General features: G+C 38.9%; 2 protein-coding genes and 1 long non-coding RNA gene across 10 annotated transcripts; all 3 read left to right on the top strand.

The window, feature by feature from the left end:
- Positions 1-66,067: 66,067 nt before the first annotated feature.
- palm2akap2 (PALM2 and AKAP2 fusion) lies at positions 66,068-228,455 on the top strand. 7 transcript variants are annotated; one of them, XM_065240587.2, is made up of 14 exons: positions 66,068-66,156; positions 105,466-105,667; positions 140,511-140,556; positions 156,199-156,279; positions 160,021-160,148; positions 170,732-170,846; positions 171,588-171,609; positions 172,112-172,207; positions 174,000-174,674; positions 183,114-183,196; positions 215,711-217,823; positions 222,098-222,288; positions 223,124-223,147; positions 225,298-228,455. In XM_065240587.2, the coding sequence occupies exons 2-14, from the start codon at positions 105,627-105,629 to the stop codon at positions 225,400-225,402; spliced, it is 3,720 nt and encodes a 1,239-aa protein (XP_065096659.1). In that variant the 5' UTR covers positions 66,068-66,156; positions 105,466-105,626; the 3' UTR covers positions 225,403-228,455. The 7 variants fall into 7 exon arrangements, with proteins under 7 accessions (XP_065096659.1, XP_065096662.1, XP_065096660.1 ...); XM_065240590.2 differs by lacking the exon at positions 174,000-174,674 and having other exon boundaries at positions 66,070-66,156; XM_065240588.2 differs by lacking the exon at positions 223,124-223,147 and having other exon boundaries at positions 66,071-66,156.
- Positions 126,627-128,820, top strand: LOC135718508 (uncharacterized). Its single transcript, XR_010520864.1, has 2 exons — positions 126,627-128,454; positions 128,574-128,820. It is a non-coding gene; the product is annotated as an uncharacterized lncRNA (long non-coding RNA).
- A 1,667-nt stretch (positions 228,456-230,122) lies between the features above and the next one.
- Positions 230,123-235,464, top strand: slc46a2 (solute carrier family 46 member 2). Of its 2 annotated transcripts, none has more exons than XM_065240593.2 (4): positions 230,123-231,489; positions 232,606-232,689; positions 234,057-234,213; positions 234,288-235,464. In XM_065240593.2, exons 1-4 carry the CDS (start codon positions 230,433-230,435, stop codon positions 234,352-234,354), a joined length of 1,365 nt encoding a protein of 454 aa, XP_065096665.1. In that variant the 5' UTR covers positions 230,123-230,432; the 3' UTR covers positions 234,355-235,464. The 2 variants fall into 2 exon arrangements, with proteins under 2 accessions (XP_065096665.1, XP_065096666.1); XM_065240594.2 differs by having other exon boundaries at positions 230,126-231,489; positions 234,316-235,464.
- The last annotated feature ends 8,329 nt before the right edge of the window (positions 235,465-243,793 follow it).

The following is a 243,793-nucleotide window of genomic DNA, read 5'->3' on the forward strand; positions in this document are numbered from 1 at the left end:
TCAGTTTCTAAAAATTCTTCATTGATATTTAAAATATCAGTCTCCCAATGAACTTGCCAGTGAATTCCCAGGGCTAACAACAATTTCTTAAGATATGCATTATTGTGATTGTTATGCAAAATAAGTAACAAAAACTTCCAAATCAAACACCTTTATTTCAAAGAGCAATGTCTATGTCAACATGAATACAAAAAAAGGAAAGAAAATAAATACTGTTGGACAATGCTGAAAAGAGCTTTCAAGTAGTAAACAGAAACAGTAGTGTCTTGCTTTGGACTATGGCAATAAACGTACGTTCTTAAATTGCTTGCAGAGACTGCCCCTAATACTTACCAAATGTGAAGGGCATAACCTATAGTTTACTTTTTTATTTAAAACATAAGTTTGAAAACATACCTATTTTGAAACTATTATAGTACAGTAGAACATTTTGTCAGGATGTATCAATAATAAGCATAAAAAAGGCATTTAGGATGAAACCATAGGGTAGGCACCTGTGCCACTGCAAGCTAGACTTGCAGGTTACCTCTTAAAATTGTCCTGTGAGGAAGGCTTGTGTTTTTACATCTTAGTTCTTGTGGATCCAGAAGAGATGATCATCCCTTTGGTAGCCGCTGTTCCTCTCTGCAGCATTATTCCAGTGCTGCCACTGTCAAAGAACAAAAAACAATCATACTCATAAATAAACTAAACAATCACAAATGTAAAGTATAAACTCCAAGCTAATGCTTATAAAGTTAAAAATACCAGTATAATTGTGGCAATGCCAGACTGTCAAAACAATGAGAAAAAGATTATAGAACTCACCGATCTGTATGAAGTTCCATTAAAAAGTCAAGGAGATTCTTCAGTGGCATGGCCACGTGTATTGACTGCAGAAGAAGACTTCTGGACGATCACACCTTCCTTCTTAGAGACAACCTTGCTCGGTGATTATGGCATTTGTCCCTCTCTCTGGATTTATATCAATGAAGATAGTGGATTTAATGACATCAAATGGAATTATAATAAAGTCTATACCCTGTGTGTGTGTGTGTGTGTGTGTGTGTGTGTGTGTGTGTGTGTGTGTGTGTGTGTGTGTGTGTGCGTTAATAACATAATAAATTAATAACAGACATCCATACAACATTTTACCTACCCACTTAACTACTTCCTGCACTTGGTTTTCCATTTTGTATCTCTTTGCTGCTCTTGGACAGTGAGAATAATGGACACTATCATTTTTCTTGGTGGCCTCATTGTTATTCAAATTAACAGAGAGCTACAAGTTGGTGTTATATTCATCTCCTTAGAGGATTAAGTCAAATAAACTTGCTTCTGGATTATTAATGATTAAACAGTCTGTAGTACTCAGAAACAGTAGGCTACGGAATTATTAAAAATCAGATTTACAATGCTTTATGTTTCACCTAACCACTATTTATACTCAACAACACTTTTACCAGTGTTTTCCTTCTCCTGTTATTCTTGATGATTCAGAACCATTGAATCACACATAGTTTTGTAACCATGTGGGCTGAGTTCTGCAAAGAAAGAAAGATATTTCACATCTTGGATGCCACAGACAGTACAAATACAGCATGCTGTAATTCATATTTTGCAGGCAAAATATTACATAGCATTTTTGGCAGATCTGGCTACAAAAAAACAGTGCAGGAAAAATGCATTAAACTTAATAATAGTGTAACTGGAAAGAAACATTACCTCTTAATTTTTTGTATCCAGCTTCTTTAATGCAGTCATAATCTGTGGTTCTTGGAATGTCATTAACTTGTGAGTGTAAGTGTCACAAGGTGAAGATCTTTTTGGGCGGAACCAAAAGTTGGGCAAGTTTGGTTCCGCCCAGACTGAGAAGAGGGAAACACCGGACATCCGGTAGCATCGCGAAGGCTGTAATCAGCAAAATCAAGCACAGCTGTGCGTTGTTAAGAGGAGCGCCGGGTGATTGGAAGACAGAAGCACACAGAGGAGTATTTAAGAGCAGTTTAAATCACAGTTGGTGTGCTTAGTGGGAGTTGAGGTGCGGATACGCATTGGTGGTTGTTATTACTTGCTCTCTCTCTCTCTCTCTCTCTCTCTCTCTCTCTCTCTCTCTCTCTCTCTCTCTCTCTCTCTCTCTCTCTCTCTCTCTCTCTCTCTCTCTCTCTCTCTCTCTCCCCCCCTCTCCCTCCCCCCCCTCGTGCTCGCTCGCTCTCTCTCTCGCTCTCGCTCTCTCTCGTAGTCTACAGTGGAAATGCTGGAGTGATAAGAAACCCTACGGGTGGAAGAAAGATCGGTCTAAGTGACACATTTGGAGGAACAAAGGAGGAAGGAAACGTATCGTGTTTTGCAACGTAAACAAAGGCAGACCGCTGTGAGTATCAACTCCTGTATTAAAAGTGAAGTGGAAAACTAACCTGTGAATTTACTGAATACCTCCAGGAGGAGGAGGGCGGCCCTACCCCTGAACTAGCGTGGTAGGTGAGCCGCAGGAGCTTCCCATGTAAGCAGCCACAGCAGCAGAATAAATATCCAGGCCGTATTATCATCGCCCCCATCCAACCCAAGCGAAGTGGAGGACGTCGGGCGTCTCTTTGTGTACACCTGTAGTGTGGTGGGTGAGTCCTTGTTTGCAAACCTTTCACGTTGAAGTGGTGCTGTGTATTTGCTGTGGGTTGCTGTGCAAGTGCTGTGTGTCTTGTCAGACGTTACCCCGCATCATCCATTTCATTGAGGAAGAGACGGAGAGGCTAACGGTCCTAGGAGAAATCATCTAACATACGCTGTGTGCGGTTTTGAGTGTAAAGTGACGGCATGGGCCTCTGGAAGCCGCCCCCGTCTGTATATCGGCAGATTTTGGAGAACGGCGGTGAAGATTCGGAAGCTGGCAGCGTGTGTGAGTACAAATACGGGCCATTTGCATTGATACCTTACCTGTGTGTATTCCCTTGTTGCAGAGTTAGAGGCGAAGGAGCTCCACCGCCCCGTGGTCTCTACAAAGGGGCGCCCCTGTCCGGTGTTCGATCGCCCTACGGGTAGCAAGGATAGGGCAGCGCTCGACCCGGTGAGACTGTGTGACATTTCCGCCCCTCTGCCGACCAGCGAGCTCGCCGAGAGGGTCTTGCCCCCGGCGTCTTCTGGGAAATCATCGCCCGTTGGACTCCCTGTGTATGCCAGCCGTCGCAAGTCCGCCCCCGCTACATTGTCGATCCATCCCTGTCATTTAGAACGCAGTGAAGCGAGCTGTGGAAAAGCTGCACTTACCAAGAGCTGTAAACAGCGGAGAGGTGAGAAACAACCAAGTCAGAAATAACCGTGTCTTTGTGTCCCAGCTGTTGCCTGTGGAGAAAGAGAGAACGAGAGTGAACGTCAGGAGAACGAACTGTGAAAATTATACGTACCAAGAGCTGTAAACAGCGGGGAGGTGAGAAACCACCAAGTCAGAAATAACCGTGTCTTTGTGTCCCAGCTGTTGCCTGTGGAGAAAGAGAGAATGAGAGTGAACATCAGGAGAACGAACTGTGGACAACTATACATACCAAGAGCTGTAAACAGCGGAGAGATGAGAAGCACCCAAGTCCGACTTAACAGTGTTGGTGTGTCCAAGCTGCTGTCTGTGGAGAAAGAGAGAACAAGAGTGAACGTCAGGAGAACGAACTGTGGAAAATTACACTTACCAAGAGCTGTAAGCAGCGGAGAGGTGAGCAACATCTAAGTTCAGATTAACCGTGTCTTTGTGTCCCAGCTGCTGCCTGTGGAGGAAAAGAGAACGAGAGTGAGCATCGGGAAAACGAGCCGTGAGGAAATTATACTTACCAAGAGCTTTGAACAGCGGAGAGGTGAGAATCATCCAAGTCCAAATTAACCGTGTCTTTGTGTCCCAGCCGCTGCCTGTGGAGAAAAAGAGAACAAGAGTGAACATCAGGAGAACGAAATGTGAGAAATTGCACGCACCACGAGCTGTAAACAGCGACGGGGCGAGAAGTTGTCCAAGTCCAGATAACTGTGTCCTTGCGTCCCAGCCGCCGCCTGCGGAAAGAGGAAGGAAGGAGAGTGAACTGGACACGAAGAATTGTATGAGCTCGAGCAGAGTGCAACACAGGTACGCAGGTGGAGAGAGTTAACCCCCAAATACTCACACTATTTTACCTTTGCCTCCAGGAAAGAAGAGGAGGGCGCCGCGGATAGTGGGGACAGGCAGGAGCCTGTTTTCCACGTCTCCCCCTTGGTCCCCAGCCCCCCTGGATCCCCGTTGCCCCTTTCCCTTCCTGCCACTTCCCCGTGTCGTGGCCTGCCTGGAAGGCAGAGTCAGAGCCTAGTTTTAATTGCCCCTCCCCCATTCCCCAAGTTATTTTAAATATTTAAATAAAGATTGTTTTACTACTTACCTGTTCTCGTGTTGTCTGGTCATTGGGTTGGCTTTGGGGACCTCCTCGAGGTGGAAGTTGAGAAGGGGCGTGGCTCTAGCTAAACATAGCCAGCCCCTGGGTGTGACACAAGTATGATTTGTATTTCTTCATTACTGTCACTTCCAAAAGCATTCCATGCGATGTTACAGTAACGAAAATAATAGTACTAAATTGTATCAACAGAAGTTGTAGTACTTGATTTTTGGCGTCACTGTGCATTCTGTTTCACCAATCTGAGCGATGTCTCTCAATTTGACTTTGCAGGTTATTGCCAATCACAGACTGTCATTTGAAAGTCCATGTTGTAGATTGGCAAATATTTCCATGACTCTAAAATGGTGAAGGTGGACAGCACCTATATAATTTTAAAAGGGCACAGAATACGTAGTCCTGTCCCGTGAACATCTTTGCAGTGAAGGGAACTACATAGAGGTGCGCCTGTCAAGTCGCAGCCGCAATGGACAGACAAAGTTTATTATTGTTTTCGATTAGTATAACTAGCTATAAGATCACTTTGGTTGTCTAAACTATTTTCACATACATTTAGTGTGCATTGGGAGCTGTTACTCAATGTTAAGCCCGGTGCACACTGTGAGATTTCAGCCAGGATTTAGCTGTCTGGGACAAATTTTGAAATCCTAAACGATTTCTGGAATCCCAGGCTAAAACCTGCCGTCTTTGATCGCTAGTTTGACATGTTCACAGACAGCCGATTAATGACCGTTGCGATCAAAATTATCCTCCGAGAAAATTCTGGCAGTGTACAATCCTACTGTGTGACATCTCCCTACAACAACCGGCAGCTCAATAACCAATAGAAGCACAAAACCCGGTGACACAATTAGTGCGGCGACAACAACAAATCAACGCAGACAAATGTAAAAAAGAACCAGGTAGACTGTACAGCAGGAGGAGAAACTTGTGGAGTTATGGAAACAATAAAGAGTGTTTGTACAACGTGTCATCGCCACTGTACCATGATAGGATAAAAATGAAGCAGCTTGGAGAGAAATCGCACTGGAAATTCAAATGCCAGGTACACGTCTCCTTCGTTTTTTCTTCTTTTTAAGCTCGAGACAAGTCATGATTAAAATGAACAGTAGATGTTGTTTCGGTTTGTTAGCCTTTGCTTCAGCGTGTGTTTTCCCAGCCGTCGTCAATCGATGACGTAAAACTGCGGATGCGTTTGTTTGCGTGCGTCCGATTTTTAAAAATCTTTAAACTCGTTCAGTCTGACATTGATGGAAACTGAGATCATATAGTGTGACATGGACTTAATTACAATCTTAATCGCACAGTGTGGCAAGCAACAATCCTAAAAGACTATTTAAAATCGCACAGTGTATACCAGGCTTTAGCCAACTTGGATTGTGGATTACTAACGTTAATTGTTAAAGTCTAACTTATATGCTTAGGTGCTATGGACACAATGTTACAGCCAAGCCGATTTAAAATGGCATTTTAAAATGATATTGATCATCTACTACACTGGTATTTCAGAAAAGATCTTTGTCCACATGCATGACTGTAAACAAGTGAAACATGACCATTTACACACACTGAGTATGCGCGTAAAAGAGCTTAATACTCTGTTGATGGAGCACGACCACCAACCACGCCGAGCAGGCAACACTGGCACACACACACATACCTACACGCACATACACATGTATTCACCGTATACAATTACTTTAATTATACTCCGATTCGGGGGTGGGTGCACACAAAGCCGATTCACACAGACATTTCAGTCATCAACGTTTCCACAGTTAATCCTGTTATTTCATACACATGCACACACTTTGTTTTGTTTGTTTGTTTAGCCAGCCTTCAGGGATAGGATGCTGCGCCGGCGAACTCGAGCGTTTGAGCGGCGCACGCTTATGACGTCACAGAGTGTTTGTATATAGAAGGGTGTTGTTTTTGTATGTCATTGTTAAAGGGGGTATGTGTTAAATTATGTTTTAAATGTGTGTCAAACAGATGTTTTGTTAAGTGTCAATAATGTAATGTTTATGTGTTTAAACTCAGATAGCCATATCTCAAATTGCCAGCAGCCATATCACCCTGTAGCCCAAGACAGCTTGCCCACTGAAGCTAAGCAGGGCTGAGCCTGGTCAGTACTTGGATGGGAGACCTCCTGGGAATGGCTCATAACCCCCGCAAGTCCCTATCCTGGTTCCCGAACACCTTGGAAAAATCCAAGTAAACAGATCAGTAGGACGGTGGAGGGAGGACATGTGTTAGATATGGGATGGGCCAAATAGAGGTCAATGTTTTCTCACTTCAGAACATCAATACTAAATTTACTGTTCTTTTTATGTTTTTGTGAGTAAGACCATGAAGACTAGAATCTTTGACTTGAATGTTTTATTAAGTATAATATGATGTCTGTCACGTAATGTAACATAATGCTTTAATGAAAACAATAAAAATCAAGCAATGTAACACATGTTTTTGCTCATATCTATGTAAAGTATGAATGTATGCACTATGCACTTTACAAATAAAGTTGAGACTTTTAGTTACAATGTTTGCAAGATCACTGACAAAATTGAATGTTTTATTAAGTATAATATGATGTCTGTCCCGTAATGTAACAAACATAATGCTTCAATTAAAACAATAAAAATCAAGCAATGTAACACATGTTTTTGCTCATATCTATGTGAAGTATGAATTAATGCACTTTACAAATAAACTTGAGACTTTTAGTTACAATGTTTGCAAGATCACTGAAAAAATCTAAAAAGCTATATTAGGCTACTTGAACAAAGTGTTATTTGCTCATATCTGAGATATTATTCACTCGATATGCCCTATTCACCCTCTAGGGAGCATGAAAAATGGAATTTTAGAAAAATACTGTATCTTTACCATACTGGTAAGTAACTCAGCCTCTGTTATACTCAATACAGTTTCATGTGACAGTCTTTACCTCTATTAAGTGGACAAATAGAGAACAAGAGAGGAATCATATATGTGACCAGTCACGGAAAGTAGGGACACAAGTCGGATCTGGGGCATTTTGAGTTATTCATAGATTCTGAAAGTGCAGTTTCTAAGCTTTCTAACGATGTGTAACACATGGAAATCTGATAAGATTTGGAGAAGTTGTGGCCATTTGAATGTAACACATTCAAGAAGGAGAATGCTGAGAAATTTGAGAAAGAAAAAAGTTAACACTTTCCCCTTTTCCCTGGCTGGAGAGACAATAGGGCTCATTTACATCTCATTTAGCTAAGTCATACCCCCTGTAAAGCCGTTTTGAGATATGTAGTATTTTATTACAGAAGTCCGAATGAACAACATGCAAAAATAAACAGGACTTTTACCTTTGTGGGGATCGAATCCAGTCTGTTTCAGATGTGTGAATCATCCAATGATTTTGTCCACAAATGTGTGAAATATAGATATATATAGTCTATTATTTACATCATATTTCGCATGAACTTCTGGTAATACAATATAATATACAATTTGAGGACTATTTACATCGTAACATGTAAGGGTATATCAGATTACAGTCCGGTATTTGCGTTCCGTTAAACACATGAACCCGCCTTCAAATTTTGTATTTAAAATAGGGTCTCTGTGTAACTTATGAGTTTGACTTCATGCTGCGCTGCAAGACGTCAAAGTACCGCGAGAGCGAGTCGAAATTAAACTACTCCGTAAGATTTCTTGAAGAGCTCTCGCGGTACTTTGAAGTCATCCGACTGCGGCGCCCCATAAAGTCAGTGACGCGGCTGACGTACGATGCGGCTTATTTTTTTTTGTTATTTGTTCCGCCCCAGCTTCTTTTATTTTTCTTTTGTTTTGTGCGCCCGAGCTTCATTTACAGTCTGGAGAGACGCACGCTATAAGTTTGAAAAAAATAAATAAAACTAAGCAAACATGTCTGAGGAACAGGACAGCCGCGTCACTACAAGTCACGTGACTTCACGCTGGAGCCGGAAGAGAAGATAATGCTGAATAAAGTCGTAATTCTTGCTATTTTTGGACCAAACTGTATTTTCGATGCTTCACCACAATCTCACTGACCCACTGATGTCACATGGACTAATTTGATGATGTTTTTATTACCTTTCTGGACATGGAAACCGTACATAGATTTTCAATGGAGGAAACAGAAAGCTCTCGGACTAAATCTAAAGTTAAAACATCTTAAACTGTGTTCCGAAAATGAACGGAGGTCTTCCGAGTTTAGAACGACATACGGGTAAGTCATTAACCCATTTCAGCCTACCGGCAACTATAGTTGCCACAGTGCATAGTTGTCATTTTCCTTTTTTTAAGCATTTTTTAGGTATTATCCATGTTTTATTTCTCAATGACATGCAAGCTAACAACCAAATAAAGGATTTAAAAAAGAAAGAAAAGGTATTTATCTCCTTCCTGTCACATGAGGCTGTCAACTTCTTACCTCTTCTTCCAAGAAACATGGCGAAGGCAAAACCTCCCAAAGAAAGGTAATTTTCATTTTACTAACAAGTATTTTTGGTTGACATTTATGTATCTACATAATCATGAAGGTCTCTAGAGTCATCCAAACAAAACAAATCTTACAAGAGATCTATAGTTTTTTATATACTTAGTCAAAAGTCCAAGCGGCAACTATAGTTGCCGATGGGCAAATGCCTTGTAAGTACATATATCATGGGGAAATGGTGTATACTGTGTTAATAGGTTAATAATCAAGGTTATTGATCTTTTTAGTGCTTTTTTCTTTCATAATATCATACCTAAAACCCTTTAACTAACATATCTACTGTCCATTATACCTTAATTTGATAGGGAATAAAATCCATTCATAAAGGTAATTTAAAGAGGGAGACAGAGATCTCCTCTTCTTTCGAAGACTGGTTGCCCATTTTATTGATTTATTTTCATATTATTTTAATTAAAGGACAACTCTGGTGAAAAATGAACCTAGGGGTACTTAACACATGGTTACCGAGTAGATCTTTGATATTTGGAATGATATTTGGAACATTCAACAACTTGGGGATTTTGTCAAAGCGGTCTAGCAGTCTGCTATTGCCGGCAGCTGACAATCCTAAAACAGGACAACACAGCTGCCCACACTCAAACAGAAGAAAAGAAGAAAGAATGCCTTCTTCTGGATATAAATCCACCTGCTGCTCAAATTGCCACAGACAGCAGCCGAGCCAAACACGCTGATAGTGGGTGACAATATTATCAGAAACTTTGAAAGCAAGGCTACCCGTACATACTGTTTTCCTCGGGCAACGGTTTCTGATGTTAACAAGGAACTTTGCAACATTCTGATGAAACATAAGTCTGTCAGTCGGATTGTCATACATGTGGGAAAGAATGATATTCGAAAAGAGCAGTCTGAGCTCCTTAAGGGGGATTTCAATGAACTTTTTGAAACACTTACAAGACTGAAAGTTCAATTTTTCATCAGTGGACCTCTTCCAGCCCGAGGAACAAATATGTTTTCTCGTCTACTAAGCTTAAATTCATGGCTGCAAAAAACCTGCACCATGAGAGGACTGAATTTCATTGACAATTTCAATATCTTCTGGAGTCAAAGGCAACTTTTTAACACAGATGGTATCCACCCAAACAAACTAGGTGCTAGGTTGCTTAAAGACAATATCTTTTTCTCCATGCATCATCCATCAGCTGAGTGTGCCAGTCCACTACTGAACAGCGGAAATGACCACAGGATTTTACACCAGCATCTGGATGGACATTCAGATGACAAGGATAAAACTCAGCAGTCACAACTACTGTTCACAGACACAGCTCAGGCTGAGCCCTGCCCACAGACCTCGCTACAGCTGGATTGTGAATCAACACCCAAGGACGTTTCTGTTGATAATGACCAGAGGAATGATAACACTCCCTCCCAGCCTTCAGGAACACCAGAATCACAGCTGATGTTGTCACACTCTCTCTCCCTCTCTCCAACATCACCACTTCTGGGCTTTTCAGAGAAAATGGAAAAACTGGTATCTGCTGGAACAAAGCTCTCCCACTCTATTGCTGCGAGTCCCCAAATATCAACCAAGAAACGGCGGGCTCCTCAACCACCAAAGCCTTCGGGCCCAGCCCGCCCTCCCCCTCCATCTCAGAGAGCACTCCGACCTCTGCCTCAACGTCAGGGATCACACCAGCCCTCATCTGCGAACAGCACTGGTAACTGATGTGTGTTGGGTTCCCGCTACGTCAGCAGTAACAATCAAAAATATTTTAAGAACAAGCGGGCGCCCGATGTCCCTTTAGCTTTCCCTATCTCTGTCCTGACATGTGATAGAAAGATGAAGGCCGTCTCCAGCCGCACAGCAATTCTATCTAATCCACTGCCTATTATACGTCATTCTGAGATTGATACAGTTCCAAAACCAGTTACTGTTAAGTTAGCACTTCTGAACATCCGTTCACTAAAGAACAAATCCTTTTTAGTTAATGATCTTATCACCACTAACAACCTGGACTTTATGTTTCTAAATGAAACTTGGTTAGATGACAGCTGCAGTGCTACAGTCCTCAATGAATCAGCCCCACCCAACTTTACCTTTATAAATGTCTGTAGAGCTGTTAGAAGGGGTGGAGGAATAGCTGCTTTATTCAAAGATGCCTTTCAATGCAAGCAAGTGTTACTTGGTGATTACCAGTCTTTTGAATATTTGTGTATTGCTCTAAAAGGTACACCACACATTCTGTTTACAATTATTTATAGACCTCCCAAATACACCTCAGCATTTGTTGATGAATTCACAGAACTTTTATCAACAATTTCCTCTGAATTTGATTATTTTGTTATTGCTGGAGATTTCAATATTCATATAGACAATTCAGAAAACAATACTGCGATTGAACTGTTAAATGTTTCAAACACTTTTGATCTGACCCAGCACGTGCAAGGTCCTACACACAATCGGGGACACACTCTTGATCTGCTCATTAGCAAGGGTCTAAACATTTCATCCACTGTAATCAAGGATGAAGCGCTATCTGACCATTTCTGTGTTTACTTTGATTTATTGATCTGTCCTGCCACTGATGCTAGATCTGTCTATATCAAAAAAAGGTTCATAAATGAGAACACCAGTGAGGTATTTATGAATGCTATGTCAATGTTGCCAAACATATCGGCAGACTCTGTTGATGTTCTCCTTGAAAACTTTAACATAAAAGTTAAAGATGCTATTGATGATATAGCTCCAGTAAAGGTCAGGGTGATCACTGGCAGACGTAAAGCACCCTGGAGAAACACAACAGCAGTACTGCACATGAAAAGAACTTGCAGAAAAGCTGAACGTATGTGGCGGAAAACAAAACTTGAAGTACATTATAGCATCTATAAGGACAGTCTTCGTGCTTTCAATGTAGAACTAGGCACAGCTAGACAGACCTTCTTCTCCAATATTATAAATAACAACATAAACCACACTCGCACTCTTTTTGCTACTGTAGAGAGACTAACAAACCCCCCAAATCAAGTTCCTAGTGAAATGCTCTCTGACAACAAATGCAATGAGTTTGCTAAGTTTTTCTCTGAGAAGATCAGTAATATCAGAATGGCAATCAATACGACCTCAAATTGTACTGTGGTCAGTCAGATATCATTGCAACAACCTCAGAAATTAGCCATTCTCTCAGAATTTGACATAATTGATATAAAAACCTTGGAAGAAACAGTACAACATCTTAAAGCATCAACTTGCAGCCTTGACACTCTCCCCACATCTTTTCTCAAAAAGGTGCTTAACTGCTTAGAAACTGACCTCTTAAAAATAGTAAACACCTCTCTGATCACAGGCACTTTTCCAGAGTCATTAAAAACAGCAGTTGTTAAGCCTCTCCTAAAAAAGAGTAACCTAGACAAAACCATACTTAGCAACTACAGACCTATCTCAAATCTTCCGTTTATAAGCAAGATCGTTGAAAAGGTTGTTTTCAATCAGCTGAACAAATTCTTAAACTCAAATGGCTATCTGGACAACTTTCAATCTGGTTTCCGTCAGCATCACAGCACAGAGAAAGTGCTCATAAAGATAATAAATGATATTCGCTTAAACTCTGATTCAGGTAAAATATCAGTGCTGGTGCTACTAGATCTTAGTGCTGCCTTTGACACAGTAGATCACACCATACTCTTACATAGACTGGAAAACTGGGTAGGGCTCTCTGGGATGGTTCTCAAATGGTTTAAAACATACCTACAAGGAAGAGGTTACTATGTGAACATAGGTAACCATAAATCTGAGTGGACATCCATGACATGTGGAGTCCCACAGGGTTCAATTCTTGCACCGCTTCTGTTTAATTTGTATATGCTCCCACTTGGTCAAATAATGAAAAAGAACCAAATTGCTTACCACAGCTATGCAGATGACACCCAGATATACTTAGCCCTGTCACCCAATGACTACAGCCCCATTGACTCTCTATGTAAATGCATTGATGAAATTAACTGTTGGATGCGTCAAAACTTCCTCCAGTTAAACAAAGACAAAACCGAAGTCATTGTATTTGGAAATAAAGATGAAACTCTCAAAGTTAACACATACCTTGACTCTAGGGGTCTAAAGACACAAAATAAAGTCAGAAATCTTGGTGTAATTTTAGAGTCTGACCTTAATTTCATTAGTCACGTGAAAGCGATAAGCAAATCAGCTTACTACCATCTCAGAAATATTGCCAGAATTAGATGTTTTGTCTCAAGACAGGACTTAGAGAAACTTGTTCATGCTTTCATCACCAGCAGGGTGGATTACTGCAATGGACTCCTTACTGGGATCCCCAAAAAGACCATTAGACAGCTGCAGCTCATACAGAACGCTGCTGCCAGAATTCTGACCAGAACCAAAAAAATCTGAGCACATCACTCCAGTCCTCAGGTCCTTACACTGGCTTCCTGTTACATTTAGAATAGATTTTAAAGTATTGTTACTCGTTTATAAATCACTTCATGGCTTAGGACCCAAATACATGACAGATATGCTAACTGAATATAAACCTAACAGATTACTCAGATCATTAGGATCAGGTCAGTTAGAAATACCAAGGGTTCACTCAAAACAAGGTGCGTCAGCATTTAGCTTTTATGCCACCTCTAGCTGGAATCAACTTCCAGAAGAGATCAGATGTGCTTCAACAGTAAACACTTTTAAATCTAGATTAAAAACACATCTGTTTAACTCTGCATTTATTGAATGAGCACTGTGCTGCTTCACACTGACTGCACCTTTAACTCAAGTCACTTTTACTCCTGTTTTATTCTTTTTAACATTTTAAACTGTTTTATTAAAATCACATTTATTTTCTTTAATTGTTATTTTAAATTCTCATGTATCTTTGTCTTTATTGTGATCTTATCGTGTAAATCTTATTTTTACATTTTCTTTTTCTTTTTTATATATTGTTTTCTCATTTCTGTGTAAAGCACTTTGAATGACCTCTGTGTATGAAATGTGCTATACAAATAAACTTGCCTTGCCTTGCCTTGCCTTGCCTAGATCGTTCTCTGGGATGCGTTTTCATGATAATCGAATGTAAAGAGTTTTTCATCAATAAAAACAGATTAGCGTATAGCGCTAGTATATGGGGCAAAGAGTAAGTACAAGTAAATCGCTAGTTAATACCACTAACAAGGCTCAAAATAGCCTAACACTACCACAGTAGCATTATGAGGGTCCTTACATGCAAACCGAAGCATTGAGAACTTTGTAAGTGTACAAACAATTAAATAAGAAGCTACTTTATAAAGACAGCACATTACGCGTATTCAGACAGCAGACATCTTGAAAAACAGACTCGACAAGTCGAGCCACGAACGATGTGCTAAGTGATATAAACTAAGTGATATTAGGGTTGCCGCGGTGACGTAATTTTCCCACCGGTTAATCGGCGCGTCACAAACTCGGTGATCCCGGTATCACCGAGTGGGAGGGGCTTATAAATGCGCATGCAGACGTGCACATTTTACTTTCACTTTTGAATTACGCAACTATTTAAATGCAGCGCTTGCGTAAGCTGCGTTAAATCGCCTATGAATTTGCGTGCAATGCGAGGGCAACAGCTGGTTTACTTAAGTGCTTGAGTCAATGTGTGCAGGTAATTCTCACAGAACCCTCCAGTCCCAAGCAGAGCAACCAGCTACTTCTCCATAAAAGCGCTGCTTAAATGATGGGTTTAATATTTTTCTTCATGAAAAACAACAAAATGATCTCGCTTATATTAAACATCATATATGTATATTATAACAAAAACAAGCAAAGCACGCGGCTTCTGTCATCATCTGGTCAGTCAGCTTGCCTTGCAAACTCTGACAGAAATAAATGAAATCTGACACCTGCTGCTCTGTGACGTGACGTGCGTTCAGCCCCGCTGAATTCAGACCACAGACACATTCAGTTGTAAGTGTTTGCTCTCTCTAACGAAACTTAATGATTTAATTACACGAAAATATCAAAACGACGGTGAAAGACGGTGTCGCGGTGGGCAAGTGATATAACCGGTGAGAGGCTGAAGCACCGGTTATTACCGTTTCACCGACTATCGCGGCAAGCCTAAGTGATATGAACTGATTTGGAGCTGACATATGGTCCGTTGTTTCTGGAAGAAAGCACTGAATGCAACAGAGAAAATAAATAAATAAAAATAATAATAAAAACCTGAACAAGTCAAAGTTTATCTCACTTAGCATGCGTTCGTAAATCTAAACTTAAGACATTCTTCTTTAACAAAGCATTCACATAAAATGTCCAGTAATTGTACTTGTCCCGCAATAGTTATTTTGTCTAGAACAAAGCACTCACATACCTCATATGGGTAATATACCATTGCTGCAATAGGTAGCCTGTCTGGAACCGAGCGTTTTTAAAATACAATACTGCATGGCACTTGCGTTTCATGCGACCGGCCCCTACGCTAATAGAATTCTGTTTCTCTCTCCCTGTCTCGTCCTCGACCCCGAGGACAATGGGACAAACAGACCCATTTCCTGTTGCTGTGAAGGTCATCACACCACTGATCTACTGGCTGTCCTTCAACGTGATGCCCAGCCGATGCGCGACCACCGGCTGAACCAGTTTAATCCGCTTATCCGCCTCCTATCCCTACCCTGTTTATATATATAAATGTATATATTAATTTCTCCCAAGGGTTTTTGTCCTTCTAGGAGTTTTTCTCACAGGGTTTTCTCCTAGGGGGGTTTTCTTCCCCGGGAGAGTCAGCCAACTTTGGCTTAACTTAGCACTTTACTGTATACGTTACATTATTAATACGCTCGCTTGTACGGTTTATCCTTAGCTGCTATATTCTACTACTTATATTATCTATTGATTTTCTGTGTTCTCCTTAACATCTACTCATATAAAGCTGCTTTGCAACAATTAACAAATGTGAAAAGCGTTATATAAATAAAATTTAATTGAATTGAACAAGAGATTATAAGCTAGATGCATTTTTTTTGTGTGTGTGGGGGGGGTTCGCATCGAATGTTCTTTGACTGTTATACATAATAAATGTGTTTATGAATAAAGGTTGATCTTTTGAAAGACGTTATTTTGAGTAAGATGCCAAATGTATTAAAATTTGACATTAAAGGGGTGCATACAACCTTTTTGCCCACCGGCAACTATAGTTGCCGCACATTCAAATACGATTTTCAAAAAAATAAAAATAAAAATGAGGAAAATAAATGCAGAACATGTTTACAGAGGACACTATTAACACAATTATATGCATGAAACCATTCAGAAAAATTTGGGCACAAATGGGTTAATGACATTATTTTCAGTTTTGGGCGAACTATCCTTATTCAGTAGTCACGCTGTTCCCTGTGGGGGTGGAGGCGAAAACACAAGCTTATCCAGTATGTAAATATACACACAGACAATGACGCCCCCCGCTGCACGCTAGAATCTCTGGAAAAACAAGCCTATTTCAACCGCAAAATGTACGCTTTTAAATATACATAAACTGCTATCTCAAACATGGAGAGACTTCTTCGTGATCTCAACTAACAGATTCTGCAATAAAACGAAAATCACAAATTTTGAAAAAAAAATCTTTGATTCTCATTTTCTCGAAACTTGTGCTGCCGACTTGTGTCCCTGGTTTCCGTGACGGGTCACATATTTGGAAACATTCTTTTTTTATTTGTTCAAGAATTTATATCTATAGAAATAAATAAACAACACAACAATAATAACAATAACATAGGTAACAATGTAAACAGAATAGAATTTACATTAATTATTAAGTAATTTAGCAGAAAATAGCTAAATAGGTACTAATAAGTTATTATTTACAGGATTCTTATTAAGATTTATACATGTATACATTGAACAATATACAATATAAGTACAATCAGGGGAAGTTACTTTCCCCAAATCTGTGTACATTATATACAAGGGGATGAGGTAAACTAGGTCTAATCCAGGTCTGAACCAGGTACAAACCATACCCCAGAAATCTGCTATTGTGATTTGGGGGATGTAGTTGGCTCTCTAATTGTTATTTTTCTTCATTTTAGTTCCTCATCTACTACACCTTTGAAGTGTTCAAAACTGTTGAACACAACACCTTCAAAACCTGAAGTGGTGGACTTTCTAGTTGCTGGGCAATACGTAAATATTTTTTGGCTACTTTCAGCAGCCTTGTCTTTGGACGGCGTGTACCTCTTACGCTGCCCACCACATTGGGGTACTTGGCAGGCCCCACAAGGCTTCGTGGATTTATGAGGCTTGATTGGTCTGGATGTCAGCGCAGGAGGCGGTGCGAAAGGTATGACCCTTGACTGCTGGATGCCCCACAGAGCATCATGGATGGTCCCTGTGGCTATGCAGGAACCACTACAAGGACAGGTGCTTGTGATGCTCTGGATGGGATGTACGTGGCCACAGGGGGTTTAGGTTGAATGGGCCGGTTCACAAACTCTTCCACATCCATCCTGCAAAGATAAGTCATACATGCGATGATGAGTATAATTAATAAGAAATAATGGGTAAGACTATCAATTTACATGGTTTGTTGTGTTTAAGTTTAAACCATTCAGCTGATGAAATCAGATATGTTCACAAGTAAGCAATAAGGTATGAGAGGCTGTGCTGTATCGTGAATAAGTAACGGCTGAAGGGGTTGCAGGCACTCCGTTTAGTGTTACTTGTTCACGACACAGCACTTGCCTCAAGTACCTTATTGCTTTTATAAAACAGTTACCAAACAACATTAAAGTTAAAAAATGTATTAGTGCAACTTTCATGAAGTTAAAAAAGTAAAAGCATTTCTTCCGCTAGAAAAAATAGTCCCTGACCGTGAACAAGAACGTTCCAATGTGTAATATGCATGAAAGCTCAAATAAAAACAACAAACTGTTCTCAAACTTTGTCTCATTCTGTTTATGTTTAAACGTGTGGTTGCTAAGGGTTTTACAGCTTACCTCCGCTTCTGACCATGCCTTTTTCCAGCTGCATGACATAGGCTCTGGTACTGAACCTGAGGTTGATCTGGAGCTGGAAGGGATTCTGACAGAGTAGGAGCTGCTGGCATTGGTTCTTCTGACAGCACTCGTTGGTGGGGTTTCACCATTTGGCATTACGGTTGCCCTGTAGTTAGCCTTGGCATTCAGATTGGGCAGTTGAGGAGCATCATATCGTTCTTGTTGTAGGCCAGCACTGCACCTGCAAGGGCACTCATAAACACCCCATAGTTGGCATGGCTCTGTTTGATGACAACAGCATCCCAGCGGTGCAGCCAGTGTCGGATGTCCAGTCGGATTACAGTGCCCTTCTGCACCCAGTCCCTGAACAGATTCTCCAGGAAGGATGAAGCACTGTCACAATAAAAATTTTCAGCATGTGTTCTTTTTTTGTTGCATTAAATGAATGACAAAGTTTACCAGGGTATATGTATGTATTATTACCTACCGACAACAGTTGTTATCTGCATATATGACAGCTGGTGCAGGAGTCCTAGCTTGTTCAAAGCGGGCCATCAGACCTTTGGCCATACGTCTGTAGCACCCCTCAGACTCAGCTGCCACCACCACTGTGGTCAAGAACTGGCCCCACTCGTTCAGCACACTGGTGATATACTGCATGGTGCCCTGGCCATCACCATATATCTTCTTAAGGACCTGGAAAACACAAATTCATTTGATAGTTTCTATCAATAACCTGTCTGCCCAATATAATTTATATGAATTACAATGCATGTACATTTTGTATCCATCACATATGAACGCTGAACAGTGAGGCCAAAGTCCCTTATTCAAAACAATAGGTTGGCTCAAGTCATTTTAAAGTGACTAAACAAATTATATATTGTATATATTTATTTTGATTTTACACGCGAGTGCCAAAAGCGGAACTAATGCGACGCAACGTTTTACACGGGCAAATTAGAGCGGCGCACCCAACCACTGTTGCCGCCTGTGGGTGCTGCTCGGCGAGTGTCTCAATTCGTTCCCAACCTCCCGATGTTGAGAATGTGTATGCAGGTTTGGGCACTGGTAAGGACTCTAGCTCACTTCACATTGGGACACTGTTCACTTGTTCTCCTGTAACGTGGCTGCGTGTTGTGATCATTTACAGCTGTTACTCATCAACAACCGGCAAAACCAACTCGCTAAATTTTTAAAGTTTACACATTGTAAAAAGCGCTGTAATTATGCTCTTACATATACGTGCATAAAATTGGAGGAATATAATTAAATGTTACATATAAAAATGTTTACAATTAAAATATTATTTTAAATGTTGATTAGATTGTGGTCCCTAACTGTCTAGCAATGTGTGTTTATATGTAAACTAAAACAAACGTTTGTCTTTATAAAAGTTTGCATTTCAAAAAGTTTATTGAGTAGGCTTGCATGCTTTTCGGTTGGGGGGCTTTAGAAAAGAGCCCAGCTCCCCTTTGCACCTGCACTTACTCTTGTATTAAATAAAAAAGTATATGATTGTAAAGTAAAAAAAAGTTTACGGGGTAGTGTCCCGGAAAGGGACTAGTCCTAGACTAAAATAAATGTAAGAGCTGTCCAAACTGAAAACAACTTGCAATGCCATATCTTAAAATACAGCTTTGTTTTGCTTCAAAATGCACACAAGTAATGTATAATGTATGTGAAAACTAGTTATATTTCCTAATAAAATAAGGCCTAGTCCTATCTTAAACTAATTCCTGTAACCACCCTTATAATTTTTAAATATAATTTCTTGCCATTTTTTTTGTGTGCCCCTCTGGTAAAACACTGGCCCCTCCTTGGCCCCCCTAGTGAAATTTGTCTAGAACCGCCACTGTTCTGTACACAGGCATCTTCTCCATCTCCATGATCATGTGCGCACGCCTCAGCACACAGGCACAAGGAAGGGGAGTCCGGGGCAGAGGAGGCTACCAGCAGCTTTGACAAAGGCCAGGATGCTCTTCTGAGACGATGCAGATCCAGCTGTGTGGGCTTCATAAAGGAGAGTCTGGTACAGGGCACGGCGCTCCACATACCACTCATCATGTCCCTGCTGCAGCAGTCTCTGGACTTTGTTCATGGACACACTGTTGACCCTGTCATTCAGAAGAATAACCACGCCTTTGTCAATAGCAGGCTTCCCACACAGTATGGCAGGAAACATGCTTCTAATGGCCAGGGCCAAGTTCATCAGAATCTTTGGACTGTGTGCCAGCCAAATGTACTGCTGAACATGATGACTCATCTTTTCACAATGTGAACACTTCAGCTTCTCCGTCAACAGGGTGTAATTGTACTTTCACATTTCCCCTCTAGCTTTCTTTGCAGCGGCCTCCGCCTTTTCAGAATTCAGACAGCTGGGGTCTACTGCTTTGCTGGGGGCCATTGCCACACTCTTAGCTGCATCCGTACACTGCAGCTTGGCCTCTCCCTGCCTGTATAGACGGATACATGGGTGCAGGTGCTGTTTTTGGTGGCTGCTCAGCTGCTGTTTCAGTGCGAAGCTTTTCCCACACACTTCACACACATGTTCCTTTGGACCATGAAGCTGCATGTGCCGAGTCAGGTTGGACTTCACAGAGAAACTCTTGTCACACACACTGCACTTGTGTCCCTCCACATCCATGATTTCTATCTGTTGTAATAAAACAGAAACAGATTCAGATTAGTTTCTTCTTTTCAAACTGTACAGGGGACTAAACACTGAAAAAAACAGGAGATGCAAAACATGTACACAAGTAACAGTACTGCTAATACTATTACTTAAAGTAGAAGTAAAAAGGTATTTTGTAAAATAATAATCATAAAAAAACTACACAAGTACTGAGTAATCTTTATTGATGTTATCAGATTTACTTTTTAATGTGATATTTCATATGATTAGCTGAAAGTGCAAAACATTAGTATTACTAGCAATAAGTAAAATCTACCTGTATTTGGATAGTAAGGTAAGTCTTAATGTCCAGCCCTGATTGTGTTTGGGTATTTCCAAAGTATTTAATTTGAGTAAAATATTAGAAAGACTCGAAGAACTGCAGTTTACGATACACGTTAGCAGTTAACTTAGATGGGCGATTATATTTTCCCTATTAAAGCTTTTAAAACTTTAATAACTTTGTAATTACTGCACGTAAATCCACGCGAAACCATACAAAAAACGGTTAGAAAGCATTTATATGAATATACTGGAAAATATACTGGACTTACCTCTTGTTTGCTGTAACCGATCTCAATCAATTGATGATAGTAGTGTTATTTACGTTTGTCACTCACTTAATTTTCAAAGCAACGGCGCCATCTGATTGGTGGGTTGAGGAAGTGGCCTGCTCAACAGAGCTCAGTGATTCGTTGGTTGAGCAGCTCAACTCGCTCAACGATGCTCAATGATTGGTCGGCATAGGGACTTGGAGGAGAGAACGCCTGGGAATACCAGGTTGCTGCTGGTAGGGGTGTTAGTGAGACCAGCAGGGGGTGCTCACCCTGTCGTCTGTGTGGGTCCTAACACCCCAGTATAGTGATGGGGACACTATACTGTCAAATAGCACTGTCCTTTGGATGAGATGTTAAACCGAGGTCCTGACTCTCTGTGATCATTAAAAATCCCAGGATGTCTTTCGAAAAAAGGGTAGGGGTCTGCCCTGGCATCCTGGCCAAACTTGCCCATTGCCCATTGGCCTACTAATCATCCCCTCATACTAATTGGCTATATCACTTGGTCTCCTCTCCACTAATAAGCTGGTGTGTGGTGAGCGTTCTGGTGCAATATGGCTGCCATCGCATCATCCAGGTGGATGCTGCACATTGGTGGTGGTTGAGGAGATTTCCCCATTCATATGTAAAGTGCTGCAGAAAAGCGCTATATAAATGTAATGAATTATTAATTATTATTATTATAGATACGATGAGTTTAAAGGCCATTTAAAATACTTACCTGGATACTTACCTGGTTATGGGAACTCCCATTGAAGGGGAGGAGTCTGGCTCTATAAAAAGGGAGGCCAGACGCACAATCAGGACTTGTTAACCAAGTCGACCGGAGTGAGTGGTTGTGGAGAAGGAAGTTGCTGTTGATATATTGTGAATATTTACTTGTGTATATTTTTCGTCATTGTTTTGTTTTATTTATTTTGGTATTTTGGGTTTTTGTTTTCTGCACTTGTAAATATAAATATATCACCTTGTTTTTTTCTCCTGATTCACTGTAAAAAAACAGTTGCGGTCTGAGCCATCATTATTGTTTTGGGGATTTCTTTATTTATTTTTGGGACTTACCCACATCAAAGGTGAACCGCTGGTGTTCACTTTGTCACATAATCTAAAAATAACTTGCCTTTTGCGTATGTATGCAGACAAAGTGTAATAATTCTTTTAATCCTTTTAGCCATTCGTAATTCATAAGTCTCTGGAGTGTTTTTAATGCATGTGATGGAAGTGGGCACAGCTTGTTCTTACTCGCACTATGGCTGTGTCTACCTCCTAAGTAGTTTACTATATTGGGCATCCACCATTTTGTAGTGTGTAAGAGTCTTGTCTTGTGTTTTGAGTTATTGTTTAGGTATTTTATTTTGAAATTCATTGTCATGTTGTCTCATATTTCCTTATTCACTTGATGTGTCATGTCCTGATTGGTTCCCTTGTGGTATATAAGCCCACCTGTATTGCATTGTCCTTGTCTAGCTTTGATAACTATAATGTCTTTGAGTTTGGTGAGTTCTGTCTTTTCATGCCACGTCATACTTTTGTTCTTGTTTAGTGTTTGGTCATGTTTAGGTTTTACTTTTAAATAAACGGCACATGGGTTCTTAACTCGCTCCTCTCTCAGTGGACTCACTCGTTACAAGTGGTGTCTGTCTGAAACCTGTGTGAAGAACCCACAGTGCATTCTGATTTTGAATTTACATTTGATGTACACTCGCTAACTCAAAATTTTCCATTACACAACACAGGACGAACTTTAAGTAACTCTTTTTGTCTTTATAGTAATTGCGGCAGAACATTTTTAACTTCATTATCTTTTTAACCTTATAATAAAAGTAGGCCTATGTCATTTTTTTGTACATTTTTATTGTAATTAAAGATGTTTACAAAGACTTAATTGTGAAGAGAGATGCTTTAAGAAAGGAGAAGATATCTGGAAGACCACCAGCAAGGGTAAAAAACATCCGAGGCCATAAAGGTTTTTGTTTCTCTTATCCTTTAGAATTATTGTACTGTTTAACAATGATGACTGCCTGCTTTTGTCTTTCTTTTTTGGTGAAATGTTTATATATTGTACATAAATCTCAAATTGCAATGGGAGACAAACCAGAACAAAAAAGAGAACAAAAGAACAACAACAAAAAAGAGACAGCCAGAACTTACAAAGGAATAAAGTAGCACCTATCACCTCCACTCCAGTGTCAGAGGACTCAGATAACACTGAGTTGTTCGAAACCACAGAGCAGAGACGATCAAGAAAAAGAGTAAGCAATGTTTTAATTTTATATTGATTACGTTTTGTAGTCGGATCTATTTCCCAATAAATTGGAAATGGTGGCTCTAAGAATCAAGGTGACTTGATTTATCCACCTCAGTTTGAGAAATTTTCAATTCTGACCATTTTTTTCAGAAAGAGATAATGCATGTTCTATGTCGGCCATTCCCAAACTGTAGTCCGCGGACCACTAGTGGTCCGTGAGGGTACTGCAGGTGGTCCGTGTAAAGGCAAAATAAGAATATGTATATTTTAATATACAAACTCGTTCATATTTTGGGCGAACGTGAACTGAACGTACTGTATTACTGCCTAATGAACGTTACTGTGAACTCATTAATTCTGGTGCCTGTGAACGGGACGCTCTCTCAGTTTAACGTCGTTCAATATGGTGCCAGATTTTTATATTCTTCCAGGCGAAAACCCGACTAAAACACACTGTTAACAGGCTTTAATGTGTAGCGGAAAAAACACCCAATCTGGCAACCAGTGTTGGGAACGTTACTTTAAAAAAGTAATTAGTTATAGTTACTTATTACTTCTCACAAATAGTAACTGAGTTAGGAACTGCGTTACATTATTATAAAAGTAATTAATTACCAGGAAAAGTAATTACTGTGTTACTTAAAAAAAATTTAATATTTCAAATAACTTGAATGCCCCTTACAAAATTAAATATGTTAAATGACTAAAATGGATACTAAAGAGAAATCACTAATTTTGTGGCAGCATGTGACGATGTGAGGTGCTTTATTAGATCAGAATTACTTGCCACAGACGTGGAGAGACTTTTTCTTCATGGGCATAAGTTGCACATTACACAAACATTCCTGCCTTTCACCTCAACAATGGAAAAGTAGTGCTTTATACTTCGTGTTTGCGACCGCTACCTTTGAGCTTGTTGTACTTGCCATCGCCCTGTCGCCGGTGTTTTCAGAGTGATTGATGCGCGATGACCGGGCTGCATGTCAGTGCTTTGAGATGGGGCACAGTCAGCAGCAGCACCGCTGCTCGTTGAGAAGAGAAAACGACGAGTATTTTCATGTCAGTCAACAAAAGTCTCCAAAGACGCCAGAAAAGATAGCTAGATTTGTCCTATAAAGTCGCTAAAGTGATAGAAAGTTGCTAAATCTAGCGACAAAGTGACCAAGTTGCTCAGACTTTTTAACACTGCTGCTCGCTCCTCGGACTTGGACTGCGCGTGTGGGCGGGCCTTTTTCTGAACTCTGCCTCTGGTTGGCTACCGATGGAAATTAAGCCAATCATCATCCGTTATGTTTCTCACAACACACACAAGAGAAAAATAGGGTTTGGCTGAGAGAGTGAGCATACGCGGCTGAAAATCACTACAGTAAGATCAATTTTAGTAACACGCAGCATTTTAATGTCAGTAACGATAACGGCGTTATAACGGGGGAAACAGTAATTTATTTGATTACTCGTTACTGAAAAAAATAACGCAGTTACTAACGCCAATTACTTATAACGCCGTTATTCCCATCACTGCTGGCAACACCGCCACCAGTCAGTGTTCACCAGTCACGCTGCATGCGTCATCAAAACAACACAGACGCTGCTGAAATTCCTGCCGCGCCACTCAAATAGTTTAACATTAAATAACATTATATTTGTCCTAAATCGTTAACGATTAACATAGGCTAACGCTTATTCCGGATCTTGAAATAAACTTTGACTAAGCTCACGCTATTTAACGTACACATGTGGTGTGCAATACCTGCGAGTTGTCATACACGCAATGCCTCGCAGCGCTTCTCGCCCGGGGTGCGACCCTCACCCGGCTAGCCTTTTAAGGTATGTGCAAGCAAGAAAACAAAAATTAAAAGACAGTCAAAGCTAATGTAAACCCTGGTTGGATAAGGATTTAAAGTTGGATATGAAGATGAAATCTGACGCATTTAGCTTCAGTGTTAAAACTGATCAAATAATTGCTGTCTGTGGTGGTTCTATATGGGCTATAATGGCAATCATTAAAAAAAAATAATATGGGAAAAAATAACTATAAATTTGTTCATTTTTGGAACTGTGAACTAGTTCAACATTTTCAAATATGAACTATGAACTGAACTAGTTCATTTAAAAATTTGTGAACTGTGAACTAAACTAGTTCATGTAGAAAGTGAACTTTCCCAACACTGAGAATATGTATATAAATAATATGATATAAGGTTAAGAAACCTGTTGTAATGATGTGATGACCAGTTATAGTTTTAGTGCTAGTAAGACTATTTAGATGTGCAGATTAATTCAGGACTTTGTGTAGACATATTTTATAATAAGTATTATGAGGTGGTCCACGAAAATTCTTGATTACAAATTATGGTCCACACACACAAAAAGTTTAAAAACACCTGTTCTATGTTATGTTCCTTTAATAAGACTGAAAACAAAAAAAAATCTTTATTACCAGTAGAAGGCATGCGCATGTTCTAAGTGGTTCAGTAAAAAAACGTCTACCGCATCAGCTGTTTGTTATTTGATTATTTATTAATCAAATATGGATTTATGGATTTATTACTACATGGTGTCAGAAGTTTTGATTATGTAATAAAAGGACACTGGGCGAATAAGTCCGATCTCTTCCGACGTCCAAGAAACGTTTACGGATTGCAAAGGACATTGCATTGTTTACATCATGTCTGAGAACGATGTGCCAGCTCGCGAACACACTGAGAGTTTTCATGTCAGTACTTCAGACAAATTTGTTTGTGCTGATGGCAAAACTGGCCAAGTTGGATCAGACATTTCTGGAGATACCGTGTTGTGATTTAACAAGAGAGATGACGAATTCTAGGTTAATACTATAATTTACTTAATGGGTGATGAAGCAGAGGATATTTTGAACGCTTCCACTTTAAATGCAGAAGAAAAGCTCAACTACACGGCAGAGCAGTCACTGGCCCAGTTAAATGGAGCAACAATTTTTACCAAGCTAGATGCACGCTCTGTTTTTTGTCAGATACCACTGGCAAAAGAAAGCAGGAAACTCACAACACCATCACACCATTTCTGTTTTAATGTTTACCCTTCGGCATCAACTTGGGTCCAAAACGCTTCCAGAGACGCATGTTTCACCTCCTAGATGGCATAACAGGACTAATCTGGCATGCTGATGATGTCCTAAGTTGTGGTAAAAACAAAGCCCAACACAATGAGGTCCTGTCCAGACTTCAGAGGGCAGACTTAACTCTGAATGAGAAGTGTTCCTTTGAACAGGCAAAAAGTTTGTTTGTAGGCCACAAAGTGAGCTCAGAGGGAATAGAACCAGATCCATAAAAGGCAATTGTAGATATGACTACACCCCAAAATGTGGCTGATCTTAGACGGTTCTTGGGCATGGCAACATATATGAGTATGTTTCTTATTTTATTTCACCAACAATACAAAACCACTGCAGGATCTGTTAGCCAAGCAGACTGAATGGATTTGAAGCAGTGTGCTGCAAGCAGCTTTAGAAAAAAAATCTAACTTGTCATCAACCCAAGTATAAGCGTGTAAGATAATTTCCTAAATAAGATAGCACCTCCCCAAAGGACACTGCATGGGGGCAAAGTGAGTGCGCGGGAAAAGCCACTCTCCACGATTCACAGTGGACTTCCCACTGAGACACATTTGGGTTTCAAAGACACACCTTTAGGGTGTCATACATTTGTATTCTTTTCTCTAAAAGCAAACTGTATATGAAATGCTACATGCACAAAGAATCTAAAATCTGTATCTTATTTGTTTTCTATTGGAATGTCTCATTGCAAGTGGTTACAGGTCTCACTCATATAACAACAGAATTCAATGTTAAAGTATATGTGAAACTTCATTCAATGTTGATAGACACCTCCCTTTCTAAGCATAAACCAATCACCCACTGTATACAGATTAAGGACAGCCCTTAGTTTTACCAACAACCAATCAGCACCAAATTCCTATATGCTTTGTTCTCTGGTTATTTAAGGAGATGTGTAGAAGATTTAGGCGGGACTTTCGATATCTAGAAATGCACCCCCATGATGCTGTATCTTTGATACAGTATCATGTTTCTTTTTATTTTATTTTGAGGAATCTGTAACCAGATCTTCATCTCTTTACCAGGTATGCAATGGTTTTTCGTTTGTTTCGTATTTGAATTGGAATGTAAATTGGCTTCTGAATTATGTGCTACCTACCTGGTTAATAAATTGTTACATTTGCATTCATTCTAATTTGCTCGGTATCATTGACTCTTCTAAGTTACTATAAAGTATTACGATATCCTTTGTTACCACAAATCTTTGATCGGGGTTAATTCATGTTAATTAGATTCTGCCTCTTAACTATGTTGGTGGGCAGTCGCATGGACTATCAGAGTGATAGTTCTATTATCCATTTTATAATTAAGTTGTTATATAGTTCTATGATTTAACTATATGCGTCTAGAAGGAGCTAGATTGAACCTCTGATTATGGTAAGTTGTGTAAGCGACTGTGGGGGCTATATGGATACTATTTAATGAGAGCACGTAAACATGAAGCGGTATCATTAAATTGCTTTAGCCATAACCTCTGGTTTTTGTATGGTCAGATTAATTATTTAACCTTAACTAAGTTGTTTTGTAATCGCATTTGGTAATTATAATTACCTTTTCATAATTAAGTTGTTATATAGTTCTATGATTTAACTATATGCGTCTAGAAGGAGCTAGATTGAACCTCTGATTATGGTCTTATGTTTTATATTTAATTGGCGACTTTTGAGAGCTACATGGGGACCTTTTAACAAGAGATTGACTTTGTTAAATTGCTTTAGCTACAACCTCTAGTACGGTCAAGTCTGTGTTCAGTACCCACACAACGGCCGGTGTGGACTGATATGACATTGGTAATCGAATGAATGAGTTCAATGTAAACATGAGTGACTAGAATGATCAAACGTTTATCCAAATTCTATATTTACATCAATTTGATTCATATTACAATACGTTTTATATCTTTGGAGTCAGATATTAAGTTGCGTAATGTTAAAACCGGAAGCACCGGAAAAGACCGAATGCGCTATAAACCGGCCATGCCGTTTGGATTCCGTCGTTGGGCCAAACGGATGGATGGGGTCATATTCGGACCTCTTACAAAGTGGTGATTCCCGGGACGTGATATTCAACCAGTGAGAAAATCTTATCAAAATGTACAAAGTACGACTGATTCGATCCCTGGAGAATAAGAGTCTTTTCATGGAGCTAAAGGTTTGAACTTCTTCTATTTCTTCAGCTGATGTGGTAAGTCAATCTTTTCTTTGCCTTTTAAAAATGTTTAAGGGAATGTTTTAAACATCCCACATTTATGAAATAGGTTGTAAATATACCTAATGTTAGACTGGAAATCAAATCCGGTGGGGCCTTTAAGAATGAAATGAAACCACATTATCAAAAAATGCTGTGTAACGTTATATGAAGAATGAATTGCTTTGCTCTGTTAAGATCTTTTGTTTACGACAACAAAAGATCGTCTTTCATTGGAGTTAAATCATCCAAAATTTGTTCTGATTCTCAAACAAGGAAAACATCTAGAATCTAAATTTAAATCACCAAATTCTACACAATTGTTTTTGTTGTGACAGCAAATGCACAACCTAGAAAAGATAGCTAACAAACTTTAACAATTAAAAAATGATGTTGGATGATTTAAACTAATGCAATTAATGTGTTTGCATGTAAAAGGAGGACTTGGACAGTTGAGATGTGATAAGCTTACAGATAGTAAGGTTTTTAGATGCTGCATTTGTATGTAGATGTGATGTTTGACAATCAAGGGTAGCTATCTGTCTGCAGATCTACCATTTGTATGGAGATGTGATGTTTGACTATCAAGGGTAGCTCTCCGGGGAGTCTACTGTATTCAAGGTTGTGAGTGAGCCTTCTAAAAGATCACTCTGGACTGAATGAGGATGAAATCAGGAAGTCATATTACAATTACAAACTTCTAATTCAATGTATTCCTCCATTGATGAGATACAATTAAACAAAATCTAAAATTGTTGCAGGAAAATATAATGTTGTTCTAGGCCAATAAAACACAAATGGTCTTATCTTTCACTGTGAGAAACCCAACTGAGATTAAAAGGGGCTTACCCCCACTCGGATAACGGGCTATCCATTGTTCCCAAGAGAGAACATTGTTTTTAAGGGAGACACTTGTTTTTAAGAGGAATACATTAGCATGAACCAATGAAAATCTGTGCCTCACACCAGTCTGTCCAGGGCTGACACCTTTTCACATTCAAATATATTGATACAGGAACATCTTGCAAACTAAAAACATCAATCTGGTAATCCTTAAGAGATCAGTAATGAATGTATTTTTAATTAATATTATTTTTAATATAATGTAATCTACATTGTGCTCAAGTTGCAATATACATTATATTATAATGGCCAAACAGGCCTCAGATGGTAAATATTGTGGTGTATTACATGTATGTATACTATATGAAACAACTTACACAGGCCAAACTCACAGAATTGGTTCACTACACAGTGTGTCAAGGAGCGGAGCACGCTGTCACGTGTTGCCATGTTTTAACACTGAAAAATTACATGACACTCGTGATGATAGTGAACCAAATCTCCTTCATTGAAAATCCCTAACCCTTTTTTTAATCCAATACAGAGGTCTATTTTAATCATTTGGTAACTAAACCTATGATAAATGCTGAACACATCAAGCAAAAGAGTCCTTTTGGGTCAGAGATCTGAAGCAGTCAAAGGTATGATGAGCTGATGAATTGCCCACAGGTCTGACTGAACTGAGCAACTTAAAATGAAGCCACTTGAGCTTATGGAAAAGTTCTCCAGCAGAAATGGAGTTTGAATGCTCACAGCAGACAGCAAGGGTTTAGATGCTTTCACAGCTTAAAGTAATATGCTGTCGGACTACACTGCAATAGCAGTAGTCAATAAAAAAAAAACTCTGACCAAAGGATGTAAAGCTAATTTAATCTCTGAAAATAAATTTGCAAGATAATATGACAATGGTACATCTATTCCCTAATGACTGATCACCAAAAGGAGAAATTGTACCGCATGTCTTAATGCAAATTGCATAAAGGGTTAAAAACTAAATTGCTTCTCTGTTTGTCTTTTTATCAGGTTGAAAGCTGTAAATCCTGGCCAGAGATGTCTGGCCACATCAAAGACAGCGAACCCTGCAGAAAAAACAATCTAGAAAACTGAGGATGGGTGCGAAGACATTCAAAGGCCATTTTACACCTCACTACACTATACCATCACGAATAGACATGGCCTCAAAATTTGCAACACTAATTGTTAGAGATAAAATCCACCCATCTTTCAGACAAACACTGACTGTACAGCACACACATTGACTAAAACAATCGTGAACACATCTGGTATAGACGTAAAGACTATCCAGACATAAAAACTACACACCATACAACATATTCCAAACTTAACACTACATTTAAAATCAACATTCTCCTGTTACACAACAGAGACATCTAATCTAACACATATGCTAAAGTGATATCATTCACACCCATATTAGCAAAACTACAACATTCATAAGAAACTTACATGGCAAAGTCACACTTTGATGATTATGTTTTAATTGCAATAACAAACTTACTGTCTAAATCTCAAATCAATAATCTGACTGTTGTTGTCATAAGTGGGGACCAGTTGGCGCCCTGATCCTCAATTTATCACTAAACAACAGCACAAACAATTTTCAAGAATCAATCAAACCATTTACATCTCAACTCCTAATATCAAATGTGACTTAGCCGACATATCAGATACACACCTATATAAGTATTCACATATCTCTACACTCGTACACCTACTTATACATGCAAACACATTGAAATCTGAGATTCTAAATCTTCAAATGTATGGACTATACATACACATTCACATACAGATACATATACACATAGGCACATACCTGCACACATAGAAATCTAACATGAGATTCTGAATCTTCAATTGTGCTCATGGACTCAACATGTTCTGAACATATACTAAGTTAATCTTAGGCCTACAAGGTGCTTATATTAGAAAATTCAGAGTTCCTTCAACATTCATGATAGATGTGTGTATGGAATGATTACAACATTATGTGCTTATTATTATTATTATTATTATTATTATTGTTATATATGGTCTACCATGCCCATACCTAAATCTATTGTAGCAATATTTTACTATCACGTTTATTGATACACCCTATGAGATGCATTACCAAATTTTACTTTAACATGTTCCGTTATTTTTTTTTTACATGACCCAATATATGCATACCTGAATGTTATTTAACACTTTCTGGTTTTTATTTTCTTTTATTTTCACATGACCCAATATGCATACCTGAAGAAGGTTATTTTTACATTTTCTGGGTTTTATTTTCATACAATCTATAACATGCATACCTGAAGATCATTTTAACCATTCCTGGGTTTTATTTTCATACAATCTGTAACATGCATATCTCAAGGTTATTTTAACATTTTATTTTCTGGGTTTTATTTTTATAATATGCATACCTCAATGTTATGCATTGTTGTTTTAACCTGATCTTTTGCATCTTCTTCTTCAATATCCAGAGACCAAGTACATTTAAATTCAACTAAACTCCAAATACAACAGTGGGAAAGAACATTGGTAATTTTATAGATCAGATATATTTGACCTGGTGAGACCGTACCACTTGCACTTTTCACATCAAGGTATCATGTGCTTGTTTTTTATTTATTCTATTTATGGTTTGCCCTATGAATCTATTGATAATGTTGCTGAGTCTATCAGTATTGATCAATGTTCAATCAATGAATGGTCCTTAAGATGTGCAGGTGTTTCACACAGTGATGTATTGTCAATGACATGATCCCCACCTGACGATGTCTGAAATCAGAGGAGATCACCGTTCAGAGGTGACAACTTTCTTCAAAGGGACAGAACGTCTAAAAACAGGTGGTTTTTTCGCAAAAGAATGGGACATTCATTGAACAAAGCACACAGGCCTTGGTTGACACACTGAACTTGAACACTACGAACACTACAGAGATTGGACACCACCAAGAGCTAACATCTTACTGCATGTTGATCTCATCGGGACTGTTATGTTCTCCGATATGATCAAGCGGCGGAGCTGTAAGATAATTTCCTAAATAAGATAGCACCTCCCCAAAGGACACTGCATGGGGGCAAAGTGAGTGCGCGGGAAAAGCCACTCTCCACGATTCACAGTGGACTTCCCACTGAGACACATTTGGGTTTCAAAGACACACCTTTAGGGTGTCATACATTTGTATTCTTTTCTCTAAAAGCAAACTGTATATGAAATGCTACATGCACAAAGAATCTAAAATCTGTATCTTATTTGTTTTCTATTGGAATGTCTCATTGCAAGTGGTTACAGGTCTCACTCATATAACAACAGAATTCAATGTTAAAGTATATGTGAAACTTCATTCAATGTTGATAGACACCTCCCTTTCTAAGCATAAACCAATCACCCACTGTATACAGATTAAGGACAGCCCTTAGTTTTACCAACAACCAATCAGCACCAAATTCCTATATGCTTTGTTCTCTGGTTATTTAAGGAGATGTGTAGAAGATTTAGGCGGGACTTTCGATATCTAGAAATGCACCCCCATGATGCTGTATCTTTGATACAGTATCATGTTTCTTTTTCATTTTATTTTGAGGAATCTGTAACCAGATCTTCATCTCTTTACCAGGTATGCAATGGTTTTTCGTTTGTTTCGTATTTGAATTGGAATGTAAATTGGCTTCTGAATTATGTGCTACCTACCTGGTTAATAAATTGTTACATTTGCATTCATTCTAATTTGCTCGGTATCATTGACTCTTCTAAGTTACTATAAAGTATTACGATATCCTTTGTTACCACAAATCTTTGATCGGGGTTAATTCATGTTAATTAGATTCTGCCTCTTAACTATGTTGGTGGGCAGTCGCATGGACTATCAGAGTGATAGTTCTATTATCCATTTTATAATTAAGTTGTTATATAGTTCTATGATTTAACTATATGCGTCTAGAAGGAGCTAGATTGAACCTCTGATTATGGTAAGTTGTGTAAGCGACTGTGGGGGCTATATGGATACTATTTAATGAGAGCACGTAAACATGAAGCGGTATCATTAAATTGCTTTAGCCATAACCTCTGGTTTTTGTATGGTCAGATTAATTATTTAACCTTAACTAAGTTGTTTTGTAATCGCATTTGGTAATTATAATTACCTTTTCATAATTAAGTTGTTATATAGTTCTATGATTTAACTATATGCGTCTAGAAGGAGCTAGATTGAACCTCTGATTATGGTCTTATGTTTTATATTTAATTGGCGACTTTTGAGAGCTACATGGGGACCTTTTAACAAGAGATTGACTTTGTTAAATTGCTTTAGCTACAACCTCTAGTACGGTCAAGTCTGTGTTCAGTACCCACACAACGGCCGGTGTGGACTGATATGACATTGGTAATCGAATGAATGAGTTCAATGTAAACATGAGTGACTAGAATGATCAAACGTTTATCCAAATTCTATATTTACATCAATTTGATTCATATTACAATACGTTTTATATCTTTGGAGTCAGATATTAAGTTGCGTAATGTTAAAACCGGAAGCACCGGAAAAGACCGAATGCGCTATAAACCGGCCATGCCGTTTGGATTCCGTCGTTGGGCCAAACGGATGGATGGGGTCATATTCGGACCTCTTACAAGCGCAATACAAAAGTGTCTGCTGATGCATCCTCTTTTAAATTAGGAGCAGTCCTTACCCAAATGCAAAATGACAGAGAATGGCATCCTGTGGCATTTATTTTATGATCTCTGTCAGAGACATTACAGAAATATGCCCATGTAGAAAAAGAGGCGTTGGCAGAAGCATTGACTTATATTATACCTGACTGGCCTTCATTTTACTATAGAGACAGACCACAAGCCATTGTTGGCATTTTTGTGAACAAAGGCATTGGATGATTTACCTCCTATGGTTCAAAGACAGGGCCGTGCACAGGGGGGTGGCCCGGTGGCTAGAGCAACTGCCCCTCTGCCCTAATCAGCTGAGGTGCCCCTCTCACCAACCGCCGACCCGGGTCAAAGTGTTCTGTTACCGCTCGTCTAAAGATCCACCTTTTCTGGTAATCCACTTCGTGATTTCCCGCCCGCTACGCAGCATCTCTTACAATCTGTGTCCACTCTTTGAAGGGCGGAGACGACAGTTTGTTGTATTAACAGGTAGATTCATTACATTACCTCAGTTGTTAAGCTGCTCAATTAGTAATTTGGTAGTTTGAAGCCGAGAGAAGTTGTGTACTATATTTATTTTTGCTTGTTTTCTCGTGATCACAAATTAATTTTCTTCTTATCTCGAGATAACAGTTGTATTCTTGTGATGTGATTAAAGCTTACAAAAGAACATAATTTTTAGACAGCAAAAGCATATTTAGCTAAATTAGCATGAATGAACAAATTAGATTTTACTTGGATCAGGGATTCGCTCAACATGAAACAGATTTGCCAAAAATTGACCATTTGATAGCGCGGTGAATTTAGGGACCGTCTATAAAGTATCTCCATATACGTTTCTACTTAAACAGCATTAAAATGGAGTTACTTAAAGTCAACAAACAGTCACAAAACCAACTGTAAAGTGTTCATGTGGTTGTCAACTACGCACACTTTTTTTTATTTATTTTTTTTATTCAAATAAACTGTTAAATACTATTGAAGATAGAAACGTGTACATTGTTCCTTTAGAGATGGTCCCTAAATTCACGAACATCAAACTTTATTTATTTATTAAGTCTATCGACAATGAGCTACGCGTGGTAACCCAACATATATGCATCAGCAGTCCACTTCAAAATAAACGAATATTTTGGACAGGAAATTGCATTATGGCATTTGGATTATCATCAGGAATAACATGAAAACAACTTTTGTTATCTCGAGATCATGAGAAAACAAGCAGCAAAAATAAAAATGTGGATGACCTCTCTTGGCTTTCGTATGTTTTTGTATTTCTGTGGGTAATGATTTGCTCTTGGTCTTTTAAAAGTGCTAACAACTTAGTTGTAAACATTCTTAGAATAACAGTGATTGTCTAATATAAATAACACCAAATTTGCTGTTGTTGGCACACTTTGTAGACAAAAAAATAAAAAAACATGTTTTCACAAAAAAAAAGAAGACCGCAAAGGAAGGCTGCAAAAGCTCTTCAAAATTGTAATAATGGATTCAAAGCTTCAGCACGTAAATCATATTATTAAGCAGTTTTGTCACACTTTAATTCTTGTTATTAAGTATATTTTCCATTATAATCACTTCTCTTTTTCTGATACTAATCTATAACACATCATATTGTTAAAACCATATAAATTGTGCCCTCCCCCAGTGCCCCCTTTTTGGTTTGGGCCACTGCCCCTCAAAATGTCTGTGCACGTTCCTGTTCTATGTTTTATGAGTACCTCAGAAGTCTTAGAATTCTGAGGTACTCATAAAACATAGTTCATGTTCCAGGCAAGGCATTAATCAAGGCGTATGCACTGTCAAGAGCCCCAAGAGTCAGATAACTATTAAGTGAAGAAAAGGAGCTGGAAAGAGAAACAAAGGTTTTTGTAAAAAACGTACAACACTACTTGCCAGCTTTAAAGTCAAAACTACAACAAATAACAGAGGGACAGCAAGATGACATGATCTGCAGGCAGCTAATGGAGCAATGTAAGATGGGGTGGCCAAGACAGGAGGAATTAAAAAAAGACATAAAACCTTACTGGATCCATCAAAGTGAACATTGCAAATGGCCTTTTGATGAAGGGCCAGAGAGTGGTAATCCCAGAGAAAATGCAGACATAAATGTTAGCCCGGTTGCACGAGGGACATATGGGAATATCCAACTGTAGGGCTCGAGCACAGCAGTCAGTGTGGTGGCTTGGCCAAACTAGCCAAATTGCTAAAATGGTTGCGCAAGGTGAGATATGTTTGAAAAAACAACCCCAGCACACTAAACCTATCCCCATTACCCAGATTGCTCTAGACATGGAGTGCCGGAAACACTTATAGGTGATAATGGCCCACAATTTGCATCTGCTGAGTTTTCAGCATTTGCTGCAAATTATGATTTAATTTGCATAACAAGTAGCCCGTACTTTAGCCAAAGCAATGGGGAGGCAAAAGGGGCTATGAAAACAATTAAGCTTTTGATCTCAACTGCCGCAAGCAAAATCACAACTCCACACAGAGCCACTGAGAGACCTTAGCTGAAACCAGGACAAGCAGTGTGGGTCTCTTAACCGCAACAACCAGCAACTGTGCTTGGTAAGCCAAATACACCAAGGTCCTACACAGTTTAGGCAGAAACAGAGGAACTTCAGAGAAACAGAGCCCACCTTCATGCTCAACCAGAGCTCTATGTGCCAGCATATTAGACATCAGAGATTGCAGTGCCTAGGAGAGAAACTAAGGTGGAACAGGTGCCTGAAACAGCAGGCAAAGAGAGAAAACACCTTGAGAAAAGGAGAGACAAGACAAGTGAATCAACCAAATTGGCTTAGAGACTATGTTCACTGAGCTAATAATAATAATAATAATAATTTGTTACATTTATGTAGCGCTTTTCTGCAACACTCAAAGCGCTCTACATATGAATGGGGAAATCTCCTCAACCACCATCAATGTGCAGCATCCACCTGGAAGTCAAAATAAGGAAGTCAAAAGAAAATGTGCTGTTGTCTTCTAACATGTTTGTTTACTTGTTCTCAGAAAATATGGTTACAGAGATGTTTAACAGTTATTGTTGCTCCTGAGGAGGGGAGATGTAGTAGATGTCCCAAAAAGGGACCAGTAGAAGGTGCACGTATGCGCTAAGCAGTTTAGTATCTATCGCATCAGCTGTTTGCGTTGTGGATTTATTACTACACTTGTCATCCTTCTATTTGCTATATACATGCTTTTTTGTGTGATTTCCTTAAATCTCGGCAACAGAGTTGAGTAGTGAAGATTTGGCATGACCCATAGCATCACAATAGACACAACAATTTGAAATCTTATACTTGTAATGAACCAAGATTTTAAACATAACATTTTCCTTTATTGTAAACTGATTACTTTATTGAATAATTAAACATTACTACTAAGTAATAAATTGTATGTGGTTGTTAAGTGTTTTTCCAAATTGTGTCCAATTTAAAACATACAGGCTGGACTGGACAGTGACAACGAACAAGAAGTTATTGGAAACAAGGAGTTTGACAAAAGCGTTTTGCAGAGGACATCACAGAACACTCCTGCCGTGCTTGATGGTGATGTTGTCAAAGCTTTAACATCTGAACAACCTTTGTGAAGAACCTTTAACTAAATGGTACTTTGTGGAACCAAAAGAAGATTCTTTTATGGCATGGCTGTGAAGAACCTTTAAAGGAGACATATCATGCTAAATCCACTTTCTTAGCTCTTAAATGCATTTTGTTGTGTATTTGTAGAGTTTATAAGTACATAAAAGTTGAAATTAGTCTCTTCAGGTGCTTTGTTGATATCTTTATATTCTTTTTTGGTCATATTTTTCAACCTGTTCAGATTTTTCTATTATCTATTACGTTTTTTAAACAATTACATCGCAGTATTTGCAGCGGAACTGCCAAATAAGGACATCGTCTCCCAGCCCAACACTTCGAGCAATCCGCCATTTTTTATTTCTCGCTGCGATATTGTAGTCCAAGCTCAAGGATGCAGAAGTTACGAGAGAGTAAGAAATGTACCCATATCTGTGGGTAAAGTCATTTTTGTGTGCCCGAAGCACTTCAAGGATAACTAATTCACCAATCTCCACCAGTATAAAGATGGATTTGCCGATAGACTTCGTCTGATTGAGGGGTCAATTACTTCTATCTTTGGAGACGACGAGCAGAGCACTTCGGTAAGCTGTAAATAACTTAAAAAAGTAAAGTACACGGTGGTCATGGTTTAGCAGTGCCGTTTCTCAATCCGAAGGCTGCAGCCTGCGGAGATTGCCTTTTTGGTCATCAAGCCTGGTTTAATGAAGTTAACTGGGCATTACATTTGCAAGCCATGAGCACATTACAACAACTTACGATTAACTAAGAATAATAGTCAACTTTATAATTGTTAATATTCTGAAATAAGACCGTCTTGATGACGTATGCAGCCTAGAAATGCGACCTCAGGAGGCTGCAGCCTTCGGATTGACAAACGGCATTAACACACCATTACGATACCTCCATATGAAGACGTTGTTCTGCAGGTTCGTCGTCTTCATTTTCATCTCGCTCCGTTTCCGACTCTGGCTGGAACATGTACGGCTGGATGGACAAGTCTTCCGTTCTTGACATTTTGTGAATAACGAGTGAATAAAAAGTTTCTGTGGCGCTAGATAATAGTATCTCTGCTATAAAACTACAAAAATGGCAGAACGGGGTGGAGTTTAACCGATTGTCACCTCTGCAACCTGGAGAGGGGGCAGGGTATGACGTGCATTTTAAAAGACAGCACCAAAATGAGTTGCTCTCAGATGCACATCAGAAAAGGGGTAAAAAGGGGGCCTGTGGAGCTATAATAATGAGGAATTCAGACCCAAGCATTGCAGTTCCGCATTATATAGACCTCAAATAGATGATTTATATATAAAAAGGACAGACTTAAAAGCATGATATGTTTGCTTTAAAGCACCTGTCTTTTTAAGAGTGTAAAAACATGATACCGTATAAAGGTTTTTGTGTAAAAATGTTTTGCAGCACACCTGCTGTCACCCGGACACATTATAAAATAGGCTATTCATGTCAAACTAAATATACATTATTTCACATGGCAGTTACTTAAATGCATTTAGGGGTGTGGTCCTGCTCAAGAAAATCTCCTGAACTCCAACCGGATGTCAGAATGGGAAAGAAAGGTGATTTAAGCAATTTTGAGTGTGGCATGGTTGTTGGTGCCAGACGGGCCAGTCTGAGTATTTCACAATCTGCTCAGTTACTGGGATTACTGGAACAACCATTTCTAGGGTTTACAAACAATGGTGTGAAAAGGGAAAAACATCCAGTATGCGGCAGTCCTGTGGGCGAAAAACAAGGTATAAATTCGGGCCATTCTCCTCTGACCTCTATCATCAACAAGGATGACAGAGGTCAGAGGAGAATGGCCCGAATTTATACCTCGTTGCAACCGAGGTATGCAGCAAAGCATTTGTGAAGCCACAACACGCACAGCCTTGAGGCGGATGGTAGGGCTGGGAGGTATATCGGATTTAGGGGATATATCGATATGGGTTCCCAACGCGATGCGGAATTAGCCAATACCGTTCATATCGATATGGTTTAATGCGATACACGCGCTCTTCGTGAGCCCGCCCATCACAGCAAGTACGCGACATGGAGAAGCAGAGAGATCATTGGAATTAAGTTACAGCTGCATTTGTGTTGTTGGGCATGTTGTTGGGATGAAAGCACACAAATGCAGCGGTAACTTAATTAATCAGATCTGACGCTCCATCACAACACCTATTTATCTAATACGCTATTGCAGTTATCAGATTCCAGAACCACAACTGTTGTATAAACTTTATTATTTTGGATTATATGTTTTTAAGTTTTGTCCATTTTTGTGACTCGAATACACTGTAAGGACAAAAGGACTGTGACACCCCCATCTAATGAAGAGGTTTGACTACTTTGGTAAATTCTGTGAACACAAATCTTAAAGCAACACTATGTAGTTTTTTTTTTTACCTTTAAATAATGTCTCTAAAATTATTTCAGTGAAAGAACAACTTTTAACGGGACAAATTGTACTGTTGCTGCAACCTGAGCAGCCTCCTAGCTGCTACAAGCACACTCTGAAAGTGGCGGTGGAGGGTAGGAAACACAGCCCCTCCCCTCCCCCTACCTGCAGAGGAGTGTCTGATAGCAGGCACTTTTGCGCTTTTCAACCACATGGGGGAGCTGTAAGTCATTTTTACATGGAAACTACATTGTGTTGCTTTAATGCTACAGACAGTTCAGTATATTAATGAGAATTGTGTGTTTCTAATTTTATGGATATAATAATTTCAATAGTATGGGCAGGGCACTTTTCTATAATTATATTATAGATTAAAGATCATATTACATGATAATGCCCATGTGCACAAAGCAAAGTAAAAAAAAAATGATTAAGAACTTAAATGGTTTGTATATAAAGTCAACTAAACCCAGCTAAACAACTTTGGTATGACAAACATTCACCACCCATCAAGGACTTGAGCATATAGTCATTTCAGGTAAGATAAAGGTGACAAAGATGATTTTTTTATATGGTATTGCATGGTATAGCATTAATTTTTGTTTTGATTTGAAGTGGAATAGATAGTTAATTAGGGAGTTTTAACAAATTTATGGTACAACTTCAGCCACAAAGATTATGCAAACTGTTTAAATAAAGGCTTTGACTTTCAAGTAACATTTTATCCTTTTTGTAAAAAATACTGGATACAGTATATATCGGATACTGCCATGCCTTAAAAAAATACTGGGATATGTATTTTTGCTCATACCGCCCAGCCCTAGTGGGTGGGCTACAGCAGCAGAAGACCCCACTGGGTACCACTCATCTCCACTACAAATAGAAAAAAGAGGCTACAATTTGCACAAGCTCACCAAAATTGGACAGTTGAAGACTGTAAAAATGTTGCCTGGTCTGATATGTCTCGATTTCTGTTGAGACATTCAGATGGTAGAGTCAGAATTTGGCGTAAACAGAATGAGAACATGAATCCATCATACCTTGTTACCACTGTGCATGCTGATGGTGGTGGTGTTATAGTGTGAGGGGTGTTTTCTTGGCACACTTTAGGCCCCTTAGTGCCAACTGGGTATCGTTTAAATGCCACAGCCTACCTGAACATTGTTTCTGACCATGTCCATCCCTTTATGACCACCATCCTCTGATGGCTACTTCCAGCAGGATAATGCACCATGTCACAAAGCTCGAATCATTTCAAATTGGTTTCTTAAACATGACAATGAGTTCACTGTACTAGAATGGCCCCCACAGTCACCAGATCTCAACCCAATAGAGCATCTTTGGGATGTGGTGGAACAGGAGCTTCGTGCCCTAAATGAGCAACCCACAAATCTCCATAAACTGCAAAATGCTATCCTATCAATATGGGCCAACATTTCTAAAGAATGCATTCAGCACCTTGTTGAATCAATGCCACGTGGAATTAAGGCAGTTCTGAAGGCAAAAGGGGGTCAAACACAGTATTAGTATGGTGTTCCTAATAATCCTTTAGGTGAGTGTATATGCTCATTGTCCCTTACAGTGTGTAACTTAATAATGACAAATTGCTTAGTAGTGCATCAATACTGTAAGACTCATACACTATGAAGTTATATGAAAGACCAGAAAACAAGTGCTTGTGTTTGATGTTATGCCATGATGCTGAACTATTCTGGGTGGTTACCAGGACATTGCTATTTGATTACTAAATTGATTAGTGATTATGTGAACTATGATGTTACCAAGCATATTGGTTGAAAAACATAAAATAATAAACCATAATTAAAAATTACTTTTTGTCCTTGCCATTGCCATTAAAAGCGATTCAATGTGGATGTCACAGGGTGACGATCTTTTGGGCGGAACCAAAAGTTGGGAAAGTTTGGTTCCGCCCGGATGTTTCCGCCCAGACCGGGAAGAGGAAACACCGGACATCCGGTAGCATCGCGAGGGCTGTAATCAGCCAAACAAGGCACAGCTGTGAGTTGTTAAGAGGAGCGCCGGGTGATTGGAAGATTGCAGCTCCCAGAAAAGTATTTAAGAGCAGTTTAAACCACAGTTTGTGTTCGTTGTTGGTGTTGCTGGTGTGTATTGAAGTGCTGAGTTGTGCTCGCCTAATACGCTGATCGATCTTTATGCTTGCTCTCTCTCGTCTTGTGTCATGGATTTATGTTGATGGAGATACCGAAGACCTTATAGGTTGAAGAACAAACGAATATTGACATCCAGAGGAGAGAAACAAAGGAAGAAGAAACGTACTGTTGTGAGTATACACCTGTAGAAAAGTGTGTGTTGGCGACTGGAAACCGCCCTGCCTGTGCATCTGGAGTGTTTGTAGTGTGGATTAACGTAGAGAACGTGAGACGAAGGAAGTGCAGCAGCCGTGAGTAACAAAACCCATTTTATGGAAATTAATTGCATGTACTTGACCTGTAGATCTTTTTGAGTGCCTCCAAGAGAGAGCGGGTGGCCCTACCCCTGAGTCAGTGTGGTGGGCGAGCCGAAGGATCCTTGTATGAAGCAGCTACAGTGACGAAAACAAGCACTAGGCCGTGTTATCATCGCCGTATCTCGCCCAGAGCGAAGTGGAGGAAGACGGGCGTCTTTTGTGTGCACTGAGCGTGGTGGGTGAGTCTTTGGATGTAGAAATTTTCACTTTGAAGTGGTGCTGTGTAATACCGTGTATTGCAGTGAGATTGCTGTGTCTTGTCAGACGTATCCCCGCCTCCACTCACTCGTCACGGGAAGGCGAAGAGGAAAGCGGTCCTAGAGCAAACTTGTACATGATTATGCTGTGAGTGTGTTTCAGTCTTGAATAACGGAGTGGCATCCTGGAGTGCTTCCGCAGCCGAACGCTTGGCGGACGTGTGTTTGGGAGTGGCGGTGAAGAACTGTGCAGTTGGCGGTGTGTGAGTATTACAAATAACATTGCTACCTTACCTGTGTAATTTCATCGTCGCAGAGCTAGAGGCGAAGGAGATCCGCCGCCCCGAGGTCTCTACAAAAGGGCGCCCCTGTCCAGTGTTCGATCGCCCAACGGGTACCGAGGAAAGGGCAGCGCTCGACCCGGTGTGATGGCGTGACGTTCTCGCCCCTCTGCAGACCAACGAGCTCGCCGAGAGGGTTTGGTCCCCGGCGTCGTATAGAGACCACTGTCCAGCTGACACACTGCGGATGCCAGCTGTCGTAAGTCCGCTGCCCTGTAAAGTGCATACTAACCTGCTAAGTCTGCCGATCAACAGAGACGAGGAGTGTGTCGTGTATATCGAGCTGTGAAGGAAGCCACACTTATCAAGAGCTATAGCCGGCGAAGAGGTGAGAGAACAAATTGAGATCGAATCATTGTATTCTTGTGTCCCAGTTGCTGTCTGTGGAGAGAGAGAGAGCCAACGTGAGCGCTAAGAAACCGAGCTGTGAAGAAAACCACACTTACCAAGAGCTGTAGCCAGCGAAGAGGTGAGAGAACCAATTGAGATAGATTCACTGTGTCCTTGTGTCCCAGCTGTCGTCTGTGGAGAAAGAGAGAGAACAAGCGTGAGCGCTAAGGAAACGAGCTGTGAAGGAAAACCATACTTACCAAGAAGCTGTAACCAGCGAAGAGGTGAGGGAACCATTTGAGATCGATTCACTGTGTCCTTGTGTCCCAGCTGTCGTCTGTGGAGAAAGAGTGAGAACAAGCGTGAGCGCTAAGGAAACGAGCCGTGAAGGAAAACCATACTTACCAAGAAGCTGTAGCCAGCGAAGAGGTGAGGGAACCATTTGAGATCGATTCACTGTGTCCTTGTGTCCCAGCTGCTGTCTGTGGAGAGAGAGAACAGGAGTGAGCATTGAGAGCACGAGCCGTGAGAGAAACTGCATTTACCAAGGGTTGTAGCCAGCAAAGAGGTGAGAGCCATCCCGCCTGATTTAATTGTGTCCTCTGTGTCCCAGTCACTGCCTGTGGAGAGAGAGAGACTTAAAGGAGAGTGAGTCAACGACAAAGAGCTGTGCGAGTCAAGCGGTGAAGTGCCGCGAGCGAAATACAGGTACGCAGACAGGAAAAGCCAATACCAACATTCATTGTATTTTATTCTGCCTCCAGGAAGAAAGAGGAGTGCGCCACGGGCAGAAGGAACCAGAGGCGGGAGCCTGTTCCTCGACGTTACCCCCCCACCCTCTGTCACTCACTCGGCCGTGGCCCCCTGGAGGGCAGAGCCCGAGATTAGTTTTAATTTCCCTTTCCCCAAGTCCCAGTACATTTTAAATATTTAAATAAATAAAGAATATTTTTATACTTACCTGTCCTCGTTGTTGTCTGGTCATTGGGTTGGTTTTGGGGACCTCCTCGAGGTGGAAGTCGAGAAGGGGCGTGGCTATACAATTAGCAGCCAGCCCCTGGCTGGTGACAGATTTTGGCGTAGTCGGCAGGGTTCCACCTCGAGTTGAGTAACCAGGCTAGCCCAATGACCGACAACGCGGGGCCCGCAGCCCAACCCCGTGCGGTGCCTGTCTTCATGGGCAGCCCTTGGGTCCAAAAGTATGGAGGGACAGAGTCGGAAGTACGACTAACGGAATGGAAGGCCCAGTTAGAGTATCTGGCCGACTTACAGGGCCTTAGTGCAGCCCAGCGGCTCCAGTTCGTGCTGAACTCCCTAGAGGGAGAAGCGCGGTGAGAGGTACAGGCCGCCCCTGAAGCTGTCCGAGCCAACGCCCAAACTATATTCCAGTTCCTCACCGAGCAATATGGTGACCACACCCCCGTAGCCGTCCTCCGTTCCCAATTTTTTAACTGTAAACAAGGCCCCCGACAACCTATTAGAGCTTTTGCCCTGAGACTGCGAGAACAGTTCACCCGGCTGCAGACCCGCCGCGATCATGGGCTGGGAGATGAAGAGACTTTGCTGCGCGACCAATTCCTTCTGGGGATGAAAGAGGGCCCCGTGAGACAGAGTCTGAGGGTCCAGTTTCGGAGGGACCCCGACCTCACATTCGAAGATCTAAGGAAGGAGGCGCTAGCCTTGGAGGGCGACGAGGTTGAAGTGAGTGAGACCCCAGTATGCGCGGTCGTAAGTGGAAACGCACCAACACAACCTGAGCGCACGGATTGGAAGCAGGCCCTGAAAGCAGAACTTTTGAAGGACGTCCGAGAACAGATGTCGGAACTGTCCAAGACTCTTCTGGGAGAGCTGCGCCAAGGTAGGGCGCGGGAGGAACCAAGGCCGGCACCCCGAGAGCGAGTATACTCAAAGAGGAGCCGGGAGCCACCCGGACACCCAAACCGCTATAATCGGCCCCGGTTCGAATGGGATGACCAGGGGCGACCAATCTGCAACCGTTGTGGTGAGCCAGGACATTATAGCCGTCAGTGTGGGCCCCGCAGGGCATCTGAAGGGGGTTTTTAGGACGACCGGCCACAGTGGGTTGTGTGGCCGGGACCCCTCGAGAAGACCCGGGAAGAATAGACAGCTCTAGGCAACAGATGGTCGGGCATAGCCCGGTGGCGGAAGTAAAAGTGTGCGGCAAGCTGATTCAGTGCCTGGTGGACACGGGCTCCCAGGTGACGATGTTTGCAGAAAGCCTCTCCAAGGAGATATTTGGAAGGGAAGGAACACAAGGAGCGGAGGCCCCCTGGCTAACGTTGAAGGGCGCCAACGGCCTAGAAATCCCCTATATTGGCTATCGCCTGACGGATCTCGAAGTGCATGGGGTGGTGGTCCCCCAAAAAGGTGTGATCATTGTAGAAGATAGGTGTTTGGGCGCCCACCGAGCCCTATTGGGCATGAACGTCCTCTCCGAATGTTGGGAGGAAATATTCCAGGCTAGGCCTGGCCCAAGGATCTCACCTACTGAGAGGCCCAAGTGGGAGCGCGTAGTGGCCGACTGCCGCCGGGTCCAGATGAACCAGGTTCGTAGAGATCGGGAGGAAGTGGGAAGAGTAATGTGTCGTTTTGCTTTGTCTATTCCCCCTAGAAGTGAGGCTATCGTATGGGCAAGAGTGCCCCTTCGGGAAGCAAGCCCAGAGGAGTGGGTATTGGTGGAGCCACACACAGACTGCCCACAAGTGGAGGTCGCACGGGGACTAGCGGCGGTCCACCGGGGGAGAATTCCTGTGAGAGTACGAAACGAGCACCCCTATGCAGTACATTTACACCGACATCAACGACTGGCCCGGCTGACGACGGTCATGTCCCACCAGGTGAGGGAAGAGAGGGACGTCAGCTTTCGCCAGGTGCGCCCCACTGTGATCGAGGTGGCCCTGACACAAATGGACGCCCCGTCGAGTAACAAGGGGAGAGATGTGCCAAAACATCTAGCGTGTGAGTCATTGCAAGGGGAAGACCTGGAACAGGTACAGACACAGAAACTGCAGGCACTCCTTCGGAGGTGGCAACATGTGTTTGCGAGGCACGATAAAGACTATGGGTGCACCAGGGTGGTGGAACATCACATCCCCACTGGGGATGCAGGGCCAAGCAGGGAGAGGTACCGACCGATTCCACCAACCTTGTATGCGGAGGTACGCACACTTCTGCAGGGCATGTTGGGCCGGGGCATCGTTAGGGAGAGTAGTAGCCCCTGGGCAGCTCCCATCGTGCTCGTGCAAAAGAAGACGGGAGCCTGGAGGTTCTGTGTGGACTATCGCAAGCTGAACTTGGTAACCAAGAAGGATGCTTTCCCCTTACCACGAATTGAAGACTCCCTCGCCAGCCTCACGCAGTCAGCCTGGTATTCCACCCTAGATCTGGCCAGTGGATATTGGCAGGTGCAAGTAGCCGAGGTAGACCGAGAGAAGACTGCCTTCACGACCCCTTTCGGACTATTTGAATGGGACCGGATGCCCTTCGGGCTCTGCAACGCTCCGGCCACCTTCCAACGCTTGATGCAACGCTGCCTTGGAGGTCAGTTGATGGAGTCAGTATTGGTATATTTGGACGATGTGATTGTGTATTCCCCAGATTTCGATTCACACCTCCGGCACCTAGAGGAAGTCTTCCGAGCCATGGAAAGGTACGGGCTGAAGCTGCAGCCGGACAAATGCCACTTGCTGCGGCGAGAAGTGAAATTTCTAGGCCATGTGGTCAGCAACGCGGGAGTGGCCGTAGACCCCGGAAAGGTCTCTGCAGTGAAGGATTGGAACGCGCCCAAGGCCAAGACTGTGAGGCAAGTACGATCCTTTTTGGGGTTCGTGGGATACTATAGGCGATTTATTAAGGATTTTTCGAAGATTGCCAAGCCTCTTAACCAGTTGCTGGTTGACACAGGACGAAGCCGGGGCCGTGGATCGCCCTCCATTAACTGGGATGATAATTGTGAGATGGCTTTTCAAGGGCTGAAGCAGGAATTGTTACAGGCCCCCAGCTTGGCGTACGCTGACTTTTCCAAACCTTTTGTTTTATATACAGACGCAAGCAACCTGGGACTGGGGGCGGTATTGGCCCAACGGCAGGAAGGAACAGAGCGGGTGATCGCTTACGCGAGCCTAAGCCTCCACCCGGCAGAGAGGAACGATGCCAATTACAGCTCCTTTAAATTGGAACTGCTGGCCCTGAAGTGGGCCCTGAGCGAGAAGTTTAAGGACTACCTTTGGGGAGCCAAGGTAACAGTCATCACAGATAACAACCCTCTGGTGCATTTACAGACGGCGAAGCTGGGGGCCGTGGAACAGCGGTGGGTGGCTCAGCTGGCCAACTTTGACTACCAACTGCAGTATCGGCCTGGGCGAGAGAATACGAACGCGGACGTCCTCTCGAGACTGCCAGAGGTAGAGAGCCCCAGGCGCCGGGGGTATCGAGAGGAAGATAGCCATGAGGAGGGCTATATGATAGGTGCCGTGGAGGCGCCAGGAGGCCAGCAGGAGGCCGTGCCAGGGAACTGGGGGTGGGACCCCCGCCGATGGATAGAGAGGCAGGCCCAGGATCGGGACGTGCGCCAGGTGAAGATATGGGTGGAGCAGGGCCAACGGCCGACGTCAGTGGAAAGACTAGCCCAGACGGAGACTGGGAGAAGGCTACTGGGACAGTGGGAGAAGCTGGAACTACAGGAAGGAGTGCTTTGCAGGAAAACCCGCGACCCGAAACTGGGCGAGGAAGTGTGCCAGATCGTGGTACCCGCGGACCAGGTAAACGCATTAGTCTCAGCCTACCATGATCAGTTGGGACACCAGGGACAGGAGAGGACCGTATCCTTGCTACGTAGATTCTTTTACTGCCCTGGGCTGGAGGCGTCTGTGCGCAACTTGATTCAAGCCTGCCCCAGGTGCATGTTGTTCAAATCTAAACGAGAGACTCAAGCGCCGATGGTGCCCATCCACGCTAAAGCCCCCCTCCATATAATGGCGATGGACTTCCTGACGCTGGGCCGCCCTCAGGACCGTTATCAGAACATTCTGGTAATCACTGATCTGTTCACCAAATACGCCTGGGCAGTCCCGACACTTGACCAGACAGCCAATACCACCGCCACAGCTCTATGGCGAAATGTCTTTCAGACATTCGGATGCCCTGAGTTTCTGCACTCCGACCAAGGGGCCAATTTCGAATCCAAAGTAATCCGTGAGTTATGCCAGTTGTATGGATGTACTAAAACCCACACGACATCATACCATCCCCAGGGGAACGGCAGCTGCGAGAGGTTTAATCAGACCCTATTGGGGTTACTGGGGACCCTGGACCAACGACAGCAGAGCGATTGGGTGAGTGCTTTACCAAATCTTCTGCAAGCGTATAATAACAGTGTTCATAGCACAACGGGGTATGCCCCTACTTACCTGATGTTCGGCAGGCACGTACGGATGCCCACTGACCTGGTCCTGGGAGTAGCAGCAGACCGGGAAGAAGTGAGTGTGACGGAGTGGGTGGGGCGCCACCACCAGCGCTTACACTTTGCTTACGAACAAGTGTCAAGGAAGATACAGACGACAGGGGAAAGGAACAAGCGGTTGTATGATCGGACTGCCCAAGATGCCCCCCTGTTACCAGGCGAGAGGGTCCTGGCGAGGGATAATCGGCGGCAAGGAAAGGGAAAGCTAAGCGACCGCTGGGAGGCCATCCCGTATGTGGTCTGCAAGCAGCAGAGGCCGGGACAACCAGTGTACACCATCCGGCTCGAGGGAAAACCCGGCCCCAAACGTGTGGTACATCGGAACATGCTTCGCCCCTGTCCAAACTACCCTGAGGCCGCGAAGGAGGTGCCCACAGGGCCAGTGCCGGCGGCCCCCTGGATGGAAGGATGGGCTGTGGTACCAGGCCGACCTGTGGTGGCGCTACCCCCGGCCGCCCAGATGCAGCCAGAGTTAGCACCCGAGCCAGCTGAACCCCCGGCCGCCCAGATGCAGCCAGAGTTAGCACCCGAGCCAGCCGAACCCGATTCACCCGTGAGACGCTCCCAACGGGAGAACCGAGGATGTCCCCCTGCCCGGTACAATGAGTGGACGACTCCGAGGCATTCCAGGGACTAGAATGCATTGGCGGGGGAGGATGTCACAGGGTGACGATCTTTTGGGCGGAACCAAAAGTTGGGAAAGTTTGGTTCCGCCCGGATGTTTCCGCCCAGACCGGGAAGAGGAAACACCGGACATCTGGTAGCATCGCGAGGGCTGTAATCAGCCAAACAAGGCACAGCTGTGAGTTGTTAAGAGGAGCGCCGGGTGATTGGAAGATTGCAGCACCCAGAAAAGTATTTAAGAGCAGTTTAAACCACAGTTTGTGTTCGTTGTTGGTGTTGCTGGTGTGTATTGAAGTGCTGAGTTGTGCTCGCCTAATACGCTGATCGATCTTTATGCTTGCTCTCTCTCTCGTCTTGTGTCATGGATTTATGTTGATGGAGATACCGAAGACCTTATAGGTTGAAGAACAAACGAATATTGACATCCAGAGGAGAGAAACAAAGGAAGAAGAGACGTACTGTTGTGAGTATACACCTGTAGAAAAGTGTGTGTTGGCGACTGGAAACCGCCCTGCCTGTGCATCTGGAGTGTTTGTAGTGTGGATTAACGTAGAGAACGTGAGACGAAGGAAGTGCAGCAGCCGTGAGTAACAAAACCCATTTTATGGAAATTAATTGCATGTACTTGACCTGTAGATCTTTTTGAGTGCCTCCAAGAGAGAGCGGGTGGCCCTACCCCTGAGTCAGTGTGGTGGGCGAGCCGAAGGATCCTTGTATGAAGCAGCTACAGTGACGAAAACAAGCACTAGGCCGTGTTATCATCGCCGTATCTCGCCCAGAGCGAAGTGGAGGAAGACCGGCGTCTTTTGTGTGCACTGAGCGTGGTGGGTGAGTCTTTGGATGTAGAAATTTTCACTTTGAAGTGGTGCTGTGTAATGCCGTGTATTGCAGTGAGATTGCTGTGTCTTGTCAGACGTATCCCCGCCTCCACTCACTCGTCACGGGAAGGCGAAGAGGAAAGCGGTCCTAGAGCAAACTTGTACATGATTATGCTGTGAGTGTGTTTCAGTCTTGAATAACGGAGTGGCATCCTGGAGTGCTTTCGCAGCCGAACGCTTGGCGGACGTGTGTTTGGGAGTGGCGGTGAAGAACTGTGCAGTTGGCGGTGTGTGAGTATTACAAATAACATTGCTACCTTACCTGTGTAATTTCATCGTCGCAGAGCTAAAGGCGAAGGAGATCCGCCGCCCCGAGGTCTCTACAAAAGGGCGCCCCTGTCCAGTGTTCGATCGCCCAACGGGTACCGAGGAAAGGGCAGCGCTCGACCCGGTGTGACGGCGTGACGTTCTCGCCCCTCTGCAGACCAACGAGCTCGCCGAGAGGGTTTGGTCCCCGGCGTCGTATAGAGACCACTGTCCAGCTGACACACTGCGGATGCCAGCTGTCGTAAGTCCGCCGCCCTGTAAAGTGCATACTAACCTGCTAAGTCTGCCGATCAACAGAGACGAGGAGTGTGTCGTGTATATCGAGCTGTGAAGGAAGCCACACTTATCAAGAGCTATAGCCGGCGAAGAGGTGAAAGAACAAATTGAGATCGATTCATTGTATTCTTGTGTCCCAGTTGCTGTCTGTGGAGAGAGAGAGAGCCAACGTGAGCGCTAAGAAACCGAGCTGTGAAGAAAACCACACTTACCAAGAGCTGTAGCCAGCGAAGAGGTGAGAGAACCAATTGAGATCGATTCACTGTGTCCTTGTGTCCCAGCTGTCGTCTGTGGGGAAAGAGAGAGAACAAGCGTGAGCGCTAAGGAAACGAGCTGTGAAGGAAAGCCATACTTACCAAGAAGCTGTAGCCAGCGAAGAGGTGAGGGAACCATTTGAGATCGATTCACTGTGTCCTTGTGTCCCAGCTGTCGTCTGTGGAGAAAGAGAGAGAACAAGCGTGAGCGCTAAGGAAACGAGCTGCGAAGGAAAACCATACTTACCAAGAAGCTGTAGCCAGCGAAGAGGTGAGGGAACCATTTGAGATCGATTCACTGTGTCCTTGTGTCCCAGCTGCTGTCTGTGGAGAGAGAGAACAGGAGTGAGCATTGAGAGCACGAGCCGTGAGAGAAACTGCATTTACCAAGGGTTGTAGCCAGCAAAGAGGTGAGAGCCATCCCGCCTGATTTAATTGTGTCCTCTGTGTCCCAGTCACTGCCTGTGGAGAGAGAGAGACGTAAAGGAGAGTGAGTCAACGACAAAGAGCTGTGCGAGTCAAGCAGTGAAGTGCCGCGAGCGAAATACAGGTACGCAGACAGGAAAAGCCAATACCAACATTCATTGTATTTTATTCTGCCTCCAGGAAGGAAGAGGAGTGCGCCACGGGCAGAAGGAACCAGAGGCGGGAGCCTGTTCCTCGACGTTACCCCCCCCACCCTCTGTCACTCACTCGGCCGTGGCCCCCTGGAGGGCAGAGCCCGAGATTAGTTTTAATTTCCCTTTCCCCAAGTCCCAGTACATTTTAAATATTTAAATACTAAAGAATATTTTTATACTTACCTGTCCTCGTTGTTGTCTGGTCATTGGGTTGGTTTTGGGGACCTCCTCGAGGTGGAAGTCGAGAAGGGGCGTGGCTATACAATTAGCAGCCAGCCCCTGGCTGGTGACATGGACACATAATATTGTTTCCCATCCCTTTAAATCACAAGACCACATCATAAAAACACCATCTCATGAATATTTATGATGGCACACGATTAAAAAATGTGTACTTAGGTGGATGTTCTCTGAGCTGTAAAAAAAGGGAATGGGGGAGTTAAAATTCTCCTTTAGGGAGTACAAGCAGGCTATTCACACAGCTGAATGCTCAAGCCTAAGAATGTTCACAACCAGAAGCCCCATCTCTTTCATGAGGTCCTTCGTGTATCCAGTACTACTTAAGACTGAGAGACAAATCTGGCTGGATCATTGGGGACGTAAATCAAATTGACCAAGCAATAAAATCAATGATAATTTTCTCATTGTGTATACGTAAATATAATTCCATAATGTCCCAATCTGTCCATCATGCGTGTCGAGCGCTCTCGGTGTGCGTGCTTCACTCTCCATGCCCACGGCTTCGTCTCCCGCGACACGCGCTTACGTGTCAAAAGACAGACGCGGAGGGTGAAACGTGTCCGCGGTTTCAGAGCCCTCGACTCACATGACGGAGCGATTACCGGTTTGCCTCCCGCTAGCTGTTAAGTAATTTCACAATGAATGTAGGCTATTACGGAGGAAGTTAAATGTTTGCTTAAATTATCACTAATACTTATTTGTGTTTCATGACATATTACTGAGTAAGCCATAAAACTTCATTATATGAGTGTGGAATTCCTCTTTAAACTAATCTTTGTGAAGTAAACTGATTAAATTGCCATTTCAGACTACAAAATACAACATGTCACATTTAAAACAATCACATTAACTTATAAAACATCTTACATTTTGAGATTTAAGACTACTGTAAGGTTATCCTAACTTTAAGATGTTATTTAAGACAGTTTATTTTTCGAGAATTGGAATTCTTCTTAAGTTTTTTCTTAAGAACATACTTAAGGAAAAAAATAAGAACTTTCTTAAGAAGCTTTTTTGAGAATACAAAATATTCTTTACTTTTTTATTAAGCTTGAATTTAAGATAAAAATGGCAGTTAAGAAGATTTTTCTTCTTAAGAATGTTTTGTGAATCCAGCCCCAGTTCCACAAGTCAGCATATACAATAAATCCGTGGGGTAGCATTTAAAAAAACAAACATTTAAAATAAAATGCCCAAGGGCGCAGAATTGGGTGCAAATGCATTTGCTATTTAAACAACGTGCCTCTAAACGTGAAAATGTTAATCACACCGAGTTGAATCAAAAGACACTTGTGTCACTTATTGCGCTGCATTGTGCGGGTTTATGATAGGGCTCTGTAAGAGTCAACTGTAATCCTTTAACTGGATATCAATTTACAGAAAACAATGCAGAAAAACACAAATATTAACAGTACTGTAGTTTGTCCATGTACATATACTCATTTGTTGGACACATTAATCTAAACTTACCGCACATTCAAGGTATACGTTATTTCAATTCAGAGATTTAAAGTTACCAGCCATTAACATACCAAGTGACCTTTTACTGTAGAGGTGGTTCTTTTCATCTTTTGTATCAATTTGATGCTATTCAAAGATTTATGTAAAAAACATGTACCTGTCATTATACTGTAGATAAAAAGTGACAATTTGAAGACATGCATTTAAACAGCACAATTCAATGGGCTTCACTTTACTTTGGTATGCATGAAAACAAATCAGTGAGGGATGACTTTTGTATTTACAAAATATTTATTTTAGCTAGGAATAGCTATGGACTACCACTGTTTTCTTGTTTTTTTTTCTTTTTGGGAGGCAATATCTGTAAATAATCACAGAATTGTAATTTTAACTGTGTCATGAAGTCGTCAGACAGTACCCCTCATTCTTATGACTAATTATCATTCAAGTCAAATTAAATATAGCAGATATTCTGACAAAGGTCTATTAAAAATGAATATTTATGCATAATTCATTTTTTAAACACATGGTTCAAAGTTCAAAGCAATTATGCAGACATTAAAATAAATAGGATAAGGCTCCCAGGGCACTTATAGATACTTAAAGACTATATACTGTGTGTGTGTGCGTGCGTGCGTGCGTGCGTGCGCGCGTGTGTGTGTGTTTACATATAATGTCTAATGATAGCCCACTTAACTGAGTAATCTGTGTATCTGTCTCTGTGTTGACTGTGGTTAACAGAATATTAACATACTGAATATTGCATTCCATTTATGTGTTAATCAGAACATATTATACAATACCATTGGTTTTCTTAACACTATAATTTTAAATGTCGAGTCAAGTTGTTAGCCTAAATTCAGTTACATTTTTTACTCTTGGATGTAATTTTGCTTCCAATGTGAAGCAATAGATGTTGAAAATCATGGGTAATATTACTTTTGGTTTATTTGTTTACAGGTTGTTACAGGTTGATATTGCCTATTGTATTGTTGGACACAGTAGGCCTAATGTGAAAATATGTCATTATTAATTTTATTAATACAGAAAATATGTGTACTTTGTACTATATACCACAGAAATGGTAAGAGTAGTAAGGTAGTATGCCATTCTGAATATAGTCTGCTTGCATTCAGCCATCTAAAGGCATTTAGTATGAAGAAACGTGTAAACACACACACACCCTCCTTTACTTAATGACAATTTCTCTGGTGCATTTTCCCATCTTTGTCACCATAGCAACAAAATCTAGCGGGACGGCATTCCCATCTCTAGGGGCCTGGCCTTGTTCTCTGGTTCACATGCAACACAGCTGTTTCATCCATCAACAAAGCAATTAACACACAGGGTCAAAACAGGGATCACTCCTCCAAATATCAGCCTTCACTCTGAGGGAATGTCTTCTTTTTTGTCATTATACAGGGATCTGTTCCCATCGAGCAGGTTGTTGATGTAGTTATGATGCTAGCAAAATTAAGAAAATGTTAAAAAAGTTCCTGTCGTGCTGCTTGCGCAGATGGTAGAACACTGCAGTGCAAAAGCTGGTGGGTTCAATCCCAGGGAACACACATCATGATAAATTTTCATCTTTGAATGTACTTTGGATAAAAACATCTGCCAAATGCATAAATGGAAATGTAAACAAAATAGGGAAATATTTGTATTGCTTTCATTTGAAATTTTTGCAAACAATATTTTTAGCAGATGGTTCACAGTTTTTGAAAACTGCGTTCACCATTTAGGAAATCAATACAAAGTCTCTTCAAATGTTACAGTCATGTCTGATCATTATCTTCTAATGGTGTGATGCAGTCGCAACAAATCTTCCAGGGTATTACAATACACTATTCAATGACATCCAATTCATTGCATTGTGAAAGGCATGTCAAACCAGGTGTTTGGGGGAAGAGGTTTATAAACAATTAAAGAATCTGTGATGTGCAGTGTTTGACTTGTTAGAATGAGCCAATTAGCCTCCGTTGACAGATGCCATAACTTCATCTTTCTTCATTAATATCCTTTAAAAAATAGTGGTGTATTCTTACAAAATGGCAAAATTTCGCAAGCAAGGTGTACAGTTAATGTAAAATGTTTATGATAACCATTATAACATAAGTGTGAGGGACTAAACATATCTATTAAAATTAGGGATGTAAATGTAAACACATTAATATCTTGATACTGTATGTTTATTGTTTGTTTAATACATGTAATGCATTTACTCAGTTTCACACTACAAAGCTGTTTATTCAATTTGTGAAAGGTTTTGGGAAAGATTAGGGCATGCACATACACACACACTTACAGGGGCATTTACTAGACATTTTGAACCTATTTGTCGCAGTCCCATGAGGGGGGAGGTCCAGTCATCAACACTAAAACACTTCCCCCCACAATTGTCCCACCCCTCCCCTGTAAGAGGGGTAAGTAAAAAAGCTAGAAAGGTATCTCTACAGCAATGCCATAGCAGTGATGCTCTTGATTCCCTATAGTATACTCCAGGGCTGGACTGGTAATCTGGCATACCGGGCAAATGCCTGGTGGGCCGACGTCCTTGGGGGCTATAATATGATTTTTTTTGGCCAATGGCCGGCCCATTGGTTCATTTTCCATACTGACACTGGGCTGGCCCAATCATCTCTTAACAAGCTCCACCCACCCTCTGTTTCTTGTGTCAGATGGACAGTCCATCTTAGAAAGAGAGAGCGATGATCTGACACAAGAAACAGAGAGCGAGTATCATACAGACGTATCATACATCTCACACTATTTTTGTCTGACCAGCCACTCGTACATCGCGCAACGCAGGCCGTTGCTTTCTTTCTTTTTTTGTGTTAATGTAAATCATTAATGCCGCTAAAAGGTGCGGTGGCAATGTACTGCATTTTCCAAAAAAGTTAGCGTAAGATGTATGGTTCTTTTTTATTTGACATTTGGCTAGACCAATCACAACTTTTAGCACATTTTATGAAGTATGCAGCATCAGTTTGCATCTGTCAAAATAAAAGACGACTGAGAACCGAGTTGACATGCGGCAAGCAGAATTGCTTTTAAAATACTGTTGTTGGATATCCTCTTGATAAAACACAGTCAAAAACACAAGTGATAGACCAATGGCTGTTTGCAAAATGACAGTGATTAAAATACAGTGTGGGCAGAATTATTAGGTAGGTACATCAAACTTTTGATCACAGTTTTTATATATAAACATATATTAACAAATAAAAACATATTTTACTAATTCCAAACCAAATTGATCTTAATAACTACCATTAATTTTGTAAATAAAGCATTTATAAGTAATACATTATTGTAAATGATGGCTGTGTCAGGAACTGGAGACGAGAAACAGAGAACCCAAGCGCAGACGATATCGGGGAGTGAACACAGAACATTTGTTACATGAAAACTAGAAAACAAAAGCCCACGAGGGGGCAACACAACATTAAACAAGATATACACTGACATAACATGATCAACATGACTAGATGAAAAACTTAACTGAATGAACAATGAGAACCACATAACATGACAGGAATGAACACAATGATCCAGCACAAGACAAGAGACAAGAGGAGATTAAATAGGGAAACTAAACGAGGGTAACACAGGTGCACGGGATGAACTAATAATGAATAATTAACAGGGATAACAAGGGGGCGGGGACTAAAGATGAGACACCAGAGGCACATGCCACAATAAACAAGGCATGGCCTCCACATTAAACAAGAGACTGTCAGAACTCTGCCATCACAATAAAACATAAATATTAAACCAAACTCTCGTGGCAGAGTCCTGACAGGCTGGCTGGAGAAAAAAGCACCTTTTATTCAGGTGTGCAGAATTAAAAGCCACATTTTCTTTTACATTTAAAATGGGTCATAAAAATGTTTAAAGGAACAGTATGTAAGAAATTTATATCAATTAATCATTAAATGGCCCTGAAATGTCACTAGACATTAAGAAATCCTTTTCATTTCAAATACTTATATCACTGACAACAGCAGTCCGGCCAGGATATTGTCATTTAAAAAGTGGAGTTGCAGCCCTCAACTGATGTTTATGTTGTCATTTGGTATATTGGCCACCAGCTGTGTGATTGCAGCACCAGTTTCAGCCACACGTTTTGTGATTGCAATACCAGTTTTGGCCACAATCCTACATACTGTTCCTTTAACACACACTGGAAAATCATTATTTAATGTCCATAAGAAAGATGTCATGCATGGAAATTGCTAAATTGAGGTGTGACCATTATACAAGAAATCCTGATTCGGGCAGCAAGGGCATAATATAGGATGAAAGGAAAAGATATATACAAAATTAATGTTGGTTATTAAAATTACTGTGGTTTGGAATTGGTAAAAGGTGTTCAGAAAAAAAGGGATCAAAATATTCTACAAACACTGTAATGGGACTTGTGGCTCTGCCGCGAGACTTCAACTTCATTGTAACATTTATCAGGTCTCAGTGTTATCATACAGGAAGGTGTTCAGAATGGTTAATTTAAACATTAGCCGTGTTTGCACTATCGGGCTTCAAGCGGGCGTGCCAGTGCCTGCCGAGGCCTGTGTCGTTTGCATTGCCACTTCCGGGGCATGATCGTGCTTCACTGGTGCTTCGTTGGGGCTTAAGGCCTGGCTTTTCTGGCCCGCCGAATTCCTTGGGCCAGAGCGGGCTTCTCGGGGCTAGGGGAGTGGTAAAGGTCTAAGGCGGAGTTTATCTGAGTCTCTGGCAAGATGCGCATCCATCTGTCTGCAGATTTAAAACTTTAAAAATAATCAGGGTTACCAGTAATTTACTGTTTAACGGAAGATGCCTGCTATGTTTGTACTTCGGACTGAAGAAAATGATCTGCATATGTAAAACACAAAGACGCGGTTACGACGCCGAACTCGCCATGCTAAGGACCCGGCGCACACCGCTACCGGTTCGGGAGAAGTTTATAAAGTTTCGGGCACAGAACAAAGTGTTTAAAGTGCAACAGTGCTGAGAAATTAAGGATGTGTGTTGGATCATCATTTCATCGTCCATGTATTAAAGAAGCGATCACTCGAGTCACGATGGTATCTACGTTACAGTCGGTGAGTTAACATGCTATATAACGTTTGCATACAAAACACTTAAAATACGATACAAATAACGATTGCATAAGTGTCTTACATGGGTATTTATTGTGTTTTTTGTGTTATAATGTCATCTCTGTTGAATTTTTTAGTCAGCCCTTAGAAAAAGTAACCATGGTTTTATTATATTAGTCTTTCTGGCATTTTGGAGATTAATTTGACTCTTATATGAATGTAGCAAACTTTATATGTCGGTATACTGTACGTGTATTTACAAACCCTTTATACAAAACATCACATGTGCTGCTTTCTTTTGTGTCCGTTTTACAGAAAAATGCCAACGTAAAGCTTTCAGTTTGTCATCCTGGAGTTTTTATTTATTATATGAGAGATGACACAGCAACAAATGCAAGAGCAGGAGATGAAACGAAGATGATGATGAGACGACAGGAGCCATGGATCTTAAAATCCGTCCGGAAGAGATGTCTTTAAATACACCTGTTTGTGCACTGATATAAACTTAATGTAAATAAAGTACCGCGCTATTATTACTACGGCTGCTTGTCAGTTTATTGAAAATGATTGCTTAATAAGGATCACATCTGAAACACAGAAATGGTAAGATGCAACAAAATGGTAATATAACCATCATTAACTTAACCACTGTAACATAGCTTTTTAAATACTTGTGTATATTCAGAGTTGATTCTTAACGAGTACATTTTCTAATGATTTCTCAAACGTTTTGAGATGCAAGTAAAGTGATTTTCAGTCTTATTCAGCTATTCGAGGCAGTTCTTTATAGACAAAAGTATTTATTGATTGACACATTATTGAAATAGCTATTAGACAGTTACCTTGTGTTTCATGTGATGCTCAACTATTAACGTTTTCATGATTAAAGATATCACACCTCTTATAATGTGTAAGTATGTTTACATCGCCATAGAACTATAATTACAAACTTAACGTTACATATTTAGACACACGTGCATATTTTAAAATAAGATTATTTTATATAAATGTAAAACTATGACTCGTGATATTCTTTAAAATATTGTGTATATAGTATAATGGCACATTAGGTAGATGAACGCTTTATTTGTAATTATCCTACTTCATAAAGTTTACTATTGCTTATTGATCTGATATTGTCTCGTCGTGAGATCGCTCGTGTGCAGCCAACATAAACTTGAAGAGTAACACCGCGGATGGAGCAAACGTCTCTATCTTCTCATCTTGGCTTTCACCGTGCAAACAGCCGCCTCAGTTATTTTCATTATGTTTGTTGTATGATGATGCGATCTCACTCCCGTCTCCTGTCAGATTGAAGTGACTTCCTCACGGTAAAACAGGCGGAGTTGTGTGACGTTACATCCAGGTAGGCATATTAAGGGCGGGGTTTTCTGAAGCGCTGCGGCGCTATTGGCTTGACAATGCAAACGCGTCGTGAGTTTGGCTACACAGCTGGAGGTCTGAGGCTATTGGCTCCGCGAGGCCCGTTTGAAGCCCTGGCTCGCACAGGCCCGATAGTGCAACTGAGGCTATTGTGCACTCACTGGCTAGTACTATTATTTTTTAAAACCTGCAAAGCCTTTTACAGTACTTACATTTTTGGAATGTCACGTGTCAGCTCTTATACTTTTCTACTTAATCATTATATGGAGTTGGTAGTCAAGGTTGCACAAAGATTTGTGATCCTATGTAGTGGGCCAGTCTGGGCCAAAATGCCAGGGCCAATTTTTTGTCCCAGTCCAGCCCTGGTATACTCTAAAAAATGCTGGGTTAATTTTAATGCAGCGTCGGATCAAACCCAACCCATTAGAATGTGATTTACCCTATACTGGGTTGCTACAATCCAAAATGTTGGGTGTTTAAATCCATTTTTTGGGCCAAATATAAACATTTCCTGTCCTCTGGGACAGTACCCTTTAAAAGGTTCCTTTACCAATGCGTTAGAGATGTGTATTTATTTGGTACCAATGTGTATCTCTCAGGTACTAATATGAACTATGTGCAATGGTGTACTTTTTGAAAAGGTATTGCCTCATTGACAGCTAAAGACAATTTCTGACCTATTTTTTTTCTAACAGTGTGTATGTTAAAGTTTTTTAATTAAAGCATACAATCAGATAAAGAATCTTTTATAAACCTTTATTGGGAGCAGAGGTGGAAAGTAACGAATTACATTTACTCACGTTACTGTAATTGAGTAGTTTTTTTGTGTACTTTTACTTTTTTGAGTAGTTTTTAAAATCTGTACTTTTACTTTTACTTAAGTATGTTTTGTTTAAAGTATTGTACTTCGCTACATTTTAAATCATATCCGTTACTGAGTAAAAAAATATAAAAAAGCAAGGTGATAAAGACGCGCAACGGATGATTGATGGGGGGGGGGGAACGCGCAAAAAGAACCATGTAGACGGACCAGACAGGCGCGCGCCTCAGTTCAAATCTTATGAAAGAAACCCCTGGTCATATTTAAGCGACCACTTTCCACTGACGCGAAGCGAGTGTTTCTTTAATATGAAAGGTAGGATTCATGCTCTTGAGTACGAAACGACCGGTTTTTAACCGCTCATTTGCACGATGCGTTTTTAATACCATGCGCATTATCTTCCGAGCTTCGCGTCAAGTCAAACACAACTTCAGAACGTCCTCGAGAATGCGCAGGTCATTAGACATTGCAGAGAGAGAGAGAGAGAGAGAGAGAGAGAGAGAGAGAGAGAGAGAGAGAGAGAGAAAGAGAGAGAAGAATAAAGGTCTGACATTAGGTACCCAGGTCAGGGAAGCTAGAAGACAATAAACGTGTCAAAAGTATATAGCCATGGCACTCATCTCATTATATGCTCATTTAAACTATAGTTTAATAAAATAATGTATGTTACCAGCAATACATCAATTACAAACTTACTATAGTGATTGTATTTACCAGCTGCTGACCACCTTCAAAAGTGCATATAACTCAAATGTAAAAATCATTAAACAGTTCAATAAATGTTTCTTAGTTTAAAAAAGCTTTTTATTTTATTAATTTTTTGTTATTGCACTTTAATTGTAAAGATGTTCCTACAATTAAAAACAACTAGTTTGAGATTTATAGTCCCTGGTCGTTTTTGAACTAGAATCCTCCACCTCTCCCCACTGTAAAAAAAAAGTAACTTTTACTCTGAGTAAAGTTAAAATGATTTACTTTTTACTTTTACTTGAGTAGATTTTTAGACCAGTAACTTTACTTTTACTTAAGTAAAATATTATCAAAGTAACTTTACTTTTACTTGAGTACAATATTTTATTACTTTTTCCACCTCTGATTGGGAGTGTTGTAAGCACAAATTTATGAAGAAATAATAGACAATTTTTATAAAATGTATTTATAGTTCAAACCCAGAACGAATGCTTAACAAGGTCATTTGCATTTTTAAGTCTAATTATTAAGTTCAGCAACTAAAATATCAACAACAAGGAGTAAAATACTGTTTTTGTTTAAAATAGATGAGTAAAGAGCCATGTTGTAAATTTATACTGAGTGTCATCCACACAAATTGCCTGTCAATTCTCAGTTATTAATGTAGCTATTATTTTCTCTTGATAAGAAGCTGAATTCATTAATGTATTATCTACAAAAAGATTTACAGTAAATATTAAAATTGATTGGCATGCCTAAAAACATGATAAATCTTAGCTAAAGAATACTTAACACCCTCACTGATTGTTCATCTTCTTCTTCTGTGTTCTTCTACACACTCAGAATGTAGTACCATGACTCTTAGACCATGTTCCCTTCAACACTCCCAGCTGTCAAATCCTTTGCTGTCTACCTCAACAGTGCTGTCAAAAATAGCCACAGACTGTCAGAGGTATATTAGAGCTCCTGATGATAAGAGGCCACATTGTTTAGGCAGCCCAGATCAAAGGCATTGAGCAAAGGCTTGGGTAAATGTTAAGCAGTCTGACACACTGGTCGATATGTGATGAACAAAATATTACATAATGCTAACTGAATTTTTTAAACACATGGATTGAAAAATGGCCCTTCATCCTGAACAACGGTTCATGCACTTTTAAACTTGTTTGATGAATACTTGGCTTACTAATTTTACTACTTATTTAACCTGGATACAATTTTGTACTGATACAATAGTATCAAAATGTCTGTTTGCAATAGTATGAAAACATGACGCATTCCTCTCAGATAAAACACAAAATCAGGAATAACAATGGCTGCTGATGAAACAATAGTAAGCCATAAATTATTTAGCTTTGTGTTTATTTATATTTATTTGCATTAATAACAATGAATACATACTTTAGAATAGAGAATTAAATGTTATATGCTTTCCCTGCTAGAAACTTGCTATGTTTACAAAAACAAGGGTAACACTTTATATTACGACCCGCAATGTACTGCGTAATTAAACCGAATTTACAGCGTACCTACTTGTAACAACAGCGCACCTCTACAGTACGTACTTGTAGGTATAAGGGAACAATATGTTAAGTTTGGGGTAATAAGGGGTTACGAATATGAAGAATTATACATTATTTATACTCTAAGTATTTTATAACTACAGGGTACCTATTGTAATATTACGTGGTATGTATGACTTAGTCAAGTCTATGGGGAAATCATGTATTATTTTTTATGATTTTATTGTGAAATTTTCCTATTGACTACTGAATGTTGTATACAGTCGATGTCTATAAGCCACATCGGTAAATAAATATATAACAAATATTCAAATATAATAATATGATAATATATACAGCATATCGCTTTTATTTTAGTAGCCTATATTACTTGCTTTTAATAACAAAAGTCCATCTGATTTAATGTGGTTATCTTTTTTTTAAGGTGAGTACAATAAAAATAGCAACTTATTACCAGGAAACTCTAACATTTGCGGACATATTTGAAGTGGTGCTTGATATGCTTGACTCTGAAACTCTTTTATTTCAAATGACACAAAAATGACCACAAAGCAGCACGCTATTTGTTTATTTTTAATAGGTGTTATCATTGGTAGAATAAAACTTTGCAACATGTGTAAACACAAGTATTTTAGCCAAATATAATTTATGCAATGGCAAACCAGAATGAAACAACAGCAAATGGGTATCCAGCTCGTGCTAAAGCAAAGACGACTACTTGCGTACTGCGCAGGCGTAGAGCGCGCACCCGTCTGCAGGAGGTTTGCTGGAACGAGATCCTGAGGTGAAATTTCTTTAAGGCGTTATAAAAACTTTCTACACTGTGGAGTACGGCTGCGAGTAATATGAGCAAGATCTGCATGCTGGATAAGGTAACTGGTTTTGTTAAAACATGACTAACGCATTTCAAACAATGTTTTTTCAAGAAAGTTTCCAGCTAACGGTAGCAGCAGGTTAGCTAGCACATAAGTTAGCCTAAAGTTAATAACTGGCTCAGAAAACTCAGTTTTTGTCAAGGCACAGTGAAGAAACGTTTACTGAAGGCTTTCATTTATGTTTTTTATATGTAATGCAGAACAGCATTTGTGAGACGACATCCGAGTGGACAAGAACACCAACAGAGGAAGCCAAGCCGCAAAAAACAACGAAAAATTGCCATGACTTTTTATTTGAAATAAAAGTTTTGTGTTAATAAAAATTAAGTGTTGGCTTAATTATAGTGTTTTAAAGAAATGACAATCTGGTACATACACAGAACGGGGAATAAGCACCACTTTAATTTACAGCCCGCAAATATAAGAGTTACCTGGTAACTCCTGTATACATATACAGATCAAAGAGGTACAAGTTTCTATTATTTTTATTGTGCTGTTATATTTTATTTGCCGACGTGGCTTGTAGACATCAACTGAATACAATAAACTTTTAAAAGGAAAGTAGCAAATATGAAAAAAAAATAACAAAAAAAATCAAAAGACTTTACCCATAGACGTAAGTCAAATATACCACGTAATATTACAATAGGTACAGTTATGAAATACTTGGAGAATAAATCATTTATAATTTTCCATATATTCTTACCCCCTTATTACCCCAAACTTAAAATATTGTTCCCTTATACCTAGAGGTACGTACTGTAGAAGTACTCTGTTATTACAAATAGGTACGCTGTAAATTCGGTTTAATTACGCGGTACATTGCGGGTCGTAAAATAAAGTGTTACCAAAACAAGTTGTCAGGCTGAATAAAGATTAATTGGGAGAAACTGATTGCATGAAATGTTTTTTGTTATGTGGTTTTTGCATGCATGATCTGGCCTGCTGGAGTGAAAGAATCTGATGTCTGGTTGTGTAAATCTGGAAGGAACAAATGCGACAGTTGGCCCATAGATGCGTCACATGTTTACAGAGTACAGACATGCTGTCTGTTTTCTTAAGTTGTAAACCTCCTGAGATGCACAAACAAATAACTCATTAAGCTGAATCCTATAGTTTCTGTGGTAAACCCTTTAGCATCTACTTTATATCGCCAAGCTTTGACCTAAATGAATGCGGCCATTAGTAGTTAGAAGCAATTTTGGTTGTATCGCTTGAATTTGTAATCATTAGAATAATTTGAGCATGATTTCGATTTTGTTGTTAATTTGCATAAAAAAGTGACTACAGCCATTTGACAAGCACTAGACTAGAGTATGAGAGCAAATGCTATTGTGTAGAAATACTGCCCTCTGCTGTGGAATTGTTGAGCTTACAGTTGAAAAATAACTTTTATGATGAAGTGCAATACTGTGTGTTACTGAGGAATGAGTCATAGAGTCTTGTTTTTAAAATAAAATAAAATAAACCAGTCAAATACTACACCTATTTAAAATTTACATGTAACATTTAGACATTTAGCAGACGCTTTTATCCAAAGTGACTTACAAAGATTCGGAAACTATAAAAGGTTGTGTCATAGAGGCAATAGTACAAAGGGGGCTTATAACAAGATACAAATAGTAAATGGTAAATAGTTTTCCCAGGATCATTCTATTAAAAACTAAGTGAAGAGATTGGAATTTGTATTTATTAATTTAAAGTCTGTTTAATAGTAACATAATGTAAAGTGAACTTCTTTGGCCAATAGTGGTAATGTAGAGAACAACTCCTGAATGACCTTAAACAGATCACAGACAGGGTGACAGTGCTAACTGTGACCAATAATAGAGCCCTTTACTACAGCTACATTACAGAGGAAAAATTCCAGAAAGAGCCATCAACAAAGTTAACATTGTATCAGCGTGTGATCTGTTGCTTACATGAATGGCCTCCTGCCTTACGCCCCCATTTCTAGCTTTTTCTCTGTTGTGGGCTAAAGCGGCAGTTTTATGTCATTGTGATGTGTTGTGATCACGAGGAACATTTGAACGTAAAGGTCTAAAGGTCTGCCAAAACAACTTCTGCCAATAATGATGAGAGTCAATGCACATTCCTGATACTGCCGGTGAAATGAAACTGGTTTCAGGATCACTGCTGAGCAAACATGTGAGATAGCCAGTTGGAAAGCACTACCATCTGAAGAATTCCAAGGGTAATGAAACACTATAGCGCTCACAGATAGTGGCATATTTACAGAACTGCAAGAAGTAAGTAGTCTATATTAAACCCATCTTTCTTTATGTCATTTACTTAAATTAACCTACTTGGTTAATTGTGTAAAAATATTGTCATTGTCTTGTTATTGGTAATAGGAGCTGGTAATTTTGAACATTTGTTATCCTTGAAAAGTTTTTGTTTACATTTAGCCCCAAACTCACAAAGGCTCATAGACAAAATGTTCAGCTTATTTGTTCAGTCGCACATATTTTAATACCCAGTTATGAACAGCAGATTAACTCAATTTTATTGTATCCAGAGAAAATATTAAGATTGTTTTGTAAATACAAACATTACAACATCGCCTAAAATGTGCAAATGTCTTTTAAGGTCATACTGGAGCTACAGTGGTTCAGGTAAAAAAATATATACTACTCAAAAGAACCATATGCACAAAATAAGTTTAAAGTATATTTTTATTTATGTTTTGTAGTTATCACTTTATAAATGTAAAGTGGCACAGTAAAAGTAAAGTAAATAGAGTTAAATATATAACCTAATAAGGCTTTTAAACACCCGATGAAGACTGCAAGCATTCCAGACGGTCAGATTAAGATACTAACTAACATAATCACAAACATCCAAGTATGTGACACTCAAGCATGCAGAGAGCCTCAACACTCCAGCTGAATGTGACCTTGGTGTTGTCCGTCATGCCCACCTCAATTTTTAAAGCCAGACCTTAAGTCTGATTAAAAAAAACATCTAACAGATCAGGAATAGGATAAAACTTCTCATCAAATAATGAATCATATTTTTTATAATTTAATTGTATACATTCTGAAATGTTACGTGAAGTTGTTTTAGAAGCCTTTTGTGTCCTTTTAAAACATGAGAACAGGTGGTCACAATCCATTCCCATTTATCAGGTGAAAATGTATCATTTCTGCTAATGTGGTTACCGTGGTTTTACTACAGTAACCATGTTTTTTTGGTTTTAACTGTAGTAAAACCATGGTTCATTTTTATAAGGGTGAACAGATGAACAGAGGTCATGCATCACTTAACATGTTTGACATCACATGAAGTAGATTAATTAATGTTTTTTAAAATTATACTTTTGGATATCTTGAGATGAGAACCAGTTTTAAGTAATATTTTTTAAAACACTCGCAGTGCTGTCCTTTGTTTTTAAGCGTTGCGGTTCTCCCAATGTTTGTAAACTCATTATCTCCTGTTTGTTACAAATAAAGTATTTTTACTTATGCAGACCTTTTTTGTAAATTATTCTCATAAAAAACCTTTTGAGATTACAGTCATTATAGATTTTCATGCATCATACTTTATTAGCAATTAAAACACTGCTTATTACAGTGCATTGAAAATGCGCTGTACTGTTCTTACTGGGCTTTTTATTATTATTATTATGTTGGCTTGAAAAAGCCAACATATTGTTATTGCTCTTAAACTTATTATGTTGGCTTGAAAAAGCCAACATATTGTTATTGCTTTTAAACTTATTATTATTATTCTTTTTCTGAGACCAAAATTACGAACACTAACTCGTCCTAGAGCTTTCAAGCTACATGCACCAAATTTTCCACGGACCTTCAGACTGGTCTGACGGAGTGTGCTATATCTTTTCTAACTGATGGGACCTTCCGAATTCCTAAACGGGGGGCTCGAACACCCCAAAATTTCCATTGACTTAACATTGAGACAAACTTTGACGAGTCATAGCTGTGAGTGAGAAACTTGTAGAAACTTGTGGCTTACCACATTTAAGGAGGCTGACAGGCTCTGTAAGAACATACATCACAATGGGGTGTAAGCTATACCCCTGGGGTGTAAGAGGCCCCCAAAATTTCCCATTGACTTATAATGGGGCAGGAAACATGCCCATATAAGGGAATGAAAGCGTCCCAGATGGAATATCTTTACTTTAGAGTGTCGTAGAGACATGGGGGTGGGCTCATCTTACTCAGTCATCCAATCAGTCTCTTAGGATCGCCCCAGAGCTATTAAGCCACGCCCCTAGCAACAATTTTGGGTACCCTAGCAACATCTCCCATAGACTACCACTATATAAAGCCCAGATGGATATCTTTGCACCAGAGTGTCATAGAGACATAGGGGTGGGCTCATTTTACTCAGGCATCCAATCAGTCTTAATAGGATTCTTATTGAGGTATTAAGCCACGCCCCTAGCAACCAAATATGAGCACCCTAGCAACATAACAAACAAAGCCTTATATCTCTGGATCTGAACATCATAGAGACATGGGGGTTGGGTCTTTGGGTCATGTTAGCTTCATGCTAGCTTAATGCTAAGTCATACTAGCTTCATGCTAGTTTCATGCTAGCTTTATGCTAATTTCACAATATATCTTGCTAACTTCATGCTAAATCATGTTAGCTTCATGTTAAATCTTGTTAGCTTCAGGCTAAATAGTGCTAGCTTCATGCTAATCATGTTAGCATCATGTTAATCATGCTAGCTTCATGTTAAATCATGCTAGCTTCATGCTAATCATGTTAACATCATGCTAGCTTCATGTTAATCATGTTAGCCTCATGCTAGCTTCATGCTAATCATGCTAGCCTCATGCTAGCTTCATGCTAATCATGCTAAAATCATGCTAACATCATGCTAGCTTCATGTTAATCATGCTAACATCATGCTAACTTCATGCTAAACATGCTAATATCATGCTAGCTTCATGCTAGTCATGCTAGCTTCATGCTAGTCATATAAGCTTCATGCTAGCTTCATGCTAATCATGCTAGCTTCATGCTAGCATCATGCTAATCATGCTAGCATCATGCTAGCTTCATGCTAATCATGTTAGCATCATGCTAGCTTCATGCTAATCATGCTAGCATCATGCTAGCTTCATGTTAATTATGCTAGCATCATGCTAGCTTCATGCTAATGCTAATCATGCTAGCATCATGCTAGCTTCATGCTAATCATACTAGCATCATGCTAGCTTCATGTTAATCATGCTAGCATCATGCTAGCTTCATGCTAATCATGCTAACATCATGCTAGCTTCATGCTAGCTTCATGCTAATCATGCTAGCTTCATGCTAACATCATGCTAATCATGCTAACATCATGCTAGCTTCATGCTAATCATGTTAGCATCATGCTAATCATGCTACCATCATGCTAGCTTAATGCTAATCATGCTAGCATCCTGCTAGCTTCATGCTAATCATGCTAGCATCATGCTAGCTTCATGCTAATCATGCTAGCATCATGTTAGCTTCATGCTAGTCATACTAGCATCATGCTAGCATCATGCTAATCATGCTAACATCATGTTAGCATCATGCTAATCATGCTAGCATCATGCCAGCTTCATGCTTATCATGTTAGCATCATGTTAAATCATGCTACCTTCATACTTAAACATTCTAACAGCCAGATAGCCTACTAAACTAAACTTCTGTCAAACTGTTTTAAATGTTCAAGCTACGCTTTTTCAAGCCAACATAAAGTTTGTCTTCAAACTTTAATATCTAGTTATTATTATGTTGGCTTGAAAAAGCCAACATATTGTTATTGCTTTTAAACTTATTATTATTATGTTGGCTTGAGAAAGCCAACATACTGTTGTTGCACTTAAACTTATTATTATTATTATTATTATTATTATTCTTTTTCTTCTGAGACTAAAATTTCTAACTCTAACTCGTCCTAGAGCTTTCAAGCTACAGCCATCAAACTTTGGACAGACTTTCGGTCTGATCTGACGAGGTGTGCTATATCTTTTCTAACTGATGGGACCTTCCGAATTCCTAAACGGGGCGCTGAAACACCCCAAAATTTCCATTGACTTAACATTGAGACAAACTTTGACGGGTCATAGCTGCGAGTGAGAAACTTGTAGAAACTTGTGGCTTACCACATTTAAGGAGGCTGACAGGCTGTGTAAGAACATACCTCACAATGGGGTGTAAGCTGTACCCCTGGGGTGTAAGAGGCCCCCAAAATTTCCCATTGACTTATAATGGGGCAGGAAACATGCCCATAAAAGGGAATAAAAGCGTCCCAGATGGAATATCTTCACTTTAGAGTGTCTTAGAGACATGGGGGTGGGCTCATTTTACTCAAGCATCCAATCAGTCTCTTAGGATCACCCCAGAGCTATTAAGCCACGCCCCTAGCAACAATTTTGGGTACCCTAGCAACATCTCCCATAGACTACCATTATAGAAAGCCCAGATGGATATCTTTGCACCAGAGTGTCATAGAGACATAGGGGTGGGCTCATTTTACTCAGGCATCCAATCAGTCTCTTAGGATTCTTATTGAGGTATTAAGCCACGCCCCTAGCAACAAAATATGAAGACCCTAGCAACATAATAAACAAAGCCTTATATCTCTGGATCTGAACATCGTAGAGACACAGGGGTTGGACCGTTTTACTTGTGGCTTGAAGTGTAATCATTATGGGATGCCAATTTTCTCCCTAGCAACCAAACTTAGTACCCTAGCAACGGAATAAACAAAGCCTTATATCTCCGCTTCAGAACATCATAGAGACACGGGGGTTGGACCGTTTTACTTGTGGCTTGAAGTGTGATCATTATGGGATGCCAATTTTCTCCCTAGCAACCAAACTTAGTACCCTAGCAACGGAATAAACAAAGCCTCATATCTCTGCATCAGAAAATTGTAGAGACACGGGGGTTGGACCGTTTTACTTGTGGCTTGAAGTGTGATCATTATGGGATGCCAATTTTCTCCCTAGAAACCAAACTTAGTACCCTAGCAACGCAATACATGTTAGCTTCATGCTAGCTTCCTGCTAATCATGCTAGCTTCATGCTAGCTTCATGCTAATCATGCTAGCTTCATGCTAATCATGCTAACTTCATGCTAGCTTCATGCTAATCATGCTAACTTCATGCTAGCTTCATGCTAATCATGCTAACATCATGCTAGCTTCATGCTAATCATGCTAGCATCATGCTAGCTTCATGCTAATCATGCTAGCATCATGCTAGCTTCATGCTAATCATGTTAACATCATGCTAGCTTCATGCTAACTTCATGCTAATCATGCTAGCTTCATGCTAGCTTCATGCTAATCATGCTAGCATCATGCTAGCTTCATGCTAATCATGCTAGCATCATGCTAGCTTCATGCTAATCATGCTAGCATCATGTTAGCTTCATGCTAATCATGCTAGCATCATGCTAGCTTCATGCTAATCATGCTAGCATCATGCTAGCTTCATGCTAATCATGCTAGCATCTTGCTAGCTTCATGCTAATCATGCTAGCATCATGCTAGCTTCATGCTAATCATGCTAGCATCATGCTAGCTTCATGCTAATCATGCTAGCATCATGCTAGCTTCATGCTAATCATGCTAGCATCATGCTAGCTTCATGCTAATCATGCTAGCATCATGCTAGCTTCATGCTAATTATGCTAACTTCATGCTAATCATGCTAGCTTCATGCTAATCATGCTAACTTCATGCTAATCATGCTAGCATCATGCTAGCTTCATGCTAATCATGCTAGCATCATGCTAGCTTCATGTTAATCATGCTAACATCATGCTAGCTTCATGGTAAATCATGCTACCTTCATACTTAAACATACTAACAGCCAGATAGCCTACTAAACTAAACTTATGTCAAACCGTTTTAAACGTTCAGGCTACGCTTTCTCAAGCCAACATAAAGTTTGTCTTCAAACTTTACTATCTAGTTATTATTCTTTCTTATCCCCCCAAAATTATAAACACTAACTCGTCCTAGGGCTTTCAAGCTACATGCACCAAATTTTTCACAGACCTTCAGACTGGTCTGACTTAGTGTGCTATATCTTTTCTAACTGATGGGACCTTCCGAATTCCTAAACGGGGGGCTCGAACACCCCAAAATTTCCATTGACTTAACATTGAGACAAACTTTGATGGGTCATAGCTGCGAGTGAGAAACTGGTAGAAACTTGTGGCTTACCACATTTAAGGAGGCTGACAGGCTGTGTAAGAACATACCTAACAATGGGGTGTAAGCTGTACCCCTGGGGTGTAAGAGGCCCCCAAAATTTCCCATTGACTTATAATGGGGCAGGAAACATGCCCATAAAAGGGAATAAAAGCGTCCCAGATGGAATATCTTCACTTTAGAATGTCGTAGAGACATGGGGGTGGGCTCATTATACTCAGGCATCCAATCAGTCTCTTAGGATCACCCCAAAGCTATTAAGCCACGCCCCTAGCAACAATTTTGGGTACCCTAGCAACCTCTCCCATAGACTACCATTATAAAAAGCCCAGATGGATATCTTTGCACCAGAGTGTCATAGAGACATAGGGGTGGGCTCATTTTACTCAGGAATCCAATCAGTCTCTTAGGATTCTTATTAAGGTATTAAGCCACGCCCCTAGCAACCAAATATGAGCACCCTAGCAACATAATAAACGAAGCCTTATATCTCTGGATCTGAACATCATAGAGACATGGGGGTTGGGTCTTTGGGTCATGTTAGCTTCATGCTAGCTCCATGCTAAGTCATACTAGCTTCATGCTAGTTTCATGCTAGCTTTATGCTAATTGCATAATAAATCTTTCTAACTTCATGCTAAATCATGCTAGCTTCATGCTAATAATGCTAGCATCATGCTAGCTTCATGCTAATCATGCTAGCTTCATACTAAATCATCTTAGCTTCATGCTATTCATGCTAGCATCATGCTAGCTTCATGCTAATCATGCTAACATCATGCTAGCTTCATGCTAATCATGCTAGCATCATGCTAGCTTCATGCTAATCATGCTAGCATCATGCTAGCTTCATGCTAATCATGCTAGCATCATGCTAGCTTCATGCTAATCATGCTAGCATCATGCTAGCTTCATGCTAATCATGCTAGCATCATGTTAGCTTCATGCTAATCATGCTAGCATCATGATAGCTTCATGCTAATCATGCTAGCATCATGTTAGCTTCATGCTAATCATGCTAGCTTCATGCTAATCATGCTACCATCATGCTAGCTTCATGCTAATCATGCTAGCATCATGCTAGCTTCATGCTAATCATGCTACCATCATGCTAGCATCATGCTAGCTTCATGCTAATCATGCTAGCATCATGCTAGCTTCATGCTAATCATGCTAGCATCATGCTAGATTCATGCTAGCATCATGCTAACTTCATGCTAATCATGCTACCATCATGTTAGCATCATGCTAGCTTCATGCTAATCATGCTAACATCATGCTAGCTTCATGCTAATCATGCTACCATCATGCTAGCTTCATGCTAATCATGCTACCATCATGCTAGCTTCATGCTAATCATGCTACCATCATGTTAGCATCATGCTAGCTTCATGCTAATCATGCTAGCTTCATGCTAGCTTCATGCTAATCATGCTAGCATCATGCTAGCTTCATGCTAATCATGCTAGCATCATGCTAGCTTCATGCTAATCATGCTAGCATCATGCTAGCTTCATGCTAATCATGCTAACATCATGCTAGCTTCATGCTAATCATGCTAGCTTCATGCTAGCTTCATGCTAATCATGCTAGCATCATGCTAGCTTCATGCTAATCATGCTAGCATCATGCTAGCTTCATGCTAATCATGCTAGCATCATGCTAGCTTCATGCTAATCATGTTAGCATCATGCTAGCTTCATGCTAATCATGCTACCATCATGTTAGATTCATGCTAATCATGCTAGCTTCATGCTAATCATGCTAACATCATGCTAGCTTCATGCTAATCATGCTAACATCATGCTAACTTCATGCTAATCATGCTAACATCATGCTAGCTTCATGCTAATCATGCTAACATCATGCTAGCTTCATGCTAATCATGCTAACATCATGCTAACTTCATGCTAATCATGCTAACATCATGCTAACTTCATGCTAATCATGCTAGCTTCATGCTAGCTTCATGTTAATCATGCTAGCTTCATGCTAGCTTCATGCTAATCATGCTAGCATCATGCTAGCTTCATGCTAATCATGCTAGCGTCATGCTAGCTTCATGCTAATCATGTTAGCATCATGCTAGCTTCATGCTAATCATGCTACCATCATGTTAGATTCATGCTAATCATGCTAGCTTCATGCTAATCATGCTAACATCATGCTAGCTTCATGCTAATCATGCTAACATCATGCTAGCTTCATGCTAATCATGCTAACATCATGCTAGCTTCATGCTAATCATGCTAACATCATGCTAGCTTCATGCTAATCATGCTAACATCATGCTAACTTCATGCTAATCATGCTAACATCATGCTAGCTTCATGCTAATCATGCTAGCATCATGCTAGCTTCATGCTAATCATGCTAACATCATGCTAGCTTCATGCTAATCATGCTAACATCATGCTAGTTTCATGCTAACCATGCTACCTTTATACTTAAAAATACTAACTGCCAGACTGCCTACTAAACTAAACTTCTGTCAAACCGTTTTAATTGTTCAGGCTACGCTTTTTCAAGCCAACATAAAGTTTGTCTTCAAACTTTAATATCTAGTTATTAGTGGTGCTTGCATTTATGCAAAGCATCACTATTATTATTGCTCAAAGATATTATTAGTGGTGCTTGCATTTATGCAAGGCATCACTATTACTATTGCTCATACTTATTATTTATTTATATCTTTATTTATTATTCTTATATCTGGACACTTTTTCGGCGCGTAACTCGTCCCACACGGTTTGTCGTAGACCAATAAAACAGGGCTCAAAATGACCGGCTTATTGAGGACACGTCTGCTATGACTTTTATAAGGGATCGGGTGCAGGATTTCCGAAAGGGGGGCGAAAAACCACCCGAAAAATCCCATTGACTTAACATTGCGCCCAACTTTGACGAGTCATAGCTCCGCTCAAGGATTTTATAGAAACATGTGGGTTACAACATTTGAAGAGGGTGGTAGACTCTGTAACAACATGGATCACAATGGGGTGTAAGTTGTACCCCTGGGGTGTAAGAGGTGCCCAAAAATGCCCAATGAAAAGTCAATGGGGCAAAATCCCATAGACTTAACATTGGAAAAATTTTGACGCGTCATAGGTACGAGTAAGGATTTCATAGAAACATGTGGGTTACATTATTTGAAGAGGGTGGTAGGCTATGTAAGAACATACATGACATTGGGGTGTAAGTTGTACCCCTGGGGTGTAAGAGGCACCCGAAAATTCCCATTGACTTATAATGGGGCAGGAAACATGCCCATATAAGGGAATAAAAAAGTTCCAGATGGGATATCTTCGCTTTACAATGTCGTAGAGACACGGGGGTTGGACCGTTTTACTCATGACTCAGAGTGTAATCATTATGGGATGCCAATTTTTTCCCTAGCAACCAAATACAGTACCCTAGCAACAGAGTAAACAAAGCCTTATATCTCCGCACCAGAACATCGTAGAGACACGGGGGTTGGACCTTTTGACTTGTGACTCGGAGTGTAATCATTATGGGATGCCATTTTTTTCCCTAGCAACCAAATACAGTACCCTAGCAACAGAGTAAACAAAGCCTTATATCTCCGCACCAGAACATCGTAGAGACACGGGGGTTGGACCGTTTGACTAGTGACTCAGAGTGTAATCATTATGGGATGCCAATTTTTTCCCTAGCAACCAAATACAGTACCCTAGCAACAGAGTAAACAAAGCCTTATATCTCCGCATCAGAACATCGTAGAGACACGGGGGTTGGACCTTTTGACTTGTGACTCGGAGTGTAATCATTATGGGATGCCATTTTTTTCCCTAGCAACCAAATACAGTACCCTAGCAACAGAGTAAACAAAGCCTTATATCTCCCGCCAGAACATCGTAGAGACACGGGGGTTGGACCGTTTGACTAGTGACTCAGAGTGCAATCATTATGGGATGCCAATTTTTTCCCTAGCAACCAAATACAGTACCCTAGCAACAGAGTAAACAAAGCCTTATATCTCCGCATCAGAACATCGTAGAGACACGGGGGTTGGACCGTTTGACTCGTGACTCGGAGTGTAATCATTATGGGATGCCAATTTTTTCCCTAGCAACCAAATACAGTACCCTAGCAACAGAGTAAACAAAACCTTATATCTCCGCATCAGAACATCGTAGAGACACGGGGGTTGGACCGTTTGACTTGTGACTCAGAGTGTAATCATTATGGGATGCCAATTTTTTCCCTAGCAACCAAATACAGTACCCTAGCAACAGAGTAAACAAAACCTTATATCTCCGCATCAGAACATCGTAGAGACACGGGGGTTGGACCGTTTGACTCGTGACTCAGAGTGTAATCATTATGGGATGCCAATTTTTTCCCTAGCAACCAAATACAGTACCCTAGCAACAGAGTAAACAAAGCCTTATATCTCCGCATCAGAACATCGTAGAGACACGGGGGTTGGACCTTTTGACTTGTGACTCGGAGTGTAATCATTATGGGATGCCATTTTTTTCCCTAGCAACCAAATACAGTACCCTAGCAACAGAGTAAACAAAGCCTTATATCTCCCGCCAGAACATCGTAGAGACACGGGGGTTGGACCGTTTGACTAGTGACTCAGAGTGTAATCATTATGGGATGCCAATTTTTTCCCTAGCAACCAAATACAGTACCCTAGCAACAGAGTAAACAAAGCCTTATATCTCCGCATCAGAACATCGTAGAGACACGGGGGTTGGACCGTTTGACTCGTGACTCGAAGTGTAATCATTATGGGATGCCAATTTTTTCCCTAGCAACCAAATACAGTACCCTAGCAACAGAGTAAACAAAACCTTAAATCTCCGCATCAGAACATCGTAGAGACACGGGGGTTGGACCGTTTGACTTGTGACTCAGAGTGTAATCATTATGGGATGCCAATTTTTTCCCTAGCAACCAAATACAGTACCCTAGCAACAGAGTAAACAAAACCTTATATCTCCGCATCAGAACATCGTAGAGACACGGGGGTTGGACCGTTTGACTCGTGACTCAGAGTGTAATCATTATGGGATGCCAATTTTTCCCTAGCAACCAAATACAGTACCCTAGCAACAGAGTAAACAAAGCCTTATATCTCCGCATCAGAACATCGTAGAGACACGGGGGTTGGACCGTTTGACTCGTGACTCAGAGTGTAATCACCAGTGGATGCCAATTTTTTCCCTAGCAACCAAATACAGTACCCTAGCAACAGTGTAAACAAAGCCTTATATCTCCGCATCAGAACATCGTAGAGACACGGGGGTTGGACCGTTTAACTCGTGACTCTGAGTGTAATCACTAGTGGATAGTGGGTTGGAACGTTTTACTTTTGGGTTGGAGTATAATCATATATTGTCCCGAGAATTTTGCCACGGCAAGCACCACTTCACATTTTCTTCAGGAAATGTACCTATCTAGTTATTATTCTTCTTTTTCTGGACACTTTTTCGGCGCGTAACTCGTCCCGCACGCTTTGTCGTAGACCCATAAATTAGGGCTCAAATCGACCGGCTTATTGAGGAGAGGTGTGCTATGACTTTTATAAGCGATCGGGTGCAGGATTTCCGAAAGGGGGGCGAAAAACCACCCAAAAAATCCCATTGACTTAACATTGCGCCCAACTTTGACGAGTCATAGCTCCGCTCGAGGATTTTGTAGAAACATGTGGGTTACAACATTTGAAGAGGGTGGTAGGCTCTGTAAGAACATGGATCACAATGGGGTGTAAGTTGTACCCCTGGGGTGTAAGAGGTGCCCAAAAGTGCCCCAATGAAAAGTCAATGGGGCAAAATCCCATAGACTTACATTGCAAAAATTTTGACGGGTCATAGGTCCGAGCCAGGATTTCATAGAAACATGTGGGTTACTAAATTTGAAGAGGGTGCTAGACTCTGTCAGGACGTCCCCCACAATGGGGTGTAAGGTTACCATAGCAACCATTTTGGGCACCCTAGCAACCTATACCATAGACTGCCATTATAAAATGCCCGGATGGATATCTTTGCACCACAGTGTCATAGAGACATGGGGGTGGGCTCATTTTACTCAGGCATCCAATCAGTCTCTCAGGATCCTTACAGACTTACTAAGCCACGCCCCTAGCAACCACTTTTGAGCACCCTAGCAACATAAAATACAAACAGTTATATCTCGGCATCAGAACATCGTAGAGACACGGGGGTTGGACCGTTTTACTTGTGACTAGGGGTGTAACAATTGGGCACATCATTGGCCACTCCCAAGCCACGCCCCTAGCAACCAAATTTGAGCACCCTAGCAACCGAATAAACAAAGCCTTATATCTCCGCATCAGAACATCGTAGAGACACGGGGTTTGGACCGTTTTACTTGTGACTCGGAGTGTAATCACTGGGCACATAATTGGCCACTCCCAAGCCACGCCCCTAGCAACCAAATACAGTACCCTAGCAACAGAGTAAACAAAGCCTTATATCTCCGCATCAGAACATCGTAGAGACACGGGGGTTGGACCGTTTTACTTGTGACTCGGAGTGTAATCACTGGGCACATCATTGGCCACTCCCAAGCCACGCCCCTAGCAACCAAATACAGTACCTTAGCAACAGAGTAAACAAAGCCTTATATCTCCACATCAGAACATCGTAGAGACACGGGGGTTGGACCGTTTGACTCATGACTCGGAGGGTAATCACTAGTGGATGCAATTTTTTTCCCTAGCAACCAAATACAGTACCCTAGCAACAGAGTAAACAAAGCCTTATATCTCCGCATCAGAACATCGTAGAGACACGGGGGTTGGACCGTTTGACTCGTGACTCGGAGGGTAATCACTAGTGGATGCCATTTTTTTCCCTAGCAACCAAATACAGTACCCTAGCAACAGAGTAAACAAAGCCTTATATCTCCGCATCAGAACATCGTAGAGACACGGGGTTTGGACCGTTTGACTCGTGACTCGGAGGGTAATCACTAGTGGATGCCATTTTTTTCCCTAGCAACCAAATACAGTACCCTAGCAACAGAGTAAACAAAGCCTTATATCTCCGCATCAGAACATCGTAGAGACACGGGGTTTGGACCGTTTGACTCGTGACTCGGAGGGTAATCACTAGTGGATGCCATTGTTTCCCCTAGCAACCAAATACAGTACCCTAGCAACAGAGTAAACAAAGCCTTATATCTCCGCATCAGAACATCGTAGAGACACGGGGTTTGGACCGTTTGACTCGTGACTCAAAGGGTAATCACTAGTGGATGCCATTTTTTTCCCTAGCAACCAAATACAGTACCCTAGCAACAGAGTAAACAAAGCCTTATATCTCTGCATCAGAACATCGTAGAGACATGGGGGTTGGACCGTTTGACTCGTGACTGGAAGTGTAATCACTAGTGGATGCCAATTTTTTCCCTAGCAACCATATACAGTACCCTAGCAACAGAGTAAACAAAGCCTTATATCTCCGCATCAGAACATCGTAGAGACACGGGGGTTGGATCGTTTGACTTTTGGCTTGGAGTATAATCATAAATTGTCCCTTGAAACATGCCACGGCAAGCACCACTCACATTTTCTTCAGGAAATGTACCTATCTAGTTATTATTATTATTCCGCTTTCTTCTGAGACTAAATTTTCGACACTAACTCGTCCTAGAGCTTTCAAGCTACATGCACCAAATTTTCCACGGACCTTCAGACTGGTCTGACTTAGTGTGCTATATCTTTTCTAACTGATGGGACCTTCCGAATTCCTAAACTGGGGGCTCGAACACCCCAAAATTTCCATTGACTTAACATTGAGACAAACTTTGATGGGTCATAGCTGCGAGTGAGAAACTTGTAGAAACTTGTGGCTTACCACATTTAAGGAGGCTGACAGGCTGTGTAAGAACATACCTAACAATGGGGTGTAAGCTGTACCCCTGGGGTGTAAGAGGCCCCCAAAATTTCCCATTGACTTATAATGGGGCAGGAAACATGCCCATGAAAGGGAATAAAAGCGTCCCAGATGGAATATCTTCACTTTAGAATGTCGTAGAGACATGGGGGTGGGCTCATTATACTCAGGCATCCAATCAGTCTCTTAGGATCACCCCAAAGCTATTAAGCCACGCCCCTAGCAACAATTTTGGGTACCCTAGCAACCTCTCCCATAGACTACCATTATAAAAAGCCCAGATGGATATCTTTGCACCAGAGTGTCATAGAGACATAGGGGTGGGCTCATTTTACTCTGGAATCCAATCAGTCTCTTAGGATTCTTATTGAGGTATTAAGCCACGCCCCTAGCAACCAAATATAAGCACCCTAGCAACATAATAAACGAAGCCTTATATCTCTGGATCTGAACATCATAGAGACATGGGGGTTGGGTCTTTGGGTCATGTTAGCTTCATGCTAGCTCCATGCTAAGTCATACTAGCTTCATGCTAGTTTCATGCTAGCTTTATGCTAATTGCATAATAAATCTTTCTAACTTCATGCTAAATCATGCTAGCTTCATGCTAATCATGCTAGCATCATGCTAGCTTCATGCTAATCATGCTAGCTTCATACTAAATCATCTTAGCTTCATGCTATTCATGCTAGCATCATGCTAGCTTCATGCTAATCATGCTAGCATCATGCTACCTTCATGCTAATCATGCTAGCATCATGCTAGCTTCATGCTAATCATGCTAGCATCATGCTAGCTTCATGCTAATCATGCTAGCATCATGCTAGCTTCATGCTAATCATGGTAGCATCATGCTAGCTTCATGCTAATCATGCTAGCATCATGCTAGCTTCATGCTAATCATGCTAGCATCATGCTAGCTTCATGCCAATCATGCTAGCATCATGCTAGCTTCATGCTAATCATGCTAGCATCATGCTACCTTCATGCTAATCATGCTAGCATCATGTTAGCTTCATGCTAATCATGCTACCATCATGCTAGCTTCATGCTAATCATGTTAGCTTCATGCTAATCATGTTAGCTTCATGCTAATCATGCTAGCTTCATGTTAGCATCATGCTAATCATGCTAGCTTCATGCTAATCATGCTAACATCATGCTAGCTTCATGATAATCATGCTAGCATCATGCTAGCTTCATGCTAATCATGTTAACTTCATGCTAATCATGCTAACTTCATGCTAGCATCATGCTAGCATCATGCTAGCTTCATGCTAATCATGCTAATCATGTTAACTTCATGTTAGCATCATGCTAACATCATGCTAGCTTCATGCTTATCATGCTAGCATCATGCTAGCTTCATGCTAATCATGGTAGCATCATGCTAGCTTCATGCTAATCATGCTAATCATGTTATCATCATGCTAGCTTCATGCTAATCATGCTAGCTTCATGTTAACTTCATGGAAATCATGCTAGCTTCATGTTAACTTCATGCTAACTTCATGCTAATCATGCTAGCTTCATGCTAATCATGCTCGCTTCATGCTAATCATGCTAGCTTCATTATCTCCGCATCAGAACATCGTAGAGACACGGGGGTTGGACCGTTTGACTCGTGACTCGGAGTGTAATCATTATGGGATGCCAATTTTTTCCCTAGCAACCAAATACAGTACCCTAGCAACAGAGTAAACCAAGCCTTATATCTCCGCATCAGAACATCATAGAGACATGAGGGTTGGACCGTTTGACTTTTGCCTTGGAGTATAATCATAAATTGTCCCCCGAAATTTGCCACGGCAAGCACCACTCACATTTTCTTCAGGAAATGTACCTATCTAGTTAGTGGTGCTTGCATTTATGCAAAGCATCACTATTACTATTCCTCAAAGATATTATTATTATTATTCTTCTTTTTCTGGACACTTTTTCGGCGCGTAACTCGTCTCGCACGGTTTGGCGTAGTGCCATGAAAGAGGGCTCAAATCGACCGGATTATTGAGGAGAGGTGTGCTATGACTTTTATAAGCGATCGGGTGCAGGATTTCCGAAAGGGGCGCGAAAAACCTCCCGAAAACGTCCCATTGACTTTACATTGCGTCGAACTTTGGCAGGTCATAGCTCCACTCTAGGATTTTGTAGAAAAATGTGGGTTACAGCATTTGAAGAGGGTGGTAGGCTCTGTAAGAACATGGATCACATTGGGGTGTAAGTTGTACCCCTGGGGTGTAAGAGGTGCCCAAAAGTGCCCTAATGGAAAGTCAATGGGGCGAAAATCCCATAGACTAACATTGCCAAAAAAAATTGACAGGTCACAGGTCCAAGTGAGGATTTCATAGAAACATGTGGGTTACTAAAATTGAAGAGGGTGCTAGACTCTGTCAGGACGTCCCCCACAATGGGGTGTAAGGTTACCCTAGCAACCGTTTTGGGCACCCTAGCAACATCTCCCATAGACTGCCATTATAAAATGCCCAGGTGGATATCTTTGCAGCACAGTGTCATAGAGACATGGGGGTGGGCTCATTTTACTTAGGTATCCAATCAGTATCTTAGGATCCTTAAAGACAAACTAAGCCACGCCCCTAGCAACCACTTTTGAGCACCCTAGCAACATAAAATTCAAACAGTTATATCTCGGCATCAGAACATCGTAGAGACACGGGGGTTGGACCGGTTTACTTGTGACTAGGGGTGTAACAATTGGGCACATCATTGGCAACTCCCAAGCCACGCCCCTAGCAACCAAATTTGAGCACCCTAGCAACCGAATAAACAAAGCCTTATATCTCCGCATCAGAACATCGTAGAGACACGGGGTTTGGACCGTTTTACTTGTGACTCGGAGTGTAATCACTGGGCACATCATTGGCCACTCCCAAGCCACGCCCCTAGCAACCAAATACAGTACCCTAGCAACAGAGTAAACAAAGCCTTATATCTCCACATCAGAACATCGTAGAGACACGGGGTTTGGACCGTTTTACTTGTGACTCGGAGTGTAATCACTGGGCACATAATTGGCCACTCCCAAGCCACGCCCCTAGCAACCAAATACAGTACCCTAGCAACAGAGTAAACAAAGCCTTATATCTCCGCATCAGAACATCGTAGAGACACGGGGGTTGGACCGTTTTACTTGTGACTCGGAGTGTAATCACTGGGCACATCATTGGCCACTCCCAAGCCACGCCCCTAGCAACCAAATACAGTACCCTAGCAACAGAGTAAACAAAGCCTTATATCTCCGCATCAGAACATCGTAGAGACATGGGGTTTGGACCGTTTGACTCATGACTCAGAGGGTAATCACTAGTGGATGCCATTTTTTCCCTAGCAACCAAATACAGTACCCTAGCAACAGAGTAAACAAAGCCTTATATCTCCGCATCAGAACATCGTAGAGACACGGGGGTTGGACCGTTTGACTCATGACTCGGAGGGTAATCACTAGTGGATGCAATTTTTTTCCCTAGCAACCAAATACAGTACCCTAGCAACAGAGTAAACAAAGCCTTATATCTCCGCATCAGAACATCGTAGAGACAGGGGGGTTGGACCGTTTGACTCGTGACTCGGAGGGTAATCACTAGTGGATGCCATTTTTTTCCCTAGCAACCAAATACAGTACCCTAGCAACAGAGTAAACAAAGCCTTATATCTCCGCATCAGAACATCGTAGAGACACGGGGTTTGGACCGTTTGACTCGTGACTCGGAGGGTAATCACTAGCTGATGCCATTTTTTTCCCTAGCAACCAAATACAGTACCCTAGCAACAGAGTAAACAAAGCCTTATATCTCCGCATCAGAACATCGTAGAGACACGGGGGTTGGATCGTTTGACTCGTGACTCGGAGGGTAATCACTAGTGGATGCCATTTTTTTCCTTAGCAACCAAATACAGTACCCTAGCAACAGAGTAAACAAAGCCTTATATCTCCGCATCAGAACATCGTAGAGACACGGGGGTTGGACCGTTTGACTCATGACTCGGAGGGTAATCACTAGTGGATGCCATTTTTTCCCTAGCAACCAAATACAGTACCCTAGCAACAGAGTAAACAAAGCCTTATATCTCCGCATCAGAACATCGTAGAGACACGGGGTTTGGACCGATTGACTCGTGATTCAGAGTGTAATCACTAGTGGATGCCAATTTTCTCCCTAGCAACCAAATACATTACCCTAGCAACAGAGTAAACAAAGCCTTTTATCTCCACATCAGAACATCGCAGAGACACGGGGGTTGGACCGTTTGACTCGTATCTGGGAGTGTAATCACTAGTGGATGCCAATTTTTTCCCTAGCAACCAAATACAGTACCCTAGCAACAGAGTAAACAAAGCCTTATATCTCCGCATCAGAACATCGTAGAGACACGGGGGTTTGACCGTTTGACTCGTGACTCGGAGTGTAATCACTAGTGGATGCCAATTTTCTCCCTAGCAACCAAATACAGTACCCTAGCAACCGAATAAACAAAGCCTTATATCTTCGCATCAGAATATCGTAGAGACATGTGGGTTGAATTGTTTTACTTTTGGCTTGGAGTATAATCATATATTGTCCCCCGAAATTTGCCACGGCAAGCACCACTTCACATTTTCTTCAGGAAATGTACCTATCTAGTTATTATTATTCTTCTGATCCCCAAAATTTTTGACTGTAACTCCTCCTAGAGCTTTCAAGCTACATTCACCAAACTTTCCAAAAGTCTTCAGACTGGTCTGACTTAGCGTGCTATGACTTTTCTAACTGATGGGACCTACCGAATTCCTAAACGGGGCGCTCAAACACCCCAAATTTTCCATTGACTTAACATTGCGACAAACTTTGACGGGTCATAGCTGAGAGCGAGAAATTTGTAGAAACTTCTGGGTTACCACATTTGAAGAGGCTGGCAGGCTCTGTAAGAACATGCCTCACATTGGGGTGTAAGTTTCACCCCTGGGGCGTAAGGGCCACCCAAATTTCCCCATTGACTTATAATGGGGCAGGGAACATGCCCATATAAGGGAATAAAAGCGTCCCAGATGGAATATCTTCACTTTAGAGTGTCGTAGAGACATGGGGGTGGGCTCATTTTACTCAGTCATCCAATCAGTTTCTTAGGATCACCCCAGAGCTATTAAGCCACGCCCCTAGCAACCATTTTGGGCACCCTAGCAACATCTCCCATAGACTGCCATTATAAAATGCCCAGATGGATATCTTTGCATCACAGTGTCACAGAGACATGGGGGTGGGCTTATTTTACTCAGACATCCAATCAGTCTCTTTGGATTCTTATTGAGGTATTAAGCCACGCCCCTAGCAACCAAATATGAGCACCCTAGCAACATAATAAACAAAGCCTTATATCTCTGGATCCGAACATCATAGAGACATGGGGGTTGGGTGTTTGGGTCATATTAGCTTCATGCTAGCTTCATGCTAAGTCATACTAGCTTCATGCTAGTTTCGTGCTAGCTTTATGCTAATTTCATAATTAATCTAGCTAACTTCATGCTAAATCATGCTAGCTTCATGTTAAATCTTGTTAGCTTCACGTTAAATCATGCTAGCTTCATGCTAGTCATGCTAGCATCATGTTAGCTTCATGCTAATCATGTTAACATAATGCTAATGTCATGCTAATCATGTTAACATCATGTTAATCATGTTAGCTTCATGCTAGCTTCATGCTAATCATGCTAGCATCATGCTAGCTTCATGCTAATCATGCTAGCATCATGCTAGCTTCATGCTAATCATGCTAGCATCATGCTAGCTTCATGCTAATCATGCTAACATCATGCTAGCTTCATGCTAATCATGCTAGCATCATGCTATCATCATGCTAGCTTCATGCTAATCATGCTAGCATCATGCTAACATCATGCTAACTTCATGCTAATCATGCTAGCATCATGCTAGCTTCATGCTAATCATGGTAGCAACATGCTAGCTACATGCTAATCATGTTAGCATCATGCTAGCTTCAGGCTAATCATGCTTGCATCATGCTAGCTTCATGCTAACTTCATGTTAATCATGCTAGCAACATGCTAGCTTCATGTTAACATCATGTTAGCTTCATGCTAATCATGCTAGCATCATGCTAGCTTTATGCTAATCATGCTAACATCATGCTAGCTTCATGCTAATCATGCTAGCATCATGCTTGCTTCATGGTAACATCATTCTAGCTTTATGCTAATCATGCTAGCATCATGTTAGCTTCATGCTAATCATGCTAGCATCATGCTAGCTTCATGCTAATCATGCTAGCATCATGCTAGCATCATGCTAGCTTCATGCTAATCATGCTAGCATCATGCTAGCTTCATGCTAATCATGCTAGCTTCATGTTAATCATGCTAACATCATGCTAGCTTCATGCTAATCATGCTAGCATCATGCTAGCTTCATGTTAATCATGCTAGCATCATGTTAGCTTCATGCTAATCATGCTAACAACATGTTAGCTTCATGTTAATCATGCTAGCTTTATGCTAATCATGCTAGCATCATGTTAGCTTAATTCTAATCATGCTAGCATCATGCTAACTTCATGCTAATCATGCTAGCTTCATGGTAATCATGCTAGCATCATGCTAGCTTCATGCTAATCATGCTAGCTTCATGCTAATCATGCTAGCATCATGCTAGCTTCATGCTAATCATGCTAGCATCATGCTAGCTTCATGCTAATCATGCTAGCTTCATGCTAATCATGCTAGCATCATGCTAGCTTCATGCTAATCATGCTAGCATCATGCTAGCTTCATGCTAATCATGCTAGCATCATGCTAGCTTCATGCTAATCATGCTAGCATCATGCTAGCTTCATGCTAATCATGCTAGCATCATGCTAGCTTCATGCTAATCATGCTATCTTCATGCTAATCATGCTATCTTCATGCTAATCATGCTAACATCATGCTAATAATGCTAGCATGATGCTAATCATGCTAGCATCATGCTAGCTTCATGCTAATCATGTTAGCATCATGCTAGCTTCATGTTAATCATGCTAGCAACATGCTAGCTTCATGCTAATCATGCTAGCATCATGTTAGCATCATGCTAACTTCATGCTAATCATGCTAACAACATGCTAGCTTCATGCTAATCATACTAACATCATGCTAGCTTCATGCTAACATCATGCTAGCTTCATGCTAATCATGTTAGCAACATGCTAGCTTCATGCTATTCATGCTAACTTCATGCTAAATCAGGCTAGCTTCACTTAAACATACTAACAGCCAGATAGCCTACTAAACTAAACTTCTGTCAAACCGTTTTAAATGTTCAGGCTACGCTTTGTCAAGCCAACATAAAGTTTGTCTTCAAACTTTTCTATCTAGTTATTATTACAGTGCATTGAAAATGCGCTGTACTGTTCTTACTGGGCTTTTTATTATTATTATTATTATTATTCTTCCAACCAAATTTCCGCAATTAATACGGCTCGAACCGCTTAACTTAGAAACTTCATTCAAACTCTCAAACGTGCGGACTATTCGGGAATAGTGTGCTATGACTTTTATAAGCGATCGGGGGTACGGTCTTTGCCCCAGGGGCGAAAAAGCAGCCGAAAAATCCCATTGACTTAACATGGAGACAAACTTTGACGAGTCGTAGCTCAGACCTAGAATTTCACAGAAACTTGTGACTTGCCACATTTGAAGAGGCTGGCAGGCTCTGTAAGAACATACCTCACAATGGGGTGTAAGTTGTACCCCTGGGGTGTAAGAGGTCCCCAAATTTCCCCATAGACTTATAATGGGGCAGGAATCATGCCCATATAAGGAACTAAAAACGTCCCGAATGGGATATCTTTGCAGCGCAGTGTCATAGAAACATGGGGGTGGGCTCATTTTACTCAGGCATCCAATCAGTCCCTTAGGATCCTTATTGAGCTATCAAGCCACGCCCCTAGCAACCATTTTGGGCACCCTAGCAACATCTCCCATAGACTGCAATTATAAAATGCCCAGATGGATATCTTTGCAGCACAGTGTCACAGAGACATGGGGGTGGGCTCATTTTACTCAGGCATCCAATCAGTCTCTCACCATCCTTATTGAGGTATTAAGCCACGCCCCTAGCAACCAAATATGAGCAGCCTAGCAACATAATAAACAAAGCCTTATATCTCTGGATCCGGACATCATAGAGACATGGGGGTTGGGTCTTTGGGTCATATTAGCTTCATGCTAGCTTCATGCTAAGTCATGCTAGCTTCGTGCTAGTTTCATGCTAGCTTTATGCTAATTTCATAATAAATCTTGCTAACTTAATGCTAAATCATGCTAGCTTCATGTTAAATCTTGTTAGCTTCATGCTAAATCATGCTAGCTTCATGCTAATCATGCTAGCATCATCTTAATCATGCTAGCATCATGCTAATAATGCTAGGATCATGCTAATTTCATGCTAAATTCATGCTAACTTTATGGTAATCATGCTAGCATCATGCTAGCTTCATGCAAATTATGCTAGCTTCATGCTAATCATGCTAGCATCGTGCTAGCTTCATGCTAATCATGCTAGCATCGTGCTAGCTTCATGCTAATCATGCTAGCATCGTGCTAGCTTCATGCTAATCATGCTAGCATCGTGCTAGCTTCATGCTAATCATGCTAGCATCGTGCTAGCTTCATGCTAATCATGCTAGCATCGTGCTAGCTTCATGCTAATCATGCTAGCATCGTGCTAGCTTCATGCTAATCATGCTAGCATCGTGCTAGCTTCATGCTAATCATGCTAGCATCGTGCTAGCTTCATGCTAATCATGCTAGCATCGTGCTAGCTTCATGCTAATCATGCTAACATCGTGCTAGCTTCATGCTAATCATGCTAACATCGTGCTAGCTTCATGCTAATCATGCTAGCATCGTGCTAGCTTCATGCTAATCATGCTAACATCGTGCTAGCTTCATGCTAATCATGCTAGCATCGTGCTAGCTTCATGCTAATCATGCTAGCATCGTGCTAGCTTCATGCTAATCATGCTAGCATCGTGCTAGCTTCATGCTAATCATATTAGCATCGTGCTAGCTTCATGCTAATCATGCTAGCATCGTGCTAGCTTCATGCTAATCATGCTAGCATCGTGCTAGCTTCATGCTAATCATGCTAGCATCGTGCTAGCTTCATGCTAATCATGCTAGCATCGTGCTAGCTTCATGCTAATCATGCTAGCTTCATGCTAATCATGCTAGCATCGTGCTAGCTTCATGCTAATCATGCTAGCATTGTGCTAGCTTCATGCTTATCATGCTAGCATCGTGTTAGCTTCATGCTAATCATGCTAGCTTTATGCTAATCATGCTAGCATCATGCTAATCATGCTAGCTTCATGCTAGCTTCATGCTAATCATGCTAGCATCATGCTAACGTCATGCTGAATCATGCTAATCATGCTAGCATCATATTTCATCATGATAACTTTTTTAAATCATGCTAGCTTCACACTAAAACATGTCAACAGCCAGGTAAACTACTAGACTAAATTTCTTTTACATTTCTGTCAATCAACTTTTTGCATTTTCATGCACTGGTAATTCCTTGGGAATTGCATATCTAGTTATTACAGTGCATTGAAAATGCGCTATACTGTTCTTACTGGGCTTTTTATTATTATTATTATTATTATTATTCTTCCAACCAAATTTCGGCAATTAATACGGCTCGAACCGCTTAACTTAGAAACTTCATTCAAACTCTCAAACGTGCGGACTATTCGGGAATAGTGGGCTATGACTTTTATAAGCGATCGGGGGTACGGTCTTCGCCCCAGGGGCGAAAAAGCAGCCGAAAAATCCCATTGACTTAACATGGAGACAAACTTTGACGAGTCGTAGCTCAGACCTAGAATTTCACAGAAACTTGTGACTTGCCACATTTGAAGAGGCTGGCAGGCTCTGTAAGAACATACCTCACAATGGGGTGTAAGTTGTACCCCTGGGGTGTAAGAGGCCCCCAAATTTCCCCATAGACTTATAATGGGGCAGGAATCATGCCCATATAAGGAAATAAAAACGTCCCAGATGGGATATCTTTGCAGCGCAGTGTCGTAGAGACATGGGGGTGGGCTCATTTTACTCAGGCATCCAATCAGTCCCTTAGGATCCTTATTGAGCTATCAAGCCACGCCCCTAGCAACCATTTTGGGCACCCTAGCAACATCTCCCATAGACTGCCATTATAAAATGCCCAGATGGATATCTTTGCAGCACAGTGTCACAGAGACATGGGGGTGGGCTCATTTTACTCAGGCATCCAATCAGTCTCTCACCATCCTTATTGAGGTATTAAGCCACGCCCCTAGCAACCAAATATGAGCAGCCTAGCAACATAATAAACAAAGCCTTATATCTCTGGATCCGGACATCATAGAGACATGGGGGTTGGGTCTTTGGGTCATATTAGCTTCATGCTTGCTTCATGCTAAGTCATGCTAGCTTCGTGCTAGTTTCATGCTAGCTTTATGCTAATTTTATAATAAATCTTGCTAACTTAATGTTAAATCATGCTAGCTTCATGCTAAATCTTGTTAGCTTCATGCTAAATCATGCTAGCTTCATGCTAGTCATGCTAGCATCATCTTAATCATGCTAGCATCATGCTAATAATGCTAGGATCATGCTAATTTCATGCTAAATTCATGCTAACTTCATGGTAATCATGCTAGCATCATGCTAGCTTCATGCAAATTATGCTAGCTTCATGCTAATCATACTAACATCATGTTAGCTTTATGCTAATCATGATAACATCGTGCTAGCTTCATGCTAATCATACTAACATCGTGTTAGCTTCATGCTAATCATGATAACATCGTGCTAGCTTCATGCTAATCATACTAGCATCGTGCTAGCTTCATGCTAATAATGCTAGCATCGTGCTAGCTTCATGCTAATCATGCTAACATCGTGCTAGCTTCATGCTAATCATGCCAACATCGTGCTAGCTTCATGCTAATCATGCTAGCATCGTGCTAGCTTCATGCTAATCATGCTAGCATCGTGCTAGCTTCATGCTAATCATGCTAGCATCGTGCTAGCTTCATGCTAATCATGCTAGCATCGTGCTAGCTTCATGTTAATCATGCTAGCATCGTGCTAGCTTCATGCTAGTCATGCTAACATCGTGCTAGCTTCATGCTAGTCATGCTAGCATCATGCTAGCTTCATGCTAGTCATGCTAGCATCATGCTAGCTTCATGCTAATCATGCTAGCATCATGCTAGCTTCATGCTAGTCATGCTAGCTTCATGCTAGCTTCATGCTAATCATGCTAGCATCATGCTAACGTCATGCTAGCATCATGCTAGCATCATGCTAGCTTAATGCTAGTCATGCTAGCTTCGTGCTAGCTTCATGGTAATCATGCTAGCATCGTGTTATCTTCATGCTAATCATGCTAGCTTCGTGTTTATCATGATAACATTGTGCTAGCTTCATGCTAATCATGCTAGCATCGTGCTAGCTTCATGCTAATCATGCTAGCAACGTTCTAACTTCATGTTAATCATGCTAGCATCGTGCTAGCTTCATGCTAATCATGCTAGCATTGTGCTAGCTTCATGCTAATCATGCTAGCATCCTGCTAGCTTCATGCTAATCATGCTAGCATCCTGCTAGCTTCATGCTAGCATCGTGCTAGCTTCATGCTAGCATCATGCTAATCATGCTAGCAGCATGATAATCATGTTAGCATCATGCTAGCTTCATGCTAATCATGCTAACATCATGCTAGCTTCATGCTAATCATGCTAGCATCATGCTAGCTTCATGCTAATCATGCTAACATCATGTTAGCTTCATGCTAATCATGCTAGCTTCATGCTAATCATGCTATCATCATGCTAGCTTCATGCTAATCATGCTAGCTTTATGCTAGCTTCATGCTAATCATGCTAGCATCATGCTAGCTTCATGCTAGTCATGCTAGCTTCATGCTAGCTTCATGCTAATCATGCTAGCATCATGCTAACGTCATGCTGAATCATGCTAATCATGCTAGCATCATATTTCATCATGATAACTTTTTTAAATCATGCTAGCTTCACACTAAAACATGTCAACAGCCAGGTAAACTACTAGACTAAATTTCTTTTACATTTCTGGCAATCAACTTTTTGCATTTTCATGCACTGGTAATTCCTTGGGAATTGCATATCTAGTTATTATTATTATTCTTCCAACCAAATTTCCGCAATTAATACGGCTCGAACCGGTTAACTTAGAAACTTCATTCAAACTCTCAAACGTGCGGACTATTCGGGAATAGTGTGCTATGACTTTTATAAGCGATCGGGGGTACGGTCTTCGCCCCAGGGGCGAAAAAGCAGCCGAAAAATCCCATAGACTTAACATTGCGACAAACTTTGACGAGTCGTAGCTCAGACCTAGGATTTCACAGAAACTTGTGACTTGCCACATTTGAAGAGGCTGGCAGGCTCTGTAAGAACATACCTCACAATGGGGTGTAAGCTGTACCCCTGGGGTGTAAGAGGTCCCCAAATTTCCCCATAGACTTATAATGGGGCAGGAATCATGCCCATATAAGGAACTAAAAACGTCCCGGATGGGATATCTTTGCAGCGCAGTGTCATAGAGACATGGGGGTGGGCTCATTTTACTCAGGCATCCAATCAGTCCCTTAGGATCCTTATTGAGCTATCAAGCCACGCCCCTAGCAACCATTTTGGGCACCCTAGCAACATCTCCCATAGACTGCCATTATAAAATGCCCAGATGGATATCTTTGCAGCACAGTGTCACAGAGACATGGGGGTGGGCTCATTTTACTCAGGCATCCAATCAGTCTCTCACCATCCTTATTGAGGTATTAAGCCACGCCCCTAGCAACCAAATATGAGCAGCCTAGCAACATAATAAACAAAGCCTTATATCTCTGGATCCGGACATCATAGAGACATGGGGGTTGGGTCTTTGGGTCATATTAGCTTCATGCTTGCTTCATGCTAAGTCATGCTAGCTTCGTGCTAGTTTCATGCTAGCTTTATGCTAATTTTATAATAAATCTTGCTAACTTAATGTTAAATCATGTTAGCTTCATGTTAAATCTTGTTAGCTTCATGCTAAATCATGCTAGCTTCATGCTAATCATGCTAGCATCATCTTAATCATGCTAGCATCATGCTAATAATGCTAGGATCATGCTAGTTTCATGCTAAATTCATGCTAACTTCATGGTAATCATGCTAGCATCATGCTAGCTTCATGCAAATTATGCTAGCTTCATGCTAATCATACTAACATCATGTTAGCTTTATGCTAATCATGATAACATCATGCTAGCTTCATGCTAATCATACTAGCATCGTGCTAGCTTCATGCTAATCATGCTAGCATCGTGCTAGCTTCATGCTAATCATGCTAGCATCGTGCTAGCTTCATGCTAATCATGCTAACATCGTGCTAGCTTCATGCTAATCATGCTAGCATCGTGCTAGCTTCATGCTAATCATGCTAGCATCGTGCTAGCTTCATGCTAATCATGCTAGCATCGTGCTAGCTTCATGCTAATCATGCTAGCATCGTGCTAGCTTCATGCTAATCATGCTAGCATCGTGCTAGCTTCATGCTAACATCATGCTAATCATGCTAGCATCATGCTAATCATGTTAGCATCATGCTAGCTTCATGTTAATCATGCTAACATCATGCTAGCTTCATGCTAATCATGCTAGCATCATGCTAGCTTCATGTTAATCATGCTAGCATCATGATAGCTTCATGCTAATCATGTTAGCATCATGCTAGCTTCATGCTAATCATGCTAGCATCATGCTAGCTTCATGCTAGTCATGCTACCTTCATGCTAGCTTCATGCTAATCATGCTAACATCATGTTAGCTTCATGCTAATCATGCTAGCATCGTGCTAGCTTCATGCTAATCATGCTAGCATCGTGCTAGCTTCATGCTAATCATGCTAACATTGTGCTAGCTTCATGCTAATCATGCTAGCATCGTGCTAGCTTCATGCTAATCATGCTAGCATCGTGCTAGCTTCATGCTAATCATGCTACCATCGTGCTAGCTTCATGCTAATCATGCTAGCATCGTGCTAGCTTCATGCTAATCATGCTAGCATCGTGCTAGCTTCATGCTAACATCATGCTAATCATGCTAGCATCATGCTAATCATGTTAGCATCATGCTAGCTTCATGCTAATCATGCTAACATCATGCTAGCTTCATGCTAATCATGCTAGCATCATGCTAGCTTCATGCTAATCATGCTAGCATCATGCTAGCTTCATGCTAGTCATGCTACCTTCATGCTAGCTTCATGCTAATCATGCTAACATCATGTTAGCTTCATGCTAATCATGCTAGCTTCGTGTTTATCGTGATAACATCGTGCTAGCTTCATGCTAATCATGTTAGCATCGTGCTAGCTTCATGCTAATCATGCTAGCATCGTGTTAGCTTCATGCTAATCATGCTAACATCGTGCTAGCTTCATGCTAGCATCATGCTAATCATGCTAACATCATGCTAATCATGCTAGCATCATGCTAGCTTCATGCTAGTCATGCTACCTTCATGCTAGCTTCATGCTAATCATGCTAACATCATGTTAGCTTCATGCTAATCATGCTAGCTTCGTGTTTATCGTGATAACATCGTGCTAGCTTCATGCTAATCATGTTAACATCGTGCTAGCTTCATGCTAATCATGCTAGCATCGTGTTAGCTTCATGCTAATCATGCTAACATCGTGCTAGCTTCATGCTAGCATCATGCTAATCATGCTAACATCATGCTAATCATGTTAGCATCATGCTAGCTTCATGCTAATCATGCTAACATCATGCTAGCTTCATGCTAATCATGCTAGCATCATGTTAGCTTCATGCTAATCATGCTAGCATCATGCTAGCTTCATGCTAATCATGCTAGCATCATGCTAGCTTAATGCTTATCATGCTAGCTTCATGCTAGCTTCATGCTAATCATGCTAGCTTCATGCTAGCTTCATGCTAATCATGCTAACGTCATGCTGAATCATGCTAATCATGCTAGCATCATATTTCATCATGATAACTTTTTTAAATCATGCTAGCTTCACACTAAAACATGTCAACAGCCAGGTAAACTACTAGACTAAATTTCTTTTACATTTCTGTCAATCAACTTTTTGCATTTTCATGCACTGGTAATTCCTTGGGAATTGCATATCTAGTTTTACTTATTACTCCATCACTTAAATAAGGACGTTTAAAAAGAACCAAAGCTTTAATTACAAAAGTAACCATTTAAATAAATAAAACACAATTTCTTTACACCAATCTTAAACTGGTGGTCGTCTTCCTCTGCTTACAGTTTTTCTGGAATTCGCGTTTACTGGCTTTTAAAGGGGATGAGAGATGAGACTCTCATTAGTTTATTCCACATTACACCCCCCCCCCCCCAAAAAAAAAAACAATTACTCATTACGAGAACAGGAACCCTTTTAGACTGTGTTCTAGGCGCATTGACCATTTTTACGTCATTAAACTAGCAAAAGTAGATTCGGACATGCCATTCAAGTACATGGAGGAATGAGTGAATTTAATGTAAATTCACGAGTTCGCCAGCCTATTAATGCCGCGTTCCAGGCAAACTGTAACGTGTGTTTTTCCAACCTTCTACCCGTGAAATTGCACTGGAACGGCAGTCAAACCCAACTCGTACTAGATCGATTTACTGCTAGTTCGGAGTCGTGATTTGTGGTTTTGAAGTCGTGATTTACAGGCTCAAAAACCTGCCTGGAGTGCAGCATAAGTTTTAACATTAAATGGTAAACAAACTTGGTTTGCTGTCCTCGAAAGTAGCTCAAAACTAACTTCATTTATTGTGAAAACTAGAGCTGTCAGCGTTAACGCATGCGATTAATTCTTTAATCATTAACACGTTAAAATCAGTCAGTCAGACCACCAGCACTGCGCCAGGGCTTGATCCGCGGGCACAAGATTTGATTTCAGTGCTGTGAGGACCTTGTAACAACGGTCCGCGAGAGTCTTTTGAAAAAATACGAAGTAACGTTAGGCTACTTTGCTCTCGCAGAACTTTCTCATCAACAGTATGCGCTGCACGTGAAGACAAACACACGCATGGATCTGGTTTGCCTGCATGTATGAAGCGCGGGGCTCTGAATGTGACAGATGCTTTGCCAAAACAACTATGCATGTTACAGTATCCACTTTAAATTCAGGGAGCAAAGGTTGCTGTGGAGTTTAGTAATCAATAATAAATCTGTATTAAATGCTCCCACTAATTATTCTATAATTTTTGTGTCATATTATCACCATTCATAATACCAAAGAGTTTACTAATAGAGCACAACATTGTTTACGAGAACATAACATTTCTCATAAATCTAAATGTTTTTAAACTGTGCATAGCTCTGAATAGTTAGGCCTACTACACTTCTGGATTTTAATGATGGTCATTATGGTGGTACTTGGAGAGCCAAATATTTTCAGAGGTGGTACTTGGTGTAAAAAGTTTGAGAACCACTGGCTTAGATCATTAAAATAGGGCCTGCGAACTTTGTGCTAAACAGCCAAATATGAATAAATCAAATCACAAAATACTATTAAAATATCAACAAACAAATCAACAAACTGAATTGAACTAAACTCATGATACTGTATCTGAAACCATCATGTGTAATAAACACATGAAGTATTGCTAAAAAGTATTCCGTCAAAGACCTCTGACACACTCATACACACACACACACACACACACACACACACACACACACACACACTAGGGTGACCAGACGTCCCAAAAAATTCGGGACCCGAAATCTAAGCTGCTGTCCCGAATCCCGAATTCTGCTCTAATTGTCCCGAAAATTATACTGAAGCAAAATCTTAATCCCGAATCCTGCTCTATTTTCCCTGAAAATTATACTGATGTAAAATCTTGAGTAGTTATTGTCTGATAAAACATGCGCGAGGAGTTTGAGTCATCCTGCAGCCAGCCCCCGCCGGCTGCTCATTGGCTGCAGCATCTTTGTTTTTTATATAGGCTGTAGGCGCGCATTAAGATATGCACGCCTACAGGCACGGGATAATAAGGCACGGGAGTGCTGGCCGCGGTTTAAACCTCCGCTGGCGTCGAGCCTCCACAACCTCTGTAGGCTATAGCTCAAGTGTGAATTTAAAGTTGTATTGTTTCTATTAATTTATCTAATTCGTCAATATGCACAAAGACAATATGAGCTTTTTGTCCTCTTTTTGTTTTATAGAGTAGATTAAGAGAGTGAAAGTTACAGCAGCCGCGAGGACAGTTGAAAGTGCAGGCAGTGACAGTCAGTCGCCTGAAGGAGTCAGATTGGTCAAGGGCGAGGCACTGTGTTAAAAAAACTACTTCTATAAGTATTATATAAATGTATATGCATATGTACTTATATTAATAAAAATATAATTGGTTCAGTAACTTCAGTTTAAAATTCATTGTCTTTTATAAGTACATTAAATAAAGAAAAGTATTGGATGATCTAACTATTATTGTATGAGGTACAATACTTCTTTAGCTTACTTATTATATAATATATAATTATATATATTTATTTATATGCATATGTACTTATTAATATGATTCCGTACAGAAACAAACTCCACTTTATTATTAAATAAAATAAATAAATAAAACTATTATTGGATGATCCGCAAACCAAAAACACACCCGAACCCCCCCCCCCCACCCCCCGGTGACGTCTGCCCCCCGTCCTGAATTTAAGTCAATCTCATGTGGTCACCCTAACACACACACACACACACACACACACACACACACGCACACACACACACACACTGGTTTCCATGTTTTGTGGGGACATTCCTTAGACTTTGGCATTTTATACTGTACAAACTGTATATTTTATTCCCTTCCCCTAACCCTTCCCTTAACCCCAACCATCACAGAAAACTTTCTCCTACTTCATATTGTCAAGAAAATTATTCTGTTTGATTTATAAGCTTGTTTCCTCATGGGGACCTAAAAATGTTCCCATAAGGTCACAAAATTGTGATAATTACCAGGTACACACACACACAGTAAAGTTGCCTAATCACAGGCCAGTACATTTCTTTTGGCTTCAGTAGCGCAGCACAAGCACATGTTTTCCCTCACAACAGAAAACATACAGTCTGTTCTCTTTAAGTTCCCTTAAATACATTAAATCAGAGACCCGTACCCACAAAGTTCCGCACCAGATCCTTTATGCAACTCGTGCAAAGCTTGCTCCAACTGGGCTACGAGAAGCATCAACAAAGGTCGCACTGTCCAGCCCAGTCTCACGAAATTTCGTTATATTTTCACGTAATTTTTTTATTCTTTTTTTAAGTCCTCTGGCCTTCGTCTCCTAGACTCACACAGGGGGCATTCATGTAGGTATACAGGTGAGTACACTGGGCTCTTAGCTTTGGGCTTACAGGAGGTATACAGGTGAGTACACTGGGCTCTTAGCTTTGGGCGTACAGGAGGTATACAGTTGAGTACACTGGGCTCTTAGCTTTGGGCATACAGGAGGTATACAGGTGAGTACACTGGGCTCTTAGCTTTGGGCGTACAGGAAGTATACAGGTGAGTACACTAGGCTTTTAGCTTTGGGGCGTACAGGAGGTATACAGGTGAGTACACTGGGTTTTTAGCTTTTGGGCATACAGGGGAGGCATACAGCTGAGTACACTGGCTTTCAGTTCTTGGGGTGTACAGGGGAGTATACACGTGCACACAGGCCTTTGGCTTTTAGACGTGCAGGTAGGTATACAGATGAACACCCAGGCGTTGACTTCCCAACACACAGTGGAACAGTCCAACGATGATACGGAGCCCTTAGCTTGGGACCTGCAGGCTGGTAGCAGAGAACACACAATTTAATTCACTATTATTACTCCAATGGACATACGGTGAGAGATACAACACCTCTTTACACAGGCAGAGAGGGCAGAAGGGAACTGGGCATAGGCTGACATTCTCCACAGCCACAGTGCCACCATCAGATGGTGGCGAAGGTTAGACGGGTCCTTCGGTCGTGTACGTGTATGAAACGGCTGTCCAACACCACCACTCGGCTCTTCTCAAACAGGGCTCTTTCCTCGGCCTAGAATATGATCACTGACATACATTGACAAGAGCACAGCACTAGTGCACACACTTCAAAGGAGTCACACACTGCACTTCACACACTCACAGTGAGATAGGGTCAGGGTCACAGCTTCGGCCCGGGCTCGGAGTCCTGGATAATCGAACGACTGAGGCAGAGGACAAGCACCTGAAAGCGTCAAGGCCACAATCCTAGGGCTCCTCCTTCCTCTCTTCGGCCAGCTCCAGCACATCAACCCTCTGTGGTCTAAGGGGTTTTTAGGGCCCTGGGGAAGTTTTGACATGCACTGACATTTGTGCTTTAAAACATATTAATGGCAAAAGTCTCATAACACTGTGTTCATCACAAACTGGGTTACAATATCATATAATCAACATGTATGTACATGTTTGTATTTTTGAGAGAACAAAATTTTAAGTCACTGATATAACTCCACAAAACTCATTCTAAACATGTTTTCCCAAGACTTTTCAAAACAGGATCTAGTAGTCTAGAGTTTTTTCTTCAAAATGATGTGAAAATCATATGGCCTACTCATTCACATAAAGCAAAATATTGATTTACAATTTCTAAGACACTTTTGCTTGGGAAAGGCTGTATGTGTGGAGGCGGGAAAGCTCCTGAATAATCAGTGATTGACAGCTGAGAGACAAAAGAGTTGAATAATGAGCCACATAATGAGCCTTGTGGGGATGTTCAACAGGAATGTAACTTTCTCTGTAATAAAACCATGACAAGGTTTACTTTTCAATATAATGTAAATACACACACACACATTATATATATATTTTTCTATTGAAATATTTTCTATTAATTTTACAAGTATAAGTTACCTTTTAAAAACCATAGTAGCCTAATCAAGGTAAAGGTACTGTTTGGCCATCGTAAAGTGAACACAGGGTTTGTGTTTGGTTGGCCAGCGAGAGGTTTACTTTTGTGTGGTAAAAAGCTCAAAAGAACAACTGCCTATCGTTGTCTGGACTCCTATTTGTGTTTTTGTAATCATTATACAGTTTTTCTGAATTGCTAAAACACTAAACCCCAATCTCTGAACTAAATTCATAGTGGCCTAAACACGTTTGTCAAATCTTGCACTCTTTTTGCAAAACACTAAACACAAACTTCTCACTAAAACACACATTTTACACTGCAATGCACTTGTTTTATAAATACTTAACACAGGCAGGCAAAAGTTGAACACAACTACAACACCATTATCATCGAGTAAACACAACAACTCAAAATTCTACACACTTTTATCTAATGGTATTTTTTACCAATTGTGTGGATTGGAAACAGTCTGAGAGGCAGATGAAGAGTATGAGGAAGAAAAGGACACCAGAGACGATGCAATTGGCAAAATTTTCAGTTGGATTGCTGACTTTTTACAAAATACAAGTGCTGCTTACAGTAATATTGAAAACTTACTATTACTTGCAGTACTTACAGTAAAGTATTGACTATATTCACTGAATTAAACTTATGATTACAGTAATAGAGATTTTTAACAGTATTTGTCAAGTGTGTTGTTATGTACAATAAACATGTATTTTTCTGTAAGCAGATCTCCTGGATGTTGTGTTTTCCATTTTTTAAGGTAGTGTCTAATGGATGCTTGTAGTGTTTTATATTATAGACTTATGTGTGTATGATTTGAAAGCTTAGTTTGATTTTGAGTATAAGTGAAATGGTTTTGAAGAAATTGTTTGATTTTGATGGAAGAGTCAGGGGTTCTGTAAATTGTGTTTGAAATTGGGATTTGTGTTTAAGGTTTTGAGAAAATGAGTGATGGTTTCAAAAAATGTGTTTTAGCAATTCAGAAAAACTGTAGTAGAAACACAACCAGGGACACGCGTGATAAACTTATCAATGTTTGTTTACAGCCGCCGCCATTACCTCACTTGTTGATCATGAATGCAGTAAACGTGTGCACAGCTTAGGCTCAATTAGCAAACAATTACCAAGGTGGAAACACTAAGAGTCAAAATTGAACATACTTCAATCAGATCCTTCAATAGGCCTGAATCAGTTCACTGAGCTTTGGAACAATGGATCCATAGAAAAATAAAGGAATAGGTCGAAGAGGAGGAGGAAGAGGAGGAGGGAAAGAAAGAGGAAGTGGTGAAGTAGGAGGAAGAGGACATGGTAAAGGAGGAGGGAGAGGACTTGGTGAAGGAGGAGGAAGAGGACTTGGTGAAGGAGGAGGGAGAGGAGGAGGACATAGTGAAGGAGGAGGGAGAGGAGGTGGACATGGTGAAAGAGGAGTAGGGAGACAAAGGGCAAGGTGACAAGCAGTCTCAGGTGAAATTCGAGCCAATCTAGCTGACCATGTCCTTGTCCATGGTATGACTATGAGGGAGGCTGAGCAACGAGTAAAGGCTAATTTGAGTCACTTCACTGTTGACTCCATCTTCAGAGCCTTCAGGGAGGAAAACAGATAGATGTACTTACAGTAAGACTGATCTGTACAGTAACTTTAGTGTCCATACACTGTTGGACTATGCTACTGGAATAAAGAAATGCATCAAATTGCCTTCCATACAGATTGACATATCAGTAGATGAATGCCAGGGGTGGATCATGCAAGAGGATTTTATCCTCGCTGTTTGGCTAGGACCAATATAGCCTGTGATGTGGATGAGATTCTCTGGCCTGACCCAGAACAAAGACGGGATGTTGAGGCAGAATAATAAAAAAAAATGTTTTACAGTTGTGCTGTGTAGCACATGAATGAATATAAATGTGCTGATGAATTCATTGATTGTGTCTTTTTTGGTCATGTGCAAAGGTTTTTGAGCGGAAGAACCACAAGCAACTTACCAGTTTTGGATATATTGTTTAGAATTTATTGCACCAGTGTGTAATACTATGTTGTAGTGTGTGTGTTTTTGAAAGCTTGTGTGTGATGTCTGAGGGAAAAGTCTGGTTTTTCAGTAAAAGTGAATGGTTTTGAGTGTAGAGCTTCATTTTGACCTGAAAATATGATGTTTGGAGTATTGGGTGATATGTTATGCAATTGTGTTTACTGTTTTGAGAATATAAGGCATAATTTCAAGAAATGTGTTTAAGCAACTGAGAAAAACTGTATCCCGTCTTTGTTCTGGGTCAGGCCAGAGAATCTCATCCACATCACAAGCTATATTGGTCCTAGCCAAACAGAGAAGGTAAAATCCTCTATCATGATCCACCCCTGGCATTCACCTACTGATATGTTGATCTGTATGGGAGGCAATTTGATGCATTTCTTTATTCCAGTAGCTTAGTCCAACAGTGTATGCACACTAAAGTTACTGTACAGAGCAGTCTTACTGTAAGTACATCTATCTGTTTCCCTCCCTGAAGGCTCTGAAGATGGAGTCAACAGTGAAGTGACTTAAATTATGCTTTACTCATTGCTCAGCCTCCCTCATAGTCATACCATGGACAAGGACATGGTCAGCTAGAGTGGCTCGAATTTCATCTGAGACTGCTTGTCACCTTGCCCTACTTCTCCCTCCTCCTTTTTCACCACATCCTCCTTCTTTCCCTCCTCTTCTGCCTCCTCCTCTCCCTCCTCCTTCTCGACCTATTTCTTCATCATGTCCTCTTTCACCACGTCCTCCTCCTCTTCCTACTCCTTCACCATGTCCTCATTCTCCTCCTTCACCACATCTTCCTCCTTTCCCTCCTCTTCTGCTCCTCCTCTCCCTCCTCCTCCTCCTTCTCGACCTATTTCTTCATCATGTCCGCTTCCTCCTCCTTCACCACATCCTCCTTCTTTCCCTCTGCCTCCTCCTCTTCCTCTCCCACCTCGTCTTCCTCCTCCTTCTCCTCGACCTATTCCTTAATTTCTCTGTGGATCCATTGTTCCAAAGTTCAGTGAACTGATTCAGGCCCTTTTATCTTTCTATTGAAGGATCTGATTGATGTGTGTTCAATTTTGACTCTTAGTGTTTCCACCTTAGTAATTGTTCAGCAAAATGATTGTGCTTCTTTAAAAATTGCGTTATGGTTTTGAAATTTTAGTTCAAAAGGCTGGTTATAGTGTTTTAGCAATCGAGAAAAACTGTAATAGCAAGCAGCTCTTTATTAACAATACTGTTTTTTGTGCCTATATACCAGTCTTTGTCATGGTGCTTACTGTCTAGCCAGAGAGAGGCAAGTTGTCTTGTTGTGCCAAGGCAGACACTATGTTGGTATTCAGTTTTCACTGCAATTGTATGGTGGCGCAGTTGGTAAAAACAGTACCTCTGTACGGGAGGGACCCGGGTTCAAATCCAGACAAGCACAAGATTTGTATACAAATTGGTTTGTATGAAGTGTCAGTGTAAAGCAAATGTTCAATCCTGGTGTATAAATAACTGTAAATAGATTATGAAGAAATACTAATATTTTTTCAGTGCTCTCAAGGTACTATTAAACAGAAGTCCTAGCCTGCATGAAGTGTATTTTAATGACACTTTAAGTTCAATTAAATTGCACTTTTAGCACATTTTAGTATTACCTAAAATACACTAGAAGTCTGAGTTGAAGGTACTTCCAATGTCATTGCAAGCCATTTTAAGTATGTCTTAAGCATACTACATCTCACTCAAAGTTTTATTTACAATACAATTTTATTATGCTTCAAATGTGTTTGAATGTCACTATCAGTAAAATACTAGTATGGGCTCAGTTGATTATAAGTATAACAAAAGTGTAATTAAAATGTAATTTAGTTGCAATTGTAATGTTATCAAAATACATTTCAAGTGCACATTGAATGTTCTGTTCTGTATATTGTCCAAAATTAGGGTGGATACTTAAGTTGTACTTAAGTATACTTTGAATAGTTCCACTTTAGCACAAAAAAGTATATTTAACACAATTTTAGTTGGACCCCAGCACTACTTTCACACAACTAAAGTGCATTAAGTACAAAATTAGTTGTTCCAATTTAGCAGACTTGAAGTATACCAATATATAGTGTTCAACAAATACATTTAGTTATACTAAAGTACATGTGAATAAATTGTACTTAAGTATACTATTTTTTCACTAGGGATCACACGAAAACAGGAATGCGTCATACGATCATGAAAAAAAAAACATGAAAAAATAATAAAAGAATTACGTGACTATATCACGAAACCTCGTGAGACTGGGTAGCACTGTCAGTGTCAGTGGTGGTGACGTGATGGGTCAAATGTCATATGTTGCATGTGTAATGGTAATTTAGACATGCAAATATTGCACATATTTTCATTTGGACTACTACCCGCCCGCACAGAGTTAATTATCCGCCCGCATCCCCACCCGTGAATTTTAGAAATGTCACAATCCATCCGTTTTAGACACTTTTATGCGGGCACTCTGCAGTAAATACATTTTCTGGGTGCTCTTGTAATCTCCATCATGAAAAGTAATAGAGTCGACCATTCGTGAGCCTTATTCACTTCCATAGTAGGAAAAAAGATAACAGAATTTTCATTTTTGGGTTAACTATCCTTTTCAGTGCACCCCAGCACCACATGCCTACAAAATTTGAAACAGTGATGTCATTAAGATTGTAGCCAGACCGTTACAAAAAAGCTATATTAACAGAATTTACAAAATGCTAAGATAAACTGAGCTAAGCTTATGTCAGCGATCTATAAGTAAACAAGCCAACAGGGTGATAGCCGCAAGAAACAAAAAATCCACTTGTGGGGAAAGGAACTTTGACACATGACGCATGACACTTCAATAACATTAACACTTAAAATATTTAGGATAAAAGAGGGTCTGTGCTCACAAGATACTCGCAAGACACTCGCTTAACACTTAACACGGATTACAAAAGAGATTAAGCAAGTATTTAGCAAACGTGAGTATCTCTTTAATCATAAAACTGTGTCTGCAGTAGGCACATTTTGACATGATGTGTGATGCACAGGTTCACATGACACAGCGAACACATGTTTTGATCTAAAAAAAAGTAGTAATTCCTATTACCATTAGACATTAGTTATTTATGTAGCTCAGTTGGAGGCACATTGCATTTGAACTGCAAGGATTGTGGGTTTGATTCCCAGGGAACACTTATACTAGTGAAAATTTAGAAATGTGTTGGCCAAATGTGTACTACTGTCACAAGACCTGAATTAAATATGGATTCAGTACATCAATGGCACATACATTAATGTATTTAAATGTTAGTTATTGCAGGATAAGTCAGATAAACTTTACTGATAACATATCATTAATTAGAATTATGTCAATAATACAGTCTCTATTTAAACATTAAAGGAAAGCTTATCCTTTACAGATGAAATCAGACGTGAAACAAATGTGACCCTCCCTCCTGTGTCTGCTCACTCTCTCTCTCTTTCTCACTTTTTCTCCCTCCTCCTGAAGGCAAGACAGAGCTCTAGCAAGCTGCAAGCCTCTACCCAGCATCCATCTGAAATCTCAGGAAAAGGTGAGGAGAGTATTTGTCATTCCTGAGGTGAAGCAGAATCAGCAGCGGACAGAACAGAGGACTAGGAAAGAAAGGGGAAGAGGAAGAAGAAGCAGCCATGATGGGCACACCTCTCCGGAGGAAAGCCCCGGCATATGAGTGAGTACTTCCATTTTTTCCTCACCCTCCCTCTCTAGGGTTGGACATCACGGACAGGCTGCCATGGCAACGGCAGCAAGGGCAGCAAGAGAATGGTGATGCTGCAGCTGTTGTCTGCAGTCATGGATTCCTCCCTCTGTGTGTGTGTGAACAGTGGACAGACATGCAATGTGTCAAATGATAAATGAAACCTGTTAATGCGAATGCACATATAGTTTCAAAGATGAATAAGAAAAGCTTACAGTAATAATGCTGAAAAAATGTCTACTGTCTTGTTTAGAGATGTCCTGAATTTAACAGTAAATGAAATGCAGCCAATGTAGCTGGGCTAGACTCCTGATATCATTTGAAAATGAATCCTATTCTTATAGTAATGAGTTTAGACATGCCTGACATGTTACATACAAAAATGGCAAAAAGTTAGAACTGACTGAACATATGAGCCCTATTCTGACTGACTGGTTGGCTTTTATGTAATGGAAGTCAGGGTGTACAAAATCAATAGTGTCTGCTAAAAGACAAAGTTGTGTTTACAAGACACCAAGATGCTAAGCATTTTTGAAGAAAAACAAGATGGATTTGACAGTGTTCATGGGATTCATGCCACTGAATGTTAGAAAGGCATTTTTATAATAACAAATCAAATAGATTTGTATGGCATATATGCTTTGTTTATACAGTATTTTAGGTCAAAACGGTATGTTTTAAATATCCAGTACTTGTTACTTTTCGTTTGTCATACCTAAGATATTCTTAGCACAGAGCTTACACTGTGCACGTGCAAAAGTAACACCCTCAATAAGGTCTGCAGGTCAGAGACAGCAGACATTTGTGTGGTAAACTATATGGCATCACTGAATTCCGGCGATTCCATCGCTTAACCATAAACACCCAATGACAAATGGCTTGACATTTTTTCTGTATTGATGGGATTACTGATGATACACAACTTGTGGCCAAGACATACAGTATTGACTGCCTTTAGTTTATGTCACAACCATGAACCATGACTTTGTGTATAGTTAAATACTACCACTCTGCATACAATACTGCTGTACTTGATACTATGCAACATGTAGACTAAATACTATGTTTAAACAATAATAATAGTAACTGTTACTTATATAATGTGTTTAGTTATACACACCGTAAATGGAAGTTCAAGTTGAATGCACTGCATTGTGGGATACAATATTTGTTTATGTGTTCTCTTTTGTTTACTACACATTTGCAAATGTAGTAGGTATGTTTCCATGTATACTGAAAATACTGAAAATGTGTGATATACTTCTTTTTCGAGGGCGCTAGGGATGTGCATCTCGATGCATAGCCTATGATAAGATACATTAAAGATACATATGAGCAGAGGTGGGTAGTAACGAATTACATTAACTCCGTTACATTTAATTGAGTAATTTTTTTGGGAAACTAGTACTTTTAAAGTAAATTTAAAAATGGGTACTTTTTACTGTATTTTTCTAGTGAGAAAACTTAACTTTTACTTCGCTACATTCGGTGGCGTTACTGCGCTACTGTCGCATAATTAATGAATATATATTTTTTAAGTTTATATGGCTTGTTCGAAAGTCTCGCGAGACGTTAGAGAGGCTGCGTGCGTTGCGAGAGGTGGCTACGTATCACCCTTTAGCGCGCGTAGATGAAAGGAGATGACTGAAGCGGAGGATGACCTATGCAATCTATCGGAGGCAGATTACGCGTGGCCTCAAGTTCGGTCTATGTTTACACTACAAAAGGTCAAAAAGAATAGTTTTATAATGCGATGCATGCTTTGTGCACCAAAACGAACTGACATCTCAACTTAAAGGAATTCAAGCTCCAACCTGAAACAACACGGGTAAGTGTCACTGGCCATTTGGTAACCATGGGCACTTTTACCTTATTATAATACTATGTCACACACTGTCCGAGTGTTTTTGTCATATGCGCTCTTGTGCAAGCAATGAAAATTAGTCTAACCTTACAAACAACACTCACATCTGCACATTTCCATATCATTTCCCCACAAAGCTAAACAAATTGAACAGCATAATGTTACGTCTTGCATTAATAATATGGAAGAACCGGGGCAAAAGTAACACGGGACGAAAGTAACAAAGCGATTTTCTCAGAGGACTGATAACATTTGCATCCCAAACAGCATCTTTACAACCCTTGACAGAGCTGACAAATTTGCGTTATTTACTCACAGTTTTCCGCGTGTAGATCCAGAAAGGTGTTTTCAACCATAAGTAAATTCCAAAAGCGGTCATTGTTTTCTTATAACGCGTTGTGTTTCTCGTTTCATCAATCTACAGGTTATTTAGTGCTCTAACACATCCTGAAGTTTGACTTCAAGAGTTTTTCAAAATAAAAGTAAATCGGGTTTAAATGTGAGGAGATCCTGTCGGGACGAAAGTAACACTTACTTTTGTCCCATTTACAGTATATTATTTTAATTTTATTTAATTTAATTTTCATAGTGTTTAAACTGTTGAATTTAAGTTTGTACTGTTGGATGCTTTTGAAACATTTGATAAAACTGACATTTAAAATGAAAATGTAATTTAATTATTTTTTACAAAGATAAATTACAAAATATGTTTGCAGTTACATATTAAAGAGGTCATAGTCATGTATAATTAATAAAAACAAGTGTAACACGAAAATCTATCTTGTTTTGTTGTGTTTAAAAAGTAACAATTCACCACACTTATGTTCAAAGTGAAATTATACTAGTCATTTTACATTTGTTCAAAATTCCACCTGGTATTGATAGACCACACCTGTGAGTTACTGACCACAGCAAAATATATCTCTGTCTGAAATATTATCTTTTAAAATTAAGTTTTTCAGAAAAATTGTACTTTCACCCCTGTTCTCCCCTACACATAACCGGACACCTTACTTAAGTGTAGAAAATACATACGAATCAAAACTAGATTTTATTTAATTCCTTCCTAAAGAATCTATATACTCATGAAAATAAAATAATAAAGTATGTTTTTAAAGAAACATGTATTATATATTATAATAAATGTAGAGTTGATTTGCAAAAACAATAGTTCCATTTGAAATTCTAAAATAAGCATTTTGTCAAGCTGCTTATGTTGAGTAATTGCACTTTAATGGCAATGAAAATAACCTTTTCATATAAAAACATAATAATAATCAGACACACACATTCTTTTTTGTTTACTGTTAGCTTGTATTGCGGCATAGATTTAATCAAAATCAAAAACCAAACCATACCAAACCGCAGCAGGCTGAACACATGAGGATAGACATTGAAGACGCGTCACGCCAAACCATTGCACATGATGGGATGTCTTTATTTCTCTCTTTCACGAGTTTAGAAAACACAAGCACTTACTTTGATTGATGTACTTCATAAAATGTGCAAAGATACTTTAGACAGACAGTGCAACCACGATGAAGATGATGGCGGTCAACAAAAAGTTTCTCCCCATGCTCACCCCGCGGCCATGATCCAACAACACAGGTGAGCGCACACACACACACTAATACAAACACCACACCCCCGAGTGCCACCCACAGTAAGCAATGACGTCACAAAAGCAGGTGCACATACACGACAGAATAAGAAGAAATGAATATTAATAATAGAAAGATCAAACCCAATGTATGGCTCCTACATTCCGGCCCCAAATTATTTCATAGTAATAATTGACCACCACTAACACCTTGTGGGAGACAGACACCAGTAAGACATGCAAAGTGAACTATCAGTCCTTTTAAAGTCCAATGATGTCAAAATTCATGGCTGCTTCATCCAAAGATCTTCACTGCCCTCTGCTTCCTGCAGAAGGCAGACTTTGGTTATTGGCCTGTTCAAAAGGCTGGTTTTAGTTTTAATCCGTGCACTTCGCAGTCCATTTTTGTCCGTAACGGTATCCAAAATCCTTCCTATAATCCAAGTATTACGAGGTGCCATATCATCCACCAACACCACAAGATCTCCTGGAACAAAGTTTCTTTTGGCAGTATTCCACTTCTGGCGCTCCTGAAGTCCAGGAAGATACTCCTTTACCCAGCGCTTCCAGAACAAATCCAACATATACTGTACTTGTTTCCAGCGACAACGAGCATAAACATCCTCCTTCTCAAACAACCCCGGGGGCAACAATGGCTTTGTCTTAAGCAGAAGTAGATGGTTGGGGGTCAATGCCTCCAAATCTTGAGGATCTGTTGATGCCTTTGTTAATGGACGGCTATTAACAATCGCTTCAGCCTCACAAAACACTGTCACCAAACTTTCTTCATCCAGAGTCTGAGTCTTCAAAACAGAGTTTAGCACTTTACGGACTGACCGAATTAACCTTTCCCAAGCACCTCCATGGTGTAATGCTGCTGGGGGATTAAAAACCCATTTCACACTCTTTTGTAACAATGTGTAATTTATGAGGTTGTGATTCAGATTTTCAATGGCCTTCCTCAATTCTCGTTCAGCGCCTACGAAGTTAGTACCATTATCTGAATGGATTTCCAAGACTTGACCACGTCTCGCCACAAACCTTCTGAAACCATTGATGAAAGAGTCGGTGTCCAACGATGAAAGAACTTCAAGGTGTATGGCTCGCATCGCTAAGCATGTAAAGATTAACCCATACCTCTTGACCACAGCTCTTCCACGTTTAACATCAAACGGTCCATAGCAGTCCAAACCAACTCGACTGAAAGGAGGCTCGTCAGGAGTTATTCTGCTGCAAGGAAGGTCAGCCTTTTTCTGACATCCAGGTGAAGCAGACAATCTACGACAGACGACACATTTAGTCAAAATCTTTCTGATGGCAGCGCAAGCACCAGGAATCCAATACTTCTGACGTAGATGAGAAAGCATTTGGTTGCGTCCACCATGGCCTGTTTCTTGGTGCACATGACGAAGAATAAGTGTGGAGATGTGTTGATCTTTAGCCAGGATAACTGGATGTTTTGCTTCAAATGGCATTGCTGCTCTACTAAGCCGTCCTCCAACCCTAATGAGATCACCATCCAGGATGGGGTTAAGCTTGTAGAGGTGACTTGTTCTTTTCACACACTCTCCTTTCTTCAAGTTAGCCAGTTCTTCCAGAAACCTTGTTTTCTGACAAAAACGAATAATATCGGACTCTGCTACAACCATATCCTCCACGGACAAAATACTCTTTGGTACTTGAGCCTTAACCGCTTTCATCTGGACCTGAAGCTCTTTCTCCAACTGCTCAGCACTTTGGTCCAATTTAGAAAGGGTTTTTCTCAGCAGCTTTCGATGTCTCACCAGAAACAGAAGCAAGGTCTTAAACTTAAGGAACCAACCGACAGCTCTTTTAAGATGGAGCCAGGAGGAAAAGTGATCAATGAGCTTTTTCACTGGACTGACCTGCTCAACTTGAACAGCATTCACCATCACAACCTTGACTTCTGGGTCTTCAACAAAAGAGTTATCCAAGGGCTCAGGATTTCCGGGCCACCTGCTCTCAGTCTCATGAAGAAAGTCAGGACCACAGAGCCATGCACTAGTCTTTAGCAATGACTGAACTTTAACACCTCTGGAGGCTAGATCTGCAGGGTTGATTAATGTATTGACATACCTCCATTGGGATATGTTAGACATTTTCAATATCTCAGACACTCTGTTTGCTACGAAGATCTTAAATCTGGATGTCTCGTTTTTGATATATTTCAAGACAGAAGTGCTGTCTGTCCAAAACTGCTGACTGTTGAAGGTCCATTTGCAGCTCCTTTCTCCACAACTTGTCCATTCTGCTAGCAACCACAGCGGGAGTCAGCTCCATACGTGGAATAGAGACAAGTTTTAGAGGAGCTACTCGTGCCTTTCCCATTACAAAGGCAGTATGAGTCCGCCCTCTATTGTCATGAAGCAACAGGTAAGTCACAGTCCCAAACCCTTCCTCACTTGCATCTGCAAAGTGGTGGAGCTGAGCACAGACAAGACGACCACAATCCACAGGCTTTAAACACCTACTGACCTCCCAATTTTCAAGGTCATGTAGGTCTTCCAACCAAGTCATCCATTCTCCAGCAACAGAAGATGGCAAAGGATCATCCCATCCCAAACGTTTCCTATAAAGATCTTGTAGGATTTTCTTCGCAGACAAAACAACAGGTGCCAAGAAACCAAGAGGGTCATAGATCGAACTAGTCACAGACAATATTCCTCTTCTTGTGAGTGGATGGTTTTTAAGTGTGATTTTAAACTTGAATGAATCAGATTGGACACACCACTGCACACCCAAGGCATGCTCTACTGGCAAAGCATCACTATTCAGATTCAGATCTTTCACCTCCTTGGCTCGGTCCTCCTGAGGAATGGTAGCAAGAACATTTCGTCGGTTACTGATCCATTTTGTGAGCTTAAAACCACCTTTAGCACACAAAGCACTAAGCTCTTGACATAAAGATATTGCTTCCTCTTCAGAGTCGACAGACACCAAACAGTCATCAACATAGAAATGGTGCAGGACAGTGTTAACTGCCATAGAACTGAAGCACTTTTGATTGTCTTCAGCACACTTCCTCAGGGCGAAACAGGCACAACTAGGTGAGGAAGTAGCGCTAAACAAATGAGCCAGCATTCTCTATTCCATTAGCTCCCGACTGCAATCTCCATCAGGCCACCAGAGAAATCTCAACAAATCAGAGTCTTCAGCCGGCACCCTGAACTGATGATACATGGCCTCAATGTCTGCCATGAGCACCACGGGCTCTTTGCGGAATCTTGTGAGGACTCCTACTAACAAATTTGTGAGATCTGGTCCTTGAAGAAGCTGTAAGTTTAAAGATGTCCCTTGAAACGTTGCCCCACAATCAAAGACTACACGTAGTTTTTTCTTTTTATGATGATACACTCTATGATGGGGTATATACCACACCTTTCCATCGCAACGGGTCAGCTGATCAGATGGAACTCTCTCTGCATAACCATTAGCCAGCATATTGGACATAAATGTGATGTAATCAGAACGAAAAGATAGATCTTTACTCAAACGTTTTTTGAGACTCAATGCACGCTGTTCTACAACGGTCTTGTTATTTGGCATATTGAGGTATCTTTGTCCTACCGGGAAACCAATACTGTAATGACCATTGATGAGTTTGGTAGACTCAGAGACTAATTTAAGAAAGCGTTTATCCTCCCTTGACAGACCAAGTTGTTCATCCTGCAGAGTTTCAGGAAAATCCACCTTCAGCTGCTTCTCCCAAAGCTCATCAAGTCTTGCCACTGATATCCGATTGACTGTGATGTCAGGCTGCAAACACTTTTGATCACTGATATGACAATATCCACGGAGCGGGCCATTCACTGTCCAACCCAGGATGGTCTTAATTGCATATGGGCCCCCATTCACTGAACGAACCACCTGCCATGGGTCCAGAGCTTGAGGGACATCAGTACCAATCAGAAGGTCAACATCAGAATCAATCTCTGGTATTTTTATGTGTCTCAGGTGCGGCCATCTTTGGATGTCCTTTGATTGCGGAATGTTACCTCGATGAACAGGCATACTCTGTTGAGTAAAAATCTCAGGCAGGCCACAAAAGTTGTTGGAATCCAGCCCAGCGACTTCTAAGTCTGACAACTTGTAACTGTCCACTACTTTCTCTTGTCCCATAGTTCTAAGGAGGATTCCCAACTTCGTCCCTGTAAGATTGAGTCGGGTCATGAGTCGCTCCGTACAAAATGAGGCGGAACTCCCCGGATCCAAAAACGCATACGTGACCAAGGTCTTTTGGCCCCTTTTGGATTTCACCTGAACAGGCAGAATAGACAGCGTACAGTCCTCTTTACCGGCCCCAGTCAAGCCACTGGACTGAACAGACACCACGGCACCATCTCTGACCATTTCCAAGTCACCATTTGCCTGAGTCAAAACCTTTTCTTTTGCTTTGGGGTAGATATGCAACAACGTGGGATGCCTATAGCTGCAAACACTACATATCAGACGTTTTTTGCAGTCTTTACTCATGTGCCCAGTGCACAGACATCCAAAGCACAGACGATTTTCCTTCAAAAAAGACATTTTTTTCATTTTGTGTTCTTTTCTGCAAAAGGCGGCAAACATCTTATGAATGCCCAGCACCACAAAACAAACAAACTTTCACCAGTAAGTCCTTCTGCCTTTTATACCCAGACTCCACTTTCTTCTCAGCAGGTGTTACAGTAGTGGCAAAACTACTGCCTTTAACCTTTGAACTAGTTTGAGACTTGACCATGTTTAATTATTTTCTTCATGATGCAGATGTATCCTGTATATTTCCGAAAAGAGGGTCACTTGCAATCTTAACTTGCCTCTCAACAAACTCCACAATGTCCAAAAACGTAACTCTACGGCCAAACCTCTGCTGAATATCACAGGCCACACTTCTCCAATGTTCCCGCAACTTATAAGGTAGTTTCTTCACAATAATTTGCATATTTGTAGGCACGTTCAGATCGGTCACAGCAACTCCCATAAAGTTACAACATTCCTGCAAAAGCAAACTGTATGCTTGTAAAGCCTTGATATCTTCAGCTTTAATTACCGGCCATAAAAGCACCTTATCCATGTATGCAGAGGCTACTTTGAATGGATCACCAAAATGCTCCTGAAGCAGAGACTTTGCCTTAGTGTATCCATGGGACGGAGGCAGATGTTGACAGCTTTGGACCAAATCCCTGGGCTGACCTCTCGTATATTGCTCGAGGTAATACAAACAATCCTTCTGACTTTGTGTTCCCCTTCAATGTTGTGTTCGAATCCTTTTATAAAGGTTTGATATTGCAGTGGATTGCCATCAAAAACTTGTAGGTCTCGCTTAGGTAAGAGAAAAAGTGACTGCTGTTCAACCAATAAAGATGTAATTTGATTTTGCCTTCCCAAAACTGTGAGAAAACGCTGATCAGAATTATTCACTGATACAGGTGCAGCATCATACTGAAGGTGAGTAACTGGTGGATTAGAGACACCTTTTAACAATGCGGATGGATTGTCCCAGGTCACAACAGCAGGCAGCTCAAGTTTATCGTATGTCTTGGACCTCACATCAGAACAACCTGAGATCGAAGCTTCCCCTACAGCCCCAGCAGCCAACGGTTGAGGATTAAACTCAGGCACAAATGTTGCAGCATTATGGTTTAACGGTGTTCTTTTTCTTCTTTCCAAATAAGAATTCATTCCATCTGATTTCGCAAAAGCATGAGACATACGAGATCCTTCAGAAGCCTTAAATACACTCACTTCAGCCATAGACGCTGCCAGCTCCATGTCCAGGTCCAGCTCCTCCTGCTTTCTCCTCAACAGTACTTGCTGTTCCTCCAGGGCATGCTTCTGACTCAGCAGCCTTTGACAAGCCATTAGAGCGGCTGTCTCAGCCTCAGCCCTTATTCTGGCTGAAGATGTAGTGGACATAGATTTACGCATTACTGTACTACATCTCTTCGACCTCACTGACACATTAGAGACACTATCACATGGCCTAATGTGATTGTCCACCACACTTTCCACAATTTTAATTATGCATGCCTCATTATCATTAGGAACAGTAGATCCTAAATGTGGAGAAACAACGCCCTCTACTGGTGCGTCTGGCGCCTCCAGCAGCCATTTATTTGTCTCCTCCACAAAAGCAGTTTTACGTTTTTCAACACTATCAAACCAAGCATTTTGTTTTTCTTGTTCTGCATGTGGAAGCATAGATATCACAACACTATGAAGATGACTTGCTTCATTAAACAAGCTTGATACATTTTCAAGATATGACCACATTTTTTCAGCATTATCAGCATTACCATTACGCATTAGGTCTTTAATTTCTTTTATTACACCTTTAATCTTTCTTACTTTTGCTTGGCGTTCTTCTTGGAGTCGCCCGAATTTATATTCAAAAGCTTTGGGTTTAAGTATTGTTTGTCTTTTCTCATCTGGCTTGTTACCATTCAACTCCATTTTATTCACAAATAATCAAATAAATATTGTAACACTAAACACAGCGCCCCTTTAACACTTATGTTTCCACTTAAACAAGGTACAATGCATCGTCTTTGATTCCCCCTAATTTATCCATCAAAGCTAAGCTAAACTCAACTCTAGTCTTCTGTGCATACTAGCGGTGGGTATTTATGTACCTCAATACCGATAGTCTTGAACCAGACAAACCGTCTTAGAACCAGAACTACGGCGGCACTCCCAAGCACAATGCTTCACCCGCTTGAAACACAAACCAAAACACTACCAAAAATCCCAAAATAAACATAACAGAACGATCACCTTATGTGAAAGTACCGCTAAGCCTAACGGGGAATACAATATTTTCTTTGACAGACAATGCACAATGTTTATGGACATAAACGTTTCAATAGAGGCGACTGTGATGACTGAATAAACATCGTAACAGCCAATTTGTGAATGAATGGGCTTTACGCGAGTCAAATGCGCGTTCACGTATATTGTTTACAAAGTTGAAAGCGATCTCAAAAATCCAGCGTTGTCCCGATAATACGTTCAAAACAATCCGCTCAACAACGAAACTTTTTGTTGACATAATATTGCGGCATAGATTTAATCAAAATCAAAAACCAAACCATACCAAACCGCAGCAGGCTGAACACATGAGGATAGACATTGAAGACGCGTCACGCCAAACCATTGCACATGATGGGATGTCTTTATTTTTCTCTTTCACGAGTTTACACAAACACTTACTTTGATTGATGTACTTCATAAAATGTGCAAAGATACTTTAGACAGACAGTGCAACCACGATGACGACGTGATGATGACGATCAACAAAAAGTTTCTCCCCATGCTCACCCCGCGGCCATGATCCAAAAACACAGGTGAGCGCACACACACACACTAATACAAACACCACACCCCCGAGTGCCACCCACAGTAAGCAATGACGTCACGAAAGCAGGTGCACATACACGACAGAATAAGAAGAAATGAATATTAATAATAGAAAGATCAAACCCAATGTATGGCTCCTACAGCTTGTTTAAAGGCAGATGCTGCCAAGATTGTGTTGTGAACGTGAAAATAAAGACACAGTTAACTGTCAAATTTTTTTAATGACACATTATGTGATGTTGCAGGATTGAGATAGGCTGCTTTACTTTAACCTAGGTTTATAAGCAGTATATAAGCAGAACAATGAGACTTTCAAGGAGAAGTTTGTAAAAACCCTCCAAGTAGTCTGAAATTCAGTGTTTTTACGCTTCTTTTCCATCAGATCGGAAGTAACGAGTAACTAAGTACTTGAGTAGTTTTTTCATCTAATACTTTTTTACTCTTACTCAAGTAAATAATTAGATTTGATACTTTTACTTTTACTTGAGTAAATTTTTTGTATAAGTACTTGTAATTTTACTTGAGTACAGATTCTGGTTACTCTACCCACCTCTGCATATGAGTAGCTACCATTACGATACGATTCACCCCTTTACGATGCAGTGCGGTCAGAAAAAATAGGATGAAAAAATAGGATGCTATGCATTTTAATATGGTAAACTCTTAAAACATTTGTGTTAAACCAACACATCTTGTCTCTAGTTAAGCACATTTTAATGTGTTGTCCCTAACTAGACACATCTGTGTTATTATTGGAACAATACATTGTTGTGTTGTTTAAACACATCTTGATTTGTCATTTTATTTATTTTAATACAAAATCAACACACAATGTGTTAAATTGAATAACACAAAACAATGTGTAAAAATTAACACATCCTTTCTTAGAGTGTACAGATAGTTTCCACACATTGGATTTTTACATGGGGGTCTGAAACATTATAAGACCACTTTAAGATTAATGATATTGGACCAACCCACTAACTCTAACTTGTCAGAGCGCTGTCAGTCAAAACCATTCCAATAGATAGAAATGCCTTAATAAATTAAACTCCCTTCCGAAATTTTAGCTACAGCCTTGATTTTCCTGCTGCTGCTTTCTCAAATCCATTCCACTTCACTCATTTGAAGTCCATACAATTTAAACTCCATTTTCACGTTTTTATGCTTTATCTGACTTTCATGACATGCCTCGGTTTCTTTGGGGTTGAAGGGTGTAGCAAAAGTTTAGAGAGTAGAAAGCAATTTTAAAATATTGGTCACTTTCGAAATAATAAAAGTATAGCACATCTACTAATAATTATAAATACATACATCTGTTTTACCCATGCAGTATGTTAAAAACGATGCATGGCGATGCAAATGCTAATTTGAATCCGTTTTTAAACCAATGCATCACATCATTAACCTTTTATGCCGATGCACCTGGCGAATCAGGGAATCTTGACATCCCTAGAGGGCGCATGATGCAAAGTCGGACCAAACATGTATTTACAGTAGCCCGTCATGTGTGTGCCTCATCATGTCAAAATATGTTTTCATTGCGTCATGTGAAACTATGGCTGCGTTCACACGACAGAATTTCGGGAGTGACAACCGTATTTGCTTACAGGTGTGAGTCTGGAAATGTGCTGTTCAGACAGCACATTACGACACAAATAGAACACTGCCTGTATGAACGAGTAACCAACCTCAAACCAGTGTGCTATTCGCACGCGGTGCCTGTAACCATTACCTTTATATGTTTCCAAGGATGTGCATTAACGCTAATAATGTTGTAAATAACGTTTAATATCCTGCAAAAACCGATCGATCTGCTTCACAGGCAGCCAATATGTCACCAAGAGTCATGGGGATTACTTTTGTATTGGATATATCTGCTTTTTGAGCTCTCTAAGTGGCGGTTGACTTCCATTCATATGAAGATGGGTTTTCTGCAAAATATCTTCTTTATTGCTGTACTGAAGAAAAAGGTGAGTAAGAGCTTTATTTCAAAAGTAAAAGTTTCATTTTTGGGTGAATTATCCCTTTTATTTTACACCGAACATTATATCGTCCACTTTTAAGGTTTTATTATTTTGCTCTCACTTACTGGGATACACGCGATTTAATGTAATATGCTCTGTGGCGTCTATGAAGGTAATATATATCTCATTAACCTTATGGAGCAATCCTGCTGCTTAATTTGCAGTCATATCATGCAGACAAAGCACTGGATGATGTGACAGACAACTGGTTGTCCAGTGCGATTCCGTTCACACGCCACAGCTTTTCTGTAAATACGGTTGTGAAACCCGAAAATTTACAGGTGTGAGGTCGGTTGTAGAATGCGGTTGTCAAACCCCTAAATAACGAACTGCATGTGAATGGAACCGTCTTAAGGACTCAAATACGGGTTTGACAACCATATTATGGTACCGTGTGAACGCAGCCTATGTGAATCACGCGTCAAAAACGTGCCTGCGGCAGATGCTTTGTAGGGGTTTATAATAATACGCGTTTGACTCTCTTCATCTCATGTGTATTCAGAGTTTGGTTTTAAGTTAGTTTCTTGGAAGTATTTTGTATATGTAAGCGTCTCTTTTATCATAAACTCTTTTGACGTGTGTACAGCAGGCACATATTTTGACATGACGCATATTGGATATTGGTTAACATCAAGCACCAAACACATATTTTTGACATGAGGAGCCACACATGTGACACTCCAAACACATATATTGAATTCCCGCCCCTCAAAAGAGAAGTCACCGACCGCCACTGATATACACATTATATTGCAGTATTTACTATATAGAAAAATTGAGGCAGGCTATTGAGCTATTGTAAGTTAGTGACAAGCGCTTAGGAGAAGGGACGTGCTTGTTCTAGAGAGCATTTCATTAACCAAAAGTGTATAGACCCTGCTGACATGGAAGATTACTTGTCTTCTTTTGGTAGAAACTACATGTACATATCAGTAAAATGAGCATATCAGTAGTGTAAGCTCTGTAAACCCTGACAAAAGGTATTTCTAAAGCCAGTAGCAAATGGCTGAATCCACAGGGAACCGCTTCCTAATTCCTGTTGAATTATCATCTGGGCTGCGTTTCCCGATAACGTTGTCTCTTACTCTTAAGTTAAACCTTACTCTTAAGTTAAACCTTAACTACTACAGGTATACCTTTTCTAGGCGTGTTTCCCGAACTGTACCTTAGCGGGATTCTTTCTTACGTACGACGTTACCAGGTGCTGTCCATGGCGATGGTGCTGAATAGGTTGATATTGATTGCTCGACAATCAATTATTCACTTTATGTAATAGGGACTTCGCTACGTTATTAGATAGCGGAGTTCTTTATTAAATAAACATTTCAGAAATAGTTACATTTATTAGGAATATCTTGTAAAAATATTTCAAACTGCAAACAACTAAATATAAACCTTGTATATTTTATTTTATATCAAACGCGTGCAAAACCCGCAACTTCATGTCCAAAAGTATCATGCATAAACTGCTCCAATGCATCCATTATTCCTTTACTTTAAAGGATAATTTATATTAGAGGTTCCCAATAAATGCGTTGCACAGGGTAAAGGTGGGTCATGCAAGTCACCTGGGTTGGCTGTGCATTACACTTAAAATATTTAAAAACAAACGGTTGTTCATTAGTTCACGCATTTATTGTGCTTGGACACTGGATGCGCAAGCAGCACGTTTACAATGCGGATAAAGCTTAATGGACGCATTTCTGGAGCTGCGCCTGTCCGTTTACCTTAAATATAACATAAAAATATATATTATGTGATATATAAATATATATTATGATTGCTTTAGATTTTAGCTTTGATTAGTTTTAATGTGGAAAATTTGTTGACCTTATACAAGCAGTAGCTAATCAAATGGAGCAGTTTCTTATAAAGAATATGGCATGCAGTTGCCTCAAAGTTAGAAAACATAAAAAAAAACTTTGATGCAAAGTCGACTTAACATCAATAATAATATTATGGAAAATCAACAATTATGATTTCGTGATGAATGTGCTCCGTGGCATGCAATTTTTACTTGATTTGTTTTATTGCAGCTAAAATAGCCGGTAAAGTAAAGATTTCACGGATATGTAATGCACAAATGAAATGGTCAGATTCGTTGTATTGCTGCCTGCCATAGTTTCACCAACTCCTCCACCCAAAATCTTTTTTATATATATTTTCTTAAGCCTGTAATAATAGTTCGCATCTGATGTTTAGTTGGAAAAAAATTATTAAAAATCTAACAACCATCAGTTTAATGATGTCTTATTATGTGAATGTTTTATTCTTTAAATTTAAAAATAATTTAACACGAAGTGTACTTCAACTTTTTTTACAGATATTTAGTTATATAGACTGCAATCTACACAAACTTTTATCAGTCATGGCCCCTAGTGGAGTCAAGTGGGATAAGGTATAGCTAAGAGTGCTCCAGACCAACCTTCCGAACGAATGACTTACAGAAGGGATACGTAACTAAGAACGTTTCGGGAAACACGTATTAACGATAAGGTACAGCTTAAGGTACATCTTAAGAACGACGTAGAGCTAAGAAGGTTTCGGGGAACGCAGCCCTGAAACCTTTCTCAAAGAATTCACACCTACCCCCAAGACAGTTACCCCATGGGGTGAGACAGAAGAGTCACACACCCTACCACACTTTCTCGTCCCCCTCTCTTCATGTTCTAAAAGCAAATTGTATACATTCTACATGCACAAAGAATCTGAAACTGGTCTTGTTTGGTGTTATATGAAGTGTTTTAATGCAAGTGATACATTTGGGTTTATTAATATGACAACAGGATTCAATGTTAATCTGTGACAATAAATAAGTAAACTTAACCTAATGTTGGGAGACAACTCCTACCTTAGAGATGTTGACCAATCACCCACTGTATGTATATTAGGCAACACCCCTGAATTTTACAACAACCAATCAGTACCAAACTCCTGTAACTCCTGTATGCTTTGTCTCTCTGGATATTTAAGGGAATGATGTAAAATGGTTCAGGGGGACTTTCAATATCTAGAAATGCACCCCCATGATGCTGTATTTTGATATAGCATCATGTATTTTATTTTACTTTGAGGAATCTGTAACCAGATTTCCATCTCCGTACCAGGTATGCATTGGTTTTTTGTTTGTTTCGTATTTGAATTGGAATGTAAATTGGCTTCTGAATTATGTTTTTACCTACCTGGTTAATAAATTGTTATGTTTGGATTTATTCTGCGGCTACGAAAGTTATTGACATGATTAGTAAATTACGATGTATCCTTGTTTCCGCAATGTCTGAAAATCAGGCTAGTTCCGGACCAAAATCTCAGACTAGACGGCATAGTAGTACATCAGCGAAGGATTTTGGAGATCCGACTAGCACTTGGCGTTAGTTTAAGTTAAATTAGATGCGTGGAGGCTAATTTCCTGTTTAGAGTAACAAGTAAATGTTGTCTGACCACTCTAAATCAGATGAGCTTCAACCTCTGGTTATTTCAATATTAATCTATCTAAGTTGCATATTAAATTATGGCATGATTATACAAAGCTATCATTGGAGAAGACGGTCAGTTTGTTTTATGATAGTGGTTGTGAGCCTCTGGTTAGAAATAAATATTGTAATAATTAAGTTGCACCTCTATGGGGACTAAATAAAGTATGTTCAGAGATGAGCACGCATAAAATGCGGCCTTCTGAACATATGGTCTAACCTCTAGCAGCGACCAAGCCTGGTTCAGTTGTGATTGTGGGCCCGCATGATTATTAAATATTAATAAACGGCCGGTGCGTGAGTCCAAAGCGACATGAGTAGCCGAATGAACGGATGCAATAACAAGTAGGGCTAAACCAGAATAACCAAACATCCACCCAAATTCTGCAACTGTTAAAAGTAATTATCAATCCGATTTATATTAACCTTATCTTGGAGTCAGATAATAATACAAAATCGCATAAATGCCAAAACGTCATCTGCAAGCGCCAGAAAAGACCGAATGCGCTATAATCCTCGGCCATGCCGTTTGGATTCCTTCGTTGGGCCAAACGGATGGATGGGGTCAGATTTGGACCCCTTACAGTAGCTAGCTTAGATGTCCAAAGCTCATAGACATGGACTAGAAGCCACAATACTCAAATTTCAAATTGTTATCTTTGAAAAACCTAAAATAAGATGATTAAAGCAACTTAAAATCAGACAGTGTTTATCTGGCAAGGAGAAATTCATAACTGAAATTAAAATCAGTTACATTCAGTATGTCTGTAGAAACTACAAACATGTGCCCTGAATATTCACCCAAAACATGCTGAATATTTAAAGAATGAATAAATCATGTAAATTCTGAAAAAAAACCACTGGAAAATTATAATTTTCAACAATAAATAAGGATAAACAGCATTGCTGCTTAATTAAAAAGTTACTGTAATGCGGCAATAGGAGAGTCAGCAAGCCAAAACCAAGCTTAAAGTACCCTTGTGAGAAATGAAAGCGTCAGCGTAAGTTCTACCAGGAAGACTCTAATACCACGTCATTCATTCATAAAATCGGCTTGCCAATCACAGCTCAATGCCGACTATTTAAACGCTGAACTAACACTCTCTCCTGCTGCCCGTAGGTGTCGTAGCTGAAGTTCGATTGCTCGATGCTTAGTGCAAACCAAACGTTTTCGAAGCGATTGTTACTCGTACGTACCACGCAGAATCGGATGTCAAACCACTCGCCCTTCCTCTGCTTATTTGTGAATTCGGTATGTTTACTCGGCCCGCAATGTTTTCGTGCCAATTTAACCTTTTCCCAGGATCTTTCATTCACGAAATGCTACTCGGTTTCATCTGCCACTCGTTCTCACAGACTGCAACACAAGGTTACGGTAGGCGTTGTTTGACCAGCCCCTTCGAACGCAACTCATCTTTGCCAAAGTCCCTTATTTAGGGAAGCTCGCAAATTTGGCACAAAAACGCAATGAATGAGGCCGTTTCATTTCAATGAACAGATTAATACAATGCAGTCCTTTTTAACGTAAACTGTAATCGACAAAAGCAACTCACTGGACGCTTGCACAGGTGTCACTGATGATTGCCTGAGCTTCGGCCGCAACAGGTGTCACTGATCTTATTGAATGCCTGAGGAGTTACGGTTCATGGTAAACACCGAAGGGTGATGTCTTCCTAACTAAAATATCTCTGTCTTCTCAACTAAACGAGAATCCCCACGCGAAGGCTCCGTAAAGCAAACATGTGTGTATATATATATATTTTTTTTTTTTAATGGCATTATTCATCCTGAAAGGCGATCGCGTTTTAACAGCACGGCATTAACGCGTGAGTAAGTTAACGTCAAAGACCCGAACGCAACGGTCTAAGTGAATTATGTGTTTGTTGTAAACAAATTGTGTAAAATGCGTAAACGACAAAATGGTGTAAATTTTTCATGTGTCTGCCTAAAAACCAAGGTAAGGTCACTGCTTTACATAATTTTCCTGAATATGTCTAATTTATACAACCTTCCCGATTGCCTACCTGTTCCGACCAATTTAAGGGACTTAAATGTTACCTATTGTATTTGTCAGTTATTGCAGTCTTTGACCAAATATACGGGATGTCTTATTTTAGTTGTGAATGTCATTGTTAATGTCACTGTTAACATCTCTATGCAGGCTGCTCAACACTGACGATAGGCCACATTGGCATACTAACAGAGGAATAAGCACGCAGTCGTAACGCTCAACTTGCATTTCTTGCGCAAATCGCGAGTGTTTGTCTGGTTATGTTGGTCAAATGTACAATTATCACTGTTTCATCCGACGGCCGTTCGAAACGCCGTTGTCACTTATACAGTTGAAATCAATTTATTGCATTTCATAAGAATTGTGGCATTAAATGCACTGTCATTTTAATTTGGTGTGAGGTAAGTTACATCATTAAAATTATTTTTCTGATCTAGTGTTGGGCGATATTATCCAGAGATCTCATCATAACGCAGCCCGTGAGATTGCCGACACGATAGTACTGGGAATGTGACAATTTATTTCCTCTTATTTAATATAGCAATGCTGACATCGCGGGCACGCGCGTAAAATCTGCTTCTGCCCGCGCGGCAGAATGCGTCTCACTTTTACAATGCATCTCATGCAATATCCAGTCCTCGTCGCAAGGTTGTATGTTTTCACTAAATACGACAATAAATACGTCAAGTCCGACCACCGGAAGCGTTTGATATGTTTAGTTTTCAACTCGGAGGTGTTTTTAGTTCACAGCAACGGTTTATAAATGAGTGTCACTTTCAACCGGTCGGTATGCTTCCACTAAACTCTGGACACTAATGAAACGTTGATGGACCACAATATATCTTTTATCTTGGTGCTGAAACATGGTAATATGGAGGAGATTGTATTTAAATAAATCGCGAAAATTTGCATATTACGTTTCTTGTAATAGACTACAGTGAACGTCATGTCAGAATGTCCACTGCAGGCATCGTTCTAAAAATAATGGTTACCACGGGTCCGATGCCCATTCCAACTAAAGTCTGATGCTTATTCTGACTAAAACAGTAAATGTTTATAATTTAATTTGAAAGTACTAACAAAGTTCTACCTTCTGTTAAAATTTCATGAAAATGTCTGATAAAATGAGAAAGTTATAAGCAAAAACATGTGAATAAGCAGCATTTTGGTCACACATCATATAACTTTCCTCTGATTTCTAATATTAAAAATACCATAACTTTCTCAATCTTCAACGGACTTTTACAATCCTGGTATCTTTGTAAATTGGAATGTCTGCTCTGTCTAGTCATGTGATAGATTTTGAGCTTTGGGGTTTTTTGAAAATTTTCATCATATCTATTTAATATATTTAAATACAAGTCACCAGACCGACCAGCTTAAGCAGCTGGCAACACCTTCGTTTGCAAACCTCTTAAACTTTGTTGCACATCACTGATGCCTTAGCGGTTTGAAAATTACCTTGTAACAGGGAATGGAACTCGCTCTCATTGATTTTAAACCCAGTGTGCATTTTAACCACCCTAGTGCGAGAAGTCCACGCTACATGCATTACAAGTTCAGGTGCAGCGAAGTCAAAGCATTACTCGTGTATTGAAAAGGTAGTTTTCATAAGGCAAATCATGCTATGCACATTGGTGTTGCAACTGCAGGTTATGTAAGGATGGTATGTGAAAGTGTTCAGCATAATTAAGTTAAACTTTAATGGATAAACAAGTCAATTGCATGTTGTCAAAGACTTTTGGTGAAGTCTGACTCACAGCATCGTCTAAAATATGTTCTCTTAAATGTTCGAAGGTCCCGTGTCAACAGAATCATGCCCCGGAAGTGATCTGGGAACGCTTACATGGAGAAAACCTAGTAAAATTGCCGTAAGATACATGTAAAGTATTCAGAGTGAACAAGGGCAAAACGATGCGCAAGCGTCACCACAACAAGTTATGGTTTAGCTCTTCGACGCTGGAATTTAAACGCAGCTCAACATTCACAATGAGATGTCTGCAATCTGGACTAAAGCAGAGACCAGGGAGCTCCTCGCTATACGTGCTGCTAAAGCTGAGATCATTCACATGCATGACAGAGCAGCGCATCACGCGCTCCTCATGATCTCCCAAAAACTACGAGTTCCGAATAACTGCCAAACTTCAGAAGCGTCGAAAAGACAAGCACGTGCAGGACTTTACATGCATCACACGTCTTTACGGCTTTTCACAGTAAGCATGACTCCGAAAAATCATTGGCAGAATAAATGGCCCAAAATTTAATGATTCCAGACAAATCCTGGAAGTTTTTTCTGTGTAGTATCATAATCTCTCTGTGAGAAGGGCAATTGATGGCGTCGGCTATCATTGATAATATGGTCTATTGACATAACCTGATCCCGCACCTTCTAGTTTCAAGATGTTAATAACACTTCAGTCAAGACACTAAGCATTCAATTGCATATTGTCCGTTCAGATTTAGTTTATACAGCTTAGATTAATTTACTTCCATTTTACTAACCTTTCTAGTCTATAATTATTAATCTTAAAATTCAAAAACCATAAATTCTTTCTCAATCAGTTTCATGTTAATTGTTATGATGTTTTCCTAGGTAATTTTTCTGCCATTATTATGCTTGCAATTCAAAGCCATAGCCAAAATCCCATCTTTTACTACATAAATACTTCGAAAAGTTAATACACTTGAAATGCAAAGTTTCATCAGTTTTCTATAGTTTTAAGCTGCATAATGATCACGGTATGATCAAGCATATACTGGTGGTGGTGTAGGTTACTCAACCATGTCTCATTTCTCGCTAAATTAATCTGTGGCATAGCGTGCTTTATCGGAATATTGTTGCTTTTCATCACAGCCTCCGACATGGCATTCACAGCCTCCGACATGGCATTCGCAGCCTTTCTCACTATAGGGTATATTGTTGCCCCATTGCATGGCTCTCGTGACCTCCTTGCTGCGTGGCCTATCATTGCCCTATATCCAGCATTCACAGTCGTCTGCTATACTGCAAACTGTTGACTTGTATCATGGCCTTCTCGCTAATCAGCATATCATTGCCTTATCATGGGCTCCCGCTCGTTTTTCGCCATGTAACTTATGGTTTATCTGTATCACGGCCTCCTCGTTACTTTGCATATGGTTACATTGTGTCATGGATACCACAACCGACTTATTACATTGCATATGTTGCCCCGCATCTATCCTCCACAGCCTTTATAATGAGTCGGCATATCGTTGCCCCGCATCATTGCCTTCGCGGTCTTCACGCTACATGGGAAGTCGTTGCCCTGTAACAGGCTTTGTCGCATACAGCATATCATTGCCCCGCATTTACCCTCCGCTGCCTTTATCGCTATTTGGCATATCATTGCCCCGTATCTGTGCCTTCACGGTCTTCACACTAAATTGCAAAACGTTGCCCTGTAAGTGTTCTCCACGGCCTTCTCGCCTATCGGGGCTATCGATCAACATGGCCTATCGTGGCTTTACACATCGCCTATCGGGGCTATCGATCAGCGTGGCCTATCGTGGCTTTACACATCGCCTATCGGGGCTATCGATCAGCGTGGCCTATCGTGGCTTTACACATCGCCTATAGGGGCTATCGATCGACGTGGCTTTACATATCGCCTATCGATCGACGTGGCCAATGGTGGCTTTACACATCGCCTATCGAGGCTATCGATCGACGTGGCCAATCGTGGCTTTACACATCGCCTATCGAGGCTAGCGATCGATGTGGCTTTACACATCGCCTATCGGGGCTATCGATCGACGTGGCCTATCGTGGCTTTACACATCGCCTATCGGGGCTATCGATCGACGTGGCCAATCGTGGCTTTACACATCGCCTATCGGGGCTATCGATCGACGTGGCCTATCGTGGCTTTACACATCGCCTATCGGGGCTATCGATTGACGTGGCCTATCGTGGCGTTACATATATTGCCTATCGGGGCTACCTATCCACGTATAGCCTACCGTGGCACTTTACGACGAAGCATTTTGTAATTCTTATCCTATTCCTTTTGTGTGAATCAGACATTAAAGTGCCTATGCCTATCGTGGCTTAATTTTTGGGGGGGTTCCAATAAATAGCTTTTATAGCTTAAGAAGTCTGATTCCTTCTTAACATTTTCTCTTGTTTCAGGATTGACATCTCTTCGATTTCCTAGCAATCAAGCCAGTTGATCTATTTCACTTTTGGGGGTAGGCTCCGCCCCTGCCTTCAACATCAGGCAGGATCTGCCGGACTACAGCTAGACCCGGACGAAAGGCGGGGCATACGCCAAAATAATCTATACGAGACTCAAGCATCCATTTAATTGAGTCTGATTTGAATTTCTGTCTTTTAATTCAACATGGAATAAATGTCATTCAAACGTTCACTTGCCTTCTGAGTCTTTATGGTAGAAATGAAAGCGTCAGCGTAAGTTCTACCAGGAAGACTCTAATACCACGTCATTCATTCATAAAATCGGCTTGCCAATCACAGCTCAATGCCGACTATTTAAACGCTGAACTAACACTCTCTCCTGCTGCCCGTAGGTGTCGTAGCTGAAGTTCGCCTCCATCCTCCCCACCACCACCAGGTTGTTCCCTGTTCTTTTGTCCGGGGGTAGGCTCCGCCCCTGCCTTCAACATCAGGCAGGATCTGCCGGACTACAGCTAGACCCGGACGAAAGGCGGGGCATACGCCAAAATAATCTATACGAGACTCAAGCATCCATTTAATTGAGTCTGATTTGAATTTCTGTCTTTTAATTCAACATGGAATAAATGTCATTCAAACGTTCACTTGCCTTCTGAGTCTTTATGGTAGAAATAAATATGCTAAGTATATTACATTTTGGTATACTTTCACATACTTGCAGCTACACTTATGTGGATAGACCAATATACTTTAAAAGTATTTGGGGAAAACTAATTTCTTACAAGTATATTTTATTTGTAATTAAATTGCAGTAAAGCACAATTTGAGGTGTATTTACTGTACTTCTAAATGATAAAGTGGAGCAATTTAAGTATGCTCAGTATGCTTTAAGTATACTGTAAAAAGTGAACACAGTATAGATATGTGTGGGCGTGTTTGAAGAAGGCATTTTAGGAAGGTGTAGATGAGCCTTTACTTTTAGAAAGAATATCTCTTGCACTCACATTATCCAAACGAAACCGCATCCGAACACTTTGACTAATGTAATAGCTCTGAACCATTTTCGCTTGGGTTAGGGGTTAAATTTGGGATTTGCTTTAGGATGTCACTTAATATATAGGTTTCTCCTGGTTTTGTCTATATTTAAGCCATGGTCACCTGGAGTTGTGGTTAGAATTGGGATTTGGATTTCATTTTATGTAACAGAAAGTTGTTCTTACCCCAAACCCAAGGGACAATGGGAAAAAAATTGAAAAGAATTGAGAAACCAACACATAAAATGACACAAAAAGATGATATAAAATGCATGCAAAATTGGAATTTGGCATATGTATTGCTTGAGTTTTCACACCTTGTGCTATCGCATGCTATCGCTAACGCATCTCCATGAGACTGGGCTGGTTGTCTTGCTTGCGTGATAGTACTGTAGCCTGGTTTAAGAGTGTGATCTTGACAATATAAAAGGTCTGGAGCCATTGCACCAAAGAATGTGTTTAGAGTGCTCATAGCTGCAGCTGTCGCATTCCAGACACATGCTAAATTAGCAGTACTCACAGCAAAGCTACAGGCGGTCCTGACGGATAAACACCATGGCTCAGTCCTCTCAGATAAACATTCCATTTATCTTATACATAATGATATATACAACAGTTGTATTTGCCATTAATCAAGCTGATCAGATTATCAGCACTAGGGATGTGCATCGATGCATCGCGCTCCCATTAAAAAGACCTGTCTAAAATCGATTCTGAATCGTAAGGCTCCGATTCAGTGTTTCATGCACAGCTTGTGCATGTACTACGGCTCCTTGATCAGTAGTAAGTCCTTATCAATCTAAAATCACTACAAGTTTGACTCGTTTATAACGAGCAACACTCGTCAAACACAATCATTTAAAATATTCTTTATTATCATGAAAATACCTAAAACAATCTGAAGAACAGCGATATAAATATGCCTCTAGATATTGTCGTGGAATTTTAGCCGCATCAAATAATACTCACTAAGAGTGAAAGTCAAGGATCACACAGACACACTGTTAACAGAATTTTCTTTGTCTGAATTTAATATATTCTATAGAATAGGCTCTCACTCCCTGGTGCCAGAAGTTTAAAACCGAGAGCCCCGTTTACAAGGTTGAGCACATATTTATAGTAAGATACTGAAAAACACAGTCATCCCATCTCTGCCCATGATCCAAAGATCTCATCTGAGTTCCAGCGTCACTTAGAAAATAAACCTTCAATTTATCAATGACTAAGAAACATATCAGTTGAAGCACATCTGGTCAAATAGAAGAAATAATTTTCTCAGTGAAACTCTACCGTTTACTGAGTTTTTCCACTTGTTCATCATTTGTTACTTATCTCATTCACTAGCCCCCCTTTATCTTATCTGGTAGGACTTTGCATAATGTCCTAGTCTTTGGACATTTTACTACTAAACAGATGGAAAGATAAGAAATCTTTCACTAGAACAGAAGAACAGGATTTTGCCAGTGTTAATTTCGTTGACGAAGACGATGACGAAAAATATTCGTCAACGAACCTTTTTTCACGGACGAAGACTAAATAAAAACTAAATAAAAGTCAGATATGATGACGAAGACTGTAACGAAATATAATTGACACTTTAGTCAACGAATAAAAATAAGACGAAAATGTTAGGGAGGGACGAATGGAGAAGAGATCCAATCAGAGCTACTCATTTTGTGGGGAAAGTTTTGTGGGATCCAATCAGAGCGAATCTTTGAGGGTAGGTTGATCTACGCAGGCAGCAGGCAGTAGAGGCATTTTAAAAACCCGCGGCAAAGTTTGTTTTCACAACAGGTTGTTTACATTATATTTAGTTGTACAGTCTTCGTTGCCCAGCTTTGGCTGATTTCAGTTGACTTCGCTCGTTAGCAACACGCTAACGTTTTGCGGTGCACCCGGTCTGAAGACATGTCTCATTAACAACAACAATGTCAGAGCTAGCGTCTAATCTGATCACACTTCAAATATGACAAGACGACAGCTTGTAAAAATGACTCATCCAGAAATACATGCAAAGGTAAACATGGACGCTAAGGTTATTTTATAAGATAAACCACCGTGTTTTCACTAAGCTTGGAATAACATTGAAAAGGAATACACATCTGAACTATATTGATTGTATTGGATTGTCTGAATTAATACTGAGTATAAATATTCAGTGTCCTCAAATTGAATGAAATGTGTAACGTTATAGTATATGTTGTGGTTTTACATGACTGGACAAAGTGCGTGTGTAAGTGCGTGTGTGTGTCTCTGTCTGTGTGTCTGCGCGCTTGTGTATCTGTGTGTGCATGTCATTTAGGGAGAAGGCATATCTTTTTCAGGGACCATGTATATTTTTTAGGTAGAGCGGGCCTTATGCTTATTTTATGTGATATTATCTTTTGTGAAAAAGCCACGGTCAGTTTTTTTGACATTAAGAATAAAATAAAATACGTGTTTTCTTTAACAACCATTAAATCTGTCTCTGTATTGCATATTCAAACCTTAATACCATTCCATAACAGACTAAAAAACTTAAGACTAGACTAAGACTAAAACTCTTATGATATTTCGTCGACTAAAACTAGACTAAGACTAAAATATTTCAGATGACTAAAATAAGACTAAAACTAAATGGTGTGTTATTCAAAAGACTAAGACTACATCAGAATTTGCTGCCAAAATTAACACTGGATTTTGCATTTAACAATTATAAGTTCATAAACTATAATCAAAATCAAAATTCTTCCACTACACTATTTCCTAGAATAGTGTTAGTAATGTTCCTTCTTCTGTGGCACAAATGGTGTTTCTAAGCGAGAGCGCCCCTGGCTTTTGGATGTGGCTGCATTTTACCGTAATTCATTCAAATTCATTCATTGAGAAAATGTGCATTTGCCCGATTAATTGTCACAACCCTAATCAGCACTGTTAAAGCTCTAAAGCCTAAAACTTTCTCATTTCTGTAGTATGCTTTACAAAATTGCATTGTCGCATCTTTACAGACAACATCTGTAACACAAAAACAGGACATAGACAAAATCATACACCGAAAAATATACGGAAGAAAAATCATACACCGAAATAAAATAAAATGTAATAATATACGAAATTATATATGGATGGAAAACAGATGAAAAACATTTATTACAACTGTGACAAAGAGCAATAAATTTAATGAGGAGCTATAAGAATTATGTAAATTGTGTCTAGTATTAAGCCTACTGTTTATTCCAGTTTAGGGAATTTAGAAATATATAATTAGAATAATTTAGGCCAATTTTAGTCACTAAGAGTTAATAGCCTCAAAAGGCAGCACACACACACACATTCTGGTTTCCATGTTTTGTGGTGACATTCCATAGATGTAATGCATTTTATACTGTACAAACTGTATATTCTATTCCCCTTACAGTACCTACCCCAGTCCCTAACCCCAACCATCACAAAAACCTTTCTTCTACTTCACATTTTCAAGATACATCATTTTGTTTGATTTATAAGCTTGTTTCCACATGGGGACATCAAAATGTCCCCACAAGGTCATAAAAATACTGGGATTCCTATCTTTGTGGGAACAATTGGTCCCCACAACATGATAATTACCAGGTACACGCACGCACGCACGCACACACACAAACACACACACACACACACACACAGTTGAGTGGTTAAAAAAACTAGCCCCAAATTAGTGACACGCTTCAGAACAAATGTAGTTATAAACAGAAAACACACAGCTCACAGCAGACATCATGAAAGATCCAATGTTCCTGTGCATAACTTTTATTGGCTAATGTTTCAGATAAACGGCTGCTTCTCAAAACACAAACTCAATGTGTCCACAGTAATTTTGTCATTTTTTTGTAAGACTTGTACAAAACACGTAATAAATAATTGATGACAGGCTACTGAATTATTTTTAAAAATGCACACCCAAGGTGGTAATGTGGCACAAAGAAAAGCTGGTCAATTTTTCCTCTTACACCACAGTTAGCACAAACATTGCTCCGTTGGTTATTTTAAGACCTTTAAAGATAGGTGTGACTTTTACGTAAGCTGAGATATGTCCTCTATGCTACCAGTGATGGCTACAGCTTTGTGGTGTTTTGGGCTATTAGTTGTACAACATTTCCCACAATGGCAGCCACCACACCTGAACCGGTTTGCAAAATGGCCCCTACCATGCCTGACGCTACAGCTGAAATGGCCGCCGCCATGCCTGCAGCCCCAGCCGAAACGGCTGCCACTATGCCTGCAGCCCCAGGCAAGATGGCCAGCACCATGATTGCAGCCCCAGCCAAGATGACCATACCTGAACCAGTGCCCAAGATGGCCGGTGCCATACATGAACCAGTGCCCAAGATAGATACCCCCATGCTTGAACCAGTGCCTAAGATCGTCTTGTCAGAGTCCATGGTTAGGATGGTAATTTTCCCAAGTATTTTTGGGGGGGTACAAAGGGACAAGGCCGAGAGCAACAACCGAAACCCACCGTTGCTACATGGTCCAGGCCCTTCACTGCACAGCCCGGGGCAGACATTGCTCCATGGCCTGGGACCGCCATTGCTCCACGTCCCCGGACCTCCATTGCCTCACGACCCGGGACCGCCATTGTTCCACGACCCAGGGAAGCAAGAAACCTTCAGAAGCAAGAATTTTTGAGTGCCGTGTATAATAATGAAAACAATTAACACCCATGGTATAGGAACATACATAAGGATATATTTTTAGTTACTTTTCTAATTTAGCTATTTTACAGTCAACATGTAGTAGTGAAGGAGATAGTGTACAGAAGTTTAAGACACAGCATAGATTTAACAACATTAGTTTAAACTGTTGGAAATCTTTTTTACCCACCAGCCTCCTGATGCAACAATTTAGTTGTAAGTCTTTTGGTAAAAATCTACAACATAAATATAAAAAATGTACACTAAATAAATTGACATTAAATACAATTTGAATAAAAGTTGAATAAATTCAACATTTTTAATGTCAATAAATATAAATAAAAAGTGGATAAAATATAATTTATTTGAACATATATGGGATATTTTCTTCAAAATCATTGATACAAACATCTTTCATTATATAAGGCACATTGTCTGTGCTATGTGTTCTGCACAACCAACAGCAATCTTAGAAACAAAGGTTCTGAAAGTGCTGTTCACAGCAATGCCATGGAAGAACCTTTTTAAGTTAAGGGTTCTTACAAGGACCATTTTACAGTCTGAAGTACTGTTGTATAGTCTTTTGTGTAGCAGAAAAGTTCTCTGAAGTCTTTGAAAAGGTTTCTAAAATGGTCTTTGTTTGACTGTATGGTTCCATAAGAAACCTAAACACTCACACAACCTCACAACCTTTCTGCTGAACAAAAGGTTCTTTGCAGTGGAAGGTTCTACAAACATCAAAACAGCATTTTTAAAAACAAACATATGACATATTAGATAAAAAAATCAGCTTTATTTATAAAATGTAATTATGAGATTATAAAGTACATCTGTAAGTTGTTTTTGAATGAGGCAGTCTGCGCACTTATGGTGTGTTTCACTTTAAAAGGAGTGTGAAGGCCATTTTGCTGTGCATTATTTTGGTCTTCAATTTCCAGCGTCTGGACGGGCACATCTGGAAGGTATTACTGCGCCTCACTGGCTCATTGGATGAGGTCACTGTGCCAGAGAAACAATATTGCTTTTGTCTGTTATGTCGACTGATGACGTTGCAACTGTTGGCTGGAAATGGAAACGTGCGTGGCATGGGAAGAAGTCTCCTAGTGCTACGTGTAATACACTGCACTTTAGAGACTGCTGGGAAAATCCGATTTAAGATTCTTAAATTAGTGTCATCATCGACATTTCATCAAAAATAGGCCAGTTTGAGGTGTTTGAAATTAAAACTTTAAATAAATACATTGACAGTCATGTGCTCTGTTTAAAGTAATGAAGATAGTGTAACACAGAGTAGTACAATTTGTCATACCATAGTGCTGACGTGGGAAGGTTTCACGGACCTTTGTTTTTTTTAACTTTTGTAGAGCTGGTTTAGTCACAAAGCTTCTGAAATTTGTTGTCTGTTAGTGTTCTGTGTTTTGTGGCTTTCAGCTTATTTCCAGAGGTTACACAAACTTCCTGGAATTTCCTCAATTTGCCAATGTGAAGTGCTGCTGTAGGTCATGTAAAATTGATTCTGTATGAATCACTCACATAATATTTATCACTCCAGACTGTCTAAGATTTGTACTCATGTTACTCATTTTATTTTTGTCATTTTACATTAGATTACATTGATTTGTTCAGCTCATCTAAATTATTTATTCAGCTGAATAGTGCCAGCTAGAGTACACTTTTTTAAGATATATTCAAATGATGGAAATATTGCAAATGTGCATATCACAATATGCATATAGCAATAGTTTGTAGTTTTGACTAATGCATATTCAGAGTTTTAGGTCAATAGCAGAGAGACTGGTGAGACAGAGAGAGTTATGTTTTTTAAATTGTTAACTTTATTTTATTATCATTTAAATAGATATATATGTATAGCATGTCTGATACTTATTATAATTCAAAATGTAGTTACTGTATTGGCCTGTATAGTTCTGCGTAGTAAATTTAATGTGCCCTTACAGTAAATACCTTTGCAGTATATAAACTTATATCCACTGTTTCCATAAGGTTGAGTTAATGCAAAACAAGGCTTCTTCTTCTCTTGACATCCAAAAACACACTTCTTCTTTCATGCCATTGTTGATTCTTGATATAAAACAAAGCTGTCGGGTGAAGTGATGCCTGTGACTTATAAGAGGCGGGACGTGGATGAAGATGAGGGGGCTGGTGGTTGAAACCACGCCTGCCTAGGTCGATTCCAGTGACAGCAGTGGCTGTTCAACTGTCACTCAAGCAGCCACACCCTTAATAATGCAGAACTTTAAGGTTTATTAAAGCTGCAAGCTGCGATGGAAGGGGCCTCGCACGTATGTGCACCGTGAAAAACAGTGAAAAGTAGGGATATGAATTGTAGTGTGTAAATATATGTGGATATTCTCATAAAACTTACCAAATATGATGTTGATACTGCTAAATCTCTTAGAGCAGTGAATCAGTGTTTCCTGCTGCATCTAGGTGGCGCTATGACTGTATCTGTATTTTGCTATGTTGATGTTTTCAGGCCGGGACCCACATTAAGTGTGTGAAGTATGTGGCAGGTCAGACATTGTATGCCTGAATTACAACAACATCCAGTTTCATGGTGAAACATCAAACTTCGCCAGGCAGATAGAGTCAGATTGGACGGTTCAAGCTAAGTTAGAACAACTTCCTGTTTTATGGCGAAAAGCAGAAATTTGGCAGGCTGTCACGGACACACCCTCCAACGAAAAGTCAAAGCTTTGCAATTTAACATCGCAAAGGCCTTTAGATGACACAGACCAAATATGATGATTATCTAATTAAATCTCCAGAAGGAGTTGAGCCTGGAAATGGCAAAATTTGCACAGAAATCACAGAGAAAATTCAAAATGGTCACTTCCTGTGGGGTTTAGAGCTTGGTTCAAAGGGACTTTTTTGTAGGTCTTGAGGTGATATATGACCCTACCAAATTTCGTATCTGTACGTTTTTCATAGTGGGAGAGCTGTTCTCTTGAAATTTTGCAGGTAGCGCTATCGAGTCATTTCTACATGCCCACTTCTGTCGCCTATACCACATGTACATTTTCTTCACTTCTGATGCCTTTGCAAAATTTCATGAGTTTTCGAGCATGTTTAGGCCCTCAAAAATGCAATTCATTTTGGAGAAAAAAAAGAAGAAACTGGGCAAAAACAATAGGGCTTTGCACCCACGGTGCAGGCCATTCTGGCCTGCTCCTCGGTGCTTGGGCCCTAACTATAATTTAAACGGATGAGTTAAAAAAATTTACCCCCCACACAGTTGTCATGAAGGGCAAAATAATCTATATAGACAAAAAAACTTTTTTTACCAGGCTGTAATTTAAACATTTTCTGCTGTTAAGTTGGACATTTTTACATGGAGGTCTATGGGAATTTCATTCCGTTTTGGAGCCAGCCTAGAGCTGCCAGTCAAAGAATTGCAGTTCAAATCACTTCCGTACTGGCTTCATCAGAGAGATCGGAAGGTTTTCCCTTGGTTTGGATAAAACTTTCAGATACTTGTAGGCAGTGCTTTAAAGGAATAGTCTACTCATTTTCAATATTAAAATATGTTATTACCTTAACTAAGAACTGTTGAATCATCCCTCTGTCATCTGTGTGTGTGCACGTAAGCGCTGGAGCGCGCTGCGACGCTACGATAGCATTTAGCTTAGCCCCATTCATTCAATGGTACCATTTAGAGATAAAGTTAGAAGTGACCAAACACATCAACGTTTTTCCTATTTAAGACGAGTAGTTATACGAGCAAGTTTGGTGGTACAAAATAAAACATAGCGCTTTTCTAAGCGGATTTAAAAGAGGAACTATATTGTATGGCGTAATAGCACTTTTGGGAGTACTTCGACTCGCCTGAAAAGTCCGCTCCCCTTCTCACTCTCATAATGGGAGAGGGAGGGTGTTACTGCGCCGAGTCGAAGTACTCCCAAAAGTGCTATTACGCCATAAAATATAGTTTTTTGTGAAGGGCGCTCTGAAAAGGGCGCTCTGAAAAGCGGCAGCGCAGCCAAATGATTAAATTAAACCTCTAATTTTTAAACAGATGTGCAAATGAGCGTTCCGGTACGCTAAAAGCACGTTCTGGGCGCACGGAGAGGTGGTGGTACGCACAAGAGCTATATTTAGAAGTGGCGGTATTGAGTACCGGCGCGTTCCGGCCCACTTAAAGCACTGCTTGTAGGAAGAGTTCGGCCCAGAAATACCTAGTCACATGCTCAACTGCCTTTTGACACTTTGCATGCATATGTTTAGCATGAGGTTTTCTCTTAACCGTTAATAAGTCAGATTGCATGAAATAGCAATAGCCCCCACTTAATCAAAATCGATGACTTTCCAGTTATTATGCGATCGCATGATTCAATGCATAATCAGACAAAGTCTGCATATTTATGTTGGGGCGGCATTTTTTTAAATACGCACTTTCGGCGCATAAATTGCAGATTTCTGCAAAATATGTGGGGCTTGCATGATTTCATAATCCTCTGCATTTTCATAACAAAAATTATATAAAGTAAATATATATCTTAGCAGAAAGTTGAAAAATGTTGCATTTACTTCACACATGCGCAGCCATGTCCCCTGTTGTCATGGGAATGTTAGGAAGTGACTTAATTACGCGACGTGAACATCAATGAAAAGCTGCAAACAGTTTTTGCAATTTCACACAGTTTCGCAAGTTCACGCAATTTCTACAAGTTCACGCAATTTCATCGCATGAAATCACATAAATATCCGCATATTCCATCGCATTTTTTTAAGAAAATGTGTCGCAAGACCAAGGATTTTTGCCCGCAACAATCACAAAACAGCGTTTTTCTGGAAGGACCGACTTTCAGTGTTTCAGAGTTTTTTGTGTTGATCTATTTGCTTACAGTAACATAGCTGATTTGTCATGTACATACAGCAGGCAGTACTGTACACACACTGGCCAGTCATAACATTTAGTTACAATCTCATTCACTGCATTTCTTACAGTTCCCATGAGCTTCCCTCTCGCAAACGTTACAGAGTCTATTAGATCAACCTTTTCTCCATATAAGGAGTTTTTGTATCCTTCCAAAGGAGTTGAATGAGAGGTTGGGTTGGGAAAGGCAGTCGTACCCCCATTCCCCACTTCTCCCTTTGGCTTTACTGGAGGAATAAATTTGAACTCAGGATGTTAGTACAGCCCCTCAAAGCTGCTTTCCAAAAAAGAGAGCCATATTCACAGAGCGTGATGACATTTTTCCAGTCAGCAACTTTTTGCAAATTATTTTTGCAAGTTCTAGACTGTTAATAAGAGCATGTTAATGTTCTTCACATATAACAAAAGTAAACTATGTTCAACATCATATACATATGAAGTTCTTTAAATATAAAGATCACACCCTGATCAAATTGAAATAAACATAAATCTGATTCCAAAACAGAACCTTTCTAATTTGATGGCACAATTTAGTTCTTAAATAGATACCTAAAAAAAATTAATGTATCATTATGTCATTACAAAGCAGTAGGACTTTCTTGTTCCACACAAAAAAGAAACAAAACTAAAAAGTACTATAAAAGTAGTCATGCTGTAAAAGATGTAAATATATAAGTATTTAAAACCTACACTGAAATTATATCAGTTATTGATTGATACTTTTTAATTCTCAAATTGTATTTTCATATTCAGACCTTACCTGTATACCTCTAGAATGGTCATAATGGTGTTTCACTGCACTAGTGTCAAACCCGGTCACTGCAATCTATAAAATGCCGGGTAGTTTTCAACCCACCGTTCAGTCAAAATGGGACAAGAAAATGTTTCACCCCACAATGGGTTAAAACAACCCAGCATTTTGGGTTGAAACAACCCAACTAAATTACAACCAACTGTGTTCGTTCCCTTTTGACAAACCCAGCATTTTTGAGTGCATCTACTTTGATGAATGAAATTATGTCAGATTTTGTTGTTTTGCGGTGAAATGACACATTTAAATTATTAGATATTATTAAAAAATAACAAAACAGCCGGCAGATTAACAAACATGATGTAGCTGATTTCTTTTAAGCTTGCAGTTGCTCATGTTCCCAGTGTATGGCACACCTTTGTTTTCCATCCCAGAAGACACACACACACACACACACACACACACACACACACACACACACACACACACACACACACACACACACACACACACACACACACACACACACACACACACTCACACAAACAGCTGCATTCACAGTTAGATGTGACACAACTGTTCTTCCCTTCCTATTGGCTGCTATGTGTGGAGGCGGGTTTAAGATTCTGTCATCTGTCTATACTGCCCTCCTCTCGGCTGTGACAGAGAGGCAGATAGGTAGGAGGAGGAGAGAGAGAGAGAGAGAGAGAGAGAGAGAGAGAGAGAGAGAGAGAGAGAGAGAGAGAGAGAGAGAGAGAGAGAGAGAGAGAGAGAGGAAAGAGTCTGGCAGACACATGGCCAGTGAATGAGAAGATCTTGCCCTCAGTACACTGTGTCTACTTCAGAGAACCAGGCCTGAGTGTGTGTGTGTGTGTGTATGTGTGTGTGTGTGTCTGTTAGACAACTACAACATCTGCTCATTTACCATCCCACACACACAAAAATACTTGGGATTACCAATCTCGCCGTTGCTGAGAGTTCTGCCTTTGTTTTTCCAGGATGGCTGAAGCCGAACTTCATAAGGAAAGGCTACAAGCCCTGGCGGTAAGTTTTTGGTTATGTTTCTCTACTTACACATTCAATCCGAAACTGCTTTTCCTGTCATACCAATATAGACATTGTTTATATGCTATGCTCCCCTACACTAGGAAATTCAGGACTAGAGAACTAGTTTGAGAATCCATCTATTTAAAATCAGACTCAAAAGGAATGGGTGTTATGGAAGCATGTAGAGGCTTAGTTTAAGCGTCTTTGTAGATTTTATTGTGAGTTTGTCATACACTTCTCACACACTTATGACATGGGTGATTCACCATATGAACCAAGGGAAGGAATTTAAAATGTGTGACTAAATTTGGCTCCAGGTCAACACCTCTGCATTGACCAGCAGTAAGCAACAGATGGAAAACTATTTTAGCCCCATTGCTAACATCTTTGTGATTCCAATCAATATACATTGCTAAAATAACATGTAAGGGCGTCCAAGTGTGCAATTAACCTATTGTAGTTCATAAAAACTTTGCATTTGCTTTTCCATGTTAAAACCACCATCCTAATTAAAAAACTGTTGCTATGCGGTTGGTGTTTTATGGCTACGCAACAAGTCAATTGTTTATGTCACATATTTTTTGAAGTGAAAAGCACAAGTCTGATTGCTTAAAAGATTAATAGGATCCACCATCTCGCACACTGCCAAATTATGAACCAGAGTTTAATGGCAAACCTTAATTTTTATTGAAGTATGAGAAAACCACCAATTTAATATATGTCAAGTTTTAACAATAAACAATAATTCTTGGCAGCTATAAGTGTATATGCTAATGTATTATAAATGAGTTTGTCACTTGAAAGGTTACAATTTAAGATAGGGCCTGCACTAATGATGCTTTGCTCAAACGAAGGAAACGTAATCTAAATAGCGTCTACTGATTTACTTTGGCTTTGAGAGCAGAATAGCCTTCAGTTGCTCAAATTAAAGTAATGATATTACAATTATTTTTCATTTTTAGCCATAGTGCAGTGCCTTTATCCCATCTGATAGTTACTATAATACTACAGCTATCAATTGTGTTTGATTGTTATGACATCATTAACATGTGTACAACTGCTAATGCATTAATTCTAATGCATGAGAACACATGAAAAACATTGCTTCTGCTTCACACTACCTTGGCATTTAGTTTGCTATTTGTTTCAATCGTACAATAACATGTTTTTGTTTCAAACCATTCTGCTGTTCACTAGATAGCTTTTACATTTGCATAAAGTTTCACCAAGTAATGAACGTCTTGCAATGTATTCTCAAGCATTTAGTCAGACAAAGAATTTCATCAGTTACAAGTCCTACGTGGATAACAATGGATTCCCCTTTTTGCAATATGCTGGAAAAAAATAACATTAACGAGCTTGAGAAACTTTATTGTGCTGTTTGTAGCTCAGTGGAAAGCTGTAATAGTCCCACATACCACTATTAATGTAGAATGGTAGCATGGGTGAGAGTCCTATAAAAGCTTATTACTAAAAAACAGTTCAAGTCTGTCTACTTTAACCCATCTTGATTGAAATGTTGAAATCTACAGTACATTTTTGCTTTCTGAGGAAATTGTTGGTGTTGGTTGCTCACGCAAAAGCCCACCCACAATTATAGGGTGATGTGGGTGGTTGCCAGGGTGTTGCTATATGGTTGTTATAGGTTTTCTGGATTGTTTTTAGGGCATTGTTAGAAAGCTGATGTGCCCACCACCAAGTCTCTATGATATTGCTATTATCTATAGCTCTTATCCCTTTTGCAATGTACACTAAGTCTACATGGATTTTTGCAACAAGTAATTCTACCTACATTTCTGCATAACCTAAAATACATTGCTGCAGGTACATATCACTGCAACTTTTGATGAAATGTCCACTACAGGCATTTGGTTTTTGTCCATTTGATGAGGGATTTTAAAAAGTTAAAAAGCAGACAAATACACAAACTTAGGAAGATTTGTGCAGTTTGTAGCTTGGGCATGCCTAAGCGACTTATGGTGTCCACTGACTAAAATATACAAATGTATTTTGATCATTCATTACTGTCCCTTTTGTAAGTCACCACTATGTTTCCTGTAAACAAGAAGTTCTTGACATACTTTACCAGAACACGATCAATCCTGACAGTCACATAAATGGGGAAAAAAGCAAGTGACTCCAACCGAAAGATACAGCGATATGTACTAGGACCAACGTATTTTAGGCTGTGCAATAAGTTTTTTTAGTTTATCTTACAGTAGGCTTCAAGGTTTGTTCAAATCCATCACACAAGTATATGCAATACAATTAATGATGCATGCATTTTTAATAACTTTTATAATAATAAAAAATGTAAGCAAACTATTGTTAAGTACTGTTATTTAATTTTTTTTATTTAACTTGGTCAGTGCTTTATATATGCTGTGCTCATTAGACAGCTTTTCATTTAGACTTGCCCTCAAGTACCACATGAGTTTGTCTGTGGATTTACAATTTAGGGTTTCTTTTTTCACTCACTCACAAATCTTAGTTATCCAACCACATGCCTTATCTGGGCTTCCTTCTCATTTACTCCAAAACAGCAAAGCCTGCTTAAAGTTGGCCAAGCAATACTTTAAAATGAGCTAAAGCCAAGAATTTTTTGGAGAGATGCAGTTCAATGGTTATTGTATTCAAATACTCTACAACAATATTTTCATCAGAATAGCACTGTTCTGGATGTTGTATCATGCCATTTCACTGGGAGTTCAGAATAAATACTGGATTTAACCAGCAGTTAATATAATAGACTCCCCAGTCAACAGAGCCAACCACAAACCAAACTCTCCCACTGAATGGGGTACCATTTGAATATCACATCATGTTTAATAATCATACTATTAACATAAAAAGATTGCTTTTGATCATTTTGTAGACAACTTCCCCTGTCACGCTACAATAAACCAATCCATCAAGTGTTACTGGTTTGTGCTATCTAACTGTTTTAGGTCCACAACTCCAAACCACAGACTGCTGTGGCACAGGACAGCTGTTCAGGCCAATAATGTGGCTTTTGTGTTCAGGCCAAGCTCAAATAAGAAATGTGTTAGAGGATTGCTAATTGAGCCTGGCTAAAAGTGATTTTCTATGGGCTGAGCTTGGACGGAAAGACTTTCAAGAAAAGACTTGACTTTAGTGCATGCTCTAAGCTTTTGTTATAAAAAAACAATTTAGTCCAGCTCATGTCTAAACCTTGACTACAGGCCCCATTTAGCCAACACTGCTAACATAGCACAGGCAGCGATTACTAGCAGGTTAAATTTAGCTTTGTTTGTAATGATTTGGCTCTGGGTTTGCATATTTTTTGAAGGTGGGGCGACCTTCAGGTTCGTTTTGATTTTCCATAGCTCATGGGAGTGGGGGCTCAGCTGTATTTCCAACAAAATGATTAAAAACTAATTGTGTTGTAACCAAAAGCCTTTCTGCTAAGAGCACTACACAAATATAAGAGCGTAGACAGATATGTTTGAACCAATTTGGCTTAATTCCATGCCTTATCTCTGTATCTAAGTGTTTCAAACAGGAAGGATGCACTGCAGTCAAATATTCAATAAAACAATATGAATTATTTATCCACAGTGAGTTGCAGTACAGTGCAATAATTATAGGTGCAGTTCCCTGAAGTAACCTAAAGTTAAGTGCCTTGTTCAAAGTTATAAAGGCAATTGTTGTAGGAGATGGGATTTCAACGGTTAAAAGCCATCCACAGTATTATCTCTTTACTCATTATGTCAGGGTTCAACTCTTGCAAGCATTCAATTACATATGCTTACTTTTTATTTTCCTTATTTTCAATCATGTTTACTCATTGTATCTGCACAATAAACTGGAAGAAAGTATTAGAACAAGAAATTAATAATGCACACAGTTGTCCGTACACTCTAAAAGTGCTGGGTTATTTTAAACCCAGCATTGTGTCAAAAAGGGACAATCCCAGCCTTCTGGGTTATAATTTAACCCATGCTGGGTTGTTTCAACCAGCTGCTGGGCTCGTCCCCTTTTAACCCAACGTTGGGTTGAAAATAACCCAGCATTTTTTAGAGTGTACTGGATTCTGACCTGACCTGCAATGTGATCATAATGATATTCATACTGGACGTTCCAACAGGAGGGCGTAGCTGCACGGAGGAACATAAAGACCCAAAATAACCCATAAGCACATGATGCACTCATATTAGTGTGTTCTTATTCCTCTGTAAATATGTTTACAATGTGGACCCATTAGCATTTCACTAAAGACATAATTTTTAGTATCTGCTTTGCATTAATAAAGCCTGACAGCTGGTTGTATATGAATAATTGGCACTCTTATGAAGTTGTGACATCCATATCATTAGGTAACAGGTTAACTTTGCAATATATAAACACATGTAAATGATGGTTTGTTTAAATAATGCAGCAGACTTTCACAAAGAATTGCAATAAGACTTTTTGTGTCTACTATATTTACCTGATATATTATTACATGGTTACTTTTTGCACGTACTGTATCATAACATAAATAAAAATTAAGATTAATCATAAAAATGAGATCAAACGGACAGGAATATTGAATCATAGCTGAATCAACTCCCTTCTTATTTGTTGTCCCCTAATTAGATGTTTCTTTGATAAAGTGTTTTTTTAAGTACCCCTCCCCCGTAAATAGTATGAATTTAGCAAATACTTCAAATACAAATACAAAATTTGCTAAAGCATACATTTAGAAGCAGTTACCTCATGCGTTTAGTTAATTTAATTTGGTTAGCATATGTAATATATAAAAATAGTATGCATAGTATTCATCATGCAATTGAAAATGGGAAAACCATAACCCCCAACCAAAACCCACAAGTCTTCTCAAAGACTTCCTTTCTCAAAGTGCTTTCTGGGAAAACTATGTCCAGTCTATTTCGGTCTGTCCTCTGAGACAAGCACTTGTGACTCTTGATAAAGCCACCACCATCAGTAAAGATTTTAAAGAAATGGCAGATAAGACATACAATGAATACAGAAGACAGAGTGTAACACACTTTCACGTCATTAGCTGCCATAGGACTTTTTTATTGGTCAGAGGTTGCTAAAGCTTGGGAGGTAATATTTTTCGGTTCTCAGTTAAATAGTTCTCTCAGATGTTTCTAATAAAATCCTTTAGGTGAAATAATAACAACACAATGTTGTTGACATTTAATAAAAGTTTAGAGATCATTTATAGAAATCAAATGGTATGGTAGTCTAAGAGAAACCATATAGATATTATAGATATTATCAAAATATGGGATGTGATTTTCTTTCATGTTTCAAATCAAACTAAACTAGATTGACATTTAAGACAATCAATGTTATAGTTTGTCTTTGTGAAATCAGAAATGCCAGCATTGCTTTCATTGGAGGCGTCAGTTGTAGGAGTCAACAGTGACACATACTGTAACAGCTCAGGTCATTGGTCACAGGCTGTTTCTTCTGTTGTCTGTTTCTTGACCTCAGCTAAGTTTTTGTCCCGTCTGTCTGCTCCAATTCATTGGCTAAACCCAGTGATCATACCAATTTGCATACATGTATACACTAAAAGTGTATGCAGTACATTAGAAAAGTGCATACTTTTGAGTAGGTAATAATGAATTATTTTTGCCAGTTTGAAAAACTGCCACTCTTGAAACTGCACTATATTCCATTAAGTGACATATGGTTTGCATTTGCATGTAAGCATTAGCATCCAGGTCAATGGTTCCCCAACTGGGAGGTGCAAGATGGTGCTAGGGGGGCCCAGTTTAATCATAACCAACAGCACTATTTTGTGTCATGTAATATGTTTAGTATAATTCAAATTCTAAGTTTAAGATTGTTTATGTCATTAATTTTTTTGGAGAGACAGTGAAGGGATACACCTTACACAAGGAGGGTCATAAGCCAAAAAGTTTTTGAACCACTGATCTAGCTGATTTCATTATGAAAACTCACTTTACAGCGGTTCATTGTGACACTCTGGTGTTGAAGCTTTACCACTTTTGCTTTTCCGAGTTTTAGGTAAAAGCCATGACACAACGTGCTTCTGTGTCTATTTTGTCAGGTTGTATAATACAATCCATAATCATACTTTTTCAAATCGAATCCACATAATCCATGTCAGTGGCAATATAACATGAATACATTGTGAAATTGGATGTAGCCCATTATTATGCATAGATGCATCAACATCCAACATACCTATATATGGATTACTCTTGTTAGATCCAACTCTGACTACTCTGGCTGCTCATGCGTATATAATTTGTCTTTTTTTCACATTAATAAAGTTTTTTAATGACAAATTTGCTTTATGTTACATTCAATCTTGTGTTCCTATTTACAGTCATGTACTTAAAAGAAATGTTTGCAAAAAATCGCTAAAGTTTGCTAACATAGCCCGCGTTACTAATTGCACAATAGTAAAGCAGCATAGACAAATGTAACCTCCGGACTGCGATCGCGTCTCATTTCCGCCTGACTGAATGTGTCCCTGTTCCTCCGTCTGACCAGGTTCTGGGTTTCCCTGGTCTGATCACATCCAGTTTGCCCGGTCTGATCGCGTCCCTGTTCCCCCAGTCTAACTCCCGCTGCTTCAGCTTGCCAGTCCACCACAGCAATTGCGAACAGACCGTGGGAAACCAGAACATTAATAGACTAAGGGAGAGAGCATCTGCAGCCAGTTGCATAAAACTTAAAGACTAGTCTTAAAAGCTAGTCATGAATTTTTTTCTTCAAGACGGATCATAACTGTTTTAAGTATGTTACATAAAAAGGTAGATTGGTCTAATTTAAATCCAAATAATAAGACTGATTAGCGCTAACTAATTGCTTGTTAGTTAGTATCATTCTTAAGACGCAGTCTTAACGTCACGGCTATGTTTATGCAACCGGCCACAGCTGAATCGCTAAGAGAATCTCTAAGAGAGGGGTGTGTGTGGTGTGCTGCTTTTGGGCTTCCAGGGCTACTTTTTAGGCTGTAAATAAACTACAGGTGAAGGCAGCATATTTTAGGTTTGTGATAAACATTGCATCTACTTTGACGTAGGATGTCATATGACAGTGTAGTAGTGGTGTCCCATTTCTTAGGGGAATATTTTTAACCCTTCCCATTCTCACTCTGTTTAAAGATGGAAGGGGTAGTCGTAGGGGTATAAAATAGAATTGGAATTGGGCCTTTATCAAAGACAGTCAGATCTGTTGTGAGTTAACACTCAACCACAAGGCAAATACAAATATGCAGAAGAACAGCAGGCAGGAGACAAAGTTATGATAGAATAAAACAAAGCAGAGTTTATTGAATAATCCCTGAACTTGTGTTTATCACACAGGGGTTCCTCTGTCACAGTTCAAAATTTAATTTTGTTTGATTTAAGTAACAACATTGCCATCAGTGGAGATAGAGAACGAAGCTTTACTTCCATCCAGATGTTTTCCATATAGAATGGAAAACAAATCCTCATTGTTTGACTGGCTCAACAAGCCCAACGTCACATTATATTACCTGTTATTCATGCTTAACTCATGTCACCAATTTTTTGCAGAGGCCTCTGTCTGTCTGGAAATTAGCCATGCGTGTCAACTTTACCTCAGCAAGAGTGATGTTTTAAGATGTACGCTGAGCTATAGATTACGTCCTGTAGCGAGGAACGTGCATTGCTGTTGGCCTATTTCTGTGTGTTACTCTAAGCTTCGCTATGTGCCAGCATACTCGATGTGAAAGAGATCTGGCTTTAGGATTCCCTCCAGATGAGAGGGGCGTGGAGTATCGTGCCAGTCTGTAGGGCAATGTTACTGGTGATGAATGCACTGTCAATGTAATTGCAGCCCTGCAGCTTAAAAACACATTAGAAATTACTTGCAGAGTTTCAAAGTTCTTGTATAAAATCTCTACATACTTTATATACACTGCAAAAAAAATGACTTTCTTACTTAGTATTTTTGCCTTGTTTTCAGTAGAAATATCTAAAAATTCTTTAATCAAGATGTATTTTCATGATGAGCAATATAACCTAAGAATAAAGTCTAGTTTTTTCGTCATCAGAAGAGTGCGCACATACTGTATGCGCACTGTTGGATTTTTGAAACTTGTGTACATTGTACGTGAAGGTTGAACACACGCCTACAGGTGAATGTATTATGTAGCCCAGGAGATGCAGTGCATTTTGATTTAATGCGTATGTGTCGAACGTCTGTCTAAGTCAAATAAACAATACTTTGCAAGGCTGTGCGTACGACTGTGGGTGTACGTTCGTGTCCACTTAAAAAACAGACTATACTCCGGGCTTAAAACTGTAAAGAAAAAAGATGAAAAATGTTGAGTTCTGAATAAATGGCATAGCAAATATCAAAGTATATTTAGCAACAAAAAGTAATAAATGTATATCTAAATAAAAATATACAAATGTATTTTTATTATAATATTTTCCTGTACATAACCTTGATTATTGTATTGTAATTGTATATGTTTATGATGGGTTACCACCCTGCTATGAAATAAAATAATTAATTTGTGGTTTAATTGGGTATGTTTACAATATCTTTGGCAAGAAAATGTATATGCTGTATGGATAAAAACAGTCTGACACAGTCTGTCTTAATAAAAAGACATAAAAGTTCTGTATTGGACTCCACCACTTCTTGTTCCTGTGGATCAGTCTGTAGAGCATTGTGTTCGCAAAACAAACATCATAGGCTGAGTCCCAGGAACACATACCGATAAAATTAATGTTTAGATTTAATGCACCATAAGTCACTTTTGATAAAAAACATCTGCCAATTCTTTAATGTAAATTATTTTCAGGATGTCATTGTTTGCCATGTTGTTGGAGTCTTGACTCCTACTGAATGCTCCATGTGTCAAGTGTTTGTTTTGTATGTCCATGTTTTACAAGGGCATGATGTTTGGATTCTGACCTTCTTGGATTGGGTTTTGCCCTTGGTGTCAGGGTCTGAACTCATGTTCTCTTGTCCTTGTTTTATTTTGTAAGCACATGACCTTTGATTCCTCTTTGTCTGATCATCCATGTGGTTGAAATCTTTTATGCTCAACTTTTGTTATAGTCTTGACTTTTGTTCATGGTGTCACGTGTGTGTGTGTGTGTGGAAGCACATGACCTTTGCTTGATTTTATACACTTTTCCCAAGTTTACTCCTGTCTTATGTCTTAGCCTAGTCCTCTCATTTCCTTGATAATTATCCCATTATTGTGTTATGCCCCGCACCTTCACCTTGTAATTATCTATTGTCATCTCTATTATAAGTCCTTGTGTTCGCTGTTCTGTGTTGGGTCATTGTTGTTTGCTTTGATTTGGTGTAATTACCTTCTTCTAAAAGGTCCAGGGCCTGTACACTGTACCATGTACTGTTGGTAGTCAGGGGCAGATCTAGAAAATTATTTATGGGGTGGCAAGGGGGTTTTATGAGAACTACGAGGGGTGGCAATGAAGTAAGCATCCTTGCATGCTGGTCGAGGATTCAAGAAATTATACTGTATATACTATATTCGGTGTATACACTGGACCTCAAATTTTATAACATAAAAAAACGCAACAACAAATGTTCCTATAAGTACCCAAGCAGCTACCTTCAGCATCTCTACTGTAGCACCCTTTGTCTTAATACTAAGTTAATACATACAGTCTTGTTCAAAATAATAGCAGTACAATGTGACTAACCAGAATAATCAAGGTTTTTAGTATATTTTTTATTGCTACGTGGCAAACAAGTTACCAGTAGGTTCAGTAGATTCTCAGAAAACAAATGAGACCCAGCATTCATGATATGCACGCTCTTAAGGCTGTGCAATTGGGCAATTAGTTGAATTAGTTGAAAGGGGTGTGTTCAAAAAAATAGCAGTGTCTACCTTTGACTGTACAAACTCAAAACTATTTTGTACAAACATTTTTTTTTCTGGGATTTAGTAATCCTGTGAATCACTAAACTAATATTTAGTTGGATGACCACAGTTTTTTAAAACTGCTTGACATCTGTGTGGCATGGAGTCAACCAACTTGTGGCACCTCTCAGCTGTTATTCCACTCCATGATTCTTTAACAACATTCCACAATTCATTCACATTTCTTGGTTTTGCTTCAGAAACAGCATTTTTGATATCACCCCACAAGTTCTCAATTGGATTAAGGTCTGGAGATTGGGCTGGCCACTCCATAACATTAATTTTGTTGGTTTGGAACCAAGACTTTGCCCGTTTACTAGTGTGTTTTGGGTCATTGTCTTGTTGAAACAACCATTTCAAGGGCATGTCCTCTTCAGCATAGGGCAACATGACCTCTTCAAGTATTTTAACATATGCAAACTGATCCATGATCCCTGGTATGCGATAAATAGGCCCAACACCATAGTAGGAGAAACATGCCCATATCATGCTCTATGCTTCACTGTGTACTGTGGCTTGAATTCAGAGTTTGGGGGTCGTCTCACAAACTGCCTGTGGCCCTTGGACCCAAAAAGAACAATTTTACTCTCATCAGTCCACAAAATGTTCCTCCATTTCTCTTTAGGCCAGTTGATGTGTTCTTTGGCAAATTGTAACCTCTTCTGCACATGCCTTTTTTTTAACAGAGGGACTTTGCGGGGGATTCTTGAAAATAGATTAGCTTCACACAGACGTCTTCTAACTGTCACAGTACTTACAGGTAACTCCAGACTGTCTTTGATCATCCTGGAGGTGATCATTGGCTGAGCCTTTGCCATTCTGGTTATTCTTCTATCCATTTTGATGGTTGTCTTCCGTTTTCTTCCACGTCTCTCTGGTTTTGCTCTCCATTTTAAGGCATTGGAGATCATTTTAGCTGAACAGCCTATCATTTTTTGACCTCTTTATAGGTTTTCCCCTCTCCAATCAACTTTTTAATCAAAGTACGGTGTTCTTCTGAACAATGTCTTGAACGACCCATTTTCCTCAGCTTTCAAATGCATGTTCAACAAGTGTTGGCTTCATCCTTAAATAGGGGCCACCTGATTCACACCTGTTTCTTCACAAAATTGATGACCTCAGTTATTGAATGCCACACTGCTATTTTTTTGAACACACCCCTTTCAACTAATTCAACTAATTGCCCAATTGCACAGCCTTAAGAGCGTGCATATCATGAATGCTGGATCTCATTTGTTTTCTGAGAATCTACTGAACCTACTGGTAACTTGTTTGCCATGTAGCAATAAAAAATATACTAAAAACCTTGATTATTCTGGTTAGTCACATTGTACTGCTATTATTTTGAACAAGACTGTACATCTCATCAATATCTAAAAACACTAACTGGTTGAACATAATGGTAAAGACTGTTATATAAATAAAATAGGGTTGCCTAGTTTATATTAATGTAAAACATATTTGAAAGGCACACATATCTTTCTCTCATAACCCTCTTCTTTAATCCTTTCACTCACTTCATGATGGATTTCTGTCTTTTCACTTCTTTTTTAGCTCTTTGCCATCCATTTCTATGTTTATTTCTTTCATGACTTCATCTACTCCTCTGCCTTCCACAACATATTTTTCTGTTTTATTTGTACCTTCCACTACCATAGTTTTAATTTTTCTATTCTTTTTGGTTAAAAAAATGGATATCAGCATTTCTTTTCATAATATCCTGGAAAATGCAGCATTAAGTTGTCTTTCAAGCTTTCTAAACATACACAACACTGAATAGTTTTGTCTCCTTAATGAAGACAAATAAAAACATTAGGCAATATCATAACGAGCGATTTCATATGCACGTATGGAATATAATGATTGCTGCACTAGCTAACAAGACATGACGGGCTAACTCTAGAAAGAACTGCTTAAAAGATATTTACTGCTTACACAAACCTGCAGTTCAGTTGTTTTAACTACCAAGCAACTACCTCAGGCAATATTAAACAATCAACAGTTTAATTTTTGTATTTTTATCCTGATGCAACATTTATCTGTAAAATATGATCGTATTCAGTACTCTGATTTGCTGATGCTCAACTTAATCACTTAAAGACACTAAAAAGAAACCAATATTTTTTTGCCAGCATGTGATGATGTGAGGTGCTTTATTATATCAGAATTACTAGCTACAGACGTGAAGAGACTCTTTCTTCATGGGCTTAAGTTGCATGTTCATAATCATTTTTGCCTTTCACCTCAACGATGGAAAAGTAACGTTAGTGCTTTTTATACTTTGTGTTTGCGTCCGCTACCTTTGTTTTGAGCTCGTTGCATTCGCCATCGCTCTGTTGTTGCGGGTCTGTGCGACTCCGATAAGGGATGGACTGCAGCGCGAGAACCGGGCTGCATGTGAGTGCCTTGGATGGGGCGATGCATCCTTTCACGGCAGTTTCCAAAAGTCTCCAACCACGCCAGAAAAGATCGCTTGATTTGTCCGTGTCGCTTTTTTAATAAAGTCGCTAAAGGGGTCTAAAAAGTTTCTTAATCTAGTGACAAAGTCACCAAGTTGGCAAGACTGCACAGACTTTTTTTTACACTGTAAGACTTTCTGCTTGGACTGACTGTTTGTGCTTGTGTATAAACTCTGCTGCCTCTGGTTGGCTAACGATGGAAATTTGGCCAATCATCATCAGCTATGTGGTTGTCCCACCCCCTCTTAGACGCACACACCAATCTTCATCAGATATGTGTCGCCAACCCCCAAACACACGCAGAGAAAAACTACATTGCCTTTCTAGCTAAAAGTGCCTACTCGGGTATATATTATATATATTAGGATACCAGCGCTGGAGTGGCATATGGGGTGGCAATGCTTTTAGGGTGGCAACTGCCACCCCGTGCCACCCCAGTAGATCCGCCCCTGTTGGTAGTAAAACAAACTGGTGGGTTACCAGATTAGCATGAAGCAGCATATCAACTTTTCGGTAAAAGATTGCTGATAGATGAGGATGATTGTATTAATGCACAAGTTAAGCAAATACGTATAATACTAAAGTAATTCAATATAATTAGTATTTGCGTAACTGTGTTTGTCTATTTCTAAAAACTCCTTCTCTGCAATATGCTCACCTAAAAATTAATCATGGTTTAACTACATTTATGATTTGATTTGATGTTTTGATTGTAATCACAAAATGACCATAGTTTAAAGCTGCCGTCGGCAAGTCTGGAGGATTGAGATGATTTCAAATGTTTACAATTTCCATGCTCCTCCCCCAATACCACAGAGCAACCTCCCTTCGAGCTCATCGTCTTCAGTGCGTGTGCACCAGTATTAATGTGAACGCATACTTAGCAAGAATACTAAGATTACTTACATAACACTCAGAAATACAATCAATGGTTGATAAAGCACAATTACCTGTCGAGAAGAAATGTGGCAAGCTCTGCATCCAGCTTGAACCCTTTAAAATCTCGTAGGTTCCTCCACCTTTCAAATGGCAGTGTGATATTGATCCTAGTTTTAGTAAGGGCACAGTCGCTTTCTATCTTTGATTCCTTCTTTTCATTGGTTGTTCTCTTAGCTCTGGTTGTTAACCCAGGAATCAGAAGTTTGTTAGTAAACGTTCTCCCCTCCATCACACTGTGTTTAATCCAATGCATTTTTGCAAAACAAATAACAGGCTCTAGATGGAGCTAGAAGTGTTTTGCCTTCTAATGGGTCTTTTGTTTAGCCCTACTGGTTGTTTAAGGACTTTTAATGTTAGCCCTTGTTTGTCTTTTTTTGATAAATTAAGACTTGTTTTATTTTCAGCGCTCTATGCGCATGGTTTCTGTCTCCACATCAGACACAAATAAAATCTGGATGAGCGACAGTTTATATTTCACATGACATTTCACAGGAGCACCATAATGCAGGTAAATGTGTCAATATGAGCAGCCTGAGTAGTTACATTTATAAAGACCAGTGAATTGATGTATGAACAGAGATGTATAAAGTACTAGCGACCCAGACTTGAGTAAAAGTACAAGTGCTCTATCAAAAAAGTGACTTGAGTAGAAGTTGAAGTGCTCTTTAAGCACAGCACTTAAGTGGAAGTACTAAAGTATTAAACATGCTTTGTACTTAAGTATTGCAAGTAGTTTATTTTAAAATATACTACTCAAGTACTGAAAGTAAAAGTACAAGTATTGTGTAATGTAGTTATTAAAGAAAACAGTCAAAAGTTTGAATATAATATTGTTTATATTATTTCAAATGTTTAAGCTAAAGGACACTTACAATTCCTTTGGCTGTAGCAGGAGTACAAGGACATGAATGTTCAGATAATTCAGATTAATTTAACTGATATGGCGATAGAGAATTCAGAATTAATGAAATATTAGTCGATAAAATGGTAATAGGTAAAGGTACAAGGTGTTTCATTGAATTTAGGTTTCCTTCTTTCGCGCACACTCGCCCTTTCTTGCGCATTCTCTCTCTCTCTGTCTTTCTCGCGCACTTTGGTTCTCTCTTCGCTTCACATTTGTCAACAACCCTGGCTCATATTTGTGAGTGAGAGGTTGGGAGGGGTCGCCCTTTACTATCTCCAATTGGTTCAGACCACCATGTGACCATGATTCGTAACATTTGAGAGTAACGAGTAACTATGCAGCACATAAAAAATGTATTGGAGTAAAAGTATTAAACTCAAAGAAAAAATGTACTGAAGTAAAAGTGGAAGTAGGAGAAAAAAATAATACTTCAGTAGAGTACAGATACTGTCTTTTAGTACTTAAGTACAGTAGTGAAGTAGTTCTACTTCGTTACTATACATCTCTGTGTATGAATTAATTTACTCATTAAAGTAGCTAATACATAGACTGTATTTATGAACTTATAACATGCAAACCCTTCTTTTTCCCTGTATTTTTATCCTTTCATCTGTCTGTCTCTCTCTAAATTTTAAAATCAGGGATTATGATTTGTGTTGCACTTACTTAGTTTTGCAAGAAGATCTAAAACCACACATTCAGTTGATTGAAATTAAACACATTTGAGTCATTTCCACTCAGTATTCACAAAATCCTTTGGCATTAGTCATTGACGGATATGTAAGAGTCACATTTGCTCACATCTGGACAGCATATTAGTTTCTCTTCTCTTGATGTCACAGCAGAGTGCATGCTTACGGCAACAGTACTCTGTGCTGGAATGTGCTTGGAAAAGTAAGTCAAAGTGAGCCTGAACATTTGCTAAAGAAAATGAATAACCTATAAATGTGTCTACTGAATATATCTATGCATGGACTTTTTCTAAAGGTACGAAAGCTGTTACTGGGACAGTAATAGGGTACCATCCCACTGACTGAAATTAGTTTTTTTTACACATTTTATTTTCACTTTCTTGTGCTATGTGTTTTTGTTAAGGTGTTCTTGTTGGGTACTGCTTTGCTATTGTTAGTCGATTTGTGTACTGTAAGATCATTTATAATAAACTTGTGATCAATCAACCAAACATTTACAACAGTAAATCAGATCATTTTAAAAGTAATACTTGCCTTGATAGCAACCCTAGTAAAAGCTTTTGAGTGGAATTTTGGGATGGATTAAATACATAGAATAAAGAAATATAACATAAAAAACACATTGTGGATTATTCATAGATTAAAATGAATAAAAAGGTGCATACATGCAAATCTTTTAGACATATGAAAGAAATTGTTTATCATTTATTCAAATGGACTTGTCAATTATGTTAAACTATATTTTTATAATATTTTTTTTAGGAAAAACGAAAAAGACAAGCTGAAATAGAAGATAAAAGGCGACAGTTGGATGAACTTGTTCTACAGCTTCAACATTTCAAGGTAAAACTCGTTTATACTTTTTTGGGGTGGTTTCCCGGACAGAGCTTATCTTAGTCCCTGGACTAAAATGCATATTTGAGTTGCCTTAATTAAAAAATGTGTTTGTACAAACTACTTAAATGTCTCTATATTACTAAGGCCTAGTCCTGCATAAAGCTAAACCCTGTCCGGGAAACCACCCCATAGACATTTATCCAAAGTGACTTACAATGCATTCAAACTGTTCTTTTTTAATCCGTATATGTGTGATCCCTTGGATCAAACCTGTGACCTTTGCAATGGTAACACTCTAGAAGGCAAACTATATAGGAACACATCCATGACTTATCTATATAATTTCAAAAGGTTCACCAGTAAACCATCACCTATATTGCACCACTAAAATAGTTATGTAAATTATTTTTTTTACTTTGATATATTTTTGACATATTTAGCTCAATACTTAAATACTATTGCATTATAAGCAGCCTAAATGAGGTTTGACTTAAAAAAATCATACCTTAAAGAGCACCAATTATTTGATTCACTATTTTACATTTCCTTTGTTGTGTAGGTGTGTATTAGTACATGTTATTGATATGCAAAAGGTACATACCCCAAAGGAAACGATAACGCGAGTTATCGTCTCCAACGTAAATCTCTTTTCTTGGACTACAACAAACGTACGGATTGTAGGCAACAGTTTACTTCCTGGGATTGGTGATGTCGAAAATACCGACATTATCATAATTCCTCCCACTTCTGGTCCTATAAGTTATGCAATGCTGTTAGCATCGCATTGTGACCGAATCTTTCAGACGGTAAGGGGCGTCACATTTTCCTCTGACGTCAGAAGTATTCAGGTCAATCACAACGTACAGATTAGCTGGCCAATCAGGGACACATCGCTTTTCAGATCGATGAGCTTTGTACAAAATCAGATAATTTGAGGAAAGCAGGATATCTGGAGCTACATAAATGTATGGTACGTAGAAAATAATGTGTTTTTTTAAAACCTCCGTAAATTGCGTATGCTCTCATCTTGAGTGCTGACGCAACTAAAATGGCGGTGCTACCGAAAGCTAGTTTTTTTTTGTTTATACAGTTTTAAATATGTATATTTCCACAACAACACCATGCGGATTACCCTCAGAAGACCTTTGTTTATCATCCTGGAGCCGTTTGGATTTCTTTGGGGAAGGATATATGCACATTTTTTGTACTTGAAGGAGGTGGACCCCGTAACTTTACTGTTTAGCTGCTGGAAGATATAAGACATTTTTTTAAATAACAGATGTGGAAACAAATGTGATTGTCTGAAAAATGATGGACATATGCATCTCAGACGGTTTCAGGGTGAGTAAATCATGGGATTAGGCTAATATCATTTTTGGCCGAACTATCCCTTTTAGTCACTTTGGATAAAAAATATATACTGCATTTATATTAACATATCTCATTCTCTTTATTTTCAATAGAAAAGCCATTTTGGCCTTGATGCCAATCTGTATGCCCACAGTGTGAATAATTGTCCGTGTGGCATGTTTGACTGTACACTAGTAGCGCTTGAGTGCTTATCAGATATCCAGGGTTTTGCCTCATTTACACAGAATTACTGTGTCATTATCACCCAAATTTTATGGCAGTTAGTTTATTCAAAACAATCTGCCTTGGTTTAAAGGCACTCATGAAAGAGATTTTGTCTAGGCCTCAGGAGAGAAGCTGAAGAAAATGAAATCATCAGCCGAATTTTATTTGATAATGCCGATGCACAGTGAGAGTTTGTAACGTGCTAATAGATGGTAACAGCGAAGGTTTAGAATAAGTGCATTTTAATGCATCAAACCCTGACACCAAGCAAGGTTGTGTTAGAAAATATTGTGGAAATCTTCACAATCTGTGTGAACATGAAGATCATAAAGAGCAGAGTCAAAGTGTGCGAGAAATGACTTGGCCAAATAAGACAGGAATATCCAGGAAGAGAAATGTTTGTTTAGCAGTGGGTGTAATCAGAGTCTGAAGAAAGTTCTCATCGGAAAGTACAGTCACAATGCCTGTGATGTATGTCGAGAATTTTAAGGGCCATTTGAAAGATTTTTTCATCTCAGTTTATTTTCTCAAGGATAACATATGTGACCCTAGACCACAAAACCAGTCATACGAGTACATTTTGAGATTTATACATCATCTGAAAGTTGACTAAATAAGCTTTCAATTGATATATGGTTTGAAAATTTGGAATCTAAGGGTGCAAAAAATCTAATGAAATCGCCTTTTAAGTTTTCCAAATGAAGTCCTTAGCACTGCATCTACACACAAAAATAAAGGGATATATATATAATTTTGACCCATACAATGTTTTTCTCTATTGCTACAAATAGACCTTTGTGACTTAAGATTGGTTTTGTGGTCCAGGTTCACATACACATACACACTTTAAGCACATTATCTTTTCTGGACAAATCCCGCCCACAAGGCTGTTTGACCGACATGTCACTTCATCAACAGCCACACCAATGAGACACTCCCGATAAACATCTGTTTGAAGCATTCCTCTTCACTTTTAACACTTAAGTTACAAGCAATTCAGGAGAACTGAACTTTTTTCAACCAAAACTCTTTATTTTTGAGAATCCAATGTTGGTCATTATTATCCATGTGAACACACACGTCAGAGCTGTTTTCCAGGGACTGAAACTAATCGTGACACTCCTGAAAATCTGGTTTATTTCAACAAATCAAAAGACGACTTTGGCATTCCCACAGGATTTCCAGGAAAGTGTATGATAAACATCAGACTTTAAGCCAACATTCTGTGGGCGTGACGTCTGAGGCTGAGACTAATGTTAATTTAACATGTACGGACACCTATTCAGCCTGCTGTTCTGTGCTATTGTTTAGTTGAATAACTTGCCTTTCCAAATTAAATGTCTGTTATTCGGCTTGGATTTAGTGAAATCATTTTCTAAATAAACGCGACGTATAGTCCACTGCAACTTATATATGTTTTTTCCTCTTCAAAATGCAATTTTGACTGGTGCGACTTATAGTCCGGAAAACACGCTATGCATGCTCTTAAGAACGTTTCATGCGTGTAGTCATTTGAACAATCAAGTATTTCAGAAAAAATTGTAATAAAGTGTAATAATGGTACCCACCTTATTGATTATATTGTAATGGTATACTGAAAATTAGTGCTTATAAGTTTACAACTATATAAGCAGCAATCTTTAAGATTTTTAAAGCCAAGCCAAGGGGTCTCCAGGGACCACATAGCTCACATGTTAAAGTCAGCTCCACCACAGCTGCTCAGCTTACATCCCTAACAGCTGTTCATGTTGGACAAGTTAGAAATGGATTCAAGCAAGTATACATAAGAATGTGGTAGCACATGTCGTTTATATTTTAGTCCTGAATGTCAAACAATAGACCAACAGTAGCAAGCTAAGGGATTTTTTGTGGCAAGCCACAGTCCACATGATAATGAGCTGACTTGAGTATAAACTAAAGTCCTGTTTTACGTTCCGTAAACTTAAGCTATGTTTACACAGCAACTATGGCTTTCAGATATGTGTGGAGTGCAAAATTCACATACTGTAGCTCCGACATTTGCATTTATCCATTTGCCATTAGCTTTTATACAAAGTGAATTCAAGGGCACATGTGCTACCAGATTGAGCTAGTTCAGTAATCTGTACTGTGCAAACAAACAGGCAGTGGACACTTTTATACATTTATAAGCATTTTCCTGTTTTTTTACAGTCTAAAGCCATGAGGGAGAGATGGCTTCTACAGGGGACAGCAGGGCTACAAGAGGCAGATGACAGCTGCAGGAAACAAGTGGAAGAAGACGAACTTCATGTCAAAAAACTAGAAGATTTAATTCACAGGTACAATAAGTTAATTTATCTGAAGTGAAAAATTCTCAAGTCCGCACACTGCATGTTGTGCTTTGGTTGCTACTATCAAGCGTGAGATCACCACCAGATGTGCAGACTTAACCAGCAAGCTTTACTTGGTCAGCTAGGTTTACCAGAAAGAACATGATGGTTGAGTAACCTTATGCTGTTTGAGAGTCAACAGTTGGTTTGAGTGCCCTTTTTTTTTTTTTTTGCCTAAAATGCACCCATGTAATGTATTTACTAAGGCGTGTTTGATAAAAACTAGTACTTCCTAATTAAACTGAGGCCTACTCATGACTTAAACCTTGACTAGGCCTCAGTTTAATTAGGAAATACTAGTTTAGATAATCCCTGGCTGGAAAACCACCCCATAGTATATCAAGGACAAAACTAGTGCGCGAACATAGAGCACTTTAAATACACTTTGGAAGTGTACTTTTTTATGTATTGTAATGTTATTATATGTATAACGTACCTTCGAAACTCAGTTGATGTCGCGAGGAACTCCATCACCTTCATGAACTTCCATGGCTTCTTTTCTTTAGCGGCCTGTCCACTTTTGCAATCATCCTCACGTTTTTTTCTTATATATGTATCACGTAAGCTTTTCCACTTCTGTTTAACCTCCTCCACTATAGCAAACAAGCATGATGGTCATAAGTTAATGGATAAAACTTACACGCTTATGAACATGATACCAAAAACGAATGCTCATTTATTAAACTCACCATCGAATCCTATTTGATCGGCAATTCGTATCCATAACAACTCCCTCTTGTCGATGTTTTTATAGTCGCTGTTTCGTTTGTCGTACAGCTCTTTGTTTTCAGAAACCAAAGAGACCAGCAACTCCACGTTCATCTTTCCTCGCTGCATCTTGTTTGTCTGCTCTGCTCACCTCTTCAACGTGGTATCAAGGTGTGCTCTTGCAAGACCGTCTTGTGCTTGAGCGCCCCCAAGTCGTGTTTTAATGTAACTTCAACAGCTTGAGGCACGTGAACAAAAGCGCTAATCTCATTGGTCGGCCAACTTTTAACGCGCCGCGTCAAACCCAAAAAACGTGTCCCACGCGTTTTTCTGGAAAACGCCTCGCGCTTTACGCGTGGGTGTGCGCACTCACATTGGCGCTCGTTGTTGAGTCACGAGACGTTAAACGCCGACGATAAACGCGCACGAATAACGTCCCGGTGTGTAAAGACCTTAAGTCATCATGGGCCAGCATGAAAAGGTTTAAGCTGGTCTTGTTGAAAAGCTATTTTGAAAGAAGTCCTTTATTTGTGGTTGTATGTTTATTTTGTACAACAGCATCTAATCGGTAACCACTTCCTCAGACGCTGGAGAGACTTCCTCCACCCTATACTGGGATCTGTTTTTCAGTTCTTCTTTGTGTTTAATTTTGAGAACTTCAAAGGCTTTATACTCATCTGGTAGATGTATTAGACTTTGTGTAGACTCCATTTTACAGTTCCTCATATGGGATGCATTGTAAAGCTGATTTACATTTGAGCTCATTGCTTTGATCTGTGTAGTTTGTCCTGTAAATCTATGCTTAGCTGGCCAAGTTTTTCAATGTCTACAAACCATGAGCAAAGTAATTTTTATTAATACAAGATACATGATCAATGTGTAGCAGATTTTAATTTTAAATTTACAGTAAAAACTAAAAAAATATTGTATCTACAGGATTTTTGTTAAACAGTTGTATTTATGAACAGGAGCGTTATGAAAGTCAAAGGTGCCTGTTGCAAGTGGATTATGTTTAACAACAGCCCCTTCTTCCACCCTGAAGCTATTTTGGGGATTTTCGCCTGGATTTGGCCTACCCAATTTCAAAAGCTTCCCATACCCACATGCAGAGGTTTACATACAAAAGTTTGGTATCATTTTACAGGAAACCCTTTGAAATTACATAAAACACTGTTGAAAGTGCTAAACATGGTTGTATGTGATGTCAGGCCTCTAATAAACACAAAAATAAATAGGCGCTTTTTGATGTTTTTTTTCTAACGTTTTTATTTGAAAGTGTATAACTCTGGCCCTGAGTGACTCAGCTACCTGCAGATAGTTTTGTTTGATTCCAGCAATTGCCAGCTTACAGACAGGGGCGGACTGGCCATCTGGCACACCAGGCAGTTTCCCGGTGGGCCGACGTACTCTTTGGGCCGATACATCTCATACTATCTTTGTCTGAGTAGCCCAGTTAGCGTCTTTTTTTCTAGACAGACCGGCCCACTGACATTTAAGCAGAAGCCCATTGGTTTTTTTTAATGACATTAAGCTGGCCCAATCACCGCTGTGCAAGCGAGCAGTAGCGCCTCACTGCAGAATACGACATCCAGGGGGCGGGGTTGGATTCAGATCCAGGGGCAGAGCTGGATCCAGATCCAGAGATCCCATTGGTCGTCAGTTTTACCACAAGACACGTCATACACGTGTTGCTGCGTTAGTAAACATTTTCACATTAAGTCGTAACTAAATTAAGTTATTCTTTTGACATCAAAACGAACTTTACTTATGACTACAATAAAAGTAGTGCCTTTAGGGTGAAATGTAAGTTTTTTGCTATAATGTTTTGGAGTAAAACATTTCGGGTAAGCCTACTACGAGTAATCTTACCACATGCAGTTTAAGACCTATGAATAGATACAGTATAAATATGCATAATTATTAAAATATATAGGCTATGGCATGTTATTTATAAATTAATTAATTGGATGTTTATTAGGAAAACAAGTTTCCCTAGTAGATGGTTTACTTTTTTTTATTTGCTAATAAAGCATATCAAATATATATTTTTTTATATTCACTTGTATGTACATGTGTAATAAGTGGGATAATGTACAGATAAATCCCTTCAGTGATATCACACTGTCTGGAATACTTTCTAAATTATGAATCTTTCTCGACTATATTATTAATCAAACGTACACTTAAATTGATGAGAGAAAAACATTGGCGATCACAGGTTGCAACTAATTGATCTAGATCCAACCCTGCCCCCTGGATGTTGTGTTCCGCAGTGAGAATCGTCTCCAAGCGAGCGTGCATCGTCGGTTAGTTCACGTGTCAAAATAGAGAGAGAGAGAAAGAGATGGAGAAAAAACGCAAGGGAGGTGCAGAAAAACTGCGCAACAAAAAGAAGCTGGCTCCTCAGCCAGCGCTGCAAAATGTGTTAAAAAACACAAATGTTTTCTGCGGCAGCAGGACCTTCAACTCGCGTCGCTGGTGATGATGATGATGGTGGCGGTGGTGGCACTGGCAGCACCAGCACGCAAAGTGAGGAGAGGGAGAGAGAGACGAGGGAAAAGTGAGTGTAGTGCCTGCGGTAAGCAGAACTGCTTTCAAAACACAAGTTTAGACAGATACCCCTTGATAAAACTGAGTCAAAAACACAAAATTATGGTGATAAAGCTGCAATAAATTAATTGCACTCTTTGCTCTGTGACTACGAGAGTGTATCTGATTCGTAGATTTTTCGTTGATTATCTGTTTCAAAACGTATCAAGCAAAATCAAACAATCCAGGGGATCTGCTTACAGAAAAAGATATGTTTATTGTATATAACAACACACTTGACAGATAATGTTAAAAATCTCTATTACTGTAATCACACAAGTTTAGTTCAGTGAATGTAGCGAATACTTTCTGTAAATACTGCAAGTAATAATCAGTTTTCAATATTACTGTAAGCAGCACTTGTATTTTGTAAAAGGTCAGCAATTCAATGGCAAATTTTTTTCGTTTTATTGCATTAATAAATAACACGTTCTAGAAGTGTTTGTTGTGTCAACTCTCACTCTTTTCTAAGTGCTATTAATTGGGTTTAGTGCTTTTATGGAATTGGAGTTGCTATTGCAATACATATTTAAAGGTGTGGGTGGTATTTGTAATTATACACTGCAACATTTTTTGTTGTATTTTTGTCTTGTTTTCAGTAAAACTATCTAAAAATTCTTAAAATAAGATGCTTTTTCTTGATGAGCAAAATTACCCAAGAAAATAAGTCTAGTTTTTAGACCAAAAATTTTCAATTTAAGTGATTTTGTGCATAAAACAAGCAAAAAAATCTGCCAATGGGATAAGCAAAATGTTGGACCTTGCTTGCGTTTCTTGGGTCCGATTTCAAAGCCCCCAAACCCTTTCAGCGGTGAGAGTGGACGCAGCGATGTCCTCTGCTGGCGTCTGTGTAGAGGCAGATCCACCTCCCGTTACACGGCGTGCCCGATTTATGCTGGCAAGCTTGGGATTCCCCCGTCTCCTGACATTACTGTAGCGCTTGGTGCAACGATGGGGATGCCAGCTGATGAGACTTTGGCTATTTCCTCTCACGCCTGTTTAACCGACGCTGATTTGGGCGGGTTTCTCCTATCCCCATACAAAACGACTTCTCTGTCTTTGACTGCTCTTACAAGAACGGGGGTCTCCTCGGCTGTAAACCGCTCCTGGCATACACCTGGTAAATCCGTTATAATTATAGCTACCCGCCAAGGAACTTGTGCCCTTGCGTTTAAAGGAAATATTGGATAGCGTTCTGATTGGTTTATTTGAAGTTACGCCCAAACCACACCTATGAATAATGAACCTACTTCAGACCAACCCCTTATTGATTTGCGCCCGGCGCAAGAGTTATTTCTCACACCGGGAAAATAGCAACAGCGCCCAAGATCCGCCCACAAACTCACTTGCGCTTTGCGCTTCGTACTTGCGTTTCAGATCGTTAAAATAGGGCCCATTGCCTTTATGCGGTTAATTAATAAACAATCGGTATCGGCCTTTCTCGTGCTATTGCCGATATGCTGATGGTTTCAAATTCATAAAAAATCGGCCGATAAATAGCGGATGATACATCGGTGCATCACTAGTAATTATAAATTGTAATAATTTAAATGAATGACTTAAATTACCTTGAATGACTCTTGCATATTGAAGGATGTAGAGAACAAGCGAGAATTCAGTTTTAAACTGACTTAAATAGTTTTCTTAATAACAAACATCAGCAAGTTTAATCAAGTATTTGAACCCTGTGGGTTAAGGCTCTACCTTTTCCTGAATATTTGTTTTTCCAGACTTTTTTTATCCTTCAACACTGCACTCTATTTTGGTATATCAAAATAGGCAAATGCTCTCACTTTTGGTCACTTACAAAAGCAAACGTCCTTGGGCTGTAAGCTCCCATCTGTCATTGCAAGGGTAATAAAGCCAAATGGACGGGGTGACTGCTTGGAGCATTGCATAGCCAGACTGGTTGTGGGTGGCAGGTGATGTTCCCTGGGTTGGGGGAGAGACTTTGACAGAAGTATTTCTGAAAAAGGCAATAGGGCAGACTCTATGGCAGCAGTTTGAGACTAAGGGAGTGGCTGGTAACTATTTTCATATCCTGCAGAATAGATTGAACCGAAACACGGGTGCATAATACAAAAGAATACTTGTTTGAATTTATTACTAAAAGGAATCGTAGGTGAAAAAGTCATGTTTATGCCAAGTATATGGGACAAGGCATTGCACCAGGATAAAAGAATAATTGTTTTGCAAATATACATTTTCAAGATTCAAACATTATATGTGTTAGCATAATACCTGCATATCACACCTGCCAAATCCATTATACACTAATTTTTGCACAATTTGTGCAAATACACTAGAAATAGACCTGACGTGGTGAAATCCACAAAGTACTGTTTACACACATAGCAAACCCCACCCACGGGAGTTTCATCTAAATGGTTCCCTCTAAAAAACAGTCCCACAACTAAAATAACTTCACAGTTAGCTGTCAATAGAGTTTAGAGATGCTACTAGATGGGACAACAATTTCAATGATAAGGCAGGCTACAACACACACACACACACACACACACACACACACAAACATAGTTTTACACTTTGATTAAAAACAAAGTATGTTCAAAAACATTACTGCAAATATTATTGGCTGTACTGCTGGTGGTTTTAACTTCAGCCTCGACTCTTCTTTCATAAACGTATCATTACGGAAAACATCCCAGCCAAGCTTAAAGTAAATCTGTAACTACTGGGCTTTCCAGGAAAAATGTGGTGTTGACATGAGACTCACTCACATAGCTCCATACCATACACTCCCAACACATCTGCACACACAATGTTTATACAACTGTGTGAGATGTGCTCCTAATATGGTGAAGAGAGAGTAAAGTCTCTTCTCTTGCAATGAAGTTAAAAGAGGTGACATACTGTAAAAATAAACATTACATCAGAGTTAGAGATAAGACCATCATTACTATAATAAGACCTCTTAATTCATTGTGTGACTCTGCTACTGTATTTCTTCCACTGTCTTGACGGTGAGAGTAAGAATGTAGTACAGTATGTTCTGTTATGACTTTCAAACTTCTGTTTATTTTTTATGGATTATGTCAGTGGTGTTACTGACCATCAATAATAGGTAACTAATCCATTATTAGTTAAAGTTGTGCTGCAATGGTTAGCTCATATACTCAGACACGTTCAGCCATGTTGCCCATGATGCAGGTTGTAGTTTTTATCAATGTGTCCACCTTTTCCAAATTTACATATAAAGGGTATGCTAGCTAGGGCACAAATCATGCAAGATAAAGGTGCGTAACGTGCGTTCACGACATATTTGTAATAACATCTGGAAGTTTTCTGAGAGCTATGACTTGTACCACGTGACCGCTGCAGCCTCACACAGAAGCACTTCCAGCTTGTTGTTATTGTTACATGATGCACTTTCTGTGTTATGCAATGTTTAGCTGAAGCATTATAATGTAATATAATGTTAATGATTTAATGTGCTATTATTTACTTTACAGCTGCAAACATGATTTCACGGTGATTCGTTTGTCGTTGTCACTGTTGCTATAGAAATGTATAATAATTCCCAGTCCGAGAGCATGAACAGTTTCGAGTCGTGTTGTCATGCTTCTTGAGGTCTTACCCTTTATTGCATTTTAATCAATACTGGATCAGTTCACATCTCTTCTGTGCGTTTAGTGGCTGTCTTTTCTTTAATCTAGATTAGGGGTGCCCAAACCTGTTCCTGGAGGGCTACCGTCCTGCAGATTTTAGCTCCAACCCCAATCAAACACAGCTGAAGCAGCTAATCAAGGTGTTCAGGGTTGCTTGATAATTAAAGACAGGTGTGTTCGAGTTGGGTTGGAACTGAAGTCTGCAGGACGGTAGCCCTCCATGAGCAGGGTTGGGCACCCCTGATCTAGATATATAGACAGATAAAGATAAATTATAAACTACATGTATATGTAGTAGCTTTTATTGAAAGGGGGTGTATTTCAGTTTTTTATGTCATTTTGTAAAAAGCAAATAATTATTTCAGCTTCAGTCAGACAAACAAATTTCACTTCTATCACTTCTATCTATTTCACTTTCACGTGTGTATAACTGAACAGGAAACATTCAATCTTTACATTGTCATGGGAATGTGTGTAAAGGGTTTGCTACTGATGTTTGTTCCTGTGGTTAATGAACTCTGACTGAATAGAGGGACATTGTGGCCAATTGTTATGACCTCACAACATAATTATTGTAACTTTAAATGAAGGTCAAGAAAATGAAGTAAGTAGTTTTCTTATTTCATCTTTTGACTTTGGGATAAAAACCTGCAAATGCTTTTTGCATTATGACCAAATCACCAGGTGCTCATTCAGTCAGGAGCCAATAGGAGGTCATGACAAACATGAGCAGGAAGTGTGAGACGTAATGCAGGAAGTAAGAGTTGGGTGGGCGTGAACTCTTCATGAGGTCACCCAGAGGCACAGCAGAATATGGACTCTTATCCTTTGATGTGATTTGGAGATAGAGAAAAATGTCAAATCCCATTTTAAAATGAGTCACATAGTCTACACCCATAGCAGTTTACGAGCCCTACATTCATTGCAACACATGGAGCAGATCAAGCCTGTAACTAACACCTTAGAGAACCTTCTGTTTTATGATGAAAATTATACTTAACCAAATTTTTTACTGATTGAAAAAATAATATTGACAAATTAAATAAATGGACAAATCTGTAATTTGGCTAAAACTAGGTCTTTCACACTAAACTGAACACACTCTTATTTTTATTATTTGCTCATGGAAGTAGTGCCTTATCTGTTATTAAAGAAAACATATGGAAAGTGACAGGACCCAGTTCAACACAGTCAAAACCTTGTGTGAACATACAATCATGCTTCACAGTCATGTTCTGTCCATACAGAAGTTATGAATGATGCTGCTTTGTGACAGAGTTTCACAAATTCATGAAACTGTGTCAAAATGAAAGACTAAGTGTTTTTTATGTCTCTTGTGACACCAATTTTGTCTGTTATGTGAAAGCTTTGTGAGCAAATGTGACAAAGTGTTTTAAATCCCCTTTAAATAAATAGACAAAAACCCAATTTATCAGGATCACAAACAGATAAATGTAACCATCATATAGTGAAACGTACAGGCTAGGTAGTGTAAAAACTAATATCATCATATTTGTGACCCTGTCTAAAGTTGAGTAATCTAATAATGAGATTTGGAGCATTAGAGTTTAATTTAATAGCTGGTTTCACTATGATTTTAAAATTTAACATGACTTTAGTCAATATTAAAGATACCAAGATTATATTTTCACAGAATGTTCATGGAAAACTTTTTTGTAGAAAAGGTAAATCTCAATTCAAAATGACTATTGTTGGGTTTTGACAGATTGGGTCATATTTTTGTAAATAGTTTTAAAAAAAAGTAACCACACAGGCACACATTTAGGCAAAGGTCTCCAATGAAAGCAGAAATAGACTACTGTTAACAAGGGCAAAAGTGTCAGCTTGTACCAATTTTAGCACTTTTATTGGTCATATGTCTTTCAAATAACTTTTTTATTAATGTTTACTTTTGTTAATATCTTTCAAAAACAAACCTACACTGACAAATGTGTACACATACTTTGAAAAACATAATGACACCGACTAAAAAATTACAATTAGATAACAGTATTAACAGAAGAACCAGATAATAATAGTAACAAGCTTAAACCACTAGATGGCGTAAGAGATATAGTGCATTGAAACTCAGCGATAACCTTCACACTTATTCCTAAATAACATCTCCACTATTTGTTTCTGTTATTTTGTAATAAAACAAATTATATATTCTTATATTTTTTCACCAAGATTGTAATGTTGTAGTCTCATCACTATAACAGAATGATTTTTCCTAGGCTTTCCCAGGCTCTTGTAACTATAATTCACACTAAACTATCCAAAAAAAGTCCAAACAGAAAATCCTGTATAAATGATTTATTTAACCAAATGTCAGTCTGCACTTTATGATGTATATCCATGTGTTTTTACAGCCCTGAACTGTAGTAACACATGGATTGCGTTTATTCTTACTCACATGATGGATACCTGTGAAATCACTTTTTCTATCGCTTAACTGTCAGATGGTTTGATTTGTCGCTGGTGTGTTTCCCCCACCCCACCCCAGCTTGGAAGCAAGGCCTGACCTCATGTTGATGGGTCTGTATGTGTGCATGTGTAGCTAAAACACCTCTAGCTTACTATTGACTATACTGTTCACCAGTTAGTCTTCTAAAGAAAGTCAACTGCAAGTCCTTATTGCGAGGTAAAACTTAAAGATAACCGTTATTGTTACTCTCATATGTTAAAGGACTAGGTAAAATAAAAAAAATCTGCCATTCTTCTTTCAACTGCTTAATATATTTGTCATTCCAAAGCCATAATATTTACTTCATTTTGTGTTTGAAAAATGTATAAGCTGCTCTTTTTAATGCAGCATGTAGTTAGCACTTCTGTTGTGTTAACCTATTGTTTTGCCTGTATTTTATGCTTCTTTAAAAATAAAAATGATCGTATAAACCTTATATTACAGTTTATTAGAATTTTTGAATTAGAAAAAATTATTTGTCTTGAATGCTAGTGACGTTTTGTAGGGGATTTTTGTTGTGTGTATATATAATAAAAGAAGAGGATTTCAGAGAACACTTGTTAGAAATGTGTTCATGGCCATCTGTTACATCTTAATTCATAGATAGTGTGTGTTGTAAGGAATGTTAAGCAGGAATCGTGGGAAGGCTCCTTCACATTTGTTATTGCAGACCACGTAACCTCAGTGATCCAAACAATAGCAGGAAATTCTCATGGGCGGAGGCAAAACGAGTTCCTCATCCAGCAGCTTCCTCATTGGCTGCCAGCATTCAGAATGAGTGAGAATGGACTCCACTGGGAAAACTGGAAAATGCATGGGTTAATTGGCATTAAAGTAATACATTTGTGTCTCATTCATTTTCAGAATGTGTGCACATGACTGTGAATTCATGCAATGATTTTACTCAATGGGCAGCATATTTGTACAGCTATGTACAGTAATGAATCATGTACAGGAAACTTGTTCTTTCAAGTTTTTTCAAAAACTATTGCATTGTAATTTTATTATAAACATTGTAAGCACTTATTGTACTCTACCAGCAAATCCAGTTAAAGTATGTGTTTATTTTCACTCTAGTGCTAAAACCTCTAAACCTTTTCAATCAAACTGATAAAGGATATTGTTGATTTTTTTTGTAGATTGGAGTCAGAAATCTGTCTTTTGGAGAACGAAGAGTCACAGATTTCAGCTAAAGAGCAGGTTCTCAGAGAGAAACTGAGGGAAACTGAGAGATCTATTGAAGATTTGCAGAAAGTAAGTTGTCCTTAGTAAAGATGACAAAATTATACACTCTCAATGTCGCTTCACAATGCTGTAGAAGAAACATTTTTGGGCAAAAGAACATCTAAAGAACCTTTGAAGAGCCCAGATGCAAAAAAACACTTAGTGCATCTGACATGGTTTTTTTTTAAATATCAGTATCTCATTTTTGACACATTGGCATTGAGCGGCTTTTGCATTTGAGCTTATCAGTTGTTTTTTAATGATCCTTTGACTAAATGTTTTTTTAAGGAACCAAAAATAAAAAGCTAGAGAGCAGCCATGAATCAATGACAAAAAGCTTTTGAGGTTGTCAAACGTAAGTTGAGCAACCAATTAATACTAGCTAGTTAAAATTATCTGTCAGAAAGGTCTCTAGCACCTTTGGTTCACAGATTGCTATCATAATTTGTTATCCATGCATTCTCAATATTGCTTATCTCTATTGGTCGCAGAGACTTCTGAAGTGTGTTAGTCAGGCTGAGGCATGAAAATGCCCTGGACAAGTAAACAGTCTTACCCAGAGATAATAATTTATTATGAAATAATATAATTTTTTTATTAAGTTTTAGTGTCCAAATACTTTTTGGGGCCACTGTACATAGTTTCTAATAATAATGCATTATTTCAGAAAAACAGTTAAACACAACTGTAGACTACTGTAAGTTTGTTACAGTAATTTAACAATGAAATCATTTAGTCTAATCACAATCTTTCTCTCTGTTGTTTCTACAGAGTCTTCAGTGTCAAGACGGAGGTATGGAAGTTGTGTGTATTAATAATATACTACCATAACATCTGTTACCCAGACACCACATACATTTTAGGCGTTGTTCATGAGCATCTAATGACCCTCTTTCCAATATAGTAGAGGGGTTATAGACAGTCACCCAAAACACACCCTCTGCATTACAACTCTTTTGCCAGATAGAGGGGGCCTCTTGGACCATTTCGCTCTTGCCTCAGCTAGACTATTGAATCCTACACATACGGCAATGACACATACGGCAATGACAGCACTTTGTTTACCTTGATCCGCCTATTTAGAGGGAATACATTTAGCCCAGCGTCACCATTGTTTGCTGTAATTCACTTGCACTGCATTTGCTGTCTAAGCAATGAGCTGCTTCACACAAAAAAAGGTAGAGAGTGAGAGAAATTCAGTTTAGTGGGGGGACTGAAAGGGGAGGGTGTAAATGTGATGGGCTTTTGAAAACATCAATTCAGATTTAGTTTCTCTTCTGATTTTCACTGGACAGATGCAGTGAATTATAACTGCTCCCAGATCCTGGACCTTCCAGAACTGAACTCCCAAATCTCGGCTTCAGGGGATAAACAACAACCAAGAAAAGCTGGTAGGTGCTTGTTTGGCACGTGGGAGGGGCTAGGGTGGTCACAGGTTTGGGTAAAGGCCAAAAGAAGACATGGTAATGTAGATTACACATGGTGGCATACAGTATATAGCACTCTGTACACAGCAGTGTAATTGCTTATCATTTCAAGGGCTTGGACTGGATTAGATGTGGGAGGCACCTCCCTTTATTGAGCCAGTGCTGATGTCCAGTTCAGAGTAAACCCGACTTATAATAAATCTGCGATGTGACTGAGATGGGTTGTTCATTGTGTTATGTACTGTACATATAAGTTCACTTCTAGTTCATGTCTTACTCAATGTTTTGGAAGAAATAATTTGGTATAATACTGTCACAGAACTCAACAATTGATTTTTTTGCAGTTAGTCACTACACTAAATTAAGGTACAAATTTTGTTACTGGGACTTTACCCTTTAAAAAGTACCCTATATAAACCCTTTTAGTATTGATATTTATCTTTGAGGTACCAATATGTTTCTTTGAAGTAACCAGTGATTACCCTTTAGATACAAAGGTGTACTTTTTAAAAGGGTACTACCTCACTGACAGCTTTTATACCTTTACTTTTTAGAGTGAGCTTGCTCTTGATCTTTTATTCAATTACTTAATGTCAACATTATCTCATGACAATTTAACCGTATTTTACAAAGTGGCTAATTCGTATTAAACTGTATGGTCTCATTTTTACACTTTTCTATGATTTGCTTTTGTAATTTACATTGGGGTTTGGGGGTGGGGTTTTGTTATTGTTTTTATGATAGTTGTGTGTTTTTGTAGGATTCACTCTCTACAATTTAGCCAATGGTATAAATCAAAGGTTCTCAACTAGTGGGTTATGTCTGAAGGTAGTTAGTAGTTAGAAATCCAAAAAGTCGTCAACTTTTAAAAAGCATTTTATATATTCCCATTTAAACTCTAAGGTATTTGATACAGATTTTCTGCTTCTTGGTTAAAGCAGGTGGAACAGTGGTTCAATGGATAGCACAGTTGCCTCACAGCAAAAAGATCCCGGTTTGACCCCCGGCTGGGTCAGGAGGTCACTCTGTGTGGAGTTTGCATGTATTTGCTGGGTTAGCGTGGGCTTACTCTAGCTGCTCTGGTTTCCTCACAATTAAAAAACATGCAGGTTAGGTAAAAATGCCAAATTGTCTTTCTCTAATTTGTGCATAAGTCAACCGGTTCTTGCCATAAAGATAGCCATAGATGCTGGAATGGCATTATAAAATAAATTATGTGGTACAAGCCAAATTAAGCAGATGTCGGCATTGAAAACTATACAAGAAAAAACGACCTAGACTACAATTAATACAGGTAATCACATTTTAAAACTTTATTGTTTAAAACTCAAGAGTCTTAAAGCAAAACTAGTTGAGAACCATTGGTTTACAATAAGATAGCTTTGTCCTTTGCAGTGAGGTTTTTGTTTTCAAAGGAAGCTGGTATTAATAACATAATAATTGTAATTTGTTAAGAACAAAATAGCGTATTTCCATAAAATCATGAAAATCTCAAGAGTGCTAACTAAAATCAGCAATGTCTCGTCAACTAAGCTAACAACAGCATGCTGCGGTTACTGGCAACATCATAATAAAAGTGCAAAGGGTAGGTTGAATTTGTTTTTGGCTCTGAATTTACTGCCGATATATTAAGTTTGCATGGACACAGTGACGTCACTGAAAACTGCCATTAATAAGAAGCATGCCACGTTTAAGCAATGCATGATATACACACTGAGTCGATATTAACTCACAATCATCTGCACTCTTCCCCAAGCATTATACGCCATGGAGATTAATGTCGAAAAGGATCGGAAGACCGGCACTACCAAGATTCTCTCCGCCTCAGCCGTCAGCCCACAGGAAGCCCATCAGCGAGGCATCAAGGTCTACGATGATGGCCGCAAAGTAATCTATGAGGTGCGTTCCGGAGGGTCTGCTACAATCGAGAATGGCACGCATCCCTGGAGCACAAGTGAAGTGGACGAATTGATGCAGCAAGTAGGCCAGCCTCACCAACGAAGCGATGTTGCACGGGTAACCGTCACGCCAGCCGAGTTGCAGTCATCAGAAACACCATTGAGTACCAAAGAGGCCAAGCAAGATGAGCAACAAATCTCTAGCAATACCCAGGAAAGCTACGAGGATGAGGTGAATGAGACTCCACAGGCCTCAGCGGACAAACCAGTGACCATGATCTTTATGGGCTACCACAGCATAGAAGATGAGGAGGAAACCAAGAAGCTGCTTGGCTTTGATGGTACAATCAAGGCCGAGATCGTCCTTATTGATGAAGACGATGAGAAATCTCTTCGTGAGAAGACCGTCACTGACATCTCCAATATTGATGGCAATGCTGCAGACCTCGTGTCAGGCCGGCCTCTTTCTGATACCAGTGAACTGTCTTCAGAGGGCAAAGATGAAACTTCAACCAAGGAACTGCCACCTACAGGTATTGAAAAGAAAAAACGCTGCCAGTGCTGTACTATCATGTGACCTTTCTCCCACAACTTCTTTTTTCTGGAGCACATATTGTACCAAGTTTCTGTACTCCCTAAAATCCAATTTCACCCTGTTACTAACAGCACCTTCACCCTGTGACGTAAGAGAAATGCACTTCTTGCTCTTTTCTGATCTGTTTTTCCAAAACTCTTTGGTTCTTTTGCTGAAGTGTTTACGAATTGAACAGCTTGTTGACGGTACATTTTTAAGATAAGTATACGTTGTTACCCCTTGAAAAACAATTTATTATTACTTTGATTATCTTTTAAATAGAATGTTTACGTTCACATTTATGCATTTGGCAGAGGCTTTTATCTAAAGCAATTCACAGACATTCAAGCTATGAGTATTATCAATTTGTGTTCCCTGGGAATTGAACCTATGACTTTGGAATTGCTAGTGCTACCGTATGAACCTACAGGAATATAGAAAATATGTGTGGAAAAGAGAACAAATGTAATGTAAATGTAAAACAGTTAAATACAGGACAATCCTACACCTTAATGTAAACAAGGTTAGATAAATTCATAGTGCATTGTGTAGCATAGAGTTTACATACAAACACTGTAGTTTAAAAATATCTCCCATTTTTTAATTATACAAAAAATCACACCATATCAGAGTAGAGTTATACAAACAGATGTTTGGAAGTTATTATTACACACTGTCAGAAATAAAGGTATAAAACTGTAGCTTTTTTGTCACTGGGATGGTACCCTCTAGGGCAGGGCTATTCAAATCTTACCCTGGAGGGCCAGAGCACTGCATAGTTTAGCTCCAACCCTAATCAAAGTTAACCACCTGTGATTTTCTAGTGATCATGAAGACCTTGATTAGCTTGCTCAGGTATGTTTGATCAGAGTTAGAGCTAAACTATGCAGTGCTCCGGCCCTCCACGGTGAGATTGGAATAGACCTGCTCTAGGGTTCATTTTTGTATCTTTATATAGAATACATTGGAATGTTGTACCTTTTGGGGTACAGTTTTATAATCTAAGGATCTATTGTGTGCCTTTAATGATCAATTTTGTACTAGTTAAATGTTGGAATACAAAACATTTAACTGTACCTTTAAAGATGCACACTAGGTCCTTAAAGGGATAGTTGAAGGAATAGTCTACTCATTTTCAATATTAAAATATGTTATTACCTTAACTAAGAACTGTTGAATCATCCCTCTGTCATCTGTGTGTGTGCACGTAAGCGCTGGAGCGCACTGCGAAGCTACGATAGCATTTAGCTTAGCCCCATTGGTGGTACAAAATAAAACATAGCGCTTTTCTAAAGAGGAACTATATTGTATGGCGTAATAGCACTTTTGGGAGTACTTCGACTCGCCTGAAAAGTCCGCTCCCCTTCTCACTCTCATAATGGGAGAGGGAGGGTGTTACTGCGCCGAGTCGAAGTACTCCCAAAAGTGCTATTACGCCATAAAATATAATTACTCTTTTAAATCCGCTTAGAAAAGCGCTATGTTTTATTTTGTACCACCAAACTTGCTCGTATAACTACTCGTCTTAAATAGGAAAAACGTTGATGTGTTTTGTCACTTCTAACTTTATCTCTAAATGGTACCATTGAATGAATGGGGCTAAGCTAAATGCTATCGTAGCGTCGCAGCGCGCTCCAGCGCTTACGTGCACACACACAGATGACAGAGGGATGATTCAACAGTTCTTAGTTAAGGTAATAACATATTTTAATATTGAAAATGAGTAGACTATTCCTTTAACCCAAAAATTAAAATTCTGTTATCATTTACTCATCCTCATGTTGTTCTAAATCTGTATAATGCTTTTTTTATTCTGTTGAACACAAAAGAAGATATTTTGATGGTAATAATAATGGTAAGCACACAGTAGACTTTACCCAGTGACTTCCATAGTATTTGTTTATCCTACTATGGAAGTCAAAGGGTACAGTCTACTGTGTGATTATCATTATTTCAAAAAGAATAAAGAAACTCATACAGATTAGAAGAACATGAGGCTGAGTTAATGATAACATACTTTTCTTTTTTGGGTGAACTATCACTTTGAGGTACAGTAATGTACCAAAAAGGGACAACATTGTATTATGTTTTGTATACCTGTAAAGGTACAAGCCCGAACCAGAAAATGTCAAATGTTGTACCTTTTTCCTGACAGTGTATTTTACTGTAGCCTTATTGAATATTTTTCAGCCATAATCACGAGCTTCGATTGTCTACGATTCCTTTGTTTACAAAACCGGATATATTTTTCCAACATGAATGGAGACAAAGCAAAGTTATATATGCCCATTTTCTTACTGACCATTTGGAAATGCATTTACCTTTCTGTGCCTCTTAGGCATTTGTCATTTTTAATGTTTTCACCCACAGAAAAGAAAGACAAGAAAACAAAGCATTAAAAATTAACTTAAAAGGAGATTTGAATCCTCAGACGATCTGAATCTATCAGGCAGAGTGGAAGCAGTCCAACAGCACAAAATTTTTAAAGCAACTAGGTATGCTAGTCACTGCCATTAAAGCATATACATTTTTGTAGGAATAAAAATCTTTGTCATGGCACATAGATAAGGTCTAGATTATATACAATAAAGTAAATAAGGTGCTAAATATACTTGAATCTATTTGATATTTATGTGAAGAGTATAAATGCCATCTGCGATTGTGCAAAGATATGTGCAAAAGCTTCCACCAGCAGACAGATCTTTAAATAAAATATATTGTTGATACTCACATTTATTATAAAAACCTTGGCATTACAAACAAAGCAATTTTAATAGTTCCATAAAGCCACAGTCTTTGCATATTGGTTTATATATAGATCTCTATCCACATTAAGATGGGATGAATGAAAGTATTTTAACATATTTTAACAAATTATGCTTTTACCTTTGACGCAACTTTGAAAAACGCTCATAATCTAATCTGTATTTAAAGAAACACGATGATCCACTAAGCATGAAAAGTAGATAAACATAATCAAGTAATAAGATTACAGTTGCATATAATATCATATGCATACCTGTAGATGAAGAATGTACACATGGCACACACTCATGATGAGTGTTCTCCACATTTATTTGTGTAGGGGTTGAAATATAAAAATGACTTTATTAAATGCACATTTTAGCATATTTACGATAAAATCCCATGCAGATTTCCCAGTATGGTCTCCAGGGACATATCTAAGTCATTACATTATGTAATACCAGCTGCCTTTCTGTTTCTGTCTTAACCTATCCATTAGTCTTGTCATTTTGGCGGAGTGATTTATTGAGTGCCATATTTCTATAAAAATGATGTTCAGACTGTAAAATTGAAAGTCAGTTTTCAAAACCTGGTCATCTTTATATATGTACCTCTCGTACAAGTGGGTTTTGCAAACTAGGAAATTCCACAACCTGTGCCAAAACAACACAGGAAGTTAATGCAGGATATGTCGAAGGGATGTACTAAATATGCAATAGGCTTTAACACTAGAGAATAGAAAGCCACAAAACTCAGATTTCCATTTTGTTTAGGTCTTTTGGACTTTTGGGGAATTTCATGTTGATCATCTGTTGATCAGTATGTTTACACAATGTAGTTACTTCAAAATATATAGACATAAATATAGACACAAATTACATAGACACCTCTCAGTGTAATGCTACAGTGATTTTAAGGTTGTCTACCAAGAGTTTCAGCCCCAAACTGCCAAACTGCAGATTCAGTCATGAACTTTCACTTAATAATTCTGTTCTGAAAATACTACTGCTATGCTTCATAATTTAAGATTCTGCTGTATTTTTGTAATCTTGAGGTGTCATTTTTAATTGTCCCAATTGCTTACCGTAATTATAACATTTTCTTTCTGTGTATCATCTTCTTTCTCACACACTTCTCTCTCCTGTATGGACTGCCAGCAGTGATGCTGTAACATTGGCTTTACTTAATTTATTTTTTCATTGTATGTTGTAATTAGTCCAATAAACAGCATTTTTTCAACAAATCTACTTTCCTGTGTCTATGCTGTGGTTCTTTCTCTAACTAATCCATCAGGTCATTTCTACTACCACTTTCCTTATCCATACTGTTATCCCTCACACATTTCTGGAAATCACTAACTTCAGAACAGTCTGTTCGGCCTGTATCACACTGCATGAACATCGAGTTTAAACCTCACCAAATCATTTTTTTCTGGCTCACGACTAAAAGCTGACACTTATGAATTTACTACAGGTTTCCTATCTACATTAATGTCATTAAATAAAGAGCAACAATAAGTATAAGTAGCTAATAATCCTGTTTATTTTCTTTATATATAGATTTTAGGAATAGTAATAGGTTGAATTACTTAAATCCAGATAAAGTACTACACTACACTTTTAAAAATAAAGTTGCTTCATGATGCCATAGATAAAAATGTTTTGGCTGAATGGTTCCATAAAGAACCTTCAACATCTGAAGTTTCACAAATGGATATTCTATGGCATCGCTGTAATAAAAAACTTTAAAGCACCTTTATTTTTAAGAGTGTACCCATAATCCTTAAGTAAACTTGACCAGTCAGAGAACTTGCTGTAAAAAATCTTTCTCTTACTTTACAAAAGCAGCAACTTTGTAAACTGCCACTCAAGCACACAACCTATAAATAATTTAGTATCCATACTGAAAAATCCAGCAAAGACCACCATAAACTGAAAGCTGGTTTTAGCTGGTTTAGGTGGCAGTAGCTGGTCTAAGCTGGTCCTCCCAGCCTGGCAAAGCTGGTGGGACAGCTGGCTTTCCAGCCTGACCAGCTAATTCCAGCTAGACCAGCTTAAAAATTGACCAAAACACAGCTTGACTAGCTTAAAATGTGACCAAAACACAGCTTGACCAGCTTAAAAAGTGACCAAATTACAGCTAAACCAGCTTGCTACACCAGCAACACTCTACCTGCTCCCGAGAGGGAATGCCTATTAAACATGTGCACGAGAGAGCATGCACGAGCCTAGTTCTTCTCTTCGCTCTGTTTACAAGTTGCTGTCGGCTTGGCATGGCTCATACATTGAGATGTTTCCCGTGTCTGCGCGGTTCGTGACTTGTGTCAGGGCTAGCATCGCTAATCAAAGCTTACATCAACTTTTACTAGCAGTGATTTTAAATGGATTTCTTCAAATAGCATGCCAAACTTTACCTGTCGAGTAGAAACTTCGCAACTGAAGCATCAGTGGGAATCCCAGCCTGTGCTTTTAGCGCACGCCAGTAGTGAAATATTCCCCCCAAAAACACTCTGGTCTTGTTTTTTCTTTAGAGCCCTTTCTCTTCTTGTCATACAATTCGTGGACACTTTTTCTCTTGTGACCCTCAGACATTTTGAATAAACACGGTAAGAACGTGACCTTCAATGAATGGCTGAAACCACACATATACACCTGGAAGTGCACATGTGCAGAAAGCAAACCTAGGGACGAGCACGTACGACGGCCTTACGTAAACATATCACCAGAATGATTAACAACTGGGATGACCAATAGTTTTGATGATCCAGCTGGAAAAAGAAAATCTTCAGCTATACCTTTAACATAAGGTTATCTCTCGTAAACTGTCCCTGTAAAATCTGTAAGACACTTTAATCAGCTAAATCTGGGAAGATGCTGTCATGGCAAAATTTAAGTTTAATGCACAATTTACATAAGTCACAGATCAGTTTAAGGAATATTTATTAAAGAAAAACAGTACGTTTTTTTTTTTTTAGAAGCAGCCACGTGTGTTATTCAAAACTCTGTATATGACATAGAAAAACTACAAACAATTATCTGCTTTAATTATGAGAACATTTACTAATTAAAATATCCACAACAGAAGACTTTTAGAAACACATGTGAGTTAGAAAATAGTGCTAGTATTTGTAGAAAATAAAAACATCTGGGTTGTTATTGACAAATCTGTTTCATGTTCACTGACCACTCAATGAGTCTAATACAAACATGCAATGAGAGACGGTTCTGGCAGACAGAAGTGCAAACAGACAGAGGACATGCTGACTAAATCTGTCTAACCTAATTCACTAATGTTTATCACCGCTGCTCCATTAACAGAGACATATAATACTTTAAACTGATTCTCAAAAACATATATTCACTGTAACATTTTTACTAAAATTTGAAAACAATAAATATGGTAAGTGTATGTATTTATGTATGTATGTATATATGTGTAGATTTTAAAATATTACATAAAAACATGATGAAATGATGAAACAAATTTCTAGAACAAAAGGCTCACAATTAAGCAGAATCATATGCTTTAATGAGGCAAATATCGGCAAGCTTTTGCAAGGGTTAGGTTTAGGGAAACAAGCCTGTATGTTTACAGTATGTGTAAAAGAGTGAGACAGAGAGAAAGCTAGCATAGTGAGTAAACCTACAGTAATTCGCATTTTATACCCACCTCAGATTCTTCACCTTTAACATTTGGCCTGTGTGTGGGCTGCTCGTATAAACATGCACAGCTGACCCCGGTACATCCTACTTTATTTAATTCTGTTACGCACATATTATCATACCAGCTCATTTGTCATGAACAACCTGAGAGACACAGGAGAATGAAACATTTCAAATAATTATGTGACAGGTTTACAGTCATAGCTGACAATCTGTGAACAGCTTTTGCCGCAATAATACACTCTAAAATGGTGGGTTATGGAACAGCTTTAAATACACCCAAATTTTTTATATTTGACCCAATAGGTTAAAACAACCCAGCATATGTTAAATTACAACCAACTCAGCATAGGTTAAATTACAACCCAGTGGGTTTGTGTTTGTCCTTTTTGGGGTTTAAAATAATCCAGCATGTTTTAGCATGTATGCACCGACAGAGATATTTTAAATTAATATATTTATTATTTGACTTGCAGATCAAATTGAAGATCATTTATTATAGTTATTATAGTATAGGATTACCCAAATACAATAAAAAACCTGACCAACCTTTATTATTTTTTATTTGTTGCAATGGAAACAAATAAATAGGTTAATACAGTATCAATATACTTCAAGGTGAACATGTTAGGGACGCCAGTTTGTGTTGAAAAGTGGTGGGGACAAAAGATCAGATGAAAAAACATTACAGCAGGACGGGAAAAATATTGAATAACGGCGCATCAAAAATGGGCATAGTGTAGGCCTTTCAACAACACAAAAATACTCAGCATAAAACCCTCAACAATGTTGACTACACATGTAACACTCCCTACAACACCAGCTCAACCGAACAGTGCCAAAGCACCATACTGTAAAAATCATAATTTCAACATATGTGACCCTGAACCACAAAACCAGTCGTACACTGCAAAAAATTATTTTCAAGAAAAAATGTTCTTTGAATGTTTGTCTTGTTTTCAGTAAAATATCTAAAAATTCTTAAATTAAGATGCTTTTTCTTGATGCGCAAAATAACCTAAGAAAATAAGTCTAGTTTTTAGACCAAAAATACAAATGTAAGTGATTTTGTGCATAAAACAAGCAAAAAAAATTGCAAATTGGGTAAGCAAAAAAATCTTGAACATTTTCTAAATTCAAGAAAAATTCTGATTGTTTTGCTCGTTTTATGCACAAAATCACTTACTACTAAATTAGATTTTTGCTCATCAAGAAAAAGCATCTAAATTTAAGAATTTTTAGATATTTTTACTGAAAACAAACAAAAAAAATACTAAGATTTTTTTCTTGAAAAACTGACTTTCTTACCTAGTATTTTTGTCTTGTTTTCAGTAGAAATATCTAAAAATTCTTAAATCAAGATGTATTTTCCTGATGAGCAAAATGACCTAAGAAAATAAGTTTAAATTGTTTATATTTATTAAGAATTTTAGATATTTCTACTGAAAACAAGACAAAAATACTAAGTAAGAAGGTCATTTTTGCAGTAGAAGTCGCACAGGTATTGTTTGATTTTTTCAGAACATTTTAACCAAATGCTTCCAAAAAGTGGTGGGGACAAAATCAGCCATTTCAAAAAGTGGTGGGGACATGTCCCCAGCGTCCCCAGTGTAAATGACACCTATACACCTTTTTGCATGACACTCTTCTTCATTGGAAACCCTGTGATTAATTAAAGGGGAAATTGCCCTTGCAACTAATGTAAGTAATATTGATTATTCCCAATGTGGATGTTTGGCTATTAGCTACTGTATAAGAATATAAACTACAATATGTAATCCCGGCAATGATATGACACATAATCATGACAACAAGACATTACTGGGTCTAAGCAATACTCGCTGGGATACTACAGGTGCAAGGACATTTGAAGAAAATGATCAGTACTCTGTTATGCTGACATGTTTCCATCTAGTAGGCCTACATGAACATGCTATTTTTCTATTATGGCAGTTTGCTTAAATAAATTATTGGGTGATGTTTTGTTACAGGTAGTGAGAAGGCTCGTTCAGTACTGCTGACTGCAGAGAATGGACTGTATCCGACAACAACTTCACGATTTAAAGATGTTCTGGTAGGTCCCCAGGTGACCATAGTCACAGTGCCATCTGTTAAAACTTTCAGTCTTGACTTTCAACCTCTTTATAGTCTTTGCTTATGCTCTAATACCTAATACTTTAACCTACATCTAAGATGGTACATTAATTGAATCGCATTCAGTTAAATGTCTAGACTGGCAAATCAGTGTTCACAGAAATCAATACCCATTAATGCTTAATGTGAACCCCGTAGTGATTATTGACAAAAATAAATGCACCTTATGTATGTATGTGCTTATAATGTGAACACAAGCCTCAGTCACCAGTCTATGAGGAGCATTTGTATGCCCCTCCGGATGTTCTCCATGCAACATCTTTCAAATGCATTGGAAGTGACAGTTTGGTACAGATGGCTTTGTTTGCATCTGGACAATGTACTTGACGCCTGTTTCCTCTCTTATTAAATCTGCCATAATAAGAACTTCACTGCATTGTTAAGATGGTTAATGGGAAGTTATCTTTGTACCTGCTATTAAGACAACTTAACCTAGATATGTTTAATACAGTTCTGTTAATAATTAATTAAAATAAATATTACAGATAAGGGCTTCAGGAAAAAAACTATTATATTATACTGCTGATATGATATATGGTACTTTTGATTATCCAGACATGCATACAGACATTCCATGCATGCCTTTAAGTCTTTTAACTTTTCCTCTGTCCACGGTGGGACATTGTTGCAAAGCGTAATTGTTCTAGAGAATGTGCGATGCATGAAAAAGGCCTGGCTTTCAACATTTCACCGCTGACCCCCCTGCGTCTGCGTTCGCTGGAGTGGAAACAAAGGCAGGATGGGGGCCAGATTGAATGGGAGAGCTGTAATCCGAGCTCATTGTGATCAGCTCCTCGTTGCGCTAGAATGTGAGAGAAACGTCCGCGCGGCTCCAGTGCTGCTCTAGTCATTCATTATTCAGCGGGCGCGTGCTGATCGGGAGACGGAGACGCGCGCTGGTCGCCGGTGCCTAAAAGCGCTCAATGTCAAAGTCGCTGCAGCAGCGCGTGCCACCGTGCGTGCTACACTGACGCATTTACATCGCGAAGACTTAAGTACAGACTCACATAGTCTCAGAAGCGTTTTATTTCTTCAATCTACGGTTGCGGAGTCGATAAGACAGTCGAAGCTGCTGGGTGGTCAGAGGTAACCTTTCTTTTTACATTATTAACTAATATTTGCGTGATGCAGGTATATGGACTGTGTGCGGAATTGACGTTTAGCTGATCATAAATGTTGCAAACGCGATGGTTTAGAATGTGTAGACTATTTCCTCTAATAGCCTATAATATAGTGCATTGAGAAGTAAAATAAGACGCTGCAAGTGGTCAGATGTCTTGCAAAATTTCACTGCGTGTGTGTGTGTGCAAGTGACTTTTGCTTTTTCTTTATTTGCATTTGTGCAGTTAAAGTTACACTTTTTTTAATGCAAAAAATAGATTTCACTTTAAAGTGTGCCTGTTGCTATTTATCTTGCAATTTTATTGATTTTAACTGCTTTACTTATGTAGTAGCTATGCTAGTTATTGTTGTAGTCTGTCATGCAGTGTGTCCTTAGGTCTGACATGCACTGATAGGAGTGTATTCAAGAATTTTGGTTTCTAAAGAGTTGTTTATTATTTCATAATACCTTTTTGAAAGGGCCCATGTGGATATGATTTAATAAAGCTACTTTGTAAACTGAATAGGCCTACATAAGATGAACCAGGAAAAGTGCAAATTCTAATTTCTACTGTTAAACAAACAAATAATTACTGAGGATACACAAGCGATGATACAACAGAAGCTGAAGGCATAACTATATCTCATATACCAAGACTTGACAGTTGAGGTATAGAGTTTGTTTCAAGTTACAGCTTTTCTGGTAAAGATCCACCCATTTACACAGGATGAGAGCATCTAAGTTTTGTAAAACATTGTCCAGTCATAGTTTATTCCTTTGTTTAAATATCTTCAAAACCTGTGTGTTTTAATAAATTTTGGAGCATCATTGGCATTGTCCCCATTTTTGTTTCTTATCAGTAAAGTGTTTTTGGTTGATTGTGCACCTGCCCACATGTGCACATTGTTTGAAGTTGTATTTTCTTGTATAACCATGGAGACTTCCAGTCATTATTGTTATGCTGGTCTATTATTTTGGTCAAATCTTTTTCTATTCAAATAAATATGCTGAATATAATCTTGGGTTTTTAATGTGCAAGACAAGCTTACTGCATCAAACAAACTCTTGAATAACTTCGAAAGATTTTATTCGGCACAAAACAGTGACTATTGCTTCCCCTAAAAGCCTGTACGCATCTACACATTTCTTAACAGTTATCCAGTCATTCCAGAACAGTAATTTTAGTTTTTACAGATATAAGTCTTACAGTATTTGTGAGCTGTTTATGCATCATACATTCTGTAAATGGTCCCACCACATAACTTACATTATCATATGCTACAACTAGAGACACAATTGCTGAAGAACAGCAAGTTGACACTACTGATAGTTAATTGCCTTTTAAAGTGTAGACGTAGCTATTGAAAGTGACCTTCACTTTCGGTAATCACACCAGGTCAACTTACTTCTTAATTACTGAATGGGAAGGTAGGTTAGACAGATATGACTTCTGGAAGCCCATATTCTAAAGCATAGATTTGAATTGTCATAATAATAAAAGGAATGCTGTTACACAAGGCCAATGTTGGCAAAATTTCATTAACCGTAAAAGTGAAAGTTTGTGTATAAATAAAAGATCCAAAAAAAGCCAATAATCCAAAACATTTTTTTTTTTTTTGGAATTGTGAAATACTGGTTACAATAACTGCCCTAATGTGATTCCAGGAAATAGTGCTTTTGTGAAACATATGCAAGAATTTTATGTTTGGCTGTCAACTGTCCGAGACTAAGCTGATTTTTCCAAAATATTACAAGAATAGGTAATTGCCAAGACAGTAGAAAATGTCCATCACGATTTGTTCTACCATTCACCCTTCACTACAAGAAAATACAAGAAAACCGTGGTTTTGTGTTCTGACATTATATCTTAATGGGAAGTAGAAAGGATGTTAGCAGCTGGGCGATTTCTCTGCTGTGTAAATGGAAGGATTGTCGTATAGATTTGAGCTCAGGGGTATCATTTACTCTGCGGTTAGAAACCAGGACAGTTAAACCCGTGGGGTATATTCCACTTTGTTGTCCACTGAAGTCTGTGGAACTTTATCACTATTCTATCACTAGTCTGTAGCTTTTACACAGCATGGATGGTCAGCTGTGGTGGCTGTTTTATTTCTCTATCACCTGCGACTCTATTTCCAGGAAAAGTATTTCGCAACACTGTGTATCAGCTCTGTGGGGTGCTTCTGGTGCTGTTCCTGTCGCTGATCATTGTCTTTGGCAGCGAAGCAACACAATATCTGTCCTAGAAAAGCACCCACCCTATTATTATCTAGAGGAAAAACATACTTAATGATAAGAACTCTAATCTCATTTTAGTGACAATCACAAATTAATAGTCAACCATTCAGTCACTCCAGAGCAATCACATTAGATTCATGTATCAAAAAAATCCAATGTATGGTGCTTTGAGTCCTTGGCAATATTTGGTTCAATTTAGCCAACTAAAGTATAGTACAGCATACAGACGTAGTGGAAAATATTTCATCTTTATTATTTTTTGGGGTAACATACAGTATGACACTAAGCTGGGACTGTGTTGTTCAATACAAATCCAGCTTGGTAGCTTCTATTACAAGCAGCTGAAAACTCATCACAATTATTTTATTAATAAAACATGTTCATGCTATTATTAGAATTCAATTGGCTTTGAACCCATATTGATGTATTAACCATGAATTTAACACTGTCTAACACTGTGTATTAAACTCTGCCATAGCCATGGTTAGGGGCATCTAAATTAGGCATCAGATGCCATCGACTGGAACTATTTGCTTAGAGTTATTACTATTAGCTGCTCACCCCAAATTGCTAAAATTTGACAACAGCTTGTAACTTTATGATGTCAGAAAACCATATCCCATCTTAGCTTGACACATTGTCCTTGATGCATAAAGCATCAAAGTAGGAACAAGTCTTAGGATTAAATGACAGATTCTCTTAAAATGGTGCAGTTGGCACTTCAAAAGGCGGTCCATGGTGGTATTACCGGGGTCCTTCAAATATTGTCTGAGTTGAATAAGTATATACATATACAGTATTGAAAGCAGGCATTTTAAACAAGCATGCATTAATATTCTAATAATAAATGTTAAAACCAAAACGATTATTTTAATATCTTTGTAAAGTTATCAATAAGCATCATATTAAAATTATGTCAATCCAGTCTTAATTTAATACATGTAGTGGGGGGTCCCTGCAACTCTTTATCCATTAAGGCTTCTTTGGCCTAATAAAGGTTGAAGAGATCTGTTTTAGTCATCTTTCCATTCAGAAATGACCAGGATCCTGGGATCTGGCTTTTTTGTAATTTGGAATCCATGCATATACTGTACTAGATTAGCATTCACTTTGTGACCATATATTATGATACATGCTTGCTATGAATATATCAGTCCAACTATAATCCTACAGTTTGTTTATGTTTTATATTGACACCAGAGGGGCATTGAGTGGCACTGGAGATAATGAAGGTGCAGGCCTGGGCTTATTTACACTCTCTAAATAGACCAGGTAATCAGGGACGGAAATAGGATTGTGAGATACAGTGATTATCTGTCTGTAACACGTTACACTCAGCTTGCCTCACAAGAACAAGTGATGCTGTGTTTTTCTATACTGGATGTACAGATCTAGATGAAAGAATTATGTTTAATATGGTTTTGAAGGCAGCCCTCAGGACAAACAGCAGCTAATTGAGTTTGTGATGTGGTCACTGAGCGTTGAAGCTGATGAAAGCAGGATTGCAGTCAGAATCTGCATTTAGAAGTCGATAGGCCATGGTGCCGGTCATGCAAACAGGATTAATCCATATGTGCAACTGTTTTAACCAGGTCACGTTTAAGGCCACCTCATGGGAAATTAAATGGCATTCCAGGTACTGTAAGGGTCATGATTAAAGCTGTAGATACTGTATGTTTAAATAAATTATTTGATTTTGGCTTTATGGTGTTTCTGCTGAAGCAATATTTATTATGAATTAAAGATTACCTGTATGATTTATGGACATAGCTCTTTTATGAGAATACAGTTGCACTAAAATGTATTTGGATTACTTTGTTCACATTTAAAAAGTATATTATAGGTGTAACTTAAGTGTATGCAGTATATGCTGTAATAATCTATGCTTATTTACTGTGTTTAATCAATTATAAAAAGACCTGTTTATGTACAGTATGTTCCTGTATTTAGTAATTCAATATATGAATCTTGTAAATGTATTAACAATAACTTATCTAATCCTAAAAAAATATGTTGTGCCTTATTTTGAGTTTATTGTCAATTGTCCTCATAATAATGTTTAGTAGGATTATGCACCAGTTAAAGCAACCTGGTTATATAATGACAGCTTTAACCTCCTTCAGTTATAAGGCTTAGCAGAAAGAAATCTATAGATGCAAATGAATTCATCTGCACCTTTGATTAAAGTCCAACGATAAATACATTTTACTGCTGCATTTTAAAAGTCACTTTTAAACATGCATCTAATGTGTAGTTGTGTACAGTTGTGGCCAAAAATATTAGCACCCTTGGTAAATATGATCAAATAAGGCTGTGAAAATTCATCTGCATTGTTAATCCTTTTGATTTTTTATTAACAAAATTCAAAAAATTTATTCTTTTATTGGATAATAAGAATTTAAAGTGGGAGGAAATATGATTATGAAATAAATGTTTTTCTCTAATACACATTGTCCACAATTATTGGCACCCTTTTATTCAATACTATTTAAAACCTCCATTTGCCAGTTTAACAGGTCTAAATTTTCTCCTATAATGCCTGGTGAGGTAAGAAAACACATGACAAGAGATCAGAGACCATTCCTTCATCCAGAATCACTTCAGACCTTTTAGATTCCCAGCTCCATGTTGGTGCTTCTCATCTTCAGTTCACTCATCTCATTTTCTGTGGGGTTCAGGTCAGAAGAGTGGAATGGCTTTGGCAGAAGCTTGGTTTTGGGCTCAGTGACCCATTTTTGTGTTGTTTTTGAGGTTTGTGTTTTGGTTATTTTACAGTTAGAGGATCATTATAAGAATTCTATAACAGAGTCAGTCACCTACTGATTTTTTATCTGTTGGTATTTGATAGAATCCACGATGCCATGTATTTTAACAAGATGTCCAGAACCTCCAGCAGAAATATAGGCCCACAACATAAAAAACACAGCAGTATATTTCATTGTACACATGGGGTACTTTTTTTCTCTGTGTTTACCAAACCCATCTTGAGTGTTTGCTGCTAAAAAGCTCATTTTTTAGTTTCATCTGACCATAGAAGCCATTGCCATTTAAAGTTCCAGTCATGGCTGATAACCGAATATGCTTTAGTTTGCTTTTGAATGAGCTCAGAGAATTTTTCTTGTAACCCTCCCAAACAACATGTGTTGATGTAGGTTCTGTCTGACAATTTTTTTAAAGGTTTTCTGAACCAGAGACTCAACAATTTTCTGCAATTCTCCAGCTGTGACCCTAGGAGAGTCTTTAGCTACTCAAACTCATTAGGACGATATAGGCACACGTCCTCTTCCAGGCAGTTTTGTAACATTTTCTTATGGTTGGAAATTCTTAATTATTGCCCTGATGATGGAAATGGTCATTTTCACTGCTCTAGCTCTTTTCTTAAAGCCATTTTACCAATTTGTGTAGCTCAATTATCTTTTGCTGCACATCAGAAATATATTCTTTGGTTTTTCTCATTGTGAGTGATGATTAAGGGAATTTAGGCTTTGTTTCCCCTCCTCTTTATATTTCTGTGAAACAGAAGCCAGAGCTGAATGATTTTGTGTTTAGCTTAGTTGTAAAGCATTGTGTTCAAACCGAGGGAACACACATCCTGATGAAAGCAATTATATCTTGTAATGCACTGTAAGGTGCTTTCGATAAACATATTCTATGCGTGGGGAATGGAGCAATGTTTTTGTCTAAATAAAGTTTTCTGAATGTGTTTCCCAGAGCTGCCTTCATGCTCAAACACTGCCTTCAAGGTCATTGCCTCATGAGGCAGCAAGGCAACAATTCATCTGCTTAAGCTTTCAGATATATATCAGCCAATATATACCAACCATCATTACATCTCATGATTTGGACACTGTATAGTACTTTTTTTTAGTAAAATATTAAATGTTTTTACAATATTCGTGTGCTGTTTACTTTTATGCTTACCAGAGTTGGTACTGTTAGATTAGAAATATAATAACCATAGGCAGAGCTTGCCAGTGGCTAAAAGGATTTTTATAAAAAAAGTTTATTAATATTATTAATATTAATATTAATTTAGGTTTTCATACATTTTAAAACGTTACTTTGCAAGATAATTTGTAAAACAATTGTTAATCTGTAAATAATATGTGTATTTATGAAAAGGGGGTGCTCAGTAATGTCACCTCAGGGTTTTCCGGTATATGCATTCTGCCCGCTACGCCTGTGTTTATGGCTTAAAGGGATACAGCAAACAAATGTCATGCTTTTTTCATCCTAATACTACCTCCAAATTTAATCATAACATTTTTGCCATTTGCTATATCCCTTCTAGACAAAAGCTGCAGCTGATAAAATTAGGCTACCTAATATCCGCCCTGCAAGACTGGCTATCTTAAATAGACAAATAAAGTCCTTCCATGATTCGCATTGTTCACTCATTTTTAAATAAATAAAATATCAAAATTTTCCCCAGGGGTTAAGTTACATGTGCAAATAGCATTAAATCAACAGAACATGATGATTATGTCTCTGTTTGGACAAAAATAAGCCTACTCGAAATATGTTTCACTTGAATAATTATCAGATTAACAAAACAAATTAAAACGTAGCCTAACCTATCTGATTAACCTATCTGACCTATACGCGCTCCAAAACCGACGCAGCAGAAAGTACACCATGTTTTTTTATGATTTAAAAGAAGCACAATCTTTTCTTCTTATTGTGAGTGTACACAAATAAAAGTACCATTTAGAGTTTCGAATTTTGTTTTACCTTTATCTGTATGACCACAATTTAAGGTGCAAGCTCATCATCGTATGTTCACCGGCGTTTATACAAGGGCGCAGCGCAGGGCGGCAAGAAAAAACATTAATCTTTTGTTTAACATTACACTTTTTATTTAACATATTTCTTGAGCTGCACTCATATCATCAAGTTATCAGGCCATTAGTTAACCCTTGTATTGTGTTCGATTTTTGTGACGATTTTGATGGAGCGGGTCAAATTGACCCGCATTGGATTCAATGCAATTCCGTAAATATCACGTTATGAAAAACAAGAAGGGATTAGGTATGAACAGAACCATTTTAGTATCAGTCTTTGTCACACATTATAAACACTTTAAATTAAAAAGTAAGATTTAAAAAAATGCATTTAACCACAATTTTTAACATGTTTGTTTTAACAAATGTTGCACAAAAACTGTTGCAACATTTAACATTTTAAATTTTAATTCAACATGTTTTTTTTAACATACCTGTGTTTAAGACATCCTAAATGAACAATTTAAAGTTGCTGTGAAATGAAATGAAGCTTTTCTTTTTCTAAAAAGGTTAATCTTTTGTTCTTGAGGCTCATAGTACAAATTCAAGAAATCACTGTTTACATGATGTGCACACATCAAGCATGTGCTTTCTGACCTCTTGCATTTTACACAAATGATGCTTATTTTGGTGTCATGTTTTGTGGGGCACAGCTGGCATCACCTGTATTCACATCTGGATTTACTGTGGGTCTGAATTCATCTGCTTTACATAGTATTTCATATACATTGAAAATAGAAATGATAGTTCACATTTACTTTTCTGTGTCTGAGGAAGTCTTTATCAGTACTGAAAATAGTGAGGAAAAGCTAACTTTTCCCTTTCCAAGGTAGTAAAACACCAAAATATACGCAATAAATGTATTTAATTTGTGTTTATACAGTTGCCTTGGAACAAACAAATATGGGTCAAATTGACCCGCGAACATCAAAATCGTACCAAAAATCATTTTTTGTGCTAAAAAAACCCACTTCAAAACACATCAGTGTATCCTAACTTTGCATGCATGTTCATGGCCCTAAATGAGAAAAAGTGATACAACTTCTGGAAGAAAACTGAAACTTAAGTAGTATTTCATATACATTGTAAATAGAAATTATAGCTCACTTTTACCATCTGTGTCTGTAAAAGTCTTTTTCAGTACTCAAAATAGTGAGGAGAAGCATTTTTACCCCCATTTCAGGATAGTAAAACACCAATATAACAACAAACACTAAAAATATATATTTAATTTAGGTCTATGCAGTTGCTTTGGAGCAAAACAAAATGCGGGTCAAATTGACCCGCGAACCTCAAAATCGTTACAAAATTATTTTGGTACACTTCAAAAAATATCAGCATGTCTAAACTTTGCATGCATGTTCATGGCCATAAATGAGAAAAAGTCAGAAAATTTCAAAAATAAAATCACAGGTTAACTGGTTTATCCGACAGCTGAAAAATCAAAACGGGTCAAATTGACCCGGAACATAATATAAGGGTTAAACAAGCACAGCGCACTGCTGCACCTCAGATCCCCACTCAAAAAGTTTCACATTAAATTAAGATAACTGTCTAAAACCAAAAGGTAGGATAAATACTGAATACTACTTACACAGGACTGCCAGACATTAATAGTAGGCTATTAATCTGTTTGGGAGTAAAATCTACATTATTCCTAAAGGAAGAGAAAGAAGTAATATTGAACTTGAGGCAGATGGAGAGACTGTGTTTCATCTGTTTATAGATGGAACAGCAGGGCTCGCAGGCGGGTTGAATAATATTAACCTGTCATTTGCAAATCGGGAATCAATAGGCATCAATAAGGAATCAATTTGCGGTTCAGCCGGGCTTTCTTTATGTCAATCGGCCTGGGACTGGAATTAAATTATGCTGATGTCGGTAACGGGCCGGGTGTTCTGTAAATAACTGTGGCTGCAGGTTATGACTCTGCCAGCCTAAAGTTAAACATGCAAACTAAGTAGTAAAAAATATTTTTAGAAAATATATTTTAGAACAAACAAAGAAAAGCAGTATATTGTATTTTGAATTGGGATGTGTTTTAGAAGCAAAGAGAAAATGAACTAACCCTGGGCTTGTTTTCTTGCAGTGTAGGGCCTCTTAACTTTAAAATAATTGTTGTTTATATTTACTGTCCAACTGTAAATCGTTGGTGTCTTCAAAATTTGATCACTGTTTATAATAAAAATGGATTCAGTGGGAGTAATTTCTCTAGTATTAATATTATTAACCTCTTCAACCCTGAGGACCCTGTCCCGGGTCCAAAATTTCGTATTTTGACTTAATATAAAAGATTCTTTTAATCTTTAATGCTCCGTCATGGACCCCAGTAACACATATGAGATACTGTTTGAAAGCTTAGAGTCTCTACTTTCTGCAGATATGCATCACTTTGACATATCTTTTACTGTAAGAAAGTTATTTACACTAAATTTACACTATCACCCATCCAATATTTTTTGATATCATATAATATTCACATATTTCATATTTTTCAAAAATGACAAACATGGGCAAATCTTATATCAAATGAAAGCTCTCACTCTCAGGAATAAGGCTGCAGCGTTATTTTTGTTGTAATATCAACACATATCCAACAATCATCGAATGAATAATAAGGTAAAAAATTGTCTTTTGTAAACATATGTGAAACTTGAGTGTGAACTGCCTCAGATAGCACATATAGCCACAAATGATACACCATCTTTTATCTTAGGTCCTACTCTAAACAATGAGTCCATTCACAGCATTTTCTTTGGTTGTTTGCATAATTAATCCCTAGCTTTTTATTATATGTGCAAAACAAAAAATTAATATTTTTATGAAAAATGTATTTCCGCACCCTTCAGTAAAATAAGAATATCTTTTGAATGCGACATGATAAAGAGTTCATTATTTTTTTGGGTGTTTACTGTCTGCTGCTGCTAACAACCAGAACTGTCTGCAGTCTGCTAGAGCACCCAGAACCAGAGTTATACACTATCAAAGACAGTGTTTACAACATAAAAAATCAAATTTGGTGTTTCATCATATGAAAAACAACATAAATAACAATATTTGTCACAAACAGCAGCTTTTTATGTAACTTCAAAGGGTTTTCTTTAAAATGATATAAAGAAATTGCATTTATTCCACTGTATGTGGTTATGGTAGCACTTCAAATGTTTTTTGGCAGAAATTGTACACCATAAGCGTATTATTCCTCCCATCAGTTGGAGTAAAATAACTTTTGCATATATTATGATAGAGAAAAAATTCCTTTTTCCTCTGTAAGCTGACAATTGCTGGAATCAAACAAAACTGTCTGCAGGGACCTGAGATACCCAGGACCAGAGTTATATACTTTCAAATAAAAACTTTAGAAAAAAAACATAAAAAGCGCCTATTTATTATTGTGTTTATTAGAGGCCTGACATCACATACAACCATGATTAGCACTTTCAACAGTGTTTTATGTAATTTCAAAGGGTTTCCTGTAAAATGATACCAACCTTTTGTATGTAAACCTCTGCATGTGGGTATGGGAAGCTTTTGAAATTGGGTAGGCCAAATCCTGGCGAAAATCCCCAAAATAGCTTCAGGGTGTAAGAAAATGGTCCTCATTCAAAAACCTTTGTAAAACATTATCATGTTTAGTTTTTATCTAACATTCAGACTTTTATTTTAATGTAGTCAACAAAAATGTTATTCATTTTAATTAACTAGTTTGCTGTAAAAGCACATGTTCTGGTATAGATTCTATGATAGACCAGTCTGCTTCCCCAAGCTCAAATGTCAAGCTACGCCTATGATACTAACATCAAGTTTTAGCGAAAATATACAAGGGTGATGGTTGTGACATTAAAGGACACACGTTTTGGGGAGACAACACACAGTACTTTGTAGAAACTCTGTGAATTATAATGCAAAAACCAAAAGCAATAACACCCAACAAATGGAGAAGAGATGTCTCTACAAAGAACGAATAATATGTATTTTATTGACCTCACCTTGGTATTTAAGCCACCAAATATTGACATCTGAGATATCAGTATGGTTTAAAACATTTGGAAAAAAAAATTCATGTAAGGTTGACACTTGCATAGAATTGTTTATATGTCAGTCTCCCACCCATTCACTTTTAAATGAGGATCCTATTTGTGTGGCATGCATTGTAAAATGCAACATAAATTTCAAATGTTCAAAAACCCCTTTGTTTCACATGTGATCACATGTTTTTTGCACATGTGAGACACTGTACATGCGGTACAAATAGGAAGAACATGTGAAATGCATATGTTTCTTCTGTAAGAGCAGGTTTGCTTTATATTTGGAGTTTTGCTTATAAGGTTTTTATTTCACTTAAAAGGAACCAAACTGTGTAAACACAAGACTGCAAGGTGGCTCAAAATAGGTTTGTGTTGAGCTTATTTCAGGCCAGTATGCCATGCTGATTGCATGTGTATTGCATATGCACGAGTGAAAAAGCACAATGTCAGATCTGATATAAATCATGGCTGTTTCTGTCATGAGGACACTTTCATTCACACCTGCTATCTAGATCAAAGAGAAACTCACCATCAGCTGTTATGAAGTAGAATAGATTAAAACCATGGCAACAGATATGCAGTTTTTAATGAGTAAAAGGGAAGAGGCGCAGTGCATTGTGGGAAACAAATTCAAATGTTCATTAGCTCACATCAAAAGGACACTGTCTATTCTCAGTGCCAACGTTTGAAAAGTTAAAATGTTGTTGTTAAGCTAGTCAAATAAAGCGAGTTGTATTGCTAGGAGGATCCCATGCTGACCGCAGCACATTACATTGGAAAAGCCAAAAGTCCTGAATGTGCACTATTGAGAAATCATCCTCCCCATTGGCTAGATAATCCTCCTGGATGTTCATCCCAGTGTCTCTGTTTGGATTGTGTCCATAAATACTGTAAATAGTTCACCAAAAACTCTCTTTATTTTCTCGTAGTTCATGTTTTTCAGATTTGTTGCTTTTCTTCTGTTTCTGTGGGACTCAAAAAGAGAAGCTCGCATTTATGATGTTTTTCCAATTGCTACCATGATTAAGTGGCATTGAAGTGTGTGTAATATTCATAAGCGGATATTGTGATTCCGGGCTGATTTGGATCTGTAAAATCTCACACACAGAGCCTTTCTTTTCATGTCTCCCCAGCATTGAGCCTTTTGTTGAGCTGTTTATAAAAAAGAGAGAGCGAAAGAGACCCATGTTGTCATGACTGCTCCAAGAGTCCATCTTAGCGCGTTTTTCCTTTGAATCAACAGATCCACAAGAAATACTGCTGTCATGGTTTCATTTTGGATGATACTTTCAGCTTTTTTGGTAGGTGATATTTATTACCTTGTATGCTAATGTATAGAAACATTTGAGTTTATACTTGTAGGTCAGTTTGGAATGAAGAATTGTGTTCTTTCCTCTGCCACCTTGAATGGATTTATGGGTTTTCCCACTGTGTAATGGATACATGCCATAGTATCCTAGAAGGGGCAAAATATCATGCCTTTGTGTCAGGAACACACCTGTGATGAGGTTTTGGTACAGAGTCATTAAGAACATTGTTTGTCTTTGTAATTTTTGAATAGTGTTCTAATGGTAAAATGATTCAGGTTGGGTGAAACATGCTTTAAAATATCCTGTAACAACATAATTATGCATTCCTTTTAATGCAACTTCTATTATATTCATTCTATTAAAGCATTTATTTGAAGATCACATGATTGTTATTTGTCACTGTGCACTCCCAACAGCATTGGCAATAGAAAGACCTGGGAAACCCTGTCTGTGTAACATCTGGCCAGAAATGTACTCCCAAACCTCTTTGATGAAAGAAGCAAAAGAGCTGTCATGAACTTCAAGGCTAACTCTAAGCCAATGGAGTTGTAGTTTAAATGCAAAAGGATGAATATGGCGCTTTTTGTTTGGGTTGTTCAGAGTTTGTCCTTGGAATGGTTTGAGGTTTTTCCTGTCTGGCTTGACCTCTCACATTGTGCTGAAAGCACAAACAAACCAGAAGCTTCCTCCAGTAGAAGCTTGATGTCTGTTACAAGAGTTTAAATGGTTTTTATATCACATGAGGTACAACTCGAAATGTGAGAAAATTCTTGCAACTTCCAGCTCCACTAGGCTGGGACAAAAATGTACAACAAAGTGTGAATGTGGGGTACTTTGCAGATAAGAGGGTACTTCTCAACTTCAAATTATAGTTGAGGTTAAATTAACCTTTTCTGATATACAGCTAGCTATTAAAAAGATATACCAAATTACAACATATGAAGTGCTTACTTCTTCACACTTTATTCAGTGCTTTAAATATAGTATGCATTTAATACATCCTTTTTGTTTGTATTGCCATGTGATCCATATGTTGTTTACCAACAGCAGTGCAGAAAATAATAACTTATATACTGTACCGTTTAATTACATAGTGTACATTTCTTGGTGTCTACATCAGTTGCACTTAAAAAAGCCACCTGGCTCCTTGCAGTTTTTATTTATTTTTGTACTGTTTTATTTTCTCATGCAAGAGAATGGTGTCCATATGATGCATACTATGGAGCAATCCCTTACCCTTATGGAAATTAACCAGGGTTTTTGGCATATTGATTACCACTGGAAAAACATTGTTTTACTACAATAACCATGACTGTAGCAATACCATGTTTATTTTGTGATAATCAATATGCCAAAAACCCACCCATCCACATCACTCACTTAATCGTTGTCACTGTTACTTCCTTTTTTTATGCTGGTTATTAAAGCAACACTTATTGCTCTTTGCTCCCCCTACAGGTTAGACGCGTAATTGTTCATTACCACTGTCGTAAATACTGCAGCATAGCTGGTTCTGATTGGATTGTAGGTCTGCCGTAAAGCAAGTTTTTGTAGTTTTCACTCGAACTACAGGACCACTACCCGACGGTTGGAAACTTCTTTAGTGCGGTTTTGGCCGATAGAAGGCTGCAAAGCGAATGTGAAAGTGCCATTCACCCTGTTTTGAGTGGATGAACCACTGAAACTTTTTTGGAAACGTTATTTTAAGGTAAAAAAAAACACTTTGGTGATGCTTTAAGTGCACTTATGCAAAAGCTTCATTAGCACACATGTATGAGCAAAAAAGATCCATGGAATTGCTTGTGATGCCAAGCTGGTTTTAAGATCAAAGTTCTTCAGGAGGACGTGCTGAGTTCTGCAGTGCTGAATGTGGAATGTTACTCCCTTTGCGGTGGCTTCCACTCTTTTTCTGAATGAATCTTAAGCCCTTTTCACACAAACATTCCGTGAAATACACGGGTAAGGCATCCTGGAATTTTCCGGGACCGTTTGATTTTTTATTCATTCACACTGACATGATTACCCGCATCTGATGGTCCCGGAAAGACACGTGACCTGTTGAAAGTCCCGCCCTTTCTTCTACGCAGCGTCTGAAGTTTGCATATTATTTATTATTTCTCTCTCCAGAAACCACTCGCGTGCATTTTTGTTTATGATAAGACTATAAAGGAGCGCGTGAACGCACAGTTCTAATGCTGGTGAATGATCTCAGCTTCTGAGTGGATATTTGACAAGCTCCCTGATTTCTGCTTTGATACAGTTTCCAGACATTTCTCACCGTGATTGTTTATATGCATTTAAAACCCGCATTTTGAGGAGCTGAACTATATATCTTTTTGGGATGACGCACGGCTATTTTCGTTAATTATAGCTCAAATGAGCACGTGACGCGATATTCTTTTATGCTGCTGAATGATCTCCGTTTCAACGCAGTAAGTAACGAGCTAACTTACCTGATATCTGCTTCAGTCCAGTTTGCTGACATTTCTCGTTGTGAATGTTGTAAATCCCTCATTTTAAAGAGTTGAACCAACTTCATGTTGCCAGGAATCTAGTTTGCAACATTTCTGGTGGTGAATGTTTATATGCATCTGTTTATATGCATCTGTTTTTATATGTTATCTCTCGTTTTAAGGAGCTGAACCATAACTTTTGTTGTACTATAACACGCCCATTACGGCATTCGTTCGGCTTCTTGTTCACACAGAGGGTTATCCGTGTATCTGAGTAGGTCCTCTTTCCGGCATTGATCCCAGAAGATTAACGGGATGAGTTTTTGTTCACACAGCCGCTTGTCTGGCAATTTTATGGGTATTTTCCGGGACCATAGGTCTGTGTGAATGGGGTTTTAAGGAGGTCTTGAGCCACGATTAAGGAGGAGTAAACATCTAATGATGGAATGCTGAACAGAAATTGTCATTTAATTGTGTAGTCTAGTGAATCAAGAAACCGTTGACCATGTTGAAATACACGGCACCTGGGCAAGTTCTCTGCCTTACTTTAGAAAAGAGCCTATGGGTAATATATCATTATTTTAGACCTTTACGTGTTTTTTTTCCTGTTTATTTTCACTTTTGAAGGTTCTGTGCGGTAACCAATACAGATATGGCTGGTGCAAACGTGTCTTAATTAGATTGTTAACCTTAAAGTGATGTGAAAAACACAATAAGTTGCTACAATCAGTGAAAACTATAATTTGGTGAGGTTATTAAATGAATATAAAAATGTAAATTACAGCTCGTTACAAATGAGAAAGAGGTTATTTTTTTCAGAATAATGTCATCTTGGCTTAAAGTGTGATTCAATGAGAGTTAAATTTGACTAAGTTTTTGTTTTATTACATGGTGAGCATTTACAGTTTTACAGAAAAACAGGGCTCAGCACAACACAGAAATGCCTGCAATCTTGTTGCCAATTTTAGAGATGTGCTCTATTTCTTCTTCCACTGGTATCAGAAAGCAGGCTAACCAGCAGTATAGGATCACACTGAAAAAGCCAATGCACAAGTTCCCTCTGAGATTAGCCTTAATGACTTAAAGAATATTAGTTAATATTTGCTGTTTATATATTGTTCAGATCCACCTTAATCACTTATGGCATGTCAGACATTCAGGAATGAATGTTGTACAATAAGCTGTACCAAGAAAAGTTCTGCCCTGTTTTGTCAAAGGTCAAAACATATGTGGTAATTTCCAACATCTGCATTGTAAGTCCATTTTTGTAGACTTTTGTCTAGGTATCTAAATGGTAACTGGTATAATTACTGTACTTACCAGTGGTACATACTTGGTAGTTATTATGTAGTTCTAGATAAATACTGGGTAATAACAGATACATAATTATAGTGTAGGTATACTGTAACTAACGAGAAACATTACTGTACTTACAAATAAATGTACAGTATAAGTATTTAGTATTTACAGGCAAGTTAGGGTAAATGACAGGTATTTATAGTGTACATATATGATAACTAATCTCAAACACTACTGTACTTACAAATTGTATATACACAATAAGTGTGTACTAGTGAATGTACCCAGTAGTTAGTGCATACGGTAGTCAATGGTTGGGTTTGCCTTACAGTGACATGTATATGATGCTATATCTTAGGTGTTAGGTCCTACGTAATAACTGTGTAAAAAGCATCACTTTATTTTACAGTCCTGTTTCCTTGCAGTTACCATTGATGTACTAGTGAATGTACCCAGTAGTTAATGCGTATGATAGTCAATGGTTGGGTTTGCCTCACAGTGACATGTATATGATGCTATATCTTAGGTGGTAGGTCCTATGTAATAACTGTGTAAAAAGCAACACTTTATTTTACATTCCTGTTTCCATACAGTAGACATTTCCATACCATAGTAGTTTCCATACCATAGACGTACTAGTGAATGTGCCCAGTAGTTAATGCATACAATTATTTAAAGGACAAAGATACTGAGTACCAAAATGGCACATCAGTAATGTTTGTTCTTAGTTATCATATACATATCGTATAAGTATAACTTACAGTATTGTTTCTCATTAGTTACAGTATACATACACCATATGTGCCGTTCATTAACTTACACTGTCTTACAGGTACCACACACTTATCTTGTATATACATTTTGTAAGTACAGTAGTGTTTGATATTAGTAATCATATATGTACACTATAAATACCTGTCATTTACCCTAACTTGCCTGTAAATACTAAATACTTATATTGTAAATTTATTTGTAAGTACAGTAATGTTTCTCGTTAGTTACAGTATACCTACACTATAAATATGTATCTGTTATTACCCAGTACTTACTACATCGGTATCGGCCAGAAGTTGTCTGTTTAAATCAGTATTGGTATCGGCCCAAAAAAATCCTATCGGTGCATCCCTACTTTAAACATTTTAGAATAGCTTTATTTTTTACTGTTCTGATTCACTAACTGATTGTTAATTTGTAAATTGATTGTGCTCCTTTGGATTTTTTCTTAAGCCTGTGAGGTGAGTAAAGGTCCAGTGCACTGCTATCCTTTGAGTAATGGACATTATCCTTTAAGCCAATGTAATTCAGCTTTTACTGAAGTTACTTTCCACACACAGAGGGAAGTTTAACTCAAGTAGTTTTCTAGATCTTAATGACATCAGCTGGTTACAATTAGAGGCCTAAATAAAATTGCAATGAGTTTCGGTTTCTCTGACAAGACCATCTTTGGTTAGTTTAGGGTGATGTTGTGTCCCATTATACCCTTGGGCCAATCTCACTGACAGTATCCAAGTGAGCCTCTTCTAACTGTCTTCCCACAGATTACAGGTCATATTTTAAGACAGGGCTGGTGACAGGGTGTTAAGCACAATATCCTGTGTTTATTTTCCTTGTCACAAAACAAGAACTAGCACTTTTCTATGTAAATACAGTGAGCGGGTACTGGAGCTTTAATTATTTATTTAATGATGCATTTAAAAACAAGACAAAGGTCCCCTAAAAAGTGTCATAGCTAAAAATTAACCAAAAAGCTGATGTTATACATTTAGGGGGCAGTTTCCCAGACAGGGATTAGCTTAAAGGGAAACTTCACCCATTTGCATTGAGCTTTGTATCGTTAGAACCCCAGTCATGTTTTTAAATGGTCGTGCATCATTCCCTCAGTTTCCCCTGAGAGGGGAGAAATACTCATTTCAGTGAGGCATCATTGAAAAAAAATCATCGTTTTGCGTCATTGAAAGAAGGAAATCCTGTATCTCTGTTGAGTGTGAAAGACTTCAGACACTCATTCCTCATTTTTCCAAGGTGGGGGCTATGGGTGGGACCCACTCATGCTAAAGACCTATTATAGATCAGTGGGTGGGACTTACGAAAATATACGAACACAGACAAAAAAAAATGATCAGCCGCCATCTTTATGCTAAGCTAAGCTAAACAGACGTTGTGGAGCGATAAACAGACGTTGTGGAGGGTGATTTCACAAGCCCTAATTCATTGCACCTTTATGAGCCACAATACAGCAAAGAGCTCAGGCAGATGGAGGAACAGAAGCCCGAGGACTAGGCCTTAGTTTAATTAGGAAATATAACAAGTTTTAACAAACGTGCCTTACTAAAAACATTACTTGTGTGCACTTTGAGTCAAAACAAAGGGCACTGATGTTTTTAAAGATATGTCAGTGCAAGTTGTTTTCAGTTTGAACAGCTTACATTTATTTTACATTTATTTTAGCCTAGGACGAGTCTAATCCTTGTCCGGGAAACTGCCCCATAAAGTCTAGTCTAAACAGAGAGCTACTTTGAATTCCTGTCAGGCTACCAAAATGTATCTCCGCCCTACCCGTCGGGCTATCTTAGGGCGGAAAAATATGTTTGAATGTTTTTGCGTCCTCTCAGATTTGGTTAGGTTGGAATTATATTGTATGTTATATGTCATTGGGATTGAAATCGTATTGAATGCACGCTCGCGTTTACTTTCAATTCGCTCGAACTGTACAGGAAGTGGCAGTACTGATTTGTCATTCATGCTCTGGACCATAGACTGTAAAAAAGATGGACGACGCCCGTCCCCTGTCTTCCATTGGTGTAAAGTGAAGCCACCAGTTTCCCGATATGGCGCTGACATCTTGGGTCTTGAGTCTGCGCAGTAGCAGTTTCGGGACCTGTCCTGCGCAGTAGTGAGCAGGAAGGCAAGCTGCAAAATAAAGGCCCCTGCCCTCGCACACGCTGCACTCTGGTTTCTATGGTTTTAAGTGGTGGCATGCTCTATGTGAACTCTGACCTATATTAGGACCAGTTACTGGGAGGCGATCGAGACGTTGTCTTGTCAGTCATTACTATCCTCACATAACAAGTGAAATGTCCAAGCTTAAACGTGATTTAGATTGCATACGCAGTGAAGAGAATTGCGAACTTGCTGACAAAAATCCCAGACAGGAACAAAGAGCAGAGAAGTGCATTTTGCTGTAGCTTATGGTAAATCAAATATATCATATATATCATTGTCAACTAAGGATTAATATGACAAAATATAGCCCCATTCGAGGTATGGATTGAGTATTTCTGTACTGGCAAGCTACGTTCAGAAACTCGAACATAGAGAGTAGCATTTCCAACAATGTGCACACCAACTTCAGTTGTCTCTCATGTCTTTAACACAAAGCAATCTCTGCATGTATTTGTCATGATCCTGCCATCTTGTCATAGTTATTCATAGTTGTTCATAGTGTTGTGGCAGGATTCTGGGGGTACCCATGTTTTGTGTGGTAGCACATGGCCTTTGTTTGGTCTGTGTGCTGCTGTGTATACTGAAGGTCTGGTGTTTTTCGCTGCTTTTTCTGGACAAAGCCCGCCCACGGGCTGTTTGACCGACATCACAAACAACCAATAACAGTTTGTTTAATCTAGCATCACGTTTCAGACTCCCCCCAATAACAAGTCAGTTATTGAAATAACCAGCCCCAACCGAATAGCATCTAAATAAACAACATTACTCACCATAGAACAACATTGTGCACTTCATCAACAGCCACACCAATGAGACCCTCCCGTTAAACATCTTTAAGCATATCTCTTCACTTTTTAAGACCTACAAGCAATTCAGGAGAACCGAACTTTTTGACTCCATTAACTGCCTCAAGCAAAACTCTTTTACGTCTTTTAGAGAGTTTATGCCGCGAACTTTGCATATTTTTGAGAATCCAATGTTTAGCTGATCATGATTAACTGGTCATTATTATCCATGTGAACACGACTGATTCTCTTCCTCAATGGAACGTCAGAGCTTTGTATTCCAGGGACCGAAACTAATCGCAACACTTGCATCTCCTCGAAATCTGGTTTATTTCAACCAATCAAAAGACGACTTTGACATTCCCACAGGGTTTCGAGGAAAGTGTACTATACACATCAGACGTTTAGGCAACATTCTGTGGGTGTGATGTCTGAGGCTGAGGGCGCACTCACACTATCCAAACCAAACCGCGCTCAGGCGCGTTTGACCCCCAAAGCCTGGTTTGTTTGACGTGTGTGATCGCTCTGTTCCGTGCCCGGGCGCGGATTGGTTAATTGCGCCGCGGCCGGGTTGCAAAGGTGGGCCGGAGCGCAGTTCACTTGGGCTCAGGCGCGGAAGGCTGTGGTGTGAGCGCAATCGCGCCTGAGCGCGATTCAAAAGGTGAAGACGTCAGTTGCGCGACCACTCACGTTCATCTGCCTCCGTAAAAACCTTTTGCTGCGAGCAGCGGGGTTACGTGAATGTCCGAGCTGCACACGTGACAGATCAACTAAGTAATATGATGACATGTGAGAGGGCTGTCTGTAATCGCGCACCAAATGACTCAGAATAAAAAACACAGACTTATCATTACGGTGGGTTCCAGTGTTAAGAGAGAGCTTTACTTCCTGCTTTTTTCAAAACAATCGCATCTTAATGACGAAAGCGTGCCGGGACTCGGATCGATAAGAAGTACAGTGTGAGTGCGTGCACCTGGGGGAGTAGGGAGGGGTGACAATCGCGCTGGGGCATGGTTTGGTTTGGATAATGTGAGTGCGCCCTGAGACTAAGTTTAGTCTAGTCCTGTGTAGTTGTGTGTACTGTCTTGTTAGTCATGTTTAATGTTTGTCTTTTGCCCCCTCGTGGGCGTTTTGAGTTGAATAAACCCCCTTTTTTTAGTTTAACATCTACCTACAATTGGTCCCGTTCTTCGTAAACCATGACAGAATTCTTGTAAAAAGCAATTATGAATGTCTTGAAGTGAACATAATCAATTGAGAGAGAAATCGTATTTGTGACATTAGGCTCTATGTGGCTCCATGCAGAACTCACCCTTAAAGTGACAGTAGCCCCTATTTTTCTGAAAAATTATCCAATCTGTGACTAAAAAAACATTATATGATCCAAACTGTGTCTTCTGATCCATTGAATCACTATTAAATAGTGATACAATTCATTGTGGAGACAGGGAAAAAAATACAATACAATTCTACATTAAAGATAATGTATTTTTTTATTCGGGCTACATATATTCATTTCGGGCTACCAAAAATTGAAGAGTACCTGGGGCAACCATTGATTTTGAAATTTTGCAAGCCCCGAGAAGTACACCTTTGGACCTAAAGAGTTCATATTAGTACATCAGAGGTACACATTGTTCTAAATGTATGCATTTTAAATTACTGACCCAGTGAGAGCTTATGACTATTTTTTGACCAATTTATTTCTGACAGTGTGAGTAATATGATCACCGAATTTAATTTTTTGGCTGAATTAAACTTTTAAAGTAAATAAAGTAAATACTACAAACAGAATAGACACCTTAAGACCATAAGGCGTCGTGAACTTAAGTTATTTTTTTCCAAACAATTCCAAGTTGTGGACATGTCTTCAACTACTTCTGCAAACAATATGTGTTTCTTGTTATCCTGTCCTTCATTATGTGATTAAAGTCAAGTTTGCTATACTTTGTTAAAACAATTTTGTTTATTTTTGATGAAGCAGTTTATCCTTTGGCAAACACAGTCACTTGTGCAGGGAAAAAGCATTTGTGCATTCTGTGGTTTCTCTGTGCAGTTGTGCCTGTACATTTAAAATTAAGTTGGTCTTATTTTCTAGGATCAAACCAACCAACTTTCCTCTATTAGAAGTAATTACAGTCATGTGGTATTCATTTGAAATTTGTGCACATATTCATTTTAGCCCAATTTCCACAGAACCCAAATCTTTCATTCAGAAAGGCATAAATCCTATTTTGTTCTTACTGTATTGCAGTCCCCTTTAGCTGTATTTGCTTTTGTTGTTTCCACTTTCAGTCATTGAGAATCCTGGATCTTTAAGATGTTATGCGGTGTGCATCGCCAGCATGTAATGAGTAACACTACATCACCCTAGTCCCTAAAGTACAGTGTACATGTCTTACCACCATTTAGCAGAGATGGGACCAAGTCACACATGTGGAAGTCTCAAGTAAGTCTGAACCTTCAAGTCTCAAGTAAGTCCCAAGGTTTTTTTTTTCTTGGGCAAGTCAAGTCAAGTCGAGTCACAGGCTATGTCAAGTCAAGTCAAGTCCTGTAGTAGGTCAAGTCAAGTCCAAGTCAAGTTACCTTATTATTGTAATTTTACCTGCAGAACCTGATCTTAATAAAGATATATATATAGAATATAAAGATATAAAGAAATACTCATGTTCAGTCAAATACATCATGGAATTAAACAAAATTGTAATCTCTTCCGTTTGTGCGGTTTAAAAAAAAAAAATTAATTAATAAATTATTAATAATAAAAATAAATAAATTATTTTGCCTACATTTGTCCCTAACACGGTATGATGAGGGTTAATGGCTACTTTAGCTATTATTACATTAGCTAACTACCAACTAACTAACCAGATATTAACAAATTGACAGGCACTTACTGGGCAGAATGGCTCTTCAAATGATGGACGAAATTGGAGGTTGTCGTCTGGCTGCCTGTGATTTTAATGTTGCTACCCCTCCGGCTGACATGTTGATATCTGTTCTGTGGTGTGTGGTGTGCGTAAGGTACGAGAGGGCATGACTGATGTGTCGTGATTCAGTCATGATACCATTCTGAGCCTGCGCTCCAACTGGGTCAACTTTATTTTTTTAAATAGTAAAAATGTTTTATATTCAAATTGAAAACATGATGTGATTAACACTCAAGTCATTCAAGTCATCGTGTCTCAAGTCAAGTCAAGTCCCGAGTCTTTAACTTCCAAGTCAGAGTCAAGTCTCAAGTATTTTATTTTTTGTCAAGTCAAGTCACAAGTCACAAAAATAGCGACTCAAGTCTACTCGAGTCCAAGTCACCAAGTCACAAGTCCCCATGTCTGCCATTTAGGTACAGATTTGAGGTACAACATTTACATACAAATGAGTACTTTTTCAATGATAGAGCCACTGGGACAACTTTTTTGACAGGTCATGTGCATTAGGCTGAACAGAGAATTTTCACGGTTGGATAGAGTTCTTAAAGATCTATACCACCCTGGCTCTGCATCCATCACCTGCACTGTCAGAAACAAATGGTCCAGGCTGTCATTGGTGCAGTACCCTTTAAAAATGTACTAATATCTACTATTTAGGTACTGTTTTTATACATTTAGTACCATATATACTCTTTAGATGCAAAGATGTACTTTATAAAGGTTACCGCCCCAATGACAGACAGGGACCATTTTTTGATCATTTTGTTCTCACAGTGTGGTGTAGATGTAATGCCGAGAGGAGAGAGCAGTCCCATAGAGATAGTCATTTTAAATTTAAACTTGCCAACCTTATTAGCTAGACAAATTCATAGACAAAATTATTAAATCATGAAACTGGATATGACTGGAGTACAAACTGTAGCTTAGCTGAAGTTATAATATTGCTTTCTCAGTACTGCACATAAATAAATATTATTCTTGATTCACATTGGCACAGAAATTATGGGAGGAAGGTTTACACACTCCAGCTTATATTGGCCTCAACATCCTCCACCAAAACACATTCTATTAATTCCTTAAAAGAAACCTCATAACTCCAAAGATTTTACAAACTAGCAACATGCCAGGTACTTTTATGGCAAAGAACCTAGAACTGAATGTCATATTTTCATGTGAAGTCAATATAGCATATAAAGTTTCTCTACTGTTACATGAATAGCAGCTGTTTCTAAAGGAAGTAAAGACAAACTTAGCTCAACACTTTTAGTCAGGCTATCACTGAGGTCTTATTGTTTGCTTTACATGAAGGTTATACTGCGTTCTTTGTGTATCTCCAAATAGTATGTAGTGTTATTGTTTGTACAAAGAAAGTCAACCTTGTTTGCAATTTCATTCTCACAGAGATGTTTTGCTCTTATCTATACTTTATTGTCTTCCCATTTAAAAAGCACTTCATTCCACAAGGACAGTCAGTCCTGGCTAACTGCAGTGTTTTTTTAGCAGAATTTTGTCAGGGACATACTGTGCTAACTTTTATTTTGAAGTTTTATGGAAACAATAAGGATACTTCTTTTTAATCTATTTATAAACTCTTACAACTCCGCAATGTGTATTGCAAGGCCTGATAAGACACATGCTGGATTTTGTGAGTGAATTCCTGAAGCAGTTCAGCAACTACAAGCAACTACATTAATGTACACTGTTAAAAAGGTCTGTTTCTGGGGCAGTAACCTTTCCAAAAGTAGGGAAGAACCGGGGGCGAAAATAACGTGGGACGAAAGTAACAGCGATTTTTTTAGAGCCCTGATTACATTTGCATTCCAAACTTTGACAGCATCTTTAGCACACAACCCTTGACAAAAATGTTGCTATTTCATCACTGTTTTGAGCGTGTAGATCCCAAAAGCTTTTTTCAACCATGATAAGCGATATTTTTTTCCTATAATGCGTTGTTTCTCATTTCATGTGTTATAGTACTGATTAATCTACAGGTTATTTAGTGCTCTAACACATCCTGAAGTTGGCCTTCTCATAGTTTTTTAAATTAAATTTCAGGAGTTCCCGTTGGGACCAAAGTAACACATGTCCAGCTGCTAATACTGTTGCATTGTGTTAAAAATGTATATTATTCTATTTTGTTTTTATTTACATTTTTATAAAAAAAAAAAAATGTTGAAAAATGTTTTATTCTCAACAATTCAAGTTTGTATTGTCAGGTTGCTCTTGAAACTTTTGATAAAACAGAAATGTAAAATAAAAATGTAATTTCATTATTTACTTAAAACAGGTGTGACAAAAAAATCTATCTATCCTATCAGGGTCGAAAGTAACAATTCGCTACTTGTGTTCAAAGTGACATTATACTGAAACCATTTTACATTTGTTCAAAATTCCACCAGGTATGGATAGACCACACTTGAGTTTTTGCCACCACAAAATATATCTTTGTCTAAAACGTTATCTTTTAAAATTATGTTTCTCTGAAAAATTGTCCTTTCGCCCCTGCTCTCCCTACAACTTTTCTACAAGTTTTTATTAGTAGCTCAAAGGTACATATTGGTACAAAAGTATATACATATCTGTACCTAAATGGTACACATTGGGTTCTTTTTAAAGGGTGCTGCCCCAGTGACAGCTTAGGACCTTTTCCTGAACGAAAATTTATAATGTAACGTAAGATTAGTTTTTCCTGCCTGCTCATATTCTATGTAATTCATTGGGTGTCATTTCACAGAACATGCAGATAGAAAGCAAGATTTTATGTGGGTTTTGGGTCACGAGTTCCACCCAGTACATGCATCCCCACCCAAACATACTGTGCCTTTCCTTAGGGTGTCTGCCTCTGATACTAGAAGAGTTGAAGCATGAGTAGAGAATGTTGACTCCGTCAGGCTAGGCCAGTGAAGGGAAGTGGGCGGCCAGGGGGCCGGCTCCGACAGAGAGAGTCTTTGTGTAAGCATGGGTGGAGACCACACCCACTTCTTTTTTAAACCATACCCCCTTGCCCATGACATCATAGCCAATAGCTAAACAGAGCAAGAATTTTGACTTTGAGGGACTGAGAGAAGAGAGAGAGAGGCATTGTAGGAGAACAGACGGAAATAGTGTGGACAAGGACTATGGGGTGAGTGAGACATGCTGTTCACACGAGGAAGAAGGGGAAAGGAAAAGTGGTCAGGAAAAGCCCTGCATTGTGGTGTCCTGGGCAGGGTTTCACTTTGGCTTCTTACAGGTTTAAGTTGTTGGAGCAAGAGTTTTTAGTGATAACAGGACACTTGAGACGTGGTTGCCCCTACTGATTTGTTTCGATTTCTCTTTGTTTATAAAAAGGATCACTACATTTTGAGACAGAGGTCTAATTCACAAATCTGGAAGGCTATGAAAAAGGTAGGAAACTCACTATATTGTTTAGCTGCCGAGGCCTAAACAAAACTGCTTTATTTTCAGATGCATTGTATACAGTAGTTTAGTTTCAGATTTGGTTTCATAGGGAAAGAATGTTTCTCTTTCATAGGTTAGAAGACTTTAAGACATCAACTTGGTGATGTCCTAAAATTATTAATGAAAAATGAAACAAATACAGAAAATTACTAAATGTGGATAGCACAGATCAAAATAATTGTTTTTAAAAGACTTTGATTTGAAATGTTTAAGATCATATAAAAGTCATACTGTGGACAAATTGTAGCCCAGTGTAAAACTTGGTACCCATTGACTTCCATAGTAGGAATAATAAATACCATGGAAGTCATTGGGTACCATCAACTGTACATTTACCATCTTTTATTAAAATATTTTCTTTTGTGTTGTTCAACCGAAGAAACTCATAGAGGTTTAGAACAACATAAATATGAGTAAATTATGACAGAATTTTTATTTTTTGGTGAAACATCGCTTCAAGAAGTCTTCCAAATATCTAGAGGAGATTAGATTAAGATTAGATTAGAATCTGAGATGCAGAACACCTAAAGAGAAGTCTCCATTTGATCTTCTTAAAAGCGTGTCTTTGGTATAACCAATTGAGATAATATGACAATCTGGATGAAGATAAGATCTCATTTGTGATGTGTTTATATATCAGTGTTGTTTTGGTGAGTCTTAGGTCTGCAGTGTTAGAGTTAACTTATTTCATGAGTCTTACATCCATGTGGAGTAGTGTGATTGGTCTGTATGCCTGACCCATGAGCTAAAAAGGCTTTATCACTTTATTGAATGATAAAGACAAAATATCACATGATGGCATTTATTTGAAAGCATACTTTTCAGGCAAAATGATTTAACAAAAATAAGTTTTGTTTGTTTGTTTTAAATTATAATGCAATATAGTGTTCAGAATGATGAATAACTGTGAAACGTCAGTGGAATAGTTACATGTTATGTACTTACTTAACCTCATAAGACCCAAGCTTTGGTTTGGCTTCCATTTTAGATTTCTTCCAGTTTTTGGGGTTAGGAAGAACCAATAAATATTATAACCAAATATTTTCTTTGAACGTGAAGCAGTGTTGTCCATGTTTGTGTACAACAAGTTCCAGTTACACAGAATTAAGTATTATGGTGCAAACAACAAAAAATATGATGTCCACATGAGGTTAATCATGTAAAAGTAAAGCTGTCAACACTATAATACTGACAGGAATGACATTCATACCTTTTATAAAAGTGCCTCAAGTGTGCAAATACTGTTTTTAAAGAAAACAAATGTAGCAGACTGGCTTGGTTGTGTTAATTGCGTCTGTGCCGCTACAACCACTTCCAGATGCTATAAGGGCAACAACATGCTGAGTGTCACATAAATACAGACAACAAGGGTTTCGTTTCAAAGTCAGATAGGAATGTTAAGCAATATGTCCATAAATATATTAACATGCATTTTGTATACATATACATAGAACTTGTCTTCTTAAATTATGCATTTTTATGCGGGTTATACACATTTAAAAAAGGCACACACACACACATTATAACATGAGAAAGGGCTGTATCCTTCATCACTCGTATTAGGCAGACGGTGCCTGGAGGACAGCTGAGCTATGCGTGGAATGTTAGGGGGGTTCAGAACGTCCACGGAGAGACTACGTGTCTGTCTGTTACTTACTGAAAACCTACTGATGTCCCTTCTAACCTGCCATTAAGATGCTGAGAATGAAAGTAAAGTTTATGTAAATGGATTACTATGCATAAGAAAACAAAACTTATTAGAAGTTTTATTGCAAAGTCATTGCTTTTTCATACCTTATGATACTGTAACAGTCATTAATTATGTTTTGCTTAAATGTCAACTTTGCATATTGTGTTTTATAAAATTTCTAGAGGGAATACTAACATAAACGACTGCAAAAAAAAAACATTCTGAAACAGTTTAATTTCTTAATAAAGATAAAGATATTTGGTTTTCTGTCTATAATGGAAGATTCAACACAAGTTTAAAGTGCCCCTGTAGTTATCATGTTAACTTATAACATATATTTACTTAATCTATAGATCTTTAATAAGTTCACATGGGGGTAAGGGGATTCGTGTGGGCTAAATAAATTTTGTTTTGGCTCAACTCAAAATGTTAAACATTCTAAGATACTGAGGTATGAATTTACACATACCTCACTCTTTGTTTGGTAAACAGATCTGCCCTTGTCTGGTGTTCATGGCTTAAGGGAAGTTCACATGACTTCCTAATGTCATTATTTAGTGAAAGCTGTCTGAAATGAAGCTAGTGATCACACCCTGAGGGGACTGAAGAAAGAAGTCTTATAAACACATGCCACATTAGAAACACCATGTGACTCATGATACTTGCATCCAAAAATCTGAAATTCTTTGAAATTGTTCTGAAATTAGACTGGTATTAAACCAGACTTTTGCCTAAATTGTTGCTTTTTAGAGTATTTGAGAATTTTATCTATAACAGACTCCTATGGAGGCATCTGTTGATTAATGAGGATTTCATGAGGCTCCTCTGAGTTAAGAGCTTGACCAAACTGTTTTTTACCTTTACATACATCTCCACATTCTGTCTCTCAATAATGCCATCAAAACTTGTGTGCCCTAAGATGTTGTCTAAGGCGGCCATTCCCAAACTGTGGTCTGCGGACCACTAGTGGTCCTTTAGGGTAAGGCAGGTGGTCCGTGTAAAGGCGAAATAAGAATATGAATATTTTAAGAATATTTATATGTATAAATATTATTGATATAAGTATATTGATATAAATTTTTAATTAAATTGTCTAGTTATTGTGTGATTACTAAAATAGGCCAGTGGCGCTCGGTCGTGACATTCAAGTTCAGTGCCTTTCAAAGTTGATCAGTGTATGAATATGTGGCAGCCGTTTTGTGCAGTAAACTTTCTTTTAGCAAACCTGTTGTACTGATGTGATGACCAGTTATAGTTTTAGTGCTAGTAAGCCTATTTAAAGGTGCAGATTAATTCAGGACTTTGTGTAGACATATTTTATAATGAGTATTATGAGGTGGTCCGCGAAAATTCTAAATTACAAATAGTGGTCCACACATGCAAAAAGTTTGAAAACCCCTGGTCTAAGGAGCATTCGATTTCAATGAGGGTAACAATCAATAAAGCAATGAGCCATTAAAAACATTGCAACATTGATTTGATCACAGCTAACAACGTGGTTCCAAGCATAAATGACAACATAAAATGAAAGCAGAGTTTAAAAGCACCTTAACTGTGGTAAAATAATGGTCTTGTCCAGTCAGATTATATACGTTCAAGTGGAAGCACAACAAATGTTTTGCTAAAAACAACTTCACCTTATTCCACAACATTTTAGTTGATCATTAAGATGTTAGTAAAATGTGAATTTGACTCTGATTTTTTAATAAATACTTTTTTCATTGAACAATTATTTTGTTAGTTTGCTCTGGATTACCTTAAATAGTACATGTTTCAGTTGGAAACAGTGGTTCAAAGAGTTCCTTATTTCTAGGCAGTGCAGTTAAAATAACATCTATGTGATGCAGTCAACTCTAGTTTATTATGATTTTCCATTTATGGCATGTTAAACTCCTGCTTGCTTTTTTAGGCCTTTCAGGAACTCCAACAGCCATGCACCATCACCTTTGAAACATAATTCCTGTAATGTCCCAGAATATACTGCAACATACACTTTTAAAAATAAAGGTGCTTAAAAGGTTTTTCACAGAGATGATATTTTTGCTTCCCCAAAGAATTATTATTCTTCTTAAAGGAACAATTGCTTTTGTAAACTTTTTATAATCTAAATAACCTTTTTACTACAAAGAAAGGTTTTTTTAAACAGAAAGTTTCTTCAGATGCTAAAGGTTCTTTATGGAACCATGCAGCCAATAATGGTTCCTTTCTGGGTCATCATAAAGCTTTTATTTTTAAGAGTGTACAGATATTGCCCTCAAAATAAAGTGTGTCTGTGTAGAACAGCAGCCATATCACCCTGTAGCCCAAGACAGCTTGCCCACTGAAGCTAAGCAGGGCTGAGCCTGGTTAGTACTTGGATGGGAGATCACCTGGGAAAACCAGGTTGCTGCTGGTAGAGGTGTTAGTGAGACCAGCAGGGGGTGCTCACCCTGTGGTCTGTGTGGGTCCTAATGCCCCAGTATAGTGACGGGGACACTATACTGTCAAAAAAAGCACCGTCCTTTGGATGAGACGTTAAAACCGAGGTCCTGACTCTCTGTGGTCATTAAAAATCCCAGGATGTCCTTCGAAAAAGAGTAGGGGTGTGCCCCGGCATCCTGGCCAAACTTGCCCATTGGCCTACTAATCATCCTTCATACTAATTGGCTATATCACTCGGTCTCCTCTCCACTAATAAGCTGGTGTGTGGTGGGCGTTCTGGCGCAATATGGCTGCCGTCGCATCATCCAGGTGGATGCTGCACATTGGTGGTGGTTGAGGAGATTCCCCCATTCACATGTAAAGCGCTTTGAGCACTGGAAAAGCGCTATATAAATGTAACTAATTATTAATTATTATTATTATTATTATTAGAACTGATACAGTAAATTATTATTTCAGTAAATTACTGGAATGCATTACCCACTTACACAATTACACACATTAGACATTTAGATATGGGACATATAGGAAACTAGGCCACTTAAACACCTTTCTCGTCTGGTTTTCCTTTATTCAATTCTTCCATTTAACCTGCTGTGTAAAAGGTGTTTTGTATGCTAAATATTAAGTATTTAATCTAATTATATTTTTACAATTTTGTATTACTTAATTCGTCACTAGCATATAATTAAAATATAAATAATATTTAGTATAGGTGACCATTCTATGTATTCTTTCTTTTACTTATATGCAACTCCTTTGGTGAGTAGAGCAAGAAAAGAGGCCTTAAATTATTGACATTTAGGATCAGATAACCAAGGTCAGAGTTCAACAAGCCCATTCTCTTCCACAGTCTATATTCATGATGGTCGCATCAAATGTTTTCATTGGAAAGCTGCTTTGGTCTTTGGTTCACACATTGCATTCAAAGAAGACATGCTGGATGCAATATATGGGATTTATAAGAGTAAATGCATAATGTCAACTAACATAACCTTTGTTTTTTCCCTCAGAGGTCCCCTGTACTCCCAGAGGATGACAGTGAGCTGAAAAGAGAAAGAAACCTGAAGACTGTAAGCTTTTTCGATTCTGTTAGTGTGAAATCTGGGGAGAGCGGAATGGAGCTCGACACGCAGGCTGAAATCCAGCAAAGCTACATGAACAGTGGCCCAAACAAAGTGAGACACAAGGGGGATGGACTGGACACTGATGTTGCCCAGGAAATCCTCTATCTAGATCAGGTGCTTGAGGCAAACTGTTGCGAACCTGGAGCTGACATAAATTCAAATGGGACATGTTCCTCTGAGTTTCAGGCAATCAAAGTTGATGGAACCGGATCATCTGTTCATACTTGTGACACATCCCCATTATACAATCATGAAGTTATTTTAGAAGGGAAAAAACAGGCCACTTTTGTTGACAATGAAAACAACAAACACAATGGTCATGCAGCAATGATGGAAAACTGTACGAGGTCACCTGAGTCACCCAGGACGGCAATCAAAAAAGAGGCACGTTTCGAACTCCGACCATTTCATGAAGAAAAGAAACCATCAAAACTATTTGACACTCCAACAGAGAAAGAAGTTCGGGTGAAGAAGGTCAGACCCTCAGAGGAAATTGCAGAGCTAGAGAAGGAAAGGTTGGAACTTATCCGGGGCCAGGCAGTAAAGAAAAATCCCGGAATCGCTGCAAAATGGTGGAACCCACCTCAGGAAAAGACACTGGAGGAGGAGCTAGAGCCAGAGCAACTGGAGTCGCTTCGAAAGTATGAGGAGAGAAAGCAGAGGAGACCAGAAACCAATCGCATTGTGCAAACGGCTCCCAAACAAACAACCACTTTTATACAACCTGAAATAGGAAATAAGGAGGATGTTGTCACGGAAGAGATTGACTTTTCTGCAGCACGCAAACAATTTTTGCAGATGGAACATGTCAGGCAGCCTGTGACCTCCAAGAGAAATGTAGCACCTCAGCTTTACTCTGCCAAACCTTTCTTTAAGACTCCTGAGGTTACTCATGTGGAGAGGCTGTGCAGGTCTGTCAGTCAAGAGGGAATCCCATCATATAATGAAAGTCTTGTCACTACAGGGAAAGCAGAAAAGATTTACTGCTGCTCTGGAGAATCCCACATGCCATCCGAGAAAAAATTAACCACCAATGAATTGCATGAAGATGATTTCACTTGTGCCCATGCAGTAATGACTATTGTGAAGGACGAGGACTCTGATCTGTGTCAGCGCTCTTTGAACAGCTCCTACCATATGGAGGAAATTGATTCTGGGTTAGATGACTTGTCCCTAAGATCTCAGGACACCACTGTACTGGAGACGCTGTCTAATGACTTCAGCATGGACAACATAAGTGATAGCGGTGCGTCAAATGAGACAATGAGTGCCTATTTGGAAAACTCTCTTGGGGACTACTCTTTTCCCTCAACTCCAGTGGTTAACATTCCGATCAATGGGAAGCATGACAGTAGAATCAAATCTCCAGGTGAGCTGAGTGGGTCTTATCAGGAAGATGCTTTGACAGAGGAAGAGCTAGAATACCATGCTGGGATCCTCGTCCAGAATGCTATCCAGCAAGCCATCGCCAAGCAGAATGACAAGTGGGAGCCACTTCAATCCACACAACAGTCGTCTCCCATCCCAGGGAAAGTGGAAAATGTCCCATTTCAACCCCAGCAACTAGAGGAGAAATCTGCTGTCACACCACCCAAAGTCTCCTCCATAAAGGAGGAAACCATTACTCCTGAAATTACCATAGTTCAAGCCACTCCAGTTATCCCGGTGAACACGTACAAGTCTCCCAGTCCATCTCCGCCACAGAGCGAGCAACCTGAATTCAGCTATTTCAGTAAATACTCTGAGGCAGCGGAGCTCAGGAGCACCGCAACTGTTACACGCACTCAGGAAGTGGAAGTGACCTCGGGACCATTTAGGCTGCGCTCCCGCAAAAAAGGAACCCTATCTATGATTGAAGAGGAGATTCGGGCGGCCCAGGAACGTGAGGAAGAATTAAAAAGACAGCGGCAGGTGCAAGCCTTTCACCCACCCTGCTCACAGAAACAGAAGAACGGCAACCAGCCAAGCAAGCTCGTCCTTACTGGAAAGACAGCCCCAGGTATGCTGATTTTTTTTAATCATTGTGCTTTAATGACAACACATTAACCATTTTCATAAGAACCGTTTTCATACCAAAAGTGAACCATTCACTTTCATTTAAATATTTGGGTCTTTCTTCCCCATTCCACAATTCATATATTTATAAAGACGACATTGCTCTGCTTGGAGATTAAATATTTGTAAGATGAATATGATGCAAAAGTACAGAGTGAATGTATAAAAACTGATGAACTGTGTCCTGATACAGTGACAACACATAAATTCGGACTTATGTCAGGACAAAGGTTGTTGTGCTTTGTTGGTAAAGCATGTGCTGAAACATAAGCAAATGTTGACACTTTTGTGTGTTTTGATCACATTAGATAGAAGAATTAAAATTCAAATGTGTTTTTCCGTTGATTTGGTAAATTGTGTATGTCAAAACAGGTGAAAACTGAAATGTGACATTTTGTACTTTTGTCTCATATTCACCTTTGAATGTATGGACATTTTGCAAGTTCACATTAATATGTTATAAAATATGAAATAAAGCATATTAAGCATTTTTCTGATTGGAGGGCTCTGAGCTCGGAATATTAGACCGAGCCTAAAGTACTCCCTCCTCTTTAACTGGGAGAGATATACCAGCAGAGAGTGAGGCGATGAGGTGGGGGAGGAATGCTGCAAAAACTGTCCAAGGACACAGGTGAGGGACCTCTTTGCGCTGATTAGTTGGATTACATAACCATGCTCCTCCCGAACTTAGTTAAATAAACTTAAATTCTTTACTACATATCAAACAAAGCATTTTGCCTTTATATAAAACCTTGTATACATTACTGTACAATTTGTTATGATTCTTTCTAGTAGCACTGTTTCCTTATAGCTCCGGGTTCCCTACATTCACTCTTTACTCAACAAATATGAGGCATCCATGTTTGTTGGATGCTTTTCAAAAATTCTTACAGAAGAAAATCACAGACAAATATTTTTTCCAAAACAAGCCTTTAGTTAAGACAAGTGTGTATCCCTTACAAACATTAACCATGGTTTTACAACAGTTAAAACAAGCAAAACATGATTATTGTAGGAAACCATCGTTTTGCCAATGGTAAACAATACAATACTGGTTTGACATTCATAAGCTGTTTATTGTCAGTCATATAATCCTGGGGTGTTGTCTTTATAGAGCTTCTGCAGTTTTAGATTCTTAGCACACAGTGTCCCACAGGGCTGAACCAGCTGACCAAATCACTTTTGCAAGCTTTGGTTTTCAAAAGGATTTTAAGGAAACTCTTGCACAGTGACTGGGGAGTTTGTATTGTCAATATTTACAGCCATTCAGAAGTAGGATAAGATTACTTGACTGACATTGTGCTCATGGTCTAAGGCATATGCATAAAGGAACACACCCACATTTTGGGAATTTAGCTTATTCACAGTATACCCCAGAGTTAGATAAGTCAAAGAGTATAGAAGTACAAGATGGGAAACTCTCATTCATTTTTGGCAACAGTCACTAGGTGGCGCTTCAGTAGCGCGGCCGTCATTTTGGAATGAAAATTCTCACAGCCAATTCATTCTCAATTCATTCTCAGCGAATCTCACAGCCAAATCAGAAGCGCAATAGTAAGTTTCTTAAATTAAAATTTTGTTCACTTGCTACACCTACAGGAAATGCTGTATTGTCTTGTATGTATGTGTTGATTTGTTGTTGTTATCAGTTGTGGAATCCAATCATTAAATAGATACACATTTGAGGTATTTTTTCTTGCTTTATTATGTAATTCTATTTTATGCTACTTTACACATTTACTACTATTATTAGTTACCAACTCCACTAGGTATGAAATATATTTTGTACATATTAATCCCCTGGATCCCGCTACAAACATTATAATCTTATAGAACATGATGCATTGTTCTGTCTGTTATTTGGGACAGTGCCTGTTTTTTTTTTACTTAATCCATTTCGAGCAATTCAGATGTATATGTGTGTATATGTGTATGTATATGGAGCCAAAATATTATGTGTGGATAAGTTTATGTCAGTATGTATGTATGTAAAATTAGCCTATATAAAAGTAGAAGACTTGTCTAAATATCTGAAAACAAGCTGTAAAATGGGATTAATGATCACTGGTCTGATTGTATGTTATTCTGTGTAATCATCATTCAGTTTGAATTTGATCTTTTAATGTACAAAGTAGCTGATATTGCCATTACTTCTAGTTGACTACCGATTCGCTATCATTCCAAAATGGCGGATTCTTGGGGCTGCTGCTGGGAGCTGGTGTTGCAATGGAACGTTCTATTGAGTTTCCTCTCTTGTACTTATATACTCTTTGGATAAGTCCATAGATACCTTTCTTATCTCCGTGCGTGCTGTAACTCTGTCTGACGCAGCCCCCACTAGCTTAGCTTAGCACAAAGACTGGAAGTGAATGGCTCCAGCTAGCAAACTGATCCCAATAAGTGACAAAATAACACAAACATTTTCCTATTTATGTGTTGTGATTTGTATAGTCACACCGTGTACAAATAACAAGGTCATAAGAGATACAGTCATCTTTTAACAGTACACATACTGGGAACTATATTTTCAGAAGGCGAAGCACTGCTACTTGGGCGGAGTGATTTTCACAACTCTGACTGAACTCTCTGCTCCTCCCCAGGGGGCTTCTTGGGTGCTGCGACCAAATCACTCCGCCAGTAGCAGTGCTTCGCCTTCTGAGAATATAGTTACAATACAATACAATACAATACAATACAATACCCAGTATGTATACTGTTAAAAGATGGCTGTGTCTCTTATGACCTTATGACCTTGTTATTTGTACACGGTGTGACAATACAAATCACAACACATAAACAGGAAAATGTTCGTGTTGGGAGCAGTTTGCTAGCTGGACCCATTCACTTCCAGTCTTTGTGCTAAGCTAAGCTAGTGGGGGCAGCGTCAGATAGAGTTTCTGTACAGCACGCACAGAGATGTGAAAGGTGTATCGACTTATCTAACTCTGGGGGATACTGTGAATAAGCTAAATTCTCAAAATGTGGGCGTGTTCCTTTAAGTGGTTAAATAATAATACAGGCAGCATAGATGGAAAAGCATCTCATGGTGTTAAAATTATGCTAAGAGTATGTTTTTGCAAATTATAAGCAACGTAACTTATAGTTACTATGTTAATGTTGTATGTTTTTTTTATTTAGTATCATTCTAGTAGTGAAAACAAACAATAAAGAAGTGAGTTTTAAACTGAGAAATAAAACAGCTTAAAATCTCATCATTGAAACATGGGGGTGGTGGTAATTTTACAGTATGACATTCTAGTATGACATATTCTTGTCATTTTTAAATTGCTAAGGTTTCCAAAAATGTGGAAGAGGTATTGGACATATAAATAGCCATCAGTGTAGACTGCTAGTATTGTTTATCATGTTACTCCTGTAGATGGGATGCACAACAGCACAGTTTTAATGTCAGCATAACCACTGTAAAAAAATGCAGCATGAAGTTAAAAAAAGTTTGTTTTGAAAGTTAATTCAACCTAATATTTTAATTTTGGCTTGTATTAAGTTGACATACAGCTTTTACAATCAAGTTGAAATTGTTTAAATGTTTTAACTTAAAGTAATCAAAAAATATATGCTGATTTGAAAAAAAAATGCTGCATATCAGTTTTGGAAAGTTCATGTTTGCCCTCTATTGGTGTTAAGGGGAATTGCAGGATGTCATATTTAAGTCCTGCCCAAAACATGCACCAAAAAGGGGACGAGTCCTGGTTATGTTGCTTTGGTAGTGTGTTGTCTTATCACCATGTTGAAAAGATGCTGTTTAACTCCCTCCGATTTACTCCTTTGTTCTGCCTTCCTAAAACTTATAATCTAGGAAAACAGCAGCTGCAAGCCTAATAAGAGTCAGAAAATATATACAGTATACAAGTTTGATTTGTTTCATATTTGTTGTCGCTAAATAATTCCCAATAGAGGATTTCATACTTCTTTCTATTGATTAATTTATTGTTAAATGACTATGTTTGTCCATACTTCAGACTGTAACTTGGTACAGTACACATGGTACTTTAACCCATAGATATGTATGCTTTAACCTACCACCTGCCATTGTTTTAAATATTTGGACTTTATCTTCAAAGGCTATGATGATTTGTTGAGTGTAAAAGAAAGACCCAGTGATTTAAAAGGAATCGAATACTTGTTTGCAAGCTGGCATTTATTTGAAAACTGCTGATACTTGTCTGTCTTAAAATAACTGCTTTATATTTTGTTTAGGTAAAATCGAGAAGATACGTGCAGTGCCTCCAGCATCACCATGCTCATCAGATGGAGCACTGCCTTCACCATTGTCTGATCTGGGCAGTGATGATTCTGGTGGACAGAGACCCAAGAATTTCATGCAGACCCTAATGGAGGACTATGAGACGCACAAAGTGAAACGCAGAGAGAAAACTGAAGACAGCAGTGTGAGTTTCTTACATGAATATAATGAATACTAGAGTTCTTGTTAGTTACACTTTCACATAGACAACTGTTTCAGATATTCATTAGTCTACCATCTATAATTATATATATATATATATATATATATATATATATATATATATATATATATATATATATATATATATATATATATATATATATATATATATATATATATATATATACTGCCCTACAAAGGCAAAAGGCAGTAACTTTGTTTTTGGTCGAAAATTAGTTATTGATATTTTTGGGACATTCCAGTACTCCTTTTTCATGAGGATAAGTATCTTGAATCAATTTTGTTGTTTTTTCAAGAAAATTAAAATCAAAAGGGAAAATAACTGATTACTAAAATCACTAAAAAGTCTAATCTTTAAAGTCATTTTTCTCAGTTCTACACTCTAGCGAGTTAAGGTATTTTGCCTTTGTAGGGCAGTATATATATAATGAATAAAGAATGGACCCCACCAAAGATTCACGTTTAGGAATAAAGGAGGACAGTGGTTCATGTCAACCACAATCTTTCTGTTTCACTTTCAGATGTCAACAACACACTTCTTCTAATCACTATTATTTGGAGAACAAGCAATAGGGGGAAAGTCATTTTGCAGCAGTTGTTGAAATCATCGTGTTAGCTACTGTATGCTAGAAAGCAGAATTGATGCCAATTAATGGCAAATATGATTTTAAATACAAAATAAAATAGCCTTATGAGCTGAGGTATTTATAGGGGAGATCATCTCTTTTCATAAACAGTTCTCTACACAATAGCCAGTCTTTCACATAAACTAATTCTTCCTCTCTCCCTCTGGTCAGTACATCCGAACAGTTACATCTGAGGTATTTGTACAATGCTTGCTTTGAAGTTCATTGTACCCTCATTTGTGTTACTGCATGTTTTGTTGCATTGGGATGTAGAGGTGCCAAATATTTTGACATGTGAAAAGTGTTTCCAAACCTTTCGAAATCATGTATCATGCATACATTCTGTATATGGATCCAGACATTAAAGTGTTCAAAGTATTTGCACCTTATACTTTTGACTTTATCAGAACAGTGTGAAATATTAATATTCACTCTATGTCAATGGAACTATGAACTTAGAATGTCCAATGTCCGTGTTTCTTTCTTTTATATGACAATTCACTTAAGTCATAATATTTTAACTTTAAATTAAAGTCTTTAATATCAAATTGTCACGTTCTTCCTGTGTCAGCGAGGGTTTACTCTGTGGTCTTCCGGTTTCCTTCCACAGGCCAAAAATGTGCAAGTTAAGTGAATTGGAAATACCAAATTGCCCCGCCCCAAACTGGTGTATGGTTAACTTGTGTGGATCAACTTGTGTATGGATTAACCGGTTCTCGCCATGAATATAGCCATAGATGCTGGAATGGTGTGAAAAAAGAAAGAAAAAAAAGAAAGAAGAATATCAAATTGTCACAATATAAAAAAAGTTATTTGGGTATTTTTGAATTGGACATTTAGGTTCATTGCAATAAGACATAATGGCCTGTGTGACACTTTTTTTTTTAAATATTTTCAAACAGCATGACTTTTAAGTTTCATGTTTATTATTTCTACACTTCAATCTGTGTTGTGTGTTGTGAAGTTTATATCTAAAACTGCCCATGCAAGCTTACAGGGTGAAGTAAATGGGCGATTTGGTGCATGTTTGGATGAGTATTTTTTTCGAACTTTCTTAAAGTAAAAATATTTAAACAAGGGCCATAAGTCAGAGTAGATGCTATAATTAATTTTACTGAAGTGAAAACAAGCCTGTGATGGATAGATGTGTGGTTTGGCTTCTTTTAGAAGCCCTCATTCTTTGCTTTCTTCAGTATTGTTTTATTTATCTTACATAGAATTTCTTTTAAATACTTAAAGGATTAGTTCACCTCAAAATTAAAACTTGCCAATATTTTACTCACACTGAAGCGATCCTACGTGTATGTGACTTTTTTCTTTCAGCAAAACACAGACAGAGTTATATATCATTTTCAGCTTTATAATGGTATTGGATAGTGCCCCATTTATTAAATGTCTTCTAAGGTGAGCAAATGGGTTTTTGTAACGTTGGGTCCAAGGTCATGTGCATTCAGGCCAACCAAGTCTCTTGTAAACAAGCGTCCATCCATAGTTTATAAAGTATAAATTATATTTAAAAAATAAATGTTTTCTTACAAAAACCCATTGCTTTACCTCAGAAGACATTTAATAGACTTATGGATTAGTTTTTGATGGTGCTTTAAAATTGTGGCACTATTCAATGCTATTATGAAGATATTATTTAATATAACCCAGGTGAAAAATAATATACAACTAGAAAAGTCATGTACTTAACTGTACATGACTTTTCTAGTTGTATATTATTTTTCACCTGGGTTATATTAAATAATATCTTCATAATAGCATTGAATAGTGGTGAGTAAAAAAAATGAGCTACTACATTTCATTTTGGAGTGAACTATTCCTTTAAAAGTCCTGAGCTCCTTGTAAAAATACAGATACAATGTAATCTGCACATAGCCTATATGGATTACATGAACAAGAACATTAAGAATTAAATGTCTAAGGTGTTGTCCCAAAATGCTTTTATTGGTTCATAAATTCTTTTCATTTTTAAATTCTATGAAATATAGATTTAAAATAAATACCTTTAATAGCTTGATTCTACAACCAACACCAGCTGTCCTTTGAACAGATTTTATGTTCATCCCTTACAGTATCATTTCAAATTAAATATGGCATCTACTCCAAGCCACATAGAGATGTTTGAGCACTTGTGATATGTATATACTAGAAAAAAATCCCAGAATTCAGAAAAAAATGTGTTCTCTGTAAAGCACAAAAACAAGAAAATGGTTTTGTCAAATATTTGGTAATATCTTTATAGTTTCTTTATAAAATTCATGAACTCAATAGTCAGTGGGGTTAAAAACAGCAATAAAGTTAAAAGCAGACATTGACAGGTATATTTATTTTGTCCTCAGGTCTTGGAGGCCACGCGTGTTACTCGCAGAAAAAGTAACATGGCTCTCCGATGGGAAGCTGGCATCTATACCAACCAGGAAGAAGTTGAAGGGGAGGAAGAGTAAACTAAACTTTACTTTCCTGCTGATGAAACCAGAGGGGAAATGTGAAACAGGATTAACAGAAGTATTAATTGGGAATTTAACACCCAACAGCAATTCACACAGCTCTGAAGCTTTGCTTAACCAAGATTGTTCATTTTGGGAGATCATGTTGGGACATATTTTCTTTTGAGGGCCCTAAGCAAAGACATTGTTGACCAAAGATACTGTAATGCATCACGTGTCTACTATCCAAATATTTCTTTTTGACATTGAATTTGAATTGACATGTAAGATAAGTTATTCAATTTGGAGGTCATTGTGCATTTAGGAGTCAGGTTCACAGACCTGAAAATATGTTATTGTGTGGCTATGGATAAAAAATGGGAAATAGTTTAGTCACCTTTACAACCAGGAATACAATGTGATTTTATCTGATTTCAAGCTAGATCTCAGGACATTTACATGAAATTATTCATATTTCAACTCTAAGTGGAGATTGGTGCCATTAATCTGAAGTCAGAAGTCGCCTAGTCAGATAATAGTGTTGTCCATAAACCTTTTAGAGGAAAGCTGAACTATGCCTGAAGCCTATTTAAGGAAGTCGTGTCACTGCGCCGCCATGTTTGCAACGCCTATAGGGTTTGCTAAAGTGAGCAACCACATTAATAGCAATAGCAGTGACGCATCTTGTTAATACTAAATATCTTTGCCTATGATGATGAGATGGTTAGTTACAGATATATTTTCATACTCGAATTGGGCTCTGTGTTATTCGTGTTAGTGAAGTCATTTCCAGAAACCATTATAAATTGATACCTTTAAACTGGTACCTTCTGGCGCAGTTTTCATTTGTGCAGTGGGGTTAGGGTATTAGGGTGGTTTCTGAATATGCCTTCCATAATAAACTTTGCATGAATCTTAACATTTCATAATTTGGAAAAAAAGCCCCCATTTATATGAACACAATAAAGTAGGGCACAAACATATAACTTTGAAAGTGTACGTTTTTTGGTAAAGATTGTGTGACGTTTGTAAGAGCAGATATCAGTACTAAAATAAATCGAACCAGGACAGCATTGTGGACCAGAATGGTATTGTTGTTTAGGGTTGTCCTGTTTGGCTGAAAGTATAGCATCCTATGCAGTGTTGAACATTTGAATGACATTTAATGATTGGTAAATAATTTGGAGATTGTTTTAGTTTTACAGGATGACTTATTTTGTGTGTGTATAATGTACTTGTGCTTGAATTTGATAATAAAGCCACAGTCATGGGGCATGAGAGAAAACACGAATATGAAAAAGAAAATGAAAAAATGAACAGTCAATAAGTATTTCACCTTAATTTATAAAGATAAGAACATTAGCATTTCCTTAACTATTACAAGCAGGACTGTATAGCTGTTTTTACTTTTCTTACATTCACTTCATTTATATGGACACACACATCTTTGACAAGTGGGAGGAGTGTAGTATTATTATTATGATTTTGGTTTTGATTTGTTCCTTCTTTGTCCTTATTTGTTTTTGTGTGTCACAAAAGAATATGCTCAGTAGAATATGCATCTATAGAGGACGCTCACTTTAGAGATGGTCATGTCAAAATAACAATCACGAAGGAGAGATATTTCAACAATATGACTTCTGTTTTTGACTTTTGCCCTCAGCGTGATGCATTTACATTTAGTACCACAACACAATCCCTAGAGCATCTTTTGACAAATGTGGCTTTGTTTTTTGTACCGTACACATATAATATATACATTATGTATATCACACTAAAGTATTTACTGGACTGCTCTATTTTTGGCATATATGTTAAGTATTTGTAGTCTTTGGGTTAGAGTGCATATAATAGTGCTTAACTCTCTCGAAATTATTCTTGATTGCAGGCAAAAAGACTAGAAACTATAAAAGTTGCATTATTCTAACACGTGGGTGACATGTAAAGTTACACCTACAGAATTAATATTTCTTTATTTAATAGGTCTGTGAATGCTGACTTTCTGAGGTGTTTGTTTATTTTCATGCGTGAGAGGATATTGGATTTATATCTGGATATTTTGATATAAGACTGTAGTTAGTGAGCAAATAATTTGAATTTTATAAGGGGGAAATATTTTTATTTGAGCGGTGTTCCTATACATGGAAAATAGTTATGGAAAACGACAGACGTTTAGTAATATTACTGCACATCTATCCATATTTTATTTACAGTATTGTGTGCATTTGAGAGCCAAGTATCCCATACTATATGCATTTTAGATATATTAGTGAAGAATACATTTGGTTTGATGGGCTGCAGGGAATGTTACAAGCACAGAGTATTTAAAATAGTGACCACGATGTTGACAGGTTTTGCATTGTGAACACTGCAGCATTCACTTTAAATGCATAGTCAGCGTTAGTTTTCAGGAATATGCTGTGCTTTTGTACTATAATGTCTAAAAGTTAGAATTTTTACATCATAAAGTTAAATTATTAAACGCAAGACAGCGTTCACATCTGTAAAACAACAGGAAAATCTCTTTCAGTATTTTGAATACTAGAGGAAAGAAGCATTAGACATGGGTACATGTTGCAGTTGTTATGTGTGAAAACATGATGGCATCTTTATGGACATTTAGGAACAGCAGATTTAGCAATAAACCTAGATTTAAATGCTTTGAATAGTGTTGACTATTAGCAGTCAAGCTTTTGTCTGGTCCATGACCCGTGTGCATGCAGCTGATAAAACTGTGGATCTGCTGCAATAGGTCTGACATTGTGATGGAAGACAGTTTAAAATACTTTTATTGAAATTATAAAAGTACAGCTTAAACATGGTCTATTATACCAAAAAATATCTGCTTTTGTTCTGCTTTTGTTTTTATTTCTTTAATTGTTTTAAAAGCAGTCATGTTTAATGGGTTTGGATCTATTGATTGATAATCATACTTTCAAATGCGCCTCTGTTGTCATGGTAACCACTTACTGTACATTAATTTTCTGCTTATACTGTTTTATAGTTCTTGTAAGTCTTGCAATTACACACATATATGATTATTTTCTCATTAAAAGAATATTTAAAACCTGTATTTCTTTCTTGACTCTGGTTCTTATAACAAGCTATATTTCCACTGTGTGTTTCTGTTGCTCCTGACTCTTAATTTTGTGTATTGCAAATTGCATTACAACAAGCAGCATGCCTACATGGTGACCAGGGGTGGCAGCTCCTCACACAAACAAGACGGCTCTGGTTTTATGGCACAAATTTAACAGTGTGTGCTATATGATTCAAGTTCATTGCAACAATCTGATGACAGAATGAATGTAGACAAAAAACTGTGGCTGCATGCATAAGAGACAGTGACAGGGGGCGCTGTGTCCGGCAGCGGAGACGAGACAGTGACAGGGGGCGCTGCGTCCGGCAGCGGAGACGAGACAGAGGGCGCTGCGTCGGGCAGCGGAGACGAGACAGTGACAAGGGGCGCTGCGTCCGGCAGCGGAGACGAGACAGTGACAGGGGCGCTGGTCCGGCAGCGGAGACGAGACAGTGACAGGGGGCGCTGCGTCCGGCAGCGGTGGCTGCGCAGACGGCAGGGACTGCAGCGGTGGCTGCGCAGACTGCAGGGACTGCAGCGGTGGCTGCGCAGACGGCAGGGACTGCAGCGGTGGCTGCGCAGACGGCAGGGGTGGCAAGACAGGGGAGGCTGCGGCTAGCTGGAGAGCCGAGACAGGGGGTTCTGTGGCTAGCAGTTACGCCGATGCTCCCTTTCTCCGCTTCTTCCTCCGTTGCCGTGGAGCCGAGAGAGAGGCAGTAGAGATGGGCACTGGGGAGGAAGCGACAGGCTCCGTGGAGGATCCTTCGGATGTCGACTCCCACGAACTCCTCCTCTCGCGTTTCCTTTGGAGGTCGACAGGCTGGGTAGAGCTCTTGGAAGCAGAGGTGGTGAGAGCATGCAAGACAATTAGCAGACTCTTCAGCCTACTAAGAAGAATGGTGTGATTAACAGAATCAAAAGCCTGTGAAAACTGCTGCACAGTAATGTTTTTGATCATTGGCAAGTATAATATCATTTAGAACTTTAAGAGTAGCTGAGGTGCACCCATGGCTAGCCCGGAAGCCGGACTGCATATCAGAAAAACTACGATGAGATTCTAAATGAGTGATGATCTGTGAATTGACAAGGCGTTCAAAGACCTTTGAGAGACAAGACAAAATGGAAAAAGGTCTGTAACAATTTCGAGTCGAGCATTTGCATATCGTTAACATGTACTAACACACACTAACACACCAAAGAAATGTGGAATCGTGAATCAGACCATAGGTGCTCTTTAAAAGAACTTGGTTTTGCAAGTCAATTAAACCTATTAACTTATCCAATTTAACATATTTAACTTTCTTGACTAGAGATGAGTTGTTATATATTATACAAAAGTTTAAATATCTTAACTAATTCAACTTCATTTTGTTTAAGTTACTGCAACTCAGGAATAGTAAGTTGAAATGACTTATAAATTCAAGTTGATTAAACTTACAAATTTAAATGCAACAAGATGTTTTTTTACATTGTACATTAAATTGTACTATCATTAAAATGTACTATCTTTTGAATGACAGTTTCATATTTTTTGGGCCATCCCTACAAACAATTCTTGGACACGCCCCTGACAACAAGAAGAAGATAATTTAAGGTCAACATTGCATTCCACTAGTGTCTCAGTTTGCAGTTTGTCAGACTGGTTCAACAGGTTACATCACGAGGGCATTTCCCGACATGTCAACTTTTGTGCTGCTTTCACTTTCTTATAGTGCTGTTTTTGATTAATTTCTATGAAATTTAATTTGCATGTTAACCATATGAAAACTATTTCGATTCTGCATTCTAGGCTGGTCTTACCAGACAGTATAAAGCTATTCTTGGCAAACTATTATTCATATAGTAAAACGCGTGTGCGCGTGGCTTTGTGTGTGCGCGCGCAACTGCATGTGCTAATAGCAGGCTATTTCAGTGTTACTTCCCCATACCAGAATGACGCCACGGTCCACGGACTTCACATAAACGAGTAATGGATTCGTTTAATCAACGAGCACCAAAGGCATTAAGTAACGTTTTTATTCGGTTTTATGACTTCATGGTGTTCAAGATGTCATCCTGTCGTGAACTGATTGTACCTGTAGTCTTCTGTGCCCAGGTGGCCAGCTCGTTTTTTGACACCGCTCTCCAAATGGTTGTCAAAGAGCGAAGCGCCACGAACTCCACAGACCCAGACCGCGAGCAGAAAGCCATCACCAACTTCAACATGACCTTCAACATGATACTCAAATTCATGCCCATTGTGCCTGCGATCATCTTGGCAAAGGTTGGAGACAAAGGTTACAGAAAAGTGCCAATTGTCGTTCCGCTAGTTGGATACTTTCTGTCCAGAGGTTTGCTTCTGCTGGATATTTTACTGGAATGGCCTCTCCAGGTGTTGTACGCAGTCCCTGTGATTCACGGACTTTGTGGTGGATTCGCATCATACTGGGCAGGCGTGATGGCACTGGTGTCGGTGCGCGCACGTGAAGACGAGCGCTCTTTGAGCATTATGAGAACCGAGCTGGTGTATGGCATTGCTGGCTTCATCGGCAGTTTAGCTTCTGGACATTTATTTAATCTCTACACCGTTGACCTGAAACACGGAGTAGTTTTATCAGGATTAAGTGTTCTGCTTTACTTCTTCTCTCTGCTCTATGCGGCATTGTTTCTGCGGATCGGTCATCTCGCTGCGCTTGGAGACGGACAGGAGAGACGTGAGAGTGCCGGGATCATAAACCAAGACGCTCATGATAGGATAAACATAATTTTGCTTTACGTCAGTGGAATTTTGTATGATATAGCTGTGGCGGGGGGGATGGAGATGTTGGCGGCGTATGTGCTTAAAGACCCCCTAAACTGGGGCGCTACAGAAGTGGGATACGGAAACGCGATCGGGTCCCTCATCTTCATTACCAGTTTTGTTGGTGTGAAGTTGTTTACTCGATGTTCTGTTAGAGACGAGGGTATGATCATTATCGGTATGATCTCATTTGCAGTTGGGATTTACTTTATGGCATTTGTGACCACAACTCCAATGTACTTTTTGGGTAAGATGTACTAGCCTACTTATGTTTCTTACTATTTATTTTTCTTATCATTTAATACACATATTTTTTTTTTGATGTGTGATTTAAGTATATATGTACTGAAAAAATACATGTAGGAAAAAAACTACATATGCATACAGTGTCCTCCATAAATATTGGGACAGAGGCACATTTTGTGTTATCTTATATGGATGTCCATGATTTTTTCCGTTGCTGAGTGGCTTACAAGTGTGTTGTTTTTATAGTCAGAATGTACCAAATTGTTGAACTGGCCACTCTTAATGTTTCTGCTATCTATTTGTTGTGTTTTTGAAACTACCTATGGTCTGTATAAATGCAAATGCCACACTTAGAATCAACTCCAGACTTTTTACATGCTTCATTTATCAGGAAATTATTTAACAAATACAAAATTCATGTCCATAAAACAGCTTTTAAGTCAACTGTCCCATTACTTTTGGCCCCTTCAAAAAAGGGGACCTACATAATAAACAACCACCAAAATAAAACTGAGAGTGTGCACTTTAAGACACTATTTATTATGTAACTGTAACTGAAATTTTTTTTTGTAAACAGCTAAAATAACACACAATATGCCTCTGTCACAATATTTATGGAGGGCATTGTATACAAATACATATATAGGCTACATTATCAATACATTAAAATACAGGTATGAAGTGAAGTAATACTGTTACTTCACTAACAACTTTTACTTCAAAATCTTAAACTGAAAAAAGCATAACTGTAAAAAATAGGTCATTTAAATTGAGGTAATAGACTATCTTTTTGCATTTTGCATGATACATATTAAATGGTGTGCGCCAACAAAATTATTTTGAAGAACTAAAATTAGGATCTGAAGACTATGAACTTTATGTTTGCTCAAATGCACCTTTATTGATGAGTGTAGATTGGGATTCATGAGATCTAAAATTACACAAAACAACAAAAGCATATCAAAACTGAATCCAAACAGAGCTGGTTTGGAAACAAGCTTTTAATGTGATAAAAAACCTACATATAAATGACTCATTATGATTATCAATTAATGTTTTAAATGTAACCAATTATAATATTTTCCTCTCATCTTAATTACTGTTTTTTTTTCTGTAGCTCGCTCTCTCACACTGTTTGCTCTTATACCAATGCCCACCATTCGCTCTCTGCTCTCCAAACAAGTCAAGGGAACTTCATACGGTAGGTCTAAACTCTTCATTCTATAAGCATATGCCAGGAAATCATTCAGGGATAAGGGATTGTGTTTGCATATGACATTGCCAAAGATGGGCTATTTAATACATTAAAGATTCCTCAAAAGTACACCCAGACCCCAGTTAGCTCTATTTACAGTATGTTGTTGCAGTGTAAAGTCAGTCTGTTCATGCACAGGAAAACATGTGAGAACAAAAACAGAGAACTGAAAAAATATGTGGTGCATTCAGGAGTGGAGACCACAAAAGTCTTCATGCTTCGGTTGTGTGGTACTAAGAAGAAACTTCATAGACATTAATTAAGTTAAATAATATTATTATTCTGTTCTGATTTCTAGATCTGTTTTAGTTTATATAATCTGAAAGAATTCCCAGTAGACATTTACAATTATCCTTCAGTGTTTATCACTGTGCACTGCAGTTCCACCTCTATTCAAAGCACTTTGTGGTTCAGCAATATATGGAGATAATTTAAGGTGTTGCACGTTTACACTCCTTCTGATTTACTTCCTCCTCCAACTCCCTTTCTGGTCATTACTAATCTAGAGAATAAGATCTGGTAACTGTGAGCTCTGGTTGTGTCATGTTCTGTGACTGTTCAGTGTTATCTAGGGACTCTTATTTTGAATTATTCATTGACTTAAAAGTTGAATTTGGTTCTGTTATTTCTGTGTATTCTTCTTATTGTTTTCATGTGTTCCTCTTGTTATCATTTGTTTTCTATATAGTTACAGCTTAACCATATCCTGTTAGTTTATTCACTTTGTACATGTATAGACACCTCTTTTCATTTGCATTTTATTGGTTATTGTCTTTGTGTTTGCTCGTGAATTTGCTGAGGTTTTGAATTTTTCAAATTGCAATATACTGATAACTGGATTGCATTGGTATCAAAATAATACCATACTAAAGAAATAAAATACAGCACTAATGCAAACATGGTTTGTCTGCTACACCAGCCACAGGTTTTATGTTAATACATCTTAACCAGTTTAGTTTTACTCTGTGTAAAAACTAAAATGATTTAGTGCAACAGGTTTCCACACAATTTTCAAGTAAAGTCAACTAATTCGGGTTAAGAGTGCACAGTATTTAGTTCAATTACATCAGTAATTACAACTGTAATTAAATTACTGGAAAAAAAGAGTAATCCCTTACTTTTTCTTTTTTAAAGGGAAAAGTAATAAATTACAGTAACTAATTACTTAGTAACTAGTTACACCCAGCAGGGCCAGCACTGCTTATATGTATATTTAATATGACTATGAATAATAATGATGGTGATTATTGTTGTTGTCATTATCTTACATATGGGATTTTATTAAAGTATGTTTGTTCCTTTTTCTTCCATAGGTATTACCTTTGTCATGCTCCAATTGTCCTTTAAACTTGCTAGCTTGGTCACCACACCCATCTATACCAAGATCTATCAGGCCACACTTGACACCTTCCCTGGGTTTGTCTTCATACTGTCCAGCATATTCACTGTCCTGTCTATGATACCCATCAGGTGAGTCCCTTAAAGTGCTTTGAAACTACTTTTGTAACTGAAATGTAACTGAAGTGATAATGTAGAAGTAATAGTTATGTTGTTTTGGGTTTTCCTGTAAAGTGTTGTAGGATGGCGCTCAGCAAGACACAGTGGATATGAGAGAATTCAAGGGAACTAAAAACATCAAATCCTTAAAGAAATCATGACATATCTCTTTTAAAAGAATGTGATTCAGATATGGATTGTACTTTTTTTGTAGAAATGCACTGTTACATAAGATTGTGTCCTAACAGGACATGAGACATTAATGTCAACCTTTCAACCCGGTGTCAGAATATGCCTATTTCCGTATGTGATAGTATGGAGAAGTGTAGTTTTTATAAGTCATGTTTGTTCCTCAAGAAACCACATACTTCCCAAACCTTCTCCAAAACATGCCAAATATATAAAATTAACCCAGATAGGGTGATCAGGTCTTGTTTTATACTGAAGAGGGTTTTTTGCAATATAAAACTGGTTGGATGTACATAATTACACTTATTACATGGCTATGTGTCACATGAATAAACAATTGGACACAGATTATTTTGGGCAATTTATTATTTCATTTGTAACATATAAATACCATTCATACCAGGTTTGAATCCGTTAAAATAAGTGATATGTTAAACATATAGGAAGAACAGATAAAGATGACTCACAGATGAGTGGTATATTATCAGGGATAACTAACCTACCAATCAGAATTAAAATCAGGGTGTTGAGGTCCTGATCATCCAGTCTGGCTTTAGTTTGGAATATCATTAGTTGAATGTTTTGAAGATGTCTCTTACATGTTAGTAAAGAAATTTGTTATGCAGATCTGACTAGAAATAATCAAGGTATCGAACTGCACAATAAATAGTTTGTTTTAAATGTTTTATCCATGAAGGAAAATACATTTTATTTTAGAATGTCATTTTTCAGTGGCAGAAAATGAAAGTTCCTTAATGCTGAAGTGTAAATGCAAGTTTACTATTAGTGCCATCACAGATACATTTGTAGATGTCCTACTTGAATTGATTTGTTTACTTGAAAAGGTAGAAAGTACTGTTTTGAGCAGGTAATGCAACACATCCATTTATACAATTTTTAGAATGTTTCATGTATGAACGTTTGAGATATATGCTGACATTCTGTATTATTAAACAGAACAGTATTTGTAATAAACAAATATTTTATTATTACTGTTTTATACTAAATTAAATGCAACAATGTTTCTATATTAAAGAGGCTGGTGTGTTTTTGTCATATAGGAGCATGCAGAAGCTTACACCCTGTCAAAATGTATTTCACTGTGAACTGAAAATGAATGGAGCACCATGCAAATGTTTAGGCTTTTAGCACTTTAACTTTTACCACGGTCCATAGTTCGTTTTCTAGAGCTATGGCTTGCTCACATTAAGGCAAAGTGATGCAGATTAAAAAATTTATATATACCCTTGATTTCCCAGACAGTCAAGTTCCAGGACATACACTATACTGTTCAAAAGTTTAGGGTCTCTTCACTGAAGTGTTTTTCGTGATCCTTTAAATTTTGAGATGGCAAGCGTCAAAATGTTTAAATTTAGTTACTGTACATGGGGGAATATATAAATATGTAAATAATTATTTTCATTATAAAATGTTTTTAAATAATGTTTTTCAAATGGATGAAATGATTAAACAAAAATACCCCTTTATTGCAGAGGTGAAACAACTTTTTGGGCCAGAACTTTTTCCTTTGGGGAAAGAAAAATATAAAAGTTTTATCTGACTTTGTGTACAGAGTTAAATCATTTATATTACAAAAAGTATTATACAAAAAATGTGAATTACAGCAAACTTATTGCGCATTATTTTAAAAAAAATTCTGAATTTTATTTTAGTGAAATAAAAAGTCACATGTGCTTTTTTGGCACCAATGTTTTGTTTATTTTCATACATAAAATGATGGCCCATCTGATAACAATAAAAACAATGCATTACATTAATGAGTTTGTAAGATATACTTGTAGGGCCCTAGCAGCACAATGCAAAGGGATTATTGCTATGTTCATCCCGACGCAGTTATAATTTTCACGTTCAGTGGCAGGTTATTTAAATAACAAATGCATTTGTGCCTATTTGAGTCCCATGGGCATGCTGGTCTGAAAACAAGGTGTGTTTAGGCGCATTGTTGGCGTGTTGCTCTTCTGAGGCAACTACAATAGACTACGCCATTGGCCAACTAAAACCTTGTCTAAAGTCATTGGCGCAATATTGTTTTTTGTTACATTAAAGAGTGCATAAGTAATACGCGTCTATAACAAATGCAAATATGACATCTATTTTGATTTTTTTTTAATGCAACCCCAAAGATTTATTGTAAATATTACTTCTATATTATTAAATATTACCTTTTTTAAATAATGTGTCACAGGTCGGGGTGGACCACAGACGTAACAAAACGGGGTTCCTCCAATATGGGTTCTTGATCCTGTGGCGCCCTCCGCTTTCCTGGAGGCAGAATTAAAAAGAGAGACACAGTCAACACTCCGTGCGATAGAGCTCGACTACCTTGACTTCACACTTCGAGGGTCCCCAGGGGTGGATACGTCCTCTGTGGTCTGTTATACGACTGACACTCTTCTCTCTCTCTCTTTCTTTCTATAGCTGGACTGCTGGGGCTCCGATTGTGCGCTTCTCCAACCGACGGGGGTGATCCGACGGAGCGGCTCTTCGCTGGGACCAGCGGTAGGTATTTCACGGATGGTCGAAGCTTTTTGCTTCCTTCCTCAGGTGGGGAGTTGTGAGCAGAGGTAAGGGTTTACACAGGTAACTGTAACCCACGGCTTCTCTGGTTTGTAGTGGCTCCTGTCGACACAAGCACAGCACTCCTCTGCAAGCTTAAGTGTACACACACACACAATAAAGGCAATGCTTCACCCACAGCCCTCCTCACACTTTTCGTGACTAAGGACGGAGCCAAAACTTGACCCGGGTTCGTCGTGTGGCCTGGCTGGGCGTAGTTCTTAGCGGAGGGGGAAAAAGTGCTTAAAGGGTGAACGCCGAACCTCCTGTGTTTATTCCTGATTATACTCCTCGGCTCACCCACGCTTCTTTCCATGGTGGGGCCGCAAATCCGCGTGCTAAACTCCACAACACACTTCAGGTAATATACCCTCTTCAATATCACTGGCTATGATATACACTGTTACTCACGTGAGTGGAACAATCCTCCACAACGCTAACGTCCTCCGTTGTTTTCCAATCCTACTCCCCGGCACGCCCACTAGGGTTGTTGCGGTGACAGAATTTTCCCACCGGTTAATCAGTGCGTGACAAACCCGGTTATACCGGTTTCACCGGGTGGGAGGGGCTTATAAATGCACAGAAGTGCGCATTTTACTTTCACTTTTGAATTAGATGCAACTGTTGTTTAAATCCAGCGCTTGCGTACGCTGCGTTAAATTGCGTATGAATTTGCGTGCAAATGTGAGTGCAACAGCTGGTTTAAGTGCTTGAGTCAATGTGCGCAGGTACTTCTGACAGAAACCCGCCAGTCCCAAGCAGAGCAACCGGATATTCCTCCATAAAGCGCTGCTTGAATGATGGGTTTATTATTCTTCTTAATGAAAAACACAACAACAAAACGATCTCGCCTATATTAAACATCATATATGTATCTTATAACAAAAACGAGTAAGCACGCGTCTTCTGCCATCGTCTGCTCGCCGCAGTCTGACAGAAATGAAATCTGACACCCGCAGCCGCTGCTCTGTGATGACGCGCGTTCAGCTCCGCTGGATTCAGCCAGCAGACACATTCAGTTGTAAGTGTTTACTCTCTCTAACCAAACTAAATGATTTAATTACAAGAAAATATCAAAACGCCGGTGAAAGACGGTGTCGCGGTGGGCAAGTGATCTAACCGGTGAGAGGCTGAAGCACCGCAGTAATCACAGTTTCACCGACTATCGCAACAAGCCTAACGCCTACGTTTCTCTCTACAGTGGGGCCGCACACTGAGTAGTAAACTCACAACACACGTCAGGTAAGGAAATCTCCTCAATACTTTATACACACATCTGGGTACTCACTCTATAGATGACACTCTGTTGCTCTGCTTCCCCATTTAGCTTACCCACGGCTGTAACTTGCCTTCGACAAGGTCTTTAGCGAAGGCTCTTCAGTGTGACTGCTCCAACAACGTCAACACATTACAGCACATCCACATCACAACGGTAAGTATTCGTTACGTACTCAGCCTAGTCGATCGTATCTTTGATTCGTCCTTCACACAATCACTAGCGACTCGGTTTCTTCTAAGAAGATTTTCCTCAAGCCTTCACAAGACCAGTTTCCGTGGTTGCACACAATGCAGCGATCCAGACGGGATACAGCACAACAACAGCACAATAACAGCACCCAACAACAGCACAATAACAGCACCCAACAACAGCACAATAACGGCACCCAACAGCAGCACAATAACGTCACCCAACAGCAGCACAATAACAGCACCCAACAGCAGCACAATAACAGCACCCAACAGCAGCACAATAACAGCACCCAACAGCAGCGCAATAACAGCACCCAACAGCAGCGCAATAACAGCACCCAACAGCAGCGCAATAACAGCACCCAACAGCAGCGCAATAACAGCACCCAACAGCAGCGCAATAACAGCACCCAACAGCAGCGCAATAACAGCACCCAACAGCAGCGCAATAACAGCACCCAACAGCAGCGCAATAACAGCACCCAACAGCAGCGCAATAACAGCACCCAACAGCAGCGCAATAACAGCACCCAACAGCAGCGCAATAACAGCACCCAACAGCAGCGCAATAACAGCACCCAACAGCAGCCCTTACTTGCATTTTGAGGGCTCCTTTTATACTCCTTCTCTTCCTTTCCTTAGCCAATCTCCAATCGCTGCGTTGATTGTACACACCTGCGGCTAGTTTAGCCTGATTTGCCTCTCGGAACACAACCGGAAGTTCCTGTGTTTGCGGTGAATCATCCGGGTGGAAACTATCTTCGGGCGGAACCAATCCTCCCAACTTTAGTTCCGCCTATAGAAAAAGTCACACGGTGACATCTGCTTTTCTAAACACTCACGGCGCTGTCCCAGTGCTGAAATGGTTTGGATGTCCAGATGTTTGTTAATTCTTTTAGAGTACATTTTCTTGAATATTTGTAAATTACAGTTTTTTTCAGTCGCTAACAAGCATTTGTCCAATCAGTTGTCACATTTTCAAAACTCTAAACACAATTAGCACAGCATCGGTCTTTTGTGGCCATACCATTCATTCATTTCATGTCGTTTTCATACAATATGCAGTCAGTAAACACATTTTCACAATGCTTACATTTTCTTAACAGACAAGCTATACCTCCCACCAAAATTATGGATTGTTTTTGTAGTATTTACAAATGCTTACATGCAACATACCACAATAGCAAAAACAATATTCCAAACCATAGATACAGTATAAAAACCTTTATATTGGGTAAATTGGGCCAACCACAGCTGATTCCAGTCTAGCTTAGGTTATTTTTTCTTTTACATTGATACTTATACAGTAAAAGGAGGACTTTGAGGAGTGATGTTTTTGAAAACAGAAACAGACAAACACTGTAATGTCTGGACGAGGAAGCATAAAAGCAAGAGGCACATGGAGAAGAGCAGGCCCAGTGAGAGGTGCAATGAGAGATGCAGGACCAGTGAGAGATGCAGTGAGAGATGCAGGAACAGTGAGAGATGCAGTGAAAGATGCTGGCCAGTGAGAGATGCAGTGAGAGGTGCAGTGAGAGATGCAGTGAGAGATGCAGTGAGAGGTGCAGGAGCAGTGAGAGGTGCAGGGTCAGGGAGAAGAGCAGGGGCAAGGAGAGAGCAATGTAGCAGTGTAAGAATGTGTGTGGTAGCATTCCAAGGGCTGCAAGAACAGTAGTCAGGGATGAATTTCACTAATTTCAGTAGGAGAGGCTGGTGAAAGAGTGCAGCCCAATTTGAGGCAGTCAAAGGTTGCCTCCATTATACGCATCTTTCAACAATTACATGGATTGTTTCTATTCTCACTTGACATTTCAATAAGGTCATACAGTAATGCATGTAGAATTTTTTTGTCCCTCTTAAGGGACCCTCTGGGGGAAGAGGAAAGCTCCTCAATAATGATCAAAATCAATACTGTAAAACTTTTTCAGTTCTACATACCGTACCTCCTGTAGTCAACAGTAAAGGTAAAAAAATGTATTTGCTTTTTACTGGAATGCTTTTGAATTTGAACATTGCTGTACATGTGGACATACAGTTCGCAACCAAGAAATTTAGTGTTGACTGCATGTTTTGCAGGCAAATACCTGTAAAACTGAAACATAAAAGTCTATGCAGTTTTTGTAATGTCAACAATAGCCAGTATTTTGAAACCTGGTGTACTTTTATTGATTGCATGTACTTTGTGAAGTGAAAAGAAGTGTTATTCTTTGAAAGAATAATTTTATTTTGAGTCAGCATTCCAGTGTTTTGGTTAAGTTAGTGTGTGCAGAGAAAGATGTGTTCCATTTTGAAATGAAGAGTTAGTATATATTTAACAAAATGTGTTTTTGAGAAGAAAATGATCCATTTGGCCAATTGTGTTTTGTAGGTGGAAGTCTGTGTTAAGTGTTTAGAAAAAGTATCTGAAGTATGGGTAAGGGCTTGTTAGCGATTGAAAACACTGTATTACTTGAGATTACACTGTTCATGTAGGCTATCCATACATTTATGTAGCCCAGCTAGGGTTATTTAGTATAATTTCTCTTATTTTCCATGTTATGGGGCATTAATGATTGTTTGTGGTTCAAATAATATCATAACTGTGTCTGTGTATTCTGATAAAATATTTGTGCACTTTCCCTTGAAATTTTTTTCAGCTCCCCTAGAGTTAAAAAAGCTAACAGGAGGATTGATGCATACAAGCATTTCTAACAAAACACACTGGACACTGAATCTGGGGATTTTGACTCAGTGTAATAAATCCATGGTTAGTCAAGACTACATAGGAATTTAAAACATTAATGTGTTTTTAATCTTAATATCATTGTTCCTGTTGCACCCATGGTAAGGCAGCAAAGTTCCTTGATTATTACACCGGAATGAGAATGTAATTCTTAGGAATATCGGCCTAGAAAATCTTACATGATATTATAATAATAAACTTTATTTTATAGAGCGCCTTTAAAAGCAACTTCTCAAAGCGCTGTACACAAACTAAGCAACACAAAACTCAAGTAATAAAATAACATCAACAATTAAATGCTAGTTTTGAAGTCTTGAGTCTACCTTTAAAAATGTCGTAGCTCTGAGCTTCCCTAAGATCAAGAGGCAGAGAATTCCAAAGGACAGCAGCATACACTGTAAAAAAGTCTTTATTTTTATAGTCTGTGTATTTTACAGTTTCCTTCTGTTTTTGTGTAAAACAGAATTTATTTGACAATAATACAGAAATGTACTGTGGAATTAGATTTGTAAAATAAAATAACAGGGAAACGTTGTTACTGTAAATACTCATGACTTTCTGATTTTTTTTTTTTTATAAAAAATGTCCTTTATTTCATATGAAAACACTGTTAAAATTCAGGGGCCCAAAACATATTTTATTTACAGTTTGGGGAATTAATTTTACAATGTTTTTTCTTTTTTTTTACATGACAGAATATGTGTCTTCAAATCACAGGAATATACTGTTTAATAAAATGTGTAACATGATTTTACAAAGAAATTCTGTATAAATTTACTACACTAAATATCTGTTTTTTTAAACAGATTCTAAATTATTTTAACAAAGTAATCCTAAAAATACAGTTTTAATTATAGCCTTTTAACAAGTGAAATACTGTAACAGCTATGTTAATTTCTGACACCACGCATGTCACGGATGATCAGAGATCTGTTAAAAAATAACTACTGTAGGAGCCATTTGTTTATGTTTATTTAACCTAATTTTAGTATTATTATTTAACTTTAATTAAATTGTATTCCTTTATTTCAATGTATTTATATTTAACTTAAGTCTCTGTGCTGATTTGAGTATGTGCTCCCCATGTAGGTAAAACGTTACCACCAAGCCAACAGGTGCTTTATAAATTAATGATGGATTACAAACCAATCAGAGAGTGGGGGGAGCAAGCAGAAACAATCATTGACCGTGCTCACACACTAAAAGAATGATGATATTATTTGCTTTGTTTTCAAGTTTTTTTAGCATTTTATTGACAAATAAATATCGAGATCAGAACGAATATTAATGGAAACGAGTGTTGATTGAACATGAGTCAAGAGGAAGCCCCCCACTGTCTCAAAGACTAAAAGTTTGCCAGAACAACTACTGTGAAGTGAAGTATACTCATTTGTCAATTTGTACAGGTTGGCATTTTCTATTTTCTTAGTAATGCATCTTTGTCTATCATACTTTTCTATATATAGTTTCTTTATAGTTTTCCTTTTCACTACCTACTATGTGACTTTATGCTGAGCCTTGTGTTTTCAACACATTAGACTACACAGTACCACAGTATTGGACTCCTCTTAAGGTGCAAGGATTCAAGGTATAAATTTGTCACATACTCAGTTATATAGAGAATAAATAACCAGTAGTGAAATGGAAGTCATGTCAGCTCCATGGACAAAATAAAAAAAATATGTACAGAACAATATAGGCTACTGTAATTAACTCAATGGTTTTTCTCACGAAATAGACAATTGTCCTGGCACCATGATAATTCAAAAGCTTAATTCAAAGCTTATTGGGCAATCAGTGAGGCAGTTATGCATTTTTGTAAATCAGAGTAAACAACATAAGCCATGTTTCCATCCACATGTTTTTATCCGAATTAAGTGATATCGAATGAAAACTGCCTTATGGAAACAGTAAAATTCGATTGAATTTCATGAATATCGACTCAAAAGAAATACGTTCGATCTCATCGGATTTTATCTTGATCGATATATGCCTTATTCGATAAACGCTGATGGAAACGTTATTTGCCGAATAAATAATGATTTGCGATTAAGGTTTAGGTCATTTTATGGTTGCAACCCACACACAAAACAAAGAAGAAAAAGTTTTAGGTCCGCTCTGGTGGCACACATGGTGTGTGTCAAAGTCAGATGTAAGTGGACAAACGACGAGACGAGATTCATTTTAAATTTAATTTACCAGAGAAAATAACGGCTATTTAAGAGCTGAAGATCTTTGTCGGATTCGGGCTTTATTTCTAACATTTTACACGGGCTCGTGCTCCGCCTTTGCACGGTAAATGAGCGGTCAAGTTCAATGCTGCTGGATGCCCTATCAGTAAGCGCAGGACCACGCTAAAGCCATTTACAGTGGATTTAATAATTTCCTCAACAAAATGTAGCCTAATCTTGGTGAGTATAGGTTTAATGTATAACTTAATACATAATTTAGACAGAGGATATAGACTAATGTTGGCATTAAAGTGCGTGTTGCAGGTTAACCACCACTGTCGATTAATGGGTACATAAATCACTCAAGATATGTGTATAATTTTTAAAATGTCTCAAAAATGGTCTTAAAGACCACTTTTTTTAC

Source organism: Paramisgurnus dabryanus, chromosome 10 (genome assembly GCF_030506205.2).
Source record: "Paramisgurnus dabryanus chromosome 10, PD_genome_1.1, whole genome shotgun sequence".
Classification (NCBI taxonomy): Eukaryota; Metazoa; Chordata; class Actinopteri; order Cypriniformes; family Cobitidae; genus Paramisgurnus; species Paramisgurnus dabryanus.

Bases quoted from the DNA above. Each gene is read 5' to 3' on its own strand.
- palm2akap2 (XM_065240587.2), top strand. From the start codon at position 105,627: ATGATGGGCACACCTCTCCGGAGGAAAGCCCCGGCATATGA. The intron at 156,280-160,020 runs GTAAAACTCGTT...GTTTTTTTACAG, and splicing joins TACAGCTTCAACATTTCAAG to TCTAAAGCCATGAGGGAGAG. The intron at 174,675-183,113 runs GTATTGAAAAGA...GTTTTGTTACAG, and splicing joins CAAGGAACTGCCACCTACAG to GTAGTGAGAAGGCTCGTTCA.
- slc46a2 (XM_065240593.2), top strand. From the start codon at position 230,433: ATGGATTCGTTTAATCAACGAGCACCAAAGGCATTAAGTAACGTTTTT. The intron at 231,490-232,605 runs GTAAGATGTACT...TTTTTTCTGTAG, and splicing joins AACTCCAATGTACTTTTTGG to CTCGCTCTCTCACACTGTTT. The intron at 234,214-234,287 runs GTGAGTCCCTTA...TAGAAGTAATAG, and splicing joins CTGTCTATGATACCCATCAG to TTATGTTGTTTTGGGTTTTC.